The following is a 288,358-nucleotide window of genomic DNA, read 5'->3' as shown; positions in this document are numbered from 1 at the left end:
TTAGACCACGGTGCTTTGCGTTTATAAAATCAGGTTATTTTCCTTCTGCCTTTCATAAAAACCAGCACTGGTCTCCGACTCACAGGCTCAAAACAGCCTGCGCTGGTTGCAGAGGCCAGGAATTCAGCGGTGGCACAGGCTGGAACTGTTCTCAAATAGGAAATCGAAGACTGAGAGACAAAGGAGGGGAGAGGGAGGGGGAAGGGAAGGCAGAGCAGGAAAAAGATGCCGAGTTAATGTTCAGCCAGGACTCTGAGGCTGGCTCCTGGGTGCCTCTGAAAGGCTTCTCAGACCCAGGAGCGAGGAGGGCGGGGCCTCGGCCCCCCACCGGCAGCCCGTCAGTCCCCCACCAGCACCACCAGGCTGCTCGTCCCAGCTCCTGAGTTTTAGGCCTTTGCCCTGTCGCGCTGAGCGAGGGGCTGTCACCTCCACCGGGAGGGCGCCACCACTCACGGTTGATATGGTGGCAGCAGGGCTGCGGGTCAGCTGGGGCTGTGGAGGCAGGGCTGGTGGGGGCAGAGGCGAGGGGAGGCCAGGGCTGGCTGCTGAGAGAGGTGTTCCGTGTTCTGACTTGCCTCTCTCTCCCCCTGCCCCCCTTTGCTTTGTCTTCCTTTTTCCATCTTCCTTTGAGTCTCTGGCTCATTTGATCTCGTTGCCTCTGTCATTCTTTGTCTCCACCCCTCTTCTTCTGAATCTCTGACTCTCTGAAGAAAAATGGCTGAACTTGTTAAACCAGAGACCAAACACCCCAAAGGGCCGGATGTATGAGAAGGGAGCACGGCTTTCACCTCTGGGCTCTTCCTCTGCCGCGCAGTGGGTTCCCGTGGAGAGGAAGGGCAGGGAGGGAATGGGGGTGGCTGAGAAAATCGATGCAAACCATGTCATTTTCCAGGTCTGGTGACAGGGGCTGGAGGGCTGAGAAGGGCAGGGAAACCGAGAAGGGCCAGACACTGGCTCCAACCAAGGCCGGACAACTAGTGTGGCCACCACCCTGCAGGAGGAAGCAGCCTGGGACAGGCCACGATGCCCCAGTGAAGTCAGGAGGCGCTGAAGCTGCAGCCTGACAACCAGCGGGACCCCTCTGCCTTTGCATGGAGTGAAACGGGGCATTTCTGGGGGTGAAGCACAAGGACAGAAGGACAAGGAAAGAAGGCGCCAGAACCAGGGGCGTTAGGAATGTCATTTCATCAATCCTCCTAACTGCCCAGTGAGGGGTATTCTTCTCATCCTAAAGGTCAGGGAGGCTCAGACAGGCCACGGACTGTGTCCAATGCACCCAGCTGGGAGGAGCAGGGCCAGTTCCTCGGCCTGGGCTTTTTCTAGTAGTACTTCTTCCTGTAGCTGATGGAAACCCAGCCCGTGGTAGGTTCAGAGTAAAGGCAATCAGGTGAGGATGAGCCCAAAGGCGGGGAAGATGGAGGGAGGAGGGGGAAGGGAGGAAAATGCTGTGGAGACTTGTGTCAAGAGACCTGTCCTCCAGAGCTCACCTTTCAGAGGCCGCTCGGGAATGCAGTTCATTGTGCCCATGTCCATTCTGAGACATGGAAATGTTCTGTTGCTCTGAGGAAAGCAGAGGGGGGAGGAGGGAAGAACTGACAGAGGGAGACAGAGAGAGGGAAGCAGAGTCTTTCCCGCTTTCTCCCGCGCCGTCCTTCCCTCCCTGGAATGCGGGCTTGTGGGCGGCCAGGACAGACAGAAGACAACATTTACTGAGCCTATTATGTGCCTGTGCTGTGCTAGGTGTGGTCACAGAGGCGCTCTTTTCACTGTCATAACACCTTCGTCCTTATTTTACAGAGAAGTAAACTGAGGCACAGAGAGCTTGAGCAATTTGCTCAAGATCACACAGTTAGTAAGTGGCAGAGCCAGAGCTGACCCCCTCTATTTTCCATGGCCCCAAGCTCTGTCTTTCTGTCTCTCTCTCTCATCTCCAAGCATGGAGCTGGGGGCAGGTGGTCCGGGTGAGGGAACACATCAGCCAATCTACTCAGCCCCCAGGCTGGTTGGGAGCAGCAGAGCCTGAGCCAGGCCTGCTGGGGTGGTGCCCACCACTGGGAGAGGAGGAGACAAATGACAGAGCCAGCCCAGGGGCAGCCCAAGCCGCCTCCTTCCCGGCACCCCGTGCAGTCCAATGAACTATGATTTGTAATAGCAGCAGGCCTGTCTGGGCCCCTCCTTGGCCGGCTGGAGGAGCAGGCTGTGTCGGGCATCTTCTCCAGGGAGCGGGACCGAGGTCACGCGTGGCCGTGGCAGGCGGGGCGGCTGAGCGTGGGAGGGCTCTGCAGTGGGCAGGGCCCCAGTGAGTCTGTGCTACAGTCCCCGGCTGAGAGCTGTACGCCTTCCTACCCTGGGCTAGGATGCAGGGTGTGCTTTGGGCCCCCAACCCCATGGGCTGGAGGGACAAAGTGGGAGCTTCCACAGCTCCACCTGGACAGGCTCCGAGAGGGAGAGGGTACCATCTGTGAGGGGTGCAGAGAGCCTGACGAGCGGCTGGCTCCAGGCAGGCCCGAGGGGCATGCTCCTTGCACCTCCATGTGAGCTGACATCTGACCCTGAGACATTCGTGTGACGTAGTGGCACTCACCACGTGGCTCTAACATGAGCCCGTCGCGTAGCGCTAACATATGGCTGATATACCCCTAGCATCACGCCCAGCCCGAGCGACGTGCACCCAACTCTGACACGCTGGTAAGAATGAAACTCAAATATGTGCTCCTGACATTCAACGCTGTTTATTTCACCCATGACTGATATATGGCTCTCACCTATGTTAAAAATTTTGGAACCAATTTTTCAAAATCAAGAGATTCATGTACAAATTGGAAGCTCTGGCTCTCTCGGGTGCCTGTTCCCATGGGGCTACACTGGCTGATGCTGAGCATGGCGCCCCCTCCAGGCAGGGCAGGGCTCTCACGGCTGACCAGGAACTCTGCCCTGCCCACTTCTCTCATTCCCACTGCCCTCTGGCCCCGCAAAGCCCAGGGCGTGGGGTCTGGGTCTAGCACATGCCTGTGGTGGCCCCCATAACACAGTCCTTCTGGTCCTTGACAAAAATGCAGCCACTTCCTAGCTCAGGAAAGGATGGAGGCAGCCTGCTACAAGCTAGGAAGCCTTACCCTGGGTCCTTCATTACTATCACTCTGCAGATGAAAGATGATGTATTTCTCCAAGGGACACCCGATTGGACATGCAGAGCCTGTCATGGTAACAGATGGAGTCCCCATTTCCTGCCCCTGAGCTGCCAGGGAAGCCTCTTGGCCTGTCCATCATGCTCAGAGAGTCAGATCAGGCCATCCTGGGCCTAAGGAGGTGGTTGCCATGGGAACCAGGGCTGGGGCTGGGCTGAGGAAGGCACGGTCTTATCCCTTCACAGGTTGCATCTCCTTTTTCACTTCTGCTTCAAGGAATGTTTGTTGAGCACCAGTGATGTGCCAGGCCCTGTATGAGAAATGGAAAGGGGACTAACATTCAGACCCTTGCCTTAAGAAACCCATGGTTCGATAAATTAGGAGCTTGGGATACACACTACTGTATATAAAATAGATAAGCAACAAGGACCTACTATATAGCACAGGGAACTATATTCAATATCTTGTAATATATAATGGGAAAGAATTGGAAAAAGTTATATATACATATATATGTATATATATAACTGATTCACTTTGCTGTACACCTGAAACTAACACAACATTGTAAATCAACTATACTTCAATCAAAAAGAAAGAAAGAAAGAAAGAAACACATGGTTCAAGGAAGAGACAAGAACAGACCACATGTGCCCACACAGCCTGGCTGGCTTTACAGTTCAAGGTCAGGGAGAAGCCCAAGTTGAGCGCTGAGGTTGAGAAAAGCCCTTCAGTGGGGGCAAAATCAGAATGATTTCATGGGGAGTGTGGCTTTTGAGTTGGGCCTTGAAATGTTTCACTAGGGAGAGGGGGTGAGAGAGGGTGTTTGGCTAGGGGCTGGGAATCGGGGGAGGGAGAACAGGAGAAAGGTGTGGAGGTAGGCAAGTACGGCGTAGGGAGGGCCCATCTGGCTACAGGAGCATGTTCAAAGGGGCTGATCTGCAGGATGTTAAGATCCTCCCTGGTCAGATACATATGGGGAAGATTGGGTTCATTTCTAGGAAGGCGTAGCGCATACAGAATCTTCCAAGTTTATTTGCCCACAGGCCCTCCCTCTGCCCCGTCTCTTTATATTTGCAGCTGGGAGGGAGTACCCACTGGGTAGGGGAAGGGGGTGGCAGAGGAGGTAACGTGCAGAAGCCTGGAAAGGAGGCAAAGCCAGGTTGTGCAGGGCCTCGGGTGCCAGGTAGCAGCTTTGCTCTGCAGGAAATGGGAACATGAAAGGTTTCTAGGCAGAAGGTGACGTTAGCAGGTTTGCTAACGTTTTAGAAAGATCAGGGGCCACTGGAAGAGGAAGAAGAGCAAGGAAAGGGGGTGAAAGGGGAGGGGATGAGGAAGAAGGCTTCGGCCCTGGACCAGCAAGAGGACGGGAGAGTGACAAGGTAGGTGGCAGTGGACGTGCGGAGGGGCTGGAAGGGAGAAGCATTTGCTGGCATCTCCGTGGGGTGGCAGGGCTTGCTGGCTTTCCTTGGGGAGGAGAGTGGCCAGTGGTTCCCTTCTTAGCGATGTGGAGCATTCCAAGCCTCTGAGAAAGCTGACCACCCACATGGGAGAGGCATCCTCCAAGGCAGGGGAGCCCGCGTTCTCTGCGGGAACGGAAAAGCCAACAAGAAGGACGCCCTAGTTGTGCGTACTTGACCTCCTGTACCTCCATCTCCTCAGCTGAAAAGGGGATAGAGACAAACTGGGGTGCGGGGTGGCTTCGAGGGTCAAGGAGCCGTGTAGCACCTTGTAGATATTCAGGGAAAGTTATTCCCATGATGCTCAGGACAGCGGCTTCTTAGGCGCTAAGGTTCTGGAGTGGGGCAGATTTGGGATCACACTTTAGCTTTACTCTGTGCTAACTGCATGGCCTTGACCAAGTCACCTCCTCCCTAAACCTCAGCCTCCTCATCTGAAAACAGGGTCAATCACAGTATTCCCCTTGGGAGTTGTAAGGATTAAGTGAGAGATTGCGCTATCGTATAAGGTGCTAAATGGTGCCTGACGCAGTAAGTGCTCAATAAATATTAGCTATCATTAATTTTTAATATTAATGAAGAGTTATACTATTTGTAATTAAAGTCCAATTTGGATTTATACTACAGAACTTTTAAATGCAGTTGTATTACTTTCAGGTACAAACAGTGACCCCTGTTGGGCTACTGCAATATTGGCAAGGAGAGTCTTTGGGGGCTGTCTTAGCCCCTTTGGGCTGCTATTATAGAACACCACACACTGGGTGGCTTACAAGTAACAGAAGTTTATTTCTGACAGTTTCGGAGGCTGGGAGGTCCAGGCTCAAGATGCTGGCAGATTCAGCCTCTGGTGAGGGCCCACATCCTGGTTCATAGATGGTGCCTTCTAGCTTTAAACTCACAGCGGGGAGGGGGCAAGGGATCTCTTCTGGGTCTCATTTATAAGGGCACTAATCCCTAAAGGCCCACCTCCTAATACCATCAGAATGGGCATTAGGATTCAATCTATGAATTTGCAGGGGGACACGGACATTCAGTCCAGGGGTCTATGTTAATCACTGGATAATAATAATTTGAAATGAATGACTCATTCCTATATCTTAAAAGGTGCTTCTCAAGTGCTTAAAAGTTTCTCCTGTTACATAGTCCCAGTGAGCCCTTAGAATATGGACCCCTATGCTTACTTGCTGCTCGGGGCTCTTTAGGGAGTAGTAGGGCCAAGGTCCAGGTCTGGCCCAGAGTCATCACCAGCCAGGAATGAGTCGTCAGGCAGGAGAGGGGCTGAGGAGAGGCCCGACTCCTGACAGCATCGTTCAGAAAAAGGAGCAGACTGAGGTCAGGGGAACCCCAGCGGCCTTTTCTTGGCAGTCAGGGACAGGGCCAGAGCTCGTGGCTCCACTCCCTGAGTGATGAAAGCATGAGGGACCTGGGGTTGCCCACCAGCCAAGCCTCCAGCAGCCTGCTTTTGGTGAACTGGAGTTTCCTGCAGGTCCCTCTGCTAGCTTTCCACTAGATTCCATTCTTGCTTCCTTCAGAGCAGCAGAATCATAGGTGGGTGCCTTGTCACCCGGCTAGACTACCCTTCTTGGCCCTCTTTGCAGTAAGGTCAAGTTCTTGCCAATGGGATGTCAGCCAAAGTGATGTGTGCTTCATCTGAGGCAGAGCTTTTAAGACAATAGGCCCACCTCCTCCTTGATCTCCTCCCCCTGCCCCCCCAGCATCAACCAGGACATGGCTGACACCCAGCCTCACCCATGAAAATGTACGCAACCCTAGGGAATGGTGGGGAAACAAGATAGAAGGAATCTGAGTCTCCAAACGACTGAGTACGGTGATCTACCCGCCCAAAGCTTTACCAAATAAAGAGAAAGAAATTTCTTTGTTCTTTATGGTACTGGGTTTTGGGGCAGGGGGGATGGAAGAGAGTTTCTTTGTCATAGCAGCTTAGCTTCCTCTAACTAATATCAGGAACTTCCAATAAATATGACAGAAAAGAGTAAGAAAGTGCAAGGCAAGTCATTTCTGAATCTGGGACCATTGGTTTCCCTTCTATAAAACAGAGCTAACATCCAGTATTACCAGTTTACGTCTAGTACTTTTCATTGAACTTCGACCATATGTCCAGGATAAAAGGAAGGGTAGGGATACAAAGAAATAGAAAACAACAAAAATCTTCCAACTCCTTGACCCATCCTAGTAGGGCCTAGCTCACCTTGACCAGTCTCACGACACACCCGTGTCCCAGTTTCACAGGGTCCACACACTTCCTCCAAACAGGCTGTGAACTTTAAAGGCTCTAGGTCTTTTTTCAAGCTGTATGCTCCACTGGAATGCCCTTTCCCTTCTTCCTTGCTGGTGAAATGCCCCTCATCCTTCCAGACTTCCCCTGGGGTACAGTTAGCTCTTCCTTGCTGGGTCATATTACCAGGAAGGTGCACATCCCTCCGGTTTCTTTTTAGGTAATAATCAATTTCCATCTTTCAACTACTAAACTTTGAATGTCCAGTACTGAGTGCAAGGCCTGGTAAAGAACAAGTGCTCAGAAATGTGCACTCATTTGACAAACACTGATGAGGCCCCGTACTAAGGATAAGAGGCACAGTCGTGAAGAAAACATACACCTCTTCCCTCAGGCAGCTTATATTCTAGTGGGGAAAACAGACATTAAACAAACACACACACAAGCCAATATATAATTACACATAGTGATGAATGATGTAAGGAAACAAACAAGACGTGGGACTAGAACACCGTGGCTGATGACGGCTTTTCAATGGGATGTCAGGGCACGCCTCCCTGAGGAAGTGCCACTTAGCCCAAGACTTCAAGGGAATGGGCACTGGGGAGGTGAAGGAGGGTGTCTGGGGTGGGAATGGTGCTCTAGGAAGAAGCCACAGTAGGTACAAATGCTCAGGGTCAGGAAAGAGCTCCATGTGTGATTTGTGGATAATGAATGCGGGAGCGTGGCAGGAGATGGGGCCGGGCAGCGTGAGGATTTGGGGTTTTCTCTGCTGAGCACCCAGCAGCCATGGAAGGGCTTTAGGTAGAGGAGTGACCCTCTGTGGCTTCCATCAGCAAGAAAGGAGGTTACCGCAATGGTCCAAGCCCAACAGGGTGGAGCTTTGGACTCAGGAAGTGGCCGTGGTGGAGGAGAGAGGTGGGCAGGGGGGTGTTATGGGAACAAAATTGAGGTACTGGATATGGCAGTTAAGGGAGAAGTTTTCTGGAAGAGGGGAAGGATGGATGGAAGAGAACAAGGAAGGGAAGAGGGCTTGCGTCTTCAAGAAATGTATCTGGCAATCAGTTGGAGCTATAACTGATGGTGTGTAGGGAAAGCTGGATGACAGGGCAGAGTTTGCAAGAGAACGATACCATTGGCCCCTTTAAACAAGCGCTGTCAATAGCTGGGTGAGGGGGAACGGAATTTGTGAAAGACTCAGGCCTATAAAGAATGGAAACAACCTGCACATCCATCACTAGGGGACTGGTTAAATAAATTCAGGGTCTCTTTATAACAGATGGTGTAACTATATGGATGGATAAGGAACTGTCTCCAAGACTTACTGTGAAAAAACAAGGCACAGACAGCGGGCATTGCACGTGACCATTTGTATTGATATTAGAGAGGGGGAAATGTATGAATATAAATATACAAATATAAAATATAAATATATTCTCTTCTGGAATAAAAATAGACTATCTCTTAGAAGTACCCAAGAAACTGAAAACATTAGTTGCCTCCAAGAAGGAAAACAAGAGGAGAGAGAGACTTTTTACTCTATATCTTTTTGTGCCTTTTGGGTTTTCAACCATGAGAATGAATTAACTATTAAACAATTAATAATTATCATTAAAGAATATGTTCCGGCTTAAAGATTAAACAGCTGTTACACAACATGTATAGATCTAAGGAGCTGCTGTCAGGGAGGACTTCTGCCTGCTCTGACGAGGCCCCACCCACTACTTCCCCTCCACCCCCCATCGCCTCACTCCCACTCTCTGGTGCTGGGGACACAGCAGTGAGCTGGGGGACTCCTGGCTCTTTGCCTTCCTGTCCTATAAACCCAGGTGTAAAGTAGGACTCTTGTACCAGTTGCAGGGTTCTACAGCTTTGATTGGTGCTATTAAAATTGATTTTTTTTTTCTTGAAATCACCTAATATACAGAAAATATATGGTCAGTTCCACAGCAGCAAATAGCCTAAATCAACACACTCCAAGGTCAGAATCCCAAAGCAAAAAGTTTCCACTGAAAACAGTTCCACGTGTCACCCATGGGAGCAAACCCGCTTGTGCCCTCGGGAGCCCAAACCTGGTGAACCCAGGGAGGACCCAGCCCCTGCTGGGGAGCCCCCAGAATTCTGCACATGGGTGGCCCCTAATGGACCAGTAATGGGTCCTGGTGCCCAGTCCAGAACAGGGCAAGGCATGAGATGGGAGAGGAGGAACGTGCGACATGATCTGCAGGACCCAGAGCTGAATGAAAAGGAGAGGTCCCTGCTCAAGACTTGGTAGAGATTCCAAGATGGCGAGAACAGAGCATTAAAGCAAGCACAGAGCCCCATGTGACTACACAAGTCCCACACCCACAAAGCTGGTCTTGCAACCACGCTCCAGGGTAGGCAACGCAGAGGAGGCTCAGATGAGGTTGAGAGAGACACCTGAGGTCACAGGCACCTTAGTGGAGGCATCAGGATTTGAACCCAGGTAAAGGCCATGCTTCTTGCACACACTGCCCCCTAACAATAGTAATCACTGTCACGGGCACTCACTCCATGCAGGGCCCTGTTCTCAACACTATCCACGTATTTGTTTAATGCACACAACCACCTGCTATGTCTATTAGTATCTCTGTTTTTACAGATAAGGATGTAAGCACAGAGAAGTGCAGTAACTTTTCCAAGGACACACAGCTAGTGAATGGCAGAACAAGGGTTCAGGTCCAGGAGGTCTGACCCCCAAAGCCCACTCTCACCACCACACTCTCCTGGGAGAGGTGGTTCAGGGGTTCAGGGGGCTGAAATCAACCCAGCCATCCAGAGTGGGTGGGTCAGACTTGGGAGCAGAGCAGAAGAGGCCAGAGAGGGCTTTCCTGTGACCGGTTTCTAGATTTCTCTGGGACCACTCAGGAAGTGCTGCATCATCGCCACAGGCCCATCGTGCAGGTCCTAAACACTCTGACTGTTTATAGGAAAACGGGCAGCCACATCTTCACTGATGGCCTCAGGCTGATGGGACAGCAGCTTGCAAAGAGGAGGGAAAAGGTAACGGAAAATGCCGAGGGAAGCTTGAATGTTTATTCCTGTTCCAGCGTTTCTCCCATGAGGACAGGCGGTGACTAACACCAGGGAGAAAAGTCCCCACTCCTCCCACAAGTGGCATCTCTATGCGATGGACACATGAGCCCGCCCAGCCCACAGGCACCTGCGTGTCCTTGCCGGGGCAATGGGACACTGCAGAGGGGTGAGGAGGAGGCGTGGGCATCTGGCAGGTTAGGGCAGGAAACCGGCCTTTAATAACCTGTGGCTAATGGGAAAAACAGTGCTTTCGTGGGAGGCATGGAGGACCCCAGAGAAGCAAGAACTAGACTGGCTAAATCCTCTCTCTCTCTCATCACAGTTCTGTGGGAGCCCCGAGCTGTGTTTACCACATGGTTCATCACATCCTCACCCAAAACTTGAGGAATAACTACGTTAGTATTCCCATTTTATCAATGGGGAGGCTGATACCCTTGAAACAGTTAAGTAACCTGTCCAAGAACACCCAGACGACAAGGGCCAGAGCTGGGATCCCAAGACCGGTCTGTCTGACTCCAGTGAGTGAGTGGGTAACCACCGTGTTATGCCACCACACTAGGTCACCTGGGCAAGTTTCCACTCCTGCATCTGCACCTGAGGGCTGAGTAGCTACAGCACGTGGAATTGTGTGAAAGCTAAAATAAGACACTGTATGGAGAGCTCCTAGCACGGCAGCTGGTATATAGTAAGTGCTCAAGAAATGAGCTGCAGAAAAGAGCCTGCTTGGCTTCAGGCTAGTCAAACCTCCCATATTGGGTATGAATCCACTTGTAGCAGGTTGTATGATTTTATTTTATCTCAGACACCCAGAGTTTGGACCTTAAGCTTCAGCACACTAATGGATGTAAATGAGATGCAAATTAAGCTGTCCCCGGATATTCAGGAAACCAGCTGTCTCTGACTATAGCTCTCTCTTCTCCTTCTTCTGGAGATCAAGGGGATGGGCTGTCTCTGAAGACAAGCCAATGCTCACATCTGTCTGAGTTACTGGTCATCACCAGTAAATGGCATCTCCAAGCACTTACCATAGCAGAGGTGCTTTCAGGGCCCGATTCTGGGCATCTCCTTTTCTCTCTGTGCTCTTTCAGGAGCCAGGTCCTCACAGGTCTTCATCAGACCCACTGAGAAGATATGGTGAAATTTCCTCTTACTCAGGACTCAGTGACTGAGAACCACTCCAAATGGTTAGCCCTACTGGAAGTGTTCACACGACAAGGGAAATTAGCACAACCACAGGGGTAGATGGAGCTCTGCATAGTAGGATGAGATGCAGAGGGGCAGTATGTTAACGTCATGCAAATGCCTAGAGGTAACGTGCACAACGAAATCAGGTGGGTGGAAGGAAAGCACCAGCACAGCCCAAGGACCCTCAATGTGTGGAAGCAGTAGGATCTGGGGTGAAGGTGAGCACTTGCCCTGTGTCCAGCTGGCCTCCCCCACTATGCAGGAGCTGCAGGCCCAGAGAGCCTGGTCTTTCCAAGGAAGCTGTACATCTTGGCTTTGAATTTGACATTCTTCATTTCTGGTTCAATTTGTTGTAATACCATTAAGCTTAACAAAAGTTTGAGGTTTTCTGACTCATGGGCCTCCTGTTTATAGAACCTCTTATATGAGTGGATCTCAACCTTCCCTGGGGTCATGGGACCTTTGAAACCACGATGAATAAACTCAAAAGGAAAGCCATGGTACGAGAAGATAGTTGCAACTCATATAACTGCAAAGGACTGGTGTCAAGAATATATTAATACAAGAACAAACCAAAAGTCCAATATGAATCAATCATAAAAAAAAACACATACAACTCAATAGAAAAATGGGTAATAGACCAGAACTGTGCTTTACAGAAAGGAAACCTGGATGGCCAATAAATATACAAAAAGTGCTCACTCTTACTGATCATTGAAGAAATACAAATTAAATAAAATTACCAATACACACACACACACACACACACACACACACACACACACACCAGATTGGCAAAAATCAAAATGCCTGACGATAAGGACAACAGTGAGATGTGGAGGAAACGGAACTCTCATCCACTGCTGAGGGGAATGTAAATTGGAAAAACACTCTGGAAAAGAATCTGGCACAGTCTGCTAAAGCTGAATGTGCATACACCCCATGACCCAACAATCCCTTCCCAGTTACTTTCCTTACACAAACTCCTGCATGCGTGTAAGACAATGTCCACAGAACATTATTCATAAAAGTCAAATCCTGGAACTCTCCCTCTTTTCCAGAAACCGGTGAGCTGTGGCTGAGTTACGCAATGCAAGACAACAGAGCAAGGGAGCAAACGTCCAGGTTCACACACGACCTCAAGGATTGCAAAAACAATGTCATGTGGCCCTCGGGATGCAAGTCCGAATATTCACCTTCAAAGTTCAAAGACAGGCAAGACCGAACAAGATGTTGTTTAGGAATAGGTTCATAGGTGGGAAAACTATAGAGAAAGCCAGGGAATGATAATTTTTTTTAAAAATCAGGAGAGTAGTTACCTCTTGGGGGAGGAAGGTGGTACTGTTAAAGCAGGGCTCACCGGGGGCGTCTAGGATACTGACAGTGTTTCTGAAAGGAGAGAATTGGTACACAACAGTTGTTCCATTGTTCTTTCCATTATAGAGTACACTTTGTATATTCCTCTTTGTGTATATTTCATCACCAAATAAACATAAAAATCAATCTTCCTTCTTTCTGCCATTTAAAAAAAAAAGATCGGATGAAATGTAGGGATCTTTTTTCCAGAACTATGAAAACCATCCAAGCGTTCCATCTCAGTGCAGAGGGCTCAGAGAGCCCTTCGAGGTCCTCTGTAGGAAGAGCTCACATATGCTGCTACAGCTGATTCACACAACCGTCATCCCGGGAGGTGGGTAGCCATCCTTATTCCACCAGCGCAGTGATGCAGCTCAGGCTGCAGCATGGAAGGGAATGTTCCAGTGCTGGCAGAGCCAAGCCGGCACCCCTAAAGAGGAACTCTCCACATCTGCACGGCCTCCCACCACCAGCCTCAGGACCCTTCCCTCCCTTCCTGGAGCATTTCCAGCTCCCAGATGCTAGCAACCCCGTTGCCCGCTCAGGGCAGCAGCTTCGGCCTGCATCCCTACTTGCTGGGTCTTCTGCAACCCCCCAAATCTCAATCCTTTGGGGGAGAGAGAAGTATGGAAACACCAGAAGGTAGCTAATTGCTCGTGTTATAAAGAGTAATCTTGTTTTTTAAACCTTAGGAGGATAATGATCTGTTTTTGGTGTATTAAAGTTTAATTGTTTAAGTGGGGGAATAAAAATCAACTTCTAAACAGGGGAGCCTAGAAGGAGAACAGACTTCCTAGAGAAGCAACACTGCGAGGCAGAGGAAGAAGACTCGCCATGTGGCTTGGGGAAGCCACTTATTGTCTGTGGGCCTCAGTTGCTCACCTGTTCAGTGGAGAAGTTGGGCTTCTAGAAGATGCCTGAGAAATTTCCAGCCCTGACATCCCAGGGTTCTAACCACCGGCTTCACTTGCTCCCTTCTGGAATTAAATGAGACAAGAACGGTCTTCCTCATCACAGCCCGGTGCCTGGCACGTGGTAGATGCCGACTAATAAAGTTGTTGACCTGTACTCTACGTGCTCCCTATTCCTCGCAGGGCTTATCACAGACACAGGCCTTCAGCCGGCCCTTGACGTTGCTTTCCTCATCTATAAAATGGAGAGAATATCTATAAAATGGGGATAGGGCCCGTGTGAGTTATAAAGAATGTGAAAGCCCTTCCCCAGTGCCTAGGACATATTACGTTCCGTCTAGTTCGTTCCTATCTTTCCTTGTCCTTCTTCCTTGGCCACCTGAAATAGTGCCTCTGTTCTGGCTGAGCTCACATTCCCCCAGCACACACAGAAGCTGCTCCATCCCTGAGTCCCACCACCATCCCACTGGATGGCCCAGGCCGTGGGGAGGCAGGTCCCCATGCTGTACTACAGGTATGAATGGAATGCTAAGCCTCTCCACCCCCAAGAGGTCCTAGGAGCCTCTGTTTGTTAGACATGGTTCCCAGAGCTTGTGGGGCCCCAGTACAGTACCAACTGCACACCTCCCTCCCTTGGGGCCAAAGCCCACAGATGTTGAGTTAAAAGTGAGGGCAAGGGACTTCCCTGGTGGCTCAGTGGTTAAGAATCCGCCTGCCAATGCAGGGGACACGGGTTCGATCCCTGGTCCGGGAAGACCCCACATGTCGCAGAGCAATTAAGCCCGTGCGCCACAGCTACTGAGCCTGCGCTCTACAGCCCGCGAGCCACAACTACTGAGCCCGCGTGACACAACTACTGAAGCCTGCGCTCCTAGAGCCCATACTCTGCAACAAGAGAAGCCACTGCAATGAGAAGCCCGTGCACCGCAACGAAGAAAAGCTCCCGCTCGCCACAACTAGAGAAAGCCAGTGAGCAGCAACAAAGACCCAATGCAGCCAAAAATAAATAAATAAATTTATTTTTTTAAAAAAAGCGAGGGCAATAAATCCATCTAGTAAATGAAACACTCTGTAATAGATCTATCAAGTTCCTTGAAATGTAAAGAAAAATGAAATAATGAAACAAACAAACGAACAAAAAAGCAAGAGCAATTCTGACTGGAGAGTGGTTCTTTTGAGGTGCTGGCTATTAGGGGAGGTCAAAAGAGGGGGACTGGGGGAGAAGGGCAGAGAGAGGAGAGAGCAGGACAAAAGAGGAGGAAGAAGAAGGGCGGGAGGCAAAGAGGTGGAGGGAAGAAAAGGGGATAGAGGGAGACAGAACGTAGGAAGAGAAAAGGTAATTTCGGGTCCTGGTGCTAAGAGCTTTGAATAAATTGGATTTGGCATCAGCAGCTTGCCTTGGCTTCTCTGTCTGATTTGGTCTGGGTGAGGAGGCAGGGGTCAAGACTGTGAATTCACACTGACCTTCAGATAAGCTGATTGTTGGCTAGAGCTGCCCACTGCGTCACTCACACTCAAGAGGAGACACACACGCAATCTCTTGGGGGCGCAGACTGCCGAATGGGGAAGGGGGGGGGGCGGCTGCATTCCTAGACTGAAGGTCACAGCTCCTGCCAGGTGGCCCTCCCCACACAGACCTGGGGGTGGGACCCGGAACCACTGTCACCCAGGGCGCTGACCTGTCCCTTGAGGTTTCCCTGCATCCCACCCAGATCTTCGTGAACAGTCCCTTTATTAAAGTCTCCTCCAGTTACCCAATTTGAGTGAGAGCCCTGTCTCCTGCTGGGACCCACCTGAAATAAGCACACAGTTAGTGATCCTCAAGTCAGCCCTGCCTCCAGGTTTTCCCATTTCCAGATAAGGAAACTGAGCCCAGAAGCTCAGAGAGGGGAAGTGACTCATCTGGGGTTGCAGAGCTGCTAACGGAGAAGCTGGAGTTGGAACCTGCATCTACTGGTCCCCAACCTGGCATCTTTATATAATTCTGGTTTCCTAACCAGAGACAGACACAGACACAGAGATAGAGGTTCAGCGATGGAGGACCAGGCCAGAGGTCAGGAAGCTCAAAAGCTAACACTGTCACCACCCACCTGGGTCCTCTCTAAGCTGGAACCTCAGAGGCAGCTGGAAACCTACCTTCCTCACCTCCCAAAGTCCTGTCAATTCATCCCATCAAAATGTCTCTGTGAAATCTTCCATCTCCACTGCCAGTGTCCTATTAGCCTCTTCCTCATTCCCTCCTGCTTGGACACAGCCAAAGCCTCCTGCCACCATCAGCCTCACTACAGTGGGACGGATCTTTCTAGAATGCCTACCTCACTTTGACGTTTCTTCCTAGAATCTGTCTCTGCTTCTTCACTGCCTATGGGATAAAGTCCAGACTCCTTGGAATCAAAACCCTTCCCAGCCTGGCCTCTGCCGACCTCCCCCAGCGGCCTCCTGACTACCCCACAGGGCAGTCACCAGAACATCTACAGTTATGCACGTGCCCTGCTTTCCCACCTCCGGGCCTGTGCACAGACTTTCTCCTCCACCAGGAGCGCCCTTCCAAGTTCTCTGTTCCGGGTAAACTCCCATTTCTCTTTCAAGATCAAGCTGAAGCATGATTAAGAGGAGGGTCTCCTTAGTTCCCGCTCCACCACCACTTCCCTCGCCTCACCCTAACAGCCCCACCCACCAGACCATCTCTCCCACTATTGTCCCCAGAATCTTTCTTCCTGCCTCTGATACAGCATTTTTTTCTGCTATGTCAAAAATCCCTCAGGGAGTGAACCCTGGCAATAAATCGAAAATTAACCATGGATTTCTTTATGCCACATAATAATTGCTATTGTGCCTTTCCCCCTTGCTGTTCCATGAACTTCTGAGGGCAGGGATGTATCTCTATGTCCTCAGATCAAGGCCTGAACCCTAGCAGTGCTCAGTACATCTTGCTGACTAAGCCACTAAGATGAATGATCCCCGACTGTATGAATAAGGAGTCTTTGGACCTGAGGCTGCTGTGTGGCCTGGGGCAAGTCCCTGAACCTCTCTGCTCCCATTTCCTCTTCCGGACGTCTGAGTAGTAAGACCTGCCACTTGCTCATAAACATATAACTACCCTTTTCCTCCCCTTCCTCAGAGCTCAAGCCTTCTCCCAAGTGCTACAGCACTTTATGTTTTATGTTTATCCAGAGCCTTCTTTTAAATTCTCCTCTTTGAGTTTCCCTAAGTCCTCCTGCAGTTGATTTATTTATGCTCAGAGGAGAGCTTGTTGGATCACAGAGGTGCCGCTGGCAGAGCCTGGGAGCCCCCATGCATGCCCATAAGAGTTCTCTCATCCATAAAGGATTCTGGCTCCTAAGCAAGCATGATGGGCCATGAGAACACACAGGCCTTCTTGGTACCCACAGGCATATGACGGCATCCCAGACTAAGACCCCGAGCTCTGTGGAAACCCAGCCGGGGGGATCCTGGACAGCACCCCACCTCTTCATAGAATCATCAGGCAGCGTTTGTGGTGACAAACATCATTCTCCTCTTGTGATACACTTTTCCCTGTTTCCACCCCTGCCCCCCACCTCCCCCAGTCTTCCAATAAAGGTGCTGCCCCTCCCTGAGGCAGAAGTCATCCAGAAGCAAGGCTGTGTGAAATATCAGGCTGGTGGCGGACACCCCCTGGGAAGACCTGTCCTCCCCTGCTGCCTCATTATAGCAAGCTTTCTCACACACTGCCTCCGATTCACAGATCCCAGGAAGCCATCCACTTACAGTAACGTGACTTATGATTTATGGTTATGATTATGATTCCCTTCTCCCCCCTCCCTTTTTTTTTTGGCAAAACATCTGATTTAATGGGGAAAACGCTATTCAGAGGAGCTGTGGGCTGTAAAAATGCAATAGCAGGGAAAAAATGCTGCTAATGGTCTCTCCTACTAACAGCTACAGAGATCAGCTCTCAGGGCTGAAACAGAGGCTTCTCAGGAACTGGCCTGTGACATTCCTGCCAGTGGCTGAGAGAGACCCAGGCTCAGCCCCAGCCTGGTGTGGTGGCCCAGGAGTCTGGGACACTCTCTAAGGCCTGTCTCTGCCTCCTAGCCAGCCCATGCCTTTCATCACCTCCTGGCCCCCACTGTCAGTGATGGGAGGGGGCAGGGACCCTAGACTCTGGGGCCAATAGCCTCTTGCCAGGGTCCTTGGCTAAAGGAGACAGCCAGCAACTGCTGCCAGGGCTTTCAAGCCTACCTCTTTCCTCCAATTACAAGATGAACAATCCTGACCTAGAGGTGCTTTTACCTACTTTAACTCCTCTGAGCAGCCTGGGGTGATGGGAGCCCTGCTGGGTAGCACCCAGGACGCCTGGGTTCCGGGACTTGCTATATGACCCTGGGCAAGTCCCTTCCCCTTCTGGGTTTGCTTCTCTGTAACATGAGGCAGCTGGACAAGATCTCAGGGGCTTCTGGGTAAGCGGGGTAAGCAGTATGATGCCTATGCTCTCTTCATTGGAATATGAGCTCCACGAGCGCAGGATTCTCTTACCTGCTGTGTGTCCAGCACATAAAGTATAACACCTGTCACCTGGAAGTCATTCAAAAAATATTTGATGTATGAATTCTGCAGAGCAGCAAACTGATGGCCTGAAGGCTCAGGGGCAGAGGTTTGGGAAGGAACTCAGAGCAACTCAGAGGTCCCAGCTGAGGTAAGAGCTTTTCCAGGGTTCCCCGGCTCCCCGGCCTACCCCCTCTTCCCCCATAGGAATCGCCTTCATTTTGCTTGAAAGAAAGTCACATTCCTGGGGCTGATGCTCCCAGCCTCAGGTCTGCCAGTGGGGTTGAGTCCCCATGATTCCTGCTTCCCACGTCCTATCGAGAGGCAGGCCTGGCGCGTGGGCCTGCGGCTCAGGCCCCGGGGGCTGCTGTGTCCCTTCTAAGAGGCTCAGTCCTGACTTCAGGAGTCAGTTGCTCCGAGCCCAGGTCTGGATGAGCCTCTTGAAGCTCTGGCTGCCTCGGCAAGCAGAGAGCAAATGGGCAGTTTCCAAAATCCAAATCTTTGGCCTTTGATGGTTGAAGGTCAGGATGGGTAAATGGACTAAGGAGACCTCAGGACAAGGGAGGTTATGAGGCCAGGGGCCTTGACTGGATGGGCCTTCAGTGTCCTGCTGCCCCATGTGTGCCAGCTCGAGGGAGCTGCAGTGACCTGAAGGGCCTAAAGGAGAGCACAGAGGACCTAACAGCCTTCTCCAGACCCAGCTAGTCTTCTCCCCTCCCCACGCCGACAAGCTCCACCCCCCAGTGTCCAGGCATCACTTGGCAGAGGCGGGTCAGTCTCTCCCTTCATCCAGGCCTCTTCCCTGAGCTCTGGTAATTGGAGACTTGCCTCTTCTGCTCCTCCCTGTAATGTGTCAGAAATCAAACTCAACATCTCCCCCCAAACCTGGTCCTTCAGGGGCTCAAGACGAGGCTGTGGGGGATCTTCATAGGCTCCTCCCTCACCTTCATTTCCTGCCTCCAATCCCCCGTGAAGCCCTGTGGATTCTGTCTCTTATTCACCCTCAGTGTGCCCCTCCTCTCCATCACACTGCTGTTGCCCCTCTGCTGGCTCTATCCCCCTCTCCTGCCTCCATCCCCCCCCTCCTGGTTCCATCCCCCCACTCCTGGTTCAGTCACCCCTCTCCTGGTTCCGTCCCCCCTCTCTTGGCTCCATCCCCCCTCTCCTGGTTCCATCCCCCCTCTCTTGGCTCCATCACCCCTCTCCTGGTTCTGACCCCCTCTCTTGGTTCCGTCCCCACCTCCCAGGTCCATCCCCCCTCTGCCGGTTCCGTCCCCCCTCTCCTGGTTCCTTCCCCCCTTCCTGGTTCCGTCCCCTCTCTCCTGGTTCCATCCCCCCTCTCCCGGTTCCATCCCCCCTCTCTTGGTTCCATCCCCCCTCTCTTGGTTCCATCCCCCCTCTCCTGGTTCCATCCCCCCTCTCTTGGTTCCATCACCCCTCTGCTAGAGAACTTCTTGTCAAGCCCTTCCCGGTGGCCTCTGCCGCTCCAGTCTGGCTCTTTCACCAATGAGGGGCCTGAGGGCAGTCCTCCAGCTGAGATCCTTTCTGAGGGGGATGAGAGTGTGGGTGGGGAGGCTGCTGAGGCAGGGACAGTACTCAGAGGCAGGTGTGAGGCACGAAGGTCGTCTTGTACTCCACAGCCAACGTAGGAGTGGATTGGAGAGAAGGGAGGAAATGGAGGATGAGGGAGGGACCTCAGAGGCCCACCCTAGACCACCTGGCCAGCCCAGCTTGAGAGGATCTGTACCTTCCTCTGCCCTCACACAGGGAGCTCCAGGGGCCCTGTGAGGCCTGGGCGCCAGTTTGCAAAGCCCAGAGGGAGAAAGGTTGCTGCCTCATCCCTGCATTCGGAGAAACAATCGGGTCTTTGTAGCAATCACTTGTTCACGACTGTCTCAAATTCTACTGGTGGAAACACCGTAATTGAACGGGCTGCAACAGGGGAATGCTTATGACAGGACAGCGAGGGAAGAGAACAGATGGCAAAGTGGCACATTCATTCTGGCTATAGCCACTTAATAGGCTCCCCCAGCCCCGCTCCCCCGGCCCCACCCGTGGAAGGGGGTTGGCCAACAAAAATGCTGTTTCTGGGAAGCCTTTTCCTGCAGGGTTCTTTAATATTCTTGCTGCACTGTGCTTTTGTTTTTGTTTTTAAATGGTGTTTGTTTGGACCTTCCTGAAGCCGTGACAACCTTCCAGCCTCTTTTGCAAACTCTAAAAGTGACTTTGGGGGAAGAAGGGGTGGAAAGAGGGCAGAGTTGGGTTTCAGTAGAGAAGCGGCTGAGGCCCAGAGTGAGTAAATACATGAGTTGGTGAGAGCTCCTCCACCTCCTGTTTGCACCGGGGTGCAAGTTGGAGCTGAGTTAGGATTCCCGAAGGGGAGAGTTGGGGAGATGGTGGCTACATCCCTAACCTAACTCCAGGGGCCTCATGGTGCCGGGCTGCCAGGGCAGGGACCTCCTCGGGGCCAGCCTCGTGACAGATGATGGCTTTCCTATGTCAGGGGTGACAGCCAGTGGGAAGGGAGGACCCTGCCTAATTGCTTTTAATTTTAAAATCCTGATTTTACTAAAGGAATCTCCCGCCATAGTTCCCTAACTATCCCAGGGGCTCAGGGAGAGGAAGAGATGCCTTCCCCTCCGGGAATAAAATCGTATTCCCACAGAGGTGCCGTCAGGACTCTGAAGGGAATGGTGTAGCCACTCACCCAGGGATCCCAGAGCTCTGACTAGCATCTCCGAGAATGAGACTTGCCCCTGGGGGACACGTGGAGCCACCCAGGACAGGAGGCAGGTCCCCTCTGTGACCAGATAACCTGGGGCCAAATCCTAGCTCCTGGAAGCCAGGGAACCTCTCTGAGCAAAGTGTCGTCATCTGTAAAATGGGGCTGCTAGCTCCTGGCCTGACCACCTTCCAGGAGCCTTGTAAGGCTATCGAATATGAGCATGGATGTGACAGTGCTTTGGCGGTGGTTAAAACTTGTGTGCTGTTAGCAGGGTTTGTTCCTCTGCAACTGGCAGGCTCTGCTCACCAAAAATTGCAGTGTTTGTGAAATTTGCACCAGTCAGGTGCACGTGGCCTCAGATTCTAGTTTGTTTCCCTCTGCCGGGGTAGGGGTAGGGGACGTGGGGGTGTCCTGGCAAAGGCTGCAGACAATCTGGGCTTTGCGGGGGTGGGGGGGAGGATTGATCACCAACCACCACAAATAAACGACAAAAAATGTCATTTTGATCATTTCTTCTGTGCCATGCACTTTACATCCAATATCTTTTCTAATCCTCACCACAACCCTATGGCAAAGAAACTATGCTTTTTCAAATGGGGACATTGAGTCACAGAGTGACTCAGTAACTACCTGCAGGTCACACAGCTGGGATGGGATCCCAGGACTGTCTGAGTCTGGAGGTCACACCCTCCACCACTAGGCAAACTGCCTCTCTGATTGGACAGTGGCCCTGGTGACCCACAGGGAAGAGGACACCAGGTGCTGCTCTATCTCTTCAAGGAGAGTGCAAAGATCAAAGAGGCTGTGCGGCAGATATAATCACTGTATCAGTTAGCTGCTGCCGTGTAACAAACCATCCCCCAAATTAGTGGCTTAAAGCAATAGCCATTTGTTACTGCTCACAATCTACAGTTTGGCTGGGCGACTCTTCTGTTCTCTGTGGTGAGGTGCAGGTTGGGAGAGGACCCTGCTGTCCTTGGCTGTAGGTTGATCTGGGATGCCTTGATGCTTCTCCACAGGTCTCTCAAATCCTTCCAGCAAGCTAGCCGAGCACATTCTTATGACAAAGGCAGAGGAGCAAGAGGGACATGGAAATACAAGTGCTTTTTCAAGCCCTGCTTGCGTCAAGGTTGCTGCTGTTTCATTGGCCAAAACGAGTCACAGCCATGCCAGAGTCAGCGTGGGAGGACGCTACCCAAGGGCAAATGAAGAAACCAAGGCCAGGGGAGGCCAAGGCCACCCACTCGTAAATATCAGAGCTGTCAGGATTCTGAGGCCAGCGTCCCTAACTCGGGGTCTGTGAACTTGGGTGGGAAAGAAATACAACTTTATGTTCACTCACCTCTAACTGAAATTTAGCATTTCCTTCAAGTGTGAATGTTAAGTAACATACCAGTTATATTAACAGCACCTCTGACTTTGTCACCAGTCAAAATCACAGATATTTTCATGTCACGCTACACTTGTGGCAGGTATCCTGAAATATCGTCCGTGCTCATTACTGCTTTGAAAGTACAGTGGTTATGACACCTGATGTTAGGTCTCGTCATGTAATGCGTTAATAAAGAAGCACATACATTGCTATCGCCCAATTTAAAATTGTTTGATAACTTCTTTTTTTTAAACAAATAAAATTGGCTTGTTTTGTAATTGTGAATATTTTATGCATTTAAAAACACTGATCTGAGAAAGAGCCCACAGCCTTGACCAAACAGTCACAGGCATCATGGCACAGAAAAGGGTAAGACACTCTGCCCCCAGCCTGGGCTCCTAACCCCTGGCTCATCTTTCCTTTTCCTCCTGAGCTCAGCAGAGTGAGAAGCTTGGACTAGCCTGGGGGCTTGGCACACTCGGGCGAGGCCTACCTCTCTCTTTCTCTTCCTGTCCAACTGTCCCCCGCCCTTTCCCATCCCACGGCCATGCAGGAGTTAAACGGCCAGTTCTCTGGAGAACCCACTCTTCCCTTTTACAACCAAGTCAGGTTTGTGCCGATTTCCAGGCACCAATTATGGGCCAGCTCTCTCAGACCAATTAAAATGTGCAGGTGCAATAATGTCGACATCAACAGTCTGAGGTTATCTCAGCAGATATTTTTCATGAAATATTTATAAGAGACTCTGGGGATTTTAACCCCTTCCATGACCATGCCTCCCCTCTCAGGCAGGGCCCTCACCAGTGGAGTGAGAGCCTGCGGAGAATGAGGGCAGAGAGGTGCCCAGACTCCTGCAGTGATGCGGGGAGCGGGCGCTGAGAATGCCCGGGAGGGTGGGCGGGGAAAAAGACTTCTCTGAAGGTGTTTAAAAAAAACAGAATCCATAGAATTAGGCTAATCAAGTGGCTGGTGTTCTGGAGAGCGCCCATGTGGGTTCCAGAAGACCCGGGTTTTAGTCCGGACTCTGCCATGCATTTGCTGTGTGACGCCAGGCAAGCGAGTCACTTGGCCTCTCTGGGCCTCTGTGTCATCATCTGTAAATGGAAGGAAACAGCCCCACCCGGTACACCTCACATAGCCGCGGTGGGAAGTACACAGCAGAGCAAATGGGAGAGGCTTTGGAAAGAGTTCCTGCCTGCAGGAGCTTCTCTCAAGGGGCTCTGGCTCCCGAAGCAGGTGACCTGGGCTCTTCAGCTACCAGGAGTGGGACGTCGATGGCACGAAGTGAGCGTTGATGAAATGTTTGTGGAATGAATGCATGACCAGACTTGACCACTTTCTAGCTCAGTGACTGGCTGTTAAGGTCTGTCAGCTTCAGTCCCCTTGCCTGTAGTAGGGGCTCCTGGTCTCAATCCCTCAGGGTCGTCCTGGGGACGAGTAAAGACACTGGCTCTTTGTGAAGCGGAAAGACTTCCCCCGCTTATACGGGTATTGTCCGTGAGACTGGACAAGCTTCCTCAGGACCCTCCAAGGAGGGTCTCATGATCCAGCAGAGACAGAGCTGCCAGATGGGGCTGACGGTAACACTGGCCCCGTTTTGCCTGCTTCCCTGTCTCCTTGAAGGAAATGCTAAATTTCAGTTAGAGGTGAGTGAACATAAATTTGTATTTCTTTCCCACCCAAGTTCACAGACCCCAAGTTAGGGATCCTGGCTTCAGAGCCTGATAGCTCTGCTATTTACTAGTGGGTGGCCTTGGCCTCCCCTGGCCTTGGTTTCTTCACTTGTAAAGTGGGTTTGGGAGGTGGGCTGAGCGGGCTTTAAAAACTGCTCTGCCACTTGGGTGTGCCTGGGGAAGTGGCCGGGCCTCACTAAGCCTCACTGGCTGCAGAGTGGGGCTCCTGGCAGTACTGTCCTCAGGCTGCTCTGGGGCTGGCCGAGATAGTGCAGGCAAAGTGCCCAGCAGAGGAGCTCAGTACGTGGTAGCAACCCCAGGGTGAACCTGGTGCTTTGACGTTCAACCCAGGCTGCCCAGAGGCAGATGGGAAGCCCGTGTCTCCCCCACCAGACCTCGAATGCTCAATACTTTCAATCTACTGTCCCATGTGCATCTACTGTCCTGGCCTCTGTTGCTTCCTGCCATCGCCCAAAGAGGGTCCTGAACTCTGGAACACATCATCTCCAGAGTAGGGTTGCTCTGGGACATTTTCAAGTCAGTACCCAGCAGGCAGCTGTGATGGAGAAGCCAGACAGGCCCATGTGGTGACTGGCACGACCCTGCCTTGGGTGGAAGTGCCACCTTTAGGATTGTAAATAAGTTCCCAGCTCTCCCACGGCATGTGCAGTGATGTCACCTCCCCTCCCGCTCCCCGTGACTGCTGAGGGGCCTCATGTTCGAGCAGCAGGCCTCACCCCGACTCTGTGCTAGTAATGGGGAGGCCGGACCGTCCTCCAAACAGACAACCCCTTTAGGTCAGTAAGGTGGGAGCAGTGGCTGACCTCGGCCCCCTGGCCCTCTCTGGGCCTCTGCCTAGACACAGAAGGTAGAGGGGCATCTCCTGTTTTGGAGTGTCAGGGAAGGTTGCCATGGCTACCTGCCTGTTCTGAATCCCATCCAGCCCAAGCCCCACCCCCTTCCTTGACTGGCAGCTGCAGAGCTGAACAACAGCCCCTCCACGTCCTCCTCTGCTCTTAGGTGCAAAGGCGTCCAGAGCCCTCTGGAAGGGAACACCCCCATCCCCGATCCTGGGGGAACCCTCCATTCCCCAGGAGACCCCTCTTCCTCTGGGACTTGCTGTGGGCCCTGCGGCGGAAGCCATCCTCTCATTTTGCAGGCACGTAGGGCCCATTAGTGCCAAAGTGAGCAGAGAGAGGGTGCCTTGGGGGAGCTGTGGTTGTGGGGCTGAGATGGGGGGGTGGAAACATCCGTGGGGAGTGCATCCTGCAGGTCCAGGCTGGGTAACCGCGGGGGGACAAGAGGGAACGGATGGGCAGCGGGCAGAGGGCCAGTGGCCCCTCTTCTGCCTGACCGAGTGGCCCTGCCCCAGCCCCAGGCCCCTGCTCCCCGGCTCCCCTCAGCCCCTCTGGAAGAAGTTAAAGGGGAGCCAGCGGGCCTGAACGCCTGCTCTGTGCCAGTTACTGTGCCTTGCTTTATGGACACAGCCCCATGCCATGTCACAGTGACTCTCTGAGGTGGCAGGAGTGCTGTCTGAGCCCCATTTTACAAACAGGAAACTGAGGCTCAGAGAGGTTAAGTGATTTGCTTAAGGTCACGGAGCTAGGAAGTGGCAGCAGCAGAATTCAAACCCAGGCCTCCCTGATATATGAGGCCTCCGTGAACTTCCCACTCCGAACCTGACCCTCAGAAGCCTGCCTACCAGTAACTGAGATGTGTCTGTGTGCCAGGCAGCGTTCCGGGCTCCGCAGGCCTCACAACTCCTTAGATCCCCATGGATGCTCTACTTTAGAGCCCAGCGTCACACAGCCTGGAGTGGGAATTGAACCTGATTTGTCCACCTCCAAAAACAATGATCTTAGTTCAATTCAACCAATGCTAATTAAGCATCTACTATGTGCCCAGCCTAGACCTAGTGGGGCTATGGCAGTAAACAAAAACAAGACATCCCAGCCCACCCCACCCCCGCCCTGGGGAGCTTACTTTCTAAGTGGGAGAACAGACAAAAACAATAGAAAAAGGTAAATCACCTAATATATTAGAAGGTGGTAAGTGCTGGGGAGAAAGTCGAGCAGAGTAAGGGCGGGTGGGTGAGCCCGGAGTCGGGTAGGAGGGGGACAGTATTAAAGACAGCAGACAGAGGAGACCCCAGTGAGAAGGTGACATGTTACCAAAGGCTTGAAAGAGTTGAGGAAGTGAGCCAGGTGTATAGCCGCACCTGGTACATAATAGGTGCTTAGTAAATATTTGCTGAAAGAAGGAACAAATCCCAGGATCCACAGGTGGAGGGGTAGCTGCAAGCTATTCATAAATAGTAACAGTTACGACACATCAGCTAACATGCTGCTCCCCTCGGATTCTGCAGACTTTATTTATGGCGTGTGTGGACGCGGCATGGCATTCTATGCTCACTAACTGTTTGTGGACTTAAAGATGAAAGGCATGCAGGCCCGGAGGGAATGCCTAGTGCATCGCCTGGGACCAGCTCTGGTGTGAGCTCCTCCCCCAAGACGGCTCAATCCTGCGCTCTCTGCGACTCCTGACTTTTCTGTAAGGGGGAAAACTGCCAACCACAGACCTGCGTGCTGGCAGAGACCTGTGGGCAGGCCAGACGGGCTGGGGTGGCGGAGTAGGTGACTGTGGCTTTGTGGTTGGGAGCTGATCAAGGGGCCAGGCCCCTGGCTCTGAAATGGGACCCGGGTTCCTCTCAAGCCTGCTCAGGACATTTCAGCACCGCGTGGCTCACTGTTTGCTGAGAGGCGAGCCGAGATGGTATTTCTGAGGCTAATGCCCAGCGAGATGTGGGCAGGGGCATGGGGGTTGGAACATTATCTGCAGACTCAGCTCGCAGGGGAAACCTGATAGTGCTGCAAAAGTAAACTCTGCTTTCCTATAATTAGATACATATTTATTTTAAAAGGTTATAATTTCCTACCGGTTTGCTGCTTGGTAAATACAGAGTTTATTTTATTTTATTTTTTCCTTAACTGCAGCTCAGGAAAAACAAATCCAGGTTTGGACTTGAATAGGGATGTCATGATGATCCTGGGCAGCAGTTTTCTTCCAAACCCCAGCAAAGCCAAGAGCGAGATGGGATGGAGCTGGAGTCAGTTTGGGGTAAACAAGATGTGGGGGGCAGGCAGAAGGGTCAGAAAGAGGCCTGGGTGTAACTGGAGTGACATCATTACTGCCCTGCAATTCCCTCCTCTGTGCTTTCACTCCTGCATCCCCCTCTGCCTGGAATGCCTTTCTTTCTCCATAGCTGCATGTCTAAATCCTACCGATCAGGACTTCCCTAGTGGCGCAGTGGTGAAGAATCTGCCTGCCAATGCAGGGGACACGGGTTCCAGCCCTGGTTGGGGAAGATCCCACATGCCGCGGAGCAACTAAGCCCGTGCTCCACAACCACTGAGCCTGAGCTCTAGAGCCCGCAAGCCACAACTACTGAGCTCACGTGCCACAACTACTGAAGCCCGCATGCCCTAGAGCCCGTGCGCCGCAACAAGAGAAGCCACCGCAATGAGAAGCCCGCGCACCGCAACAAAGAGTAGCCCCCGCTCGCCACAACTAGAGAATGCCCGCACGCAGCAACGAAGACCCAATGAAGACAAAAAAAAAAAATTCCTACCTATCAATACATGGATGAAAGGCTGCCTCCTCTGGGAAGCCATCCTGGATTCCCTTGCTTGCTGAGAGCTGTCTTTAGCCTGATTTCCCACAGCCCGTCCTCAACTCATCTAAGGCAGCTATCACAGTACATTGTGGTTACTTGGTACTGTGGGTTGAACTGTGTCCCCTCTCAAAAAGATGCATATTGAAGTCCTAACCCCTGGTTCCTGTAAATGTGACCTTATTTGGAAATTGGGTCTTGGCAGATGGAGCTAGTTAAGAAGAGGTCATATTCAGTTTGGGGGGAGGGCCTAATCTAGTATGACTGGCATCTTTATAAGAAAAAGAGGAGAGACACAGAGACAGACTCACACGGAGAGCGCCATGTAACAACAGACGCAGAGACTGGACTGATACAGCTGCAAGCCAAGGATTTCACAGCCTCCACCGGAAGCTAGGAAGAGGCAGGGTAGGATTCTACCCAGAGTCTCGGAGGGATCATGGCTCTGCTGACACCTTGATTTTATTTTATTTTATTTTATATTATTTTTAATTGAATTATGGTTGATTTACAAGGACTCCAGTGTACACGTTGATTTTAGATTTCCAGCCTCGTGCACAGTGAGAGGATAAATTTATGTTGTTTTAATCCATTCAGTTCATGTTACTTTCTTATAGTAGTCCTAGAAAACTAATACCCTGGGGTATAGGCCTTTTCTTTCTCCTGGAAAGTTCCCTACTGTAACACAGCGTGGCACAGTATCCGTGCTCAATTAACACTGACTGATGAGTGAATGGTTGGATGGATGTCTCTCTGGAGAGGAGGATCCACATCTGGCTGGTCTTTGTGTTCCCAAATGCCTCGTATGGACCAAGGTACTGGCCTACTTCATGTCCCTGTGGCCTCCAGTCTGGGTCACCACAGTAGACTCCCAACCGGCCTCCCTGCCTCCACTCTTGTCGTCCAGCCACTTCCTCCAGCTTCGCTGAACTCTTAGGTCATTCCAAACTGATTGGTCTTTCCAGTCTCTGGGCCTTTGCCCATGCCGTGCCCTTGGCCTAGAGTGGCTGCCCCCTCCCCCCACAACCCGCCATCCACCAGCAAAAGCCCCACCCATCTTTCAAGCTCCCCTGCACTTTCTGTGTGTTCTGTCTCTAGGATAGCTCCTTTCAACCTGGGTTACAGTTACCTGTTTCCTTGTCTGTCCATCCTGCTGGCCTGTTAGTATTTTGAGGTGAAAGATCCTTTATTTCCCATCTCCGTGTCCCTGTGCCTTCCCACAGAGGGGCTGGTGGGTGCCTGAGGGCTCAATGAGGGTATGAATCTGGGCTGAGTGGCAAGAGGAATGATCCTCCCTTGTCTTAGGGAGCTTGTGAGATGATTTTCACATCTGCCCCACTCCCTTCCAGGGCTTGGGGTCCTAAAGGACTGGGAGGCTTGTGGGGAGACCTGATGGGCAGAGCTGGAAGGAGCTCTAGAGTGGCTTCCTGGTCGCCCTTCTCAGGTCTGAGATGAGGGAGCGAGATCAGAGGAAAGGAGGAGGCTTGTCCCTGCCCATGGGGCCATGTGCCCAAAGCCCCAAGATTTGCCTGGAGCCTCTGGTGTGCTTACTTAATAAGACTCTTCAGCATTAGGGGCTAGAACTGGGGGATCTGATGGGGAAAAGAAGGAAGGAGAAGAGAACTTAAGTCCTTCAAGAGGAGATGAGAACTCAGACTTACAACACCTACACGTGCCAGGCCCTGGGTGAGCTGCTTTGACACTTTATCTGGAATTCTCAGCACAGCCCTAAGAGGCAGGTACTATTTGCAGATGAAGGAACTGAGGCTCAGTTGCCCCAAGTCCCACAGCTGGTAGAGCTGGGATTTGAACCTAAGCCCACCTGGCCCAAAGCTATGAGCTTCCTACTACACTGTGTTGTCTCCTCTATGAAGGGCACTAGAATTGGCTTCAGAGGTGGCCAGTCCAAAGGGGCAGCAAACCCTATGTTCTCAGATGCCTGGAGAACATCTTGTAATTTGGGTTTTTCAAAATGGAAGAGAAGGTTCTGGGGTCCTCAGGCCCTTGAGGAAGCTCTTTTTTCCACTGGGGCAGTTAAGTCAAGTGGAGGAGGGTAAGGATATAGGCTAGGGGCACAAACTTGGAGGATTCCACCCACAGCATGATGGGGCCAACACGAGAGGCTAACACAGAGGTCACATTAATGGGGGTGTAGTGTCCAGAAGGAGGGAGGTGATTATTCTGCTAGGCCTTGCAGGGGCCAAACAATGGTCTGAGCAGGGTCCACTCCTGGGACCTCACACTGAGAGAGACACTGCCTGGTGAGGGAGCTGGGTATTTTTCACCCAGAGAAGACACAGCAGGAAATGAGAACTGTCATCAATACCTCAAGGGCTCTCCAGTGGATGAGCAATTAGACAGATTCCTTCTGGTTCTAAGAGCTGGAGCGAGGACCAGCAGCTGGAAGGTATGGGAAGCCAGACTTCACGTGTTTCCTATTAAAACACAAGGGGCTCCCTTGATGGGAATAAGATCTCTATCACAGGAGTCATTCAAGTGAGATGGCAAAAAGTTGAGTCAGCATGAAATTATGAGTTGGACCAGGTGCCTCACCACAGATGATGAGAATGTCTGGCCTCAGGAGATGCTCATAACTTTACTCTCATTATGATATTTTCTATGGCAATACATTAAGTACTTGCTAAAAAGTCAGAGGCCCTGGTATTTTGAACCAGGCATTTCCCTTGATAGTGAGGTCTGGGAATCTGCATTTAAGGTGATTCTGATATACAACCAGGTTTGAAGGTATGTCTATGAGGTCATGGGGGCAGCAACATCCCTCAACCCCTTCCCCCAATTCACATTATAGAGATGCTCAGTGTCTCCCACTCAGCCCCTCAGCCCCTCAGGCCTTCAGCCCCAGGCCTGATCTGCTGCAGGCCAAGGGGCATTGACTGGCTGAGGCAGAGTTTACGCCTGGTTGCTGGTCCCTTTCCATCATGATCCTCTAGGGAAGCAGGAACCTGGTCTGTAATATATACAGGGTGGGGAGAGGCATCCCTGAGGCCTGGACTATTTCTCTGGTATGTTTGCCAATAATAGGGGGTGGTGGTTGATTATATGTGTCAACTTGGCTGGGCCATGGTGCCCAGATATGGGGTCCAACATCATTCTGGATGTTTCTGCGAAGGTATTTTCAGATGATATTCATGTTTTTTAAGTTGGTGGATTTTGAGCAGATTGCCCTCCATAATGTGGGTGGGCCTCATCCAATCAGGTGAAGACCTGAATAGAACAAAAGACTGACCTCCCCCAAGCCAGAGGGAATTCTGTAGCAGACAGCCTTCCAACTTGAATCACATCATTGGCTCTTCTCTTGGTCTCTAGCCTATTGACCCATCCTGTAGGTTTTGGACTTGCCAGCCTTCATAATCGTGTGAGCCAATTCCTTTAAATAAATCTAGTATATGTACGTACGTATATGTGTATACACACACACACACACACACACCCCAACCATGATACCTGGTGGTGTAATATATATATACACACATACACACATTCACACACACCCTGTTGGCACTATTTCTCTGGAGAATCATGACTGAAACACAGGGCGACAGACCAAGGCAATCAACAGAGGCATCCCACAGAGCCGAGCTCCCTGGGCACCAGGAACTGCCAGGCATAGAGGCGGCACAGAGAATGCGAAAGCTCATTCTGCCAAAACCATTTCCCTCTGCTCTGAAGTCGGTTTCAGAAACGCAGAGCGCTGGCAGGCAGGGAGATTATATGAAGTTCCTCAGAACATTCTCGGGAAATGCAGAGTGAAGCCAAGCCAGAAACCCAGTAATTGGGGAGCCGGCAGGTGGGCTGGGACAGCTGATTGAGAGCGCATGCCTTAACCTGTCCAGACACAGGAGGGGATGCAAAAAGTGGGGGATGGGGGAGGGAGCCTCCAGAGAACTTGGAAAAACTAGATAGAGACAGAGACCCACAGAGGCCAGCTCCCAAATCACCCCGAGAATCGAGGTGAGGAAAGTTCACAGAGAATGTTCCCAAGTCTTTGAGATCCCAGACTCCCAAATGAAAAAGACCTAGGGGGTCATCCAGTCCAGCCCTCTGCCTCCAGACTGGACAGGTGGCAGCCCAGGCCAGTGGGACCCCTATATTGGGAGTATTTGCAAAGAATATCAGGGAGGAAGAGAGGAAAGAGGGGAATCGTGATGACATGGTGACCATGACCTTAGCAGGTTTTGAGCACCCAGTGGGTCCCAGGCACTGAGCTCAGAGCTCTCCAAGCACCATCCTGTTGAATATGGACAGTAATAATACACAGTATGTACTATTCCTGTGCCCATTTTACAGATGAGGATACTAAGGCCCTGGTAAAGTAACACCAAGGTAGAAAGTGAAAGAACTGAAATTCACACCCAGATCAGCCTGATTCCAAAGCCCTTGTTCTTAACCACCAAGGAAGGAAGAAGAAAAATGGGTGGAGGGGAAGAAAAAGAGCGGAATTCTGACACTTTATGAATAAGGGCGCAGGCCCAGAAAGGACAAAGAACCTTCCTGGGGTCTCGAAGCTGGTGGTGCAGGCTTGATGTGAAGGTTGCAGAGCTGGACAAGGGGCCAAATAGGAAAAGATGCGGGAAGGAGGGCCCCAGGCCTGGCTGGTCCACCAAGCCCAGCAAGTGTGTTCTCAGACCCCGGAGAAGGACTCCTGCCAAATCTCCCTCCTGACAACCCTGGCATTCTACCTTTTGTGTCCTTCTTCTCCTGGATTTCTTTTTGAAGTATTGATACAAACACCCCAGAGAGGCATGGCACTTTGGGGTCCAGCTCGAACACCTTCAGCAGGGGCGCATCTATCTGGTAACTTTTTACAAATGTCTCTGGCGCCCGGAGGTGAAAAAAATTAGCCCAACTTCAGGCTACCCCTTGAACGTAAGCGTAGGCAGTAAGTCAGAGGAAGATCCACAGAGAGGGCAGCCTGGGGAGAAGGAGAAGTAGCAGGAAGGGGCTGTCACAGGCGCCTGGTGGTATGCCCTGGCTCCTCAGATCTGCATTCCCTAAACTAAATGCCATCCTTCCTCCCCAGACCTCATCTTCTACCTGGCCGACGGCGCTGAGATTCTGGGAGTCATCCCCGATTTGCTTCTCTCCCTCCCCCATCCCGCCAACAACTGTGTCCTGCCGATTCTACCTCCTAGACTGACGTAGAATCCTACTTCTCATCCCTCCACTGCTACCACCTAGTCTAAGCCATCACTTCTTAGCCGGACTAATGCTACCACCTGCTACCTGGTCTCCCTGCTTCACCTGTTGCCTTGCACCCATCCATTTTCACTCAATAGCCCAAGTGGTCTTTTTAAAACACAGATCTGTCCAGGTCCCTGCCTCCTAAAACCCTTTCCATGGTGCTCCGCTATCTGCAGGATAAAGCCCAGACTGCTGAACAGCGCTTACTAGGTCCTCTGTTATCTGACAGCTACCCACTTGCCTGATCCCACCTCCTGCCACTGCCCAGGACACTCTCCACTCCAGCCATCTAAGCTCACTGGGGTTCCCTCACCTGCTCTCCTGCACCTCCCTGCTTTTGCACGTGCTGTTCCACCCCCTAGGTTTCTCCCTCTTCCCCATCCCCTTGCCCTTTTGTGGAGCCCACCGTTTAAGAGGTAAGCCAGGCATCATGGCTTCTGGGAAGTCCTCCGGGATCCCCCCGCCCCCGCCCCTACACCAGGCAGATGGCCTGGCCTCTCAGCATTGAAGGCAGTCTGCATGTGCCTCCACACCGTTTTTAATTATGCGTTGACTTGTCTGTCTCAGCTAGACTGCGAGCATGTGAGCTCTTTAAGTAATACAGGGATTGTATCTTTCTCATCACCAGTGACTAGCTCTGGTTCTGCCATGTAATTAGAGTTCGACGAGCATCTCCGAAATGAAGGCAGGTGTATAAGACGCCATAGTGCCAGGGAGAAGGTGGTCAGAGATGAGGTTATGATGAGAGGTACAAGGGAGAAAAAGGGGTTGATTCTAAGTCTTTCTGGAAGTGCTGGCATTGGAGAGGGGTCCCAAAGCACAGGCAGGGTTTCAACAAGCAGAGATGGGAAGACAAGAGGGAACTGGGGGCTCTGCTAACCGTTTGTATAAACACAAATGTCGATGCTGGCATTGCAGGCTCAGAGGCAGGTCCGAGACCCAACCTTAGCATCCAGTCCACAGGAGTCTCTGACCTCGCCCTTCCAGCCGTGACAGTAGGGGATCCGGATCCCCAAGGCGGACTGCTTTTCCTTTGGGCCACTGGAAAAAGCAATACATTTGGGCCTTTAAACAGCTTGGCCAGATTCTCCATTGTCCTGATTTGCCTTTATTCACAATGCAGCTTGGTCTCACTCAGCACTCTTTTCTATTTCCTTGTTATATCCTCTATGGGCCCATGGCCTGCAAGTGGCTGGAAGGGAACCAGAGCCTCAGGGCAGTCGGGGTTCAGGAAGACTCAGTGGCTGAGCCTTTCCTGTCGCTTGGGACCCTCTGCTCTTTGGGGCTATGTGGATACGGGTGGTAAGACAAGTTTCTGTGCTAAGAAGAGTATTTGGACATCTTGACAAGGTCTCTATATTAACCAGGAACTTGAACGAGTGTCACCAGAAACCCACAAACAAGAAGGCGTATTTTTTCCCCAATTGGTTGTTCGTATTCAGGAAGCTGGCTGTGGGCTGGGAGTTAGCACACATGCGTGCAAGTCGAAGCCAGGCAATCATGCCCCTTGGCTGACTGGCACTGGGAGCTTAGCTGAGCAGAGGCTCACCTGGTGCCCAGGAGCACAGGATCAAGAGATTTGCTTTGCTGGCAGTTCAGCTGTGCTTTTGATTAAGCAACAAAAAAAAATGTAAAAAGCAAAACCAACAACAAAACAGAGAAGAAAAGTTATTCAAGGTGAAATGGTTAAGTTGGGGGGACTTCCGATGTCTGAGAAACCAGAGCATGCTGCTTTTGGAACCCACCCACTCTTGGGAACAAGAAGGGGGTGGGTGAAGAGGAAGGGAAAAGAGAGGGAGGGAGGGATGGACTTTTCTGGAGACCTACATGCTAAGCACCGGGCTTTGCCTAAATTGAGAGGCCAAGGGGCAGAGTGGTTAAGATACTGGGATGCCAGAGCCAGTCCATCTGGGCTCAAAATCTGGCTCTGTCCTCTCCAACTGTGTGTCTGTCCTTGGACTCTGCTTAACCATTCTGAGTCTTTTTCCTCAGTAGTGAAATACATGTTGTTATGAAGATTAAATGAGCAAATACATATAAAGAGTTTAGAACTCAACCTGGCACATAGTACGTGTTCCCTAACTGTAGGCTATTATTATTATATTAACTTGTTTAATCTTAACCGTAACCTATGAGGTATATGCTTTTATTCTCCTTGGTTCTCAGATCAGGACAGGCTCAGAGAGAGAAATTCCCTGCCCAGGTCACACAGCTGGTAAGAGGCAGAGATGGAACCAACTCCAAGTTGGACAACCTCCTTACACCTGTGGTAGGAGCCTGCTCCACCGCTGACTCTGGTTGATGACAGGACTGGTCCCGGCTCCCGAGATCTCAGTCCCATAACGGAGGCCCCATTCACCCCCAACACATGACCCCACATGATGGGGTTCGTGGAACACAGTGGGTCTTCCTTGGTGAACCCCTCCCTCTATTCTCCTCACAGATGTAGGAATCATGGACCAGAAGGGATCAAGAGAGCATCCTGCGGACCTTCCTTCTCACCTGGGATGACAGAGCAGTGGGCTGAGAGTCAACAGATTTGGGTTCTAGCCCCAGCTCTGCCACTAACCCAATGGGTGACCTTGGGTAAGTCACTTTCCCCCTCCCTAAAATGAAGGAGTTGGATTCAACCATCCTGAGCTCTCTGAGACTCTATGTTTACACTTTTGAGGATCAGTGTCACATCTCACATAATAAGATGAAAAAGTGAGTGCTTCAGACAGTTGACCACAATCAGATAACCCATCTGTTAAGTGCCCCTTGGAAGCACATCCATTTAGGACATACCATCAATTCAATGGGCTTTGGGAAGAGTTAGGAGAGCAGGGAGAGAACCACTGCTTACTTTGTACACCCCGGATTTGATGCTTCCCCACTCGAGAGCTCATGTAATCCCCCCACTGCAGCCCGGAGACACAGGCACTGTTGGTGATGTCGTTTTACAAAGCAGGCAACTGAGACTCAGAGAAGTCAGGTCAAACCAGTAGAGATGACCTTTGAACTCATAGATTTCTGACTCCAAATCCTTGCTCCTTACAAGATTCCAAGCAAACCAAAACTTGCAAGCAAACACATGACTTCACTTTTTTGTTCTTTTTTAAGCATCTTGCTATTCTTCCACAATCTCCCCTCCACCTGCAAAGCAGGAACCGAGATCCAGTTCATATTTTACCGCCCCCAATCCTGGCTGCCCTGGAACAAAACAGTCTGATCAGGGCCTGGAAAGCTTGAGTCTGAATGTCTAGCACATGGCCGGTTGGTGTCTTCTGAAGTCAGCCAAGCTGGAGCGTGCCTGGGGGCTGAACGATCATGTCCCTGGTGTCGCAGAACCCACCCCCATGTGTTTCCCATCTTCCACGGTCCTCCTGTCTTATCTGGGTTCCTTCTTTGCAGGCAGTTTACCAGATATCCGCATCAACCGCGTCCGGTGTATCTGGCCTGGTCCTCCGTCCACCAGTGGGGGTGGGGGGGAGCCACTGCCCCTTCCTGCCCCTCCTTGGGCAGCAGAGCACCCAGTGTCTTCCAGGCAGAGTTAGGGGCTTTGGAGTCAGGCACGCCTGGGCCCACAGCCTGGCTGTCTGCCTTTTATTGATCATGGGATTCTGGCAAATCACCTCACTCTTCTGGGCCGCAGCTTTTACGTTTGAAAAATGAGGGGACTATTGCCTCTTAAGAGTGATATACAGATTAAGGTGCACAGTGCTTTAGATCCAGCTTTGGTGGAAGCACCAGAGGGGCTGCTGGGAGGGAGGAAGGGAGAGGATACGGGGGTGAGGGGCAGGGCCCATTGGCGCCCCACCCATCCCACCGGAGCAGCTCCCCTGGTGTGTCTGGTTTAAGTGGCAGGTTTGGCTTGTGAATTTGGTTGGAGGAAAGGGTGATGCAGCTGAAAGTATAAAATTCGCGGCTGTAGTTATTTCGTGGAGGTGCTGGGCACCCAGCGAGCACTTTATAAATGTTAGCGCTTTCCTCTTTCCTTCCTCTTGCCCCCATCATTTTCTCCCGCTGGATTCGTTATTCAGTGGCTCAGCTAAAAAGCGAACCCAAATGAATGGAGAGAAGGCAGCAGTGGGAAGAGTACGGAGTGCTTTCAAAATATCATCACCCCAGGGGGAAGTCCACTGTCGGGGGTCAGGATGCGGGTCAAGGAGGCTGTGACCCAAACACAACAAATCATGTCACAGACCCCACAGCAGCTCCACACCAAGGGCCTCCTGCCTGCGATGAGCACCAGAAAAACACCGGCGCAGACCCCTGCTCCGCCCCCAAGCCATTCACAATAGGCTTTCCTCCTCCTCTCCTGAAGGGAGGACCCACAGGGAAACAGAGAGATGTGAAGATGTGTGAAGGGGCCCAGGAGGTGGGGAGGCCCGAGTGAGCTGGCCTGGCTGCGTCTTTCAAATGCGCAGGGTATACTGGACCGTAAGGGCTCCATGAAAGAAGAGAACTTGCCATCAACCGGGCATAGTTGCACAGATGCTCTGAAAACACAGACCCGCTCCAGGGAGCAGCTCCGCAACTGGAGCCACAGCGCCACCTTCAGGCATACATCCACCTTGCATTTTCCCTGCAAAACCACTTCTGGGCTGCAGGGAATATGCTGGGGGCTCAAATCCAATACACTAATCCTGCAAGATGTTGTGTTGCTGATATGCTGAGACAGATGAGCTTGGAGTGGGAAGAAAGGTCATTGCTAACAAGTATATTGATGCCAGGGTGTCGGGGCCGTGCTCCAGGCAGAAACTGGCGGAACTGGAAGCCAACCTTCCATCTTAGAGACAGGGAAACTGAGGCTCAGAGACCTGCCCTCAGTTACCTGGTGAGTTGCAGGCAGAGCTAGGACCTGAACACAGGCTCTTAAGCATCCCATGCCTCTCAACTCGGATGGCTGTTTACCTGTTAATTCCACAACAACTTCGCCGTGTAAGAGATAGCTGCCATGAGCCTGCAACACACACTACAGAGCGGTTTCTTCCACTCTGAAGGACCAGAAGACGAGGCTGAGGATGCAGCTTCAGATAAACATCAGAATGTGGGCTCCATGGAGCCCGAAGAGAGGCCTCTGCTCTCATAATGGATGTGAAGGGGTTTCACTCATAGGAGTCACCTACCTTCCTACACACCCTCACACGCAGCCTCTCCATCTGGCAAACTCCCACTCCCTTTCATGACCTACTCACAAACTGCTGTCTTGTGAGGCCTTCTCTGACCCATTCTCCATGCCAGTGGAAGCCATCATTCCTGCCTTGTGCCACCCCTGTACCTACCTGAGACATTGCTCATTGGAGGGATCCCCCTATATTAGGACGATTTGTGTGTCTATTTATCTAGATGGGGAATTCTGGCCAGGAGCCAGATCTTATTCTTCCCTGTGTCTCCAAAGCCCAGCCAGAGCCAGGCACAGAACAGGCAGGTACTAAAAAAGTGATGGATGATGGATGGATGAATGGATGGATGGAGGATGGATGGATGGATGGATGGAGGATGGGTGGATGGACTGGAAATGGGGTAAGTCTAATGGATGGGGTATCGCTCTTTTATATCCTAGAACAGTAATGGCATCTGTTCTAAGGAGACACACATCTAAGAGCTTCTGTTTCTCCGCCAACGCCAAAAAAGCATAACTGCAGATGTACATGTGAAGAGGAGTGGTGTGTTGACATCACCTGTTAACCCCTCCTTCTAACTATCTCTTTCTCCTGGTTCCCCAGGGAACCTGGTGGGATTCAGACAGAGATTATGGAGGTATAGTTCCTGGAATGCCTGTACCAGAATCACCTGGAGAGGTCATTAAAATGCAGGTTCCTGGGCCCTGCCCTCAGGGATTCTGACTCAGTAAGTCTGGGGCAGGGCCTGGGTATCTGAATGTTTAATTAGCCTCACCCAGGTGATTCTGATGCATAGGTAAGTTTGGCCACCACTCACTAAAGAGGAACAGCATACAGGGACATGCCAGGAATTGCCTTTGCTGACTGGCCCATCCAGAGGGGTTGAAAAATTGACCTGAAGTCCCACAGATATTAAATGGCAGGAAGTGCCTGGTGAGTCCTCTGACACCTAGAGGCCAAGAGGGAAGGAAGGGCCTCTAACTCCTCCCACCCCCACCCCTAAACCTGGCCCCAGCCTGAGGAGGCTGGACACTCGCTGAAAGGATGGCCTTCCCCTACCCCACAGGCCGCCGTGAGTAGGGCCTGCCTTGTGCTCCGTCCCCTCGCAAAGCCCAGAGTGGCAGGGTTTACCCCGTGTTTACCAAGGCAGAGAAGCCAGCAGCTGCTTTCAGTGTCTGTTTCTACCTAAACAGAGCTGTCACTCCCAAACACGGGCTCTGCCAGCAAACATGCCCAGACCTGGCACGCTAGCCCCAGTTGTGTTCAGGCTGGGAAGAGCTTAAGCATGATGACAGAACCAGAAGATCGTTCTGGACACGGGAATGGCCAAACATCCTGGCAACTCTAAGTGGGCAAGCAGCTCTCCCAGGCCAGCTGGGGAGCTCCCGGAAGGAGGGGAAAGGGCCCATTGGAAGGCAAAAGAAAACACAGCATCGCCCAAACCCCTGCTTGTTCCTGTGTTCCAACAGGACCTACTCTCTGGCCATACTGGGCCTTTTGTTGAGCACCTACTATGTGCCAGGCCCTATATTTGGTGCCTTACTGTTTTGGTTCATCCTCACAGTAACCCTCAGGAAACAGATAATATCGTTATGCCAGTTTCACATATAAGGAAACTAAGATCCAGAAAGATAAAGTGACTTGCCCAGATCCTGAGCTGGTCAGACTAGTTGCAGAGTCAGAACTTCAATTCAGGTTCCTCTGCTTTCTTCCAGGTTCCCTTGCTGCCAGCTGTGTTACTCCCCACGTACAGCCCAGGCTGTCTGGCCTCCCTGCCTCTGTCCATGCTGCTCCCCCAATCCAGAACTCCTTGCCCCCGACAGCCACTGACCATCACCCTCCTGCTTCTTCAGACCCAAGTCACAGGCCACTTCTTCCCCAAAGCCCTCCTGGATCCCATCTCCCATCAGAGTAGAGAAGTTAATTGCTACCTTCCCATAGCACATTGCCAGACTAGTATACAGCTGCATTTTCATCTGCCTTATAATCGCTGATTTCCATGACAATCTCCCTAAATCTCAGTCTCCAACCCCGTCCCCCCCACCCCCCAGATCCTGCCCACCACAGCCCTGCCCCAGGGCCGAACTCAGTCTTTTTCCCTCATCAGGCTGTCCCTTTGGTGAATCACAAGTTCCACCGCCCACGTGTAGACTGAGTTCAGGTGCCCCCGCCACCACCCTGGCCAGCGGCTGCCGTCACCATTGAGGGCAAGGCAGTCCATTGGAGGTCTAATGGAGGAGCACTGAATTCTAAGCTAGAAGACCTAGGTGTGAGACTTGGCTCTGAAACTCATTCACCATGCGGCTTTGGCTGAGCCACTGGGCCTCAAGCTCCATCTGTAGAACGCGTGGGTGGATGGAAGAGATGATCTCTCTGTTCCATGGCTCTGTCAAGCACTGACTGTGCATTGAATGGAGCATCCCCTCTGGGGCATCTGCATCCTTATCAAGGATGTAATCCATTGAGCCCTCAGAGAGGCCATGGGGTGCCTGCCTGATGGAGACGAAGGCAGGCTCAGCCGGAGCAGGGGGTTCTCACTGCGAGTGAGAAGAGACAAATTCGGGTGCGCCAGCTGAAGGGCCTTGCGTCCCAGGAAAGGAAGGTGGAACTGATGCTGTGGGTGCTGGCCCCTCGCAGGCAAGGACAGGGAGGTGGAGGTTGGGACCACTCAGCTGGCACTGGTGTGGGGGGTGATGGGAAGGGAGCTTCGCCCTCCCTTAGTCACCACTCAAGAGGCTGCTCGCTGTAGGAAGCCTGGTTGTCAAGAGACCAGGTGCTGGGCCAGCATAAGTGGCAGCAGGATTGAGTAGGGAGAAATTCTGGAAACATCTCAAGAATCTCTAGGACCCAGTGACACCAGCATGCAGCAGGGAGGAAAAAAGGAAGCAAAAAGATGGCCCAGAGGTTTGATCCTGGGGTGGTGAGGTCTGGAGAGTGATGGGCAGACAAACCCGTCGAGGAACAGGATGAGGGCCTGGGAGGCTGGTGCTGAGGGGAGGGGGAGGGGCCCAGGACAGAAGACCCGGCTTCCAGTCTCCTCTACTGCCCTTTACCTTGAGCAGGTCACTGTTCCAGTCTGAGCCTGTTTTGTCATCAGTGAAATGGGGGAAAGAATCCTGCTTACCTGACAAGGACGATGTGGGGCTTTCAGGCACCAAGGTATGTATGGTGCTTTGCATGATAAGGCACTCATACACAGTGATGAGTTCGCCACCCACTTGTATTCCATAATGTAATAATAATAGCTAGCATTTATTGATCACCTGCCATATGTGCCAGGCGATGTGATAAGTAACCTGTTTATCATGATCTGAACTCTGCTTCCCCCAAACTCTACAAGACCCCTTGCATTTTGTGGATGGTATACTGAAGATCAGAGAAATTAGACAACTTTCCCCAAATCCCACAGCTGGAAAGGGGCAGTCACCGTCACCAAGCTTTAGTCAGCACCTAACAGGTCCAGCTGGAGCACAAAGGGTGTAAAACCTGGCTTAGGTCTTCAAGGTACCTCATGGCAGCTACCAGCCTACAGAGGAACAGGTCTCTGTTCCTCATGGCAGCTACCAGCCTACAGAGGAACAGAGCTTTAAATATTTGTTCTGGAATTCTATTCTCTCTGCTGTGAATGTTGCTAGACAGGGGACAAATATCTCCTGGCTTGACTCTCTGCGAGCTGGGCACTGGGAAAGGATGTCAAGCCCTGAGACCATTGTTCACGATCGGCGGCTGCACCCGCCTGCCCGCCTTTTATCCAACTTCTTTGGGTGCTATTATTCAGCCCTCACCAGGAGCTGCAAAGCAGTTAATTACAGAAGTATAATCCCCTTCGTCACAAAGAGCTGATCTTCTAGGGTTGAGAGAAGATAAGATTTATGCCTCTTTCAATTCCTTTATTCTCTCATCAACATAGATTCATATTTCAGTTTCCCGCATTGGAAACAAAAAGGAAACCTGCTCAGCCCACTGCTGCTGGAGAGAGATAAATTAGGCTACACAAAGAGCCAGTCCTATAAACTCAATCTCTTTCCCTTCCTTTCATGTTGGTGATTATAAACAGAGTCAAGGGCAGTTGAAATATATTCCTCTGCTTGCCTGCCTGCCTCGTCCTACTCAAAGAGAGGAGACAAGCGCGGCGATAACAATCCGATGGTACCAGGGAAAGAGGGGTGCAGGCTCCCGCACGATCTGACGCCGGCCTGGTGAGCAGATCGGATAGAAAGACCTTTGTTTCCTGCCACTCCCTGGTCACAAAATTGTTTCAAAAGGCCACAGAGAGAAGCTGGACGCTGGGCCACTGTGAATGCTTTCATTTTCTTGATGGCAACATGTGCGATGCTATTTGCTCAAAAGAAAGGGCCTTGCGATTTGGCGGCCCACGTGGCGGGACGGTGCCAGGGCCCCCGGCCAGTTTTAGTAATGTAGACACAGGTCGGCCAGCGGATCAGACCGCAGAACAAGGCCAGTTTTAGCAGCCCTGAGGAACAGATTCCAGGCTCTTCAGAGAAGAAAAAGCCCACTTACTGAGAGCAGTCCCCAGCGAAATGATATTATCCTTCTACAGAGCAATCAGGGTGGGTTATTTTGATCACTGGCATTGCCTTTGCACTGCTTGAGTTGCGTTTTTGGGCTTTGCTGGAGTTACTAACTGTTGAGGGCTCCGCTGGCATGGGAGGAACAGGGGGACCACAGAAATGAACTGATTTGCCCAAGGAAACAGAGCAAGTTGGTGGCAGAACTGGGGATGACAGAGGTTCTGATGGTAACAATTGACCAGGCACTTACCGCAGGGTGCCAGGCACTTGCCAACTCCCAGAGTCCCCGCGCCAAACTGCCACCCGATGCCGCCTCAATGTGCTCCTTTCAGGCGTCCTGACTCTCCTCAGAGGCTTTTCAAAAAGTTTCTGATTGGGGGAAGGGAAAATCTAATTTTTCAAAGATCAGAAAGGGAGAAAGGGAAGAAAAGAAACTGAAAAACAACAGCCAAGTTGGTCTCTGCAATAAATGTCATCCCACAAGATGCAAGACAAGAGTCTTTAATAGACTTGGAGATTCAATCATCCCTTTATATTTCCAGCAGGCTGGTCGTCATCTCAATCATTCTTTCACTGTAAACACACCCTAATTCACAAATAGAATATAAAACAAATCATGTTTGAAAGCTGTGTCGCTTCTGAGCCACACACACCTCGTCCCCGGCTCCCGAGGGAAGAAGGTTAATAAAAGGCTTGGGCACTGTCTCCAGTTCAAAGCCTGGGGCCCGTCTCACAGATGGCTAGGAAGTGCGCTAGGAGGCTGAGGCTGAATCAGTCTTTTCCATTCTGGGGCTTTTAATGGCTGTTTGCCTCTCTGCTCCCAGATACCCTCCCTCAAGCCTCCAGAGGAAGGATAGCAACTCCTGCCTCTGTCTGGATCATTCCGATTATTTTTTCCAGAAGCCTTTCCAAGTGTGACATCGCAGGTGAATGCCAACACCGTCGATTCTCTAACAGCTGCCAGGGGAAGGACACGGCCCACCCAGCCCCAGTTTTCTGGGAAGCCTGGCCTTTCTGGGGCTGCACCTGCCTCGCCAAGAGGGGGGTCCCAACCCTGCACAGTGCCTACCTGTCAACTAGCTCCTGAATGAACTTCCCTTCTCATTCCATTCCTCTCCAGTGTTTTTTTTCTTTCTTTAGCTTTCATCAGTTTTTCTTAAGTTATAAAAGTAATACCTGCTCTTTGTAATACATTATTCAGTTGAGTTGTGTAAAGCAGAGGTTTCCTCATTCTTCTATGACCCAGTTCCACATTCCTGAGTAGCCAGTTACCAACAGACTTATGTGTGTCCCTCCACATATTTCTTTTCGTTCATGTAGATGTTAAAGATTACCCTGAACCCAATTTTTGCCTTTTTTGCAAATATGGGATTAAACCATATATATTTCTCTACAACTTACTATTTAGAATTAACAAAAGAGACTGGACATCTTTTCAGGTCAATAAAGAGATGCTGGGTTCATTCTGTTTAATAAGGTTGCATGCATGAGATTACGTAGATGGCTGTACCATAACTTTCCAAGCCATCCTAGAACCCTTGGCTCATCCAGATATTATGTCTCCTGGATATCGTGATATTATATCATGCCTACCCATCCTATCTATGAAAGTCATGGCTTCCCTCCATCTATAAACTGTCCATCTTTGGCAAGGCCCTTTCCAGGCTGGCCCAGCCTTAGGGAGAGAACTCCTTACTCATATGATGTTACCAAAAGCAGTCCCTGCCAAGGGAGTCCTGGCCTTTCAGGCTGGACTCAGACAGACTTATAAAAGCGGGTTTCACTGCCATGAAATCTGGACTTCCTTTCGTCAATGAAAAAAAACATAAAAGTATAACTAAACCTTTAAGACGTCACGAGCAGGCATGCAAAAATACTACATGTAGTCCTAGACATGACTACAATACCCACCAGAAAGACTTCAGAAAACAATCCTTGAGAACACAAAAAGAGGCTGTTTACCAAAGAACGATTTTTATAATGCTCTTGCTGCATTTTATTAGAGCGGGAAGAGTCCTGCAGTGGAGAAGGCTACAGAAGATTTCTGTGCTCATTGAAACTGAATGCTAAAACAGCCTGGGTCTGAAACGTTTCAAAACTGGAAGTAAATTCTCAGAGGCAAACTGCTTTTCTGGAGCTCTTTTATGGAAGTCACATTCAAACAGTTTTAGAAATCAAAATGAAATCTCACAAAATGTCTTAAGAGTTTGTATCCTTAGAACTAGTGATTTTTTTTTTTTCTGGGACTCTATCCCAAAGGAATAATCAGCAATGCCAGCAAAGATACAAGTCAAAGGATGTTTATCTCAGCATTACTTATAATGAAAAATAGAAAACAAGCAAAATGGTCTACAACAGGGAAACATAATACTGCACAGCTATTTAAAAAGATGTGTACAAAAGGTTGAATATTACGAATAAATGCTTATGTTATGATGTTAAGTAAAAAAGACAGATAAACTGTACATTAAAACTGTGCAAAAATATACATAGAAAACACTGGAAGGAAATACATCCACCTATTAACACTGGTTATCCCTCGGTGATAGAACGATGTGTTATTTTTCTCCCTCTTCTCTTTTACTTTTATAAAAAATTTATAAACTTTTCTAAAATGAGCCTGCATTATTTTTTAAATGGACTAAATTAAATAGTCTTAAACTACACACAAAAGATAGAACTTACTCTACTATTTTGGGGATCACGGGGTGGTATGTATGAGAAGATATGGGTGTGGCTAAAGTTAAGGGTTTTCTGGGATGGGGGGCAGTGATGAAGAAAGTTCCCCTACTTTCTGGCATCTTTAAGAGTGTGGGTCTTAAAATGAAATATTTTCTGCAGAACAAGCAGCAGAAATGTCAAAGGGATGATACTGTCAATTCACTCAACATGTACTGTGCATCTACTACATGCCAGGAACTTGGGGAAATGACCAACTTCGCATTCTAGTTTATTAAAGAACAAGACTACGGTTGGTCCCCATCACCATACATGTAGCACACTGATTATCTTGATTTTCTCTCTATTGTTCTCAGAGAGGCAAACAAAAAGAAAAATGAACAAGTTGTGATTTGCAATGGATTCAAGAAAGAACATATTGGAAGTAGCCCCAGGACCTTCAACTGACTCTGCTAAGAGTGTGTGTTTTTCATTAGAGACAGCTCAGGGAAAAGATGCAGGCAGGCAGTTATCAAACTAAGGTTTGCAATTTCTGCTGTCTGTTCTGGAAGTTCTTGACTGATCTCAGCAGGACCATTAAACAGTTATTAATCCATTCATTCAGCAAATATTTATTGAATACCTACTATGTGCTGGTGCTACTCCAGGAGCTGGGGGTAGTGCAACAAATCAGAGTCTGCCCCACTGATAGCACTTACATTCTAATTCAGGAATAGGCAATAAATAAAAACATAAACTACAATCAGCCAGGTCATGATCACTGCTATGGAAAAAAATAAATAAAACCAGGTTATGAGAATAGAGTGAGAAAAGTCTATTTTCTGGATAGGGTATTTTAAAAAGTGCTCCCTACAAAGGTGACATTTGAGCAACTATCTGAATAAACTGATTGAGCGACATGAACATACGGAGTAGTTTGCTATGTTGAAAGAACAAGTGCAAAGGCCCTGAGGTAGGAACACAGTCGGAAAACCAATCTGGCTGGAGCACTGTGAGTGAGGAGGAGAGTGGATAGAAACTGAAGTCAGGGATATAGCCAGGAGCCAGATCATGTAGAACATGGTAAGGACTTCAGATTTTATTCTAAGAGTAAAAAGGGCCCCTGCATGGTTTTGCGATGGGGAGTAAAGTTATCTAAGTTTAAAAAGATTATTCTGGCTACCACATGGGGGATGAGAATATAAATAAAAATTCAGACTAGAAAGCTATAGCAGAAATCTAGTGAAAGATGATGATGGAGATGGTGAGAAGTAGTAGGATTCAGATATATTTTGAAAATGGAATTCACAGGATTTGGGGATAGACTGAATGTGCGGCAAGAACAAACACACAAAACAAAACAAAACCAAAAACATATCAAGGAAAATTGTAAGGTCTTTAGCATGAGAAGCTGAGTAAATGGCGGTACATTTAATGATATGGGAACCCTGGGGGAGGACTGGATGTTTTGTTTTGTTCTACGGGAACATAGTGGATGTTGTTGGTACCCAGCCCACATCCGTAAGCCTTTCCACCTCAGTGCACACTGGTGGACTTCCGACTGCCAGCATTTGCATCTCTTTGCCTGAGAGCTTTCTCCCAAGCTGAAGAATCCACTCTGTGTGCCCAGCACACTTCATGGGAGCAGCCCTCAATCACTGACACTCAGAAAGTAGTGCATAAATATCCCCACTTCCTCCCCTGGTGGGATGGGGGAACGGTGGATAAATCTGACACATGTGCTCTACACCACTATTTCTCAGGGTTCACCAGTGGGATTAAGCTCCAGTCACCACAGTATCAACTTGCTTGATAACACATCCCTTTATTGGCCTTTTCCCCTTTCCAGCTCATTCTCCCCAATTCCCTACCAATGGTCCCTGCAGCTTCCAAATAAATTACCTACACTTGAATCCTTGACTCTGGGTCTGGTCTGGCGATTCCAAACTAAGATGGGGAAAACAAAAGCATCTTCTAATTCCTTACACCCTGTATTTTTTCACAGCCACTGACCATCTCATCTTTTGGTTATTCTTTCTCATCATCTCTACTAGAACAGTAGTAGCAGAGTCAAGATAATCAGTGAACCATACGTGGTAGAGATAAAATGAAGTAATTTTAATAAGTCAGCTCGCCAACTGATCTCCCCATCCTGATCCCTGGCCTTTTCTTCTCCAGCCACTAAGTTCAGCTACTCCACCTTGCTTTTGCATTTTCAAAACCAATAAAAAATAGAAAGCACAATGCTTTAAGACCATTTAGGGAGATGTCAAAATGGAAGAGGCAGGAGAATGACAGACCTTTTCTGCCCCTCCTTCACTGGACAGTTCAGCAAATGCCCTGTGACATGAAGACCACAAACTATTAGCAGCAGCAGCAAATGCTATTTATTGAGCATTGACTCTAGGAGGAACTAAAGTCTCTCATCAAAAGCCAGGGAGCAGGGAGACCTGACTTGCCGTATGCCATACCTCCTGGGGAAGCATGCTTGTTTGTAAAGTCGCATTTTATATGTCACAAATGATTCAGAATCATCACTTTCCATTTCCCTTCTGTTGACATGGATCGACTGTGGGAGGAGGTGGTTTAAAAAAGCAAAAGCTGCACAAAGATCTTTTGGTTTGAGCAAAAATGCTTGTTACAAATGCACTGCTGTCAGTGACCATCAGGCATGATGTGATCACGAGCATCCTTTCTACAAAGGAGAAGTCAACAGACACACAGTTCCACTGGCGGTGAGGATGCTGAAATCCAGCCCCCCTGGCGGATCAAGGGGTCCTGAAGACCTTGGAATCCATCGGATCTGGGATCACACTTCAGTTTAGCCACTTACTAGCTGGTGATTTCAGTATGTTATTTAGCCCCTTTGAGCCTTGGTTTCCTCATGAGCTAAGTGGAGAAAATATACTCACTTCATAGGGTGGCTGAGATAAATCACGGCCCGCAACAAGCAGAGCAAGCACGCCATCGATCTTAGCTCCCTTCTCTAGTTAACTATTTGTGCTGAAGGCAGCCTGGCAAATCTACTGTGACTCAGTAAAGACCTGAGAAAACCAGCTCAGCGATTCTCAGAAAAAAAGGACTATACCCACCAGTAATGGTTCTTCCCCAGGCCTTCTGTGCTTCTTCCGAAGGCCTCCTCTGCTGGAGTATGAGCTCTTCCTGAACACGTGTCTTAACGCTTCAGTATCCTCAGTGCTGATTAAAGTGCTTGGCCCATAGGAGGGGAGCAAGCTTGGTGTCGTGGAAATAGCACACTTTTGAGTTAGATAGGTCTGGGCTCGAGTCACAGTTCTGCCACATGCCTTTGAGCAACTTGCTTCCTTAAACCTCAGGATCCTTATCTGTAACATGGGTGATAATAGCTACTTTAAAGTGTTGTATGAACTGAGATAACAGAGGTAGAGCCTAATACCAGTGCCTGGCAATTTATAGATACTAGAAAAAGAGTTAGCCTTTATTAACAGACATTTGCTGAATGAACTCATGGATAAAAAGAACTGAACTCCATTCAGTTAACAATGTACACACTCCCCACCCCAGACATAGTAGGAACATGCCATATCACATTTTCCTTTATGTCTCTCAAGATGTAGCCACAGGTCTTTCTTACAGTAACAAAGATTTCTGCAAAACACACCACCTGCCCCGCCTCCATCCCAATGTGCACATAGAAGGAAAATCTGGTTACAGATAATGCTGAGGGAGTCTCACAACCTCTCCCCCCTCCAAATATATTAATTACAAATGGAATTCTCCGCTTTACAGTGAAAGACCTGACAGACACCACCTAAACCAAGTGATCAAGGTTATCACCAGTAAAGAAACATACTGGCGGCATGGAGCCCAATATGGTACACTGAGAAGGACACAGCATTTCTATGAAGGTTTCTTGCAGAAACTTCAAAGCCCCAGTCTAATCATGAGAAAACATCAGGCAAGTCCAAATTGAGGGACAGTCTACAAAATAATGGACAAGAACTCTTCAAAAGTGTCAAGGTCATGAAAGACAACGAAACAAAGAGGAATTGGCACAGGTTGGAAAATAGGAGACATGGAAAATGAAATGCAATGTAGGGCCCTGGATTGGATCTGAATAAAGTTTGCAGTTCAGTTTTTTGTTTGTTTGTTTGTTTTTAATGTTGAGGGCAGCCTTGAAGGGGAAAAGGACTGACAAAAGGTTCAACCGAGGGGTGAATGGAAGAGAGAAGGCTAATCCCAGGAATTTGGTGACCAGCTGGGGGTGAGAAAGTTTTATCAAAGGATTAAAGTCTAAGCTCCATTTTTCCCTCATTTTTTTAAACCTGAGCGCCAATGATAGTCACTTTCTCTCCTTCATCCCTAGCCCCTCCCATCCACCTGAGTCAGAGAATAAATCTGAGCCACTTCCACATAGTTTCATAGCAGCATAATTTGCTCCTGACATTTTCATCAGTTCTCGATATAAATATTAGATGGCATAATGTGGTAAAGTGCTTCTTAGACAAAATATGTCATTTAGGTGGAATCACCAAATTAGGATGTAGTCTTCGGTTCAAGGTTTTCTAAGAAGTAGCCCTCCTTGCTCCTCAGGGAGAAGGGGACCCCACATACTTAATTTCAGTTAAGTCTGAGTTGTAAAGTTACACAGGAGTCCAACTAAGGCTTTCATTTTATATTTGAGGAAAACTGGGGTCCATGGAGGGAAAGTTGCTCAGGTTCACCTGACGGGGTGGTTTAATAGAACCACTGCAGGATGGCACGCTGCCTTCTCCAAGCTGCTAGCATTTACTGCAGCCTTATTGTCCTGACTAAGAAGGAGACCAGCTTACAAGCATTACACAGCAGCAGACATGTGGGCCCCACCCAGACCTCTGATTCAGACTCTTTTGACACTGTAGCCAAAGCATCTCTAGCAGGAAAATGTTCTGGAAGATACAGGTACAACATAGGAGATGCTGAGAGCCGCTGTTCTTCAAGCTGGACCGTGTGTGGGTATGTGTGTAGGCACACGCACATTTTAGGATTTCTAGGCTATATCTGAAGAGCTGCACTCTATCATTTCCATGTTCCTTCACTGATCCCCTGCGTCCCCACCTCGGACAACGTTCCTCTTGCCTCTCTCCATTCTGTGTCCTTGCCCGTCTCGTGTCTTAAGGTCTACTCTAAGTGGTATTTGGTCCCCTGACCTTTCCCAGCCTTCCTATGATGAGATGGTAACAGCTTGGTGCCAACAGAATCCATTCATTCACATATTCTTTCATTCATGTATTGGAGACTATTTGGGGCCCTGGAGATAGAGTAACACACAAGAAAGACCAGATCTTTACTTCCATTAAGTTTACATATTAGTAGCAGGAGTTAGTCAATTAACAAAGGATGAAAGATACAAGAATAGCTATCATGAGGAGTGTTGGGATGAAAGTGAATCAGGATGATGTGATAGGAGGTAATAGGAGACTAGTTTGGGTGGTGAAGGAAGGCCTATTTGAGGAGGCAGCATTTAAGCTGAGAGATTCAGCTCTGCAAATACCTGGGGTTCCAGGCAAAGGGAATAACTAGTGCAAGGGCCCTAAGGCAGGTCCAAACTTGGCAGACTGAAGAAAGACAGACAGTGTGGTGAATCACAGTGAGCGGAGAGGTGGAGAATGGTCACAGATGAATCCAGATCAGGTAGGGTCTTATAGGGCTCAGCAATTAGTGTGGGAAGACAATAATGGTGGTTCTAGGTAGAGAAGTTACAGAATCTAATATATGTTTTAAACAAACATTTTGGCTGTTATGTGGAGAATGGACTGGGGATGGGGGGGCGTTGGAGGAAATGAGTCATGAGATTAGAAACAGGGAGACCAGATTAAGGGGGCTTGCAGTTAACCAGGTAAAGGATGATGGTGCCTGGGTTAGAAGGTAGAGATGTGAACAGCAGATGGTTTTTGGATCTGTTTTGGAAGAAAAGCTGATTGAACTTATTGATGGACAAGCTGTGGAATGAGAGGAAGAGGGATTCAAGATTACTCTTGGGTTTTTGCCTTGAGCACATTGATGTGTGGTGTTACCACTGGTTAAAATAAGGAACTCTGGGAGGGGAAGAGGGTGGAAAACGGAAATGGAGAGTTTTATTTTAGACACATTAAGTTTTTGATATTAATGAACTAACTGAAGCTTCCATCTCATACTTTATATGTATTACCAGACACAGGACCATGAGATCCCAGACGTTGCCTTCCTTTTCAATTACTTGTTAAGCAGGAATAAAGTGAAAGATAACTGAATAAAATATTCAGTCTTTTGTAAAACACTTTTATGTTCAGAGATCTGGTAGTAGAGCCACATCCTTCCTGGGCAGGCATAAGTAGCCAATCAATCATGGTGTCACAGCAAGCAATTGTTCAGGGGGCAAACTAATTAAAAATTTAATCCCATGATTTTCATCTTAATCTCTTTTTCCCATAGCTTTGATCAATGCCCACAAAAAAAATTTAGCAGCACTTTTCATTTAGATAAATGACTGACAGGGGTATCTAATTAGTCTGTTTGTTATGAACCAATTGATAACTAAAATTACATGCTAATTACTAAAAATTGCACACTAATTTTTAAAGCACTTTATTAGCGCAAAAGCTATATTCCTGCTATCAAACGAAATGTCCTTTCTATGTTACATTCATCAATTGTTCAAACCTATTTCTCTTGACTTTCTAAAGTCAAGTCACAGCGTGCTGTGTACGTAAACAGTGCGCTTGAGAAATGTCTGCTCACCCTTACCCCACACTATAACACAAGCAATAGCGAAAGTTGTGCCAATAGGAAGATTCCATGAACTTCTCAGCTACTTGGGAGCTTCTGCTGTACCCTGACAAAACAAACAAACAAACAAACAATCAGGCCATGAACCACATAAAACAACTAAGCAAAACTGAATGTGGGGATGTGATGAGTAGTTGAGAAAGGGTGGATTTTGCAGCCCGTTCCAATGTCAAGGTCATTGCTGAGGACGATGGACCATGGCTCTGCTCACTAGATCTGCAAGTCGGGGGATATTCATTTGGTGACCATCTTTCTTATCATCTATAGCAAAAGGTCTACTGCTTTCAAGTCCCACAGCATCTCTCAGGAGCCAAAATCCTTACGTTTCTTCAAGTAAAAGAGATCATTTTAAAAATAAAAGTCAGTGGCTCTGGTCTCCTGCAGTCTTTTCAGCCCCCTTTACAGTGCTTTCTCCCCTTGGGTTTTCACTGCCATTTCAACAAAGGGTGAGAAAAGTGAAGAATGGTGCCGGTCACTAATGAAAACCAATACAGACCCCTTCTTTTGCTGGACATGACCCCAGAAACACGAGGAAAGTTTACCAGCAGGTGTGAGTGGTGGCTGGCCCATTTCATGAATAAATCTTAAAGGAGAAGAAAATGGTTTTCAGGCTGCTAAGGCCTGTGTACACACACATTTTATGGAGATAAGTCCTGGTTACTAAGCATCACTATCTCTGCCCGCATATTGCATCTGCCACTTCCAACAGCCCGATAATAACCTGTGCCGGGGTCAGTTTTCAACTTACTCTCACTTGTCTCCCGGCCACCTCGCCCCGCCTCCGTCCCTCCCCTCTCCTCCCTCCCCTCGGCCCCTCCTCTCACCGACAGGCCGCTGGCCGCTGGGTCAGGCAGAGCTGGAGCTTAGGCAACAATAGAAGCGAAAAGGAACGGAGACTCCTCGCATTGTTAGCTTCCGAGGGTCTCCCGGGCAACCGGAGAGGCAGTGGTACCGGCTCAGCACCGGAAACGGAAGTCGGGCGTGGGGCTCGGTCGCCGCCTCGTTGCGTGTGGCGGATGGGATTGCCGCGAGGTACTGAGCTCCTGCTGCGGGGCCGGGGAGGCAGCGCCGCCTCTCACGCTCATTCTCTCGTTCTGTCCTTCTAACGAGTGTTTACTGACCTCACTGGGTGCAGGGCAGTGTGCTGTGCTCCAGAACCCAGTGAACGGGACCCACAGGGTGCTTTCCTTCCTGACAAAACTCCTAAGACAGACACGGAAGGACTACCCACGTGGTGCCGGCGGAGGTTTTGAAGCACGAGGCCCCAGTTGGTCTAGGGGCATCTTTGGAGGCTCTTTGGACTTTGGTTACTTGGGCTAGGGCCACAAGGTAGAGAATAGAGGGAGGGAGGTTTGGAGAGGTAGTTGGGATGTATGCTGTGGCAGTGGTGGATTGGATGTGTGGAATGTGGAGAGTTGGGTGACTGCCAGGCTTCTGGGCTGATAGCTGGGTGAATATTGGAGTTACACACACAGGAAGGGAACACAGGAGGAGAAGCAGATTTGTGGGAATAGTTTGGTTTTAGATGTGTTGAGCCTGTGGGACCCACCAGTGCAGAAGCTCAGCAGCCATGGGGTGTGCCCGTTTGCATCTTCTAGACAAGAGACCTGAGCTGGAAGTCTGTGTCTTAGGTTGTACATGGGGGTAGGGATGGAGCAGGAGCATGGAAGAGATTGCCTGGTGGAGAAAATACTATTTGGGAAAGAGGCCCAGCCTTCCCCTGCAAGAGCTTCTCTACTTAAAGGAGAAGAAGAGGAGGATCAGGTAGCCTTAGGAGAAACACCCAGGGAATATGACATTGCAGAAGCAAGAGAAGAGCGCTTCAAAGAAGTGTAGTAGACTGGGCCATTTTTCTCGAGAAGTTAGTGAGGTGAAGATTGAGAGATGCTATGACTAAATAGGCATTGCCATTAGCTAGAGCAGGTTCATTGGAATGGTGGGAGGAGATCAGTTTAGAGTGAGTTGAGGGGTGAGGGTGATGGTGAGCAAATGGAGACAAACAGCACAGACAGGCCTTCCAAGAAGTTGCCTTTGAAGAAATGAGAAGGATACTGGAGGAAAGATGTTAATGTTTTTCTTTTCTTCTCTCTCTCTCTCTCTCTTTCTCTTAAGATTGGAGAGACATAACCTTGTTTAAATTTTGATGATGATGAAATAAAATTCATATTTTAAGGCAAGGTAAGAAAAATTTTAATGACATTTTTTTCTCCCCACTTGGGCCTTCTTCCTCCCAGCTAGTGTGCATTGTGCATCTGCGTTATGCGTTAAGCACACCTCCCCAATGGCAGAAATAGCTGCTCAACCATAACGTTCAGTTTTTCTTCTTCTGGCACCAGCTATGTAACTCTTCAGAAGATAACATTACTTACCTATGACCTTATTAATATTATTAGGTATATTACTTGTATTCTGCCTATTTTACAAGATTATTGTTTCATGCATTACCAAATACGTGACTGAAACTTTGATAAAAATATTAAGACTAGGCAACTTGAAACAATTGGCCAAATATGTAGTCCTATAAGGTCAGTGATCGTAATGTGTAACTCTAGATATGGGAAGAAGCAAGAAGAGGGAACCATTCCTGAACCATGACAGACTAGTAAGGCAGGTGATCTAGAGGCTTTTGGCTACTGTCAGTAGGGCCTAGTCCAGTAATAGCCCATTGAGTGGCCTATCAATGAAATCCTTGCCTGACCTGGGTGTGAGCATTCCTAGCTCTGTGGGACAAATTGGTCACAAAATGCCTCCCAAACCTTGGTCGAAATTAAGACTAAAAGGGAGGGGATTGTAAAAGAGTGTTTCCCACCATCAAGTTCTACAAGAATCAAGTTATAGCCACTGCAGTCACTGACCTACAATACACCCTGAAAGGAATTCAGGGCAGAGGTCAGGATGAGGCATTTTGTGCTCTGGGAAAACTGGAGGAATTGGCCCTCAGATAGTTAGATATTTTCATGAGAAAATTTTATGAACACAGTTTCTTGCATCTTCCCATACTTAGAAAAGCACTAAAACCATTAACTGTGATATCTGTTCTTCACAACCAGCAGTAACCTTCTACCAAGATGTGTGCTTGATTGCATGTATCCCTTCACCAAAATCACATATATACTGGCCTCCCCACTTATCTGTTTGGAACAGCCCTCAGAGCTTTCTCAAAGACTGTCTCCCGGGCTGTAATCCTCAGGTTGGCTCAAATAAATGTTTCCATTTCTTTCTAAGTTTGACAATTGATTAATTTTTTTGCTGACAATGAGAAGGAGCCAAGAACTTTTGGTGGTGATGATCACGTGGCCAAACTGACCCATTCCCAAGAGTAGTTTATGAGGAAGAGCCTTAATAAGGCAGGATGAGAGGAGAAGGGGGTATGCAGAGCACAGGTGGAGGGGCTGATCTCAAGCAGTAACCGGGAAAGGAAGATGGAAGGCGGCAGGCACATGGAGGTTTGTAGGATTTGTGCTGTTGAGCAAGCTATGCATTTCATAAGTCCAGAAGGTACTACTGACTGCAAGGTCATCCTAATTTTGAATGGTAACTATGACTATTAAGGAAAGAGTGCTTCTTTCTAATTCACACAAAGTGGCCATAGCAGCCATGGGTAGTGGGAGTTTAGTACTGAAAGTTGAGGTACTTCTGGTCTCAGGGTGTGTGTTCACCTGGGAAAAGGAGGTGAGATCACTGAAGGAAGAGAATGGAGTCTCTGAGAGGTTTGGGGACAGTAGAGAAGGTGTGGGTAGTTGCTGGAGTCAGGGGAAGGCAGATTATAGCCATGCAGATCCCAGACAAGTGACGTCTGTATGGGCAATGGATGAAATCACCAACGTTCACATTATCTCATTTTCTTGAGGCACTTCTAGCAAAGAGAGTTAGCTTTTTGCCAGTGGTGTAACATCTTGGCAGGCAGGTTGGGATGGTCTAAACCTTGCTAATCATCTTGTCTCCTACGGCAAGCTTGTTTTCCATTTCTTTTGAAGGACACTGGGATACTGCCCCTATTTCACAGGGAAATGTTTTTGTGAAAGTGGAACCATAGACCAGCTTTTTAAAAATGCATCGGGACTTCTGCTTCAAGGCAGATGGAGTAGATGTACTTTCCCCTCTTTCTCCCACAAAGTACAACTAGGAACCCTGGACATTTTATAGAAAACAAGTCTAAGAAGACTCTGAAATGTGGAAAGAAAACACAATGACTAGGAACCATGAGACCCAAGAAGCAACATGGGGACAAGGTACCTGGGTTTTTTTGTTTTGTTTTGTTTTCCCTCCATATCCTAGAATTGGAGCTGAAGAAACCAGTGGCCCAGAAGTGCTAAGGGATTCAGACCAAGAATAAAGCCCCAGCAAAAGCCTGCTCTCTCTAACTAAAGGACCAGGAAAGGGACAGCCTGGCAAGACAGAAAAACTTTTGACAGTAACTGCTCTACTCCAGCCAAACACCATGAAACAAACAAACACCAACACCATGAAACAAACAAAAAACAGTGCCCTCTCACCCATGCCTGCTCACCCAGGCATACCTCGGCGATACTGCAGGTTTGGTTCCAGACTATTGCAATAAAGTTTGTATTGCAATAAAATGAGTCACAAATTTTTTGGCTTCCCAGTGCATATAAAAGTTATGTTTACACTATACTGTAATCTGTTAAGTGTGCAATAGCATTATGTCTTAAAAAAAGGTGTACATACCTTAATTTAAAAATACTTTATTGCTGGTCTTTCCCCTTCTCAGAAGAATGTGGACAGTAATAGCTCTAAGAATCCCAAAGAAGGAGAAAACAGGAATACCACAAGGAACAACATTTAAGAGAAGTGGATATTTCGGTGCTGACCTTACTTCTTATCTCCTCTGCATGTGGGTCTGGATGATGTAAGGGGGAAAATTAATTGGCAAAATATATTGAGTTTGAACTGGAAAAAAAACCTTCATTGCTAAAAAATGCTAACCATGATCTGACAACACAGGGTTGCCAGAAACCTTCAATTTTAAAAAAATGCAGTATCTGAAGTGCAATAAAACAAGGCATGCCTATGTCTAAATGTATGTAGAGGAAATGTTTAAGACAATTATAAACGAGAGAGGGTAAAGGAAATCAGAGGATGATAAGTTTATTCCACTTAAACAGATAAAACTATAACACCAGTTGAATCTAATATTATGTAAATATAAAGTTTAATACCTAAAGCAACCACAAAAAGAGCTATACAGAGAGACATCAAAAATACTATAGAAAAATCAAAATGGAATTATTCTTAAAAGTTCAGGTAACTTCAGGAAAGTTCAGGAAAAAGTTCAGGAAAAAGAAACAGAAATTAAAAACAAAGAACAAACAAAAACTGGCAAATAAAACGATATGTTAAGCCCTAACATATCAATGATTACATTGAATGTAAATGGTCTAAATTTACATTTAAATCTACCAACTAAAACATAGATTGCAGCATGGGTTAAAAAACATGACCTAACTATATGCTGTCTGTAAGAAACTCACTTCAAATATAACAATACAGGCAGATTGAAAGTAAAATGATGGAAAAATATATATCATACAAACAATCAAAAGGAAGCAGGAGTGGTTATATTAACATCAGATGAAGTAGATTTCAGAGCAAAGAAAATGACCAGAGATAGAGCAGAATATGGCAAAAGGTCAATCCACCAAGAAGACATTGCAATCCTAAATGTGCATGCATCAAACAATAGAGCTACAAAATATATTAAACAAAAGCTGAAATGAGAAATAGACAAATGCCAAAAAAGAAATAGACAAATACACAATTAAAAACTTCTCTGTCAACAATCAATAGGACAACTAGAATCTAATCAGCATTTATAGAACGCTCCAGCCAACAACAGCAGAATGTACATTTTTTTCAAATGCCCATGGGAAATATATCGAAATAGACCATATCCTGGCTGTAAAACACACTCCAACCAATTTTTAAACATTAAAAATCATTCAGAGTGTGTTCTCTGACCACAAAGGAATCAAACTAGAGATCAGTAACTGAAAGATGACAGCAAAATCTCCAAACACTTAAAAGTAAGCAACACACTTCTAAATAACATGAGTCAAAGAGGAAGTCTCAAGAGAAACAAAAGAATGCATTGAACTAAAGGAAAATGAAAGTACACATGTCAGAATATGTGGGACAGAGTTAAACAGTGTTGAAAGAAATTTATAGTTCTAAATGCAAACATTAGAAAAGAGGAAAACTCCCCAATTAATAACCTAAGCTCTCACCTCAAGAACCTAGAAAAGGAAGAGAAAAATAAGCCCATCACAAGCAGAAGGAAGGAAATAATGAAGAACAAAAATCAGTAAAATAGAAAACAGAAAATCAATAGAGAAAAGCAACTAAAGAAAGAACCGGTTCTTTGAGAAGATTTTTTAATATGAACAAACCTCTAGCAAGACATACAGAGAGAGAGGGAGAGGAGATACAAATTACCAATATAGGAATGAAACAGAATATTACTACAGCTTCTGCAGACATAAAAAAGATAATAAGGGAACACTACAAACAACTTTACACACATAAATTTGATAACTTAAGCGAAATGGACCAATTCCTCAAAAAATGCAAACTACCACAACTCACGCAATATAAAATAGATCATTTGAATGCTCTATAACTATTAAAGAAGTTGAATTTGCAATTTTAAATCTCCCAACAATGAAATCTCCAGGCCCAAATGATTTCACTGGAGAATTCTATTAAGTATTTAAAGAATAATTCACACCAATTCTATACAATCTTTTCTAGAAAATAGAAGAGGAGGGAATACTTCTCTATTCTTCTTATGAATCGAACATTGCTCTAATACAAAAACCATACAAATAAAAAAGAACACCACAGACCAACATCCCTCATGAATACACACACACACAAATCCTTCACAAAATATTAGCAAATACAATTCAGCAATATGTAAGGAGAATTATGTGCCATGAACAAGAGGGGTTTATTCTAAGGATGTAAGGCTGGTTCAATATTGTAAAATCAATGTAATTCAACATATTGCCATGCTAAAAAAGAAAAATCTCATGATCACACCAATTAATGCAGGAAAAGCATTTGAAAAAAATTCAACAACCATTCATGGAAAAAAGCTTCAGAAAAATAGAAATGGAGGGAAACTTCAACTTGATAAGGAGCATTGACAAAACCCAATAGCTAGCATCATATTTAATGGTGAAACACTGAATGCTTTCCTTCTGAGGTCAGAACAAGGCAAGGATGTCCACTCTTACCCTTCTTATTCAACATAATGCTGGAAGTTCTAACCAGTGTAATAAGGCACAAAAAGAAAATAAAAGGTGCACAGATCAGAAAGGAAGAAATAAAACTCACTATTTGCAGATGAAATGATTGTCTACATAGAAAATCCCAAGGAATCTACAAGGAAAAGAACCCCAAATTTTCATAGAACTAATAAGTGAGGTTCTGCAAAGTCAAATGAAACATACAAAAATCAATTATACTTCTATATACTAGCAATGAACACTTGGACATTAAAATTAAAAATACAATACCACTTATAATCACTCAAAAATATGAAATAGGTATAAATCTAATAAAACTTGGAGGATTTCTAAGCTAAAAATTACAGAATGTTGATGAAAGAAATCAAAGATCTAAATAAGTGGAAAGACATAGCATGTTCATGGATTGGAAGAGTCAACATACCTAAGACATCAGTTCTCCCCTAAACTGATATACAACTTTAACAGTTCTTACCAAAATCTCAGACAGGTTTTTTGTACATATGAACAAGATTATTCTAAAAATTATATAGAAGAACAAACTAGAATAGCTAAAACAATTTTGGAAAAAGAAGAATAAAGTGGGGAAAATCAGTCTACTTGATTTCAAGACCACACTATCAAAGCAAAGTGGTATTGGCAGCGGGAAAGACACAGAGATCAATGGAACAGAATAAAAAACCCAGAAATAGACCCACACAAATATGCTCAACTGATTTTAGAGAAAGGTACAAAAGTAAATCAATGGAAGGATAACCTTTTCAATGAATAGTGCTGGAGTAATTGGTCATCCACAGGAAACGAACAAATGAATAAAAACAAAACAAGACCCCTAAACCCTCAATTTAAGTCTTACACACAAAAAATTCACTCATAATGGATTACAAACCTAAATGTAAAACATAAAACTATGAAACATTTAGGGAAAAGTAAACAGGAGAAAATCTTCAGGATCTAGGGCTAAGCAAAGAGTTCTTAGACTTGATACCAAAAGCATGATCTATGAAAGGATAAATTGAACTTCATCAAAATTAAAAACTTTTGCTCTGCAAAAGACCTTGTGAAGTGGATAAAAAGACAAGCTACAGACTGGAAGAAAATATCTTTAAACTATATATGTGATAAAGAACTAGTATCTAGAATAAAGAACTCTCAGAACTGAACATTAAAAAAAAAAAAAAAAATTCAACTAGAAAATGGGCAAAGGACATGAGACATTTCACCAAAGAGGATATACTGATGGCACATGAAAAAAATTCAACATCATTAACTATTAGGGACATGCAAATTAAAACCACAATGAGATAGTGCTACACCACAATCAAGATTTTTTATTATGAAAATCTCAGTCTAATGAGTTTAGCACTATTTATCAGAGGAAAATATTTGAAAATTAAAGAAGTTTTGGATTATATATTTCTTTGCAGGTTCAGGTTTGAATTTCTTGTTTGAGATGCTGAATTAGATGTGGAAGCTTTCAAGAGGCATTTTATAGGATCCCTTAACCAAATTCATTTCACCATCTGCCTAAATTTTTACAAAGATTCCAAGTGTCCTCTAATTATAATCGCTGAAGGCAAGAGAACACTGCTTTCTTTGTTCAACATATTTATGAATAAATTAACAAAATGTTGGGGCAAGTATTATTATTACCATTTTACAGATGGAGAAATTGAGGTTTACCACGATTCAACCAGAGCTGACCTAAGTCAAAGTTGGAGCTTCAAAAAGTGACCACAGGGCCCCTTAAAGGGCAGGGAGATTTCCCTCTGGGCTGCCTTAGTTGTGCTTCATTGTGCTGCCAGGAGCGGCCTTCTTCCAGGTTATTTGCTCTTCTGGACCTCTCTGGTTTGCCTGGCTCTCCCAGATTGTGTCATGCTTCTCCTTGCCATATCCAACTCTGTGCCAGAGCTGAAGCCCAGCCCCTGCCCCCTGCCTTGCTCCTATGACTTGGTTCTCCCTGTCCTAATCAATCTCGCCTCTTCTTATCCTGATAGGGGTTCTTGACCTCTTTTGTTGCAGGGACCCCTTTGTCCATCCGGCAAAGCTCATTAGCACTTCAGAATCATACTTTTAAATGCTTTTGATACCTAAGATTACAGTTATACTGAAATACTATTATCAAAATCTGTTTTAAAATTGTGATAGAATAGTATGTATGCTTCTCTATTAATATCTTAAATAACAAGTTTTAACAGTGGGTTTTGTTTTTGTTTTTAACATCTTTGTTGGAGTATAATTGCTTTCCAATGGTGTGTTAGTTTCTGCTTTATAACAAAGTGAATCAGCTATACATATACATATATCCCCATATCTCCTCCCTCTTGCGTCTCCCTCCCACCCTCCCTATCCCACCCCTCTAGGTGGACACAAAGCACCGAGCAGATCTCCCTGTGCTATGCGGCTGCTTCCCACTAGCTATCTGTTTTACATTTAGTAGTATATATATGTCCATGCCACTCTCTCACTTCGTCCCAGCTTACCCTTCCCCCTCCCCATGTCCTCAAGTCCATTCTCTATGTCTGCATCTTTATTCCTGTCCTAGCAGTGGGTTTTCTAACCAGTTTTGAAGGGCAGATGAGCAGAAACTTAATTTCAAGCTATCTACAACAAGTATAATATGATAGGAAAATATCTGTGATTTCTATGGAAGACAGTAGAGACTGATAATATTACTATGCTTTGTCGCCTACTTTGCAAAAGTGCCAAATTTCAGTTAGAAGTTAGTGAACATCAATATATCTTCCCCCATCCGTGTTCACAGACCCCTTGTATCCCCTTCACGACCATGTTAGGGGCCTGTGGACCCCAGAATAAGAGGCCCTGAGAGCAGAACCGTGGAGCAGAGGAGCTTGGAAGCAGCAGGTTTTGCAGGCAGAGAGAAAGCTGATCCCAGAGCCCCAGTTTTAAGTTCATGACAATCATCTCTCCATTTCCCTGATCAAGAGCTACAGCGGGGCTTCACGCACTGCTTAACATTCCGAGGAACTTCAAAATCAGCTGCCTGGCAAGAATAACTTTTAACTCTTAGATTCAGGGCAGAGTGTGATATCAAAGGCCTGAGCAAAAGCTTTGCAAATTTCCAATTTTCAGTGATCTGGTCTAATTCCGTGGGACATTTATTACAGACATATTTTTTTTCCAAAGAAAATTATTTTATGGCTTAATGGGAAAGTAACCACCCAGCCTACTCCCTGCTGCTTCCACCAAAGCCCCTGTCAGAGCCCTTCTGGTTCCTGGCCTCAAAGAATGCCCTGCAGTTTGCGGGGAGCACACAGGCTCTACTTTAAACAGATCAGGCCCTGTGTTTTGTCATTTGTGAAACTCTCCGTCTCCCTGTGGCTCAATTAACTGCTGACAATTCCTTCCAGCGCGCCAGGACCCAAGGCCCTCTTCTCTCTGCCTCATTATTTTATATATTTTGAAAAGCTGGCTTTTTAAGTTAAAGATCAATTTTACGGCCTTTTTGGTGGGGACGAGGGAAGAATACTTGCTCTTGGTAGGAAAATTGGAAAACACAGATAAGAAAAAAAAATCCTCCAACATGGTTCTATCCATTTATATCCCATCAGCAGTATTTGAGAAGTTTAGTTCTACCTTTTTGTCAGAATTTGGTGTCTTCTGTCACTTTCATTTTAGCCATTTTGTTGACATTTGCATTTCATGTGTTTGTTGGTCATTTGGCATCCTCTTTTTTTAAGTACCTATTCAAATCTCTAACACATTTTTCTGTTGCTTTGTATTCCCTTCTCTTGTTGATTTGCAGGAATTTTTTATCAATCCTGGATAGATAACAATACAATAATATTCCATTGTCAGGTATATGAATTGCAAGTATCTTCCAAATATATGGTTTGCCTTCTCACTCCCTTAACAGTGTCTTTTAATGAACAAAAGCTCTTAATTGAAAAAAATCCAGTTTTTTTTTTTTTTTTTCCTTTGTGATTGTTACTGCTGTTAGGAATTTTTAAGAATGCATTTGGGTAGCCTCACTGAAATTAAGATACGTTGATGCAGGGTTTGGTCTGCTTAGCCTGTCCTATGTAGGACTTAGGTACACAGGAGAGGCCTGTGTGTTGCTAGGAAAGCATGGTCTTTAGAGCAGTATTACCCAAGAAAAATATAAGGCAAGCCACATGGGTCATTTAAATTTTTCTAGTAGCCACACTTAAGAAAAGTAAAAAAGCAAACAAAATTAACTTTGTGTTGGTGGAATATTTTATTTAAGCCAGCATATTCTGGAACCCAGGTCACTTTCATATTTGAAAAATTTCCCTGCTTTAGTGTTTCAATTTAAATTTTAGTCACACCAGCCACATGACAAGTGCTTGGTAGCCATATCTGTCTGGTGGCTATCACAGCAGATCACACAGGTTGAGAGGTTGACAAGGAGCTCTGGAGGCAAATGACCTAGGTTCCAATATGGCTCTGTCACTTAACAACAACAGCTGACTTCTGTGAACTGCTTCCTCCATGCCAGGCTCTGTCCATAAGAACTAAAGATCCTGAGTACTTAAGGCATACCAGTACTGTACATGTATTATCTCATTTAATCCTGCCCAAACCTGATGAGGGGGTAATATTCTTACCACCTGTGATGGTTAATTTTATGTGTGAGCTTAGCTGGACTCCAATGCCCAACTGCTTGGTCCAACACCAGTCTAGATGTTGCTGCGAAGGTATTGTTTAGCTATGATTAATATTGAAGTCAGTAGACTGATTAAAGCAGATTACGCTCCACAATGTGGATGGTCTTCATGTAATGAGATGAAGGCCTTAAGAAAGAACACTGAGGTCCCCCAAAGTGGAAGGAATTCTGCCTCCAGAGTGCCTTTTGACTTAGATGGAAACATCAACTCCTGCTGGAAGGTCCAGCCTGCCAGCCAGCCCCGCAAATTTTGCATTTTTCAGCCCTACATTCGCATGAGCAAATTCCTTAAAATAAAATCTCTCTCTCTCTCCATATATACACACCCATACGCACGTGTGTATGCACATATATGTATATGTATATATACACACACATATACTATGTATTTAAGATATATATCCTATGGGTTCTGTTTCTCTGGAGAACCCTTACAAATACCCCCACCTCTTCTCTTTTCCTTTTATTAACATGTGCATTTTTAAAAAAATTAATTTATTAATTTATTAATTTTTTTGGCTGCGTTGGGTCTTCGTTGCTGCACGCGGGCTTTCTCTAGTTGCGTCGAGCAGGGGCTACTCTTCGTTGTGGTGCGTGGGCTTCTCATCGCGGTGGCTTCTCTTGTTGCGGAGCATGGGCTCTAGGCGTGCGGGCTTCAGTAGTTGCGGCCCACGGGCTCTAGAGCACAGTCTCAGTACCTGTGGCGCACGGGCTTAGTTGCTCCAGCGGCATGTGGTATCTTCCTGGACCAGGGCTCGAACCCGTGTGCCCTGCATTGGCAGGCGGATTCTTAACCGCTGTGCCACCAGGGAAGCCCCCACCTCTTCGAATTGCCCTCACTGGGGGAACGGGAGCAGCCTGGCTTCAGATCCCATACTCTTAACCTCTCTGCCTCTTCCAGTCATTAGGAAAACTGCGAAACTTCTATAGATCTCAATTTTTTCCATTGGCAAACTAAGATGAATAATAGTACCTACGCTGTAGGGTTGTTATGAACATTATTCAGGAAAATCTAAAGCACCTGGCATGTGGTACGTATTCAATAAAAATTACTCTTATTTGTTGATGTCTTCCATCTTCAAACACTCTGAGCAGAATTTAGCCCTGGTTGCACTGTAGACATCAAAGACTTTAAAGGAATTTTAGAAAAGTATATTAAATTAGACTTATTGATGATCTTTATTACAGGCACTTTGAGAATAAATTTTTGCAACGCTCATGTCAATAAAAATCACTGGTTTTCAGCGAGTCCCCACCATGTGCCCAGCACTTGCATTCCATCATCTATTGAAATCCTCACATGAACCCTACTGCGGAGAGGCAGTGTCATTTCCCAGTTTACAGATGAGAAAGGGAGGCTCCAAGTGACTGAGAAACTCACCAAGCTTCTAAGTGACAATCCCTCAGGGAAATCACTTCCCTCTCCCTTCATATCATCAAACCATCAGGTTATTTGTTTTCTTTAATAATCCTTTACAAAATGGCACATGAGTGAATTGAAATTAACATCAAGTCCTTGTGGGGAAATTGAAAACTTAACCATTCCCTCCTTCTCCCTCATTTTTATCTGCTGCTAGGTGCACACGCCAGTCATTCAGCTTTGAAACTGTCATATGATCTTATAATTCTTTTCTTCGCAATTTTGTGCAGATAATCCTAAAGAGGATTTTTCATATTATTGTGTATGATCGAAATTGAATGTAGCTTTAAAAAAAAGTGAATGGTTAATAACTGAGAGAGCCCTGTGTTCTTTGGAAATATTTGTTGTTAAATGAAAAGAGACTTCAGAATATCAATACATTTCATTTTGTTTGTTTTCCTCCCTCTGTTCATTCTCGTATTCTTCCCAAATTGCTGTAATCCACAGATTAATTTTAAGGTATTTCTTTGAGCTATGTTTATAAATGTCAGGTTTTATAGAAAGATTATTCTTGCATGTTTTAATACAGTTTTCTCCTTCATTCTCCTCTCTTTGATGTCAGGGTTTGTATAAATCCAGTTTAACATGATTTTCATTTGTGAGGCTTAACATAGAAACCGTTGTACTGCTGAACCAAACCTCCTTCTGTTTTTCAATGATTATCTTTTTCTGTCAAAACAAACCAAGCCGTCTAGTCTGAGGATTTGTAAAAAAAAAAATGAGTCTAAAAAATAGAAATCAAAGCTTAGAGGGGGAGCTCAGATTATATCTAAGTGCTCCTTTATTTTTGCACCCACACTTCTGTGAAGTGCTTTCCGTAGGCTGGTTATGTTGGCTATTGAAGGGAGAGTGTATTCTTGAGTGGAAATTCTATGTTGTTTGTTCCGAGGTTGGATATTGCAGTAGTTCTTTAGTGCATGGTCTTTAACCTCTGAGTCTGGTACTTTTACGTGCATGATTTTTGCCTGGCATAGTTACATTAGGCTGTTTTAAATAATTTAGACTCTAATTTCTGTTGGAACAGATACGTTCATAACTGGACCACTAACACCTGTATTTCAATGAAAGTGCTGTGTAATGACCAAGGGCATCACTCCCCCGTGATACTGTCCCTCTTCCTCTTCATGACCTCTTCCCTTTCTCTCATTTTTATGAGCAAATCTTTGTTCTATCTCTGGGAGCTAACAGAATATAGCAGCAGAACTGCAGAGAGGGTGCTTGGGAGAGTCTGAATTGATTATGCTCAAATTACAATCCATGCATATTTATTAAGCTCCTGCTACATGCAAAGCTTTGTTCTGAATCCTGAGTATGAAGATCAGCATGGTCCCCTAAAATATTCCTCCCTGAGGTATAATTTACTACTACTTTTCTTGTGGTTAATTAAGCAATGTACATCAAAGCCTTAAAAATATGCATATCCTTTGATTGGGTAACTCCGTCTTTAGAAGTGTAACTTAGGCAGGTAAATGAAGATGCAGGTTAATACTTAACCAAAAGGATGTTCGTCACAGTTGTTTAAAATAATGAAAAGTGGGAAATAGCCTAAATATTCAATAGTAAGGGATTGATAATTAAGGTAACTGTATGCTCTGTTCAAAGAAAACACACACAGAGACCAGACTTGAAAATTCCCTGAGCAGACAAAACCAGTTTAGTCATACAAGCAAAGCTTAATTTAGCTTATTTTGCAAGACAAAAGAGGCTAACTTGACCTGGATCACTTCTTGCTTCTGCCTCTGAAAATCATAATTGAAACTTAAATTTTTCCCCCAAATTGAAAAGAGGTAACCACTAACCAATTCCCTTTCCTTTAGGAAAACTCTAATCTTGTAACCAATCACTGTGAAGAATAAACATTCACTGCCTCCACACTATATAAGCTGCTTTATTTTTATTTTATTTATTTTTATTTTTTGGCTGCACTGCTAGGTATGTGAGATCTTAGTTCCCTGACCAGTGATCGAACCCGTGCCCCCTGCAGGGGAAGCGCAGAGTCCTAACCACTGGACCACCAGGGAAGTCCCTATATAAGCTGCTTTATAACAATATAACTTTGACCCTCATTCCACGTTTTGGCTTGAGTGCTCCCACTTTGCAAACTGTCTGTTTGGTGTATGCACAATAAACTTTTACTAATTACTACTTCAGTGATTCATTTGTTTTGCTTCTATTCTTTCTGAACTTTTGACAGCCCATACAGCGGAATATTATATAGCCACTAAGAATGAGACTATAGATTGTTGACACGAAAGGACGTTGATTATACACTGCCACATGAGGAAAAAAAGGTTACAGTGGAGATGCAGTGTGTGATTCCATTTTTGTAAACAAACATATGAATATATTGTGCTCATAGGGAAAAGGCCAGGACACCAAGCAAACGTAAAGAGTGGTTATTGTTGAGCGGTAGGATCATAGGTGCATTTTTACTTTCTTGCTTTTACTTTGCTTACCAGCATTTTCTAACTTTTCTCCAGAGATTAGGTATTACTTTAGAAATCAGAAAATCCTATAAAATTTATTTTTAATGCAAAATCAATTAAAGAATCCATCTGTGGGCCATTATAGGGCAGCAGTCTATGCAGGAAGGAAGGATGGACTCTGGTGGACACTCAGGTGTCCTGTCTGTGCTTTGCTGTCACCTCTGTCCTCCCTCATCTGACCCTTCCTGCCCTGCCTAGGGCTTTATTTCTTGGCTGCAGAAAGCCACACCCTCCTTCTTGCTCAGTGCAAATTACAGAACAGCCAGCTCAGTCCTGGCCCAGACAGATCTGAGTTTCGTTTTCCTCCTGCAACAAGAAGTCTAGCACCTTGGTGTCTGGCCTCTTGGACTTGGTCTTAGGAAACCTCTTCTAAGCAGAATTCAAGATAAAAGGCAATCTCTGAACCTGAGGAACTCCAGGCCTGCAGGGACACAGGCAGCATCAATTCTGGAATATGGATCATGGATTTCTGTCACCTACGGGGAAACATGACTTTGGGCCTGGCCACAGGGCTTGCTCTGGTCAATGGACATGACATGACACTATTAGTGGATGTGACATGATCACACCCTTGAACTGGGCTTGACATGATCACACCCTTGAACTGGGCTTGTGCACTGCGCATGTCTTCTTATGCTCCACTGTTTGCCACAAGACAACATGCCCCCAGTAGCCACGGCCCCTTCCCTTGGGCACCAAGGTGAGACACAGAGAGCAGACCACCCACACCAAGTAGCCACTGGGCCAAGGAAGATGAAAGAGAGACAGTGCAGATCTGAACTCACACTGCAACCTGGAGAAATGGGAGCCTGGAGTCAGGGGTCCAGCCCAGCCCAGCCAAGTTGCAGCTGACCTGCTGATCATGAGTATGAGAATAAAGGATTTTAGTTTTAAGCCACTGAGTATGGGGGTGGTTGTTATGCAGCACTGTTGAAGAAATAGCTGACTTATACAGTTTCCTCTTCTTTCCTTCCAAAAATATTTGACTATGTGCCAGGACTGGGCTAGGGGCTGGATATACTATAACAGTGTATAGACCATCTGATTTGCACAACACACCTGTGTAAAAGATCTGACCACTGTCATCTGTGTTCTACAGATGTGCAAACACTGCACAGAGAAGTTGAGTCATCAGTGTGAGGCCACAGAGCCAGCAGGTGGCAGGGCTGGAATTGAAACCCAGGCCACCAACTCAGGAATCCCTGCTCATGCTCCTTCTACTCCCAGCTTCCCATGGTCACTCTGAGTCAGCAAAACCCTCACGTGTGGGGGTGACTCCAGCCTGTAGGCTGGCTGTGACTGTGGCAGGAATAACATGCATGAAGTGTGTTGTCAGGAAGCAGCTCCTTCCCTTGCCCTCTGTCCCCCCTCCTAGCCTCGAGCTCTCAGAGGAGACTCACCTTTATAAAGACGATTTCACAGGGATAGGGGTTGGCAAAATACCTCCTGCGGGCCAAATGCACCCACTGCCTATTTTTGTATGATCCTATTTTTGTATGAACAAGCTAAAAATGCTTTTTACATTTTTAAATGGTTCCAGAACTATCAAAAAAGAACATGTTGACACATGAAAATGTATGAAATCTAAATTATTTTTCTTTTTTTAAATATGCTTTTTTTTTGGACTAGTTTTAAGTTTATGGAAAAATTGAGCATAAAGTACAGTTTCCACATACCCCCTTACCACCAGTAAGGAACCTTACCAGTTTCTTCTATTATCATCTTGCGTTAGTGGGGTACATTTTTTACAATGGATGAGTCAATATTGATACATTATAATTAGCTAAAGTCCATTGTTTACATTAGTGTTCACTCCTGGTGATGTATATTGTATGGATTTTGACAAATATATAATGACATGTATCCACCATTACAGTATCATACAGCATAGTTTCATTGCTGTAAAAGTCATCTGCACGTGTACATAGCCTTCACTTATTCATCCTTCCTCCTTCCCTCCAAATCCCTGGCATCCACTGGTCTTTTTACTGTCTGCATAGTTTTGCCTTTTCTGGAAAGTCATGTAGTTGGGATTATGCAGTCTGTAGCCTTTTCAGATTGGCTCCTTTCACTTGGTAATATGCATTTGAGTTTCCTTTGTGTATATTCATGGCTTGTTAGCTCATCTCTTTTTATTGCTCATTGACATCCCATGTCTGGATGGACCACAGCTTGCTTATCCATTCACCTACTGAAGGACATCTTGGTCATTTCCAAGTTTTGGCAAATAAGAATAAGTTTGTTATAAACATTTTCATGCAGGTTTTGTGTGGACATAAATTTTCAACTCATCTGGGTAAATACCAAGGAGTGTAATTGTTGGATTGTATGGTAAAAGTATGTTTGGTTTTGTTAGAAACTGCCAAACAGTCTTCCAAAGTAGCTGTACCATTTTGCATTTCCACCAGCAATGTATGAGAGTTCCTGTGGCTCCACATCCTTGTCAGCATTTGGTGTTAGTGTCTTGGATTTTAGCCTCTCTAGTAGGTATGTGATGGTACCTCATTGTTGCAGTTCCCTAACGACTTATGATGTTGAGCATCTTTTCATATGCTTACCTGCCTTCTGTATATCTTCTTTGTTGAGGTGTCTGTCCAGATCCTTTGCTTATTTTCTAACTGGGTTGCTTAATCTTCTTATTGTTGAGTTTTAAGAGTTCTTTGTATGTTTTGGATATCAGTTTCTCCATCAGACTTATTTTGCAAATATTTTCTCCCAGTCTGTGGCGTGCCTTTTCATTCTCTTAACATGAAATTCAAATTTTAATGTTCATAAATAAATTTATTGGAACACAGCCATGGTCATTCGTTTACTCATTGTCTACGGCTAATCTCATGCTATATCAGCACTGTTGCGACAGAGCCCAACAGCCCACAAAGCCTAAAATATTTACTAACTGTCCCTTGACAGAAAACTTTGTTGACCTCTGATTTATGGCATCATTTCCATTTCCTCCTTTATGAGCCTGTCATTCCCAGAAAAGCAGTTCTCATGAGCAAACATTACTGACCACAGACTCCCTTCTGGAATGGCTTTCTTGAAGTGTGTGGCTCCCTTCTGCCCAACTGGCCACTTTCTTTTTCTTTTGTACAGCTACTCTTTCATGGTTTGGTTTTGACTACAGAAGGCCTTGCTGAAGTCCGTTCTGAATGGAGAGACCACTGCTGGGGCAGCCAGGGCTGTCCTGCCTTTGGGGTTCCAAATCTGTTCTCCCCACTCCGTGTGGGTCCAACAAGTGCCTCTCACTTTCCCACGGCCGGCCCTGGGGCCGCGTCTTTACAGTACAGAAAGTCCATGGCCCCCTGGAGGTGAATCCTTATTACTACAGGGACATCAGCCCTAGAGGCAGGAACTCTTGCCAGCTCACCTCCTAAACGGATTCCCACATTCTCCACCTCCCAACCCACCCCTCAGGCTCACTTTTGTGTCTGGGATTGAATTTCCTTCCAAAGTTTTGAGGATCTCGCTTGCAGAATTTTCTCATCCGATTTTTTCCCTCCCAACAGCAGGAATCAATTCCAACACGGGGGTGTCAGATAATTGAAACAAGCTCCATGTCATTTGCATTTTTCAATTTCCACATAGCTGCCAGTCTGATTTTTTCCCCTCCATATTTCTTGCCTTTTGAATTTTTTTTCATGCCTTTAACATTTGGTCCTATTTTTTTCGTTTCCCAATAAGCAAAAAGAATGTAAATCTAGAAAAATGTGGGCAGACGTATGCTCTTTTTCTTGCTGAGTTTCCACTCTTCAACTATAATAGTGTGACAACAAATAAAGAAAAACAGAGAGAACTTACACATTCTGTCTGCTCTCTCCTCTCCTGCCAGTTATTTTTGAAGATTTGGCATCTGATGTAAATCAGTATTTTCCCCCTAACTTGCATCTTCTGTCTCCTACAGAACATGGGAGCTCAGGAGGGCCATAGCCTGCCTGGTTCCTGGGTGTTAATAAAAATAACAGCAATTATCATAGTTTATTGAGCACTTACTATGTGCCAGCACTTTGCCAAGTGCCTTTACTTTTAGAGATGCTGAAAGGAAGATAAACTACTCAGCCCTCTACGCTGCTTTCCCTTACCATGGCTGGAAAGGATGGTTGATAAGCCTAGACTCTGAAATCCGATGGCCCGAGTTCAAATCTTGGCTTTGCCACCCACCAGCTGTTTCACCTTGGGCATGTCACCTCACTTTTCTGAACCCCAAATTTCCCCATCTGTAAAATGAGGATTGATAATGGCACTTATCTCATAGGGCTGTTCCGAGGATGACATCTTTTAATATTGGTAGCGCTTTGCACTGTGCGTGGCATGTGGTGAGCACGCTGTGAGACCAGGTAGGAATAAGTAGCTGCAATGGGCAAGCCTGTGCCAACCTCCTAATGGTGAGTACTACTCCACCCCTCTGCTTCCTGCCCAACCTGCTGGGCACAGGAGCATCCTAGTGAGAGAGGAGGAGGTCTGCCAGCTAAAGCCAACACACAGACACACAGACACACACAGACACACACACACACAGACACACACACACACACACACGCACTCAGAGCTCTTATACAAAAAGTGCATTTGGATTAATTCCTAAGTATTACCTTTTCTGTAAAACTTGTCCAATCATCCCAGGAGCTCCCCAAGGGTTTAAGCCAAATATGTGGGTAACACCCTTGGTCCCCCCTTTCTCTGCCTCCCACCCCCACCCAATCAGCCCAGAAGCAATTCCCCAAAAATGTATCCAGAATCTGTCCACATCTCGCCATCTTCATCTTCTGAGTTCAAGCCACCCCCTCCCCCCATCACTCACTGAGGTTCTTGCAGTTACTGCCTCTCTGTTCTCCCGTGCTCTTGCCCTCTTATAATCAAATGGTAGGGCCTCTGGGAAATATGTTCTTCTCAGATAAAAGTGACATGGCAGGAGAAAATCCTTTCCCTCTGCTTCTTACTTCCTGTCTTGAATGTAGATTGTGATTCACGGAACCGAGGTTCCCACTTTGTGACCAGGAGGAAAGGCCAAGAGAACTGTGGGAGTGTAGACCCAGAGTGCTGTCAATTTCAACTACTTATGTGAGATAATTAAATAGCTTTATTGGTTAAGTTGGAGGTTGGCTAACTTTTTCTGTAAATGGCCAGATATTTTCAGCTTTCCAAGCCAACTCCTTATTTCTGCTGTTGTAGCAGGAAAGGAACCATAGATGACACATAAAAGAATGAGCATGGCTGGATTCCAACAGAACTTGATTTACAGACACGGATATTTGAATTTCATATATTTTTCACATGTCACGAACTGTTCCTTCTTTTGACTTTTTTTCGAGCCATTTAAGCTGTAAAAATCATTCTTAGCTCATGGGCTGCATGAAAACAAACGGTAAGACAGATTTGGTCACTGGGTTAAGTCACTGTCTGTGGGTTTTCAGTTACTGGAAGCTGAGTGCCTTCTAGATGATTCTGTTATTCAACTTTCCATTTCACAGATGACAAAGCATCCAGAGAAGTGACACAGAGCAAGTGTGTGTCAGGGCTAATAAATCTAGGTTGCAAAGCTCTTGACAAGTCCAGGATTTTCCCCAGGATACAGTCCTGCTTCCTGCTCATTCACACACTATTTATGGCTCTCTTTCTTCTAGACTGTGACATTTTCCTTTATGTAGGTGATTGCATTTCACTCACACAAAATATATCGAGTATTCACCTTCATTGAGGACCTACCACATGCCAGGCACTTTACATTATTTAATCTTACAAGCGTGAGGCAGATATTATTCCCATTTCACAGACGAGGAAATGGAGGCTCTGAGAGGGCTGCACCATGCCCAGGTTCACCCAGGAGTAGAAGGGGGGCACCAGTCCCACCCAGCCCTTCCTGCCACAACTCACCTCCTCTCATGCTTCAAGGCTCAGCGCTGGTGTGCCCTAATGAAGTAGACGTGACCCCTCTTCTTCAGCCACTGAATATGTGCAAAGGAACCCTGACAGAGCACAGAGAGACATTTCTTTTCTGAAGTTTTATTCTGCTAAAGTGGGCTGTTTTTTTTTACCTCTTCTAGGTGGAGCTAGCAACAAGACCAAGAGAAATGATGCCATGACATTCATTACCTTGACCACTAGAGGGCAGCAAGAGGCCATGTGCCGAAGCAGCTTGTAGCCTTTTCTCTTTGGTTCCATTGAATTCATTCATACAAGTTTATGGGAAACTTGGGGGAAGAATATGTTTCAGCCTTTTATTCCAACATTCTCATTTTTCTGATGGAAAAAATGGAATCCCACAGGGGTCAGGTTGTGACTTTGGGCACATCATTGTCTGATTTTCACCTTGGTGCTGTCTTTTCCCACCTTCGGGACCCTGGACAAGTTATCTGAGCTCCGTGCCTGACCTTCCTCATCTCCAAAATGGGAGATAATAACAATGCCCGCTTCCCAGACTTGTTGAAGAAATCATTAATTTCCTAGGGCTGCCATAACAAATTGCCATAAGCTCGGTGGCTTACAACAGAAATTTATTCTCTCACAGTTCTGGAGACCAGAAGTCCAAAATCAAGGTATGAGCACGGCTGCGCTCCTTCTGAAGGCTCTAGGGGAACATCCTTCCTTGTCTCTTCCAGCTCCTGGTGGGTCTGGGTGTTCCTTGGCTTGTGACTGCCTCACTCCAATTTCTGCCCCTCTCTTCTCAATCGGCTTCCTCACCTGTCTATGTGTCTTTTATATGAATTCTTGGAATTGGATATAGGGCCCACCTGGATAATCAGGAATGATCTTGAGATCCTTAACTTCATTATGTCTGCCAAGGCCCCTTTTCCAAATATGGTCATATTCACAGGTTCTGGAGGTTAGGATGTGAACACGTCTTTTAGGGGCCACCATTCACCCCACTACAACCAAAAAATGAATGCATGTCACATGCTCAACACAGAGCCAGGGACATTGTAAGCACTCAGTTGATAGGAGCTGTTACTGCTGTGCATCTAGAGGTTGTGTCTGAGGTTAAACTGTGGAAACGCATCCAACACAAGAACAGAAACCCCAGTGTAGAAAGATCAGTCACCCTTTCCCTCAGGCCTCTAGGGCTGGCGGCCCAACTTGCCACGCTGCATTCTCCAACTTGACCAAACTTGTTTCTGCTTTCAGATTCCCCCAATTCTCTCTGTTATAAACAGGCTTTTGGCAGAAACCACCAATTATCGCAAAGTCCGCATTTTGCTTCACTAAAATCAGGCTTGAGGTGATCACTGGTCAGAGCTGAGGAGTGCAAGTTACACAACAGCCCACATGCAGGAGGGGGAGAAACAGCCAGCAAAGCAGTCAGGATGTAGCATCATCTTGTTTGGTTTCAGGCCCAAGCCAGCTTGTCCTCATTAGGTAATGTCAGGCATCAGGTTGAAAGGTCAAGGTAGTTTTTCACTGAAAAGAAAGGAGATTGGTTTCACCCTCAGAGTCAGTTCCATGGCTGAGCCAGGTGGGGTGCGTACAAGTGTCAGGGGTACATCTGGTTGAAGAAGAATAGAGAAAAAAGAATGGGTCCAGGGCTGAGGAGGGTGGGGAGGTCCATAGAGGTGGAAAAACAAAGGACAGCTACACTGGTTTCAACTCTGATGGGCCATGTGACTGCTGAGAGCCTCAGTGTTCTCATCTGACAAATGGGGTCATAACAGGAAATACCCCTTAGGGACTCAGTGATGTGTGGACACGCTGGTGGTACTAAATGGTGCTGATTGTTTTTTCCACCACTACCAGAACAAAGAATAATGGGTGACAAGGCACTTTTGGGGTACTGGGAAGATCCAGGACAGGACAAGGACCTGAGCTCTGAGCTAGACCTGTGTCTGGGCTGGAAATGATGCAGAAGGGGGGCCCTCACAGTATTCAGAAAGCACAGGGGGAGCCCTCTGAGCCAGCTGAGAGGGTTAGTTCTTGAGCCCATAAAACACCTTCTGGAGGTAACATCAGAATAATAATATTTCATGTCTGCTGTGTGACCTTATTTTTACCCCTAGAGACCCCAACCCCACCCAGCCAATAACTAGTGTTTGAGGTCCTTGCCAGAAGTGCTGTTCGTGTAACGATGATGTCAGTATGGTGTCATTGTCCCCAGGCTGATGGAGCATGTTTACCTAGTATCCCCAGCCCTGCACAAAACTGCACTACAGAGAGCAAAAGTCCACAACCCCCTCTCCTTATCACACCAGCTTCTGGGACCCTCGCCCGCCAGAGGCCCACCTCAGCTGATCTGGGCTTTATTTTAGAAGCTGTTTGCTCACCTGGCTGAAGGGAGAATCTTGAGTTAAGAGGCAAGTATAATTTTAGCAAGTGTTCCTTGTGTTGCATGGGTTCAGAATGACTGTGGTCTTTCTCTTTTCTGGAAAATTGCCCACTTTCCCCAGTGTAATTATTTTCTTTTAAAGCTGAGAAGCACAGATCGCCCTCACAGCCACCCCTTAGATCTACGGCAGTGAATCTGCAGAACACTAAACACAGAGAGAGTATCTTAAAACAACAAGGGAGAAAAAATTGTTATACAGGAAAGACAATTATAGAGACATCGGACCTCACTAAAACCCTAATGGAAGTCAGAAGATAGTAGAATATTGTCTTAAAAGTGCTGAGAGAAACTGTCAACCTAGAGCTGTACAACTAATGAAATGATCTTTCAACCACAAAAGCAAAATATAAAACAGAGCACTTGCTACTAACAGACCTCCCCCAAAAGAATACAAATACTTTTACTTCTCCCTTTCCAATTTGGGCGCCTTTTATTTATTTTTCTTGCTTAATTGCTCTGGTTAGAATTTCCAGTACAATATTCAATAACAGTGATGAAAGCGGGCATCCTTGTCTTATACCTGATCTTAGAGGGAAAACTTTCAGTCTTTCACTATTGAGGATGACGTTAGCTGTGGGGTTCTTTTTTAGTAGGTTGAGGAGTTACATTTCTGGTTGTTGGGTGTTTTTATTATGAAAGTTGTGTTGGGTTTTATCAAATGCTTTTTGGCATTAATTCATGTGTTTTTTTCCTTCATTCTATTAATGTGGTGTATTATATTGATTTTAATATGTTAAATCATCCTTGAATTGCTGGGATAAATCTCATTTGGTGATGGTGTATAGTCCTTTTAATATGCTATTGGATTCAGTTTACTATTTTGTTGAGAATTTTGCATCTGTATTTGTAAGGGATATTGATCTGTAGTTTTTTTCCTTGTGATGCCTTTGACTGGATTTGATATCAGGATAATGTTGGCCTCATGTAATTAGTTAAAAAGGTTCCCATCTCTTCTATTTTTGGGAAGACTTGTACACCCAAAATGAAAAAGATTGCTGAAAGATATTAAAGGAAATCTAAAAAAATGGAAAAATAGCCTGTGTTTATGGATTGGAAGAATTAATATCATTAAGATGGCAATAATCCCACATGATCTACAGATTCAGTGAAATCCCTTTCAAAATCCCAGGTGCATTTTTGGCAGAAATGGAAAAGCTTATCCTAAAATTCATATGGAATTGGGCCCCCAAATAGTCAAAAAAATTTTTTAAAAGAACAAAGTTGGAGGACTCATACTTCCTGATTTCAAAAGTTACTACAGAGCTTCAATAATAAAAGCAGTGTGGTACTTACATAAGGATGACATATAGATTAATGGGATAGAATTGAAAGTCTAGAAATAAACTAATACATATATGGTAAATTGATTTTCCACAAGAGTTCTAAGACTATTCAATGGAGGAAAGAATAGCCTCTTCAACACAGGTGTTCAAACAAAACCTGTATACAAAATTCATAGCAGCACTATTCACAATAGCGAATAGGTGGAAACAACCCCAATATCCATTAACTGATGAATGAATAGAAATGTAGGCTATCCAAACAATGGAAAATTGTTCACCCATAAAAAGGAATGAAGCACTGATACAGGGTACAACATGGATAACATTGAAAGCATCATGCTAAGTGAAAGAAGCCAAACACAAAAGGTCACATAATTTATAATTTCATTTATATGAAATATCCAGAATAGGAAAATCCACAGAGACAGAAAACAGAGTAGTAGGTGTCAGATGCTGGGTCTCGGGAATGGGAGGAATGAGGAATCACTGATTAATGGGTGTGAGGTTTCCTTTTAGGGAAAATAAAATGTTCGGGAACTAGATCGTGGTGAAGGCTGCACAACATTGTGAATGTACTCAATGCCACTGAACTGTATACTTTTTAAATGGTTAAAAATTTTGTTATATTTATTTTACCACCAAAAAAAGTTGTCCAATAATTAAAACTAGTACTTAAAAGAACTTTCCTTTGTTATATGCATCCATGTTGACACAACTGGTTCACATCTTTCAGAGGAATGATATGGCTTCAAAACAAAAGCATATCGGTTTCAAAACTATGGCCAAGTTAAGTAAATTTGCTAACTCTGTGTCAACTGGATATTATTAACATTGAATTCCAAGAAGTATTGCATACTCTAAATTTCTCACTATCAACAAAGTGTTCTTCATATTTTTCTTGTGCAACCCTACCCACCGGTACAGCTGTACAAAGTTTCAGAGAGGACGGACTGGGTAAGCCAGTCTTGGGGTTGGGTCTACTGGATGCTCTCACTTTGACAAGCCCATGAATGTTTTTATGTTAGTTTTCTCTTTTGTCGTTTTTTCAATGACTGTATTATGAAAAAGTACTGTGTTTTAAAAATAGGACATTTGAGCAGGTGCAAATGAAGGAACTCGGTCTCTCACAGGCGAGTCATTTGCTGTGTCTAAGAATTGGCCACCCTTGGGAGGGGTAAACTCTCCCAGGCCGGCAAGGACACAGATACATCAAGACTAGAGAAAATAAGAAAATTAATAACAGTAGACGTGAGTGGTCCCTGCCTGGGATTGTTGGGACAGAGCAGATGGGGCCAGGTCAGCCTGAATGACTCAAAGTGGGGTCTGGCAGCGGGGAGAGGGTTGGTGGTGGGTGATGACAGGCAAACCAATCAGCCAGATCCACGGCGAGGCTCCTTACGGTGAAAGGTTGAGACCCTGACAGAGGGTGGGGTCAGCTGAGGAGGCGGAGCCCAGAGATGGGTGGGGTCTGGGCGGGGTTTAGGCTCTAGGAGCTGAGTGCGTGCTGGGGTCGGTGAAGAGGAAAGTCAAGGCGTGGAGGTGAAGAATGTGAGGTCCGGAGGCAGATGCGCGCTGGTGGAAGAGAGGCCCCGCTTGCTGACTGAGAACCAAAGCTCCGTGAAGGGCTGCTCAGGCCCCGGGAGAAGGTGGAGGCTGGAGGTGAAGTGGCCTGTGGTGGCGAAGGCTCAGGCCGAGGAGCCGGGATGCCGACAGGGGCACAGCGGGATCAGCTCCATCACGAGCCCCCTAAAGGACAGCCGGTCCCTCTGTCGCACGCCTCACAGCAGGGATCTTGCCACGACTGTTGCAGAAAGCTGCCCTCACATGGGGCCTTGCTCCCCATGTGTGTGTCTGCGGGATACACAGCTGTGGCCAGAATCAGGACGGGAACAGGAGGGCCTGGCCGAGGTCACATACCCCACACCTGTGACTTCCCAGGACCCTTCTATACCTCATCCTAAGGTTTCCTTTCACATCCCCTTCTCTAGAGGCTCCCCTTCCGTGTCACCTGCTAGGAGGACGGATCAGGGAAGAAGGGGGAGCAATGACCCACCTTTTCCTACGAGAAAGGGGGCCCCGCACCACCTCAGCTTCCTCCGGGCAAGCTGATGAAGGCAGGAGCAAAGGGGTCTTATAGGAGTCCTAGAAGAATGTTCCTTTCAGATTAGACCCGGAGAGCCCCAGGAATTCGCATACGGGATAAAATGATCAATGACCACTGGTGAGAGTGAGGCTCTCGCGTACAATGCGGAGTCGTTTGCACTGTGGTCTCTCCTGTGAGCCTCACAACGGCAGATGAGGGATGCAGACCAAATGCCATCTCGGAGCGGGGAGCCTGAGACTTGTCCTCCAGAATCAACCTCTGCAGCTCACAGCGCCACCCAGTGGCGAGACCCATTGCCCAGCTCCACCCTTCCTTCAGTCCCCTGCTTGGGCAGAGAGGGTAATCGCCAGATTCTCCTCCCGTGAGCCTCTCCTCCAGGGGCTTTGCTAGAATATCTGATTAGAGACTTTCCGAGGCTCAGGGCTGCTCTCTAGATCAGCCCTAATGCAAAGGAAAAGCTGTATTCAGAGATAGCCAAGACAAAAGTCAATCAATGCCCAAGGTTCACTGATGTCCAGGAGACTCTGTTCCAAACTCTCTTAAGAATCCAGTCCATGGACTGGATTTTCTGAATCCAATCAGAAATCAGAATCCAATCAGATCGGATTTACTGAATCACCCTATTTGGGTTTTTCCCCTGAGGCTCCGTGCCACACTCCGTGTGTGAGCCCTGAATGGAAACCCTAGTCCCTCCTCTAACCCCTGCTCTGCCCAGTCTGTTCCCTGGAAGTGTGGATGCTGGTCTCATCTTTCCAATCCCAGGTATCCCTCTACACCAAATAATTGACTTAGAAAGTCAGGGAGAAAACAAGACTCAGTCTTTGCTGGAACGGGGCCTAGGCTTTCCTTACCCGATCTGTGTCTCCATTGTTCTTCAATATTAGTCAAAATGGGTTCCTTTGTAGGAAGCAAGAAATAGACGGAGGAGCCCTGCCACACAGGAAGTAGAAGACAGAATCAATTCTCCCAGAAGTCGGGTTTGAAATCAGCCATGGGGCACTCGCCCCCTCAGGAAAGAGTCTTTGCCAGCCTCAGGCAGCTGGACCCTGGGAATGTGCACTGGAGAGCTGAGTTCTAGGCCTGCATCACAGAGCTGTGGCACCATCACAAAGCATTCTTGACGGAGGGGGCGGGACACAGAAAGGAGGTGAACCCACTGCCCCAAGCCCACCATCCAACCTAGCAGATCCCGCCATTCTTCTCTGGACTACTCTCTTTTGTAAAGCCATCATGGTTTTCTATTTAGTTCACATAAAATCTAGATGTCAACTGTGTCCACCATTCAGCTCACTCTGGCTAAGAAAGGATGGTCAATTTCATCGAGAGAGCTCCAGATTCAGGGTCAGCATTCCAGAACTGGCCACCCGTGAACGAGGAACCTTGAGCAAATCATTCCCTGCTCTGAGGCTCAGATCTTACAGCTGTGAAAAGGATTGGACTGGACCAGAGTTTCCTGTGGAACACTCTATCCCAAGAAGACGGTGAAACTTAGGGGAAAATAAGTTCCAAGGTCAAATAAGTAATTTTGACTGTAACCCCCTCTTTGCAATTCCAATGCACATGAGGATGTTAAGAGACCTAAAAATGCCCTACAGTAAAGAAACCAATTTTCTTCAATCCGACATCTTCAAACTTTACTGACCACAGAGCGTTCCCCTCCTTTTATGTGGAAAATCAATTAAGATCTTAAAGAATATAATTTGCAATGGATTAATTTGGGAAATTATGAATGAGCTGATTGCTAAATTTGCTTTAAGCTTTAAACTCACCATACTTTTGAAAAATAGGAGTCCTAAGTTAGGAGATACTGTCTCAGTATAAAAATGAACTCATTATAAGACAAGTGGGCAGTTGATAAACCAGAAGAAACTCTGTTTGCTGACCCCAAAACAGAGCCATCCAGCAGGTGGAAGAGGAAACCCAGCCTGGCTGGGGGAGGGCAAGAACCAGCCCACATGTCCCAGCTCCTTTCCTGGGCCCCTGGCCCAACGCAATGCCCTCTTCTCAGGCAGGAATCCGGACAAGGTAATGAGAGAGAGAAAGGGCTGCCTTTGTTTCTGCCCAGAGACCATCACCTCCTTTCATCTTCATGAGAACATTGTTATAAAAGACCCCTCCTTTATTTCAAAGATGATTTTACAGAACTGATCTCAGTTGGATGTGTTCCTGATTGGGCTTCTTTTTCCAATTGAGAGAATTGTTTTACATTGACGTAAAATAGACCCCTTTCATCCCCTTTGTCCCTTAGTCTCCTGTGTTGTAGATTTGGTTCATTCCTTCATTCTCCAAAATGTTATACCTGCCCTGCATTGGACATGAGGACTCACCAGGAACCCCAGCAGCTAGTCCCGTGTTGGCTGTTTTAGTCTGTACTTTACTCTTTACCTGTCTATGCACATTTGTAAGTCCTCAGATATATTATAAGTTCACTGGGGCAAAGCCTTGTTCTTCTTTGATCTCCGACAGTGCCGGTAACAGTGACATATAAAGACATGTGACAGTGCCCACAACGGTGACATATGCATATCAGCACTTGTGTGCACTAGGCATCTCCCCACATAACTGCTGAGTAAGGGAGAGAAAGAAAGAATGAATGCCTAGACCCCAGCAGACAGTTGGTCTAGGCTATAAGATGAAATCAGTGTCCCAAGAGGTGGCAGAGTAGATCTTTTGGTCTATACAAAGTGGATTTTTGACTGTTTCTCATTTAATAAGCCAAGCACTCAAACAAGAAGATGTGGGCCTGAGAATGGATCCCAAACCACTGGAAATGAATTCTCAGATGCCCATGTCACCTTGGGCATGTCACATAGAATATCGGAGCTAGACCCTTGCCCACTCTAACTAGTCATCTTGGGCACATTACTCCCTTTCTCTATCCTTCTCTTTTTTACCCTAACATGGGGATATCAATAATCCCTTCACAGAAATCGTGGTGAGAATTAAATGGAATGAGGTACAGAAGAGTCGGCATATTACATGTAAAGAAGCAAATTAATTCTGCAATTTCAACTCTATGTGTATAGCAGAAAAAAATTTTTAAAGAAGGGCATGGAAAGAAAAAAGCTTCCCAAATTAATATAAAATACAATGAAAAATATAATAATATAATTCTCTGGAACAGGAAAAATAATGTAAAAGTTTAGATGGAAGAATAAATATTCAAGAATTACCAAGAAAATTTTTGGAAAGTCATAGTGAGGAGGAACTTGCCCTAGGAAATATTAAAACTTAGACCTAAAGGCACTACAATGAAAATAAGTCTGATTTTGCCACCAAAAGAAAGGTAACATTTCAATTCAACGGGTTGAATAGTTTATTTACTAAATGGTGCCAGCATAATTGGCAGTACACCTGGACTGAATAAAGTTAAGTCCTTTCTGTACACTGTCTACAATAATAAATTTCAGATGAATTAAAAACTTAATGTAACAACTTAAACTTTAGAAAATTAAAATAAAATGTAGGAGTGGGAAGTACTTAATTGGATAAGGTATGACACCCAGAAACCATAAAGAAAAAGAGGGACAGATTTAATTTTATTAGTGTTTGATTTTTCTCTATAAAAAATGATGCTACTAACAAATTTGAAAGATGAATACGATACTGGGAGGATGTATTTCTAACACATATGCTAAATAAAAGTGTACTTGTAAAGATCTCCTACATATTGGAAAGAAAATGACAAACAACCCAGTTAGAGAATAGATGAAGAAGAGACTTCCATTTTCAGAAATATTTTGGAACAAGTATTCAGAGGAACCCTTCTCAGTATGTACAGATCTAAAAATGCGTGAGAGAGTATAAGTAAAATTTTTTTTCTTTTTTATTTAACATCTTTATTGGAGTATAATTGCTTTACAGTGTTGTGTTAGTTGCTGCTGTGTAACAAAGTGAATCAGCTATACATATACGTATATCCCCATGTCCCCTCCCTCTTGCATCTCCCTCCCACCCTCCTTATCCCACCCCTCTAGGTGGTGGCAAAGCACAGAGCTGATCTCCCTGTGCGATGCAGCTGCTTCCCACTAGCTATCTATTTTACATTTGGTAGTGTATATATGTGAGGACACGGGGAGGGGGAAGGGTAAGCTGGGAAGAAGTGAGAGAGTAGCATTGACATATATACACTACCAAATGTAAGCAAAATATTTTTAAAAGCATGACTGAGCTGGCAGTAAAGTCAGGGAAGCAATGAGAGGGCAGAAACTATAAGAAAATGCTGACCAGAGGGTAAGCAAGTGCTGGAGTCAGTGTTTACTCAAAGATTTCTTAAAAAATGAAAACTAGAACTACCCTATGACCCAGCAATCTCGTATCTGGGTATAAATCCACAAGAATTGAAGTCAGGATCTCAAAGAGATGCCTGCACTTCATGTTCATTGCAGCATTGTTCACAGTCGGCAAGGCATGGAAGCAACCTAAATCCATCAACACAGAAAGGGATAAAGAAAATGCGGTATATACATACAATGGAATATTATTCAGTCTTTAAAAAGCGGGAAATCCTGCCACTTATGACAACATGGCATAAACCTGGAGGATATTATGCTAAGTGAAATAAGACACAGAAGGACAAAAACTATATGATACCACTTATGTGGAAAATCAAAAATAGTCAAACTCATAGAAACAGAGAATATAATAATGGTTGCCAGGGGCTGGGGGTTATCAGGGGGAAGGTGTTAGTCAAAGGGTATAAAGTTTCAGTTATACACAATGAATAATCCCTAGAGCTCTATTATACTACATAATCTGTGTAGTTAACAATAGTGTACTGTATACTTAAAAGTTTGGCACATCTACTGTTGTGTTCTTCTCACAAAGAAATAGTAATAATAACATAGAGGGTGGAAGAAAACTTTTGGAGATGATGGATATGTTTACGGAATAGATTGTGGCGATGGTTTCACAGGTATACTTATTTCCAAACTCATCAAGTTGTATACGTTAAATATGTGCAGCTTTTTAAATGTCAACTATACCTCAATAAAGTGATCTAAAAATAAAATAATTTTTTTAAAAAACATCTTTTTTATTCCTGGTGGTTAAAGCCTGAGTTTTAACAGGCCAGGAGGTGCAAAGGACGGACACAGAGCCTGGGACACAAGGGGTAGGGAAGTCACATTAGAGACCCCACATGAAGTCAAATTCCACAAGAGAGTGTGTGAACTAGAATATACCTTAAACATAAAGACACAGAACGTTTAAATGAAAAGAGTGGAAAATGATACAGTATGCAAATTTGAACCAGATAAAGACTGATGTGACTATACCTCAAAGACTATAGGTCAAAGAAAGTATACTTTACAACAAGAAGCATTTCCAGATAGAGGGACATTATGTAAGGATGAAGGGGTAAATATACGAGAAAGGTATTACAGCCCTGGATCTATGTGTCCTCAATGTCTTAACTTTAAAATGTAGAAAACACAAATTGATAGAACTTCAAAAAATAATAGGAAGAAACAAACTCACAATCATAGCAAGAGACTTTAATATACTTTGCTCAGTTCCTGATAAAACAACCAGACCAAAAAAAAAAAATTAAGAATATAAAAGATCTGAGAAATACACTTAACAAATGACCCAATTAATCTATTTAGAGCACTGCAACTGACAGTGACCAAATCCGCAGATTGTTCAAGTGCATGTGATACATTTGCCAAAATTTACCCTATGCTGGTTCATTAAAAAAAGCCTCAGATTTTTTCAAAAGATTGAAAGCATTTAAGGTACAGGTATATTTGCTGATTACTATAGAATTAAACTAGCAATCAATAACAAAAAGATAACTGGAAGATTACCAACTGCCTGGTAATCAAACAATATATTTTTATAATCCATAAGTCAAAAAGGAAATAGCAACAGAAATTAGAAAATATTTTGAAATAAATTGTATGATGGTTAACCTTATCTGTCAACTTGACTGGGCCATGGTGCCCAGATAGTTGGTCACACATTATTCTGAATGTTTCTGCAAAGGGTCTTTTTGGATGAGATTTCCATTTAACTTGGTAGACTTTGAGTAAAGCAGATTACCCTCCATAATGTGGGTAGACTTCAACCATTTAGTTAAAGGCCTAAATAGAACAAAGACTAACCTCCCCCAAGCAAGAGGGAATTCTGCTAGCGAACAGCCTTTGGACTTGAACTGCAGCACCAGTTCTTCCCTAGGTCTTCATAATCACCTGAGGCAATTCCTTAAAATAAATCTCTCTTTATAAACATACACATATCCTATTGGTTCTGTTTCTCTGGGGAACCTTGACTAAAACAATGACAATAAAGATAATGCATTTGGTAGAACTACTTTGGAAAACTGTTTGGCAGTATTTACTGAAGTTGGACATGCACCCATCCAGTGACCCCCAAATCCCTTCCTGGGTAGATGCACATGTTCACCAAGAGACATGTGCAAGCATATTATTAACAACACTATTAATAAGAGCAAAATACCAGAAACTACCCAAATGCCCACCATTTAAATAGGTAAATAAATTGTGGAGCATTAACCCACTATGGAATATCACACAGCAATAAGAATAAATGAGCTCTAGCTACCTGCAATAGCTTGGATGAAGTTTGCAGCATGATGAACGTTGAAACAAGTCAAATCAGAACTGGGAGAGATAGGAAAACAGCTCTAGATTCGGGGAGACTAGAGAGACATAATGGGTAAATGCAGTGGGTAAAATCCGATTGAATTTCAGATTTTTTAAAAAGCTATAAAATACGTTTTGAGGATAATTGGAGAAGTTTTTGGATAGACTGTATGTTGGATGAAGTTATTGATATAATACTCATGTTCTTAGGTGTGGTAAAAGTGATGAGGCTGAATAGGAAGATTCTTGGGAGATGCAGGCTGAGGTGTTTAGAGGTGAATACCATGATGTTTGCAACTCACTTTTAAATGGTTTGGTAAAAGGGAAATGTGTGTGTGTCTGTGTGTCTGTGTGTGTGTGTGTGTGCGCGCGCGTGCGTGTGTATTTATATATGGAGAGATGGCATCAGTGTGGCAAAATGTTAACAGCTGGTGAATCTAGGTGAGAAGGTACATGGGTACTCATTGAATTATTCTTTTAACTTTTCTAGGAGCTTGAATTTTTTTCAAAAGTTAGTTAAAGGAAAGACAAATGCAATGCCTACCAATTATAGAAAATGTGTAAAATAAAACATAAAGAAAGAAAAAAAGAACAGAAAATCCAAATCGACTTTTTATGGTTATAACCTGAAAATAAATTGTATCAGTAGAGCAGAATATCTGCTATCCTTGTCTTTATTTAATATTGAATTGGAGGCTCTAGTCACTCAGTAATAAAAGAAAAAAGAAATGAAATAAAGATTGAACAGGAAGAAACAAAATTATCTACACAGAAAACCCGAGACTCTAGAGACAAATTATTAGAACTAAGAGTTTGCCCATGATTGCTGCATATAAGATCAATCAGCAAAAATAAAATGCGTTTCTATATCCTAGCACTATAGAGCTAGAAAAAGTAATTTAAAAAAGATTCCATTTATAATAGCAACAAAAATAAGTAAGCAAAAAATAAATCTAGCAAAAGATTTACAAGTTGCTTTATGTAGCAACCAGTGAGACTTTATTTAAAAAAAAAAATTAAAGAGGGCCACAGTAACAGAGAGATAAGCTTTTTTCAGAGATGGTAAGATTCAGCATCATAAATATGTCAATTTCCTCCAAATTAATTTCTAAATTTGATTCAATTCCAATCAAAATCTCCAAAAGGTTTTTCATTGTACTTGGCAAATGGATTCTAAAAATACATATAGGAGAGCAAGAATAGACAAGACAATTTTGAAGTTAGTGGCGTTTGTCCTGGCAGGTGTTAAGACAATATAAGGCCAGCATAATTAAGATAGTGCAGTGTGTTAGGTGCAAGGATAGAAACGAGAACCAGTGGAACAGAATAGTGAACGCAGAAACACATATGGAAACTTTATATTCTCATTTGAATATGGGAACTTTACACTTGACAGAGGTGGCATGGCAAGTCAATATGAAAAGGACAGGCTAGTCAATTAATCGATTATCTTGATGGAAAAGATAAAATCAGGTCCCACCTCCAATCAAGCACATCAGTAAACCCTGGTGAACTCATGACTTAAATGTGGGGGAAAAAGTTTAAAACTTCTGGAATAAAATATTTATAAATATATATATATTGTATATTAAAAATATAACAATATGGTAATGTATTCATTACTTTAGAATAGGAGAGGTTTTCTTAAGCAATTCACAAAAAGTACAAGCCATGAAAGAAAAAATTTGACCATCTTAACATTAAAAATGTTTGTGTGCCAAAAGTCACCACAAACAAAGTGAAAAGATGATCTCTAATTGGGGGAGGAAATCTGTCACACAGATGACAGACACAGAATGAGGGTCAGTGACACATGAACAACTTCTGTGAAGCAGCAGGAAAAAGACAAGCAACCATCAAATGGGCAAAATCCACGAAAAGACATTTCTCAGAAGCATGAAAATCACCGATAAAAAGATGATCATCTCATTGGTCATTAGGGAAATACAAATTAAATCGCATTATGAGTTTCCATTTTCCTCTCATTATTAGTAAAACTGTAGAGTCAGATCACACTCTGTGATGGCAAAGATGAAGAGCCATGGAAAATCTCATTTGCTGCCATGGGTACAACCTTGTCAGACAGCATTTCTCAATAATTTAAGGGGTGCATATCTTACAACGTTGCCGTCCACTCTCGGGTACATTCTAGAGAAACGTGTGCAGAAGGAAGACATACAAGAATGTTTAAGTCAGCATTATTTATTAGAGCAAAAACTGGAAACAAGTTCACTCTTCATCAGCGGGAGAACAAATAACTACTTTTGGTACACTGGAAAAATAAACGATTACACACCAATAAAAATAAATGAACCAAGGCTATAAATACAGCATGAATAAATCTCACAAACATAAAATTGGGAAGAAGCCAGAGTTAATAAAAAATGCATACAGTCTAATAATATTTATATGGAGTTTTAAAATTTGAAAAACACTATAAATGGTTTATGGATACTCACATATATAGGAAAAATACAACAACACACATGAAAATAATAACCATCAAATCCCAGACTTTCCAGATTCCCTTTAGAGAGAAGATAAGGATTGGCGGGAACAGAGGGCTTTATTTGTGTCAGTAATGGTTTCTCTCTTATCCTGGCGGGTGGGAACACAGAAGCATATTATATTCTTCTCTGTACTATTTTTGCTATGTCAAAATATTTCATAATAAAAAAACAAAGAACATAAAATAAAACACAGACCCTGATAGAAAATGAACAAAGCTACTTGTAAATGCCAGAGACTGGCTCCACCCTGAAGGGCATGGAGAGGACACTGCAAGATGACTGGTCCCACCTTGGACAGGATGGGGGCGGGAAGGAGAATGAAGAATACAGTCTTCATCTGGCTTAGGTGTCTGATGCACAGGATAGTGGTGAGCCCTGGGATAGTGGGAAACTTCTGTTACATCACAAAGCTCAGGCACCTGCCAGAAGTCATGAACTGTTTGAAGTCCTTTCCAGGCCCATCCTGGCTATAGGGAATCTTACCAGTCATTTATTTGCAATTATGACAAATATTTATTGACTAGTCACTATGGGACCAAGAAAGTGGAGAAACAATAGAAAGGGAAATGGACACAGTTCCTGCCATTGAGATGACAGGCTAGAGGCCGAGATGGGCCTTAATCTAATGGTCACAGAAATAAATATGTGTTTCCAGATTGTGATAAGTGCTATGATGGAGAAATCACAGGGTGCTATGAGAAAGCCCACAAAGTCACCCACATATAGTTTGGGGGTCAGAAAAGTTAGCTGAGGGAGGGACATTGGAGCTGAGGTGTGAAGGATGAGAAGGCATTAACCCAACAAAGAACAGGGTAAAGGGTTCCAGGCAGGAAGAAGCACCTGGAGATAGATGCTGGGGGAAGGGCAGCGGGCCTGGAGCACAGGCCACGGAGGGGCGAGGCCAGAGGAAGCAGGAGAGGGGACAGAGCAAGGTCAGGCAAGGTCTCCTAGGACATGTAAAGATCTTTAGCCTAAAAGCAATAAAACGACATTAAATTATTCTGACATAATCAGACTTGCATCTTGAGACGTTCACTCTGCTGACAATACCAAGTGCTGGCCAGGATACTGAGCACCCAGAACCTTCCTCCATTGATGGTGGGAGTGCAAAATGGTACAGCCGCTCTGGAAAACAGCCCGGCTGTTCAACATATATTTAGCGTATGACCTAAGAGGAATGAAAGCTTATGTTCACACAAAAACCTGTACATGGATGTTTTGTTTATCATGGCTAAGAACTGGAAACAACCCAAATGTCCTTCATCCGGGGAAAGGATAAACAATCAAACCATCTGTGGAATACAGGTACAATAAATAAATCAAAGGAACAAACTACTGCTATACGCGACAACGTGGATACATCTCAAATGTATTTTGCTAAGTGAAAGAAGCCAGACACAAAGAGCTTCATTCTGTATGATTCTATTCATATGGCATCCTGGGAAAGGCAAAACTATAGGACAGAAAATAGACCAGTGGTTGCCACGTGTTGGGGTTAGGGGGATGTTGTTGATTACAAAGGGGCAGAGGGTGGGGAACATTTTGGGGTGATGGAGATGTTCTCTATCTTGATTGTGAGAGGATCTACACAATTATATGCTTTTATCAAAACATATAAGACTGCACACTAAAAGGGGGCGGATTCTACTGCAGGTAAATTATGCTTCCATAAAAAGAAAGGAAGAAAGGAAGGAGGGAGGGAAGGAAAGAAGAGGGAAAAGCCCCACCCACCTTGCCCATGGGGAAGCGATTAGAGAGGCTTCTGGTCCATATGGCGGTTCGAACTTCCATTGGAGCTCCCCTCCCCCTCAACACACAGAGTGCTGGATACCTACCTCCACTGGACTGCAGGGCTGAACTTGAGAGCAAAGAAAGGGAAAGTGCCAGGTGCCGGAGTCAAAGGAGGTCCCAGAAGTCTGGGAGGTTAACTGGAGCTGACTTCACTGCCTGCTCCCGGCCCTGCAGGAGCTCTTGGTGCCACCTGAAGCCATTGGAGAGCATATATTTAGAATGGTCCTAGCACTCTGGGACTTATACTTGGAGAAAGAGGGTGTGTACAAAGAAAGCCTGCCCAAGCCGCTCGCTATCCTGTTGGGAGAAAGCTGTACCAACTCCTTGGTGAGGTGCCATGAGGTACCCTCCGTGCCTCCAGCTAGCAGGGGCAGTCATGTATCAGACCCCAGGGCTCACAAATGCAGCTTAAAGGTTTGGGTGTATGACATGACCTTTTTGATGAAGACAGGGTAATGTGTCCTGGGATGACCCACTGCCTGTCTGTATATGTTAATTACCCATCTATCTCCCCACCTCAGTCTCCTAAAAATCTCATCCACTTGCCAGCATAAGGGACAGCGAGCCAGAGAAAGAGTTCATTTAATTTGTCACCGTTGGCTTTAGAGCATAAGGAGGCCCTACAGGACCCCCACAGGAGTCACCTTGAGTGTCCTTGAGAATGAAACCAAAAGGCCAGGGCTCTACTGAGCAGGGCCGACGCAGAGAACGGCATGGGCTCTGACCGTGACGCACAGCTCCAGGGCACATTCATACCTGTACTCCAAGGTGAAGGCGGTGCCCGGGAGCTGTGCGGGGAGGTGGTCTTGCATCCACAGGCATCTCTGCTTTTGCAGAACGGATGACCGAGTCCGAGCTCACAGCTCCCTGGGACTGGGTGTGTGACTGCAGCCAGGACAGACTAACCTCTGAGGACTTCTCCAGACTCGCTGCTGTGAAAACTCCAAGGTTCCCACTGTGGAGAGCACTCTGGTCATCTATCCACAGGCACCATCCCCCACCCCCATACTGCCTCTGCAGTCTCTGGAGTGACAGCAAGGAGGACAGCGTGCCCATCCGCAGAGCATGAAATGTGATGTCCAGAGAGCAGCTGAAAGGGGTTTACAGCATGTCTATGCCAACTGCCCCCTGGTAGAAATTCCCTCACAGCTTCCAGAGGTACTTGGAGCACTTGCCTAGTGCTTGCGTCCCCTCTTGTCTGGTAAAGGCATGCAGCCATTCCTTTGATCTCGGGTCTGCCAACTCTCCACATGTTTCTCATGAAGAGACCGACCCTCACACAGTCCTTCCCTCAGGCCCTGTGATTGGTCCAAGGGGCCGGCACACCACCCAAGCTGGGCCAATCAGGCACCTTCCCTAGGATTTTGCACATGGGTGTTGGCAAAGAGAAGACCGTTCTTTCCTGTTAAACCAGGCGCTTCAGGATTGGCCTCCAGACCTGTCAGAGGATTCTGAAGGAAGGGGAGGTCAAGATGAAACATGGAGAGATGAAAACAAAGGATCTTGGTCCTGCTTGCATCTCTGGATCCCACAGACCCTCAGGATAATTCTGCCCCTGCCTTTCGTTGGGTAGGGTGGATGAGTTAACAGTTTTCCTGTTTTGCTTGAACTAGGCTAAGATGGGTTTCTGTCCCTTGTCTCTTAAAATTACAGAGGACTCACTGCCCACAAGGCAGACTGTCCTGTTGGTGGGTGCTCAGATGTGGGAAGTTTCTCCTCAGGCTGGAATGAGCCAGAATCAGCCTCCCCCATCATTTCTCCCAATCTCTTTGGAAGGAATTGGACCAAATATCCTCACTCTCAGGAGAGTCCTACAGACATCTGTAGGGAGCCGTCCTGGTGGACGGTGCCCGGGAAGGTCCCTCTGGCTCTAACTGTCTGGACCTCTAGCTCACCCCAGACACCTCTTCTTGCCTTACATGCCGAGTCCTCAATATCCGTCACAGACTGTGGCTTCTTCATCACTGTCGGGACACTGCCTGGTGTCACATGTGCAAAAAGACATTGGTGGCAGGTCTCTGAGGGTCTGCAAGAAGTCCGAGAATTTTGCTCATCTTAGCTGCCCCCTATAAGAGGATCCACAGGATAATCACACATCTCCTGCCCCATTCCCATGCCACCACTGTCACCACCGGTTACCACCACTACTAGTATTGCTCGCTACCATTTATTGATTGCTAACCAGGTGCCAGACCATGTGCTAAGAACATTTCATGTATTGCCTCCTTTGATCCTGACAACAATTATGCGGTAAGTATTATTAATCCATTCTACAGATAAGGAAACTGAGGCTCTGGGACAAGCTTCTTGCCAGGGGTCCTGTAGTTAGTAAGGGGTGGAGCTGGATTTGCCCCAGGTCTGCTTGACTCCGAGCCTGTGCTCCAAACTGCCCCCCTGGGCTGTGGTCAGTGATGTGGTAGGAGGCTGCCTATACACCGCCTTTCCAGGCCTGGGTGTCTCCAATCTGTGAAATGGAGCTGATGGCAAATGCACACACAAATACCCGCCTTGGCCAGATAACGGAGCTCATGGAACTTGAGCTGCTGAAAATAAAGATACTTCATAAATGATTGTTAGTTCAAAACATGAACGAATAAAGACTAGCCTCATTGGCCACCTTTTATTCATTCTCAGAGTGTCAGGCAAAGAAGACTCAAGAGAGAAATGCCAACTTCTTCCTTGACGGGCAGGGAAACTGAGGCCCTAAAAAGAGGGTGGCTTGCCAGAGGTCACCCAGAGACTCCTGGCTCGCTGTTTAGTGTGCCCTCAACTGTACACCAAACTTTCTCTTAATCGTATCCCCCAGAGAAATATATTCCAGGAACTAAACAATATTCAAGACACCATAGAATAGCCAGTGGGTCTGTCTTAGAAACCCAGTGGCTTCTATCTGGCTCAGGATCTTCCTCGCTTCTACTCTTCCTTTATCTTTTTCCTTTTCTCCATCTCTATCTCCCTCAGAAAGTCATCGAGTACCTGAACCGAAGCCCGACACTGGCGGCTCGGGGATAAATAAGACAAGCTGGATGCCCTTACGGCGCCCTCAACCCGGCAGAGGAAGGCACGTCCCACACAGGCGCCTAGGCCTGTCCTCTTGTTTCAGGTGGGCGGTTAGCACCCCACCTGGTGGGAAAGCACAAAACAGGATTGACTCCAGTGGAGGCTATAGAAGCTGCAGGGTAGAGGGGAGTGTGCAGAGGGGCGGCCAGAGACAGGGGCCCTTAGAGAGAAGGTGAAGGTGTGGGCCAGGCTTCTGAGACCTTTCACCCCAGTGGGGCTTCCTAACGTGAGGCCAAGGGGTGCGACCTGAGCAAAGCGTCATCAAGGCTGAGGCGTTATTGGGGTCGGCGGCTCCTGCCGTTCCTTCGCCCTGAGATGGGCTGACTCGAGCGCCATGTGGCGAGCGGAGGGGGTTGATGCTACATGTTCGGGGTCAGACACAACGGGCCCTCGAGACCACTGCTCCCAACACACAGTCCCGCCCGTCCTGGGGGGCAAGGCTGCTGCTCGAGACACGAGTCAGTGGCAGAACCAGGCCTGTCGAGTCCACAGCTGGGGGGCAAGTCAGAGGAGCCTGCAAGGCCGAACAGAGGGGCGGGAGGTGCTGTCAGCAGGCCTTTGCGGGATGTTTGTTAACGAGCCCTGTGGCACCGGGAGTGCGGCCCGCTGACCGTGGGGTGTTTACAGGCTGCAGCAAATAGTGATTTTATGGCTGGGGGGGCGCAGGCAGGAAACTGGAGTTTTATGGCTCACTAAACATCAATAACAAGCCCAGTTAGAGACTCCATGGCCCTTCAGAGGCCCAGAGCACTGAACAAATATTAAGTAAGAAACCCATCATTCCAGCTACCTCCTGGAGAAGCGCGTCTGCCTAATACTCCAGCCCAAGCCTTCTTCCTTCCAGTGGGAGCTGGAAGGCCAAGTCCTCTTCGTTTGGTTTAGCTGGTTTTAGTTTTCCATAGAAACAAAGATTTAGCGATGCTTTTGGCTGGAATAAAAAGAAAAACCTACTCCACCAAAGGGATGAAATGAAAGGATGAATCACTGCAGTGTCAATTGCTTGCATTTTAGAGCATTTTACAGTTTTTAAAGGGTGATCACGCTCGGCCTCTCACTCGGCCCTCATTGCAGTCCTCGAGGGAGGCAGGGATACTCACCCTCATTTTGCAGATGAGGAAACTGAGTTTTGAAAGGAGGAAGGACTTGCCAAAGGTCAGTAGGTAACTGGTTAGTTACTTTATTTGGGACTCTGTTGGTTGCACATAATAGAATTTCTTTTTCAAACTGGATAAGACAAGGAAAAAAAAATTCAGCAACTCATGTAACCAAAGGTTGGGCTGATTTCAGGCATAACTGAATCCAGGAATTGGCATTTCCTCTCACCTCTGGTTTCTGCTTTCCTTTGTGGGCTTGTGTCTCAAACAGACCCCCTCTACAAGGTGGCATCTGGCGAGTACTGATTTGCATTATTCTAAACAGTCATAAATCCCAGTAGAAAGAGCTGCTTTCTCCTTTGGTCTCAGTAGAATTCCTAGAGTTGAGTCTCATTGGACCAAGCGCCTACTTTGAAGCAGTCACTGTAGCTATGGGGATGGCATATGCTGGTTGCCCAGGCCTGTGCTGTGGCCACTCATGAAGTCCGTGGGCTCCGCAACCTGTCATTTCAGAGCCTCCTGGTGGAAAAAACTAGCTCCTTGCCCTTTGACAGTGAGACCAGGTTCACCAGTCAATGAGTTAGGTACATAGCTCTCCATCACCTTTTTATTGCTTCATCCTAAAAAACAAGTGAGCCCCCAGGGAGAAAAAGGAGAAAAACTTGCAACATGGAAGAGAAAGTGTTGGAGGACAGAGAGAAGGAAAATGGCTCACCGAACTGAGAAAGCATACTGAGACCGAAAAATGAGGCAGGCAACTCCATAAAGTCAATGGATCAGTTTACTGTAGGGTAACTTACAGGGTGGGATCTGGATTAGGCAGACAGTGATCCAGAAGCATTCCCAGCTGCACTCCGCACTGCCAAGGGGCCACTGGGACAAATTTCTGGTTAACCTAGGGTATGGGGGTAGGTGCTTGGAAACAGGACATGCATTCCTAAGTCAAGATTTACAAATGGGTAACTAGTCTCGTGGGTGCCAGGAATATGTCAGGGAAGGTTTTCTTCATTGTTTGGGGACTAACAGAGCGTAGAGGCCACCTGGTCCTAATGATTATTAAACAAAATCTATTAACTAGAAAGCTGTTGATGACAGAGAAGTGATTTACTGCACAGTACAGTCCTGGGTAGGGTCAGTGAAAGGACAGGAGAAACAGTAAGGGCCCAAGATGGCATCAGTTATGATACCAGCCATACAGAAAGCATGTGATAAATAAATGGTAAAGTTGACTCTAAAGGAAATGGAGCTGGTGCAGGTAATAGACAGTAGTTTTCAAAATTTCTGCAGAAAGCTTTGAGAAGATGTTGCAACCAAACAAAGCAAAGTTGCTATAATAAAGAGCTCTTGAAAAGTGAAAAGATGACTGCCAAAATTAAAAGTTAATTAAAAGGTTTATTGATAAAGTCAAGGGAATCCCTAGAAGGTAGAACAAAAAGACTAAAGGATAGAAAATATGAGGAAAAAGAAGTGACAGGAAAGACTCATTCAGAAAACACAACATCTGACTAATTGGAGTTCCAGAAAAAGACTTGGGAAAATGAAAAGAACAAAAGTATTCCCCAGGACAACAGACCAGGTATTTAGACTGAAGGGCCCACAGAATGCCCAGCACAGTGAATGGAAAGGGACCCACATACACTGTGGTGAAACTTCCAAACCCCAAGTGTAAAGAGTAGATCTTGTAAAGAGTAGAACTTCTAAAGAGAAACAAACAAACAAAAAGATTGCTCTCAAAGGAATTAGACTCAGATTGGCATCGGAAACTGGACAGCAGAAAAGAAAATGGAGCATACCTTTAAAATTGTGAGAGAGAACAATTTCCAATCTAGAATTCTATGTTCAAGTGGTCAGTAGCACTTATTAGAGTCTTAAGTTAAGAAAAAAGACATTTTCAGATTTACCAGGACCCAGAACATTTGTCTCTCACAGTCATTTTTCTGAGGAAGTTACTTGAGGATGTGCTCCAGCAAATGAAGTTTTCTTCCTTGGACCAAAGAAAGAGAAAAATGTGGCACACAACCTAGGAGGTTGATTGAAGGAAGTTTCAGAATTCCAGCTAAAAGAGTTGGCCTGGAGAGCAATTAATCCAGTTGGAAAGAAAGAGCGGGACGATTCTAAGAGGAAGATACCCAGAAAAATAGGGAGTTGAGATTTTATATATTCATAGAATTTGGTACCACATAAAAGGGTATTACAAGCAATTACAAAGAAAAAAAAAAGTAAGACAATGAACCAAACAAGAAGTTAAGGAATATAACTCCCTGAAAGGTTTAATACAGAGGGGAAGACAATGAACTCAGAGCCAGACTGCCTGAACTGGTGAAATCCAGCTCTGGAACTTATCAGCTGTGTTATGTTATATAACCTCTCTGTGCCTCAGTTTACTCATCTGTATAATGGGGATGGCATTCATACAAAATAGGACTGTTGAAAAAATCACATGAATTAATACATGGAAGTAATTAGCACAGTGTCTGTCACATAGTAAGAGCTCAGGACATTTTAGCCATTATTATTATGGGTTTTCCTGAAAGAATCTATTGGTTGGTGAATAAAACCAGCCAATCAAAATAAAACACTCAGAACTGGAAAAACTGTAGTGATTATTGTGTCCATTTAATTGTAGAACAAGAGTGCTGGTTAAGCTCATGTAAATTATCTTAACAAACACACCCAAAATATATATGGGCTCAAACATGATAGAAGTTTCTGTCTGGATCACATACATTCCAAAAGAGTTGTTTCCTCCTCGACAGCAGCTCTTCCTTAATTGGTGATTCAGGGCTCCAGGTGTCTGCCCCATGGTAGTCAGCATGGGCGTCCAGGTGCCCTGGGCTTGCATACATGGGATGGGAAGGAGCATGGAGGATCACCCGCTGCCGTTTTCACGGGCCAGGGAGTTGGCACATGGCGCTCCTGCTCACAGGCCATCATCTAAAGCGCAGGTGCATCTGATCACAAAGGACACTGGGGAGTGTAGTCCATTTGTGAGGGGAGAAAGAAAGGGTGAAGGATTTGGTGAACAACATCTGTCACAAAAGGCTTGTGGTGTCAGACAGAATGTCGATGCTATAAACTTGGACAAAGTGAATAATAATAGTATTCAGAGGTGGGGAAGGAAAGTGTGAACATTATTAAGGGTGTTAATTTCCTCCTCTTTCTTAGCAGGGTATCAATCTCTTCTGCTTCAAAATAAAACATGGAGTTTTTAAAAAAACACTATAATGACTGTAATCTCCTAATTTTTCCGTGCTCTGTTTTATCACCTTAAAAGAATCTCTTCAATTAATATCTTGTAGAGAAGAGCAATTTATCTGAAGTTCAGCAATTCATTTAGCATAACCTCAATTTCCTTTTCTTCTGTTAAATTCAAGTAAAATTAAATTCAGTTCTTGAAAATTTTTTTGATGCATACACATCTTGATCTCAAAGCTTACTTCGCACTTCTCAAAGCCTGAAAGTAAATCAGTTCAGACCTGCACCCATGGAAAAGCTCAAGCCGGCAAGTGGGATCCCACTACAAGCATGAAAAGCCCTCAGTCACTGCTTGGCTGAATGATGCTCTGGGTCCACTTCCAAGGCCTCTCTGTCAGCCGATGTCATGTGATCTTGAGAGGAGGCTCGTGAAGGTGCGGTTTCTAAGGACAGCACCCCTAGTCTCTGCCTTGCACCTTCACTGTGCACTGGGTTTCACGGCTCTGTGGGAAGGAGCAGAGGAAATGGAAGGGAGAGGTTGGGACTGGGAGGACCCAGGCCTCTGCCTGCTGGTTTCCATGAAAAGGATTCTGGGCCAGAGTTTAGGGGGTTGCTGGAATTCGCTGATGTGGATTCTCTTCTCAAATTTGCAGAAATGCTGGCAGGTAGCACTTTCCAGGGCAGGAAGTGATCACTAAAGAAAAAAAAAAAACAAAACAAAACAGGGAGATTGCTGGAATCAGCAGATTCTAGAGGATTTGTCCTAAGTGCTTTGCGAGCAACCCTAGCACCCCCTCCAGCCCCCATCAAAACCACTCAACATTGCTGATGGAAAAATAACCCAACTGTTGTCTCCCAGGGGCCTGCACACCAGAGACGTGGAGGTGACTCTCTGCTCTTGATGGCTGCTGTGTGAGAGTTTCCTGACTGGTGTCCTGGAATTGTATGCTTGGTGTAGACTGCATGAACCCTCGATCCACCAGCCAGCCCCCTGAGAGGCCTGCGTCCCGGGGCTCACCCTAGCCCAGCCCTCTACCCCGACTCAGTCTTGGGACCCTTTGTCCCAGGATTGATGAATCCTCCAGCAGGGGAACAGGTCTGCAGTCAAACCGTGTGCTGCTCACCCAGCCCCACAGAGGTCTCTACCCCCTGAGAGCCTTGATTGTCATTCATTCATGTCAATCAATCATCCATTCAGCAAGGATTTATTGAGGACCAAGCACTTTGCTACAGTCTGGGGATACATTGGTGGACAGAGACGCAGCCTCTGTCCTCGTGGAGCTTATTTTCTAATCAGAACGGGGATTTTCAACCTCAGCACTATTGACATTTTAGACTGGATACGTTTTTGTTGGAGTGTAGGGGCGGTGCTGCGCCTTGTAGGATGTTTAGTAGCATCTCCACCCTTTACCCAGTAGCCGCTCCCCCTCTCCAATAGTGACCACCAAAAATGTCTCCAGACATTGCCAAATGTGCCCTGGAAGGCAAAATTGCCCCCAACTGGGAACCACTGAATTGGAGAGACACACATACACACACACTCACGCGTGCACGTGCACACACACACACACCTGACAATACATCTAACACAAGGCTCACCATGGAGAGGGTCTTAGACAAATGCTGGGTCCCAGGGTTTGCCATCAGGACCCTTACTAACCAGAGCTAACACTATTTTGTTGCCAGGCACTGTGCATAGATTACCTGATTTATTCCTTACAACGTGACAACCCCAGTATTAACCATCCTCACCCCATATGGCAGATGAGGAAACTGAGGCTTAAAAGAAGTTAAGCAACTCACCACAGCTAGTAAGTAGAGAAGCTGAGATTTGAACCCAGGCAGTCTGACTCCGGACCTGGCCCTGTTAACCACGCACACTCTGTAAACAGCAGCGGATTTGTCTAAACTGCACCCTCAGGATGTCAAGAAGTTGCGATGAGATTGTGACGGGAAAGCACAGGGCAAACTAGTGAGAGAGGTGAGCAATTTAAAGGTAAGCATTTCCAGTTCGGGTGCTGGGCTGGCAATGACAGAAGCCATAGAAGAAACCTGGGACCAGTTTTAGTTTCTCCTTCTGGTCTAATTTAAAACACGTTATTTCAGGGCCAATAAAAATCTATGGTGGATGAAGGTGCAAAATCACATTACTTCTTTAGGATAAAACTATAGGGACTTCCAAGAAAGTGTACGTTTACTGCAATCCTTAGAGAAACTCTGATTAATAATAATGACAACAATAATAGTAACAACTAGTATTCGTGAGCCCCTTCACATGCAACGATTGCTGTTCCAAGCCCTTTGCTTGTGTTAACTCATTTAATCCTTACAAAAGCCCATTAAATATGCGCAGTTTTTAAATATCAATTATACCCTAAAATCTATTTTGAAAAAAAAGAAATAAAATGAGGATTAAGAAATTGGGCAGTGTGAACAGATGCACATTTCTCATTAGTGAGTAATCCTAGTTATTTAACTATAAAATAAATATTATTTTTCTTTTTATAAAAAGCCCTATGAGGTTGATTAAGGCAATCAGGGGCTGGGAGAGGGAAATAACTTTGCTATCATTTCCTGCAGTGAGACCCACAGAGAGGGTGCAAGCTCAGGCCCACACTGGGTATCTCTTAGCCTCTGAGGTCAGCGGACGGAGCTCCCAAGAATCAGGTGGCTATGGATGGAGGGCACAGTGAGATGCCCAGAACTGAGGCAAGGGCAATAGCAGCAGCAGGCAGTGGGGGAGGGTGAAGCTTTCTGGACAGAGTGTGGGGTGGGGGTCCCAGGATAGCAGAGAGGATCTGGTCCTTGATTCTATCCTGAATCCAGGTGACTTTCCTTCGGGGCAGCTAGAAAAAGCCTGGAGACAGACACAGGCAGGGATATGGGTAGTGTGCAAAGATGGTGCTAGAAAGTTGGTGGGGTGTAGGAAGACAATGATAAGAAAGAACCCAGGGCTCTACTCTGCCCCCCTCCCCAGGCACAGCCAACGTACTGAAGTTTCTCAAATTATGGTCCATGGACCACCCACACCAGCACCACCTGAGGAGTTCACTGGAAAACATATATTTCCCATGTGAATTTAAATGACAAAAGACTTATTAAAATAAGAAATCTTACAGAGTCATGGGCTTGTATGTTTGTCCCATTATGTAAGTGGGAGAAGAAAGTCCAGCAGTCCTGTCCTGATCTGACAGAGCATCTTACAAGCATTTATGCTCTTTACGAATACAGAGATGCCCATTACAGCATTATCATCAAGGAAATGGCTGGTCCAAATTGCAGGTTTCTCTTTAAAGATTATTTTCACAGGACGTGGCAAAAAAATCTCCAAAGTCTCAGGAGTTTTACAAAATCCTTTTGTTCAAATTATATTTCTGCTCAAATTATATTTCTGCAGAAAGATTTATATCAACAGGAAACAGAATACACGCTGTATTGACATGCTCTGGTTATCTATTGTGATGTAACAAATAGCCCCAGATCTCAGTGGCTTAAAACAATACTTTGCAATTATCTCTCATGTCTCTGTGTTGATTGGACTCAGGTCTCACTTGGACTCTCTCAGACAGTTGCATTCACATAGCGGCTGGGGCTGCTGTCATCTGAAGGCTCGACTGAGCTGGACATCCCACATGGCTCACTCACAAAGCAGCATATATGGGCTGTCGGCTGGGCGCTCGGTTGGGCTATTGACTGGAGCTTCTATACAAGGCTTCTCCACGTACTTGGCTTTCCCAGAATTTGGAAGCTGGGCTCCTAGAGGGAGTAGCCCCAGTGAACATTCCAAGAGGCCCAAGCAGAAGCTGGGAGGTTTCCTATGATTTAGTCTTGGAAGTCTCAGAACATCAGTACCGTGCATTCTGTTGTCCAGCAAATCACCAAGGCCAGCCCACATCAAAGGTGAGGGAAATAGACTCCATCTCTCCATGTGGGGCAGCTAGCAATGGTGGGGAGGGAAGGAATTGATGGTCATCTTTGGAGATTATCAGTCACATCCACCAGTCTCCACAATGCATGGAACCAAGATTGGTATCTTCATAAATGATCTCAGTTTTACATCGTATCAAATGAGATTATTTGCAAAAGAAAGACCTCACTCTCGCTATAATTATAGAAAAGAGGGGACGTCACCTTCATTCATTTCTGAGATACTTTTGTTAATTATGAACACTTCAAATTTTGAAGGTAAGACCTAGAATGTAATTAGTGTTACAAGTGATCAATAAATAACTCTCAATTCTCTGACAGAACCAGAGCAAAAGATGGTAATGAATTTTCCTTATGAGCAACAAAGTAAGGGAGAGATCTCATTCATCTTTAACACTGGGTGCACCAGTGACCCCAAAGCAGCCTCCTTAGTAGAGATGGGGCCCAGAAATTGGCATTTTGTCATTTTTATTCACGATTTTTATTCATAGCATTAATTCTCCTAATTAGAATCCCTTCCAGGCCTGTTGATTAATATAAAGTGTCAAGATGATATTGATGACAATAAGCTTCTTGTTATTTATTTAGCACTTAGCTACCTTCAAAGTACTTTTCACTGATTATTCAATTTTGTTTCACAATAATTCCCCAAACCGCCTCTGGTGTCTTTGCTCTGTGACATCAGATTGACCCTGGCTTTGTCTACAGAGCTCCTCAAATTCACCAACTTGACTTTGCCTCTGAGATTTCTTCTCCAACATGGCATTAAGTCTCCTCCAAAACACCTCCCCACTTCCTCCGGCTCCACCTCCTCCTGGAAGCTCATGGTGATTTGAATGAGGGGAAAGGATATTTTTCTTCATGAGGACCCCTTAGGCCCTTCACTAAACAGCCAAAAAATAAACTTGTGAAAGGTTTGGGGGGCAGCAGAGAGAGCCTGGAGGGAACCCTGGATGTGAAATCACAAGGTCTGGAAGCTCGGCCCAGCTCAGCTACAACGTCCTGTGACCCGGACAAGGCCCTTCTCCTCTCTGGACCTTGGTGTCCCCAACTGTGAAATGAGGGTATCAACCACCATCAGTGGCTTCATGGGTGCTTAAGAGCAGCTTTGAAGCTCCTCGGAGGTCCTGCTGTGTAATGTAGGGCCCCACGTGATTCTTCTCCCCGCTCCCCCTTCTACCAGAGCAACTTGTCTTTCGTTTACAAGTTGAATTTCCACGTAAAACTGTGTGTGGGGAAATGTTTTTCAATAACAACAATAAACAATGCTTCTCCTGGACCATATGAGCTCTAGTTTTCCTTTCAGCCCTAGCATTTCAATATAAAGGTAATAATTTCTAACAGTCCAGGGCTAACCACGGGGCCAAACACTTCCCATTCGTTATATTACTTAATTCTCTCCGTTTACAGATGTCAAAAACTGAGCCGCATTAAGATAAAGTGCTTTGCCAGGGGCCACCCAGCTGGTTCCCTAATGGGACCTGGATTCCCTCTGGGGTAGCTGGTGCCACCCTCTGGCTTGACCACTCATGGTTCTACTTTCCAGCCTGACCACTGGCCCAGACTGCCGCAGACCAGGTGTCCAGGGGTTCCGGCCACGGCTCCGCCCACTCTCCTTGGCCCTGTGGAGCAGTTTAAACAGTGCCAGGGGTTCCAGGCCCTCCCAAGGGTGAGAATAGGGCCGGGGGTGGAGGGAGTAGAGTGGTGAAGGGAACTTGCATAGGGCTGTGCACGAGGGCGCAGCAAAGCCTCAGGGCTTGGGTCAAGGCCCACGGGCAGGGCTGTGGGGCAGATCAGGGTCCTTTTTGCCCACTCGCCAGATTTACTGAGGTGCTATTATGTGCCAGGTACTGTTACAGGGCTGGGATACATCAGCAGATAACACAGACCCATATCCCTACCTTCCTAAGGCCTATATTCCAAAGTGGAGACTCAGGCCATCAAGACAGATAAGAAAGGTAAGGAAAATTATGTGGACTATTAAATAATGTTAAAAGTAAGGCAGGAAAGGGGAGCAGGGAGTGATGGGGCAAAGGGCAGAGGGCTGGTCATTTTAGAACAGAGAGGCCTCAGAGAGAAAGAGGGTGATGCAGGGAGTGAAGCCCTGGAAGGGAGAGTCCATTCCCCCTGTGTCCTCCAGGTGGCAGCATGCTCCCATCCGTGGACAGCACGGGCGGGTCCTCTTCACAGCCCCAGCTTACTATCCCGGGGAAGCTTGTTTAAGTCTGACACTTCGGGACCCAGGGCTGCTGGGCCCATCTGAAAATGCTGGTTAAAATGGGGAATCCTAGAAAACAATGCACAAAGAACTCCTGGGGTGTGAGTCTTCTTCTGTGCTTTGCTCTGGGTGCGGGATAGAACGGGTGTGCTCATTTTGTAAAATGAACTAAGTTATACTTATGATCTGTATTACATATGATCTGTATGGGCTCTTATTGCCCATGGGTCATACTCCAATAAAAAGTTACAAATGACACACACAACTTAAGGATTCTATTTTAATGTAAATCATAGTTTTTATTATTTATCCCATCTCTTGTTAATTAGAGCTCCGTGCCATCTTTCTTAAAGTTTCTGAAACGTATTAGTACAGATAAAATGCTCAGAGCCCTGCATGACATGTAGGAAGTACTTCATAAATGTTAACACCGTTTCCTTTTGTACACACCATGATGGGTCACCTGTGATGTCCAGTCTCACTTTCTTTACAGTGGAGGAAGAGCTTAGATACACTTGCCTAACAATTTGACAGCAGAATCCTACAATTTTACAATTCCCCCCAACCCTTTGCAGATAACTTGCTGGTACTTATTTTAATAGAAGTTCTGAAGGCAACTTACCTTTATAGGTCTTTCCAAAGTATTTCTCTTCATGCTTCTATCTCATTAGTTGACATATAAAGTAATTAAAGTATATAATTCAATAATGAGATCAACTGGCATAAAAAGATTTGGAGATGAACACAACTGGACTGGAGAGCTTGGACTAATCTGGAAAGTTGGTTCCGTGGAGGTTGGATCAGAGAGCTATTACTTACCATTTTAAGCATTAGGGTCCCCAGGATTGATTCTTACACGATTATTAATGGGCTAGTGCACCCATCAGGCATTGCTGAAAGTGCTTGGCGAGATTGCCTTTGGGAGCCAGGAATAATGATCAAAGTCATTCATTACACCACTTCTGTGCACCAGGCCCTGTGCTAGGTGTCTTCCACACCCTCCCAGTAATTCTGTGAGGGCTAAAATACCATCTACCACTTGAAGTTCTTGATGTGGATCAAACACTCCAAAAGTCAGTGGCTTAAAATGACTCATAATCTTCAGTTAGCTCCTAATTCTGTGGACTGGCACAGTTGGCTGGGCTCAGCTGGGTGGTTCTTCTGGTGTTGGCTGGGCTCAGTCCTGTGTCTGTGGCAAGTTGCCAGGCAGCTGCGCAGCTGTGCTTCTGTGTGGCCTGGGGTCATGCAGACAACTGGGCCACTTAATCGTTCATCCTCCAAAAGGCCAGCCTGGGCTTCTTCACATGCTGGCTGGACAGGATTCCATGACAGAGAGTGGAAGCATCCAATGTCTCCTTAGGCTTAGGCTTAGAACTGGCACAATGTCATTTCCACCAGTCTATCAGCCAAATTAAGTCACAAGGCCAGCCCAGATGAAGGCGTGAAGCAAGAGACCCTCACTTTTTTGGAAAGTCATAATATTGCAAAGAATTATGGGCATAGGAAGGGGAATAATTGCAGCCACCTCTGCAAATATACTACACTAATTTTATAAATGAAGAAACTAAAGCTCAAGCAGGTTAAGCTGACTAATCTATCCAGGGTCTCTCAGCTCATAAGCAACCAAGATAGAATAATACATACCTGTGGGACTTCAATAACTATGCTTTCCACTAAGCTAAGCTGTTTTATTGAGAAATTAAAGGGTCTGGAGCAAATGGGATCATTTTAATATTCATTGAGTATCCTCTATTATTTACACAGGTTTAGATTATCCTCACAACATCTTCATGAAGTGAAGATGATTGTCCCCATTTTACAGATAAGGAAATCAAGGCTCAGAAAACTTAAGCTTATCTGCCAATGGATCATATAGTCTAGTGAACACAAAGACAAGGGAATTGAATCTATTTCTTCTGATGTCAAGTCCACTATTCTTTCAGTCATGCCAAAGATTTTTCTGGGGTTCTGGGGTCCATGAACTTCTAGAAGGTGTCACATGGTCCTTGAACAATTTAGAGTTACATACAAAATTTCATATATATTGCATACAAACACTTTTCTGAAGAAGGAAATAGCTTTTGTTCAATTCTTCCTCCCAGCCAGGCAGGAAAAACCCTCCAGACAAAGCCTCGTCCTCTTCATATATTCCAGAAATCTAGAGAGAAAGGGAGCCTTTAGGTCAGCTCCATGAGATATTGGATGTAGTTGAGGAGCTCTACCCATGACAATAGGAATATGTTGCTTCATCGTGTGCTGATATGGAATCGGGGGTTTGAAAGAACACTGGGTTGTTGAAGGTGACCTGCCAGGGCACGTGGCATCAGCAGTGGTCAGTAAGCGAGGCTGTGATTTGCTCAACTCCAGAATATTTTTCTACCTTTCGCCGACTTGGATTTCTGTATCAGGGGTCCACAGATCCAACCCCTTCCTCCTTTCTGCCTTACGATGTGGCCCCAGAATTGCTCGAAGCTGGCGGCAGTTGTCGTGGGAGTGGGCCTCACTCCTGGACCTCGATGGAGCTCCTCACCTCCTTGCCCCTCTGCCAGTGTCTAGCCCTCCGGGGGCTGCATCACTCAGCTGGGGGCCCGGGAGACCCACCCCCTTTATCCCAGGCAGCTTCCTACTGCACATCTTGCCTTTAGCGGGGCCCAGGGCTTGGGGAACCTCCAGTTAGCAGCGGCCCAGCTTGGAGAACCACAAGGTCACCAAACAAGCGAGCTAACAATGCAGAGCTGGAAAGTGGGGTCCGGCAGAGAGGGAAAGTGATCGGCCCCCCACACCTCCCTCTCCTCGCGCCACAGACAGAGCCGGCCCGTCACACGGCTCTACGTGTCGTGAAGGAAGCTTGGCAGCCCTCTCCTGGATGCCCGCTGTGGCCTCCTCTCCAGTGCACCAGCGTCCACATTGTCCCTCTTGCATCTGTTCTCAACACTGCAGCCAGAGGAGTCTTTTCAAAACACGAATCTGATCACATCATGCTCCCCTGCCTGAAAACGCTGAGTGCCCCTCCCTCATGGCCCACAAGCCCTGTTGTCCGGCCCGCACCTCTCCCTTCAGGCTCATCTCACACGGAGCTTCTGCCACTTGTGTGCTGGAGCCGCTCCTATTGGTGAATACTCAGGAATTTTTTGGCAGCTGGAAATTGACCATGGTGGAAGTATTTACACCAGAGAAATCAACAAATGCTAAAAATCAGTCCCTGCCCCCCAGCTGGTTGGCCAGCACACGGCCACCCCTTGCCCGCTGTGCAGTTCCATCACAGGGTCCCTGCATGTACTGTTTCTCTGCCTAGAACACTCTTCCTTCTTAGTTGCATTAACTTAACTCTTTTAGACCGAAGTCCAAGTGCTACTTCCTCCGGGAAGCCTTCATTGGTGTCTCAAAGTCAAATCTCAACCTTGAACCTCTCCTTCTTAGCTTGTATCACAGTTGTCATTTCACATGTACTTGTGTGATGAATGATTATTGTCTGTCTTTCCTGTGGGAATGTAAACTCCATGGCAAGAGAGATCATGCTTGGTTTTGCCCCCTAGCTTTGTTCTATCACTGAGCACGGTGCCTGGTACATGGTAGAAACTCAAAAAAGTTGTTGAGTGAATGAATGAGTTAGAGAAATATGCACTGGACAGGAAGTCTTAAGCTCTGGCTTCTGTGGCAAAGACAACTTTTGCTTGTTTCTCCTCTGTATTTCCCAGTCTCCTCTGTTATGTTATGGGATGTCACGTTATCAAATTCTGACTGATCAATGGGGTGAAAGCCATGTACTTTTTCCAGCCATGGCCTCTGAAATGTCACAAGTGGTCTTCAATTCCTTCTCTTTTCTCTGTCTGCATGGCTGGAAGCAAAGGAGTCACAAGACAGAAAAAGCCCAAATTCCTGAGTCACTGATTAGAGATGAACTGCTCACACAGGTCCCCTGACCCTCCTTAAACTGTGATAGGAGCAAGATATACTTTTATTGAATTAATCCCTGAGGTTTGAAGTTATTTTTTATTGTGGCACATCCTAATCTACCCTAACCTAAAACACCTTCCCAGCTCTGCCATTAACTCCTTCTACCCTGCGGCCAGCCACAATCTCTCTGGGCCCCAGGTTTCCTCTTGGTAAAATGAAAGGATTCCACACAGTGATCTCTGAAATTCTTCTGATGTTAAAATTCAGTTGTTCTGCTTGTATATTTCCTCCCTCTTGCCTAACACTATAGGCAGACACCATAAATGTTTGCTAAATAAGAGTACCTCTTACATTTGAAATCCTTCCCCACAGATAAAAGCCTTTTAATATCTTAGAAATTCAAAGCAGTTGCTCAGAATATTTAAACAACAACATCCAGCATCCAGCAAGTAAAATAGCCATCAAAATCACAATGGTGGTATCCTCATCAAGAGGCTGGGGAACTGTCAGAGATCTACTCTTCAGCCTTCCAGAAGCCCCCCCCCCCAAGCATCCTGCTCTGTCTTTCCTTGGCAGTCTGGTGGCCCCAGGGTTCCAATTATTTGCAAGCCTCATCCTCAGACTCTGTGTTTAGCCAACTCTCTCAACAGCCTTTCTCAATAGAGACGATCTCATTTTTCAAAGGATCCCACTAATGCCTTTTCTTAGAGAGTTGTCATTAAGGGCTGCTGCCTGGATATCAGGAACCAGGAAGCAAAAGTCACATCTTTGATGAGATGTAGCCAAGGTGACCCAGAGTCCTAATGACTTAACCGTGTTTCAAATCTCCTGAGGTCTAGCCTAGCTCTGCCATGGGTTCACTGTGTGTGAAAGAGGCAAAAGCCCAGCTGTTCTACTTGGGCTGGGGTCCCTCTTCCTGTTAAAAATGAAGGTCACTGCAGCTGCTAACATCTCAGTAACCATAGTAACAGAGGACCACATGACAGATGTCTGATCTCCATCAGAAAATGTCTGGTATTAAGTGTTCTTCATCCTTTCCCTCACCCCCACCCCAGACCTTGTTAGGCGGCATTGAAGTTCTCCCAGGGGACCAGCTCAGGCATGCGAAATCCGGACTGAGAGCATTAATTAAACCTCTTATTTCCCCAGAACATTTTGCATTGCCAGGCCTGGGAGCCAAGAAAACCTCCCAGGGAAGCTCTTATGAGAGAGAATGCTAACTCTACCACCAGGGAAAGAGTCACTTCAGCTCCACAGCTGGCAGCAAATGAAGCTTAGTAGGAAAATATGCCTGGCATACAGCAGGCACAAAATAAATACTTGCAAAAGAGTCAGTTTAATCAAATGGAGCTCATTTAGCAAATGGGATTCCTCTGGAGCCACTGGAAGTCCTGCATGAGATCATGTGAACCATTCAGCCTTTTCAACAGTTCCTGAGTGCCTGCTGCATGCACCCATGGGTGATAGTATGGAGGCTCTAAAGGTATTCATTTGCTGAATGAATCCCATGTCCCCGGGACTGTCTGGGGTTCAAGGGCAGGTTGGGAAGTATGTAGAGGGCAGGGATCACATCACAAAGGGCTCTGGATTCAACTGGAGTCTCTCGGGTTTATTGCTGCAGAAACTTTGAAAGCTTTTATGCATGTGAGTGACAGGATCAGCCCTGTATTTCAGAAACATCCTTTTTGATGCCCTGTAGGGAAAGGATTAGAGGGAGACTATTGTTTTGACCAAAGAAACAATGTTCTAGGACTGCTGAACCCAGACCTTAAGAGAACTGGCAGCTTCTGCTTCCTTCCTCTTCGAACCTGGCTGCCATGCTGTGAGAAGCTCCAGCCACGTGGAGGAGAACCCAAGTGCTCAATACACAGCCCAGCTGTGCTCTGGGCAGCAGGCAGCACCTACTGCTTGCCATGAGGTATGCCATCTTGGATGTCCCAGAAGATACCAAGTTGAGTAGGAAAACCGCCCAGCTGAGCCCAGTCAACATGAGAAGTCACAAAAGAATTGTTCTTGGGTTTATTTACTACGTCGTGGGTTTATTCTACAGAAGTAAATAACAAACACTGGGAGGTACCAGATGGTGGTCATGTCTTGGGCTCAGCAGAAAAGGTTTGGTTGGAATGATCATAGATTTGGGAGTCATCAGCTGCACGGGAAGTTGAGAGCCCTGTTTCAGATGAAATCACCGCCACTCCTCCTCACACACGTCCAGCATGCTTAGAGCACAGCCGACTCACAGCAAATGCTTGCTGAACTAAATGAAACCCTGCATAATGAAAAACACTGGAAATCCTCGTTTTGTGATTTAAGACAGTCCTCCTCATGCCTGGAATTCTAATTTCCCCTCACTCTAAGCACGCTTATTTTCCCCCTCTCTGAATCAAAGTGTGTACTCCTAGCTGCTGCATGCGATACTCTTTATCATTCTAAGAGAAGTCCTTTCCTTGAGGGTGGCATGCGGACTTGGAATCTGCATACCTGAGTTTGGGTTCAGGATGACTGGATTTTTCTAGCTGCCCCACCTCCCCTCTGAGCCTCCGGCTTCCTCATCTGTAAATGGAGACGAGAATATCTGCAAATCTGATTCGGTAATAATGGTAGATTACCCGGTCACGGCTAAAGGAAGTGCAGATGTGAAAAGAATCATTGCAATCATCTCCACCAGGACGCGGTACAGCCCCTCTCCCTGGTGGTAAACACACAGCAAGTTCGGGAGATAGGAAATCTCCAGCTTTGTGTGTTTGAAAAAGCTCCTGTTGATTTTCCAGCCTCCTCGGCCAGAGAGGGTGAACAAAGAAAGGGTTAGCAGTCTGGTAAAACGACCCCCTACTCGGACGGAGTCTCAGGCCTGGGTTTGAGCCCCGGTTTCCCTGCTAACCTAATGCACAATGTGACCTTGGCCAGCTCCTGCCCTTCTGGGACCCAAGTGTCCTTCTACGTAAAGCGTGAAGGATGGCCCGAGATGACCCTCACGTTCCTTCCACCTGAACGGCTCAGGCTCCGGTTAGGGTCGGGGGTCCGGTCATATGCTGGAGGGGAGGGATGCTGGCTGACGCGGAGCTGAGTGCGGGCGCACCAGCTCGCTCCGGGTCCAGCCTCCTGCTCTGACGTCCTCGAGCCGCCCTCCCTCCCCGCCCCTCCGGCGGCTGGAGAGCGGCTGGCGCGCCCGGATCCCAGGCCCGGGAGGTGCGCGGCGGCGGGACCCAGCCCCGCGCGGGGAGCGGGCACCATGGTGCTGTCGGTGCCCGTGATCGCGCTGGGCGCCACGCTGGGCACGGCCACCAGCATCCTCGCGCTGTGCGGGGTCACCTGCCTGTGCCGGCACATGCACCCCAAGAAGGGGGTGCTGCAGCGGGACCTGGACCCCGATCCGGAGAAGGCGAAGCCCGGCGTGCTCCGGTCCCAGCAGGTGAGCGGGGGCGGCGCCTTGGTCTCCCCGGGCCGGGTGGGGTCTCCCGGGCAGCGGCGGGGGAGTGGGTGGCAGGCAATGGTCGGCGTTCTTCTTTGCGCGATAGAGCATGGCGGGGTGTGGGGACCGCGGACGTGCTCGGGGACCCTCGGGGGGGTGTGGAGGGGCTCCTGAAGGCCTGGGGGTGGAGGAGGGGTCGGGGAGGATAATGAAGGGTATGGGGGGCTTGCGGGGACAGGAGAGGAACCGGGACAGCGAGCGCTAAAGGGGCGGGCATGGGAGGGAATGGGAAAGGGAGCTTGGATGGGAATGGGGCTGGGAGGGGATCTGGGGGCTGGGAGGCGAGCGTGGGGAACTTGGAGGAGTAATAAGACCGGGACGCTGTGAGGGGGCTGGGGGAGCGGGCTGTGAGGGTTAGGGGAGACTGAGAAGGGAATGGTGCAGAATGAGAAGCTCGAATTGGGGGGAAGAAGAAGGGGGGCTGTGAGAGCGAGGAGGGGGGCCAGTTGTGGGCTGGCACAGGGAGAGCACTGACAGAGTCGAGAAGGGGGAAATCCACCAAAATCCAGAGAGCAGGTGGCCGCTGTCACTGCAGTGGGAGCTGGGGAGGGGCAGCTGGGCTGGGTGTGCCTGGGGTCTGGAGAGGCAGAAGAATATGGAGGGGCCTGGAGGACCCTCAGCCTGTCCTAGCAGCTCTCAGCTCCAGCCAGACTGAGCGAGTAGCTGAGACCTCCCCGAAGGTGTGTCTGGAGATGCCCCTGGAGACAGGAGGGCTTTTATCCCATGCATCAGCTTGTCCCCAGAGCCTCTTTGGGCAGGAAATGGGTGGTGTCCCCATTGTACAGAGCAGCAGAAGGGGTCTGGGAGAGGTTTGGAAGGACTGTGCTACATGGGCTGCGATCTCCAGGACACATTTCCAAGGTGGCGAGTGCAAAATGTCCTCTGGAGACCCGGGAGGAAGTCTGGCTGGAAAGACTGGAGGAAGGCAGGCCCTGGGGCAGGGGGTGACTTAATGACTTCCCAAGGCCCTCTAGGTTCCTTCCAGAGCTTAGAGTTCCAGGGGAGGCACTATAAAGCTGTGATTCCACCTTCCTTTTGTCAATTAATTATTCAAAAGCTCAGACCCAGTTGCTCGGGGCCTGTGTCAGTCACTGAGAGTGGAACGAAATGGCTGCTGTCCTTGACGCACTTACAACCCGAGAAAAGTGACATTGACACCGGCAAGAACAGGAGCCAACCGGGCAGTGGGATGTGGGACCCAGAACCATCTGAAATGGGAGTAGTGGGCTACCCGCTCCAGGCGGGCACAGGGCGGGGGAGGGGGTGTTGGATGAGCCCTTCTCCAGACGTTGGGTCCTCAACCTCTTATCCCATCCGGCACGCTTCAGGGACAGCCATTCTTCTGCCTTTCACAGTGGTGGCCCTTCAGGCACTGTCTCCTCCCCTTCCCAGAGAGAACCGCTGGGGACAGTGTTGGTGTAAGTGACCTCCGGGGTCCTTTCCAACTCTTTGTCTTACTGAGGACCAATAGCCGACGCAATGGTCAATGATCTGTTAAAGACAAACCAGATCATGCGTCTCCCTGGCTTAAAGTCCTCCACAACTTCTCACTGAGCTTGGAACAAACACAGCAAACCGGAACCTGGCACGTACTCTGTGCCAGGCTCCGTTCTAAGTGCTTTACACTTAATGCATTTAGCAACTCAATGAAGGACGTATATGATGAGCCCAACTTAAAGCTGAAAGAGCTAAAGAGAGGGTGAGTGACTTGCCCAAGGCCACACAGTTTGAGAAGTTTTAGAGCCGGATTCTAGCCAAGCTGGTCTGGTTCTGGAGTCGGTGCTGTTAGCCACTCCACTCCACTTCCTCACCTGCTTGATGTGGCAGGTGTTTACCTCTCCAGCCAAGCTCATGCCAGTTGCCCGCTTCATGGGCCGTCTCAGCTTCCCTGGATTTTTTGATCCTTCTTGAAGACATCAACCCTTCCCATTTTCCTCTGGCTTTTCACACAGATGGCTCCTTCTCATCCTTTAGGTCTCTTTCTGTTTGAATTTTACCTCCTCAGGGAGGATTTTGTCTACGGCCACGTGTAACAAAGCCCTCTCTTCCCCATTACGTTCTCCATACCATTCCTTCCCAATTCTTTTGTAGCACTTGGGACAGTTAGATGTGATTTTTCATATCTACTCACTTGTACAATATTTATTCCCAGCACCTACTCAGTGTCTGGAACCTAGTAGGTGCCCAATAAGAAATTGTTGACAAATAAAGGCATCCCAGTGCCCAGCCATTGTGGGTGATTGTCTGAGTTATTTCTTCAAATGTGGATGCATTTTGCAACCACTGTGCAACCCAGGGCTAGCTCATAGGGACACAATAAACATTTGTTGATATGTGAGACCCATCCATTCACATCCCTCACTTGGCTCCCTCAGTGACAAGGATTTGGGCCCCTGGGGCTGAATCTGTAGGTGTGAATGTGATGAAATTGAGATCTCACAATGTCGGTTGGCTGCCATTGTGCTCAGACTGATTCAGCTGCTGACCCAGATAAAGTACACAGAGAAAAGACACTATGTTGACATTTCAAAAAAAGTAAAGGAGGTGGTATTAGGGGTGGCAGATGGCAGCAGGGTGATAGGCGTGGCACATGTTGACAAAGAGGAGGAGAGTCAGGTAAGGAAGCCTCTCTGAAGATGTTCCTTAAACAAAGAGGGCATGGGGGCTGGGGAAGAGGGTTCTAGATTCCTGTAGCCACTGACAACTGGGATGTCTCTGCGATATAGAGTGACCGCCCATGTCTCTATAAGTCGCTGATTGTGGTTGCTGGAAAAATTCCTTGGATTTGTTGGCCATGCCCGGGAATCCAATTTCTGGTCATGAATTGCAGTGATTTTGAAAAGCACTTTGAAGCTTTCCCTGAGGGTTCTTAACCTGAGGTCCACAGACCCCAACAAGGGGTCTATAGCTAAACTGTAAGGGGTTCTTGGTCTTGGAGAGGAAAAAATTGTATCTTTCTTTTCATTAACCTCTACATGAAGCTTAGCATTTTCTGTAAGTAGGAGTATAAACAACACACCACAGGAATATTAGCAATATCTGTGACTTGGTCCTCAAGGGAAATCACAGAGAGTTTCAGAGCACAGCACAGCTGTTGCAGATGCTTTATGATAACATTTATGCTCATCTCTAATTCTAAATTATGCACTTATTAAATCCCCCGCTAGATCCTATTATTTAATGAAAGAATAAAGAGGCACACATATAACCATTTCCCCGATTGATTTTATTAGATGTACTGTTGTAGTCCTATGTCTTTTATTTGCTGCTTTTCAGACATTCTTCTCCAGACAGCTGAAGGAATCCATCCAGCATCTCCACCATGTGGGAGGTGGCGGAGGGTGCAAACCCTCAGTCACTGCTGTTCATGCCTCCAGCCAGCTTCAATTCATAATTTGTCTTGGCTTTTCTGAAATATACATTGTGAACCCTTTATTCTGCCTTCTTACACAATCCCTCACCCTCACCTGCGTGCAGGCTTTCCAGGGAGGAGAGGGATTCAGTTTCACTACACTGTCCTTGTGATCTGGCAGCATCACCTGGGACCTCCCTCCCTGTGGTCAGCCCAGCTTTCAAAGCTCGGTTATTATGCAGTGATTACTGGATGCTTGAGCCAGGAGGCAGAGCAGAGAGGCAGACACGGTGTGTGTGTGTGTGTGTGTGTGTGTGTGTGTGTGTGTGTGTGTGTGTGTGATCATCTTCGCTTCACCGCTGCTGCCGCATCTCTTAGCAAGAGGCAGCCAGACCCATTGGTTCCTTCGCCCAGAATTTCCTTTTCACGCTTGTCTGCACAGGCTGTCACTCACAGCATTTCTGGGTCCTTGCAGAGGAAGCCCTCCTTTTGGCGAACCTAAATAACTACAGAGTAAGTAAGGGGAACTGTCAGTGCCCTGACACGTTAGCACGAGTTGCAGTCCTGTTCTCAGAAAGCTTTCATTTCAGGTCTGATTTTTCTTCCCATCTGGTGCTTACCTTGCTTACATGAATCTTCTCAAATGAGTCTCAGAGTTCCCAGGGTAACCCTGCTGCTGTCCCCTTGAAGCTATGTGGTCAAAAGCTCCTAGCTCCCAATGCTACTTACTACCAAACTATAAAATCCTACCCTCCTTCCAGCAGAGTTGAGACGGGATGTGGCTTTTGATGGAACATAGTGTTAGTTCATTCAGGCTGTTATAAGAAAATACCACAGAGTGGGTAGCTTATAAACAAAATTTATTTCTCATAGAGCTAGAAGCTGGGAAGTCCAAGATCAAAGTTCTGGCCAATCCAGTGTCTGATGAGGACCAGCTTCCTAGACTCTTGGATGTTACCTCACCTGATGGAAGGGGCAAGGGAGCTCTCTCTTGCCACTTTTATAAGGGCACTAATCGTATTTATGAAGGCTCCACCCTCATGGCCTACTCACTCCCAAAAGCCCCACCTAATCTATGACAAAGGAGGTAGGGATATACAATGGAGAAAAGACAGTCTCTTCAATAAGTGGTGCTGGGAAAACTGGACAGCTACATGTACAAGAATGAAATTAGAACACTCCCTAACACCATACACGAAAATAAACTCAAAATGGATTAAAGCCTCACCTCCTAACATTTTCACAGTATTGATTCTTCCAATCCAAGAACATGGTACATCTCTCCATCTGTTTGCGTCATCTTTGATTTAAGGGGACACAAACATTCAGACTACAGCAAACACTAATAGATTCAAAGTTTTTAAGAAATAATTTAAACACATGCTGTATTTTTATCAAACAACATATGTATAGTGGAGTCTTCCCCCCTACCCCCAAGATCAAGGAGTGTATTTCATTTCCCTTGTATCCCTGACAATATCCGGTGTGATAACGGGCACATGATAACCCTTCAATGTATATTTTGAGTTAAATCATCATATCGTGACATAACACTGAATAAGAGAGTGAAGATGCAAAAGAATGCACGTGGTTAAGCTTCCATTTCCACAAGATTTGAATTCAAGCCCGTTTATGCCTGGGGTTTCCGCTGGGGGCAGGTAATGACTGGGGCAGAGTCGGGAGCTTCCCAGCTTTTGTTTATAAGCTCTGCCTCTTGACGTGGTGCTGGTTACACAGCTGTGTCCACTTTATGAAAGAAAATTTATCCAGCTCTACATTTATGATTTGTGTACTTTTCTGTATGTAGTTATAACTCAGTAAAGTTTTCATTATGTGTCAAGTTGTGTTGTAATGTTTGTGAACACTGATTTAGTATCAAGCCACTATTTATTTTTTTAACATCTTTATTGGGGTATAATTGCTTTACAATGTTGTGTTAGTTTCTGCTCTATAACAAAGTGAATCAGCTGTATGTATACATACATCCCTATATCCCCTCCCTCTTGAACCTCCCTCCCACCCTCCCTATCCCACCCCTCTAGGTGGTCACAAAGCACCAAGCTGATCTCCCTATGCTATGCAGCTGCTTCCCACTAGCTATCTATTTTACATTTGGTAGTGTATATATGTCCATGCCACTCTCTCACTTCATCCCAGCTTACCCTTCCCCCTCCCCATCAAGCCAGTATTTTTAATACCAGGATGATTTGGGGACTATAATCAAGAGACGTGGCCCTCCTTTTTGTGGTCCATTATGCATCACCTCCCTGGCCCTGTCTGCCTTCTTCTGCTATGCCTGTGGCCACCTCCTCCTTCGGACTAGGGACTGGAGAACATCAACGTGGCCTGATTAACTCTCCCACCTGTTTTCCTCTTCCTTAGACCACTGGAGCAACATCCTCTCAGATCACTTGTCTGAATGCAGACTTGTCAGAGTGAGGATGGATCAGAGCCCTGATCTGCATTTCATCAGCTAATAAGCTCATTCACTAAAGTTTAATGAACACATGCTAGGCACTGGGATGCAACAATAAAAAGACAGGTGTATGCTGTTCCTTGCAAGTGGGGAGGTAGACAGTGAAGCCAGCAGTTGCCGTGAAGCGTGTTACAATGCTACCATGACAGGCGAGGTATGGGGGACCATGGGAAACCCTTAGGGTGGGAATCCCCACCTTCGGCCCAAAGTAGAACTTTCTCCAGTTCTCATTGGCTACTCTGATGAGGTCTCCCCTCTACATCAGTGATCGCAGGAGGCCAACATGAATTGCTAACCCCGCTCCTGGAACTGATTTGACTCTGGACTGCCATAAGGTCTGACCTCTTTGGATTCTCAGTCCTTTTAAAGAATTGATTTCTCAGCTGATCTCCTGGCTGGTGAACTTTCCTGTTCATATAAACAAACAAAGAAACAAAAAATAGATCCGTTTCCACAGAATAATAAAGAATAGTGATAGCATAGCTAACATTTATTGAGTTCTTTATGTGTGCCAGGCTCTGTTCTAAGCTCTTTAACCATATTAATTTTATCCTCACAATAGCCCTATGAAATATGCATAATTATTACTTACATTTTACACATGGGAAAAGTAAAACACAGAGTGCTTAAGTAACTTACTCAGTGGCAGAGCTGGGAATCAAATTTAGGAATTCTGGTTCCAGAGCCCACACTTTTGACCACTAGGCTGAAGATTAGCAGAAAAAACTAGTCAAAATTTTACTTGAGCCACTGCGTTTCCCCAGATATGGCATAAAAGTGTCTACAATATATGAATCTTTGCAGGTCAAAGATTTGCAGAAACCTTTCCCAAAGCTTTGGATGTCTTTGCTGCCTCTTGCTTCCACCATGCTTCAAGCACTGGGTGCAGCCCTGGGCCCTCCAGAGAAATTTACACAGTAAACATGTTTGGGCTGGTCGCTTAGCAACAGGGAAGACAGTATGAATTTTGCATCAAGAAATTAGCATAGATTATTTCAAGGAGATGAGCGCACACCCACTGGAAACCCTTGGCCCTTTGAAACATAATGTGGACTTTTGGTCTGTGTCCATCAATCCCTTCCTGGTGGCAGGTCCCAGACCCGTCACATCTTTTTCCCTTTCTAGTTTCTCCTCTGGTTCAGCATGTAGATAATTCATGTTCATGGCTCTTCTCTTCATGTGATTGACGGTTCACTAGCACCTTTTGTTAATTCCAGCAGAAAGTACTGCTGCATCTTTTGACATTTTTAGACTTTCAGATACTAGCCCAGATTATCTGGGGTACAAGAAGAGGAATAGAGAGTCCATCAGAGCACAATGGAAGAAACACCTGGACGAGAAATCAGAGGAGCTTAAGCTGAAGGCAGAAGGAAGGGGAGAGACTGGCAGGATACGGAAGCAGCAGACCCAGAAGACAAAGAAGAGGAGACAAGTTAAAGAGTGACTGGGGCTTCCCTGGTGGCGCAGTGGTTAAGAATCCGCCTGCCAATGCAGGGGAAACGGGTTCGAGCCCTGGTCCGGGAGGATCCCACATGCCGCGGAGCAACTGAGCCTGTGCGCCACAGCTACTGAGCCTGTGCTCTGGAGCCCGTGAGCCACAACTGCTGAGCCCGCGTGCCACAACTATTGAAGCCCATGCGCTTAGGGCCTGTGCTCTGCAACAAGAGAAGCCATGGCAATGAGAAGCCCATGCACTGCAGCGAAGAGTGGCCCCCGCTCGCCGCAGCTAGAGAAAGGACCTCGCGCAGCAATGAAGACCCAATGCAGCCAAAAATAAATAAATAAATAAAATTAAAAAAAAAAAAAAAAGAGTGACTGACTGTCCCAGAGTCAGAGACCAGAGGGAGAAATGAGAATACGCGTGGTAGATCCCTGCGCTGCCCACGCTATTGACCTACAACTTCCCCAAAACCAGTAACAGCTTATCTCCGACTTGTTCCTTGGTGTTACTGCATTCACTACGTCCGGAGCTCATTTCTGCTAACAAACATTGGGAAACCCTGCTTTGAGGATGGAGGAAAAGAGCTTCACAGAAACAGGTTTTAAGAACTAAGGGATTCTTGGACTTCCCTGGTGGCACAGTAGTTAAGAATCCACCTGCCAATGCAGGGGACATGGGTTCAAGCCCTGGTCAAGGAAGATCCCACATGCTGCAGAGCAACTAAGCCCGTGCGCCACAACTACAGAGCCTGCTCTCTAGAGGCCGTGAGGCAAAACTACTGGGCCAGCAAACCACAACTACTAAGGCCTGTGTGCCTAGAACCCGTGCTCCGCAACAAGAGAAGCCACAGCTATGAGAAGTCTGTGCACCGCAACGAAGAGTAGCCCCCGCTCGCCGCAGCTAAAGAAAGCCCGCATGCAGCAACGAAGACCCAACACAGCCAAAAATAAATAAAATAAAATAAATTAATTTTTTAAAAAAAGCTTTAATAAAAAAAAGAGAACTGAGGGATTCTGAATGTACATGTCTGAATCAACACACACGTCATACGAAGGGCCCCCTATAACCAATTTGTTAAGAAATAATGAGTTAGGAGGTTTCTAAAGGAAAACAGATGAAAAAGCTAGATCTATTCCTTCCTCCCGTCTCTCTCAATTATGTTTATTGAGCGCAGACCTGTGCCAGGTACTGTGTTGGGGCTGGGGATGCAGGAACCGCCCCCTCCTCAATGACACAGTGACCTTTCTCCGCCTTCATGAAACTTACATTGTAATGGGGGAAACCAGAGTTAGTAGAAGAAGAGCACAGATCAATGAAAATGTGTGATGGTGGCAAGTGACCTAAAGAGAAAGTTCTGGTGCTATGAGAGGGTAAGGTGGAACTGATCCAGGCGAACAGGTCAGGGGAGGCTTTCCTGGAGGGAGTGATGGCCAAGCTGGGAGCTGGCGTAGGAGGGGAAGTTAACCAGGGCAATGGGGAGGGGGGCTGTGAGGGGTTTCAGATAGGAATGAGGCTGTGCAAAGGTCCTGGGACAGGAGGCAGCCTAGCACTTAGGAGGGCCCAGGGAAAAGTCAGTGTGCCTGGAGAACAGAGAGAAAGGATGCCCAGTGTATATGATGAGGCTGGGGAAGGGGACAGGAGCCTGGGCAAGCAGGGTATTGCAGACCATGGGCAGGTTCCTCCATTCCTTTATTCATTTATGTATCAGACATTTATTAAGGCCTATGTGAGGGACACTGACCTGTGTACTGACAGTGCAAAGGCTACAGTTATTTTCAAAGCTTTTTAAAGTTAAGGTGAAATTCACATAAAGTTAACCATTTTAAAGTATATGAATCAGTAGCATCTAGTACATTCACAATGTTGGAGGATCACTACCTCCAGCTAGTTCTAAGACATTGTTATTCCCCCTGAAGAAAACTCCATCCCCATTAAGCAGACACTATTCCTCTCTCTCTCTGCCTTCAGTCTCTGGAAACCACCAATCTGTTTTCTGTCTTTATGGATTTGCCTCTTCTGGACGTTTCATATATTTGGAATTTTAAAATCGGTGACTTTTCGTGCCTGCCTTCTTTCACTTAGCATAGTGTTTTCAAGATTCACCCATGTTGTAGCGTGTATGAGGAGTTTATTTCTCTTTATGGCTGAATAATATCCCATTATATGTACATGCCTCACTTTGTTTATCCGTTCATTTGTTGATGAACATTTGGGTTGATTCTACCTTTTGGTTATTGGAATAGGGCTGCTATGTACATTCCTGTACAAGTATTTATTTGTGTACCTGTTTTCAATGCTCTCAAGTATATACTTAGGAGTGGAATTGCTGGGTCCTATGATAATTCTATGTTTAACTTTTTGAGGAACCTCCAATTGCTTTCCGCAGCAACTGCACCTTTTACATTCCCACCAGCAAGGCATGAGAGTTCCAGTTTCTTCACATCTTTGCAACACATTATTTTCCCATTTTTTGTTGTTATTTTTTGTTCTTTATTATAGCCATCCTAGTGGGTGTGAAGTACTTTCTAGGCTTTTAATTTTTAAAAAAATCCAAACTCTTATTTTTAAAATCTTCATCAGTATCTTGCACGTTTTCTATGAGCATTTCTGCTCTGTATTGAATGCCAATTACAGAGAATCCACATGGGCACACCCGTAAAAGCATGTCATGGCCCCTGAGTCTCACAAGAGGAGTGGAGTGGGCAGCGGAGCTGGCTTCCCTGCTCTCCCAGCAAATTTGCACCTGCTACTCCATCCTTTAAATACAGTGCGTGTTATCACTGTCACCTTCCTCATTCTTTGCCCCAAGCTTTAGTCCCTCGTGGGTCCCAATCTGCTTCACCTAGGTTCCTGGGGGCCCTACAAAGCCAGGTCCAATTGAGGTGCTATTTACTACCTTTCAACATCGTTTCCTCACGTTGGCATCATCAGGGCAGTGTGATGCCAGGAGGAGGAGCCTGGATCCCCTACCGTATCCATTCACTGCACACACACAAACTTTCCCACCAAGGAGTTCCCTAAGTGCTAATTAAACAAAGGGTGTTTTAATTGATTCATATTATAGACCATTCCTGGGAGAGTTTTACATGGTGTTTAAGAGCATTACAGCAATACACAGTGATATTTGGGGAAGCTGATTGAGGTTTTGGGTGGACTTGGAATGCATTATAATTTTCCCTATTTAAAATAGTGGAATACAAGCGACTGCTCTCTGAAATTCACTAGCCAGCGTGTTTCCATGAACAGATTAGAGTCAAATAATGAGGGGTGGTTGCGTGTATGAATATGTGCACATGCATATGTAAATGTGAATATGCACATATGCATATATGAATGAGAGAAAGGGGAGGAGCAGCGCATGGAAAATCTGTGAAACTGAGCCTTAGTCTTAGTCCGTCTGGCAGAGACCCTAGGGTACCTTGACGTATTTCATTGACTCCCTCCATCCTCCACTCATTAAATCCAAGACATACTTTTCCTTCATAGAAAAACTGAGCAGGCTTTGCAGAGAGCAAGAGAAATGAGGAGAAATGTTGAATGACTGCGTGAGTCATTGGACGGATGGGTAGATGAATGGGGAGGAGATTCATGGGGCCACCGTCTCTGCTTGCAGCCAGAATAAAAATCACAAGCACAGAAATGCAGGGGAAGGTGCTGAGCTTGTGGAAGAATCTCTGTGCTCAGCTTCAGTGACACCACGTGGGATCAAGACAGGCCTGGAGGGTGTGGTGGCTTCACTTTGTATTGGTTTCCCTCCCTTCAAGCCTCTGTTCACGCAGCTGACATTGGAGACAGTTTTAAAAATCTCCCGTTGCAAAGACCAATGAGATAATACCCTGGGGGGACCACGTTTTACTTGGAAAATCATTATAAACCACGTCGTTTTGGACTTGCTGTTAAGAGTGGCCTGATGAGAGGGATGTAAGTTACTGAGGCAGGAGAGTGAAGACTTTGCTTTTCAAACAGAATTAAGAATGATGTTTTGGTGAGTTCCCTGGTGGTCTAGTGGTCAGGATTCAGCAATTTCACCACCATGCGCGGGTTCAATCCCTGGTCGGGGAACTGAGATCCCATGCAGTGCGGCCAAAAAGAGAAAAAAGAATGATGTTTTGGAGAGGAATGCATTTGAAGATGAAGAGAAGGTTGGGGAAGAGCAGTTTGGTTGGGCAACTAGAAGACTTGCTGGAAACAGCTGCAGAATGAAGCTTAGAATAACTTCAGAGAGCTCTAAGCTCATTCCGTGTTTCAGATCCCGCCTCCCCTCCACCCTTTCTCACAGTGCACTCCCCAAGCATCTTAGAATGTGTTTTTATTTCCAGCACCGTCTGTTCACAAAGAAAGGGCAAGGATACCAGAGAGACGTACATACAGTCAAGGCAGTGATGGTACGTCAAGAGACGAAACTCCATAGGAAAATGTCAACGTGGTCTCAGGGCATTTTGGCACATTCCCTGCAAATGCATCATCTAATAAGCCCGTCTCTTACCTTGCAAGTGGGACGGATCCTTTAAGTAGCAACAGGACTGTCGCCCTTTGTGTGACAGCCTCATTACAGCCCTTTGTGTGACAGCCTCATTACAAAACTTGCAGAGAAAAAGGACCAAAGGACGGAAAGGAATGAATAGGAGCATAAGTATCCCGTTGGTAACCACTACATGGTAGACTTGTGTTTGTTTTTGGATACCCACCAGTATTAGTTTTAGGTAAGAACAATCTAGCTTTTTGAGATGACTCAAAAGAGGAAATTACCTCTTAGAACGAAAATGTTCATTTCAGGATCAAGCCACTGAGATATAACAGGAAGCAAATTAGACTTAGACCCCAAACCTGAATTTGAATTCTACCTCCAGCATTCTCCAGCTAAATGACCTTGACCATTCCAAATCCCACTTTCCTCATCGACAAAACAGAGGTGATAACAATAAGGTTCTCTACGGTAATATTAAAGACCAATTGAGATAACGCTTTTGAAAGCACCCAATACTGTCAGCACCAGTCACTACTCAGAGTATATTTTAGGTATCTCTGAATCCTTTTCTTATTTATCCTTTACCAAAACAATGACTTGTCTGTATGTTCATTACATAGGAAAGAGAGAGTTCATAAAAAGTATTCCAGGGGGCTTCCCTGGTGGTGTAGTGGTTGAGAATCTGCCTGCCAATGCAGGGGACACGGGTTCGAGCCCTGGTCTGGGAGGATCCCACATGCCGCAGAGGAGCTAGGCCCGTGAGCCACAACTACTGAGCCTGCGCGTCTGGAGCCTGTGCTCTGCAACAAGAGAGGCCGCGATAGTGAGAGGCCCGCGCACCGCGATGAAGAGTGGCCCCCACTTGCCACAACTAGAGAAAGCCCTCGCACAGAAACAAAGACCCAACACAGCCAAAAATAAATTAATTAATTAATTAAAAAAAAAAAAAGTATTCCAGATGTGAAAAATGAAAGCCCTCTGTTAGGATGGGAAGGGTGGGCATGAACATTACACTTCTAGGATATTCATTCATTCAAAAAATATTTCTTGATGACCTATCATGTGCAAGACACTGAGTTAGCAGTAGGGACACCGCAGTGACTGGGCAGACAACATCCCTGACCTTCTGGAGCTCATGTTCTACAGGTAGAGATCTTCATTACACCGTCGTACAAATGAATATAAATCTAACTGTATTAGGTGTGGTAAGGGAAGCAAGAGTTCTCTCAAGAAGTGGTAACTCATTAGTGCTCCAATCTTAACATATTTGGAGACTCCCTTCAGTAAAAACATTTTGAGCTTGTACCCCTTATACATGTATATTTAATTCTTTGTGAAGCATATGTAGGCTTCATATTATGTATACATATTGCTCTACTAATATATTGTGTCCATAATAAAACATGCACAGACATGGACCTTTTAAAACAATAATGCAAAAATAAATTATAAAATGAGATTCTGTAATTTTCTTCCATACACCAAATGGACTGTCTTGCACACCCCTGTAGCATACAGTTAGTGCCATTTACTAGGTAAAGGTATTGGGGATGAGTGTTTGAAGTCTTCTAGGCATAGGGCATGTACAAAGGCCCTGTGGAAAGAAGAAATATCACTTAGGAGGGACTGAAAGAAGGTCAAAGTGGGTAGAGCACAGAGGGCACAGGAGGCAGTGACTGCAAGCAAGCGAGGTGGGTGAGGCCAGATAGCACCACACAGGGCCTTCTGGGCCACCATTAGTATGTGGATATTTATCCCAAGAGCAATGGAAGCTACTGAAAGGTCTTAAGTGAGATGTGACATGGTCAGATTTAGGCCATGAAAACATCCTTTTGGGTGGGGAAAGAGTAGAAATGGGGATACCAGGGAAACCCTGGAAAGAGACCTTGATGGCTTGAGCCACTGTGATGGCAGCAGTAGTTTGGAGAGATGTTTAGAAAATAAATTGACTGGCTTTGCCTGTGGGTTGGGTGTGGGCTTCAGGAAGAGAGAGGAGTTAGGGACAACACTGTTTCACTTAGGATGGTGGTTGCAATTAATGAAACAAGGAAGAGGCCATGGATTTTAAGTCATGAGTTCACCTTTGTGCAGGGCAAGTGTGAGGAGCCTTTGAGCTATCTCCATGAAGATGTCAATTGTGCTGGTGGTTCCACAGGTTTGGAACTCACAGTCTGGCTGTGATATATATTGGGGAATAGCAACCACAGCCATGAGCATGGCTGAGACCGCCTGGGAAGAGTGCAGAATGAGAGGGAAGAGGGCCTAAGAACAAGTACCAAGGACACCAACATTTCATGAGACAAGGAGGGGTGGCCAGAGAGGAAGGAGAAAAACCTGGAGAATGTGATATCAAAATAATAACAATAACAAGAGAAAAACTTTTGAAGAAGAAGGGAATCATTGAGAAGTCAAGTAAGGTAAGACTGAAAAAACCCATAGGAATGAGACAGTGAAGGTTACCAGTGACCTTGGAGACCAACAGTGACCTCCAGTGGGCTGATGGGGCCTCTGGGAAAGTGTTGTAGAGTGGCTGGAAAATGAGGAATGAGAACAGCATTGAGTATAGGCAGTTCTTTTGAGATGCATGACTGCAAAGGGGTGGAGAGGGCTAGGGCTGGGGCTGAGCAGGGGAAAAGAGGTCAAAGGAATATTGAGCACAGTTGAAAGCTGTTGGGAAGGAGCCAGTTGAAAGAGAAGGATGAACGTTCAAGAGAGAGGGAGAAAGAGATTAAAAAAAAAACAGCTAGTGTAAGGCTCCCACATGGGTGGATGGGGCGCAAGACTCGGATGGAAGGACTGGTCCTGGAGGGAGGGAGAGTGGGAGACACCTCCTGCAGTGTCACAGGACAGGGACGGGCACAGCATCTGTCTGGAGAAGAAGGGCAGGTCGCTGTGTCTGTTAAACAGGACGCTAAGGGGCTTCCGTTCTCTTGGTTTCCTTTTTCTCTATGAAGGAAGTCAGAGGAGAGAGAGAAATTCCAAAATGTGGGCTTGAGGGAGGAGTTAGGGAAACAGTAGGATTTCTGGGGAGGACTGAGTTTAAGGTTGGAGATCATGAATTTATCATGGAACCATCCAGCCTGTCTAGGTGACGCTCTTGCGGCACACGGCTATTTGATGCAGCATCATGGTTTAGCGGGGCTCATCCACCACTGGAGTTTCACCACGTGGCATCAGGGAAAGGATGGGAAGGCAAGGGAGGGTATTGTTGACATCATGGCCCATTTTCTCATTTGATCCAGCATCTAGTATGGTGCTTTGCACCTCTCGAAGTTTTTAATACGTGCTTGCCAAACAGACACACCTGTGGGTTGGAAGCTTCAGGGCTTGAAGCTTGAAATGAGCTGAGGAAAAATATTTGACCTTTATAGTAAATTGGAGCCAAATATTCTGATATTATTGACCTTCCATGATCTAATCGTATTTCGTGACAACATTGTGTAGACTGCTCGAATATTGGCCCTTGTCAGGCAGAAGGGAAATCCAATAGATTTGGATCCCATTTAAGAGAAGGAACAGCTACATCTAGGGATGATACTCACTAGCTTTGAGTCAGCCAAAGTGGCAGCTGGGAAGAGAATATTAGAAGAAACCCCCTAGTGGCTGTCCCTTCCTTGAAATCTCCTTGCTGCTGTCCCTTGAAATCTCCATGAAAGTCCCATGGTAAAGAATTAAAAAAAAAAAAAAAAGTATATATATATAACTGAATCATGTTGCTTTACAGCAGAATTTAACACAACATTGTAAATCAACTCTATTTCAATAAAAAAAAAAAAAGAAAATCACATGGAAGAACCAATCTGTTGCCCAAATATTGCTGTGACTGTAGACATCCAATGACACTCAGGGATTGTTTTCTTGGAAAAAGAAAGAGACCTGAGAGGTAATAATGGAGGTACTTTTCCTTGATGCAGCTCTCTTGGATTCTTCCTTCTCCCTACACATCGCTCCACCCCTAAGCATTGTCAACTCTACTACCTGGGAGAAGTCTTCAGCATTGGAGGCCCTTCACAGCCTGGTCTCACCATTCCTTTGCAAATCCATCCCTCAGCCCCAGCCTTTCTCTTCAGCTGGTTTGCCAGACTCACCACACCCTGAGCATGCTCCCCTCTGTACCCAGGCTGCTGCCTTTCTCTCCATTTGAGATACCTCTGCCTCTCCTCTCCACAGTTATCCTTGAATGTTGGGCTGAAGCTGCTTCTCCAGGAAGCCTTCTCTGATCTCACTGACTTTGAGGAACTCCTCTTTAGGTCTTCTGTAGCACAGAGTCCAGACCTTTGGCCTTTTAATTCTACCTTCTTTACTTATTTCCCTTTTGTAAAGTATGCATCAGGAGGAGCAAGTAGCTTTCATCTTGCATATCAATTCTTATTAATTGGTAGTGGCTTCCTGGATCCCTGAGCTGAACAGGCTGTGTCTGATCACAGCAGGAAAGAACACTTTGATCGATTAGTCATGTCTGCCACGGGCAGAGGGTAGAAGAGTTGTAGCATCAGAGCCTCGTATTTCCATTTATGGAATATCTCACCTCCACCATTGGATGGTAAACTTCCCAAGGGCAGAGAATTATTCCGTGGTACGTAGGATGGTTGACTACATAGTTAGCAGGCAACAAGTGTGTGCTGATTTCTGTTTGGGCAGAAATCTGAAGGTTGATTAATTGGAGGGTTTTGGCTTAAAACCAAAATATAAGGAGAATCTAGTTAAACAATCACTGTCCTGTTTTGAAGCCTTGTTTTACAACTTGGCAGTTTTTTATACCACTGGGTTAGAAATTGATGTGCTTTCCAAATGTCTACACATGAGTGGAAGGAAGTTTTCAATTAGTGGTTTTCTGCACATTTTTTCTGAGCTGCATCACCTTTGATGGGTGCTATTCACATACTTGATGGGTTCTGAAGAATTCATCTCCTTTCTCTCCCACTCAGAAAAGTGTATTAGAACACAAATGTGTGAAAGAGGTATTGTTATAATAAAAACCCTGAATGTGCTCTAATCAATTTTTTAAATGAGTCAAAAACTATCAAATTTCAGTACTTCAGCCATCATGTGTAGTATACTGGCATAATAACAAGGTTGGAAATTGTTGCTTTTGTCAATGGTTTCATCAATTATCCAAGCATCATAGAATCAAGAAATCCTGTAACTATTCTGGAACAAGATCCTGAATTCAATGTCAAGAGGGTATATAACCACATTTTCCAACCTTTAATACCAAACTGCCTGTCTTACATTAAAAACATGGCTCACATAAATCAGAAACTGAGAAAAAAAATCTAAAGTATCCAAATGGACACTGTTGCTTAAGACCACCGAGACCAATACCAAGTAAGCATGTGTGTTCCCATCTTATCCAAATTGATGATGAAACAGGGCTGAGATTCCCCTCCTACACATGGACTCAGTTTAAAGAAAGACTTTTTAAACGTCTCTAGTGAACCAATACAGTGGAGGGGACAGTGGAATTTTAAAAGTTAAAGGCTGGTTGAGGGACTTGGCTCAGAGATGAAACCCATTGTCAACTATGATAACCCATAGCCGTGCTATGATAGCTGGAGATGGGAGGATAAGGATGGATAGATGGGGAGGGAAGGCTGGGTTTGAGCCCCAGTTTACTGACCAGGAGAGTTTTCTGTGCCCTTTTAAAATAACCTAGCTTTGAAACAACGTTTCTGACGAGTGTTGATGAGGTTATAACATAGTCTTGACCTTGTCGTGGCTCAGGTCACAAGTGAAACATATTTTCTGCAAAAGGAATGTCAAACCCAGATTCAGAACTGAGAGCAGGAACAAGGCTGATGCCCAAACACCCAGGCGGGTCATTACAACAGCAACCAGGTGGGGAGGGGCATGGGGTCATCAATCTAATGATGTGAGATGTGACAGCACATCAAATGCAATGATCTGGACGTTTCCATTTTTACCAGTTTATGGTTGGTATCCAGAGACATAGTCCACAGGGAACCATGTTGCGAAATGTCATTTAGCAGCACTGGCTTCGTGGTGGACTCGTGGTCCAAGCCTAGAGCTGTCATACATTAGCTGTGGGATCCTGGACAAGTTTCAATGTCTCTGAGTCTCAACTTCCTCCTCTGTAGAGAAAGGAATTAAGTTATTTTTATTTATTAACACTAGGGTATAGAAAAGAGAAAACAGTAGGCACTTATCTCTAGGGTTGTGTGAGGGTCAAATGCAGTAAAGGCTGTTGCGCTTTGCAGAGCGTCTGGTGCAGAGGAAGTGGTACAGAGATGGTGGCCATATTGCCCTTTCAGGCTTTGTGATGTAACTGGTGGAGTCAATGCAGCACCACTTACAAGATTCTCTGGGTGGAATCTTGCCATTGTGTGGTTTCCAGCCCTGTGGAATTATTGTTTTTGAAATCTGCGTTTGAATTCTGTGTCCTGCAGGAGAATGGGGATAATGGCAACACTCATTGCCCCTCCTTTTCTCGTAGGGCTTTAAGCTTTGTTGGTACCCGCTGTTCTCTGAACACACTGCAGACTCTCATGCTGCTGCCTTGACCCAGAAAGCCCTTCCCCCACTTCTGCACTTGTCAAACTGCTGCCCGGGCTTCGGGGCGGGGCTGGGGGGGCAGCAACCAAAAGTCAGAGTCTCTGAATCGTTATGAAATTCTCCTCCCATTATACACCCCACCCCATCCTGTCCCTTCCCCGGGCAAAGTTTGATGTGCTTCTACGCACTCTGTCTCGTGTTTCGCTGGTCTCCATCATAGTGATTATTATTATACTGATCCCCCCACCACCCACCCTCCTTCACCAGCCATCCAAGCATTGATTCCATCAATCATCACTGAACTGTTTGTGGGGAGCCGAGAGGACGTGACAGAGGGAGGTCGTGCCTGTGAGCAGCTCACCACACAAGAGGACGTTTCTCCATCTACCCTGCCTGGCGTTCTAGGACCTCCCCCAAACCAGGGCGTTCCCACGTGAGCCTCAGGGACCACCTGTGTCACAGTCACCCTAGGGAGCTTCTTAGACACACAGATTCTTTAGGATCCACCTAAGACCTCTGAGTCAAGGCAAGGGAGGCACTTGGGAATCTGATTTTTACATTCTCCCAGATGAAATTTCTACACATCAAAGTGTGGAACCAGCGCTTCAACTCTGTTCCTCTGACTAAAGGGCATGCAGGGGCAGAGTAAGGGGTGGCCCAAGCAACAGTCTAAGGGGCACAAAGCATGGGTGAACAGTAAAGGATGACTACAAATATGAGGAGGTGGGAAAGGGCTGGAAGCAAGACAGCGCGTGTAAACAGAGGACTCTGGAGAGAGCCAGCCTGGGTTTGAAGCTTTCCTCTACTACTCACTAGCTGGCTGTGCATCCTGACCTGTAAAATGGGATTGATCATAGCAGCACTTCTTGATAGGGTTATTATGAGGATTCAGTGAGCTCATATTGGAACAGTACAGGGCACAGGTGGGCAGAACCACAAGATGGAAGAGGCTGGGAGGACTCTGAGTTTGGAGAACAGCCAGCAGACCCTTCAAGACTGAGAGAAATCAGCTTTTATTGTGTTCAGCCACTGAGGTTGGGGGTTGTTTGTTACATAGCAGGTGGTCTTCCCTGACTAATACAAGGTCATGAACAAGCGTCCTGCTAGCCAACAAGGTTCAATCAGTTGTAGGTGCGTGCAAGGATGCTCCACAGAGGGAATGGGCAGAGAGGATCAAGGCTTTGGGTTGTTAAGAGCTTCTATAGCTGCACCTCAAATTCTCTTTAGAGGAGTTATCTATACAGTTGGAATGAAAATTTGGACAGATGGTTGTTCACACAGACTCTAGGAGTTGGTCCTTCCCTGGAAGCAAAATGACTGTTTCTCTCAGTTAACTTCTAGCTTGATTTATTGTATGTTGTCCAACATAGGAAGAAAGAGTCCTGCTTCTCCACTAGAGCACGCATGTGTGTGTGTGTGTGTGTGTGTGTGTGTATGTATGTGTGTGTGTGTGTGTGTGTGTTGGGGAGCAGAGGGAATGTGGTACTAGCCAGTGTCCTGCGAAATATCCCAAGTCACAAAATAAATAACCGAAACTTTTCTGTCCTGATGGTAATTTAAAACACTTTAATACTAAAGCAATCATATGGAGTCAAATACAAAAAGTCACATGAACTTGAAGATAGAACTGGAGATTTCAAGAAAGAATCCCAATTACTCCAGAAGACTTCCCATTCTCTGGAGTACGTGTTACCTTCGTCTGCCTCTGGTGCTGCTTTGGAAGGAAAGTTTGAGAAACACTGACCCAGAGACCAGTGGATCCTAACTGCAGGTCCACAGGCAGGTTCTGGGCTGGCCATGTGTAGGAATCACTTGGGACACTCACTCAACATACAGATTATTATGCTCACCCCAGAAAGCCTAATTCAGCAGGTGGGCAAGAGGCGTGTGTTTGTGTGTGTGTGTGTGTGTGTATCTCTATCTAAATTTTATTGAGGTACTGTTGTCATATAGTGAAATGCACATATCCCAAGTCACTAGTTTGATCAATTTTGACAAATAGCTATCCTCTAGGCTGTAACCCACACTTCTACCATGCCTCTTACCACTCAGTTCTCCCCAGTAGCAATCAGAACCACTGTTCTGATTTCGATCACCATTCATTAGTTTCACCTGTCCTAGAACTTCATCTACATCAGTGTTTCTCAGTCATGGCGCTATTTACATTGGGGTGAGATAATGCTTTGCTGTGGGGAGCTGTCCTGTGCATTGTAGGATGCTGGCTAGCAGCATCTGGCCTCTACCTGATAGCGGCCTCCACCCCCAGCTGTGACAACCAAGAATGTCTCCAGACATTGCAAGTGTCCCCTGAGTTGAGAACCACTGATATAAATGGAATCACACAGTATAGATGCTTATGTACTATGCCTTCTTTTGTTTACCATGTTTTTGCAATTTTTCCCTGTTGTTGAGTATATTCACAATTCCTTTCTTTACTGTTAAGGAGTATACCATTGTAAGAATATGCCACAATGTACCTACCCATACTCCTGTTGATGGACACTTGGGCTGCTCTCTGTTTTTGGCTAGTATGACTAAAGTTACTATCAGTATTCGTGTATTAGTCTTTTTGTCAACATATATTTTCATCTTCTTTAGAAAAATGCCTAGGAGTGGAATTGTTGGGTCATAGGGTAGATATATGTTTAACTTTTAAGAAACTACCAGTTGTTATTTACAATGGCTAAGACATGGAAGCAACCTAAATGTCCATCAACAGATGAATGGATAAAGAAGACGTGGTGCATATATACAATGGAATACTACTCAGCCATAAAAAAGAATGAAATCATGCCATTTGCAGCAACATGGATGGACATAGAGATTATCATACTAAGTGAAGTTAAGTCAGAAAGAGAAAGACAAATACCATATGATATCCCTTATATGTGGAATCTAAAATAGGATACAAAATGAACTTTTTTACAAAACAGAAACAGACTCACAGACATAGAAAACAAATTTATGGTTACCAAAGGGGAAAGGGGGTTGGGGGAGAGATAAATTGGGAGTTGGGAATTAGCAGATACAAACTACTACATATCAAATAGATAAACAACACGGTTCTACTGTATAGCACAGGGAACTATATTCAATATCTTATAATAAACCATAATGGGAAAACTATGAAAAAGAATATATATATTCTTTTGTGCTAAAAAATATGAAAAAGAATATAGATACTGGTCCCAATGCATAAATCAAAAACTTTACATAGACTCCAGGGTCAAATAAATATTTCCAACATTCACCAAGGGCTTGCCATGCCAGCCTCTGTGCTAAGAACTTACACCCAGTTGTCTTTTCTACTCCTCAATCCAACCTCAGGAGATAGGCACTATTATTAACACCCCCTTTTATAGATGAAGACACCAGGGGCACAGAGAGGTTAGTTAATCAGACCCAAGATCACACAGCGAGTAGCTGGCAGAGTCTGGACTCCACCCAAGCTATCTTGTTTTAGAGCATGAAGTCTGACCACAAGGCTGTATTTCAAACTCTTGTACGCATGTTAGTGTGCATAATTACCAGTGTCAGAGCCCAGAGTGACAGAGGCTGGCAGGTCCCTGTCCTCTGACCCAGCTCCCCTCTGAGGGGGACTTTGCCGTGCTGAGCTTCAGACCCCGGCCACAATGGCCCGTGTTTGGCCTCATCTGAAAACTCTATGTTCAACTCTCTTTTACTCTGCCATCTCTTTTTTTAAAGTTCAAGTAAAAAGGGCAAAGCCATCCATTTCCATTTCCAGTTGGGACTGTTTCCCCCACCCGTAACTTCCTGGACGCTGTGATGCTTTAAGATGGATGCCCCAGAGTGAAAACCTGAATTAATAAACAGTCTTTAGGTGAAAAAAATTAATCATGTCACAAAAGGGGTCACCTGACATCTTTAGTAAGGTTAAACGTTTGTTTACAGATCATTAACTACATAATTAATTTCCTTTTTATCAACATAAGCCCCATAAAAAAGGACAGCATCTGTCTTGTTCACTTCGATGTTCCTAACACTTAGCGTAGGACCTGGCCTGTCGTAGGGCATCAATAAATACCTGTTCATTAAATGAAGGTGTGTCCCTCCCCACCCATACCGTCTGTCTTAGCCTGGACGACAGGAAAGCTGAGCCTGCCGGAGGCCTCCGGGCTTTTCTTCATCAGCAAGTGCCATCCCGGGATGCAGGAGGGAGGAGAGGAGGGGGGGCACGCACAGGGAGCGCTACTGAGCCGGCCACCAGCTGGTGTCAAGGGCGACTGCTGGATCTCGAGGTGTCATCTTCTGAAATGTCACTGAACTGTTTGGGAGGAGTAGCGAGGAAGAAGGGAGGAGCCCACAGTGGTCGAATTCCCCCCACGGAGTTTTAACTCTTGACACATCTGGGTTGCCCTTGGGTGGACCCAGAGTGTCCTTGGGTGTCTCACACCTCAGCAGCCACAGAGAAGCCCAGGGCAGGTGCAAGAGGAGTGTGGCACGGGCGAGACATAAGACACTTTGGGGCTGTGCCTATGTGAAGCCGGTCGGTGTCCGCGCAGAGCTGGCCACGTGGGGAGGAGCAAGTGGCTCATGGCCCCGGAGACAGGCGAGGAGGGAGAAGCCAAGGATACAGATCAGAAGGGGCTGATGCTCCAATGAGGGTGTCCCTCCCATCTCTGTACCTGCAGTGCCGAGCACAGCTGGGCATTCCCTAATCGTTGAACGCTTGCCTCCCCTGGAAACCTTCCCTGATTCATCCTGCATCTCTATTTCCAGACCTTCTTTTCTGGGTTCAAGGGGCATTTAGAAAGAGAATCCCACTTTGAAATCTTGCCCCTCCTACATCGGCGGTGTAAGGCTTGAACTCAGGTCCTCCCATGGGGTTTGCCCTGCTGAGCACCTCCTTCCTCCCAGGCATTCATCCGCTCCACCTATAATGCCTTCCCAGGCTCCCTCCCTCAAGCCCCAAACCTCTTTTCTGCTTCTTGGGCATTGAAGTTTAAGCTATTTAAGTGGAAACATAGATGCACTTGAAAGATGTGGTGGAACCAGGGTTTTGAAACGCAACAAATAAGATTGTACAAGGGAACGAGATAGGTAATCAGCTGCTGCTTTCACTACTTGGAGAGGCTCATGTAGTGGTCAGCAGACTCTGCTTCTCGCCTGGTCAAGGGCTATAAATCATTCTCCACTAAAGACAGCCATTGCTGTACAGGATCTTACCAAGGCAGGACAAGGATAAACAGTAAAAGAGGATGCCTTTGGCTGGATGCAGAGGGGCTCAGGGAGATGTTTGAGCCTTACGGTAGAGTTTCTCTACACCAAGGTCATGATCTCCTGTGTTGCTCAATAAAAAATGCATTGCATCAGTTCAGGATGCTTTTGGCTGCAATTCACAAAGACCCCAATCCAAATGGGCTTCAACAATAAGAACAACATTATTCATGTAACCAGAAGTACAAAGGTAGGACAGCTTTCAGGCTCAGTTGAGCTTAATGACACTGTCATCAAAGACATAGCTTCCTTCTGTCTCTCTACTCTGTGGTCCACCTTGTCGGCTCTGTTCTAAGACTGGCTCACCTTGGTGTCGCGAGGCAGGGCCACACACCTCCTATTCAGCAGGGGAGAAAATCTCTTCTAGTGCCGTGGAAAGCAAGTCCTTTCATTCTGTCTGGGGTGGCTTCCCCAGGGCAGAAACAGTTCCCAAGATGATGCCAAGAACGAATAGAATCAGACCAAAGAGAACCCCCCTCCCCACCCTTGCCCCGGAGCTGGGGTGGGACCCAGAAAGCCTGGTGACCTGGAGGGAAGGTAGAGGGAGAAGGGAATGGATATTGACGGACACCCAAGAAAAGCCTAGCCCGTTGCAGGCTCCTGAGGTTCTCAGGGGCACACAAAGTGAGACCCACTGTGTAGGGAGGAATTCGAACTCAGGCTCTGCAGAGACTTGAGGTGACACAGACTGGACCTCACTCAAAACTGAGCCCAGTGATTATTTCCCTATTAAAAATGAAAAGTCAGCCAAATTTGATCAAACTGGGAATTAATCAACATAGCCCTTTTCTAAAATGATTGAACTGAGATGAAACCAAGTGTAAATGTAAAAGTGTTCCCTAGACCAGCCCAAGAGCCTCAGTTCTGGCCGCAACAAGTGACAGAACAGGGTGACTCTGAGAAGAGGATGTGGTCCAGTGGCCTGTGGGAAGCTTCCGCAAAGGAGGGAGTCTTAGCAGCCCGAACCCCGCGATGCTGCAGTTGCCACTTAGAATCCAGCATCCAAAACAAACAAGGACTTATTTTTTTGAAAAACAGCTGCAAGGCAGTGGAAATGACACAATTTGGAAGTGAAAAATATCTGGAGGCTTGATTTTATACTGCTCGTCAGTTGTATGACCTTGAACTTCCTCCATTCTCCGCTTCTTTATTGTGAAATAGAATAATTAGCATAACTCAGATGAAATATTAGAGGCAAGCACCACTTTGTGGAGGACAAGAAGACATGGGGACATCGGTCATTGCTCTGTGTGTCTCCTCCCGGGGCCCAGCCTTCCTCCCCAGCCCTCCCTCTGCCTTCCAGACCCCCTCTCCTTCAAGGTCTATCTCACGCCCTGGCTCCTCCTTGACCTCCAGGACTCCTCTGCCTGCCCCCTGCAGGTATCGTCTGCTCTCTCCCACCTGTTATTTTTTTGTTTTGTTTAAACCCTAAATCACAAAACAATTTATTAGTTTTCCTTTCCTGGGAGCATTAAATACATTTGAATTCAAATGTTAAATTATTTTAATTTGATTTATAAAGTAATTTTAGAACATTTTAATTTTTGGTCAAAAGTCCTTAGATTTTTTTTTTTTAACATCTTTATTGAAGTATAATTGCTTTACAATGGTGTGTTAGTTTCTGCTTTATAACAAAGTGAATCAGTTATACATATACATATGTTCCCATATCTCTTCCCTCTTGCGTCTCCCTCCCTCCCACCCTCCCTATCCCACCCCTCTAGGTGGTCACAAAGCACCCAGCTGATCTCCCTGTGCTATGCGGCTGCTTCCCACTAGCTATCTGTTTTACATTTGGTAGTGTATATATGTCCATGCCACTCTCTCACCCTGTCACATCTCACCTCTCCCCTTCCCCATATCCTCAAGTGCATTCTCTAGTAGGTCTGTGTCTTTATTCCCGTCTTGCCACTAGGTTCTTCATGACCTTTTATTTACACAGGCTGTCTGCTGCCTGCTTCTGTACTGCAGTCCCAAACTGTCAAATATACTCTTATTTACTCTCCTGTTTGTGATTGTCTCCCCAACTCACCTGTACCGGCAAATAAAGAACAGCGTCTCCCACCTCTGTAGCTCGGCTTGTGGGAGTGAAACAAGCCTTGAAATCACCTGTCTCTTGAGTGATAACTCAGAGGTGAAATGACCTGCCAAAAGTCACTCAAGCTCAGACGGTTGGGTCAGTACCAGAAGCCAGGCCCCTGGATGCCCAGTGACACTCTCAATGTGGTGGAGGTGCAAAGGGGACCTGACTTTGCAAATCATACAGCTCCTCCCAGGGTGCCTAGTCGAAATGTGTAATAATGACAAGCGTCTCTGAAGGGTGGGTGCTGCCTGGCAAAGGCTTGAAGGCAGAAGAAAGGTTGGGAGCCACTGGGGCAGTGGGCTTGGGGGCCAGGCTGGTCTAGGCTTGATCTTGTCACTGCCCGCACTGACTGGTCCAGGGCAACCTTGGTCCATTGAAGTCGGAAGTGCTTTTCGAGCTCATGCGTGCCAGATGCACTCAGCAGAGATCAGGATAGAGGTGTCCTAGCTTGGGCTGCATTATAGCCTACTGGGCAGTGTTTCCAAGCGAGGAATGAAGTGTTTTATCCTCTCTAAGCCCCTCAGGGAGTTCTGAAGGATACGTGAGGCAATGCAGGGACTGCAGCCCTCAGGGTACCCGCAGGAAGTGGGTGTTCAGAAGAGGCTGGCTCTTGCTTCTCACCCCTTTCGCACCTTCTCATGGACTCTCCATCCATTGTCCAGTCAATGAGGATAGTTAGGAATGCTCCCATCATCAAGTTCCAGCGTCCTTCAGGAACGGTTGGGGACAGAGTCTCAACCAGGGCAGAATGTCCAGGAGTTGTCCTGGGGTGGTGAAATGTACAGAGTGCAAACACACTAAACCTGAACTTTGAAACAATGTAACCACCGCCCCCCTCCAGGACTGCACACACTTCCCAGCCTCTCAGTCACTCCCGCCACTGGGTAGAGCAGCCTTCATGCCTGGCCAGTCCCTCCAACAGCCGCAGAGAGCGGAGGGGCAGGAGGACAGCGTGGAGGGCAGGCAGCTCCTTGGGGGCTCTGCTGTGGGTTGTTACCTGCCTCAAACTGAGGGCCGTTTTGTGGGCTGCCCACCCAGTGTGCCAGCGTCTCAAGCTCTAGATCTGGTCGTCCACCCCCAATTTCCTGGGGACTGGGCAGGTCCCCAGTATTGCTGCCTGTTAAATAACTTTGAATCCCTCAAGTAGGAGAAATCTCAGTCCCCAGTGGAGACAAAGATAGAAGATTCCACTCCTGTACGAGGCAGCCTTGCTGACTTAAGACTTGACAAGCAGGTGGGTCTTTGTGTAAAGAAAAGACGCGCTTTCCTCCAGGTGGACCTAGCCCTACCCCAGGGCACATAGCTGGGCAACGGGTGCACAAATTGCATTTCAGCCCCCACTTGCTCCTCCTCCAGACATCTTTGTGCAGTGCACAAAACACACAACTGAACATGGCAGCCCTAGCCACAAGTATGTATTGTGTGCTCCCTGTGAGCAGACACTGCAGGAGCAAGACAAGACATAATCCCTGTGCTTATGGAGCTCACATACTAGTGGGAGAGACTGACCACAAACAGGCCAGGCTATGGTGAAAAGAGTCCAGGGTGAGAGAGACGCTGTAAAGCAAAGCGCTGGATGTGGTGATAAGGAGGGACAGGCTTGGAGGAGGGACTTAATTTAGAGCTGGTGGAGGTGGGGGTGAGTGGTTTGCGGGGAGGAGGTGGGGGCCAGAAGCCAGACCCAGAAAGAGTTCAGCCTGCTTGAGAAGCAGGTCGCTCAGTGGCTGGAAAGGGGTTTGGGGGCAGTGCCAGAAAGATGAGCACGGCCAGGCTGGCCGAGCACTTACAGGTCACTGCAAGGAGTTTGGATGTCTTGCAAATGTCTGTGGGACCACAGACATTTCTGAGCCATTGGGTGGAGAAAGGGTGGGGGAAGAGGAATAAGAGAGAAAGACTAGGAGGAGAGAAAACAAAGAGGCAGGGAGCACAGAGGAGAGCAGTGGAGGGAAGACCACCGTGATAGGCCTGGGGAACGCCTGCGGGCACAGCTGTAGGGTACACAGGGAATGGATGCACGCGGGATGGACGAACAGGGCTGACATCTCAGCGGGCCCTGGCGTGAGTCATGATGTTGGGGATTCTGCTGCACTTGGAGATGACATTTTGCCTTCCCAAGTCATGGTCCTCAGAGCAGAAAGCAACCACAGCCCTCCCTCTGCCTCCCCTGAAAGCTCAGGTCATCTACTGTCATTTCTGTGGGTGGGAACAGGCAGGAGATCCTCTCGTGGACTAATCAGAGTGATTTGTGTGTGCAGTTCAACGTCAAAAAGTCCACAGAGCCCGTTCAGCCCCGGGCCCTCCTCAAGTTCCCAGACATCTACGGCCCCAGGCCGGCTGTGACGGCCCCCGAGGTCATCAACTACGCTGACTACACGCTGAGGACCACAGAGGAGCCCGCTGCACCTGCCAGCCCCCAGGTCCCGAATGACAGCCGCCTGAAGAGGCAGGTCACAGAAGAGCTGTTGGTCCTTCCTCAGAATGGTAGGGATCTCTACCCCCCACTCTTCCGTGGGCAGTACTGAGCGAGGGGTGAAAACATCTCTGTAGATGGTGGGCATGGCCAGCCCCAGTGTCCGTGGCATTGGACACTGGGCAAGCAGTGGGCACAGCACCTTGGAATGACAGCCCTTTAGCCCTTTATTCCCCGCATGTTCCCACATTGCGTCTCCCCAAGGCCTCCAACTTTCCACTGGGAAATGGAGAGTCCCTTTCAAGACGTGGGCACCACTATAGAGAGGGGCTAAAGAGCTGCGGTCAAACTACGGGCTTCAGAGTCGTGGGTTTAATCTCTCCCCTTTTATATACCCATTGTGTGACCCTGGTCACGTTGCTAATCTTTTGGGGGCCTCAATTTCCTCGTATATAAAATGGGATCATACTATCACCTGCCCAGTAGGGTTGTTGTAAAGTGTAAACATAATAATGCATAGAAAGTGTTTAACTCAGAGCCTGGCCCAAGGATGTAATCAAAACATCATCATTATTATTGTCTCTATTCTCCTTCTCATCAGCATCAACATCAAGAATGTAACACCTTTCTGTGTATAGCGCTATGCTGGACGCTGGGGCAGATATGGAAACAGAGACAGTGCCTAACCCAAGGGAGCATGCAGACTTTTATAAGGAGACAAAAAATCCAGCCAGGAGAACGGATTGTTACATGGTTTGGGGTTTTGTTTTGTGTGGTTGGAGAGGGAGATGGTGCAAACAGAAGCAGCGTAACTGGCTCCTAAGGCATCTTCTGGTCTGGGTCCAGCACCACGCTGACCAGTGAACAGGTGCCCCCCACCAACCCAGCCCAGAACCACGGTGATTCTGCTGGCGTTTCTTCGAGAACAAATACGGGTAGTGCTGGTGGCAGGAATGAATCCTGGTTGGCTTTTAGCCTCCAGGTTTGCCAGCTCACATTTTAAAATAAACCCATTGAGGCGTTGAGAGCTTAAGCTTGGAGGGTGGGGAACAATTTGCATGAGGACCCTTGGGAGTGGTAATCAGAATCAGAAGCAGAATCACAGGGGGGCTCCTCTTTCTTGGGAGCCCCAGATTTCTCAAGGCTGGGATGAAGCCAGGCTTGGACACTCTCCACCAAGGACAGCAGTAGAGTACTTCAGAGTCTGAAACTTGGAAGAATTCAGAACACATCCATTTGTTTTCTCTTTCTGGTTCCTCATTCCTTTCCCCACCACGGAAGGCAACAACCACGTTCTGATTCCACCGAAATCTAAGAGCTGATTGGTTCAGCAAATACTGACCAGAGGCCAGGGTGTGCAGAGGGAGAGGACGCCAGATTAGACACTGTCCCCATGACGTGCGCAACTCAGTCTACTCCCACCATCAATGATCCGCATCAGCCCCTTTTAGAGCTCAGGGTCCCGATTCTTTTTTTTTTTTTAATTTTTATTGAAGTATAGTTGATTTACAATGTTGTGTTACTTCCTGCTGTACAGCACAGTGAATCAGTTATACATATACGGGGTCCTGATTTTTGAAGCTGAATCTGCTTCTGCATTTCCCAGGGGTGCTGGGTTGGGTTTGATCTCGGTTTGGTTTTGATTCTGAAGGCTGAAGCAGTCTGAGACCCGAGAGCTCAGGGTGCCAGGCAAGCCCCCTCTGACACTGTCCATGTGCTGCCCTTGGAAGCCACCCGGGTCCTGGGTGGGTGTGTGTTTGGCTTCACACATTGCTGCTCACATCCTGGTCAACCCGTTCCTTGCTTAGACGCACCAGGGAGATTCTTCACTACTTGCAGGAAACCAATAATGAACCGTTTTGGAAATTAAATACTCCTTTATATTTCTGCCCTTTAAATTAGTCCTGAAAATCAAAAAAAATGTTAAATTCCAATTTGCTACAAGTGGAGTCTCCTTAGCTGCTGGGTCCTTTCATTCTCATTAGCTGCTTGACCAATGAGAACCTTCCAGATGTTTGGCTCCTGTCCAAGTGAGGGGCAGAGTGAGCAATATTTGTAGTTTTCAGAACTTCTGAATTAAATTCATGCATTCAGCAAGTATTTACTGAACATGCTCTAAAGTCAAATCCACTATCTCCAACCTTGCCCTCCAGTATCTACTCCTGCCTGACTGATTCTCTGACATTTATTTCCAGCCATGAACTCCCGGGGAGCAGGGATTGGACTCTGTGAGAGACACGGAGCTGGAGATGGGCTGGGGAATGATTTGCTTGAAACAGGATGATCAGGACCACACAGTCTGTGACAGTTTCTCCTACTAAAAGCTCACCAGGGGCCAGGCCCTGGGCTAAGTACTTTCTCACTTTATTTCATTTAATGCTCACAGGAACTCCAGGAAGGAGGAACCGCTATCATGCCCATTGTAAAGATGAGGAAACTGAGGTTCAAAGAAGTCAAGTAACTTGTCCAGGGTCCCATAACTATTATGTAACAGCTCACGTCTGATGCCAAAGCCCGTGTCTTGCCCACTGGGCTGTGATGGTCCCTTGAAAGGTAATGCCCGGGACCACAGGTGGTCCCCTGGTGCAGCCACCATGGTTTTGCAACTAATTAGGAAGCTTTGGGTTTGGATTTGTGGCAGAGATGGAAAAGGCATGATCCGGAAAACAGGACCCCAGCGTGGGTGGGAGTAATGGCTTGACCTTCTTAACAGGTGTGGTGCAGGATGTCTGTGTCATGGAGACTTGGAACCCAGAGAAGGCTGCCAGGTGGAACCAAGCTCCCAAACTTCACTACCGTCTAGACTACGACAGGCAGAAGGCTGAACTATTTGTGACGCGCCTGGAAGGTATGTTCTTAGCTGACTTTCACGGCCTTCTGTGTGCTCGTCTCCCCAGAGCATCTGTGGCTGGAGGTAGCACTGGGTACTAGATTAGCACTCTGTAACAAACAAGACCCTGACGTGTGTGATGCTGAGACACACAGGGGTTTTTCCTCTCTCTCGTATACCGGTCCAAAGTGGAGATTCCTGGTTGGTGGACATCTTTCCTCCAAATAGTGATTCAGGGACCGGGCTCCTTCCACTGAGGCCTCCTTGTCATCTGTATCTAGCAGGTGGAAGGATGGGGAGAACAGGGAGAGGGCACAACTGTTCCTTAAAAGCTGTATCCTACGTAAGGTATGCATCACGCCTGCTCACTTCCCATTGGCTGGAACTTGGTCACATGACCACTGACTGCAAAGGAGGCTGGGAAATGTGGCCTAGCAGGTGCCCAGTTAAAAGAAGGAATGGGTTTTGGTGAACAGCTAGTCATCTCTGCCATAGATGCCTTTGACATTGGACAGGGCCTGTGCTAGACACAGAGGGTATTCTGAATGGTCAGCAAGGCTTTTGTAGTCCTTGAACCAATCAGTCTTTCCTACAGGGTCAGGATGTCCCTGGTCTCCCTACCCTGACAATTCACTTTACCATCAGCAAACAAAGCTAAGACTTTGCAAAGGAATCGGGGCTAAAAAATGCACTACTCTGTGGCTCCTGGAAGCTAGAAGCTGGGGACAGGATAAATTGGACTTTTGTACTTAATTTTATTTTTTTGAGGGAGTGTTTTTCGTTTTTACTTCTTTTAAGATTTTTTTTAGTGTTTCATATACTTTCTTACATTTGGGCTTCACAGTAGTCCCATTTTACAGTTTGGAAACTGAAGTCTAGCAACATCAGGTGACTTGTCTAAGATCACTCCAACGAACTGGTGCCAGAGCCAGAACTAAGCCCAGCTCCCTCGAAGCTCAGTGCAGGGCTCTTTCTATTAGGACACACGGCCTCAGTTCTTCATCTTCTCTGCCTGGGTAATGCCAGCTACCCCTTCTCAAATTATCATTGAGGAACCAGTCATAAAAGCTCCACAGGTGCAAATTTCCACACGGGGAAGCCTTAAAAACACCAAAGTTCAGAATGTAAAACAGCAGTCATGCGGTAGCGGCCAAGCGATTTATATCACAGGTAGTTGTGTGGTAAATATTTAATGTAGAGAGCAAATGAATTATGGAATCAGCAGCAAGACTGATGAAAATCATCAGCAGTTTGTGGGCCCTGGCGCCTTGGGGAAATCTCAGAGTCATGAGGAGGATCTCCGATTTCTAAATGTCTTACTGAAAGGCGATTGCACGAAGCCAGTGTCGTCAGCCCCGGCGGGGTCTTTCAGACACCCAAGGTCATGACAACTAAGCCGGATTCTGCAGCTCACAGCAGGGCCCTACTTCTCCCTTCCCCTGGTCCTCAACAAGCCCTACATCTGGCTGCTTTCTCCCCGGCTGCAGCTGTGACCAGTGACCATGACGGAGGCTGTGACTGCTATATCCAGGGCAGCGTGGCCAACAGGATGGGCTCCGTGGAGGCCCAGACGGCCCTGAAGAGGCGGCAGCTGCACACCACGTGGGAGGAAGGCCTCGCGCTCCCCCTGGCAGAGGGGGAGCTCCCCACAGCGACCCTGACACTGACCCTGAGGACCTGCGACCGCTTCTCTCGCCACAGTGTGGCTGGGGAGCTGTGCCTGGGCCTGGATGGGGTGTCGGTGCCTCTGGGGGCCGCCCAGTGGGGCGAGCTGAAGACTTCAGTTAAGGTAGGGCTGCCTCTCCCCGGGAAAGGTAAAACCTGTTAGTGGCGCGTGGGATGCAGCACTGGGCCAGTGCTCATGGAACAAACTTCAGAGAACTTCCCAGGCTAGGGGCGGGGGTCTGGAGAGGGAGGCGGGGTATCAAAGTAAGGTGGAGTCTTGAATAGGGTGGAGGGCTGGAGCAGACTGATAGCTCAGCACTGGGGATTCCTGGTGTCTAGTTTTGCTTCTAGCTTGCCAAGCACACGCCCACCCCTGGCCTCGCCGTCATGGAAGACATCGCATTGTGAGTGAGTTGGCTCTGGTGCTAACAATATTATCCCCATTTAAAACCATTCATACTCCCCATGCACCTAGTGTGGGCCAGGCGGTGCAGGGGAGAGGAGCGCCGGGCAGAGCCCCTCGACTCGCAGAAAGTACAGGCCAGAGGGAGAAGTTGGAACAGTTGATGATGACAGTGATGTTGGCTATGACGATGATGATATCTGACATAAGACATCTAAGAGGGGCCTAACTGAAGCGCTCTGACGGGGAGTTCTAAAAGGCCTGGTGTGCAGTGGTGCTTGTGCTGGGCTTTGAAGGAGTGACCAGTGCTGGGGGGTGTTGGTTGTAGCCTGGGATGGTTCTCCCCACCCCTCTGCTGCTGCAGAAGCCGTGAGTGGGAAACAAGCGTCTGCTGAGATGCTTCGCTGTTCAGAGAGAGGTTCCTTGGAGAGCAAATCATCATTCCCCACAGGCCAGGACAGTGAGGGGGGTCAAGGAAGGTCAGGGCTGCAGGACAGTGTGTGGCTATTTAGGCCCCCAGGTCCAGGCCTCATCCAAGGGTCTGCCATGATGGTGCCTAGAGGGAACCTTCTGGATGACCAGTCTCTCAACCAGCTGGTCAGTGCCTTATCTGGAGACTGTATAGCCTACAAAGCCTAAAATAGTTACTATCTGGTCAGGAAGTTTGCTGACTCCCAGACTGGAGTAATAAAAATACTAACAAAGACACTAATTTTTGAGCTTTTACCATCTATCAGTTGCTATGCTTCGAACTTTACCTAAGTTCTGTCCCTAATCAACCAGGCGGAAGTGACACCAGGACTATGGCATTTACAGGCAAGAGAACTGAGGCTTAGAGTAGCTCAGTGACCCGCGTGGGGTCTCCCAGCTGGGACCTGGCAAGCTCGGCCTTGAGGCCAGGTCAGTCTGGTTGTAAATCCCGGGTTGTCCTCCTGCCTCTGTGGGATGTAAGTGCACGACAGTGTACGAGACGCAGTCAGCAGGTGCCTTTCCTGATGAACTCTGAGGGAGGAGAGAGCACGCTTTCACTCCCCACCTGCTCCACTTTTTGCTGTGATATCTTCTTCGCCTTATCTTCCTCTCTTTCCCAGCCTCAGAAAATTGATAAACACTGACAGGCGCTCTCAGCTGGACCCAGGCTGTTCCCAAGCACACTCTCTAATTAGTGTGTGATTTGGGACTTGTGTGGAATCACAGCCTGGGCCCCCCCGGGAAGAGGAACCCGACACTTTGGTTTATTCAGCTGGTAAACCAGCTTCCTCAGGAGATGGAGGGGCTCCACCCCAGGGCTTTGGAGAGTTTGGTGCTGCTCCAAAATGGTAGAAATGCAGCCTATCTGTGCAGAAATCCCAGGCACCTAACCTGTTTCCATCCTTTCCCCTAGAAGAACAAAAGTTATTCATTCATTCCACAAATACCTTGCCCAGTTCCCACCATGTGCCAGGCACAGTGCCAGGAGCTGGGGACACAGCAGTGATGAAGACAAAAGACCTGCCCTCACGGCTCATCCATCCTAATAATCATCACACTCATGGTAGCTGTCACTGTTCCGCAAATGTACTCCCACATCCACTTGGACCGCTGGCCTGCTTGCCATGAATGTGAACAATCTCAGAGGGCAGCGTGGAGTCAGAAGTCTGAGATGGGGCTCTTGGTGTATGAGAGAGCCCCAAGGCCAGGCTAGGGAGCCCCTTGCCCCCACTAGCTGGAGGGTGCGGGCTGATTTGAGCAAAGTGGGTGGAGCCATCAGTTGCTGTAGCCCACATGTTTTTCTTCTCTTGGTCAGAATGGGTTAAAGGAGGTGCCAGCGGTGCCCCAGTTCTCACCGGAAGACACTCAGCCAAAAGTGGCATGTGCGTCACCAGGGACCACAGAGTGACCCACTCCAAGGGCAGCTGGAATGATTCATTGAGAGCCCAAGAGAAAGATGCAGGGGTGGTGGGTATGGGAAAAAACAGAGAAAAGATGGAGAAAGAAAGAGGGTTATTTTTGTCAGCAGGTACTACAAACAGCAGAGCCGAGAGGGCAGATGCTGTTAAAATTCTCCAGCTGTGGCACAGCCAGCTGGGCTCATCTGGGGCTCTTGGCTCCCTACACAGAGGTGACGAGCCCTTCACGGGCTGATGGGTCCAGGCTTCTCTCACTCGGTCACCCTGTGGCCACAGCCCAGGCCAACAACTGTGGACCTCCAATAAGTGATCTTGAATCAGGAGGCTGGTGCCCATCCCAGCTCAGCTGCCACCCCTCAGTACACATGCCTGAACTCAGTTCCTTTAGTGTGAAATGAGAGGTCTGTCCACCGAGGATGCTGGAGGACCACGGGTTTAGGACTGGGGCTTTGCTATCAGACCAGACCCCCATTCAAGGCTCGGTTTTGCCACTTAGAGGCTACATGACCTCAGGCAGTGAAGTGCCCTCTCTGAGCATCAGGGTCTTATGCTTAAAATGGGAGCCAGGTCAGTATCCCTCTTAACTCTTGTTGTCAGGATTAAATGGGATGTCTCACCCTTCCTTCTCACAAATATGTATTGTGTGTCAGCTGTGTGCTAGGTGCTGGGGATGGCTTTGTGGAGATGAAGGCTCGGGGGATAGACACTGTAATTGCACCCAGCACAGAATGTGTAATGTTAGCTGCTACACTTAATGCCATTACCAAATTCCTGGCATCTCCCAGAATCATTCCATCGTATGACTAGCCACTTAGGGCTAGTTGAATTGTTGCGGTCCTATTGAAGACATGTTTCCTGCATGAAAGGTGTGACCCCGGCAGAGGGCTGGCCAGCTACTCCATCCAGCTTCACTCCCTAAACCGAGACCGGCTCCCATTCACCCAGAAACAATGTTGCCACTTAATCATCTCAAGAAGTAGTGATTGTCCTTCCTTGATAACTAGCGGTAATCGTCAAAGCAAGGGGACAGGTGCTGTCGTGTGTGCCAGACACTGTTCTAAGCCGTCAAATAGTTACTCATTTAATTTTCACAACCCCATTGGGTGGAGATATTATTGTTCCCATTTTACAGATGAGGAAATGGACGTTTTGTAAAGAGAAATAACTTGCCTAAGGTCACACAGCTAGTAAATGGTAAGATTGGAACTGAAACCAGACAATCAATTCTATACTCTTAGCACTACCCTTGGGCTGTGACCTGCTTCCTGTGGTGTCTCTTTCCCTCGTTGTCGTCCCTCAATGGATTTGTTGAAATTCCAAGCAAACTGTTGTAGGAATTTCAGTGGAGACACTCTGTAAAGCTGCAGATGGGGGATGGGCATGCTGGATGCGTCCCGGAGGCATCAGCACCTCCTGCAAATCACAGTTACTGCCAGTGTCTCTGGTGTGGTACCTCCCCTCGTATGCCCGGCCTTTTGTTGACACGGTTGGCCATTCTGTTGACCAAGCCAGGCCCTGCTCAGCATTAGTACATCGCATTATTGACTCTCTCAGCCCTGCAGGGCCTGGAAGGGATTATTTTTTCAAGCAGAGAAATGTCTTACAGCAGCCTGCTGCCCCAGGGACCTGATGAGTCAAGGCAGTGGTTCTCAAACTCTGTTCCCTAGAACCCTAGGGCTCTATACAGTCGCCCCAGGAGCCGGGGGCGGGGGTGATGAAGGTGAGAGGGGGTCCAGGCACTCTGGCCCTGCCACATCCTGAGTGGCATCTCTTTGATCTGTTTTATATGTTGGATTTGAATATAAACTATTTGGAAAATCACGTTTTGTGGCAAATGAAAAAAACTTGTATTGAAACACATGCTACACAGAATTCCTCTGTGCCTTCCTCCCTTCTGCGAGGGTGGAGAAAGCAGTACTGATGGGTAAATGGTTTCTAGGATGCCCGTTGGATACGAGGCTAGTGTGATCCCAGCCTCAGCGATGGTGAGGGGGTCAGAAGGCATCCCTAAATGAGACTCACCTCCTGCATCCCCTCTTCTGTTTCAGGAGGCGTCTGCAGGAACGGGAGAGGTCCTTCTCTCCATCAGCTACCTCCCGGCTGCCAACCGCCTCCTAGTGGTGCTGATTAAGGCCAAGAACCTCCACGCTAATCAGTCCAAGGAGCTCCTGGGGAAGGGTGAGTGAGGTGTGAGAGGGGAGCTAGGGCCCCTCCCACTGCAAGGAATAGGTGCGGGGGTGGGGGGTGGCACCTGGGAGGCAGTGGGCACAGGTGAGCAGGGATGTGGAACGTCAGTACGTTTGTGGAGTCAGCCTCAGCCGTGTCCTCCACCCCAAACGTACACACCAATTTGGAAGGACACACTCACTTCTCTAAATTCACATCCATTCATTCCTGGGCCGATCCCACCCACTGGGGCCCAGGAATGAGCTAGCTGGGGCTCCCTATGTTGCAGATCCATGACGAGAAGAATCAGCCTTACCCATGGGTCATAGGAAGCCAAGGATCAGACTGTAGCCAGGGAGTGGAGTGTCTGGGCTGTAGGGAAAATTTAGCCCAGCCCTCGTCAACCAGACCTGGCTGGACCCACCTTCCAGGCAGGTGTCGGGAAGCCAGGGTTCTCCTTCTCCAGTTTCAGCTAGCCGCCACTCTACTCCCCCCACCCACCCTAGGCTCCTCTCTCTTCCCAGCCTTTGCCAACCTGCCATCCCCACACCAGCTGAGTGTGGGCGACACCAGAAAGCGTGTGGGTGCACAGGCTAAGGCGGCGTCTGTGCATATACCCAAATAAACATCTCCTCAACACTCTGGAAGCCTTGGCTTTTCCTTCTGGATACCGCAGCACACGCCGCAAGTCTTAAGGACCAAACAGCCTCTCCTGTCAGAGCAGAAAAGCAGCATTGGTCAGTCCTATGATACTTGGACCGGGAGCCAAGGGCTCAGAGCAGGATATAAATAAATAGATATTTATAGCAGCAAACAAATAAAGAATTGCCTCTGCATTCAGAACCTTTGAGCAAGAGATTTTTGGCGAATGAAATCAGAAGAGTTGGTCTGGCTGACAGATGCCTGAGCCAAAGGTCAGAATTCAATGCTTTTCCTCATCCCCTCCAGACAATACTTTGTCTCCTGCTCTTTTTTTTTTTTTTTTAAATCTTTATAGCTCCTGTCAGGACAATTACAGCTGAGCACTTTATCTCTCAAATATCTCTGCTGAAATAACAAACTAACCGCCTGGGGGTGATAATTATAGCAATAAATACAGAGTAACAATTATTCTCACATTTGCTTCCGAAACCCTGACTAATGAAAACACAATCTGAGTCCTGCACCTCATGATGTTACCAGAAAGCTTGTCTAGTGACCTGTTGGCCAGTCTCCTGGGGTGGAGAGTTCTACTGGGGGTCAAGGCAGGCTGCCCTTACCCTCCGCATGAGGTCGGGATCCTCAAGTAAAACCTGCAAAAGAACAGATGAGAAGAACTCAACCAACCAGTAGGAGACCTACTATCTTAGGAACAGACAAAAATGCTTGGACGGAGAACCAAGGGGGTGAAGACATAGGGATGGCTTAGTGTTTCTGGTCTGAGTTTAAAATCAAGCTGCAGGACGTCTGAGCCATCATCCTGGGCCTGGTTTGATGTGGGACATGAAGGCACTCGGAAGGGCTCACGACAAACTTTCCTGGCTATAGCTTAGCGTGACCCTGTCATGGGCCACCTGATGACCAGCCATATATATTGTGCTATGGTCTGTTCTCCACACTTGAGGCAGGAGATTTTGCCGTACCCCCATGTCTAGATCAGTGTCTGCCATATGGTGGGCATTTAATAGCTGTTGAATGAATACATGGCCCATGGGGTGGGGGGAGGGGTGGTAGAGAGGGTGCCTCAGTGCAGATCTTGAGCCAGAGACCCTGTCTCTCCATCCCCAAGAGGGAATATCGTCCCAGGCCCCACCACGCCCCAGAAGCTCACTCTCGGCCCTTCTCTCTGTCTCTGTCCCCCTGTTTCTCCCCAGATGTCTCTGTCAAGGTGACCTTGAAGCACCAGGCTCGGAAGCTGAAGAAGAAGCAGACAAAACGCGCCAAGCACAAGATCAACCCCGTGTGGAACGAGATGATCATGTTTGAGCTGCCGGATGACCTGCTGCGGGCCTCCAGTGTGGAGCTGGACGTGCTGGGCCAGGGTGCCGAGGGGCAGAGCTGCCCGCTTGGGCGCTGCAGCCTGGGCCTGCACGCCTCAGGCTCCGAGCGCAGCCACTGGGAGGAGATGCTGAAGAATCCGCGCCGGCAGATCGCCATGTGGCACCAGCTGCACCTGTAGGCGGCCGCCCAGGCCGCCACCCTCCTCGGGCACAGCCCGCTCCCAGCCCCACTGTCCTCTGCGACCTCCTCTTGTGCCCCATTCGCATTCTGACACCAGAAGACAGATGTGTGTGCGAAGACCAGGACCCTCTTCCTCTCCCATCACACTCCTGTTTCTTAAAAACGAGCAAGGCAGGGCAGGGCGGAGACGGGACATTTGGGTCAGGAGGAATGCGTTTTGCTTACCTGTGTTACTGAAGAGACACTTATCATATACGGTCTGTGTGCAGGTTTTGCAGTGGGGGTCAGGCCAGATGCAGAGAAAGCTTAATCTGGGGAATAATGGATGCAAGGAATGTGGCTTTTTAAAAATAAGTGTGTCAAAAAGGATGACAGAAATGATGTATCCTGGATCATCTCATAAGAATTAGAGATTGTCAGGGTGGATGGAATCTTAGCCAGCATGAAATCGTGCTACTGACCCAAGGCACTAACTAACCCAGCAGTTCTCAAACCTTAGTGTGTGAAGAATCACCAGCAGATTCCCAGGCCCTGTTTTAGACATTCTGAATCCGTAATCCTGGCTGAACCCCAGGAGGCTGCATTTTTAACAAACACAGAGTAGTTTGCATGCCAAGGTTGGAGCACCGCACTTGGAGAGAACCCTTTTACAACATCCCAGACAGGGTTTCACAGTCCTCGTCAGGCCCCCAACACCCTGGGGCTGCCGGTGCCAATGGTGGACATCTCAATTGTTGATATAAAATTTAGGAGCCTCCGTTTTTAACGTCATCATTTGAATTCTTAATGTTTTCATCTGTGCTTTTCAGATCCTGCTCTTGGACTGAATTTTGTGCTTTCTATTGAACAATTGTATTGTTTCATCTCGAAATCAGTTTATGTTATACTTGGGGAGACCTTCCCTGACCAGGAATAGGTGGGATCCCCCGTTAGTTATTGGATGCTGGTTGTCACGTCCACCAGCATCACCAAAGTGACCCTCTGAGTCAAACGCATCCCTTCTCAGCATACCAGCCACTTGAGGAGGAATTCAGTTTGGGGCACATAGTAATTTAGTCTGGCTCTGTGGAGGTAGAGAAGGAAATGAGGTCTTTTGCGAATGTGCCCCTGTCCCTCTGTTTTTAGGACCTATCACTTTCATTAGTAAATAATGAGCAGCTAGGTTTCAAATCAATAGCTAATTATTCCAAATAGCTGTCCACATCATTAATAACACTATGAGCCTTGCTGAGTGGTTATATTCTTTGCCTGGGAACCAGGATTCCTGGGTTCTGTTGTTGACCGTCCATAAAATAGGACTAGTGACGCGGCAGCTCTCTCTCTGTGAATGATGTGATAGATGAAATTGTACTTGAGAGCTATAGGCATCCCTGGCTAGAGACAAACTCCAAGGCCACCAGCAGATCATCTTTAAGCTTCATGTTGGGAACTGACCATGCCCGGAAAGTGCCAGAATCATCCCAGGCATTTCCAGAACCATGGATTCTACATTTGGACTCTTTAATACTGACATCTAAACTCTGGGCCTTCAGATGTCGCCCAGGCCCCTGACCTAAAAATGAATTCCTTTCCTTCAGTCCTTTAACAAGTCAAATCATTCTTGGTCTCTCCCTGAGAATCTGAGTAGAGACATATCACCTTTGTGTCGTTATTTTCCCTTTCTGGACAGAAGTAGAAAAACATTTAGAAATAATTTCGACCTGTCCCCTGAAGAAACAGAAAAATATCTAATCCCTCCCAAATGGGAAATTCTTTCACGTAACTGGAAATCTCTCCCATTAAGGCTGGCCACCGTCTGCCAAGTTTTTTTAGGCAAGGCATTTGTTAGTGGTTTCCTACGACCTGTTTTTGAGATCCCTCTCACCATTCTGGTCTCCCTTTTTTGGTTGGCATGCTGAAACAGAACAAAACATTCCCTATGTAAGCTGACCAGTACTCTCTTCTTGGTAACATCTTCTACTCCAATCTAAAAAAGTCTGAATTCTAGACTTAAAATCAGGAGACGTGGGTTCTACTTCATTATAAGTCCATTCACCTGCCTTACAGGCACACCAAAGGATGTTTGAGGTGAGTTAATGGGGCCCCTGATCCCAGAATATCAACTCCACCCACAGTCATTCTATCATGAGGCATTCATTTCTTTGGATCTCAAAGGTTTAGTTTTCCAGAATCCAAACTAAAAGTTGCCTCTGATGGGAGTCAAATGTCACTGCTTAACATGTTAGGTGTCAGCCATCACCTCACTTAACAAGGTTGTATAGAAATGAGACAGATTTTGCAGGGGTTTTTGCCTGTTGTGTTCACTGGTATATTCCAAATGCCTAGAATAGAACTGGCTCATGCACCCTCAATAAATATTTGTTGAATGAATTAATGAATGAAGACTGGATAGGGGAGTAGGCAGGAAAAGACACATTTTTATGTAAATGGCATAAAAATCAGAGTCCTAGCTGAGTTCTCAATGGTAAAGTCATCAGGCACCTCAGCAGTTGGCCTAGAAATTCATGACACTGAGTATTACCATTCACCTAATAACAATTTATAGCTCACTATGTAAATGTAATTAATGATAGACGAGATTACAAAAGCTGTGCTTTTCCACCAAAACTCCATCTCAGTGAGTTTTAAATTACCCAGAGATATCAGACTGCCAGATGAAAAAACTTCACTAATCTTTGCATCAGCTTACCTTGTACCAGATACACTTGCAATTTACTACCAAATTAGAGTAATTGAGTCTGTGTGAACGTATCTGATGTTTTTTTTTTTGAAAGGAACACCTTGTCCTTTGCCAGGGAGCATTTTCTAAGAAGTGCATGAATCAGAGGTGAAAATAAAGTGAGAAACCATCTCTGACTGGGCTGTCGCCCACAAGGTGATCTGGCTGTGTCATAGATACATGGCGATGGGGTAGAGAATTGGGAGTCTAATCTCATTAATCTGTAACTCACTCCTTGCCTCAAATCAGTATATATTTGTTGAGTGCCTATTGATCAAGACCTTGCACGCATCTGTCCATTTCAATCTGAGATGTGACTCTTGGTGTGGATTCAGTGGCAAATCACCCCAAACAAAGCTATGTAGAGAGAACAATTTGGGAGAGCAGTTCTTCAGGGGCAATTCCTTTGGGATGTAAAGGAGTCCTGGGCAGTTTAAGCCAAATGGAGGTGAGGACCACCAAAAGAGAGACCTAGTCCTTGTGATTTGTTTTTGCTGCCTGTGTTCCTGTTGTCAATTCTAAGTGTGTGTCTGTTTTGCAATCATGAACCGAAGCACACAAAGACGCATGAGATATTGTAGTCACATGTCTGGTGTCACACTTTGGAGCAAAAATCTTGCAGTGGTAAATAAATAATTTCCGACAGGGTCAGCTGCCTGGTGTTTTTTATTCCTTTTTACTTAATATTTTAGACATATAAAATGTAGAAAAAATAATTTGATAAACACACATGAACCCCTGCCAAGTTTTATAAAACTTGACAAATACAGTTGAAATCCCCTCAGCCTTTCACTCAGGAGACCACCACCCTGAATTTAGGGTTACTCACCTCAAGCCTTTCTTTATCTTTTTACTACCTGTACATGTAAACCCTGAGCACTATAGAATATTTCGTGTTTTTAATTTGAAATTGCATCACATTATTTTTGCTCTACATTAAAATTTTGAGCTTTATCCATGCAGATTTATTTAGCTCTAGTTCCTTTATTTTTTTTTGCTGCTGTATTATTTTCCATTGCATGAATATACCACAGTCCCATTCTCCTGTTGACGTATGTTTAGATATTTCTTTTCCTTTTTTTTTTCCGTTAGAGGAAATGCTGCTGTGAACGTTCTTGGGCAAGGTCTCTTGGGGATTTAACTTTATTCTTGAGAAGAAAAATCAGGTGGAAACTAGAGACTTTCTCTAATGTCCCCCAAAGTAGTACTCCCATCACTGGAAGAGTCAGGGCAGTGGCTTGGGGTTCACCTGTGCTCCAGGTGGTGGGCAGGGACAAGGGAACTTCCAGAATCCTGTCATCTTAGGCCCTCCTGGTGGCTGATGGAGCCCTGGCTTCCGGAAGGGGCTCAGGCATTAAGCCAGGGGAAGGGCCTGAATTTTCAAGTCAGTAGGCAATCAGCCAGGTCACATGGAATTAAAACCAAAGGCTCTTAAAAAGGATAAATGAACCACAAAGAAAAGCTCTGCTTTTCAAGTCTGTGCATGTAATTCCTTATTTTATATCATATACATATTTGTTATCTTTTAATTACAGCCAGGATTTAAACTTCCATAATTAAATAGAAGTGGGTTTTATCCCACGTAGCCAAATACTGTGTAGACTATGTTTCACAGGTAACTATGAATACGGCTCCTGGAGCCCAAAACTAATATTTGAGAGTCTGGATTTATATAAAAGAGAAATGGAAGAGGCAAGAAGAGTTCAGGAATCATTTTATATGGGGCTTTCCCCTGAACCTCCTTAAATAACAAACTCTGCTCCTGCCTATGAAATAACTCAAATCTAGAGCACTGCATTTAGGAGCTGAGAACCTGCAACCCAGCTGGGCTTTGTCACTGCCACCTTCATGGCCCTGGGCACGTCACTTGCCTCTGGGCTTGTGCCCGCATCTGTAAAATAAATTTGGACAAAATGATCACTCTTCAAGTTTGAACATTTTGTGATTTGGTAATTGAGACTTTTCACATTATCTCTGGCCTCTAATCTCATGCATAAAACGAACTAAACCCACGTACACGTGTACCTGCCTTCCCTGCCCCGGGCCTGGTGTCCTGACAGCCACCTGCTCCTCCAGACAGTATGCGATGTTACCTGAGGCTCTGAGTCCGCCTCTTCTCATTTGCTTAATTGCTAATGGAGCCAGTGGTAATTTTCCACCCAAGAGTTTCTGTTTTTTCAGAGCCAGTTAGAAGCCCAACATTTCAAGAGCTTGGAACCCTGGCATCTGTTCTGTCTCCTTCCCTGGGCAGATGCCTGGCAAGGACAGAGCCATGGGAAGTGGCTGTGGATGGATTTAGGGGGTTGGGTGTTTTCTTGGTACCAGCCTTGGAGAAGGCCCCCTGTGCCCCGCCCTCATCTCCTGCAGGTGAGCCAGCACAGATGGTCCCTGGTGGGGACCTTGGCAGCTTCCAGAAGCCAGAGATGGGGGCAGGTGCCTACCTGGGAGGAGGTGGGAGGAAGCCTGTCTTAGGACTGGAAGCCAGATGTTACCATAGAAACCAGTCTACTGGTGGCTTGTCCTCAGCCAGGTGAGGTCTCTTCTCAAGGCAGACTCTGCTGGAGCCTGGTTTCCCATCCCAATTTCCCAGCACTCATTCTTGGTGGCTCAGGGCGAGTGGGTGATGGCAGAAATCCTGTTTCAGAAACTCAGGATTCAAACCAGGGACAGACGAGGAGAAATCTGTTCTTCCAGCCAAAAACAAACCAACCCTCTTTGCAGTCGCTTTTCCCTCGAGAGCCAGGTGAGTTGAGCTGTTGACCAGAAGAAGGTGCCCTGAGGCTCTCTCTCCAGGCTGAGAAGGAAAAGGTGAGTCAGGCAGAGGTCTCCAAACCAGGTGTGGCATAGGTATTGGTAGCTCTGTATTAAAAGTCACAGGCAACCCCTCATCCGGGGTAGACCCTGGGATTCAGGGTGAAAGAAGGGAACCCTAAACTTCCTAGCATCTACTTCAACCTGATGTTAGAGGTAACAGTAACGATGATAATGACGCTGGTCACCATGTTGTTAAGCCTCTGCTCTGTACTGAGCCCTGAAGACGCAGACTCAGATAAATGACTTGTCCAAGGTCTCACAGCTTGTAAGAGGCAGAGGGGGGATTTGAATCTGGTACCACTCTAACCCTAAAGTTCAGGCTCTGACTTAGAGCCAGTGGCCAAGGGTTTTTACTGGAAACGTAACAGATGCATAGGCAGTAGTTTCACAATGCTACCTGGAACTACGGACTCAGAATTGCCACTCTGGGAGGAGCTGGAAAAGTTCTCTTCCCTGGGGGAACTTGGAATACCTGCCTGGGTGGGGTGGAATATTATCCAAAGGACAAGAGCAGGATGGAGTGGAGGAGAACTCAAGTAAGCACCTCAGGGGCCGCCTCCACTTTGTAGAGAAGGGGCTGGGTCAAGGCCAGGTGTAGCCGGGTGTCAAGTGCTGGGGCATCCTAGTCAAATGAGGAAACTGAGACAGAGACAGGCAAAGTGGAAGAATCTGGGATTTCTACTGTGACCAATACAACATTGCTGGGATTGCACTTTTATCAGGCAAATGAAATTTACGTTCATTCATTCATCCCTTCGATAAACAATGATTAGGTGCCTACTATGTGACAGGAACTGCACACAGTGGTATTAAAAAGTCTCTACTTTCCCCTTATGGGCATTACAATACAGAGGAGGAACACCAGACATAGAACACACACACACACACACACACACACACACACGATAATTACACAGTTCCAAAGTGAGATAAGTGTTATGAATGAAAATCTCAGGAGGAACAATGAATAGCGCCTTGAGGGTGGCTATTTAGAGGGCGTGGTCAGGAAAGACCCCCTCAGAAGGAAGCGTTTTAGCTGACACTTAAAAGATGAGAAGAGCTTGGCCAGGCAACCATCCTGGGGAAAACCATCCCAGGCAGAGGGCACAGGGTACTGGGAGGTCCTGTGGTGGGAAAGAGCCCAGTGAGCTTGAGGAACAGAGAGGAGGCCAGGGAGCACGGGCAGAGGAGGGCACAGGAGCCCAGGAGGTAGGCAGGGGCTGGACAAGGCAGGGCTGATGGGTCACGATCGGGACTTTGGATTGAACTCTAAGAGCAATGGGAAACCCTTAGAGGCTTCTAAGCAGAGAGGATGCCACGAGTAGATCTGTGTTCTCAAAAGATCACTGTAGAAATGGTCACATAGCGGACCTTTGGGTCTTCAGGCCAGGCTCCTGAGTCTTCTCTCTGGGGTGAACTTGTCTTTTGAAGCTTGGAGAGGGAAGCTGGGGCAGCTTGCCACATCCTCCAAGCCCCACTTTGGGGAGACCGAGCTCACAGCCAAGTGCAGATGGAATATCTTTCTTTTCCTTGCTTCCCAGCTGCACATGTGGGTCAAATCCAATGGCCAGCCGTAGGGCGGGGCTGACCCTGGTTCACCGGAGCTGGTTAGACATGGACAGCTGTTCCCCTTTGCTCCTGCCTTCCCACTCCCCCTCCCCCGGGAAAAGAAGAGAACCCCAACATTCTATGGAGACTGTGGAAAGGCCTTCACAACAGGAAGCCTCTGGGTGACCTAGGGGCTGGAAGGGACACAGGCTGGGAGGAAGATGGCGGGAACTGAGAAGCCGGAGGTTCAGAAAAAGGGAGAGGGAAGGCCCATGGCAGGAAGCTGGGCTGGGGTGAGAAGGGGCTGGGAGGAGGAGGGTTCAGCATCCGGGAGGAAACAATACAACCACTTTTCTATATTTTTCTTGAATGTATGCCCATCTTCTTTCTAAAACAATTTGGGCAAAACATCACTTATCGGGACTTCCCTGGTGGCGCAGTGGTTAAGAATCCGCTAGCCAATGCAGGGGACACGGGTTCGAGCCCTGGTCTGGGAAGATCCCACACGCTGCAGAGCAACTAAGCCCGTGCGCCACAACTACTGAGCCTGCGCTCTAGAGCCCACAAGCCACAACTACTGAAGCCTGCGCGCCTAGAGCCCGTGCTCCGCAACAAGATAAGCCACCGCAATGAGAAGTCTGCGCGCACCAACAAAGACCCAATGCAGCCAAAAATAAATAAATTAATTAAAAAAACAAAAACAAAAACATCACTTATCACCCACCCCCGGACCAGTGCCATTAGCAAACTCCTGGGGAAGGACCCCTCCCTGGAGATTGAGTCTGCCAGTGGAGAATCATGCGAGGTAGTTGGAGGGAGAATTAGAACACTGTTTACCTGCAATAAAATCTGAGATTTTTGTGGGCTAAATGTGTGTGAGGGCAGAGAGATTTATTTTAAAGGGTTTTGGTGACACCTCTTTTTGGCCTGACTGGTGGGTGAGGCATGTAAGTTACCTGGTGGAAGTGGACTCGAACGGGGGAAAAGCGAGAACAGCAGGAAGGGACTTGAAAGGCCTCTTCCAGTTCCTTCCGACCTGGCAGGCAGTAGGCATCTCACCTGACACCCAAGCATGGGACTCATTCTGAATCGCCCTGAGCACAGGCTGGGAGAGAGGCAAGAAGGCAGAGATTCGACCTCCGTGAGTAAATTTAAATGCTTTTATTAACAATCTCCTTACATTACAAGGATAATATGACAAAAGGAAAGTTTCTGCGTACATATTATGATAAACCAACATAGCTCTATTTGTATCCAGTGTTCTAGGTCCCGTCACACAGGTACTATAAAGCGTAGTCTGCAAAATAATAACATCAAGAGTTGTTTTTTTAAAGAAAGAAAGTATTAACATATTAATATGTATGTGATAATAGACTCCTAGGTATTCCCCCCACCCCCACTGTGTTTTTCCTTTGTGATTGAAATGAAACGGTTCAGCAGCGTGGGGGGTGGAGAGAAGGAGAGAGATGGGGCTGAAAAAGACGGAATCAGACTGCTGGCTCTTCCGGAGAGACAAAGGTGAAGACTGAGGGTGCCCCGAGGGCAGCCTGGCCCTTGTCTTTTTGTGAGCAGTATTGTAACCGGCTGTCCTCCTCTGGAGGGAAGGCCCGGCACCCTTGATGCCCCATGGTATGCTCTCTCTCTGAGGTACAGTGCATTGTGGGATTGCTACCCGGGGATGCCCATCCCCTGGCCACGGGTCTGGTCCACCGCAGAGGGAGGAAGGCTCGGGCCGGGCCTGGTCTCTCTTGAGCCAGGCACTGGAGGGTGTTTGGAGGCCCGGTTGGCAGCTAGCTGTGGCTCAAGGAGACCCAGGTGGACATGGAGGGGAGAAGAGGTGGGCACTGTCAAAACAGACCCGCCCCAGACTGTAGGTATGGGGATGTCTGCTGGGGACTGAGGTACGTTGGTAAGATGGTAGAGAAGAGTAGGGCAGAGGTCAGAGGAGGCTCGGAGATGGGAGATAAGCGCCTTTGGAGGCCAAAAGGCAGAGGCTGGTCTAGAGAGCAGAGGATGCCACTGCGCTCCGTCTCCCATCATCTGTAGCCCCTTCAGCCCCTCCTCCCCTACCTCCCGGGGAAAGAAACGATCGAGAGAAACCTGGAAGTGAAATGGGTTTCTGATTCTGTCAGGGCTGCACAAGCCCTTCGTCATGCTGCCAGTGGCACCAGTGCCCCCTCGGGCCCCCAGACGTCCCGGCCATCTAGGGGTGGGAGCAGGGACAAACTGAGGAAGGCGCCCTCCCCAGAGGAAGTGAATGAGCTTGGGGCATCCGGCTTAGCCTCTGCCTCGAGTCACAGAATCAGAACAGTGTACGTGAACTAAACCTGCCTGTTACGGTGCCGGTGGGGTGAGGGGTCACTGGGCCTCCGTGCAGGAGAGGGAAGAGCGTTGTCCTGAGTACAGCCAGCAGTAGCCGCAGCTGTGCAAAGTGGGCTGGGCCAAAGCCCTGCTTCTGAACTTGAGTTGCTACTGAATTTATGAGTGTGCGGATATGTCTCTCTCACCCTTCCCCGTTAGCTGATGCCCCCTGCCCTGGCCAGAAAGCCTCTGGATGGTGGGCAGCGCTGGCTGGCCATGCTGCCCTGGCAGACAGCGATGGAGTGGGTGAGGGAGGCCAGGACGGCTGTAGTTCAGAGGTTTGGCCTCTAGGGGGCAGCAAAAAGCATCTAAAGGGGGAGCGGGTGGCATCTTTCCTGGACCTCTCTTGGTCCAATTTGCACCTTTCCTATGGCCACAAATGCTGCTCATTCCTGTGAGGGGGAGGGTATTTGGGGAAATTGTGCAGTGGTCCCTCCACCAGGGGTCAGAGACCACACCCTACTGCCAAGCAGCAGTGACCACCCAAGCGTAGGCTTGTGGGGGGCGGGGACTAAGGGGGCACTTCAGGGGGAGCTCAGGGGCTGAGTATCTCCTTCCAACCTCAGACCAAGCCTGCGGGAAAGAAGAGAAAGTGCACGGAGAGGGCCAGGGCCCGGCTCCCCTCCTCTCCAACACTCTGGGTCGGAGGCCCCGTTCCCAGCAAACCCTGCCGGCTCAGCTTCCCCGGCCCCCCTGCAAAGGCTCTGCCTCCTCCCTCTTCTCAAGCGACAGGCTTTCCCGCTGCTCTCCCAGCTCTCTATAGACTCTATTTTTATATCTATTTAAACATAGAAATGTATAAATATATAGGATATTATTCATAGATATATAGACGGGATTTAATCTCTTACTCTGTGTGTATACGTACTGCATATGTCCATATATACAATATATATGCTGTAGCATTTGTGTCATACACTGCACATACCCCTGCTTCCATGCACTCTCCTAGGGAGACTGGATTGCATAGGTATTTCCAGGGCGATACCACTTGAAGGGATGGGGGGATGGGGAGAGCCAGACTGAAGAGGAGGGCCGTACCATTTTCCTCCCAAAAGGGCACTTTTTCTCCCTCTGGCTAACACACAAAGATCACCTCAAAGGCTTCTTAAAATATCACAGCTCCATCCACTCAGCTAAAGCACCCTGTCTACAGATAGTAGAGAGAGGCCTTCCTCCAAGCAGGAGAAGGGCCCTGTGTATCTCTGGACATAATCTTCCCTCCTCGAGGTTGGAGGAGGGAGCCAGCCTAGAACCCATGACCCAGCACCACGTCCCCCAGGAGGCCGGCATCTGCAATGGGACTGTCCCAAGCTCACCTGCCCTCTGAACATGGCTTTCTTGTCTTAGGAAAAGGCACTCCCCACTTTGGCTGTCCCAGGCTGGCCTGGCTGGGCCTGCTGCTTGAAGGGGCAAGGGGATCCAGAGCCTTCTACCCAAACTGGGTGTAGGGACCAAGAAAGAACACGAATTCTACTTGGAAATCCACCTAGACCGGAAACCACAACCAGCTCTAGATACAGAATTCCTGTTCCTATGGGGAGTGGGAGAAAAAAACAAAGGGGGGAGGAATCTAGAAGTTCTCTTTCAACCCCCAAGCCACTTCCTGGACCCCATGAGGCTCCAGGTGAACAGCTAAAATGATGCCCGCCCCACAGCCCAAGCTGGACCACGTCTGGTCCATTTCAGTCTCTCCACGATCATTTTCAGCACTCTACATGCTTTTGCCTGTTTTCTCCTTCTTGGTAACACTTCTAAACAATTGGAAAATATTTAAACATCATCTTAAATAATTACAAGGTCCCTTCTCCAAATCAAAGCATCAACATAAGCAAGTCAAGGAGAGGGGCCTCAGCAAGACAACGCAGCACGGAAACAGGTAGCAGGGGTGGGGTGGAGACCTCCAGCTGCCCTAGATTCAGGGCCCAGCACCGAACGCGACCATCCAGGGATCCAGGACGTCGAGCCTGGTCTCATCCTCCAGTGAGGATGAGGAAATGAGGGTCTGCCCAGCACCATAGGATGTTGCCCGCGGCCATCGAAGAAAAAAAAAAAAAAAAAAGCTGGTATTGTGGATGCCCGGATTCTCATATTCAACCAGGCAGGCGAAACTTGGAAATTGGGACATGGCAAGAGTTACAGACAGGGCTGGGTTGTCCTCGGGTCTCACAGATAGGTACAAAATGGCAATGGGTCTTTTTTTTCCTCCATTGAGGAAAAGCAGACCATTTTAATCACAAGGGCTTCTGGCTCCCGAGCTCTGCGATGTCTCTACTTGGCACAATTGGCCACAAACCTGATCTCACTTCCCGCCCCCTTCACGAACCGAAGAAAGTCACTAATCAGCCAACCCAATGAGGACAAGTTTCAATTCTAGAGACACAGACCTTTCATTCTAAGCCAGTGGTTGTCACTCCTAAGCCAGGGGCTGAGTTTAAGGGCTCTGTCTCGTCCAAAGTGACGAGGATGCAAGGACCGCCTGGCCACAGCTTTTTGTACTTATCAAAGGGAGGTTAGACTGCCCAAGCATGCGCTTCCCTGGGCCAAACCCTGAGGGTCCCCACAGCCCAAGAGTCCTTCTCAAGGACACAGAAGAGTGGAAACGCCAGGGATGGAAATCACGGGTAATTGCATGCAGCATTCACAGGATAGAAGCACTGGAGCCTCCAAGGGGTAAAGACTCTGTCAATTGCAGTGGTGTGTCACCCAAATTGCTCCCTGTCCCAAGGCAAAGTGGCCTTCAGAGTGCCATGGGCACCTGGAGTTTTAAAGATGCCTTCCCAAACTTCAGGACCCGCCAGAGAGCTCATCCTCTCTGAGGTCTGGAGTTCAGCTGGGCAGGTGACGGCTAGCAGCCTCGTGCTGCTAGCAGCTGCTCATGCTTCTGGCCCAGAGGCAGGTGGCCAGCTCCTGCCCCTCTAAAAAGACAAGGTAGACATTGGCATTGGCCCAAAGGATTTTTTTCCCCTTTGGATAAAAATTTGAGCTAATTTTGGCCACGGCCTCCTGAGAGGAAACAGTCGCAGCCCTGATGCGGTACTCAGGCAGCCGTCAGCGATTCTCTCCTCCTGGTTTCCAAATGAGTGGTCTAGGGGAGGACTCCCTATCTCCTGACATAGTGGGTGGGGAGGTGCAGAGGGGGGCAGGAGGAGGCGTAAGGCAACTGTTGGCTAGAAGAAAGGATCCCGACTACTGTTTCTGACCCCTACAGAGGCCCACCTTGCCAGCCATCTCTGCCCTCAACCCATCTTAGTCTGTGCGATGTTCAAAGGAAGCTCCCACAGACACGGTGGTTTGGGTGTGTGGTGGAGAGGAAGTTGGGGAGGGGAAGGTGGACCCTTGTGCTTTGCACTTGACCACAGTTACTGACCCTGATGGGAGGAGGCGGACGGGGAGAGAAGACATCGGCCTAAAGTGGAGAAGTGGATGAAGCTGGGAACTTCAAAGCATGAGGAAGGGCTCTGGGTCTTTCCTTGCAAGTTCCTGCTAACTCTCTCCTTGTTCAGAGGAGGGTGGGAAAGTACGTGCGACTGGGGAAGGGGGTGAGGGGTGAATGTCACCAGGCAGGGGTGCATTGATTTGTTGAAGAAGGCAGCATATGAGGCCTGGCAGTGGGACAGTCGGAGAAAACCAGTTGGTTTTTTGTTTTTTTAACATGCTACATCACTGTTGAAAACAAACAAAAAAGTTTCAAAAATAATATATAATATATATAATATATTTATATAATGAAAAGCTATCGACTAGCAGCAATGACTCTAAAGTTATCTTAGCACCAAGACCATGGGGTGGGGGGAAGGGATCTGGAAGGGGTGAAGGTCTGGCAGGACAAGGAAGGAGGGGGTGACATGTTCAGTGTTGATGACAGTTCCACTCCGGTTCTCAACGGTGGCATGAGCCCTCGGAGACAAGATAAACCAAGAAGGAAGGAAGCCACCACAGTTTTCTAATGTCTGAGCTGAGCAGGTGGGGGACACTGGAGCCATGCCTGTGGCCAGATCACACCATCCTTTGCCCACCCTCTGCCAACTGAGAGGGATGGCTCCCGACAGACCACAGACAATGCAGCTCTTCCTCCCTCCCCCCAATATAACCTGCACCCACGATGTAGGATCTCTGCATATCAGATATGCATACAGATGTGGAAACATGGACAGAAGTTTTTAACAGCTCACGCACATTTTTTTAAAAAACTCCCTTGCGAGGTATACTGGTAATTAAACGAACAAAAGAGCATTGATCAAGACTCCTCTAGATTAAACCACTACTTGCCTCAGGGAGTAGGCGAGTGGCTATTTCTAAAGCTTATATCTCGGTGTGTGTGTGTGTGTGTGTGTGTGTGTGTGCATGTGCGTGTGCGTGTGTGTGTGTGTAGGCTGATGCCTTGAGAGTCCTGTCTTACCTCTTGTGTATTCCTTTCTTTTAGGACGTCTCTACCCTGTTCAAAAAAGGAAGCGTTCGCCGGCATAGATGCATTACCCACTTTCCCACTACCTTCCTGCCAGGCTGCAGGGCTTGTCATCAGCCTTACTGCAAAAGAAGGACCCAATCTCTAGAGACTCTCATCGGAGTTATGCATAACCCAGGGCACAACTTGCATTGACATCTCCTGCCACTGAACTCTAGCAGGCATTTCTTGATTATTAAAGGGGAAAAAAAATACCCCCAAACACATTATATGATTATAAAGACAGAGTATAAATAATTCATGTAAATTGAATACATACTTTTCATTTTACTTGTTTTTAGCCAAAACTCGCTGCCCTACTAGGGTCTAGACTTCTTGGCTCTTCATTTCCCCCATATTCCCTGGATCTGAATGGGATTATATTATGTGATCTCACACCAGGTAAAACAGGAATGCAAAGAGCTCGCGCCCCACCCCCCCTTCCCCGGGATTTCAAGCTCGGTTGTAAGGCGATTTTGCCTTCAGTATAACAGGTAAAATGTTTAGGATCCAGGGGTCTGGAAGGAGGGATTCAACAGACAAGGGACAGGACAGGCGACACGGGTAGGGAGTGGTGGTTGTCACAGTCTGACCAACACTTTTGTTTCTGAGACAGTGAAGGAACGCTGGTCAGGAAATGAATGAAAATCTCTCAAGCTGAAGTCGGGTGGGAGAGGGAAAAGTCAAGTACCCCGATCCAGATGCACAGCCCACCCCATCCCAAATGAGAGATCTGATTCCGCTGGACCAGCTGGTCAATGAAGAGGCCAAGAAACCCCCCTCATAAAACCAAACAAGAAAAAAAAAAAAGGCAAGAACAATACACCCAAACCCAAACCCCTCAACCCCCAAACGAGAACAGAAACAAAATGAGCTACCTAAAGGTGATGACAGACCCGTCATTTTAGCTTATGCGGTTGGTTGACTGTGAGGTGGGAACACGTGTGGCCCCAGCACATGCTTCTGAGAGTGAAAATGAGTTTCCACGTGTGTTGCAGCTGCCAAGTTTTGTAGACGAGAGTCAGTTTCTGACATTATTCCTTTCCCAGTAGCTTCTGGTGGACGTGTCACCTTGGTTTTTAACGTTTTTTCAGTGTGGGTTATATATATATATATATATATATATATATATATATATATATATATATATATATATATAATATAATATAATATAATATATATTTATATAATATATCAAAGCTTATGAGTATAGATTAAAAAAATATTCAACAGCTTAGTGAACTCTGCGATCCGGCTCCCTAAATATCCGGATAAAACTCGGACCCGTGGTCCACGGTCTGCAGCACTGGCTTCTGTTCCAGCGCAGACATCCTGCTGAGGACCTCGGCCGACAGTGTGTAACTGTTGCCAGACTTCTCCTCGAACCAGCTGTCCAGGGCTCGCTTGGCATCAAAGTTGGCGATCGGAGGGCCGTTGACGGCGATGGTCAACAGGTCGCTGAGCTGCTCCAGAGTCAGGCGGGAGCGGTGGTTTTTGCGAACTCGCTGCAGGGCGTTTCGGCCTTTCTCGCAGCAAGCGGTGGAGGTGGGGAGGACTTTGAGGACCTGGATGATCTTGTTCAAGAGTGGAAACCTCTGCTTGTATTTGCAAATGTGGCTGATCAGGTCTTTGAAGCCGTTTTTGGTGTAGTAATCAGCCTTGAGTTCCCGCCACTCCATCAGCAGACTCCCCCGGGGGTCCAGCCCTTCCCTGCAGACATCCCGGGAAAAGGTGGGGATGGCCTCCAGGTGATCAAAGATCTGAACCATGTCCTCCTTGCCGTAGCTCATGAGCTCCTCGCTGTTCCTGGGCCAGGCGGCCAGATCAAACACCTGGCAGGCCTTCACGAAGATCCGGCTGCGGGAATCGAACCTCTGAGCCAGGATCACTTGGGTCTTCTGGCAGATCTTCTCCCGGATGGACTGGAACTTGGCCTCGGCCACCCTGAGGTTCTTCGTGGAGATCCCGTTGAAGCTCTCCCGGAAGTTCTCCTCGAACTCCTGCAGGTACTCCCCCGGAGAGTCGGCCAGCCGGCTGATCTCCTGGATGGCCTCCTCGAGCTTGTCATCCACCTGGGACACCAGGAGGTACTCGCCCTGGAAGACGTAGGCCAGGCGTGACAGCACGGCGATCACGTCCAGGAGGAAGTAGATGAGCTTGATTGACTGGTAGTCCATGAGGAACTGCAGCAGGGCCAGCGCGATGGCCGAGGCGTCCGCCCTCTGGGTCTGGCTGCTGACATCCTTGAGGTGGGCCACCACCTCCAGGTAGTCTTTGATGAGGGCGTTGAGGACGCTCTGCTCTCCGATGATCCACCTCACAGCCCGGATGTCCCCTAGGAACTCTGTCTCCTCACAGAGGGTGGACGCCGTGGACCGCAGCTCGCACATGAGGCGTGGCGAGTAACGGTAGAAACTCAGCAGCTGCTTCAGATTGTTCTCCAGCTCCTCCAGGCAGGGCAGCTCCTTCCCACTGATGGCATCCAGGATCTCCAGGTGGGGCCGGTGCACCATGAAGGGCAGGCACAGCAGCCAGGGCAGTGTCTTGCGGATCGTCATGAACATGCTGGCCCGCAGGCTGGCTGTGACGTTGGCCCCGTCTATGCCCAAGCCAACAGTGGGCTTCTCATCCTGCAGCCGAATGCCCAAGGCGGAAAAGGCCCGGTCAAGCGCCTGGAGATAGCTCTCTGTGCTGGAGAACCCCAGTTCCTGCAGGGACAGGAACTCCGTGGCCGGGGGCCCGTCGCTGCTGGTGTATTGGACGTAGACCGCCACGGTGTCAGCCAGCAGGTCGTCACTCTGTCCATCCAGGATGATGCTGAGGCACGGTGACTGGCGGATGCGCTCCACCAGGTCTTCGCGCAGCGCCCGGGCGATGTGATGGATGAGGATCTGGCAGTCTCCCTCGTTCATGTACTGGTCCACCACCTTGAGCTCGCACTTCCTCAGCAGCTCGGCCAGGGGCCGGAAGTCCAGGTAGGGCCTGCCCTCCAGGGCCAGGTGGTAGGCGGTGTTGAAGAGCAGGGTCATGTTGCGACACATCTCTTCCGTCTTCTCGGGGTGCATGCGGAGCTTGTACAGCTGCAGGCACTTCTTGTGCAGGTTGCTCTGGCTGTGCAGCTTGATGGTGTGGATCTTGAACTGCTTGGAGCCGATGATGAAGGCCGAGGTGCGGGAGGACTGCACCGTGTACTGGCGGCAGACGTGGCACCACATCTCGTTGAGGGTCGGGGAGTACCGCAGGAACCAGAATTTCTTCAGCCACTCCTGCTTGAAGCGTCGGATTCGGCGCCCGGTGGCCGACGACATCTTGGAGGGCTCATCGGTGGCCGTCATCATATCGTTGGAGACGGATTCGTCTGCCGAATCGACCTCCTGGTCGTCGTCCTCCATGATGGCAGGGCCGGAGACCATGCTCTCTGAGGCTGGAAGACAAATGGGAAAGAAACAGTTACACCTGCTGGAAAAAACATAGACATTTCCAAAATGAAGGAAATAGGGCCCAAAAGGGAGGTGTCGCATTCTGTGAAACAGGAGCCGATCCCTATGACAGACTGAGTCCCAACCTGGAATTCATTTATAAGCACTCTTGTCGTCCATGCCTGTCTCACCCTCTTTGTGCATTAGCCCTGGGGGCCACCACGCTCCAGGCTGCCTGCCCTCACCTTCCACGAGTAGGTGCTCAAGGAACTTAAATGTTCTGTATCAACCGAACAGCACAACTAGGAGAGCAGAGCTGCTGGAGGAACAGAGCACATCAAAGGTTCCATAGGGGCACAGCAAGGACGTGGGACTCGCCCCACCACCCAGGTGGTCAGGGGAAGGCGTGCTGCCCTCAAAAGAAGGGAGCTTGGGCCCCAAGCGATTTCGGGATCAGAATGCAGTGTAGTTAAGCTGCGTGCTTTGAATATCTGAAACACCTCATTCTGAGCTCAGGGGTGCGGTTAAAATAGGAAGTGCTATGTAACTCTCTAACTCAGCTGCAGATGCGTACTGAGAAACCTTCCTTGTGGTTGAGCATCCCTAAAAGATGCAGGCAGCCAACAGAAGACGGCAAAGGCAGCTAAATGCCCTGTATCCCCGTCGGTAAGGCCAGGGGCTCTCCCCCACGGGACAGCCTGCCTGAGACTGGGAGAGAGAAAGATTGGGTTTAGAAGTTGGGCTTTGGGGTAAGACACCGGAGGAGGGCAACGGGTCAAGAACACAGCACACACCCCTCCTGCAGCAGAACTTCCTTTATTGACGAGGAGGATACAAGGGCAAGACCCAAAGCCCCCACCGGAGCTGTAAGGCGGCCTGTCGGAGGCACCTGAGGGCGTGCGCTGCAGCTGGTACCCATCTCCGAGCTCCACGCCCCAGGTCTCCCCAAAGGTGGCTCCCCTGGGGAGCGCCAGGCCCCCCTCCACGCTGCCCACCGTGTGCTCTTCCCTCTGACAACAATCTCATCCACACCAACTTACCTGCGGGGTCTGAGAATTCGGGGAGCTCCAGTACCTGTGCTGGCAAGGTGGGGGGCTCAGGAAGCGTGCCAGACTTAAGCATGTCTAGTTCGGCCTGGAGTTCCCGGACCTTCTTCTTTAGGCGAATACAGTTAGGGCAAAAGGAGGTGGTGGGCAGCTCGTGAGGGTCGGATGCAAGGGAGGCCTCGGCGGGACTGTCGGCCTTGAACGACGAAGGCTCCTCCTCTTCGTCCTCCACTGGGCCTGCCTCCTTGGAAGCCCCTTGGGGGATCTTCCAGTCTCCTTCCCCCTGGGTCCGGCTGACATTCTGTACGCCATGTGACACAGTCATTGCACACTGACTGTAGGCGTCGTTCTGGTACTTGGGGACCTTCCTGATGACCAGCGAGGTACTCAGTGCCAGCTGGTGGGCTTCTACCTTTGCAGATTCCAGCGAGGCCTCCAACACATCCTTGAAAATGAGGTCGATTTTCTTCTTCTTGGCCTGGGGGTGCACGTCCCCCTCGTCAAAGCCACGCTTGTAGGGACTTTTGCCCTGTCTCAACACGGGGAGCTGCAGGGGACCCCTCAGGTCTTCTGGGTTATCCAGAGCCTGCTCAGACTTCTCCCTCTGCAACTTCTTCTCTCCTAGGAAGGAAAACCAGGGTGTGAGGAAGTGGGGAAAAGCCCCGAAGAGGAGAAACCAACAGAAAACGAAGCGCTCCTCTCAGGAAGTCGCTTGACACATCCCTCTGGGTCTGGCCTAATGGAGCAGGTGTGGCAAAAAGGGAGGTGGATTACTCAGTGGATCACGGGGCCTAGAGTCAAAGGACCCGAAAAAGTGGGAAGAACTCTTTTTAAAGAGACTGTTTCAATGGAGCTTTATGTGTAGAAGCTCTATGTTTATAAGTTGAGCAAACGCTATAGGGGCGGGGAGTTGGAAGTTAAGGAACGTGCCATCCTGTCATCCTAGAAGATGACATCCCACGTGATTAGCCGGGTGGGTGGTAACATAGCTCAGCTAAGTGCATGTGGAGTCCCCATCCCTTCAGGCTGCTCCTTCAGTCCCAGCAATCGGAAGATGGCTGCTTCGACTTGGTAAAAGGTACACACGAAACACCGAGTCCCACTCCTTCCTCCTCCCTGACTCTTGGGAGACAGCCCTGTTAGGGCAAAGTCTGGCTTATAGCAACTATCCTTTCTAATTCTCCCAGGAACTGGAAGCCTTGGATTATGTGAGGAAGCATGGCCTGAACCTCTGTGGCTCTCACGGATGACCGAGGCAGGAAGAAAACGGAAGTCGGGCATACCGGCAGCGGCTGTGAGCTCCAAGATGGCAGCCCCCAGCACGATAAAGCACAACACGCCCACGCGGACCCAACACACGCTCAAACTACAGTAGCTGTGTGTCCTTACCTGACAATTCTAAGGACATTTCCTTTTCTATTTCTTTCTATCATGTAAATGACATCAAAGACCTTGGTGAACGCCCCAACAATATATTATGTTAGCCTGATTCTTCAAAATGGCCAACACAGTTGCATAAATTGCTATAGATGTATGGATGCTGCCTGGGGGGGACTGATGCTAAGAGGGACCCTCAGAAGGTCCTGACAGCCGTCTATGGAGCTAGAACTCTCAAAGGCTTCCTAGATCAGGGGCGGGGCCCTGGGAGATGTGACTCTGACCAACGACTTGACCTGAATATATGTTGTAATTAGGCTTCTGAGAGCTGCGTTTGCTCAGGGCCTCCGAGTGAAGGCCAAGGGCTCTCCATGTGCAATCCAGATGTTCCATGCTGTGACCAAGCCTTGGCATCCCACAGCTGGCATGGGGTGATGTACCCTGGCCCGTGTATGACTCCAGGTTTCCCACAGGTCACAGCACAGAAGGGAGCAGCCTATTCAGGATGATCCTTTTCTGTCCTCACATGAACACTTAAGGAATGACCTTATCTCCTGAAGGCTCCAAGGCTCCTGAAACTCAGGCGGCTCCCCGCAGCCTTGTTTCTATAACATCTGAGGGGCAGAAAGGGTGGAGATGAAGAGAACTTTTAAAAAATGCAACATGTTCGCCTTACAGATCAGACACTTGCCCATCAGAATCTCGGAAAGTCAAAGGCCACCCTTTCACTTTCTCATGGACCAATCAGGCAGCAAATAGCTGAGGATGTCAGGAGGTCCAGGATACGCATCACCGGGGATTCCTCATGCATCTCTACTCAAGGACAAGGTTATTCAAATTTCCTAGGATGAGCAGGAGATTTCTTTGGGCTCAAGGCTCCCGGAAAAATCTATGGGTCAAAAAGAATCTTTAAGCATTATGAAATTGATTCTAAAGCCTCCATAAAACATGGGGGAAACACCACAAAGAAAATCAATGACCCAAAGTAGACAAAAAACATAAATTCTTTGAATACATGTATTAGATGCATCCTATTCTTAAAAGATAACCACAGAGGAATAAGTTATACTCTTCAGGAAGCAGTTCTGGGCTCCAACTAATGTCTCTACTTAATAAGAGCTAATAAGTCACGCTCTGGACTTCACCAAGGCTCCAGCCTCCAATTACAAAGAAGCCTCCTCCCATGTAAGACCTTGAGTGGTTGAGCATGGGGAATGCCCCCTACAGAGCAGAACCGGCACACAGATCTAAGACACCACTAACCGTATCAGAGTCTGCCAAAGCTACAGGCTACAGGGACACACGTCTAAAGGCCACTGAGCTCCACGGCTGCTTCCCAAGGGCTTTAAGGCCAAGTTCACCCTCTGCTCTGGCCCTGCCCCACGGGGGCTTCCAGTTTCCTTCGTGTTTCCTACTTCTCAGCCTGGCCAGGAATAGACACTCCTTCCTCCTGTATCTTCACACATCTTGGTTTATCTCATTTCAAGTCTGTCTGCCACGCTCCTTTGAACCACTCCTGAAAGCTCACGCCCTTCTCTGAGCATTCCCCTTGGGTCTCAGGGCTCTCTGAGGATGATGCAGCTTGAGGTGCTCTGGAGTAGACACAGGGGAAAAAAGGACATTACAAATCCAGAAGAATTCAAGAAGATCATGGCCAAGGGATGGAACCCGTGTCCTCAGATATGATTTCTCTTGGTTTTCTCTTCTTCTGGTGATATGATTCTTTTGGAGATTTCTTGGTGGTCTTCATTCATTTCTTCTTTTATCCATTCAACCAAGATTTATTGAGCATGTACTATGCATCAGACACTTTTTTACATGGCATCTCCAGAGGTCAAGTGGAAACCACAGCAATCATGTCACAGAAACATGCCTTCCCAAGTGTAATCGGCATGTATGTGCCTAACACCCAGCTCCAAAGAAAACAAGAGATGAGGGTATCTATTGGGTCTCCTTTCACTGCTCATCCAATCACCAGATACCTTTTACCAAGTCAGGCAGCAGTTGTGCGCTCAACGTCCACAATTTGCTTTGCTCTGTTTCGGTTTTGAAGATAGCTTACTTCCAATGGGTCACTCTTACCCCCTTTTCATCTCTTCCCCTCATGCTCTAAATGAAGCTTTACTTCCCATAAGTAGATTGGTCAGAAACATGATATGGTGGGGCTTGGGTATAGGCTTGGTTCCCGGGACCAGATGGACTCTGGGTCTTTGGATGTGTGGTTTTAGCGTAAGGAAGGTCCTGCTGGAAAAAGGACCTTGGGCTCACCCGTTTGCCCGGCATGGCTGAGGATGGAGTAAAGAGGCAAAGGCCTAAGAGCTGGGGAGTATTTTAAACCACTTTCAAATGACTCATTTAAATGGAGCCTGGATAGATACCCACCCACCAGGCCACCACCCACCTCCCTCCAATCTTCTTCTCCTAACAGAGATTGTTCTTTCACAGCGTATCATTAGGACTGCCAGGAATGAGACAAGGAGGAAGCAGGGAAGAAACGAGTTTTGTCTGGGAGGCCTTATAACACTGTAGGTTAGAGCTTAGACCCTGGGCTCAGACAGATGTGGGTTAGGAACCTAGCTCTGCCCCTGCTTGCCATGGGATTCTGGGTGAGTCACTGTATTTATCTGATGCTCAGTTTCTACATTTGTAAGGTGGGGATAATAATCCACATGCTATCATCAGTATTAAAAGTTTACAACTGAGGGCTTACGATGGTCAAGACAGACATTGTTCTAAATGTGTTATGTATATTACCCATCTAATTCTCACTGGGCACTTATCGGGCAGGTGCTACTGGGATGATGACATGGGACACCACAGAAAACCTGCTTAGCACATATTAAGTGCTTAGTAAATGTCACCTATTATTGCTGCTATTATTGAGCCAGTGGCAGTTCACAACATCCTTCCATCAATTTGAGTTGGGGAAAGAGAATCAATTTTGATTAAACTTATATGCTTGGCATTGGAGACTTGTCTCTCTCCCTGATCCTCTGGAACGTCTATAATAGGGCTTCTGACCATGTCTGAGGGAGGAGGACACACCGGGTGGCTATGGCCAGTGCCAGAGCGGCTGCTCCTACCTTGCCCATCAGTTCCCCTGAGTCCCTCTGGGTCTCCCCATTGCTGGTGCACTGTATTTCCCATCGGTTTTCCTAGGAAGCTCCTAGAGAAGCATTTCTGGCCTCCCCTGGGGCTTGGCAGTGGGCGTGGCCCTCCCTTGGGTGTGGGCACTCACCTCTGGCCAGGTTGCGGTGGATGGTCTCCTGGGACATGCTGTGCAGGCGCTTCATGTAGTCCTCGCTGTACCAGACCCGCAGCCGCTCCCCGGGCCGGATGTCCCGGCACGCCCGGAAGTAGATGCACTCGCCGTGCTGGAACGCCAGCAGGTTCTGCTCCCTCTCCTCCCGGGAGATGACCACGTACCTGGGGGCGAGGCGGACAGGTGAGAACGCGCGGGCCACTCTTCGGTGAGTGCCTGCCGGTACCAGGCACGGTGCCGGGCAGGTGCCAGTGGCTAGCCGCCCATGAGCGTGTGGGCATCTGCAAAAGTCTACAGAGCAGCTGCCCTGCCGAGGAAAGGCACACCAGCTGGAGCCAGTCCCTTGTCTCACTGTGTTGTGGACTTCAAGCAAGCCTTTGAACCTCTAAGAATCTCTGTTTTCTGGGACTGGAAATGACACCTGCCCTTCCTACCTCCTAGGTTCTGGTAAATACAAGGTTCAATACCAGATGTACAGGTGATTGGAAAACTATTCTTCACTAACTTTTAACCAGGCAGGCATTCCCAGATACCCGCAGGCCTCTGATGGTGGTAAGGGTGAGATCCTTGAACTGTTCTCAGAATGTCACAAAGCCTAGCAGAAATTACGCATGTGAAAAGGGTGCCCACGAGATCAATTAATAAATGCTGAAGATCAAAATCTTTAAAAATAGAGGGTCCAGTGGGGACAGGGGAGGTAGGTAAAGGCAAGGAAATGTGAGCAACCACAGGTTAATCCAAGTCATTTGAAGGTAAGGAAACTGAGGCTCAGAGAGGCTAAGTGACTTGCTTAAGGTCACACAGCTAATAAATGGGAGATTGAGCATTGAGGTTCATGTTTTTCCCACTAGAACTCACGGCTCCTATGTGGGCATGTAAAGCACCAACTCAGCAATGCCCAGATAACCTTTAAAGTTCTGTCAAACCCTCAGAATCTATGGACCTCACCCATTCTCCCTGAAATGACATTTCCAATATCCAACCTGCCACCTCACTCGCCTCCAAAAGGTGAGATGATGCAACATCTGTAGCGAGGTGGAGATGTACAGATCAAACAGGCAAGAGGAAATTATTTGGAGTTTTAGGGTTCTGTGCTATCCAAGTGCCTAGGAAATTTGTAGTCAAAAACAAACTTCTTTTCCTTATGCTATGATTTGTCTCAAAAGCCAGGGAAGAAATCAAAGTCTGTCCGACCGGCACAGCCCAAAGAACTGTACTTGGAGCAGTCCAAGGGAAACAATAATTCACAGAAATAAATCCAAATGGATAATGAACAAATGAAAGGATTCAGCATCACTAATAAGAAAAGAGGCGCAAAGCAGCACATTGTCTTGTTGGCACAGAGAACTCTTTTACATTGTAAGCTCTGTATTGGTAAAGGTGGCAAGACTAGGGTCTCCCATACTAATGGTGGAGAATAAACTGGCACAACACTTTGGGAAACGACTTGGCAACATGGACTCAAACAAGTTTTTGTTCATTCATGTTCACAGCAGCCTTATTCACAATAGTCAAGGGTGGAAGCAACCCAAGTGTCAACTGATGGATGAATGGATAAATAAGATGTGGTATATACACCCAATGGAATATTAGTCATCCATAAAATGGAAGGAAATTCTGACCCACGCTACAACATGAATGATCCTTGACGACACATACTAAGTGAAATAAGCCGGTCATAAAACAACAAATACTACAGGATTCCACTTATGTGAGTAGTCAAATTCACAGAGACAGAAAGTAGGATGGTGGTTGCCAGGGGATGGGGGAGGGGGAAATAGGGAGCTAGGGTTGAATGGGTACAGAGCTTCAGTTGGGGAAGATGAAAAGAGTTATGGAAATGGATAATGGTGATGGTTGCCCAACAATGTGAATGTACTTAATACCACTGAACTTTACACTTAAAAATGGTTAAAATGGTAAATTTTATGTCATTTGGATTTTTCCACAATATTTGTAAAATTAAAAAAAGAACACCAAAACGTTAAGACGTGGAGCAAGAATGCAAACTCTGCATACCACCACGCTGACTGTTCCACTGTTTGTAATGGAGCAAAAGCTAAAACATCTAAACTTCTGATACTAGAGAAACAACTGAATAAACCATGGTATATTTGTACAATGGAATGTTACTCATCTACAGAAAAATGTTTTCAAAGAATCTTTCATGACATGGAAAAATGGTCCTGATATAAGGCAGAGTGGGAACAATAGGACTGAAAGCTATTTATATTATGGATCTAATCATGCTTTAAAAACAAGCCTGGGTAAACCGCTTGAAGGAAATACACCACTGTTTTAACAGTGATTATCCATTATACATGGTTCTACTTCTTTGTAATTTTCTGTACTTTCCAAGTCTTCCTCAATAAGCAATTATTACTGTTACTCCCTCTCCCCCACCCCCTAAACAAGGAAAAGACGTACACCAACGCCAATTCCAGTACAGGGTGGCAGTGGTGATGGTCATGGTGGCCAGCAGCATTGGGAATCTACATTTGTGGTACCCCAGGCATAGCGCCCCTCACATACAATCTCAACTCTCCAACTGCAGAAGTCTGCCTTTTCTTCATACGTGAGATTTCTTCTGAATGTGCAAACTATTTCCTAGTCCCCAATTTAGCAAGAGTCTGGGATTTGACCTAGTGGTGAGCACGGCATGGAACTGAGGTAGATCCAAACTTTCCTATTCCCAGACACAGAAGGCAAACCATCCATTCATGTTTTTTCTAACAAGAATCACTTAAATCATAGAGCACAAGGAAAGAAGAATACAGTCTTTTCTTTTTTCAGTTTCTAAACAGCCGTCAGGCTCTAAAAACTAGAATTATTTTCTCTGGCACTCAACTTTATGAGAAAAAGGTAGATGAGAAACACGTAACTATCAGGGATTTATTCCAAAGAGCAACTTGGTGAGGACGCCAGAAGGTTTAGAAAGATTCAAGTCAATTTCCCCTTCCAACTTCTGGTGTTTTCCTACCCAACAAGAATCGATATTTAGGAACAGAGGTCCTCTTGTATAGCACAGGGAACTATATTCAATATCCTGTGATAAACAATAATGGAAAAGAATATGAAAAAGAATGTATATATGTATAACTGAATCACTTTTGCTGTACAGCAGAAATTAACACAACACTATAAATCAACTATACTTCAATAAAATTTTAAAAAATATTTAGGAAGAGAGCTCCAAATCTTTGTATGGATCACGAAGTATCTTCAAAGATCAAAATTGGTTCAGCATCCAGTTGTATTTAGTTGTTCTGAAAGCTGGCGTTTGAAATAAGATATATATGGCAACTCTTAGTGAATCATAACAATCCATTCCCCCTGAGATGTTTACGCTATATCATTGTTTAGGTAAAGCTAAATGGAGCCAGCTAAGTCCCAACACCAATTACTTCTAGTCAGGTCTCCCCATTTTAAGTATTTTGCAGTACCACCCAATGGCTTGATCCACTCCCAGAATCCTGTCCCCACACAACAATCCCTGTATGAAGAGGCATGCCTGTCCCGTTACACGGCTGCGGGTGAACAAGAGCCCTTCCTGGAACAGAAGGCTTCCAGGGAGTGAAAAATCTTTCTATTTGAAGTAGTTTCCAGGTCACTACTTCACTGGGGGGGAAGGCACAGAGTATGTCAGAAGGGGGATGGAAAATGCATAGCACAGGCTGATCTGTAAACACTAGTGCTTATTTGACAGCTTTTCAAATCAGACCCTTTGAAGCAATCAAGGGGGTGGGTGGGTAGTGGTGGTGGAGGGGTGGTTCTGGACTGAAACTTTCATGATGATAATGGATTGTTTTTATTCCAAACTCTTTGCTGACCTTGGGTATTGGCTAGATAAGCACTAAGACAACACTTTTCAGACCTCACCCACTGTGTCTTATCCAGTGCACCATATTTTCTAGCTGGGTCAGGAAATGACTATCAGTTCCAACTCAAGAGAGAAAAATAACCCAAGGGGCATCCATTTTGTTGGAGGGGATAGACAAAGGCCAGGCTCAGACACTCTCACCCAGTGGCTATGCCTCCGATGGAAAGGAAGCTGCCCCAGTCACTGAGGCAGAGATGAGAAAAGACTGACCAAGAAGAGACTGGCCTCTGCATTCTCACATGCATTGAGGTCTCTGGGCTGGGAAGGTCTTTGGGTCATGCATCCGCCCACTAGATGGTCACCCGGACTCTAACAGAACACCACGCAGCCAGCCCTTGGCATGGCTGGAGGCCTCAGACTCTTAGGAGGGATGTGCCCATCTTAAGCTGAAATTGGCTGCCCATTCATTTCCATCCACTGGCCCTAGTTTTACCTTCCTGTTTGACATGCTAGCCCCACAATCCCCACTGAAGCCAAGAAAAAGAAACTGAAATCTTTTCCATCTGAAGTTGACAAGTCTCTTCATCTCTCTGTCCCCTTTGCTTTCAACTTGACCCCTTTCCCTCCCCAGAAGCAGAGGGAGAGGCCAGCCAGTCACTGCTTAGTACCCTGACCTTGGTGGGAAAGACCCTAGGCCCGGTTCCACAGAATCTCTGTATCTCCTGGAGATCGGATAATCTTGATTTCCATGACCATGCTTTTTGGTCAAGAATGGCAGAGGATGACCTGGATTCCCAGATCTGGTTAAAGCAGGCTGGAATCTTCCAGAAAGTGGATGGATCCCTGGTCAGGACATGGGTATTTCCTGCCTGGGAGAACCTCTCCCTGTGACTGGAAGGAAGCCAGGGCAATGCACGGATAAGGGGGTCCCTTTCCTGCCGAGGAGAGTCCCAAGGGGAGCCAGAGGAAGCCATTTCAATTACTTTGAGAAGCCTCAACTCTAGGTGGGCAGGGCCTTACCTGTGACAGTCAGACACCCAGATCAGTGGGGAGGTGACCAAAAAAAAGCGAGTGCCTCAGGGTGGTCCCTGAAGTACCCTGGCAAATGGACAGCCCCTGACCCTTCTGGAGTCTCCTGCCAGAAATGGTGGGGTTTTTCCCCAGGACCCCTGACATACCTTTAGGGAAAAAAAAGGTAGAATTCATTGAGCAACATCTCACTGTCAATTTGCAGAGAAATTAAATATAGTGAAACGATTTCATATGTGGATGCTTTGTCTACCTCGGCCCATCAATTCCTTTCCTTTCCTCTAAGGGTGCTGAACACAGGGCATCTGAGAGCTGATGAGATCTGGGAAATGCCAGGGGCACTTGAGTCTCCCTCACCAACACACTTTTCCTCGGTCATCTAACCCCTGCTTTGGGGGCCTCGAGGTTTTCACAGGAAGCGAAGAAAGAGAATATACACCAAAGAAAGATCCTGGAGACCGGGTGTGTTCCAAGTGTGAGATCAATTTCTTTTTATTGCCATCTTAACAAAAATACTTGGGAAGGCAATCTTTGATTCCAGCATCGGAGGGCAGGGCAATGGCAGGCAATAGTCAAGCCATCGGGCTGTCGGACAGGGGAGTATTCAGTTTGGGGGAGCAGGAACCCCCAGAGAACCACAGATTGGGAGAAGGAGCCCAGGACACAGGGACGCTGCAGTTGTCCTCCATTCTCCCGCCACGGGGCTAAGCTTGGGCTGGGGTTAGAAGCAGGACTCCAGGAATGGCGGCAGCAGGCCCTGGGCATAGCAGTCCTCCCAGCCCCCACCCAACTATGGCTCTAGGGGGCAGGTGTGGCAGGATGGAGGGTTGGGATATGAGTCAGCCTCAGGCCAGGGAGCAAAGAGGACACACAGCTGAGCTGCACCCACGTCAGAGCTGAGCTTGCATCCGCCACTCCCCGCCTCCCTCCCTAACTCTAAGAACCCAGCTCTCTCCCCACACTCCAAAACCAAACACGAAGCTTCGAGATGTGTGTAGCTAATGCATACGCAGCCCAAGCAAGCAGAGGCAAGGCATGCTGGAACCTGGAACGGGACAGGAGCCCTGCTGGGCTCTGGAGGGGCCAGAGGAGGGGTCGCCTTCTGGATCCTGAGACCTAGGTCCTACTTCTCCCCAGCCACTGGCTGTCAGCCTTCGCGCCGGGGCGGGGTGGGGTGCACTGACACCGTAAACGCTGCCATCGCCTCCCACGGAAACCCCAAAGAGCTTGGCAGGGGCAGGAGCAACGCCCCTCCCAAGTCCCACATCTGGTCTCTGACAGGGGAGCTGGAGAAACCCACAGACCTGGCTTCCAGTCCTGGCCCCCCGACCGACTACTGTTTCATTTGTATGAAATGCAGATGAGGATGGTAATAATGATGACCATAATACCCGACTCGGCTGCCTCTCCCACTGTGCTGAGGACCCACTGAGACCACACGTCTGCGAGCGCAGGGAGCAACATAAAGTGCTCTAAGAATGCCAGGTAGACTTCCCCTTCCTCCGACGTCACCCCCCTCTTCTCCCCGCTCCACGAAAGGCAAGCATGGCAGCTGAGCACACGAGCGAGGGCAAGCGGAAGGCCAAGGCAGGGGCGCCACCCACCGGGGCTCGGAGCCCTGGGGGGTGGGGGGGACAGACCCCTCCTGGAAGGGCTGAGCTCTGCTTGCCCATTCTCGGGCCTCACCCTCCTCGAAAGCAGCCGCGTCAGGGCCGGGGTGGCTGATGCGGCAGCCCTGAGGATGGAGAGCAGGATTCCATTCAGATGCTCCCCATTCTCGCTCCCCCTTTCCCTGCAAGGCCTGTCGCTATGGGGTGCAGACCAAGAGGAGGCTGACCCCCCAGGCCAAGCAAGCATCAAGCAGGTAGCTTTTCCTGCATCTTGAGCACCTGCCAAAGATGAGGGAGTCGGGCTGAGCCCAGGGCAGCCAACCTGTACGCGGTGAGGAGATGACCGTCCCCCCAACACCCTACAAGGGTCTTCGATCTTGGACACAAGAGACTGGCCCCTGTCTCAAGGCCAGACAGCCCTCCTCCATCTCTCTTCCTCCCAGTGCAGACTGGCCGGCTTAGAAACTGTGCTTTCTCTTCCGAGACCTGGTAGTCCGTGCGTGGGCCGGCGCTGGGAGCGCCTCTGGGGGCTCCGCTGGGGGAGCCTCGGCCTGCGGGTTGGAGCCTGTGGGCGCTGCCCCGTCGGGCCCCCGCTGAGATGCCTGGACCCCATCCCGGATCTCTGTCAGCGTCTGGCACATCTGGCTGACACGGCTGGTCAGCTCGGCCATGGCCTGGCCGATGGCCTGCATGCCGTTTGCCATGTCCCGGTGCACGGTCACCAGCTCCTGGCAGAACTGCCGCAACACCTCAGTCTGCTGGGCGTGGGTGTGGAGGAGCTGCCAGTCAAGGCCTGTGCTGGGTGGGCTGGGGTGCGGCCGAGGGGCCCTGCAGGCGGCCTGGGCCTGAGGCGAGGGCCGGGGCAGGGCCTCGGGCTTGGGGCCCACTGTCTCGGACTGGTCAGAGGAGGAGGAGGAGCGGAGCAGGGTGGGCCTGGCCAGGCAGGCCTCTTCCTCTGGTGACGGCTGCAGCGGCCCCCGGAGTGGCTGCCTCGAGGGCCCGGGTGTCTCCTCATCTTCATCATCTTGGGGGACAAAAAACAAAGAAGGGAAAATGATTACAACTGCGAGAAAGAAGGCAGCCCTGGGCTCGGACGCACTCCCCAAAGTTACCTAGCCTCCCCCCACCCTGCTACCCCTCAGCCTCGTTCGGCACCTGCCCCCTCCCCCACCACCCGTGGAGAAGCACCTGCTCCCTAGATCCCTGAGGTGCTCGGGCCAGGCACCTCTGGGGGGACAGGTGAGCATGAACAGTGCCCAGGTCCACAGGTCCCCTTCCTTGTACAGGAACAGCGACTTTCTAGTGGGACCCCAGCCCCAGTGATGGCACGTCAACCCAAGGGCTCACTTCCTCTCTCTGCGGCTCAGTTTCTGCAAAGCAAAGGTAACGACTGCTCTACCTACCTCCCCGACCACTTGCCCACCTAGCAGGGTTGTTAAGACTACACAGAGGACAGACAGAAGGGCACTCTGCAAAGCTCGAAGAGCGACACCTGCCAAAAGGTACTATGATGCTCTAGGCCGCCCTGAGTTCCCGCCTCCATGCGGCCATTTCTGAGCTGCTTGGGGCCACCTTGTGGCCCTGCTGGAATCTGCAGCTTCAGGTCATAGAGGGGGAAGCTGACATGCTGGAGAAGGGAGGCAAGGGATGGCTCTGGGACAGACAAGCCCAGACGATGCAGAGCAGATCTACCTGGGCGACCAGCCCTGCCGCCCCCTCAGCGCCCCAAGGCAGGCTACCCGAGCAGACACATCCCTTCTACCTGGAGCACTTGACGACACACAGGGACCATCAGACAGACTGCTACTTGTGACCAGTCGCAGGGAGGGGCCCAGCCCTGCACACGCGAGTCTCGGTGGCTCTCTCATGAGCTGGTTCCCACAGCAAGAGTGAAAAATATACAGGCTGATCCTCCTGACAGGCACACCTCCCTGCCTGTACCTGGGGGGCTGAATTCAGAACCACCCCAGGGGAGGTGACAGGAAGACAGACAGATTCACGTTGCCCTGAGCCACATGCCTCCGAAGGGTCCCGGCATCTCACTTGGGCCAGCACAGTAAGAGAGCCTAGAGCCTCATGACCCCCACTTGGCGGACACGCATTCTGGAAGGGCAGGGCTGAAAGAAGTGGGACGGGCTGCGGTGATGCTGCACCCTCCCTTTCAGGGCCTCATTCCACCCAGCCCCTAGCCAAGTGCCATAGCAGCTGGGAAAAGGAGGCCTGGACCAGCCTGCGGTGGAGGGGTCCTGGGCCCCCTGCCCAGTTCAGGTCACATTTGGTAACCTCATTACCTTTGGTCTCGGGGAGACAGAAGGATGAGCAAGACAGAATTTAAGGAACAGACTTCACTAGATGCTAGCCTCCTTCCTTTTTCTCATAATTAGGTAGCATCTTCCTGAAACTTGGGAATACACTGATTCAGCGGGAGCTGGCAGACCCAGGTTCAAGTCCTCATTCTGAATCTAGCTCTGAGACCACCTCTGGAGCTGGAGCTTAACTACCTCATCTGGACAACATGGAAGTCGGACCAGATGATCTCTTCCTTCTTTCCTAGTTCTTAATATCTGACTCTGAATGGCCACCTGTCAGGAGCCCCAGCCAGACAGGAAATTAGCAAGCTCCCTGCGGCAAGGGGCCTGGGAAGGGAAGGCTGGGTCTTTGTGAACCATCTTCCCGAGGGCTGGCGTCCCTGGAGCCCTGCTGCCTGGCTGGTCTCTCAGAAGCCAGACAGCCTCCAGCTGGGACCGCAGGCTGCGAGTGGGGGGCAGGTGTGTGCAGAAGCAGAGCTGAAGCGGGTGCAGCCCAGCAGGGAAGGGCCTCGAGTGCTCCCCCTTATTGGTGAGCCCCGATAAGCACTACAGCCCCAAAGGACGCCCCGTTTAGGCCAGGAGATTCCACACCCCCCAACCCCTGGCATCCAAGTTCATCCTGAGACACAGGAAGCAGAGGGGAAAGAGGGAGACGAATGCTGAGGGAGCAGAGGGGTGGAGGGGGCCATGGGGAGGGGACCCAGAGCAGAGAGGGAGGAGTCCTAAGGAGGGCCTTGGGGCGGGGGTTTGGGGGGAGGTTGGGCAGAAAGAGGCAGAGGGCAGAGAGAAGAGAAGGCAGCATGGCACCACGGAGGGGAGTGTGGAAATAACACAGAAATAAAGACACTCGGAATAGACAGACAGAAAGCGCTGAGCTTTTGGGGCCTGGGACTTGGCTGGCTTCCTCTCGCGCCCCTCCCCCTCGCCTGCTACACGGGGCTTCCCTGGCTCCTCTCTGTTCCTGGAACGTGCCAAGCGCCTTCCTGATGCAGGGCCTCGGGGCCTCGTACATGCTGTTCTGCCTGCGAGGCCCTCCCCTCCCCTGCGCTGCGCCCCACAGCCCACGCGTACCGGCCGGCTTAACTCTTCCTCACCCTTGGTCGCAGTTCAACTGTCATTCCCGGGAGCCTTCCCCAGCCTCGGTGGATGGCCAGTCCCCCACTCCTGCTCTCAGACAGGCCGCTACATAATTTGCAGGGTCGAATGCAACACGAAAATGCGGGCGCCTCGTTCAAAAACTAGTCTGAGTTTCAGGAAGGCAACCGAGGAGCAGTTAGCCCAGCTCCGGCCCTTGAGAGCGACAGGTCGCACACCCAAGGAGTCAGCCCTGCTCTCAGGACTTCCTGTATTTGTCCTTCATGCCTTCTTTCAAATTTCCTTGCGCAATTATTTAATTAAAGTGTGTTTATTCTCACGAGTTTAAGGAACTTCCCAAGAGCAGGGGCAGGGTAGGTTTTATACCCATCTCTGTCTTCCCAGCTCCCAGCGCAACTCCTGGCACGGGTTCAGGAAATATTCTCGAATGAATGAAGGGAAAGAGGTAGACAGGACAGAAGTGGGGGAAGGAGGGAAGGATGGAAAGACGGGGCGAGGCAGAGAGGGACAGGAGAAAGAAGGCAGGTGCAGGGGACTTCGCCAGGGGTGGGTGGGGAACAGGCAGGCGGAGCCTGGGGAGGGGAAGCGGGCGGTACTCACAGCTGGTTGAAGGGCTGTCGGTGCCATCCAGTTCCACCCTGGGGAAGCCGTGCCCGGAGCGGGCTGTGAGCAGCGCTGACTCGATGGCCCTCTCATGGGCAGTGAGCACGATGGCGGGGGCCCGGCCCCCAGCCCCTGGGCCCGACAGGGACTTCTGCATGAAGGCCAGCTTGTCCTTGGTCCTCCGTTTCATGTCATCCCATCTGTGCTTAATGTCCTTGACGGAGCGGGGGACCTGGCTGACGGAGGTGATTTTCCGAGCTATGCCTTCCCAAATCTTGTCCCTGTCGGCATGGGACAGCCGCATGGTCTCCCTCCCAAACAGAACCGCTTCGTGGTGGGTCACCTCCGTGACCAGAATGTCCAGCTCCTCCTTGGAGAACTTGGGCTTCCTCTTACGCTCAGCCAGGGGCACCACGTTCCTTGGGTTGAATATCCCACAAAGCACAATTGGGTAAATGACCGTCAACGCGGCAGGCCTCCTCCTTCCTAATTGCCGGCCCCCAGCCGGGGAGCCAGGAGGCACCTGGGCGCCCTCGCCCGCTCACCACCACCACACCCTCTTCCTAGCGACAGGCCCCTTCCACTGCTCCTTGGAGGGCAGGAGGAGACGCGGCGTACTCGATGCGAGTGCTGGACGGAGCCGGACGCCTTCGGTTTCAGGCCCTGCCTCGCCTCTGCCTAGCTGTGAGAGCCAGGGCCGCTCAGCAGCCTCTGCTGGTCCCACTCTCTCCATCCGGAACCCGAGTAACAACTGCACCAACCTAGGGGCTTGTTACTAAGGAGGCAAAAGCACAGCGATGTAAAAGAGCTTTAAAGCCCTAAACGGGAATAAAGGATCCTTATTGGGGTTAGGGTGAGGCCATTGCCTCTACAAAGCGATCTTTACATAGGGCCATAGACCCCAGTGGCTTGGAGGAAGACTTTTAAACAGTGAGACTATTTACAGTGGGCTTCCACGGGGTGTGGCCTCGCTGGTGGTGCCCATGATTAGGGCGTGGCCACAGAAAGCTTGTTCTGTCCTGCGCCTCTTCCCCTTCCCATGCTCCCCAGTCCCCACCTCTGGGTGTGTACAGGCTCCCCTCCCACTGGAGCGCTGGTTGGCAGCAGCTCCTTTGGGGGTGGGCTGCTGCGCTTTTGGGCAGCTCATGGGTAGAATGTGAGGACCCCATGAGCACCCATCGGGAGACAGGTTCCACTTTGATGGAGACCAGGAACGACCTCGGCTTCCATCTGTACAGAGCAGCCAGGGGCCCTGGGCATGGGCACAGTGCAGCCCTGACCCCTCTGGCCTGGCACCTACCCTGGCCCTGCAACTCAGTATCTCCACAGTGTGGTTCTGTCCACTCTTTAACTCATGCCCAAGGTCCCAAAGATCCATCCAAGAGAAGAACCTAGGATATGGAGGGAGCCTGATTCACTCCTCTGGCAGGTGCCGAAGCCACAGCAAGAGACAAGGGCACAAAGATCCTTCAGCCTTCACCTCCCCCCCCCCAGAATATCACAGCCCAGGAGGCAGGAGAAGAAGTCCGAGACTCTGTCACCTGGCCAAGACGGTGACAGGGGCTGGGGCTGGGGCCTGGGCCTTGCACTCAGACAGACTTTGGATGAGAGGCTGAGTCTCCTGTGCAAACCCCGCTTCCCCCAGTACCACCTCCAAGACCTGCAGGAAGAGTTCATTCAGGGCTTCCTAATCTCACCATTTGGGATCAGGAAATTCTTTGTTGGCGGGGGAGGAGGCATCCTGGACAACGCAGGATCTTTATCAGCTTCCTTGCTTTCTGCTCGACAGAAACCAGCAGCATCTAGCCGCAGGTGTGACAACCAGAAATGTCTCAAGGCGCTGCCAAATGCCTCGCCTCCCGGGGACAAAAGAGCCTGTGGTTGTTGGCCACTGATTTCATTAAGGCAGAGCACCCCACGTAGTGCTGCCATCAAGTCAACGCTCATCACGTGGGTGCCCATTCTCTTCCTGGCCTACCACTTCGGGTTTGAGGAAATTAACCAACTCCATTTGATCATCTGCAAGAGCCTAAGCTGTGACAGTGCTAGTGAGAGTGTCTGAAAATTAGGAGGGGCTGTACAAATGGAAGCCATATATGAAGGGGAAAGGAGGGTTCCCAGGATGAACTGGCTTTCCCCTCACTCCAACTACTACCACAAGGCCATCTCCCTGGCAACAAACCATACACCCAAACCCAACCTACTCCTTGAATCTCTAATGAGATGAGGGCCCACCAGCTGTGACAACCCTGGTGCCACCTTGGATCAGAGTGGGTCTTGGAGCAGGAACAGGACAGATCCCAGGCCAGCAAGATAGCAGTAGCTGAACCCACCCCACACAAGGCCCAGGAAGCCATGCTGTGCCTGGTCCCTTGTGTACAAGCAGAAAGAACACTGGCCTAGACGTTCAGAGATGTTCTGCCACTGACTGCATGATCTGTTCTGTTCTGCCACTGACTGCATGATCTTGAGTAAGACCCTGCCCTGCTCTGGGCCTCGGTTTAGCACTGTAGCATGAAGATCAGAACAGAGCAGTGGTTCTCAACACCAGCGGCGCATCAGAATCACTCTGGAGAGCTTTAAAAATTACCAGTGTCCTGGGCTCAGCCCCAGCCTGATAAAGTCAGAATCGCTGGGGTGCTGGATGTCCACTCAGTTAGTACAGATGATGAATCCCCTTCTTGCGGTTACAGTAAAGCCTTGTCCCGGCCAAAGCTTCAGTGCAGAAAGGCCTGACCCAGACTGCGCTCAAACACACTCTCCTTTGCTTGCCTACAGCCAGACCAGAGCTACAGGCCAGGGGTCTGGGCCATGCAGCCCATCTGACGACCTGCCGGACACCTGGTCCCCACTTCCCACTTCTGAGTCTTTGCTCACAATGTCCTCAAATGAAATCCCAGCCCCTTTGAAGGCCCAGCTCAAAGGCCCTCCCCACCCCTGCTTTCATCTGAGCCCCCCCCCCAGCGTATTGTCCGTGCCTCCATCAAACAGCCTTATTAGAAAAAGCAATTTCCACGGCGGAAGGTGTGAGTCCTGGGAGGGCCAGGGGGGCAGGGCTGGGCCCATCCATCTAGGGCGCCCAGTACAGGCTCTGACTCGCCGCAGGTGCTCAGGAATGGGTGGTGGGTTGCATGTGCTAAGCTGACCTGCACCCGGCGGTCGGGGAGAAGAAGAGGGCAGAGGTGGCCATCCACCTTCTTGGAGCCACTTTCAGGGCACGGCTGACCTGATGATGTGAAAGGGGGCTGGGGAGTGGGTGCCTGTCCCCACAGCGCAAGGCTGGGGCCTGCCTGTCCCTCGGTGCCTCTGCTTCTGCACCTGTTAAATGACGATGAGGACAGTGGCCCCGACAAATAAGAGGGTGAATCCTTAAGTGCCCCGGAGAGTGCAAGCTGCAGCCCACACAGCAGCGGGCAGTGGGGCGCCGGGGAAGGGGAGTGGAGAGCTCACCACGGCCTCCCCACCTCAAACCAATTTCTCCTCATTTGCTTGGCACGTCTCAGGGTTTAAATCCAGCAATCTCCCTCTTAGGGAGGCCCTGACTGCCCTCCCTCCAAGCACAATCCCTCCTCGACCCCCCAGCCCCACGGGGCACAGAACTGCACAAACACCGACAGGGGGCTTGATCCACGGCGCGGCTCTGCCCCTGGGTCCAGCCCTCCGAGGCCTCCCTTCCCTCCCAACCCAGCTCCTAACCCCCGTCACAGCTCCTGAATCCCAGAGAGAGGCCACCAAGGAGACAATGAGGCAAGCCCGACCTCCCACACTGCTGGCTGACCCCACCAGGCACGGCCCCCCAGCACACCACACAGGCCAGCAGCACAGAACCCAAAGGAGCGCCCTCGGTCCCGAGCTCAGCTCGGCCGCCTCTGGGTGACCCTGGACCAGTCTCCTGCTCTCTCTGGCTGGCCGTGAAGGATCCTTCTGGCGCAAACTTCTGTCCCAAGCAATGGACAAAACCAGTCTAGCAATCGAAAACTGAGCTAGAGACTGTGCCCTTTTCTCTGGGGGCCTTTTAAACAATGGCTGGGGGCTACCCTGGGATGATTCCTGCACCCCTCCAGCCGGACTCTGCCTGTGAGAGGTGTCAGTCCTGTGGCAGGGACACACCCCCCCCCCCAAAATGGGAATGCTGCCAGGAGCCTGGGGCCTAGGGCCTCCAGAAACACTGACAAGTGTGTCCCCGTAAATGACTGGTCTGGCCACAGGCCTCCTCCAGAGCCCCCTGAGGGAAGCCTGGGGGAGCTGGAGGGTTGGTCCCCCAGAGCTAGACACGTCCCTGCAAAGAGCAGTCCGGGGCCTTCAGGGACCTCTACGACTGGAGACCCTAAAGGCCCAACATGCTCCCTTGGCCTCCTTTCCAGCGTTCGGGCAAGGATCCCGGGAAATCAGCAGAGAGCAGAACTCACCTCATCCAGTTGGCTTTAGTCTCATCTGACCCATCGATGGACTTGTAGCGGTTGTTCTTGTCCACAATCTGGAAGACAGAGAGAGAGTCTAGAATGGGCATCCTCGAGGGGGCTCTCGTGTCCCTGGACTCCTCTCCAGACCAGGGCCCAGGGACACCACATAGAACCTTCCCGTGCCCTCCCACTACAATGCCCCCACTGCTGCAGGACTGACCCCCCGCCCGAGCTGGGGCAGGAATCCCATCTCCCTCCTCTATCTTGATAGAATACCCAGCAACATGGCCAACAAGTGGCATTTCCAATAGCATCATGTTGCACCAACAGTTAAATTCAGTCCTTCCTCTCTCTCTATGGTTTCCGTGGGAGACAGAGGCTGGCACGGGGTGACTAGGCATACGTGATTTCAGAGGGCTTCTCCTCTCCCCAGTCTCTAAATGTTCAAGAGCCTCAGGGTTTGCGATGGGCCCCTTCATCTTCTATAAAATTGTCTTTATTTCATCATCGCTTTCGAATCAGAGTTCAGCTGGATATGGAATTCTAGACAGATGAAGTTTATTTTCTTTCAACAAATAAAGACTGCCAAAAAGGCTGCCATAGGCACTTAAGCAACCTACTGTTAGTCTAGTGTTGTTCTTTCATGGATAATCTGTCTGTAGTAAATTTTAAGACTTCCCCTGTATTCTTGATTTTCTGCAGTTTCACTATGTGGTTTTGAAATGAAGATTTACTTTTTAAAATTCTCCTCATTACTGGTCGAGCACATTACTTGATAAGGACTTATTTCAATTCTGGGAAATTCTGAGCTATTGTGTTTTCGAGTACAGCTTCTCAGTCATTTTCTCCAGTCTCTTCCTGCAGAATTTCTATTAAACATATATGGTAGGAGCCCAATCTATTCTCCATGTCTTACAACTACCCTTTCATAATTTTCCCTCTTTATCTTTCTGGCTGATGCTCTCAGAAAATTTCTCAGAACTCTCTTCCAATTCACTCATTCTTTCTTTGACTTTGTCTGGTCCAGAGTTTATCTGTCTACTGAGGTTTTTCCTTTCTTTCTGGCCTTCCTTTTTATTTTATTTTTTCCTTCCATTTTAAATGCAATGAATATTTTTCATTCCTAGGATTTTCAATTGGTTCTTTTTCATACCCATTTTTTCTTATTCTGCCTCTTTTTTGTTTCATAATGTTGTGTTCCTTCTTTTTCTAACAGCTTTATTGAAGTATAATTAACATATAATATACCATTTGATAAATTTTGACAAATGTATATATCACAATCATGATAACAAACATATCCATCACCCCTAAGAACTTCTTTATGGCCCCTGTAATCCCTCCCTCCTGCTTCTCTCCACATCTCCCTTTCCCAGTCCACAGGCAACTAGTAAGCTACTTTCTGTCACCATAAATTACTTTGCAGTTTTCAAGACTTTATACAAGTAGAATCAAATGGAAGGCATGTCTGCCTTCTTTCACTCAGCACAATTATTTTGAGATTTGTTCCTACTGATGTGTGTATCAGAGTTTATTTCTCTGTATTGGTGAGTAGTATTCCACTGTTTGGATGTGCCACTATTTTTTTTTTTTTTAATCTCCTTATTGATGGACATTTGGGTTGTGTCTAGTTTTTGCCCATTACAAATAAAGCTGCTAAGAGACATCACTAATAAATCTTTGTATAGAAACATATGCTTTAATTTCTCTTGGGCAAATACTTAGTAGTGGAATTGCTGGGACACATGGTAAGAATACATCTAACTTTTACGAAACTGCTAAACTGTTTTCCAAAGTGGTTGCACCATTTTACATGCCCACCGGTTGCGTGTGGGATTTCCAGTTGACTCACAGCCTTGTCAATACTTGGTATGAACAGGCTTTTTCATTTTAGCCATTTTGATAGGTATGAAGCAGTATCTCATTGTGGTTTTAATTTGCATTTCTCTGATGACTAAGGATATTGAATATCTTTTTGTGCACTCATTTGTCAGCTGCATTGTCTTCTCTGGTGAAGTGTCTATTCAAATCTTTTGCCCATTTTTTAAATAGTGGGGTTTTTCCTTATTGTTGAGTTTTGGGAGTTTTTAAAAAATATATTCTGGATACAAGTCCTTTATCAGGCATATGTCTTACAAATATTTTCTCCTAGTCTATGGCTTGTTTATTCACTCTTTTGGTGGTGTCTTTCTAAGAGCAGAGGTTTTAAATTCAAACAAACAAAAACTCACTGTCTTATTCTTCTTAATGGATGTTATCCTTACTTTATTTCTTTGAAGATCCTAAGGCTGTGAGTGTTAATTATCTATTATCCCTTTCATCCATAGTAACAGAACCCCTGGATTATAACCGAGTACCTGGCTACCTGTAATAACAGAATACATTTCTTGGCTTCTCCTCTGGCTAAGTTCTGGCCAATAGAATGTAAGTGGAAGTGTCATGTGTCATCTTCCTGAAAACTTCTTTAAAAGACAGCTGATATATGCACTTCTATTATCCTGCTGCCTGGAATGCAGATGTAATGGCTGGAGCTCTAGCTATCAACTTGGACTATGAGGCTATAATCCAAGCATTGAGACAGTGATTAGCTGGATCAAGCTTGGTTCCTGACGACTTAATACAGGCTCAGAAGGTATTCATAGAAGAAATCTTAATTCCTGTTTTGCTCGAGCCACTGTTATTTTGAATCTCAGTGACTCACAGTCAAACCTACTCCTGATTCAGATCCTAGTTATTTTAAATTCATTTTCAGAATACGCTACTATCTTTATTTTAATTAGAGTGAATTCATTTGTCATTGTTTTTGAAGGCTGTCTTTGTAACATTAATTTTCTTCATTAGTTTTGGAGGTTTGGTCCAGAGGCTCATCTTGAGTAGGAGTTTGTCTGTTACCTCTTGCTTTTTCTCATTTGAAGCAGTCAACCTGGCTCCCCTCTCCACCTCACCTGGGGCACTTCTATTTCATAGTACCCTACAGGAGCTAAAACTTGATGGTGAACTCTGCTTGCACTAGACTAGAGCCCTACGGGCCTTTGTTTTCAGTTCTGTGATCACTTCATGTTTCTCTCCTTCTCTCTCTCTCTTTCTTTTTTTCTTTTCTTTTTCTTCTCTTTTTTTGGCTGGGGCTCAAAGCGTGAACTCTCAGTCCATCTGAATTGCAAGCTCCCGTGCCCCCTCCACACACATCTTCTTTACCTATACTCTTTCTCTGGACATTCACATCCATTTCCACACTCTCAATCTGTTCATTACTCACAGATTTTCATCTCAAGCCCCAGGCGTGAATATCTGATTTCCCATGTGACACACCCCCTTGGACATCTCACTGGCTGCTCAAACTCACCTCAGGCCCCACCCCCAAGCCTGTTCCTCTCATTTTCCCCATCACAGTATTTGAAACCACCATCCACTCAGGTTTCAGAAAGAAAGTCATCCCTACCAAACCCCAGTGAACTGTACACTTTAAATGAATGAACTGTACAGTATGTGAATTATATCTCCATAAAGCTGCTAAAAAAAAAAAGGAAAGTCATCCTTCATGCCTCCCTCTCTTTTTTAAATTTTATTGAAGTATAGTTGATTTACAGTGTTGTGTTAGTTTCTGCTGTACAGCAAAGTGATTCAGTTATACATACATATATTCTTTTTCATGTTCTTTCCCATTATGGTTTATAACAGGAGACTGAATACAGTTCCCTGTAACATACAGTAGGACCTTGTTGTTTATCCATCCTATATATAATAGTCTGCATCTGCTAATCCCAAACTCCCAATCCTTCCCTACCCCACCTCCCCTCCCCCTTGGCAACCACAAGTCTGTTCTCTATATCTGTGAGTCTGTTTTTGTTTTGTAGATATGTTCGTTTGTGTCGTTTTTTAGATTCCACATATAAGTGATATCATACGGTATTTGTCTTTCTCTTTCTGACTTACTTTGCTTAGTATCATAATCTCCATCCATTTTGCTGCAAATAGCATTATTTCATTCTTTTTTATGGCTGAGTAATATTCCATTGTGTACATGTACCACATCTTCTCTATCCATTCATCTGTCGATGAACATTTAGGTTGCTTCCATGTCTTGGCTACTGCAAATAGTGCTGCTATGAACATAGGGGTCATGCCCCCCTCTCTTGATCCCCACATATCTAATCCCTCAGCAAGTCCTCCAAACCAAATTTCAAAACTGCTCCTGTCTCCACTGCTTCCTGCCATCATCAGCTCTCCTCCAGACAACTACAAGAGGTCCCTACTAACCTCCCTGATGCCATTCGTAACTCTCTACTGATTCTCCTCAAAGCAGCCAGAGGAATCTATTAATGTAAATTAGATCATGTCACCCACCAGCTCAAGAAGGCATATACTGTACTTATAATAAAATTCATACTTAGGTTCACTGCCTTCAAGGCTTGTACGACCTGGTCCCTGCCTACCTCCCAACTTCTCTCAGGCCTCTCTCTCCCCCTTCACTTTTCTGCAGCCACAATGCTGTTAAGAGTGAGACTTCACACTGCCTGCCACCTCTTTTCCCCACTCTTAAAACAATGATATTCATGAAATATTTCAAGCATTCAGAAATTATAAAGAGTAATGTAACTGACCACCTTGTACCCATCAGTGAGAGCCAACAAAAATGACCACCAGCCATCTCTGTCCCGGACCTCTGTCTCCTCTTGCTTCAGGAAAATACATAGATGTTGTTGAAGACCGTCTCTGCCTCCAATTCATTCTCTTTCCCACCCTCCTTCCATCCTGAAGCTGGAAGGGAACCTTCTCAATTTTACTATACAAGGATTTATTCTAAAAACAACGTACAGAACCATTTTGCATGTTTGTACAGTTTACAGAAATGGCACCCAAGTGAATGTATTATCACTTTGGCAACTTTTTCTAAGTTTTGCATGGCTGGTCCCTTCTTATCTTTTGGGTCCCGGTTTCTGTCACTTCCTCAGAAGAAGTTTTTCTTGACCTGAACCTCAGGTAGGTTCTCCCCTTCCACACCCTGACCTCCACATGCCCCTCTCAGTATTATCTCTATAACACTGTCCTGTTGCTTCCTTTTAGAGACCCAATTGCAGGGTCTGTCTGCTTGCCAATGTGGTAATTGACTGCCTTCTCTTTAGACCATAAGCTGATGACGGCCAAGTGCATGGCTATCTGCTCATGACGGTGGCCTGGCCCCGGTTCCTGACACGGGGCACGGCACACAGTAGAATACTGGTTGAATGAATGAAGGATTGGATGAAGAGCCAAATTATATACTGTTAATACTTGAGTAAAAAAAGGAAATGAGTGGCGTGCTGGAGCTGGCTTGTACTGGCTAACGAGAGCTGACTGTGAAATCTTCCAGAATCTCATGAACCAGTTGTGAAACACAGCCATCATTAAAAATTAAATTATAGGGCTTCCCTGGTGGCGCAGTGGTTGAGAATCTGCCTGCCAATGCAGGGGACACGGGTTCGAGCCCTGGTCTGGGAAGATCCCACATGCCGCGGAGCAAATGGGCCCGTGAGCCACAACTACTGAGCCTGCACGTCTGGAGCCTGTGCTCCTCAACAAGAGAGGCCGCGACAGTGAGAGGCCCGCGCACCGCGATGAAGAGTGGCCCCCACTCGCCGCAACTAGAGAAAGCCCTTGCACGGAAACAAAGACCCAACAGAGCCAAAAATAAATAAATAAATTTTAAAAAACCCAAAAAACCACCAGCTTAAAAATAATGATAATAATAAAATAAATAAATTAAAAAAAATTAAATTATATAAACTTAAAATTCAATACATTCTATTTTTACAAAGGTAATATATACCCAAAGTTTGCTAATTATTTTACTATACTTTACGATATCAATGTTCTCGAGGGTATTGGCATCTACCGTATCTGCACGGTAGAAATACTATAGAATAACTGTCATGATATATCTCTTCCCAGCTACTCATTTAACGCCTTCATGTTGGCAGCTTGAAACCAGCCATGGTGGGAGCCTTGACATCAAGAAACTTGGCACATGTATCCTGCAGCACAACCATCAGCAAGCAGCAGGTTGCTAAGTATTTGCCAGCACATCGCTCCGTATGTTTGTATGTGCACCGACAGTCTGGGAGATGCATTTCAAACTCTCACCTCTGGTTACCTCTAGAGGGGAGGGCAGAGGGAAGGAGGATGAAGATTTTCCTCTGTTTGTCTAGCTACAAGACTATACTGTCTCCGTGGCTTAAAACTCTCAGACAAAAAGAGAAAACATGCAGCTCAGGCTTCCCCTCCCCTGGCAATCTCCCCAGATGACACCCCAGTCTACAGGGACCTTCCCCTGGAATCTCATGGAACCCTGTACTTTATCATAATACTAATCACCCTTCATTATCATTTTCTGATTGCTCCTTTCTCTCTGTGGGGAAAAGAGAAGCATGTGTAGGTCCCGCAGCCAGTAGCAAGAGCACCTAGTGGGTAGTGAGAGTCATGGAGCCCGAGGAATTGGCCAGAGTCTCAGCGTCACCACTGACAAGCTGAGTGGCCTTGGGCAAGTGACTTCCCTGGTCAGGCTTCGGTTTCCTCCCCTGTAAAAAGGGGTAAAAACCAGCCTTGCAGCGCTGCCATAATGACTGATTTGGAGGCACTCCATAAGAGGTTGCTATTAGCACTGTGATCGTAATGGTGATTATTAAAGGGACCAAATGTTCGTTATGATTAATTCTGGGTGGTGGGGGTCAACAGTAGTTGTCATCAGACTTTCTGCAGCTTCAGCTGGGCCGAGAGGCCTGAGTGGGAGCCGTGAGGGACACGGGAGCTGCCTAAGGTCTCTGTTGCTGGCTTCAGATACCCCTAAGATCTCCAGGTTTGCTGAGGGATGTTTCTTGGCTTATCTTTCCTGTCAGTCAGGATTTTCTCCAATCGAGCATTCATTCATTCAGCAAATATCACCAAGGGAGCAGCTACAGTGACAGATTCGGGGGATAAAATGGTGATCTGGGAAGACAATGTCTTTGCTCTCACAAAACTCAGTCCAGGGAATTCAGAAGAGAGGCCACTGTGCTGTCCTGTGGTCAGTAGAGAGGTGGGGAATTCTGTGGAACACGGGAGCGCAGAGCTGGAGCCCTGTACCTGGTGGTCAGTGGAGGACTTTCTTGGAGGGCGTGGAATCCAAGCTGCAGTCTTGGAGAAGAAGAGGGCGAGGGAGTTCTAGGTGGAGGAAGCAGGGGCGCGCAGGATCACAGAGGGTATTTAGAGCACATCACATGTTACTGATGAGCCCTGCCATCGGAGTAGACAGCAGGCTGTGGGCCTCAAGTCCTGCAACTGAGATGGCCCACGAAGGGCCAGTCAGGGCCAGATGCTCGGGACCAAGCCCAAGAACACTGGTTTCCCAGCATCCTCCTTTGCCTCATCCTTCAAGGTCGATTCCTTGGCCCTTCTGAACCCAGCACTTCCTGGACCAGCCCAGACTCTGAACGTTGTGATGTGAGAAGGACTTTGATAACCTGGGCCTGACCAGAGAAGGACAACCTGCATGGTAAGAGGGTCCCTTAGACTGGAGAAGAAGAAGCTAGAGAAAGCAGATCCATCATCAAATGTGGGAAGGAGCACAACGTGGGGGAGGGCAGGCAAAACCAGGACCACTTAGAGGGACACAGGCCCGAACTCGGCGCGAAAAATATGCATGCAGAACGGTCCTAAGATACATGTTCTAACATGCAGAACCGTCCTGCAATGGAACAAGCAGCCTTGTGAGGTGGTGAGTTTCTTGTTACTGGGAGTATTTAAGCAGTAGTAGGACGACTCACTATCAGGGAAGCGGAAGAAAGAATTTCCCCACTGAGTGGAAGTCTGTCCTAAATGACGTATAAAATTCTAAGAATTTTATGATTGTATGTGGACAGATCCTCAGAAAATAATATAAAAAACATAAGGTTTGGCTCCCTGGGTCAAGCATGGGTCCATGTGGACTAGAACACTATTTCTGACCATGGTAATAATTAACAAAGACATCAATAATAAAACATCACCCGCTGCCGTTGATGGAGCAATTTTACTGTGCCAAGTACTCTGATCTCATGAATTCTCACAACTCTATGGAGGTAGCAACAACTATTATCCCCATTTTACAGACTAGGAAACTGAGGTTCAGACCCAGTAGGCAACTTGTCTGAGGCCACAAAGGAAATGTGTGGGGCAGTTGGAGTTTAGACTCTGCAGGTACAGCCCTCGCTCTTAAGCACTCTGCAGAGTGATGGATGTCACCCCAGGCTCCCCCAAATGACCTCATCAGAATCAACCAGGATCGTGTCCTGGGGCCCTCTCCGGCGGACGTCCAGCTTTGCTGCTGGTTTGAGCAAATCATTATCTTTCGCATACTGATGCGAAGATCGGTATTTTAACAGGGAGGAACATTCTGCTTTGCGGCAGAACATCTGCCACAATCGAGGATTCACTGTTGGACTCCTCTAAATGGTGCCATAACCAGGTGCTGCCAAGATTGGATTTTTAAAAACCTGATTTGCCTGCAGCTTTCCAGGAACCCATTGAATCCATAAAACGTTCTGATTTTCAGTTCTGCAACTCCTCTTGGAGCAAAGACGTCACAAAAATGATTTGTGAAGCCACTGACAGTTGACAAAGCTCTTTCACATGTCTCAGATGCTCCTCCCAGAAGCCCAGGAGGCAGGTGGCATCACCTCAGTCCCCAGCCACTTCCCAGGCTGGCAAACTGAAATGCAGAGAGATAAGGAGGCCGGCCTGAACTCGAACTTGAACTCTGGCCCCTGCTATGCCCAGAAACATGGAATGAAGAACACTTAAATTGGAAGGGGGCCTCTGAGATTATTCAGGCCCTGGGTTCCTAACTTGGTGTCCATGGATGGACTTTGGCCAGGAGAATGGAGGGGCAGTCCCTTAAAATGTGCACAGCATTTTATGAATATATATGAGTACAACCTCCTAGGTATATGAGTATATGAGTATAACCCCCTAGGTATATGAGTATATGAGTATACGAGTATAACCCCCTAGGTATATGAGTATATGAGAATATGAGTATATGAGTATAACCCCCTAGGTATATGAGTATATGAGTATATGAGTATAACCCCCTAGGTGACTCAAGAAGGCTCAAGAAGCATGATCTAACCCATCCCCACACCTCCCGCACCACCATTTAACCGATAATGGAATTAGTACAGTCAGCGCTATGTATCTGCGGGTTCCACACCCACAGATTCAACCAACCAAGGATCAAAACTATTTTTAAAACTTTTTCCCAGAAGTTCCAAAAAGCAAAATTTAAATTTGCCACACACCAGAAACTATTTACATAGCATTTACAACAATTTACATAGCATTTACATTGTATTAGGTATTATAAGTATTCTAGAGATGATTTAAAATACACAGGAGGATACGTGTAGGTCATATGCAAACACTGCACCATTTTACAGAAGGGACTTGAGCATCCATGGATTTTGGGTATCCATGGAGGTCCCTGGAACCAATCTCCGCCGATTCTGAGGAACGACTGTACGTACTTCCTTTCATTATTCTATTTATCAAATTTCAAAAAGGTCCTGGAGACCTGGTAAATGAGGCATGTTTACATACAATCCCTAATTCCACATCCAGGTTTTACAACTGTAATTTCACTCATCACCCCCAGCCGGTCCTGAAACCCACGTGACGCTAACTGGAGATAATAAAGCTGCGAAGTGCTCATCACCTATTACACGCCAGGCATGCAACAAGCATGAATACTAGCAACTCGTGGGGTATGTTCCATTAGATTGTGCATCCCCATTTGATGGATAAGAAAACTAGAGCTCAGAGAGAACGGTGACTAGCCCCAAAACACGCTTCTTTCAAGTGGAAGGAATGTGAGTCCAGAGCCCTTTCACCGATGCAGACAGCTCTTCCTTTCCCAAGTCCCTCTGCTCTGCCTGGAAAAGGCACCCCGCTTTGGAACCAGCCGCAGAAACGACCACCCTCTACCCTAAACACCCTCAGCCTCACTCTCCTTGGTAATAAATCTGGTTGTTGGTGAAACTGATGAAATGAGCCTTTGGACCAGGACTTGAGGAGCAGGGTCAGGAAACTGGCCTGAATCCTGTCTCTTCACTATGCCTGACATGAGGGTCTTGGGGCAAGGGTGGGGGAGACAGCCAGGAGAATGTGCCCATCTGGGAGGCAGCAAAAATGCAAATAAGAATGGGCATGCGGTCAGAGAGAAATTAGCTGGCAACAAACTTTATACATCATGCTACAGATCTGAAAGGTCTTCCTGGTTAACAAGGCAGAGGGAGGTGGTGACAGGGCGGGTGTGAAACTCACCCCGTGGGGTTATTCAGAACACAACCTGCACACCCATCATGGGCAACTCTTCCTAATAACCAGTGAAATGGACAAGAGACAGAGAAAAGCAGAGGAAAAAACCCAAAGGCCCACAAGGAGATATCGCTTCACACCTACTAGGATGGTTAGAATCAAAAAGGCAGGTAACAGTAAATGTTGGAAATCAGAAAAGAGAAATCAGAGCCCTCATATACTGTTGGTGGGAATGTAAAATGGTCCAGTTACTCCGGAAACAGTCTGGCAGCTCCTCAAACGATTAAACATAGAGTTACCATATGACCCAACAGTTCCATTCTGAAGCACAGACACAAGAGATGGGAAAACATATGTCTACACAGAAACTTGTACACAAGTGTTTACAGTAGCATTATTCATAATAGCCAAAAGGTGGAAACAACCTAACTGTCCGCGCAAGAATGCACGGATAAACAAAATGTGGTATATCCACACAGTAGAATATTATCCGGCCATAAAAAGGAATGATACCTGTCACAACGCGGATGCACCTTGAAAACATTAAGCTACGTGAGAGAAGCTGGTCACAGAAGACCACATAGTATATGATTGATTTCGTTCACGTGAAAAGTCCAGAATCGGGAAATCGATAGAGACAAAGAGTAGAGTAGTGGGTGCCCAGGGCTGGAAGGGGAAGAAGAAGGGAAGAGGCGGGTAACAGCTAAAGGATGGAGTTTCTTCTTGAGGTGATGAAAATGTTCTAAAACTGACTGTGGTGGTGGCTGCACACATCCGGGAATATACTAAAGACCACTGAATTACACACTTTAAATGGGTGAATTGTATGGTACATGACTTCCATCTCAATAAAGCAGTTAAAAATATCTGCCAAATCTTCATCAGCAGCAATCAGACAAGGAAAAGGAAACAGCCTCATATCACTGGCTTGAAAAGCCTTCCCCAGAGAAAGGGGCGTGTCGGTGGCAGTGGGAAGACCGACAGATGTCACGTGGGCGTCTAGACAGTCACATTCGGGGTTGGAGATGAGGAGCTCAAGCTTTGGTTCGAAGATCTGGTTCCACACTGCATGGCCTCGGACAAGTAACCTGGCCCTTTAAGCCCCAGTTTCCCAATCTGTAAAAGGGGGATAATAATACCTATCCCATAGAACGGTTGTGAGGATACAAGAATTAAGACACACAAATCCTTTAGTGCCCAACAAACAACAGCAACTGTTGTTGCTATTATTATAATGCTTGCCCACGAAACCTAACTAGCATTTGCTGAGGACCCACTGGGGTTTAAGTGGTGCTGCATTTGGCTCTGGGGGTATAAATCAGACAAGACTTCTCCTGGAGGAATTTCCAAACACCAGGAAACCCCTAAACCCCTATTATTAAAGCCAGAAAGTTCACCAGAGATTAGTGTTTCTCAAAGTCGGGTCTTTGGATACGTTCTCAAGATCCAAAAGTTCTCTCTAAGAATGTTTAATTCAATGTTTTCATTAAAAAAAAAATCAATACATGGGAATCCCCATGAGATTTCTGCCCCACAAGAGTATTGTGCTTGTGGAAACTCCCTGGTGGTCCAGTGGTTAAAACTCCACGCTTCCACTGCAGGGGGCCTGGGTTAGATCCCTGATCTGGTAACGAAGATCCCACAATCCCTATAGCGCAGCCAAAAAAAAAATTAAAAAAGAGTATTGTGCTTGTGACTGATTTGGCACCCATGGTAGACTGAATTCTTGGCCCAGCTCTCGCCCCTCCCTATCACCCTGGCCCTGTGACTCCGCACTAGACTCTGTCTTACAGGTGGCCCATACTTCTTCACTCCTTGACCTTGGGTTCAGCCACGTGACTTATTTGGCCAATGGGGTGTTAACACGCATGATGCAGACACAGGCTTGAAACGTGCTTGTGAGGGTGGGCTTGCCTCCGGGATGAGAAGAGCTTCCCCAGGGAGCCTCTGACTCTTCAGTCTGGGCCCAGAACAGACACACTTGGAGCAGACTTGGCCCTCGGTGAGGAGCCAAGCTCACCCTGCGGCTGGAGGCTGAGCAGCCCAGCCAAGCCCAACTCAATCAGCCCAACCGCAGGCAACCAGTGGACACACCAGAATCAATGAGGATCTGCAATCAACCAGCAGATACCCAAGCAAGGCTAAATGACTGTTGTTCTATACGCCAGGGGTCAACAAACCAGGGCCTGCAGGCTTAATCCAGCACCCCCCCCAGTTGTTTTGTACAGCCCACCAGCTAAGAATGGTTTGTACATTTCTAAATGGTTGAAAATAAATCAAAAGAAGACTATTTCATCATGTGAAAATTACGCGGAATTCAAATTTCAGTCTCCATAAACAAAGTCTTACTAGAACACACACACGTCCGGCTGCTCTCACACTGCAATGGCAGGATTGAGTAGTGTGACAGACACTGTATGGGCCACACAGCCTAAAATACTTACTGTCTGGCCCCTTACACAAAAAGTTTACAGAGCTCCATTCAATTCCACTGCTTGTTACCTCGTAACAGCTGACTGTACAACACCAATTATTACTACTTGCCATGAGCCAATGAAAAAAGAACAGATACAAAGTTTAATATGTAAATGATGCATTCTGGCAAAGACTAAGAAACATGGTGGCAGTTGCATTAATGGAAGATTTCCCAGTGTTTTAAATAGAGACAAACAAAGCAAAGTGTCACATGGCACACAAAAGCACAGGCATGCCAAATGCGGAAGAAGCTGTGTCTGAGTAGTCACTATAGTATTCACCCTATAAACAGCACGTTAGTTTCAGTAAAACATTATCCAACACAGGACACTGATTTTGTTCATTTGAATTATGTTGGTTTGTGTAGTTCTGTTCACTTTATATTTGTAAGTCTGTCTCGGTTTTACAGTTGTTTAAAAGCTATAAGAAATGTGTTTATCTAGTTTTTTATGTTTAAACCTTTTAAAGTAACTTTAGAATAAAATTAATGTAACACTGGGACCCCATAAACAATAAAAGTCAGACACCTGACCGAAGTGTACATGAAAAGATGTTCAACATCACCAGTCATCAGGGAAATGCAAATTAAAACCACAATGAGATACCACTTCACACCTGTCAGAAGGGCTTTCACCAAAAAGACAAGAAATAACAAGTGTTGATGAGGATGTGGAGAAAAGGGAACCCTTGAGCACTGTTTTGGGAATGTAAATTGGTGCAGCCACTATGGAAACCAGTATAGAGGCTCCTTAAAAAATTAAAAATAGAACTGCCATATGATCCACTAATTCCACTTCTGGGTATTTAACCAATGGAAACATAACACAAAAAGATATCTGCACCCCCATGTTCACTGCAGCATTATTTATAACAGCCAAGAAATGGAAATAACCTAAGTGCCCATCAACTGATGAATGGATAAAGAATATGTGGATAGATATACAAGGGAATATTTTCAGCCATAATAAGGAAGGAAATCCTGCCATGTGCAGTGGCATGGATGGGCCTTGAAGGCATTGTGCTAAGACAAATAAGTGAGATCAAGACTAATGCTGTATGATCTCACTTATATGTGGAATCTAAAACAACAAACAAACAAACAAACCCTGAACTTATAGATACAGAAAACAGATGGATGATTGCCAGAGGCGGGAGATGGGGTGTTGTCAAAATGCCGGAAAGTGGTCAAAATAAATTAGTCCTGGGTATGTAATGTACAGCATGGTAACTATAGTAACATATATACATATATTTTAAAAAGTGGCCTCAATATAACAAAAGTGAGAAACACAACTGCAGTGGAAGTGCTGAGGAGACAAGGAGTGTTGACGGTCAAGTGAGAAGCTGGCTTATAGTGAAAATTCAGAAGAGTTCAGAATAGTTTTTCATGCTTTATTTTTGTTCCATATAATAGACTTTGAGAATACAGACTCAGTTCCAGCCAAAACTAGTTCACTAGCATATTATATTTGGGGTTGGGGGGGTATCTTTGGTTTGGTTCATGATTCAGTAACCAAACTACCAGCATTTATAAAAGTTATACAAGCCAAGCCATTTAATGCTTCTGATATTAAGAGGAATCTTAGGGTTGAGGTACATATTTTTATTCCTGGAAAAGCTGATATTGAATCAATAGTGTTTGAAGATCCATAACATCTTAGAACATGAGACAAGCAACTTTTTTCTAGCATCATCTTCCTCTTTTCCTTCTACGCACACCCTGTACCTCTGCTATACCCCATTACCATTCCCCACCTCAACTTACACATGTGTCCCTGGGTCTTTGTACATGCTATGCCCACTGCTTGTGATTGCGTGTTCCCTCATTTCCTGACTCTGTTGGCCACTCACTTCAACGCATCCCTCAAAACCTAGTTCAGGCTTAGAAGCAAGGACACCCCAGGAGCAATGCACACACCTAGTGCCCAGAGATTTGAATTCTAAATACCATTTCTCACTAAAACAAATTAGAGCTCCTAAGAGAGATGGCTAGAACATCTTCTTTGGGACTTCCCTGATGGTCCAGTGGTTAAGACTCTGAGCTTCCACTGCAGCAGGCAAGGGTTCGATCTCTGGTCAGGGAACTAAACATCCTGCATGCCACATGGCATGGCAAAAAAAAAAAACAAAAAAAAAACACTTCTTTGCACAGAAAGTAAGGAAGTACTAAAAGAAGGACAAGAAGCCAGTCTGAACGGGCTCCTGTTGGCCAAATCTAGGGCAATTTAAAGCTCAAAATGAATAATGATGGGAACGGACTAGAACACACTGAAGAAAAAAAAGAATCCTTGAGTCCATACTGATACTAAAAATAACTTTAAGGAATGGGGTGGGGGAGAAAGTTGAGCACTTTTTTTTTTAACAGAAGAATGTCAAGTCATAAGTGTAGAAGGAATGGTTAAAAATTATTTTGAACCATGAAAAATAATTGATACAGGCAAGAATCATCAATAGTTGCTAAAAGCACTGGGTTAAAGAGAAGACAAACGGACATCACGTGTTCCTGCTATCTGCAGTGCGGAAGACAAAACATCCTCTGTGCCAAAAAATCTATAATCTGAACCTATCATGAGGAAACAATCAGACAAATCTAAACTGTGGAACGTTCTGCAAACAACTGTTCTGAACTCTTCCAAAGCAGCAATATCGTGAAAGAGAAAACACAATGCAGGGAAACTGTTCTAGAATAAAGGAGGCTGATGAGACATGACAAGTAAATGCAATGTGTGATGCTTGAGTGGGTCCTGAATGGAGGGAAAACTACCAAGGCCGTTACGCAAGGCAACTGGAAAATCTGAATATGGATTGTAGTTGAGACAGTACTGTATCCATGGTTAAATTTCCTGACTATAATAATTATATTGTGATTATATAGGACAGGGGTCAGCAAACTACTGCCGGCAGGTCAAATCCAGCTCCTCATCTATTTTTATACAGCCTGTGAGCTAAGCGTGGTTTTGCTTGTTTTTTTTTTTTAATAATTGAAAAGATTCTTTTCGTATAATTTCATTTGTTTGATTTTCAAAACTTGTGAAACTCAAATTTCATTTGAACTTATATGAAATTCACATGTCAGTGCTTACAAATAAAGTTTTATTGGAACCCAGCCACGCTCATTCATTCATGTGCTGTCTATGGCTGCTTTCATGGTACAAAGGCAGAGCTGGGTAGCGGTGACAGACACTGCCTGGCCCATGAAGCCTGATGTCTGGAACTACGTCTCAAACAGTTCAGAAAAAACAAACGAAAAAGAATGTGTGTGTGTGCGTGTGTGTGCGCGCGCGTGCGTGCGCGTGCCTGTAGGTAGATATATAGAGAGAGACTGAAGCAATTGTTATAAAATGTTAGCAGCGGGCGAATCTAGATGCAGGATGTGTGGCTGTTGATCATACTCTTCTTATACTTTTGTAGAGTTTGAAATTTTCAGAATAAAGAGTTAATAGAAATTAACAAATAAGCATGAAACGCACTTGCTCAGACTCTCACACACACACAGAAGCCCAAGCTGTTTCAAATGGGCCTTCTTTCCTTCCTGGACCAGCCCATTGTTCTTCCCCTCTCTGAGCCCCACCCAAGCCCCTGCTCCCACTGACATCTTGCACTGTTGCAACTGTCTGCTCACACTTCATCTATCCCAGCTACTCGGGATTTCTCAGACTCTGTTCTGGAGGGCGTCATGAGCTTTTGCACATCCAATTTCAAGTTTTAAAATAAATCTCCATTTTTACGATGGAAGCTGAAATGGAAAACACTGAAACCCCATTTCACATCAGCTTCTCCCCAGAACAGTAGGAGTCTGGCAGGGAGAGAGGCTGGCTGACTGCGGGGGAGCAATCCCACCACACAGTGTCCTTTTTATAAGGAGGCCTGGGAAAACTCCCATCCAGTCTCTACCCGGAAAAGGAGACCTCCTCGGGAGCTACCTGGGACTTCTCGAGTTATGGCCAGAAAGCACCGGTAGCTAAGCAGGCTTGCCTTTCCCCAGTGGCTGCCGGATTTGGACCTTCTATAGCTAAAAGTGCACACACAGGTCATTATGGTATGCATTTTTAGCCTCATTCCTGGCTCCATTTAGGGTCTCCACCCTTGTTTTTCTTTCTTCTCTCTCTCTCAGTTTTAATATGCTATCATGTTATATTTGATATATGCTGCTAGGCTGCCCTAAATCCCTTCTGGAACGAGACTGGGTCTCAGTGAAAAACTGAAACAGAAACCCTGTGCTGGCCTCCTCTTTCTCTGCCTCTTTACCAAACCATATGGCTGCCTGGCGCTCCCCAAGCATCTCATGCCTGCAGCATCGTCTCTGGCCTGCAGTGCCTGAGGGCAGCCTGGCAACCTTGGCAATGACTTATGGAGTCTATGATTTCCAGTGAGATGAGTAAGCAGAGGAAGGGGAATTTCTTTTCTAAACAGTCAGAAGTGAGAGCAAAACTCCTTCCAAGGAGGCCAGGCCATGAAGGAGAGATGCAAAGTGGAAATGGCCATTTGGTTCATCTAAACCCGGGCTCTGTCCCTGCAGCACACTGTACACAGTGGGACCAGCTTTCCTCCAGGTTGAGGGGAGATGGAGAGGGACCTTGTACTGGGCAGGAAGGATGAGTGCAACAGAGTCAACCAAGGCCAGGAGGTAGGCATAGGCCTGACAAGTAAGGGAGGTGGAGAGGACCAGGAGGCCGAATGAGAAGGTGGGTTCTGGAGGCAGACTGCCCAGGTTTGAACCCCAGCTCAGCTACTCACTAGCTGTTTAGCTTTGTGCAGAATGACTCATCCTCTCTGGGCCTCAGTTTTCTCAGCTGTGCAATGGATAGAACAATACCTGCTTCACAGGGGCATCGCTAGGATCAAATGAGATCATCCTGTGAAGTGCTGAGTACAGACCCAGACACGTAGTAGGCACTCAATAAACATTAACGGCTATGCTTATCCTTATAGCACCACCATCGTTTCTGCTGGAGGAGACTCTACATACTGAGTTGTGGAAGGAAATGTGTTGTGTTGGACGGAGGCCAGAGCTTTGGAAGGCAGGCAGAAGGTCAAGAACAGACAAGTATAGCTTTGGGACAGGATTTGACAGATGAATGCAGTTTATTTAGGATGTGGAGTTTCCGGATCCTGGTCCAAAGTCAGGGCCGTGGTTCAGCCCACCTTTCCCCCTCTCACACCATTCAGCCAACCCATCGTCTGAGCAGGCAGAGCTGTTCCTCATTCCTGCTTTGCCCCAGGTGAGGCCCCAACTGAGGACAGACACACAGACACACACACACACAGGCTTCAACGCCTCTCACTTCTCTGCATCACAAAGGTCAAAGCCTCCACGTGGTCCTGCGACCTCCAGCCATACTGTCCCTGCCCCTGCAAACATGCGCATGCCGCAGCTCAGAGGCCCGTGGAAGGAACCTCCAAGGAAGCAACATTGCTGCCTCTGGCCCTGCCCCTGAACAACAGGCCAGGACCAGATGGAGCTGGTCTATGACCACACTGCAAACTCCAGAGCTTCCTATTATCCGTTTTCTCCGGACCCGGACCCATGCCAGACCACGAACCTGGGGAAGCTACCTGCTTTAGAGACTCCAAGCTTTCCCGGCTGGGCTGTCCCAAGGGGTAGACTGTGGTGGGAAAGAAGGGGATCCTACTAGCCCTTCCCTGGGCATGACACTAAATTTTCTCCCCTGGGATTTTCCCGCAGGCTGAGAAGGCATCAGCCTCCTCTGCTGAACTCCTACCCATCCTTCAAAACCCATCCCCCATTTGCCCAGCCAACTCCCCTTCTCCCTACCCTTACAACCTACTGCAGCACCACAATCACCAGCAACACTCTGGGCTGGGAATAGGCCTCCTCCCTTCCCATCTACCTCAGTCCCCCCTCCCTGTGGCTGAACCAAAGGCTCTATAAAAACAGAGGGCAAACTTCATGTATTTGTGTTACCTCCAGAACTTCCTGCTCAGTGCCCAGTGCATGGGAGTTGCTCTGTGTCTGTGAGGATAGATTGAATTTGGACACATAACCACATTCACTGCTCCCCCTCCTTAGGCATGTCTCCCCACGATGGAACTCCTTAAAGCCCCAGGCATCACGGAGGGATGCTGTCTTTGAAGGAACCCAAGGTCTGTCAGGTACTAGCTATGGGAGTTGGGGCTGCTTGCTTGACCTCTTCAGTCCCGGGTTCCCTTATCTGAACGAGAAAGGCAGCCATCTCCACCTGCGGGACTGTTTTGTGGGAGAATGTGGTATACACCTGGCATATAATAATTGCTCAATGAGCAGCCAGACTTTGAAAACAAGCCAATCACCCTTGCTGGCTCCCCCTCCTCACCTCCCACTCACATCTCAATCCACAGCAATGTGGCTTCCACCCATGAAACTGCCCCTGCCAAGGACGCCAAGACGTGTGTGCCAATGGGCTCTCGATCCTCAAGCTTCTCGCCCTCTGCAGCACTGACCCCACTGCTCAACCCTTCCCAGGGCTTCAGCTGCATACATTTATACGCTTGGTTTTCCCTCCATACCCAGGCATCTGCCCTCGGCTGCAGACCCACACACACCGACGTGCCTCAGGACAGCGCCACCTGGGCATCTCGAGGGCACCTCCATCTCTACCCTACCCAACCTGAACTCGCCTTCTCCTCAGTCTCAGGCTACCTCTCTCCATCTCTCTGCACATTTTAGCAGATGTCCCCCCAAACACATAAGCCCACTGGATTAGTGTCCTACTACTGCTATAACAAACGGCCACAAACACAGTGGCTTAAAACAACACAAATTTATTGTCTTCCTTTTCTGGAAGTAAGGATTCCTAAAATCAAGGTGTTGGCAGGGCTGAGTTTTTTTCAGGTGGCTTGAAGGAAGAATCCGTTTCCTGGCCTTTTGTAGACTCTGCATGCCTTGGCTCCTGGCTCCTTCTCCATCTTCAAGGCCAGCAGCATAGGGTCTTCCAATCTTTCCTTTCTGACTCTAACTCTCCTGCCTCCCTCTTATAAAGATGCTTGTAACTGCATTGGTCCCACCCCGATAAGCCAGGATAATTTCTCCATCTCAAGATCCTCAACGTGATCACATGTGCAAAGTTCCTTTTACCATATAAGATAACACATTCACAAGTTCCAGGGATCTGGACATGGCCATCTTTGGAGAACCATTGTTTGGCCTACTATAGTTACCTCCCTTCACCTGCTCCAAATCTCTAGGATATCCCTCCAGGGACAGAAAAAATGTTGGCCCACCTCCTTTCTACAGCCAGTGTCTCCATGTGAACCTTCTTAGGTAATATAAAAGCTTACCCATCACGCCTTATCTCTACTGTATATTCAATCATTTCTTCAGCTGGACTCCCTCCATTGGGTTTTTTAAGGAAGTTTATGTCTCATTAACAAACTCCCTTGACCCCAGTCTTCCCTCAGCCATCACCCTTCCTCTCTCCTCCACTTATTTCTAATCAAACTTCTGAGAAGTGACTATACCAGTCACCTCCATTCCAATGAGGTTCCCATCTCATTACTCTTCTGCAGGATTTCTCAGCCCTGGTACTGTTGACAACTGAGGCCAGATCATTCTTTTTTGTAGGAGGCTGTCCTATGTATTATAAACGGTTTACCAGCATCCCTGGCCTCTTACTTCCAGATGCCAGTAGCATATCTCCATCTTCAGTGGTGATGGCAAAAAAAAAAAATCTCCAGACATTTCCAACTACCCCAGAAAGGGGGCGGGGGGTATAAACTGCCCCAGGTTAACAACCACTGGCTTATAGTAACAGCTCTTGCTAAAGTCACCAATGACTTCCCCGGCACTAAATCCAGCAAACGCTTTTGAGTCCTTCTCTTGCTTGGCTTCTCAGCAGAGTTGGACATTGTTGGACATTCTGGCCTTCCCACCTCAGGCCACTCTTGCTCTGTCTCCCCTGCAGGATCAAACTCCCCTTCTGGACCGCTCACCGTTGAAGTTCCTCAAAGCTTAGTCCTTAGGCTGCTCTACCTCTCGCTCAGCCCGTTCTCCCTGGGGGCTGCCCTCCAGCCCTCTGGCCCCACTGATCACCTATGCACAGGTGACTCATGAAGTAACATCTCCAGACGTCCTTTCCAAGCTCTGAACCCGTATATATAAAGCTGCCTAGTTGATATCACTACTTGGATATCTTGGCCTCACTCAACAAGATATATATCCAAGGCATCTCTCCAAACTCAACAAGCCCAAAACCCAAATCAGGATCTTCCCCTCAACCCAGTCCCCTTCTGGCATTCCCCATTTCTCACAGAAATTCACCATTCCTGACCTGTAGGGAGAGGAACGCTGCAGGAGCTGTTCACGACACTTCCCTCTCCCTTACTTGGGCCAAAAGGTCTCTTCCCAAGTCAAATCTCTTTCATCTCTGAAACAGTTCACAAACCAGTTCACTTGTCTCCATGTCTCTGCCCCACCCTAGCTCAACCCTCCACCGTCACCAACTTCAAGAACAAACACAGCCCTCTGACTGGGGTGCAGACATCCATTCTTGACCAATGTCTCTACCCCATCAGTTCTCCAGCCTGCAGCCAAAGTCACCCTTTCAAAACATAAATGAAAGCTTTTCGCTGTTCTTAAAATGGAGAACGGAAGTCCCAGCTTGGCCCACGGGGCCCTACATGACCGAGCCGCTGTCTTCTCCAGGCCCATGTTTGCTGCACTCCAGGCACACTGACCTCCCAGTTGCTCAAACGTACTGTGCTCTCTTCTGCCACAGGACCTTTGCTCATGTTCTTCCATCCATCTTGATGCCCCTCACCAATCATCACCTGGTGGGAATTCTCTTCCTTCAATTACAGCTCAACTATTAGGAAGCCTTCCCCAACTTCTGGCCCCATCAAATCCCTTGGTTGATCACTTTTCTCCTAGCCCCACGGTCTCTCCATTACCTTTCAGAGCCATAATGTTACATTTATTGGTGCTTATCTTATTCTTTAATTCCTTCCATCTTCCCCACAGTAAATTCTATGAGGGCAGGACTGATGTCTGATCTGGTCCACCATTGCGTCCCCAGAGCCAGCCCAGTGCTTGGCACAAAGCAGACCTTCAAGAGGTGTTTATTTAATGATAAATGAATCATCTTCCTACCCCCAGCCTGGCTCTCTCTACTGTCCCATGTCCCCCTATCCATGTTCAAGTTTGGTGCCTGAAAGTCATCATTGGTAATCCTTCCTTTTCGAATCTGAAAATCCCTCTTCCTCACCTTCACATCCTGTCTATCAACGAGTCTTGGGGATTCTCCCCCCTAAATCTCTCTCAAATGTGCCCACCTCTAGCACTTGAGTTTAAGCCACCATCATTCCAGATGTGAACCCTCACTCCAGCCTTTTACCTAGAATCCCAATTCTCCATTCTGCAACCTACCATGTCACACCTCTGCTTGAAACGTTCTGATGGCTTCCCCTGGCCCACAGGATGAAGCACGCACTTGTCACGGCCTATGAAACACAGCACGATCTGGCTCCCACCTCCCTCTCCTGCCAGCTCTCGCCGCTCTGCCTCTCAGGCTCACTGCTGCTGCCACCCCCCCAGACTTCTTGACGTTCCTCTCTCTCAGCTGTTCTGCCTACATGGAGCATTTTTCCATCCCCCTTCTACTAACTGCTACTCATTCTTCAAGTCTCAGACCAGAGGAAATCTTGCCCAAACCCCTCAAGTAGGCCAAGAACAACAATAATAGCTGACAGTCACTGCGTGCTTACTAAAGGCAAGCACCATTCTAAGAACTTTGCAGCATTAACTCATTTCATCTTCACCATCAGCTATGATTATCCTGGCACCGAGAGGTTCAATGACTCATCCAAGGTCACATTAGATAGTAATTAGCAAACCTGGCTGACATGATGAACTCAGGCTCCAGGCCCCAAGTCCCAGAGCTCTGTGAACGCTGCCATCTCCCTGCGTACCCAGAGCGTCCCGTATTCCCCCTTCAGAAGCAACTGTCACGTGTGCATGTATTTGTTCACTGCCTGTGCTCCCCACCAGACTGTCCACTCGCAGAGGGCAGGGACCGTGCCTGTCTTGTTGGAAGCTTTGCCTCTAGCATTGGATATTACTGCTTTTTTAGCTGAACGTCATGCTGTGCATCGCCACAGTCCCCAGCTCCAGGTCACCCACGCCAGAGGAGGGCTGGGGAAAACCCTTCATAAGTGTCATAGAATGGCCCGCCAGACACACGCATGAGGACTCATGGAGAAACTGCCCCACCACTGATTCTGTTGACTACCGCCAGATGGGGCTCCTCTGCATGGCCCTCGGCCACCAAGGGTCACAGGGGCAAGGGGACAGCCAGATCCATCATCCACGTGTCCAGGAGTGATGGCAGAAAAGCTCTGGGCCAGGCTGGGCCAGCGTATGGCTCCCCCTGCTGGTTTCCTTCCATGTTCGTGGCACCCTTTTCCGAGGCACAGCCCGGGAGACACTCACCAGCCACGAGAAGAAGCCAGCTGATTTGTCCTGGGTGGAGATCTGCCCCTCATAGGGGCCGAAGATGTGGCCCTTGGGGATGACCTCATTTATGCAACGCACGTCATTCTCCCCACTGGCTTCCTTGACCACCTCCATGCCCTGGGGGATGGTGAGGGCCGCCCGGTCTGGGATGCCCACAGGCACCGGCGTGTCGGACACAAACACCGGGGGACCGTGGTTCGGGCACTCATCCACAAAGTACTCCTGGCAGGACTCGCAGACTGGAGGGATGGAAAGAGGAAAGAGAGCCTCAGTTGGGAGGTAGGACCCCCATGGAGGTGGCTGAGGGGCTGATGGGAGGTCCACCCTCCATGGGGGTCAGCGTAAGCCAGTGGAAAGTACACAGCATGGGACTCGGGAGTCCCAGCCCTGGCTCCACCCCAGCCAGTCACAGGCCCCTGAGTCTTCAGTAGTGAGAACTCACTCCCCTCCCTGGGGACTCAAAGGACACACCCACCAACACCAAGGAAGTCAGTTTGAAAAAATAGAAGAAAGATCATGACTGGAGTCCAATAGGTCTGGGTTTGAATTGCAGCTGTGCCTCTGTGAGCTGTGGGACCTGACGCAGGCGGTACTTAACCCTCACCAAGTCTCAGTGTCCTCCCCTGGAAAATGGGACCAAATAATGGACACCTCAGTGGCTAATGGTGAGGATTAACTGAGGCCTGGACCTGTGTCTGGCACATAATAGGTGAGTGCCTATCTTCAGTATTCTCACTGCAAATTCCCTAAGCAGAGATGGGATGGGGGGTGGGGGGGTGAAGGGCACGCGGAGTGGCCAGGAGTAGCCCCAAGCTCCACTTACACCAGAAGTCCACTTGCTGGAAGCTTTTGGGCATGATGAGGTCACGCTTCCCCTTCAGTTTCCTGGGCTCCACTTCCATGGCGGAGGGGTCTGGTCTCCTAGAGCTGGCCAGGACAGGGGCCAGTAGAGAAAGCACAAAGCGATCAGAGTGAGAGGCTGGTGGGCAGGGAAACCGAGGACGTGGCCGGATGTGAGGCAGGTGGAGGAACCCCAGCCCACCTGCTTGTTCAGTGCAGTGGGTAGTGGAAAGGTAGGAGTCCTGAGACCTGGGTTCAGTCCTTCTTGGGCCACTGCTTGGGTTTTTCTAGTGCCTGTGCTCACCCCTGGTCCTAGGAGTCGCCCAGAGCAGAGTATGGAAGATGAGTAAAGCATGGGATGTCTTCCCAGGGTCCCCCATCAACCCAGCCCAGCAATGCCCCCCCCGCCTCGCCTGTCCCCACATTGGGGCCTCACCAGGGTTGGCCATACTCCTGGTCGCGGAGCGGTGAGCAGACCTCTGTCTTCACCACCGTCACCATCTCCCCCACGGCCGCCTTGGTCTGCGCCAAGCACTCCTTCATGTTCTCAGTCATTCTGTCCTGGGGACGCGAAGGCGGGACCAGCACAGGAAGAGGATCAAAGAGACAGGGGAAGAGGGGTGAGTGGCAGAGAGGGCAAGCGGGGGTCTCCTGGAGCCTGCTTACCCCCCCTGCCATCCCCAGAGGAAGCGCTTGAGAACACAGACAACAAAAACAGCTGTAGCCCGGCCAAGAGGAAATGCCATTTCTATCCCGGGCTGGTCCTGGGGACGACTGGAGCCACCAGCCCCATGGGGTCAGGGGCCAGGAGTAGCTCAGGCCAGGAGGCAGGGCTGGGAAGCACAGCCTGGACCCCAAGACCAAAGGGCAAAGGGTATGAGGGACCCACAGGAGCCTCTGCACAGAACTCTGCAATGGGGAGCAGGGGAGGGATCGACTCAAGTCCAGCTGGGGCCAAAGGGGGCAGGCAGATGAAATGGGCCCTGAGCGCCTGGCTGCACAGCCCCTCACCCAGGGGCTGCCAGGGAATGCAGCCAGGCTCGCTTTGCCAGCTCAGAGCAGGTACAGGCGGGGCCTGGGGGTCCCCGTGTGGGCCGGCCCTGACTCCAGGCCCCACCCAGCTCTCTCTAGGGGAGTCTCCCTAGCCCGCAGCTTACCGCCCTCCTCCACCACCGCGCTGGGCTTCAGCCCCTCCCTTGGCACCCCAGGGTCCTCATGCCAAGCCCGGGGACACTCTTCGGGCCAGAACAGCGCTCAGCTCGGGGTGGGAGCGCGCTCGGCCCCCGGACTGGGCGAGCAGCGTGTGTGACTCACTACCCGGGGCCCCGCTGGCCACACCCCTGCTCCTCGGCTAATCAGCCCCCTGCTCCCCACCGGGGCCCCAAAGCCGCCGGCAGCGGGGAGGGGTGTGGGGAAACGTGACGGCATGCCCCCTTCTCCGAGCCGGCGGGGACTGGGGGCGCGCGGAGGGGGGCGGGGGAGGCCCGGGCCGGGCCGAGAGGCCCCGCCTCAGCTCCCCCCGCCCCCCCCCCCAACCCCCTGCTCCTGAAGCCCGCGGGTCATCCCAGCTGCGTGTCCGGCTGGGAAAGTGTGAGATCCCGAGATCCGGCCGGCACGGCGCACCGGCCGGGAGCAGGGGCGGCGCGGGGGGCCGGGGAGGGCGCGGGCTCGCTCTCTCCCTCTCACCAACCTTCCCGGCGGGGCGCTCCCTGCCCAGCCCGGCCCTGCCCAGCGCCCGCCCCCCGCCCGCCAGGCCCGGCATTCCTTGCGGGGGCATGTGGCTTCTTGCCGGCCCCGGGGGCACGCAGTTGGCTGGCGGCCGGGAGGGGGGCGCGCGGGGAGCGGGAGGAAGCGGGCGCCCGGGAGGGGCGGCGGGAGGGGGCCCCGCCTAGGAGGAATTCCAGCCCCTCCCGCGGGTCTCGTCCCCCACGCGGGCCGGGGGGCGCCTCGCGGGCGTCTGGTGAGGATGATAGCGCCGGGGAGGCTGGGCCCCGCGGCCCACCGCGCGCCCTCCCAGCCTCCGCAGCCCACTCGGCACGGCGGCAGCGCGGCCTTCGGCGCGGCCAGAGCGCCACCGCCACCCAAGTCGCCGGCCACGCACCGCAAGCCCGCCCCTTCCCCACCTGCGCGGCCTAGGGTGGGGACCGGCGTCTGCGAGGGGCCCCAAGGTTGGTGCTTGGCTGACCTCATAGCCCACGAAATGGTCCCCCAGCCACCCGTGAGGTGGGCAGGGGTTGGGGGTCAGCGAGGCAGGAACCTAGGGCTGGAAGACATCCAGTGACTCGCGCAAGGTCACGCAGCCCACTCCTGGCGAAGTCTGCACTGGTGCCTAGGGCCTCCTCTGAGTAAATGGAAAACAGCAGGACCCCGAAATGTAAGCGTTTTGTTTCAGGACTGGTTCACTTTCATGCCACACCCTCAGCCCAGTCTTCTTCTAGAAGTATCAACCGAATCACCCTGGGGTGGGTTCAGGACTCAACCCATAGGTGCAGCTGCCAGGTGGGGGCAGGACCCAGGGGATTTATAAACGGTCACTGAACACCCCTGCCCTAAGGAGCACTTCTCAACCGCATGGACAACATTTACAGGCAACACATCCTGAGGCAGTTGGTCTAGAGTTTAGGAGCCTGGGCTCCCCGAGCCCACTGCTTGTGTTCAAACGCCAGCTATTGGCTATGTGACCCTGGGCAGGTGTTAAGGACTGAATGTTTGTACGTGCCCCCCCAGGAAAAAAAAAAATCCATAATCCCTATGTTGGATGCCCTAACCCGCAGTATGCCTGTATTTGGAGACAGGGCCTGTGAGGGGGTGATAAAGGTTAAATGAGGTCATAAGGATGGGGCCCCAATCTAATAGGGCTGGTGCCCTTAAAGAAGGGGAAGAGACACCAGAGCGCCCCCTCTCTCTCCACCAGGTGAGGACAGTAGGAAGGCAACAGTCTGCAAGCCAGGAAGAGAGCCTTCACCAGGAACCAAATTAGCCAGCACCTTGATCTTAGACTTCCCAGCCTCCTGAACTGTGAGAAATAAGTGTCTGGTATGTAAGCCACCCAGTTTATGGCATTTTGTTATGACAGCCCGAGCTGACCTAGGCAGCAGGCTATCTAACTTCTCTGTGCTTCCATTTCTTCATTGGGAAAATGTGTCAAGTATTAGATTCTATCACAGACGTTGCTCTATTAAACAGACAGAGACATGTTTGGAGGGAGCTAGGGAGCTAGGCACCGTCTCTATACATCCACTGAAGAAAGCTCATCAAGAAGATGGGTATGTGCGGCATCATTAAGGAGAGGCTTTGAATTCTCTCCTTTGGATTGGACTTATTTTAAGTCAATCATTTGCAGACTCTGGCACTATAATAGGAACTGACCGCTTGGGACCATTTTGCATTGAGCTCTCCTGTTCTAGCCCCTCTGGCCTCCCCCAGCTTCACCTGTATGCCATGCTCCACCCTGCCGGGGGGGGGGCCTGTGAACTTGCTGTGTATTCCACCTGGAACACACCTGGAAAACTCCTACCCATTCTTCAGCCCTCACTGTCCCCCCCCCTCATAATACCCTCTCATGTCCCTTTCCTCATGGCACTTGTCACTCTTAGAGCAGTCTTCTGTTAGTATGATTATTTGATGAATATCTGTTTCCCATAATAGATTAGAAGCTCCCCAAGGGCAGAGGGCAGGCCTTTTTGCTCACCACTGAATGGCCAGCACTTGTAACAGTGAGTGCCTGACGTCAGGGCAGAACAAGTGAAAGACAAGCCATATGCTAGGGCATAAACTTTAAGGAGGCACCCATTCTCAGGGTCATGAGCTTGCAGGATTGGCACCTGAGACTGAGTGCCTCCTTCAATTTTTGCACCCCTAGGTGCCTTGCTTGCCTTACCCGGGTCTCAGCCTTGCCTATCACATAGCATATTCTCAATAAATATTTACCAAGTGAATTCATGGCCAAATGACCCATGTCATAACTCACTGTCTCCCACCAATATGTCCTTCTGGCCCCTTTGAGTATCTCAACTCTGTAAGAGACCTCAGAGGGGGAGATAGGGTGGGTGGGTTATTGTTTTGAACCCTCTTCATGGGGTACTTTCTCGTGACCTCTGCCAAGCAAGGTGGGGGAGGCTGGCACCGAGAGGCAGTGAGGGACAGTGAGAATGTGATGGGATTAGACTCCTGAGGCCTGGAGCCTGAATTTGATAATAAGTGTAAAGCATAAGCTGTGCAATCATGGGCATATGACTTCAACTCTCTAGGCCTTAGTGTCTTCCTTGGTAAAATGGAAATAATCAAAATTGTCCCAGAGAAATCACTGAGACAAAGGCTGGGTCAAGGTCTTGGAAAGAGCCAAGTGCTAAGGGTTTGTAAGGGATATTAATAGTAAACTGGCTGCCAGAGGCAAGGGGGTGAGCAGGAAGAGAAAGGAGAGGGGGGATGGAGGGAAGAGAGACTGCGGGGGAAGGAAAGGAGGGAGAAGTAGGCAATTGTAAGAGAATAAAGGCTGGAGGGGAAGAGGGAGAGGAGAGGAAATCAGAGAAAAAAGAAGGTGGAAAGGGAGAGGGAGACTCAGAGAGACAGAGGGAAAAGGCACACAGACATTTTTCTAAGTCTTAAATGGCCCTGGGGAAAACATTCCCTTATAAAAAAAAGCATTCATTTGAATCTCAAAGTAGAGATGTCTGTGGGCCACTTACTTTCATGTCTTATTTTTCATTTACATCCCACCTTCATCCCATTAAAAAAATTGTGACGATTTATAACATAAACTCATACTCAACAGGACAGCTGAACAACGAGAGACCTCATGGAGAGGAGTGATGCCAATTATACCCAGAATCTGTGGTAAGATGTTTAATGATCTAGCTTTCCATTCAGTTCTGAGCCTCCTGGCAGCTAAGGCAAAGAGGGAAACACGATGGGTTACAAAGTACTCATTATTTGATACCTATTTATTGACTGGCTGCACAATTAAGTTCTTTTCATTCTTGGAGGGGTCCAGCTGCCTGGAGAACCAGAATCAACTCTCACTTACGTAACTGGTGTGTATTACAACTCCTTTCTGTGTCTGTAATGAAGGCCATGGGGGCAGGGAGGGAGAAGATGGGATGTGGCAGGACTGAGTGAACTTCCATTTGGGAAGAGAGGGAGAACACGGGCTTGTGTCCTTCATTAGGTCCAGCTCAGCGGGCACAGTAAGGCCCGAGCCAGGTGAAGCTCCAGCAACTGTTTCTGCAGACTGCTCTGGCCCTGCTTGCCCAGAGAGGGGCTTAGGGGAGGGGGGGGGTGGCGGTCAGCAGGCCTCATAGAGGACTCCAAGCTGCTGGCAATGCTCCCTCTCAGCTGGCTCCTCTGAGTCTGCACCCGCAGAGATTAGGCATGTTGCAAACCCAGCAATGAGATGCAGACCCAAGAGGAGGGGGCAGAATGCGGCTCAGGAGCCTGCAGCTCTGTTTTCACTCTTGGCAGGTTGCCAGGGTCCTGGAATGCCCGGCAGCCAGTGTGGCCAGAGGACCAGGGGCCTGTACCCACTTGGGTACCCTAGAGGCTGGCACCATGAGAATCTGGCAGATCTGCTCTTGTACCCCCACAGCATTCTGTGTTGTCTCCCCGATGACAAAGGGACACGCAGTGAGGGGGCTGGCCCGAGTTACACAGTGACCTGGGCTGGGTATCCCAAGCCTTGGGTCTCAGTCCTGACTGTGCCATAAACTTTTATTTATTTATTTATTTTTGGCTGCGTTGGGTCTTTGTTGCTGCGCGCGGGCTTTTCTCTAGTTGCAGCGAGCGGGGGCTACTCTTCCTTGCGGTGCTCGGGCTTCTCATTGCGGTGGCTTCTCCCCCGTTGCGGAGCACGGGCTCTAGGCGCGCGGGCTTCAGCAGCTGTGGCTCCCGGGCTCTAGAGCGCAGGCTGAGTAGTTGTGGCGCACGGGCTTAGTTGCTTGGCTGCATGTGGGATCTTCCCGGACCAGGGCTCGAACCCGTGTCCCCTGCATTGGCAGGCGGATTCTTAACCACTGTGCCACCAGGGAAGGCCCTGTGCCATAAACTTTTTAGGTGATCCTGAGCAAGTTCCTGCCTGGCCCTGAGCCTCAGTTTCCCCTTCCTGAAAAATTAAAGTTCCAACATGGTTCTTAACAGTAAACCACGGGGATAATTGGGGGAAAGCACGGAATTATTACAGAGAGTTGTTGGATTTATATGTCCAGCAAGCACTGCCTATGGAAAGAATAGATTATATGCCTTGAACTTATGCATAAGACAGATTTGCAAATGTATGTAGGTACTTTTGTGAGGAACTAAAAGTAAATTTATTTAACACTGTTATTGATTCATAGAAGCCCTATGGCACCATGTGTTTTGTTAACCAACTGATACCAGCACAGCCCTCAACAAGCTGTGTAACCTTGAGAAAATTCACTACCTGCTCCACCTCGGTTTTCTCATCTGTCCAATGGGACAGATATCAGATCCTATCTCATAGGGCTGTTTTACAGAGCATAGTGCCTGGCATGTAATAGGTACTCTATAGATATTAGTTCTTCTTATTGTCCATTTTATTTATTATTTTAAAAGTGTAGCCCACATCAGGTGAGCATGTTGGTGAAATTTTTTTGACATTAAAAGAGGGCCTTGGGCTTCCCTGGTGGTGCAGTGGTTAAGAATCCGCCTGCCAATGCAGGGGACACGGGTTCGAGCCCTGGTCCGGGAAGATCCCACATGCCGCGGAGCAACTAAGCCCGTGCGCCACAGCTACTGAGCCTGCGCTCTAGAGCCCGTGAGCCACAACTACTGAGCCCACATGCCACAACTACTGAAGCCCGCGCACCTAGAGCCTGTGCTCCACAACGAGAGAAGCCACCGCAGTGAGAAGCCCACGCACCACAACGAAGAGTAGCCCCTGCTCGCCGCAACTAGAGAAAGCCTGTACGCAGCAACGAAGACCCAACACAGCCAAGAATAAATAAATAAATAAATAAATTTATTTTAAAAAAAAATAATAAAAGAGGGCCTTCAAGAGTAGTCAATACCCTTAATAGAGAAACACTTTCAATAAATCTATACTATAAAGATGCTTATCCCAATGGAAAAAAAAAATGGAAAAGAACGTGAAAAAGCAATCTGCAAAAGAAAAGAGACAAATGGCCAATATGCTTTATGGAAAACCACAAAACTCTAATACTCAAATAAATATAAGTTAAAACAAATAAATATCATTTCTCCTCTATTAAATTGGCAAAGATTAAAAATCTTGATATTAGTCAGAGTTGGCAAGTGTGTGGGGGAAATACCCTACATACCCTACTAGTTAGAATAGAAATCGGTGAATCTTTCTGCAGGGCAATTTGGCAATGCATATGAAACGCCTTGAAATGAGCAAAACCTTTGTAGGAGCAGTCCCAAATCTAGGAATTTATCCTAAGGACATAATTAAGTTGTGTGCAAAGATTTACCCACAAGGCTGTCCTCTGCAACACTATTTTTAGTAGCAAAAAACAGGAAATAACTTAAACCTCGAAAACAGGAGAGAAGTTAATACATAACACACAATGAAATATTACACAGCAATTAACAGTGCTTTAGAAGAATATTTATTGACACGGAAACACAGGCTCAACATACTGTTAAAGAAAAACTGAAAGTTATGAAGTGAAAGAAGCCAATCTGAAAAGGCTACATCCTGTGTGATTCTAACTCTATGACATTCTGGAGAAGGCAACACTATGGAGAGAGTAAAAAGATCAGTAGTTCCCAGGGGTAAGAGGGTGGGAAGGGTGAATAGGCAGAGCACAGAGGATTTTTAGGGCAGTGAAACTACTCTGTATGATACTATAATGGTGGATACATGTCATTATACATTTGTCCAAACCCTCAGAATGTAAAGCACCAGTGAGCCTTAATGTAAACTGTGGCCTTGGGATGATAATGATGTCAGTGTAGGTTCAGCATTTGTAACAAATGTACCTGCCTCTGGTTTTAACTGTGTAACCAACAGTTGAATGCCTGCGGGAGTGGCCACTGGACTGGCCACATAGCTGAGGACTGATGGGTCCAAGCACACCCCCAGCTCTTGGAGTCTGGGCTAGTCCTCTGACTAATGCTGCTGTCCATAGTGGGGGAGGTTCTGGGGGTGGGGGCCAGGGAGCACAGGGAAACCCTCTACTTTCTGCTTGATTTTCCTGTGAACCTAAAACTGCTCTAAAAAATAAAGTCTAGGGACTTCCCTGGTGGTGCAGTGATTGGGAATCTGCCTGCCAATGCAGGGGACACGGGTTCGAGCCCTGGTCTGGAAGATCCCACATGCCGCGGAGCAACTAAGCCTGTGCACCACAACTACTGAGCCTGAGCTCTAGAGCCTGCGAGTAACAACTACTGAGCCCGCGAGCCACAACTACTGAAGCCTGTGCACCTAAAGCCCGTGCTCTGCAAGAAGAGAAGCCACCACAATGAGAAGCCCGCACACCGCAACGAAAAGTAGCCCCCGCTCACTGCAAATAGAGAGAAAGCCTGCGTGCAGCAACGAAGACCCAACACAGCCAAAAAAACAAATAAATAAATAAATTTATTTATCTATTTAAAAAAATAATAATAAAGTCTATTTTTTAAATGAAAGTTGCAAAGACAGATACAAAATAATTCCATATAAAAATGTATATTTAGCTATACGGATTTGCACGTACAGATCTGGGAGAATACATATTGGGATATCACTAGTGGTTAGTTGCAGGGCTTATGTTAAAGAGAGTTTCTGTTTGTTTTTTTTTGTTTTGTTTTGTTTTCTTTTTGATAAAGAGAAAAAAAAGTCACTTAAAAAATTTCTAAAGGAACTCTTCATACTCATTTAGTTGAGAAATTGCCAGAGAAGATAATAACTAAGATTCTTCCATCTTTACCCACTTGTCAGTAGATACTGAGATCTAACCAACTATTTGGGAGGAAGGAGGAATCCAAATTAAAGACTGAACACCAGGCATATGTGTCACTTGATGCACATTCGATGAATGAAGGAATCAATCGACCAGTTGAGCAATAAGGGCCCCAATATTTCAACCATGAAACACCTCTGTTTTAATTTTTTCTGATTCCCATTTGAAAGATTTTGTCTACCAAACATACTGCATGTATTGTATGATAATTCATTCATTTTCCTAGTTTTTCTAATACACACAGGTTGTGTGATAACCAGGGTGAACACATGGGTTCTCTGCTGTCATTCTAAGCAAAAGCAAAGAAATCTAGCACATTCATTCACTTGTCCTGCTGATTACAGGGAGCCGTGCGATTTTCATTACACTTCTCTATGTTCAAAAAATAGCTCGGTGGATGGAATACTATGCAGAAGTGAGACTGGACCACAACTGCATGCTTAGTATAGATGAGTCATAATACTGAGAAAAGAAACGAGACCCCAAAGAGTACATGCCGTATGGTTTAATTTATATAGTTAAAAATAGGCAAAACTATGGTGGTTACAGGTGTTACTGGTTATCCCTGCAAAGAATTATTATAGAAATGGGCAGAAAAGGGGGTTCTAGGGTGCTGGCCATGCTCTATTTCTGGATCTGGGTACTGGCCCCTTGGGTGTGTTAAGTTTGTGAAAATATATTGAGCCATGCTCTTATAATATGTGCATTTTTTATATGTATGTCAATAATAACAAAGAAAAAAATCTGCAGGGGCCCTCAGGGCAAGGAACTCCCGTGGCGGGACCTCCAACCCCATCCAGCCCTTGATTTTGCATTTGGGGGAACTGCGGTCCAGCCAGGTGAGGCTCCTGCCTCAGTCATGGCAGATCTGGTTTCAGGCCTTTACCTGCACGGCAGTTTCCACTGAGCATCAGTGGTGCAGCTGGCCAAGGCCTGTAGAACACATTCTCCCAAGGTGGTTCCTCCTGCAGAACCTTTTAGAGGTACTATGTTGACTCCATGATGGTAAGACTTTGATAAGGAGTTGGAAGAAACAGTGTAAAAGTTCGTGAGTCAAATGGAGAAGTTGGTGAAGGATGGCACCTTTTTTTTTATGAGTTTGCTTACAGCGGATACTGCTAGTGGCTTACCTGGATCCCATTCCCCCTTTCCTCCCACTAATGGAATTGGACTTTGTTCAGATGCTGCACCTTCCTCACCAGACCTACTGCCCTACCCTCGGGGGAAAGCACGCAGCCTTTGTTGCAAATGGCTGCCACGTCCTGCGTAAGACCCCAGCAGGAATCACCCTTAGGATGACGTTAGCACAGCAGAGCAGCGGAAAGATGTGGTATAGTAATAAATGTATCTGGTCTTTGTCCCCAGTTCCTGGAACAGAGCTCCTAAAACCCTTAGCATTTCCCAACAGGAGTGTCTTTTGTTATTCACAAGGAGCCCCTTGCTATCACACCTGAGTTGATGCTAATGAAGTGACTTAGGATGGGGCCCCTTGATAGACTTAAGATGGGGCTGATCACCAGAAAGACCAAGAGATTAGAGTTAGAACTTTCAGTCCCATCCACTGACTTGGGGGTGGGGGTAAAGACTGAACTCTATAAAAATTCTTAGGATTCAGAGAGCTTCGTGGCTGGTGAACACATCCAGGTGCTGGGAGAGTAGCGCGTCTGGAAAGGGCATGAAAGCTCCACGCCCCTCTCCCCATACTTTGCTCTATGCATCTCTTCCATCTGGCTGTTCCTGAGTTGTGTCCTTTATAATAAACCAAAAATAGTAAGTAAAGCACTTTCCTGAGTTCTGTGAATTGTTCTCGGGAGTTATAGAACCTGGGGAGGGGGACGTGGAAACCCCTGATTTATGTTGGTCAGAAGTATGGGTGGCCCAGGACTTGCAAGTGGCGTTTGAAGTGGGAACAATCTTGAGGAAGTGGGCCCCCAACCTGTGGGATCTGTGCTCATTCTGGATAGTTAGTTTCAGTTGGTGTCGAAGTATCAGAGCATGGTTTGTTCGGTATTGGAAAACATACCAGAGACGGGGACTTTAAATGACATGGTTAAGGCATTAAATCAACGGGTCCTGAAAACTGCCCTACTGCTGCACTTCCTGTTACTTCGTTTTACTCAAGCCTGACTAGGACAGGGTCTCTGTTACACGCAGCCACAACCATCCTCACCGGTACCCTACCCTGCCAAAGGTGCAGGCTCCACCTACCCGCAGGTCCAATCGGGCTGGGATCAGAACTCCGGCTGTGCCTGTGTAAAGCGTCCTCCTCAGTGGTGCCTTGGACTACAAAGGGGCAAAGGGAGGGGCTGCAGCATTACACCCCCAGCCACCCCTCTCCCCTAAGCCCAAGATCTGACCTGCAGCTATAACCTGAGCTCTCTCTCTCATGCACTGCTGGTGGGAGTGTAAGACTGGTACCTCTAGGGAGAGCAGTTTGGCACTGGGAACCTTGCAAAAATGCACATAATCTTCGATCCTGCAATTCCACTTCTAGGAGTTTCTCCAAGACACATGTGTAAGGGTATTCACTGCAGTCTGGAATCGTAAGGAACAACCAGCGTGTCCATCTGGAGGTTGGTTAAATAACTGATGGCATATCCATACAACAGGCAGCTGTTTCAAAGAAGGAACTGACGGAACAAACTCCATCCCCTGCTTCCACTCTGCCCCTACTGTCCATTCTCCACCCCACAGCCAGGGTGAACCCATTACAGCCTAGGTCAGATCAGATGGCCCCCAGCTCAAAACCCTCCTCAGAGCCCCATCTCACGCAGAGCAAACAGCAAAGCTCTTCAGTGGCGTGCCAGCCGGACCCAGTCTGCCCTCACTCCCTCTGGACCTCATCTCCTCCCACTCCCCCTTCACGCCCACCACAGCCCCAAAGGCTGCCTTGCACAGCCTGCAACAAGACACGCTTCGTCTAGAGCCTTTGCACTGGCTGTTCCCCCTGCCTGGAATGTTCTTCCCCCAGGGACCCACAGGGCTCACTCTCCTTCATGCCCTTCAGCCCTTTGCTGAATATCACATTCTCTGGCCACCTATATAAACTTGCAGCCCCCTTACGCTTTCTACCCCTCCTTCCTTGCTTCATTTTCCTCCAGAGCACTATTCACTGTCAAATATATGCAGTACTTATTTATATTCCTGGCTGGCTGTCTCCCTGACTAGAATGTAAAGTCCAGGAAGGCAGAGATATTTATCTGTTTTGTTCATTGCTGTATCCTCTGCCACTAGGAGAGTGCCTGGTGCAAAGTGAAGCACACAATACACACGTGTTGAATGGATTACATAATTCGTGGTGAAAACAAAATCTTGGTAAAGAAGACTTTGTATAATTTGAGAGGCAGCAGAAAATGGTGGTTTGAGACCAGGCTGACTAGGTTCAAACCCCAACTGCGTCAACCACTGTGTGATGTCGGGGGAGTTCCTTAACCTCTCTGTACCTGGAGATATTAATAGCACCTACCTGGTAAGGCTGTTATGAGGATTAAATGAGTTAGTATTTGTTATCTACCTAGAATGGTGTCTGACACAAACTGAGTAAGCTATATAAATGTGTGTTACATAAAATAAACATACCCCGTTTTAATAAAATTAGAAGGACATACACATTCATATGTGCTTATGTATGCACGGAATAGCTCTAGGCTATGACAGCTGCTGTTCCTGGGATTTCGGGCTGAGGGAGGAAAATTCTCATTGAATTTTACACCAGATCCACGCATTTCTAATTTAAAAAAATAGATCAGCAATGCCCAGGAGTTGTCAATTGTTGAGGCTGGGTGATAGGTCCATGGAAGTTTATTATACTCTTCTATCTTTTTTGTAGAGTAAAAAATTTTAGAGTACATATCAGTATTAATAGTCTAAAAAATAAGTCCCAGGCTACCCTGCCACCTCCCCTCCCAGCATGCCAGCGAGTGGAACAGAAGGGGAGACTGCATCTGCTGATGGAGGGAGGGTGGGCGGGTGGGGGGGGGTTGGGGCTCCTTCCAGCCACCTGCTGTCCCCACGGAGGGGGACCCTGAAGTCCAAACAAATTCCCTGAGTCCCACCTGGCTCCAGGATTCCAAGCACCAAGTCAACCACACGAGGCTGGGGGAGAAGGGCTGTGCTGGGAGCGCTGGGTCAGGCTGCAAGCGCCGTAGGGTCTCTGGGCTGAGCTACCAGGGGCTCAGGGAAGCCACGCTTGCAGATGCCAAAGCGGGAGGAAGGGAAGGTCTTGATAGAAAACGGCCTGGATGTGTACATTCATTTAAGGACACTCAGAGGCGGCCTGCATTGATTGCTTGCAGGCAGATGTTGGGAGACCAGATATGTCCTCTGGTGTCCCCAGCTCCTTACCCCTGTGATGCTAATGCAGAGGGCACACAGTCTTTAAGCAATCTGCCCCCAAGTCACACCTGCAGGGGTGTGACTTTAAGCAATCTGCCCCCAAGTCACACCTGCAGGGGTGTGACTTTAAGCAATCTGCCTCCTAAGGGGCAGGGCTGGGGAAGGTGTGCTCTCGCATCTTACTGCCTCCTACTCCCAGAGGAAGACTCTGGGAGATACAAACCCACCGCCATCCAGCCTGTGCTCGGCAGCCCCTCCCCCAGCTCCGTTCTCCCCGCCCCTCTCCACAGTGCTCTTAGCTTTCTCGCCTCTACACTCCTCCCGACCCACCCACCGATGGAGCTGGCGCCTCTATTTAGCCAGGTAGGACCCTGGTGAAACACCACGCGGTGTCTTGGCCACAAGGAAAGGGGTCCTACTGTCCGCAGCACGACTCCCGGAGGGAAAGGCCCATGTAGGGAGGGGCTGCAGGGCCCTCAGGGGCCCCGTGGGCCTGGTGCCAGCCTTCACTTCTCCTGCAGTCTCCTTCGGCTCCCTCCCTCCTCCTTGTTGCACCCGGCCCTGCCATTCTCACTGCCTGTTGATTCACCCAGTCCTGCCCAGAATCTCAGAATGAAAAGAAAGCTCAAAAGTCACCTAAATCTTTGCTCCTCCTGGTGTGTTCCACAGACCAGCAATAGGGCCACCACACGGCACTTGTTAGAAATGCAGAGTCCCGAGCTCCACCCCAGACCCCCTGAATCAGAGTGTGCCTTAAAACAGGAGATTCCCCCGGTGATTTGTATGCAGAGTTGAGTTTGAGAAGCACTAGTCTAAATTGCGAGAGGCTGGAAGCCACAGTGTATGTCATCACTGAGCGTGCTTGAACACCTCCAGCCGGGGACCAGGCAGCCAGACCACCATCCCATCTTTGGACAAGTAAGGGGTGTGTGTGTGTGTGTGTGTGTGTGTGTGTGTGTGTGTGAGAGAGAGAGAGAGAGAGAGATGGAAGGGGTGGTCCGCCATGGGTCCTGAGCGTCCCCTGCTGAGTTTATCAGACTGCAAGCCCTCACCATTCTCTGACCTCTGACTGTGAGCCATTTCTGTAGCTAGTCACACAAGTAACTAAGTAGGTCATGGTGACCACAGCATGAATACTACCATACAACTGCTCGCTCCCCGGGGAAGGGGAACCAGCTTCTTTACCGCTTGCTACAAAAGGTGCCAAGCCCTCAGCCCTGAGCTCTTCCAGCGCAGTGTAACCCACAGTCACCATCTGGGTCCGTCGTGTCACCCGATGGGACCCGGGGGCACAGTAACCGGTTCTGCCGTGCTCACGCTCCTGCTGTCTCCCGTGCTGGGGGTAACAAACCGTCTTGCTGATCCATGGAGTCTTGGCCACATGTAGCATCCACACCAAGAGACTGGGGTTCTTTCCTAACTATGTATGTGTGTGTAGGTGTGTCTGTATGTGGGTACCATTAGTGGCCATTTATGAAGAATTAACTATCTTCCCACGTACTCCTGGAAAGGCTCACGCATGTGGGTTTATACTAGGACCTCGGTTTGAGGGGATTCAAAGGGAACCTGGACCTTCCTGAGCACCTGCTTTGTGCCAGGTCTTGGCCAGGTGCTCCACTTTTTTTATTATCTCACTTAATCCTCTTCGCAAACCTGCAGGGTGGAGTCTATCCCCGTTTTATATTTGAGGAAACTGAAGCTCTACCAGCAGCTCAATCTTGAAACAGTAACAAGCATAAATTATCTGGACACAGGCAATAAAGAAGTAAACAACGAATGAGATGATTTCGGAGGACACCTGTGAATGCGAGGCGCTGTGATCACTAATTATTATAATGATTGTGTGTCAAGCTGGACCGAACAAACAGTGTCCTGGGGCTTCTCCGGCTGGGCTGACAAGCTCCGCACGGAGGAGACACTGTGGAACCGTGACACTCCGTAGCGGGGGTGGGGGCGAACCTGGCAAGGACCAAGGACAGAAGACCTTCATCCTGGTCCTGGAGGAAAAAGGGGCACGGATGTGGCTGATGCCAGGCTCTGTGCCCGGTGTTCTACACATACCGTGGAGGATACTCATTTATTCGCTCTTGACTTTTGCATGCTATGGAGTGCCGGGCACTGTCCTAGGTGCTGGGACCCCAGGGTGAACTAGGTCCCTGACCTCGTGAGGCCTGCAGCCTGGGTAGAATGTCTGTAGGTTTCCCCACTAGCATCCATTACCCCTTCTGGCACCAAGCCCCCTGGTGTCCTTGGGGAGAACCCTTTTCAAAATGCTTCACTCTGATAGGTTGGCCCAAAGGCCAACCCACCAGTGCTTATATCTGCCCATCACAGTGAATGGTGTAGGGAAGGGTAAAGGGCCCAGTTAATCATGAGCTGCAGTTTTGGGGTTTTGGAGGAATCTGCTGGGAAGAGGGACTCTGAAAATATAGAACGTAAGTACGGATCTGCTGGCAGCCAGCCACGGTGCCACCACACACGGCAGCCTGCCTATGAATGGAGCCAGTACAGAATAAAGCAGAGTAGGATAGACCGAGTCCTGATGACGCCGTGTGAGCCCTGGATCCAACTGTGCCTGAAGCTGTAGATGCTCCTGGACTTCTCACTTTGCGGAGCCCATAAATTCCACTTTTGCCTAATCCTGTTAGACTTGAAATTCTGTCTGATTGTATTTAGTCCTTTCAACAATCTACTGAGTACAGTTTTACTTTACTTGTTTTTCAGACAGAAAATGGAGGCTCAGAGAGGTTAAGTGGCTTGAATAAGGATGCACAGTAACTGTCTGGAGACTCTCCAAGTCAAAGCCCATGCCCTTTCCACTACTCCAAGGTGGCAGTCTAGTGTAGAGGGTGATAAACTGCAGTCGAGCGTGAGGTAGGGTCTTCCATGTCAGGGAGTGAAGGGACCTCCTAGGAGAGGTGGCCCCTGAGGGATTACTAGAACAAGACTTGCTCTAATCAGAGACAGGTCTGTAGAGAGGCAGCAGAGGAAAGGATCCACAGCTTACAAACTGGTGGCTGGGTTTTTTTCCAGTTTTTATTTTTGCTTTAGTTGCCAACTTTAAAGAAACATAAGATTTCGTGTAAAAACATGGATGTTCAGCTTTTCTGGAAAACCAGAAGCTCTAGCAACGCTAAGCAGGGGGTCCCACGTGGCAACAATTTGCCAGAGCTGGGCAATGGTGGCCAAATGGGCAAGGCACTTACTTTCCAGATCTCCGGCCAGCCCGTGTCATTCAGGGTCGTCCCCTGCCTGGGCTGGGCTGCTGAGTGTGTGGCCTGCATGGCAGAGACCAAAGTGCTGTGTAGACGCTGTCCTCTGAGAACCCAGCCTCAGGTGAGAGGAGGGCGCTGGGGAGGGACCACGGTGGCCCCCCGCCTCTGTCCGCTCTGGCTGCTCCCAAGTCCCCAGGGCCCAGAACGGTTCCTGGTAGGGGCTCAATGCACACTTGGCGGAGGGAAGAAGAAAATGAGAGTGTGAGCTGGGAGCTTCCAGGACCACCTCACAGCGACCGTATAAACCAACTCCAAGAGGCACCTTGGTGTAGAAGTCAGGAACAATGTGGGCTCTGGAGTGGGCACAAATTATGGCTCCACCACATACAACTGTGTCATCTGCGGAAGTTATTTTCACCTTCTGGGCCTTCAGTTACCCCTCCATAAAATGGGGATAATAATAGTCAGAGGGTTGTTGTGAGCAAAATGGTAAGCAGTCAGTAAGTAACTATTAGCCTGACTTCTTCCATGATTCACTGACCTGAGATAAATTCCTTCCCCTCTCTGAGCCTCAGTTTACCCGAGGCGGTTAGATTTGATTTTTGGCTTGAACTTACCAGCTCTGGTATTCTGTGACTATGAAAATTCAGCATTCCTGCAAACTCCCAGAGCTGAGCCACAAAGAAGCACCCTAGCAGGTCACAGGGGTCTCTCTGCTAAACCACTCCCCCACTGAGGTCAAAACAGACCTGAATGTCCATCATGGTATAACCATTTGATTCCAAATTCATTTAGATTTAGCCAAGTTCCAGCCCCAGGACCTGCTGTGGCTCATTTACTCCAAATCATAACCCAAAGGCACAGGGACAGAGCTGCAAGGAGCCGGCCCTCGGGGGCCCTTTCAGGGATCCCAGGGCGTCCTGTGCTTGCTTCTGAGCATGCAAGCAGGGCTCGGCACGGGCGTTTCACTGCGGCTGGCGCCGGGTCATCCAGCTGGCAGAGCCGTTTCCATTTCTCTCACACGCCCCCGGATGGGAAATGATTCATGAAAACCAAGAAGGTAAAATTAGCCCAGAGGCTGCCGAGTAATTTATACAGCCAACAGCCCCAGGAGGGAGGGAAGGCCCCCGCTGCCAGCTCAGTGTGGCCTCCTGGGGGCTGGCGGAGACCAGCCTGGCCATCAGGAGCCTCTGCCTCTGGGGTCTTCTATTTCTGGACTCAGCCTCCAGGACTGCTGGCGAGGCTTCCGGAGCTTTCTCTGACCCCTTCCATCCCCTCAACAGATCTGCTCGTGACATTAGGGACCTGCTGAGTGTCAGCGGGTGGCTGTGGAGACACGCATGCGTTTCACCCTCACCTCAGCCTTGGGGGGAAAGTTTCACCTCCTGTCTCACAGGTGAGGAAACTGAGGCTCAGAGAGGCCAGGTGAGTGGCCAAAGATGTGTGGCAAAGCTCACATTCAAACCCAGATCTCATGGCGCCCAGAAACAGTGCTTCCCCCCATGCGGGGTGCTGTCTGCCGAACCCCAGTTTCTCAGGGTGGGGTGAGGGAATGGACCTGGTGGGGTTCCCTGGCAAGCCCCACCTCATCCTGCCATGTGCTTCTCACAGTCTCAGGACTATTTAGGACTAGGACCTGGTCCTTGACTCCAAGCCCAGTTGTCCCAACTGTCAAGGTGGAGAGTCCCCAGTATCCTAGTATCTTCAAAAGGGGATGAGAAAATGCCAGGCTGGGCCCTGAGCCATAAATCATACCCCTAAAAGGGAAGGACAGAACAGCAGGTATCGGTGAGCCCCATGGTCCCACTTCATGGGGCCAGACACCAAGGCCCAGAGAGGGGTAGGAACTTACTCAAGGCCACACAGCAGATCTATGGCAGAGCCTGGGATGGAACTGCATCTCCTGAGTCCCACTGCAGAGAGCCTACTGTCAGAGCTGTTCACGAAGTGAGCAAATCTGAATGGGGGTTCCCAGCACGCAGGGGCAGCTGAGGCGGGAGTCACCCGAGACCTCCAGGGGCCCTTGATCTGGTTCTTCCCCAGGCATCTGCCCCCAGTTTTGGAACCCACAGTGAGGAACTGGAAAGGGCCCCTCAGAAGGCGGTAGGTGAGACTCCACACCTGTGGGAACCTGGGTGAGTCACCTCGCCTCCCTGAGCCTGGATGAAAGATGGGTGCGGGGAACTGACAAGCAAAACGTGTGTGTGAACCACCCAGCAGGCTGTGAGCGTCCCACAGGAATACAGGGGTCCCGCACGAGCTCGGTCACAGCGCTCACCCTCAGCCCCTCTGGCCCCTGGCTTTGCCCAGAGGAAGCCCAAGGCCAGCCACGGGTGACACCCCACAGCCACCCATGCAGAGGGAACTTGCCTCTGTCCCCGGGGCTGGGCAGCTGCACGCCAGTGAGACAGCTCAGAGCCACACCCCACTCCCAGGACGGGTCAGAGCAGCTCAGAGGCACCGTCTTCCCAGAGGGACCGCAGCTGCCGTGGGCCGGCCCTGAGCACAGCACTTTCAAACATCACCGCACTGGACCCTTCCCATCAACACTGGAGAAAAGGTGGCTGGGTCCTCACTTTACTGACACTCAGAGAGGCTGAGTCGCTTGTCCAAAGCCTCACATCCATTCACGCAATTATTCACTCGACAAGTGTATACCAAGGCCCACCATGCGCCATGCACGGTGCCAGGATGAGACAGGCATGTGTGGCCCTCCTGGCCATGAGAGGCCTTGTAGTGGTTCATGGGCAACCTCGAGCCACTCTGCTGGGATTCCAGTCCCAGCTTTACCCCCATATGTCCTTGAGAAGTCACCTCTCTGCACCTCAGTTTCCTCAGTAAATGGAGGATAATAATCGTGTCTACCTCATGAGGTTATTCTGAAGATTAAGTGAAATATTATGGGTCAAGACTTAGAACAGCACCTGGCACATAGTAAGCACTCAATAAACATGAGCAGTTATTGTTGAGCCAGGACGCAAGCCCACCTCCCTCTGACGCCAGCAGCCATGCTCTTAACTCAAAGCTAGGCCGGCTCAGTGTCCGAGGTGTGTGTGACCCAGCAGCACGACTGGTGAGGGTCTACAGTAAGAATCAGAAGGTGGGTTCAAGTTTCCCCTCTGCTAGCTGCCAGCTCAGACCAGCCCCTGGGCCTTTCTGAGCCTTGCTTCCTCCAGTCTTAAAATGTACCCCGTGATGGCTGCTCTCCTGCCTCCCTGGAGAAGTACCCAGAGTCCCCAGGGTTGCTGCAGGCCGCTGCCCACACCACAGGACAGGCCCAGAGAGCGAGCCTTCTCCCCAGCAGGGCACATGGCCTCAGCTGAAGCAGCCACACTCTGTCCCCTGCCACCTCTGGCTACTGAGAGGGTTTGTGGCTGGTGCTGGGGAAGGGCTGGGCCCCGGGCCAGTGACGGTGCTTCTCGCCTCTCGGGAAATAATCCCAACCCTCTGTGCTCACTGACCACACATGCCACAGACCAGAGGGCAAGAGGTCAAGCAGGGCTGCCCCGCTGGGCACCTTCCGCCAAGATATCACGTTGGGTGGCCTCGTGAAAAAGAACTGAACAAGGAGCCAGACGGCCTGGGTATATTCCCAACCCTGCCAGCGGCTAACTGTGTGGCTTTGGGAAAGTCACTTGACGTCTCTGGGCCTCTGATTCCTCATGTGTGAAATGGCCTTGACCAAGCTGCCGACTTCAGAGAGTGGCTCTCCAGAGCTGGTTAGTTGGTGGCCTAAAGGTGGTTTCGAACCTGAAAGGGGGTCGGGGGGGATGGAGGGGTGAGAAAAAGAGCAAAGGGGCCATCCTTTCCAGCACTAAATATACAGTCACCTGCGGAGATTTGCCCCACGGGCTGAAAGGTAAACCCAGGCCTGGACCAGCCAGTGTGGCCCAGAGGGGCCCCGGGGCTCTCAGGGGAGAGCTTGGCCCCAAGCTGCTTTCTTCTCCTGCCCACCCTGCAGGCCAAGGGAGATCAAATCCCCGGCCACAACAGGCCCCATTGAGAGTCGGTAAATCTGCCCGAGGTGTGGGGTCATGTTACCAGGTTCCTGGCCACCACCACTAAGCGAAGGGTCAGGCTGACCTCCTTCCCTCCCAGTAGGCCCCGATCCAGAACCTACAGGACCAAGCCAGGCAGAAATTGGATCACCCACTGCATTCCCAGGCAGCAGCCTCCTCTGGGAAATCGGTGGACAGTGGGATGAAGCTGTTGCAAAGACCGGAGCCATCCCAGGCTGCCCACGGGAGCACAGGCCCTCTGCACACCGAGGTGGGCCTGGACCTAACGCAGACAGGAGACCCCAGGGTAATAATATTATTAGGATTTTATGAGCATTTTGCACCTTATACATGTTAGTTTACTTGGTCCTCACAGAAGCACCATGGTACGCATGCTATTGTCATCTGTATTTTACAAAGGACGAAACTAGGCACCGAGAGGTTAAGTCCATTTCCCAGAAACACCAGGATTTGAACCAAGGCATCTGGATTCCAAAGTTCACTTATCACAACAGCCACCTGAGAGAGGAGTCATTCAAAAACACACCTTTTGAGTAATGCTAGAAAAACCCAAGTGTGAAAGAGAAAAGACTCCAGGGGCCATGGCCATTGTTTCCAGCTCTCTGGGGACTGCCAGAGGGCACAGGGGCAGATTTTCTCTCTGGCTAAAGAAGGGATTCAGGAATAGTGGGAGACCCACAGGGAGACATTTGGTTCTGTGCAGAGCCTCAGGGGACAGATTTTTAAATATTGCACAATAATTTGTTAAAAATGCAACTGGCTCCCATAACCCAGCAGTAGCTGCTACAGATATGACCAAAGAGGCACAAGAATAAAATCAGAATTAACCTAAATGTCCAGCAGTTAGAGAATGGTTAAATAAGTGACGATCCTCTCCACTGATATACTACTGTCTATTAGTTTAAAAAAAAAAAGAAGAAGAAAAACAATATGGTAAGCTCACTGTGTAAAACTATGACTAGATTTCCTAGATCCAATGTTAAGTGAGAAAAGCAATTTGAAGAATGAAACCATTTGTTTAAACACACATATGCATGCACACACACACACACGCACATGCTATAATGGTACATATTCCTATAGGTTCTGTGTGCGGTGCATAGACAAAGATCTAGATGGATATATACCGAAGTAATAACAGTGATGATTAACCTTGCAGAGGAGGCTGGAATGCTACGGTTATCAAGGAGACTATATTTCACTTTTTAAATATTATTTGATTTTTTTACAGCAAAAATGTATCCGTATATCCCTTATATAATTAAAACATAGTAAAACAACATAAAAAAGACACAACGAGCTGTCTTGGAAACAGTGAGCTACTGGTCCCTGGAAGTGTGCAAGCATGTGCATTGGGGTGGAGGGATTTACCACAAGCATAGGTGGGTCTAGTCCTTCTGGACTTCACAGCCTCATCAGGGGAGTAGAGCAAAGCCCTTACTGTCCCTGCATCGTGAGCGGCTTTAAGGAAGCACAGAGAATCGGATCTTGGAGGAGGGAGAGGCCAGGAGTTGTGGACACTCACTGTGACGCAGTCAGAGGCACACAGGCCAGCTACCAAGTCCACCTCCAGCTGTACAGCTCCACCCCTCCCCTTCTCCCAGTAACACCCAGCCCTGGCCCCTCTGTCCCAGCAGCCCCCAGCCCCTGGCCAGCATGTCTGGCGTCAGCCTCAGACTCCCAGGGTGGGGGCCAGGTCTTTGGGAAGACCTCACACTGGGGACAAGAATTCAGGAAGGAAGGAGGAAGTGGATGTAAAATGCTTATAGGGCTGAGCGCCCCTGACTGTGACACTGAGCCCAGGCAACAGCCCAGGTCACATGAGGAGCCCTAATCCCCAACAGGCGGATCCCTAGCCTCAGCCAGACCCTAGCCCTAGTCAGGCACTGTAACAAGCCAGGACCAGTGAAGCTCTTACCTTCAAGACAGCTACAGCATCAAGAAAAGAGTCAAGCGATATAGCTCTGAGTCCCAGCTCAGCCCCTGACTTCCTACAAGACCTTAACAAATCCCAGCTCAGCCCCTGACTTCCTACAGGACCTTAACAAAGTCACTGAACCTGTGGAGCCTCAACTCCCTCATCTGCAAAATGGGCTCACAGTATCCACCTCCCAATCTTGCTGTGTAGATGAAACATCATCCGTGTAGCCCCTCTGTGAACCATATGGACTCCCACAAAACACATGGCCTCATCCATGCCACGGACAGAAAAGGAGGTGGCAACATCTTATTGCCAAAGGCAGCCACACTTGCTGCAAGACAGGAGTGAGTCCAAAAGGGCAGGGGAGCCTTTCTTGGCTACTGTCCTGGGCCGAGGGCCAGGGTGCTTGCGGGGAGGGCAGGGAGCCACCGACAGGTGCCCGGGCGGAGTCCGGTTTCTACCTGAAACTGGGGGCAGGGGCTCCTGGGAGCCAGGCCAGCGAGTCCTCCCCTCACCGCTAGCCCAGGGAGCGGGGGCAGGGGCGGGCGACAGACCCACAAGGGCAATCAAGGGGAGGAAGAGCAAAGCTCAGTCACTGCCAGAAGGGGCGAGCAAAGGGCCGGCCTCGGAGGACTTCACCTGGGAGGCAAAGCAGTACGGGCCACGCAGAACTGGCTCGGGGTCCTGTGAGGACAGGGGCTGCCGAGAAGCAAGAAGGTCCCACCTGGCACTCACAGTGAAAAGTGCCAGCTCTGGGAGAGGGTGGCGCAGCAGGACGAAGCCTGAGGTGGTCCAGCTACCCCAGAGCTGCCCCCTCCTGCCTCAGGGAGACCCAGGGCTGTGGCAATACTGAGTCCAGCGTGGGGCCAGCCCACGGCACAGAGGGCCAGGGAGGTCTGAGGACAGAAGCCTCCAAGCACGACCAAGGCCCCTGTCAAAACCAAAGCACCAAACGTAAAATAGAGAGCTAGCGGGAAGCAGCCGCATAGCACAGGGAGATCAGCTACGTGCTTTGTGACCACCTAGAGGGGTGGGATAGGGAGGGTGGGAGGGAGGGAGATGCAAGAGGGAAGAGATATGGGGACATATGTATACGTATAACTGATTCACTTTGTTATAAAGCAGAAACTGACACAGCATTGTAAAGCGATTATACTCTAATAAAGATGTTAAAAAATATATATATATATAGTTGGATTAATATCTACAAAAAAAAAAAAAAAACATCCCAATGACTCCTGCGAACGCCTCCCCAGCCCCATCAGGCAGGATCCCAGGCAGCTGGACTCCCCGCTGAATGGCAGCCAGCCCGGCGGGGAGCTGCAGGGAGGGAGCCAGAGGCTGGGCCACCTTGAACAGGGCCCCAGGGAGGAGGGCGTAGGTGGGGCTGGTGGGAGGGGCGCTCCGCACAGCTCCCTCCTAGGCAGGCCGCCATGCTCTCCGTGGACCTGTGGCCACATGCAGGCCCAGGTGCACGTTGGTCTGTTCCCAGGGGCCCTGGGACGGGGCAGGTCGCCTCCTCTCGGAACAGGAGGCTGGGTCAGAGCTCAGGACCACAGCAGCGACTCCGCTGCCCCGACACTGCGCCGCTCTGCCAGTCGGCCCAGGTGGGGACATCAACTCTCCCTCGTCACCTCAACCACGTGTTCACCGCTCAGGTCTCAAAGGCGGGCCTCAGCTCAGCTCTGGCCCATCAGAGGGTTCACGCAGGAAGCAACTTCAGGCTGCCGTCCACTGCTCACCTCCTAAACGGACCCAAGCCATCTCACACCAGGCTACTGGCGCCTGGCCAACCCCCAAACTCAGCTACAGACCTCAGGCCTGGCTCCTCCCACCCGCACTGACTCCTAGGCGGTGGCTGGCACAGCCCCGGTGAGCTCGCAGCGCTGGCAGCGTGGGGCAGTGGAGACAAGAGGGTTCAGCCATGGCCACCCGACCACCCCAGATGCCACCCCACTGACCAGGACAGCCTGGGAAGGCCTGCTGCTTATGCCAGAGGCCAGCCTGCCTGTCCAGCCAGGACTGACTCCCAGGGCAGCCAGGCACCGGCAGAGCTACGGGGTCTGCTTACTAGCAACCTACCCCACTGGGTACCAAGAAGCAGCCTTCCTCAAGGGTGAAGACCGAAAGGAAACTCCACCTGATGGCCCCTTCAGTCCTTTAAAGCACCTACTCAGCGTGATCTTACCTCCCACCTCAGGTTCTCTGCCTCCAGGACAGTCTTTAGGTCTCAACTCCTTAGCCTGGACTTCAGGGCCTTCCTGGGCTGGCCCTAACCTGCCTCTCCAGCGCCATTCAGCCACCTCTTCTCCAAACACCCTGCTCACCTGCCATTCCCTGAACCCTGGGATCCTCATGTTGCCTGACTTTGCACATACTGTTCCCAGTGCTGACAATGTCCTTCCCTCTTCCTCCACGGGGCAAACTCTTACTCCTCTTTCAAGGTCCAGCTTGACATCACTTCTGGGAAGCCTACCCATGCTCTCCCTCCCCCACTGCCAAGGCAGAATACTTGCTCCCTTCCCCACCCTGTCTCTGAGCAGCAGGGCACTTCCTACCTTCAATCACAGTTAGGATCTGGGCCAGAGCTGCTCAAACTATTTATGGTAAAGAAACATTTTTTTTTTGTAAGTTTTCCAATCTGCTGCCCACTGATACTTTTGTAAATTACAATAAAAAATGGCGTGGCAGTGTCAAGTTGCAATATGAGTTTCTCAACACTTACTCTAATGTCTGTACCTGTCTCACTGCAGACCAGTAACACAGAGCTCATGGATGGGCGGTAGTCTGCAGACCACCCTCTCCATGGCACTGGCAGGGCTCTGTGTTCCCGGCGCAGGGCCCATCAAATTATGTCTGTGTTTGGACCTCCAGAGCCCAAAGGGGTGCTCCATGAACATCTACTGACTCAAAGATTGCGTGGGAAGGTCCCAGCAACCCTGTAACAGGTGCATTACCTGTGCTAGGCATTCCCATTTCTCAGGTGAGCATGTAGAAGCACACAGAGGGTGACTGGCCTGATGTCACAGCTGGCCCACATTGGATCTACCCAAAAAAGAATTCAGAGTAACGATAGTAAAGATGATCCAAGATCTCAGAAAACAAATGGAGGCACAGATCTAGGAGATACAAGAAATGTCTAACAAAGACCTAGAAGAACTAAAGAACAAACAGAGATGAACAATACAATAACTGAAATGAAAACTACACTAGAAGGAATCAATAGCAGACTAACTGAGGCCGAAGAACGAATAAGTGAGCTGGAAGACAGAATGGTGGTGATCACTGCCACGCAACAGAATAAAGCTGGCCCACACTGTACTCTCTCTGTACTGCCCAGCATCACAGAGGCAGACTTTTGGAACCTGCAAGCCCTCAAGTCCACCATTCCCTCCAGCACAGGCTCCTGACAGCATTTCCCACTGCAGTAACAGTGAGGTAGCCCCATGCAGTGGTGAAGAGCTCAGCCTCCGGAATCAGACCAGACCTGGGTTCAAATCCTGGCTCAGCCTTTCATTGCTGTGTGGCCTTGGGTACGTCACTTCACTTCTCTGGGCCTCCATCTTTCCTCTGTAAACTGAGGCTAGTAACATGAGTCAGGCAGCACCCTGCTTCAGGCAGAGCCCATACACACCTATAAGCCCCATTCAGGTTTGGCTGTTACCGATGTGTATAAAAGACCTGGGATGACCCAGTCGGAAACTCTTGACCTGGATCTTCCCTTTCTGCTCCTCTCCCCGAAAGACCCAACATCTTCTCTTGGGAGTAAATTCTTCCTGGCTGCTGAGTTTGCTGATCTCCTTTGACGATCTCACCGCCCTGCCCTCCCCACCCCAGGCTAAGGGGCTTCTCCCTTCTCACCCTGCCCCCCTCCCTGGGACACCTTAAGCCTCTGATCCTCTTCACCTCCTCTCCAAGTATCAGCCCCCTCTGGAACACAGCTGGTCTGAGGAGGGGCCCTGCACCACCCCGGGAAATGCCCCCTGTCTGGTTGGGTTAGAGCAGTGAAGAGCCGGGCTGTGAGGTGGGGTCGGGCCCCAGCCTGCAACTCCACCCTCACCCACCCAGAGCCCACCTGCCCTGTATCTTAGGCCATGACAACGCTGAGTCCACCCCAACTGGGTCCCGGTCGGCTGTCCCTACAAGAGGCTCACCCCCTGCTGGGGCTGAGGGTCCGGTGAGCTGCTCCCCATGCCCCTCAGCCATCCTGGAGCCTCTCAAGCTGGCCGTCTCCATCCCCTGGGCATCGGGCAGCAGGATCCCTTCCTGGTCCTCAGCACTTTTCCTTGGGGAAAGTACAAGATAGTGGGAGAAGCCACTCTGGGAAAGCTGACATCGTGGGCGTGGTTCCATATTTACTTGCTCAGTGACGTCCACTGCAGCCCAGCCCAAGACAAGTTGATATCCTGCCTGCCGATCCCTCTCGCCCCCAGCCCTGCCCAGGAGAAGGAGCCCACTGGTCACCAGCCCCTCCTACCCCGAGTTCCTTCATGCACATCACCCGGGGTTGCTGCCTCTGTCCCCTCAGGACGGGGTGAGCTCCTGCCGCTACAGATATTCAAGCAGTGGCCGGACAGCCTGTCCTTTTGGAGGGCAGGGCACCAAGACTAGGCCAAATGCTCTCAGAGGTCCCCATTCCGCTCTAATTCCAGGAAGTGGAGGCCTGGGGTGCGGAGGAAGAAATGCTAGATGTGGGGTTAGAATTTTAGCTCGGTCACTCCCTAAATTGTATGACCTCCGGCAAGTCACTTCCCATCTCTGACCTCAGTTTTTTCAGCTATAAAATGGGGGTCGTGAGAGCTGTTCTGCCTGCCTCAGAGACTAATGATAAAGGATCTGGGAGAAGTTTGAAGTCAAGAAGAGAGTCCTGGGTTGCCCTTATGGATCAGGTGGGATGGGGAAGAATGAGGGGTGGAAGGGAAAGCCCTAGAAGGCACTGAAGGCTCCAGAAGCCCAGGCTTGCCTCACTTTGCGAACAGGGTCCCCACCCTCAGCACCCACCCCTGATCTGAGGCTGGTGCTGGGGAACAGGATGGCCAGTAGCCCTCTGTCCTTCTCCACCTCCGCCCCCGCAGCCCAGAGTCATTGCACGGCAGGCTCTTGGCTTGTCCGGATGCGCCAGCAAGATCTGACCCACGAGGTCCCTGGGTGGGGAGAGGTTCCTGGGTGGGGAGAGGGTCCTGAAGCCGGCTGTGTAAACCAAGAGCTTATAAATCAAATCCTGGTTTGAAAGCACCCAGGGAACCTGCTGGGAATTGTTACATAACACAAGGAGGCAACCCCTAAAGCCTCCTTTGTTGATGTGGGTTTCTCCAGGTGATTGGAAAGATTAGATTATGACTGTGGGATCTGAAGCTAGTCACGTATCGTCTCTGAACCCAAGTTTCCTCATCCAGAAATGGATGTAGAAGAGACCTCACGGGGCTGATGTCAAGTGCCCTGATGCTCAATACGTGTTCCTCTTAACACGTGGTCCTGAAAACAGGGAGGAAAAGGTTTTCTTCCACAGAAGGTGATGCAGGACTGACATTACCGTCTCCATGTACAGAAAGGGAGACTGAGGCCCAAGCACGGTTGGCCTTGAACACAAGCCTGTGGGGGTGGGTAAGTGTCTGAAGGTGTGGTCCAGTCACCTTCAAGTAGAGACCCCCCCATGACTCATCCACTGTCTCACATTCAGGCACTGCTGTCCCCAGCAAGGGGCACAAGATTATTTCCGTGCCCTGGGGCATGCCTCCCCTGTAGTCATAACCTCACACCCGAGGAGGTGGCCCCAGAGCCGTCCCCGTGCCACACTGGTGCTCGGTGCTGCTTCCTCAGGAGCCTCTGCGAGGCCAGCACCATTATCACACCTGCTGTGCAGATGAGGAGACAGGCAACCCCCAGACAGGCAGCCTCTTACCCACATCTCCCAGCTGCCAGGCGCAGGGGCAGGAATGAACCTGAGGCCACACCCGCCTCAAGGGCATAGCGCTGTCCCCGCCCACACGCTCCCTCTCAGTGGCCCCCACCAAGAGGCCAGCCCAAGGCACTTTGCTGCGTCTTATCTGGGGGTGCCATGGCTACTCAGAAATGAAGCCAGACACACTCTAGGAAGCCTGCAGCCCCCAGAACTGTGCCCCAAACCATCTGCACTGAGCCTCAGTGTGGAGGACCAAGTCCTCACCTCCTTCCTCCACCTTCCCTTTCGGAATGGCCATCACCATGCCCATCCTCATCCTCATCCTCTCCTACCTTGACTACTGTAACAGCCTCCTAATCGGCCTCCCTGCCTCCAGCCTCACACCCAAGTTGCTGCTGCTGCTGATTTCTGGGACCTGGACCTGCTCTCCACGTCAGCTTTCTCGTCATAAAACCCTCTGCGGTTCCCAGAGGCCCCACAGACAGAGTATAAACTCCTCAGCATAGCAGTCATAACCTTTCACAATCTGGCTGGGATAGAGCATCGGGGTTAGGTGGGAGGGCTCAGGAGCCAGAAGACCTGGGTTCAAATCCCAGCTGTGCTGCTTACCAACTGGGAAACTTTGGGCAAGTTACTCCACCTCTCTGAGCTTTGGTTTCCCAAAGGGAAATAATAGTGTCAGTAGAATGGGGAAATAATAGTACCAATATCAGGGTACTGCTGGGAAAATGAAATAGACAATGTGTTCTGAAGCACTCAATTCATTCATTCATTCCACAAATATGAGGCCTTACTATGTCCTCTGCACTGTTCATGCAGCACTGAACAAAGCTGACAAAACTCCCCGCTCTCCGGGAACTTACAGCATAATTAAAGGAGGCAGCCAAGGACAACATACTGATAAATAACTAAAACACAGGGCGTGTTATATGTGCACTAAGGAGCAAAAAAGCAGGCAAGCAGAGGAGGATAAGGGGGCAGGGGTTGCAATTTTAAATAAGAAAGTGCCCACAAGAAGGTGACATTTGAGCAAATCCTGATGGAGGTGAGGGAGCCTGCCATGGAGATAATGGGTAAGAGTGTTCTAGCAGCGGCAACAACCAGTGCAAAGGCCCTGAGGCAGGATCAGGACTGGTGTGTTAGTCATATTACTATTATCATCACTGTTATTCTCTTTCTAGCCTCATCTCCCTCCACCTCCTCCCTTACCCACACTCTTCAGCCAAATGAACCACCCAAGCCTCTCCAAGCCATTCTGTGTGCTCATGCCTTTGTACAAGCCTCATCCCACACTAGAATGCCTCTCCCCTTTCTTTCCAACTCCTACTCATCCTTCAAAACCCAACTGAAAGGCCTCCCCCTCAGGGAAGCTTTCCTTGACTTACAGTCGATGGCTGTCTCCCTTGCATCCTTCTGCTATAAACTGTAACTGCCTGGTTAACTGCCCACCTCCTCCCACTGGTCTGTGAGGGGCAAGGACTGGGTTCCACACTGCACCCCCAAGCCCAGCACAGTGCCTCGCTGTGTGCACTGACCACCTGATGAATGAAGGAAGAACTGAAGGATGCCCCAGGCCTCCCCTCTTAAAGAGCCTTAGCCCCGGCGACGCCACCACGAGTGTGACTGCCCCTGTGAACACTGGCCTTTCCAACGCAGATACAAATCTGCAATAGGAAACAGGCTTTTTAAAAATAACAGCACATTTTTCTTTTTTCTTCATTGTTTTTTTTTTTCTTTCTGCACGGCTTATTTTTCCGGTGCAGCCCCGGGGCCAGCTGCAGGGAAGTCCCTCCCAGGCCCCACTCTAAGAACATGGAGCTCTGGGGCCTCTAAGGACTCCCAGGCCAGAACAGGGGTGGAAAGGCACCAGATGCCCTGGCACCAAGGCCACCAGGCACCTCTGAGCCAGGAACCCCTTTTCTCAAACCCCAACGTTAGGTGGATGTTACCTCCTGGAAACTTTATAATGCCATGTGACATTTCCAAAGGGGCTTCTCCTTGGTGGGTCTGGGGTTCCCTGCCCTCACTCTAAGAGGGCATCCCAAGGGAGATGGCATCAGACTGCCAGCGTTCCAATCCTGGCCACACTGCTGTGTAACCCTGGGTCCCTGCCATCACCTCTTGGGGCCTCAGTTTCCCCATCTGTGAAATGGAAATAATAATACCTACCTTGTTTTCTGTGTAGGGTATGTGACATGCTTAGGACCACACCTGGCACACAAGAAGCCCTCAGTAAATATTAGCTGCCTTCATCATCATTATCTTCATCTTCATCAGCCCTAGATCTCCTACTGTGTGGTCCCTTCACTGAATCATACACGCCATAGATCAGAGACCTCAAGGATCTGTTAAATCTCACCCTCTTGGCCTTTCTGGAATTTTCCCTCATACACTCTAGAAACATGGTCCTTCTGGGGCATGGACACCTGTTAAGTATGGGGAGCTTAGGATCTGCACTCTACAGGCCACTTTTCCTCCCACACCTGACACCTCCTTGCAGCTGGACCCACCTGCCCATACTCCAAGGAAGCAGCGTTTATTAATCCTGTCCTTAGCCTCCAGCACATTGTGAGCCCCCAGCCAATGCTCAGGGATTTATCAGAAGGTATTCCGTGAGCAGCTCTCATGCACAGACACTGTAGGTGCAGCGGCACACACACACCAACCCAGGCCCTGCCCTCGCAGAGCTTATGGTCTGATGAAAGAGTGAGACTGCAAGCAATAATTACAACAATAAATGTAAAATTGCTACTAAGACGAGTGCTATAAATGCGAGGTACATGGGGCCATGAAAGGCCATAATGGGGAGTTCAACCTAATCTGGGAGGGCTTCCCTGAAGAGGTGACGCTAAAGCTAAAAGATGAGGAAGAGGCCTACGAGAGGAGTGGAATTCATGGTCAGGGCAGAGGGGGCAACATGAGGATAGCACCATGTTAGGCTAACCATGGTAAATAGGGGGAGGCAAGACGGTGTCCCCATAGCATCTGGAGGGCAACTTAAGGATTTCTGTCTTTCTCCTAAATACAGTGGGAGTCCCTGAAGGCTTTTCAGGCAGAGGTTGATAGACTCAGATTTATTTGTCAAAAAAGCTCACCCTGGCTGCTGAGGATGAGCTTTTCCAAGCCTGTGTGTGTATACTTGTCTCTGCCTGGAATGCTCCCCTACTCTCTGTATCAGTCAGGACAGGCTAGGTTATGCTGCAGTAACAAACAACCCGTAAATCTAAGTGGTTGAAAACAACAAAGGCTTAATTATCACTCATGCTGCATGTCCATCATGGGGCACCAAGGGACTCCACTCAGGTAATAACACGGGGACCCAGGCTAGCAGAAACAGCCACCATCCCACCTCCTGCCAGTTGCCACACCACAGGAAAAGAGCACTCAGGAGGGTCTCACACCAGCAACTAGATGCTTTGGCCCAGAAGTGGCATGTGTCACCGTAGTTCACAACTTACTGGCCAGTCACACAGCCCCACCCAACACAAGGGGACCTAGATTCAATCCTACATGTGCTTGGATGAACTGGAAATATTTAGGGGGTAGCATTAAGGACCACCAGACACTCTCCCTCTCCATCTTGCCCTTCCCCAGCCTTAACTCATTCATTAGATCACAATTGTTTCACTATTCCAGAAGGAGGGACCAGCATGTGCAGGCGAGAATACGGAGTACAGAGAGATCTAGGGGAGGTGGAAGATGAGGCCAAGGAAAGGGTAGGGGCCAGATTACTCAGAAGCTTCTAGGTTATGGTAACAATTTGGTTCTTTATCCCAAAAGCACTGGGAAGACTTCTCAGTGCTTTACACAAAAATGGGGAGCTTGCTGTGATCTTCTTTGGAACAGATCACTCTTACTGCCATCCTGAGACTGGCGTGGAGGGGAGGTCACAGGTGGACAGTTAGGAGGCTAGTGCTGTTGTCCTGGGGATAGACAGTGGTGGCTTGACCAAGACACTGGGGAAGAGAAGACGGAGAGGAGCGTACGGATTCAATTTATAGGTTAAAGTTCCCTAGATCCGGAGATATAGTGGATTGCGGTGAGGGAACGGAGACACAAAGGTTTCTGCCTTAACGACTAGCAGAATAGTGGTAGCCGTGGCCAAGATGAGAGCCCTGGAGGAGGTTTAGGGAGGAAGATGATGGGACAGCCTTGGAATCTGTGTGTTGGTCATAACTGTGAGATGGTCAAGAGAACAGACAGAGGAGGCATATGAATAAACAGGAATGACTCCTGACTCCTCGTTCAGTGGTCTTTACTTCCTTCATACTTGCCAATAACTTAGAACTAGGGAAACCTCGCCTCCCCTCCCCCACCCAATTTAAGTCCAGGTGAGGAAAGATTCAGATGATTGTAGTCTTAACTTGACACCAAGGAGAACAAATTTATGAAACACATCAATCCAAAGGGTCTGGAGGACAGAACTGTAACTCAGGTCAGAGTAGTATATAAGTGATGGTTGTGATGGCTGATCAAGGGCTCCTGGGACCAGTGAGGGGAGCCCCTCATCTTTGAATATGTCTCTAGGGAAGGGAGAGTAGACCCTGCCCCAGCTGCTCCTTGGAAGCCCCGTCAGTTTGGGACTGAATGGACCTAGGTGGGGCTTGTTGGGCAATCCTGATATTCCCAAGAGAGCGCTCTGCAACAATCCCAGGCAGAGAGAACAACACTTCTTATATCATGTGTGGCCCCCGGGCTAGGCATTTTCTCTGTGCTATCTCATTTAATCTCACAGCTGACTGGCCAGGCAGGCTTTGTTAGCCCCACTTTAGGGATGGAGAAGCAAGGTCCAGAGAGGTCAAAAGTAACCGTGCCAAGTCCAAAGTCGCATATTAGTATGAAGGGGAGGAAGGACTCCAGTGGAGAAGCCCCTTTTCATTAAACTAAAGCAATAGGCCTGGGCTCTATTCCCAGACACGTGCCCACACAGAAATCTGCTTGCCCACCTCTCAGAGCGTTGGTGGGTGAAAATCATGCCCCACTCCCCCTGAAAGGAAACACAGCCTGTTACTTTTGCCCCATGGACCTCACAACCCTAACCCCTTTCTTCCTCTCAAGGGGAAATGTGGGCAAAGGCCAGCTTGGGTGCCAGAGGCATCACGCTCCATGGAAAATTCTTTTGCCCCAGCACAGATAAAACCCCCATTTTATAGGGTTTCCAGGCATGGAGAGCAATCTCTCATTATTGCCTCCTGTCCCCGCGGACAAAGAACTGGGTGTGTTTCCTTCAACCACTCTAAATTATATACCACAGCCTTTCTCCACATGAAGCAAACGTCTAAGAAGAGAGGTTTAACATTTTTCTCCCCTAAGTCCCAGCCCACCCCTGGGATCTAAGCCCCTATCGCCCAACCCCATACAAGACACAAGCAACTTTTCCGCCAGCACTGCTCAGCGCTCGAGACATTTGTATTCTCCTTGCAGTCACTTGCCTAGGGCGTGCTGGCCTTGACCGGAGAAAGGTCATCGGCCGCTAAGTGCCTGCAGAGCAGAGCACCTTGGGGATTGCGAGTGGGGGATGGAGGCTACACTCCGGACATTTCCCGAAGAGTCTACACCGCAACTAAGATGGAAAATGTATTAAAGAAACAGCCCCCGGCGCGGCCACGTTCAGCGGGAAATCGTGCGGCGCGTGGGAAGAGGCCCCACTGCACCCTGGAAGGACCCGTGCCCCCCAAATCAGCCCCCGGGCGCCGAGCCCAAAGTGCCCCCGAAAACTAGGCCAGCGGCGGCGGCGAGCCCTCCAGCCTTCGGCGCCCCGCCCCGCCCGTGTCACCGCGTTCTCATTCCGAACGCTCGGCCCGGGCGGCCGCTCCCATTGGTCGGAGGCCACATCCGTCAGCGGGCGGCACGTCGGCGCAGAGAAAAGGCTACATTGTAACAAGGCGAGCGAGCTAGGAGCTAGCGGGGAGGAAGGAGGCGGAGGGGCGGCCCCCGAATCCCACGGCGGCGGCGGCGGCGGCGGCGGCGGCAGCGGCAGTGGCAGCAGCTACCTGCCGAGGGTTAACCCACCTCGGGGCCGGGGCGAGCCGCCCCCCCGGTCCGCGCCCGCGCCGCCCGGGCCCCCCGCACTGCCCGCGATGACTCCCCCGGCCGCCCGCCACCCCCGAGGCCGCTCGCAGCCCCTGCACCGGCGGCCCCCGCGCGCGTTGGCAAACTGCCGAGCGCTTTCCGAAGCCATTTTCAATGGCCACATTGGCTACCGGGGCTGACTCACCTTCCCGGGAATGCTGCGGCAGCCGCGGGGCCCGAGCGGCGCGGGCGGCCCGGCGGGCGGCTCGGCGGAGGCGGCGCGGCCCGGGCTGGCGGCCCCCGCGGCGGGAGCGGCCGCGCTGCGGGCGCGCTGGTCCCCGGCGAGGCAAAGTTTCAGCGCCAGCCTCGGCGCGGCGGCGGCGGCGACTCGCTGCTGCTCTCCTCCCCTGCTTTGACCACCATCTTATTAGTACAGGAAATGACATGGAAAACGGAAGAAAGCGGCGTTTGGGGCAGACGCGGACCCCCCAATTCAGGGGCCGGAGCCGGGACTCACCAGCCGCGTCCCAACCCGGCCCCGGAGAAAACTCCCGGGGCCCCCTCGGCCCCCGCCCCGCGCCCTGCCCGGAGGGGGGAACCTGGCTCCTCGAACCCAAAAGGAGAGGGCGACTTTTATAAACCAGCCCGCGGAGAAATCGAGAAAAAAAATAATAAATGAAAAAAGAAAAGGTTAAAAGAACTTTCGAACTGGGACACTTTTTTTTTTGGTCGGAATTAAAAGTTCTAGAATTTTAAAAAGTCATTCCTTGGGGGGTGCTCCCCGGCTCCCCGGTGCTATTGCTGCCCCTTTTCAACCAGTCTGGGGAATAAATGCGTTGATGTTTTTAACCCTTTCTTGGCTCCGCCGCCCGCAGCTGGCCCCCTCCTGATCCTGTTTAACCCTTTGAATGCCCAGCTGTTTGGAGATTCAAACTAAAGTTGTAAAACAGGGGCATCCCGCTGAAAGCTGAGGGAAAGCGTCTTTGGGTGGGTGGGTGGGGGTTCGTTTAAAATGTTATTTACGTGGGGCTGCGGTTTTAAAGTCGCGAACCGCACGTGTTCTTCAAATGGAAATTTATTACCGGGATTGAGATTCTGAGAACCCGACGGGCTGGTCCCTGGCTGCCTTGGAAAAGATGTTTAAACCGCGCTCGCCTGCTCGGTTCCTCAGTTTCTCCATGTGTGAAATGGGATTTAACATCGCAGAGTAACAAGGTAGCAAGGAAAAGATGGGGCGGAATTTTCATAAAGACAAAGTGTTTAAAAGCTTGAAAGTCTTTCTCCCGCGCTTAGAAAACCGACGGGTTAGGATGGAGCACGGGACACCGCGGGATGGCGTAACCGAGACAACCATTCCCCAAATAACCGTTTTCTTCTGGCGTTGTTGTCTGCAAGGCGACTGGCCGAAGTGCGAGATGTCTCCTGTCAGGGGAGGCTGCGCTGCTCTGGCTCTAAAACCGGGGCGTAACCTCCAGTAGAAATTATCCGGGAGGAATTCGACCCCAGGACCGCGGAGGGGCGCCCCTCAGACATCCTTGGAAGCCCTGAAAGGCCTGGCACAGGAGGCCTCCAGTGGGTACCTCCTTGCAATGACCTCCTCTCGGGGATGGAGTTCCTTGTCAATTTCTTTGCTGGCTGGGAGCCTCGGCCCCAGATGGCGTCCATGGTCAGACCCCAGGACATGCTCCTAGTTCTTGCAGTCTGGATGTTGGGGCTTGCGGGGGGAAGCACTTCATGCACCACTTCATTTGTTTCCCTTGACTTTGGCATCACAAACACAGCTTCTTGGAATCGCCCATCTCTTACTTGCTGTGTGACCTTGAGTAAGTGACTTCCCTTCTCTGAGTCTCAGTTTCCTTATCTGCAAAGTGGGGCACACCAGTAACCCACGCTGCTGGCTCTGTGTGAGGAGCCATGAGAGTACTTAAGGAGCGTAGCACTAGATTGCTCACAGTAGATGCTCAAGTAACGGTAATTAACACGATAATTATATGACTCAATATAACTATAAAAGTTTCCTAATGTCTGTCTGTTCCATGCCAGGCAGAGTATTGGGTACTGGGGAGTACCAAGATTAGTTAGATCTGGTCCTTCCAGGAGGTCTTGGTCTGGCCAGGAGATGGAGGAACTCATGGCTAACTCAGATTGATTCAATAATTAATGCACACCCAACTGTGCTAAGCTTTATACTGGAGGCCAGGTGCTTGGGCAGGGAGGGGAAAGGACACTGAGGAGGGAGCCATTTGTTCCTTTTGAGGAGTAGGATTCACCAAGGAAATGATGTCAGAGGTGGGCCCTAAGAGGGGGTTTGGAATTTCCACCAGTGGTAGGATGGCATTCCAGGAAGGCAAACAGCACGGGCAAAGACATGGAGGTCTCAAAGTGGCCAGAGTGTGTGACATGTGGCCAGTTGTGAATGGAGTAGAGAGTGGGTGGGGCAGAGGAACCAGAGATGAGGCCAGAAAGCCAAGTGGATAAAGACAGAACATGGTCACAGCCTCCAAAAAGCAAAAAGATCTTTAAGAGTAGGAGCTGGTGAGTGAGGCAAAGAGGGAATTTTTCCATGTGGTGCTGGTTTTCTATTTAAATCTCCCCATCCATTTGGCCTGGTCTGGCTTCTCTTTGCCAGGAACAGTCGGCCTTCAGGCAGCAACTCTGGAGTGGGGCTGGTCCTCAGGCATTGCAGGCCGGGAATCTTCAGGCGTCACACTTGGGGAGCACAGAGACACTGCAGGGTTCAGAGACCCAGGTCTGAGGTCCAGCCTGCCCCCCCATGCCGTGAAACCTGGGGCACGTGACTCTGCCTATCTGGGCTCCAGCTTCTTCCTGTGTGACACTAAGAGTTTGGACCAGGGGTCTTACATTCTGCCCTCAAGAAGCTGCCCTGTAACCACATAATCAAGACCAGAGCGCAGGAAGGAATCTGGAACAAGGCTGGGAGGGTTGCTGGGAGCCCAAGGCAGCCAAGGGCTGGCACAGGTGCTCTGGGTCAGTGGGCAGCAACTGGCCCCAGGGCCTGAAGGTAATCACCATAGACAAGTGGTCTGGACAAGGCAGGTCTTGTAAGGCCGTGCCTCAGCTGCCCTCTGTGGGCTGAGTTGGGCCTGAAACATACAAGTAGGGATGGGAGTGGGAGCTCCACTCAAATTCTCTTGAGAGCAGGTTGGTTGGGGGGAGGGGTGGTACAAAGGGGATTGAAGTGAATAGAGCACATGACACACACTTTCAGGGACCTTACCATTTGACTCTCTCAATAATCCAAGGCAGACCTCATCATCACTATTTTTACAGACAGGGAAACCATGCTCAGAGAGGTTAAGAAACTTGCCCGAGGCCACACAGCTAGTTAGAGGTAGGATAAGATTCAAATCTACATCTGCCTGACTCCATCGTTCAGTGCCTTCCACTCTTGGATGTTTCTGGTTTATCGTCCTTCTCCATAATGCAACTTTTCAGCCTAAAGGTTTGTAAAATACATCCCCCTGGTTTCTCCCTTGGGCATATCACACAATAGGAGCAGACCAGAACTTTGTGATGGGAGGTCAGGTACTTCATGACCACGCCCTACAAAAAATGTGTCAACAATCCCAGTCACTTGCAGGTCCCTGTGAGGATATTTAGATGCTCTAGGGGAATGAAGCTCAGCTCTTTGGAAGGAAAAGTCAATCTGAGGCCTTTCTCACCTACTAATAATAATGACACCCAGGTAAAACATACATACAACAAGCTGCAAGTTAAATGCCCCCCAGAACACTTCCACATTTGCTGTAAAACAAGGACAAGTGTTTATTGCATCAATTAATGACCCTTCCGAAAGCCTTGAGGGAGAAATTTCATTCAGGATTTAGTGCCTGGAAAAAACAAACTAAAAACCAACTGCATTTCCGCAGAGGAACTGGCAAGCATCTCCCTTGCTAATAAGAAGAGCTCCATAACTGATCAGGTTTCCCTTTTTACACAGGCTGCCAGGAAGCTCAGAGCCAAAATCTACCCCCATTCCCAACAACTTTGGCAGTTGCTTCCTCCTCATTCCTCCTTTCCCACTTCTAATCCTACTGACTCAGCTTTGTTTTCTCTGCCATTTATTAAAGATGCCCCCCCCTTTTTAATGGTAAGAAATAAATATTTAAAATAAATCCACATTTGGAAGAGTTGCTGAAGGGAGCTGGATTCCATGGGCCTTGTGTTAAGCCAGGCACGGTTCTGTTCTGGTCTTGTCTTGTCCACTCGCCCAACAGCTGAGGGATTCCTCTCTTGGAAGGAAGGAGGGACTGGCTTAAGACCAAGGGATTCCTCGCTCAGCTGCTGACGACGGCTAAGATCAAATGCCCTGCATCAGATCATCATGGCTATTTTTTGGTTCTACTGACAGACAGCTTGCCTCTCTCCTGGCAACTCCCCAGGAAGCATAAACCACTATCCCCTACCCATCCACCCCAAGATATCCCCCATTCGTCCCCCCCGTTGAGGTTTGGCAGGGAACAGCCTCCTCTTTTCTAAAGAAGCCACTGCCACTTAAGGGCTGCTTACCACGTGCCCAGCAAGGTGAGGTGATTAGGATGGAGGTTGGGGGTAAAGGAGCAACTTCAGAACCTAGGACAGGGGAGGCCTCTCTGAGGAGGTGGCATTTCATGGGAGTCTTGATCAATGGAAAGGAGTCAGCCTCTCCTACAGTGGAGTAGTTGAGTCCACTCAGCAGGGGACACAGCCCGTGCAAAGGCCCTGAAGCAGGAGCTAGCCAGGCTTGTTGTATGGGGTGGCCCGTGGCCAGTGTGCAGAGTATAGTACGGAAGGGGAGACAGGGAAGGTGACGAGAAGGAGAAGGGGTTGAATCTTGGCCATGCTTTTCCTTGGTTTGGTTTTATTTGAACATCAGTGGAAGCCACTGATGCTTTATAGCTGGGGAGACTCAGGGCCTGAGTTATGTTTTCACACAATCACCTTGGCTGCCATGTGGCTACTAACATTGACCTAGTGGCAGGTAAGTGGGTAGGTATGTTCAAAAACCATCTTATTTAACTATCACACCCCCCACCCCCCACCCCGTTATGAGGTTGATGTGGACTTGTCTTTTTTCTGGCTGCCCAGCAACTGACTTCCCTTCCAGTGACTGGAGAAATTCCCACCTTCCAAGCCTTGGGGAGAAGCAGGGTGTGCCCTCCCCCATGCCCACTAGAGAATCTGAAAACATCAAAAATTCCCTTTCACAGTGCTATAGACTGAATGTTTGTGTCCACCCCTGCACCGCCCCCCCACCCAAATTCATGTGTTGGAACCTAATCCCCAGCATGATAATATTTGGATGAGGCCTTTGGGAGGTGCAATGGTCATGAAAATGGGGCCCTCATGAATGAGATTAGTGCCCTTACCAAAGAGACTTCAGAGAGCTCCCCCTCAACCCTCCCACCATAGAAGGACACAGAGAGAAGACAGCTGTTCATGAACCAGAAAATTGGTTGCCTCCAGACACAATCTGCTGGCATCTTGATCTTGGACTTCCAGCCTCCAGAACCATGAGAAATAATTTTCTGTTTTTATAAGCCGCCAGTCAGTGATACTTTGTTATAGTAGCTCAAGGGTAAGGCACAGATACATGATGGAGACTCAGCCAATTGGATGGGTTCCCCCACCTTTGAATTGGAAGCTAGTGACACGTAGAGGCATGAACCATGGACAGTCCTTTCTGGTGAGAGTAGGGGTGCAGTACAGTCAGTTCTCAGGGGCAGGAGTGCCTGTAGCTGGATCCAGCAGAGCTGCGGGGCTTGTGGTGCAAGCTATAGTACCTGTTGGGCAGTACTGGGCAGTGTCCTCACTGCGTTGGTTCTGTGGCATGATCTTGGCTATGGCTCTGCTTCTGTGCACCCCACACTTGGTTCTCCAACCTTCCAGAGGGTCATGAGCTACCTGAACTCTTTTCAATATGTTCCTCTTCTGCTTAAATCAATGCACTAGTTATCAATCGCTACATAACAAATGACCCCAAAACTTAGCAGCTAAAGACAATAAACATCTATTCTGTCCCAGTTTCTGAGAATCAGGAATCTTGGGAGCAGCTTACCTGGGTGGTTCTGGATCAGAATCTCTCATGAGGTTACAGTCAAGTTGTCAGCTGGGGCTGCAGTCATCTGAAGGCTTGCCAGGGGCTGGTGAATCCACTTCCAAACTCCCTCACATGTCGGATGATCCATTTGCCTGGGACTGAGGGGGGATTCCCAGGACGTGGGAATTTCAGCCTTAAAACCAGGTTGGCTCCAGGCAAACCAGGGTGGGTTGGTCACCCTATTCCTGTGGTTGTTGGAAAGAGGGCTTAGATTCTTGAAGTGGGCATGTCAATAGAACTGTTCGTGGTATGGCAGCTGGTCTCCCGTGGAGTGAAGGATGAGAGAGAGAGAGAGAGAAGAAAACCATAGTAGTTTATAACCTAATCTCAGAGTGGCATACTATCCCTTCTGCCACATTCTGTTGGCTACACAGACCAACCCTGGTACAGTGTTGGGGGGACTACACAAGGGTGTGAATACCAGGAGGAAGGCTCGTTGGGGGTCACCTTGGAGGCTAATGACCAGAATCACCAGAGCAATTTCTATTCCTTGCAACATTACGACCTAAGAAATTATGTAACTTGTAGACAATCACAAAGCTATTCTCCAGAATTCTTAACCATATATATAGCCAGGACAGTAGACCAAAGACACCCCCAGCTCTCAGGTGAGTGCCAACTGTAGAGCTTGCCTTGCAAACTGCTCTCCGTCATAGACAGGGCCTTCCTTGGTAGACTGGTAAAATCAAAGTTGGAAACATTGGTCTGAGTGCTAGTTGTTGGAGCTCTGCTTCCAAACTTGAGATTCTAGGCAACTCCCTCCATTTCAGGGGACCTCAATTAGCCCCAGATCTCTTCTCTAAGTCTCAGTCTCCTGATCTGTAAATTGGGTTGGGAATGTTGGATTCAATCATCATTCAAAAGACGAAGTATGTTCCTCGTGTTGTTCTTTTCTTCTTGTGCGTTAGTGATTGGAAAGGAGGGAGGGATGAAGATTGAGGCATTATAGAGGCTGTTTTCAACTTCCAGGAAACTCTAGGATAAGACCCTTGAATGCCACACATTCCTAAACGTGCAGGACCTCATGCAGATAGGGGAGCAGGTTCAGGGATATGGGGTGGAACCACATTACAACACATTTTACCTCCAGGGAAAAAGAGAACTGCCTAAGAAATGGAGCCCTCCCCCCTCCAACCGACAACAAAAGGGGCTGTAGCTGCAAATGGTGAGCTTGCTTTAGTGGAAGTATGTAAGCTGGGGTGGTGGGGCGGAGGGGGTTTTTCAAGATAATTTATGCTCATATCAGATGTTAGCTTTGGTGAGCTCCGAAGTCCCTACCACAGGGGAGTATTCTTGATTCTAGGAATAGTGTGGCCACGTTGTTAGGTGGTGGGCACTGTCTTGAAGATGGAGCTCTGGGCCAGGAATCAAGAGGTGTGGGTTCTGGTGCTCCCCCTACTATTTGGTCTCTGGGGGACTCCATTCAGGTCCTACCTCAGCTCAGAGCCTCAGTCTCGCAACCTGTAAAATGAGGGACCAATTTCCACGTGCTGGTTCATGGAACCACCTCTGTCAGAGAACTTTTCCCTGGTCCTCGAGAAGATGAAAACCATAAAGTAATGGAGATTGTTTTTATAAAGCTAAATCCATTCAACTTGAAGGATTATCTTTTAGTCAGAGTGTTGATGTGGTCTCTCTTATTTTGGTGTTTAAATGTTCTTTTATGAATGGATGTTAATAGCATATGTGAAAGTTGGAGGTAATTTTGTGGGGGATTTTTCCCCAGTGACCTTACTGGGCAAAATAAAGAGTTGACAAATGTATAGTAGTTCCCTCAATTATTTTGGAATGGATATTAGTGCATGAAATTAAGAAATATGGGAATCAATAGACTAGATGATTCCAAACAACCTCCAACATTGTTTCCCCCTCTTTCCCTCCCTTCTTTCATCAACTCACCCATCTGTCCATCCAATCCTAAAACATTTATTGAAGGCCTCTCACATACCAGAAAAAGAGCCACTTCCCACATGGAGCTAAGAGGGTCCCTGGGGAGACCAACATAAAGACATGTAAACAAATGCACATCTATAGTTCATATTTTTCTATCATAAAAATACTGAAGTAGACAGCCTTAGATGTATATTTTGTGTGCTTCTCTCATTATCCCTTTGGAATAAGTTTCAGAAGCTTCAGGGTCAAAGTGTATGCCCAGCTTCACATCCTGAAACATTTTGCCAAATCGCCCTCCAGAAAGGTTGTACCAATGTCAGTTCTCATTGGCTTTGTGTGAGCCTGTTCATTTCTCTAAACCCTTACGCTGAACATCATCCATCTGCTTAATCTTCAGTAATTTGATGTGCAAGTAAGCTGTCTCATTGCTGTTTCAGATCAATATTTAAATTGATATTGTTAGCAAGATCAGCATATTTTCATGTGTTTATTAATCTTTGTGCTTCTTTTGTGAATTGCTTATCACATCCTTTGTCCACTTTAAATTTGGGATCTTGTATCTTTTTATTGACTCATAAATGTAGTTTACATATGAAGGATAACAAGTCTGAAATCTATAACACGATTTATTTTCTCAATTCATAAGTTTTTCATAAATGTATTTATGATTTTTTTTTGCTATATGGAAATTTAAATGTTTTGTTTTTCCTTTATGGTTTTGTGGGCAGAATTAGAAAGACCCTTTCCTTCAGATAATTACAAAAACATGCCCTTAGATTTTTTTTTGTTTAATATTTTGAAAAAAATATTTGATCTACCTGGAATTTATTTTGGTGCAGAGTGTAACATAGGGATCTAACTTTATTTTTTTCCTTAGTGAATAGTTAGTTGTCCTAACACCAATTATTGTATAATTCACCCATTTCTCATCGTTTTGCAGTGCCATCTGTATCCCGTGTTAAATTTCCATATCATACACATGCCTACTTCTTGTCTCTCTATTATGTATCATTGATCATTTGTCTATTTGCACAGTACCAAACTGTTCAGGTTACTATAGCTTTACAGTATATTTTAAGGTTAGACAGGGCACAGCCCCCACTTTGCCTTACCTTTTTATTTTAATTAACTGGTTCTAATTCCTAGAGGCAGAAATTTTAACTCATAGATGGTATTTGCCTTCATATTCCAAATTGTATGTTTACATTGCTAGCTTCTGATTAATCAGTTTTAGACATTATGCATTGATTTTTCTGACATGGAAGATGAGTCTTCCATTCACTTACACTCCCTCTTCCCTGATGCCCCCTGCACCACTACCACCTTGGGCTCAACCTGGTCACATCTCAGTGTTGGCTTGTGTTCCTACTCAGTGTGTTCATTGTAATGACAATGTGAATGTTGCGAATTGCTAAGCCAAAGACACACTGTAATTACATTTCCTTGATTACAGCTTTTTGGTTTTCCTAGGGTTCATAATAGACATCTTTTTTCATTTGCTAAGTTTTTTTTAACATCTAAGATTTTACTCCAACACTATAGAATGCCTTTCACTACAATTTTGGACATCCTCAGACCTTTCAAATGATCTATCAGAAACTTTTTTTCCCTACAGACTTTTTTTCTTGTATAGTGGACCAGAAATCTTTCTGAAAAGAGTCAGATAGGCTATAGGCTTTGTAACTCCCTGGAGTCTCTGTCACATATTCTTGTTTTTTTGTTCTGTTTTTTCTACAACACTTTGTTCAGCATGTTTTGAGATTCATTCATGTTGCTGCTTAAACCAGCAGTTTGTCCATTTTTAGTATTGAGAGTAGCATTTCCTTCCATTGATATACCACAATTTTTTATTTTACTTTCTGGGAGATTTCCATGACCTTATCTTTCAATATTTAGACTCTTTTCTTAAAAAATTTCAGCTCTCAGGACTTTGCTGGTGGCTCAGTGGTTGGGAATCCACCTGCCAATGCAGGGGACACGGGTTTGAACCCTGGTCTGGGAAGATCCCACATGCCGCAGAGAAACTGGGCCTGTGCGCCACAACTACTGAGCCTGCGCAATAGAGCCCGTGCAATAGAGCCTGCGAGCCACAACTACTGAGCCCATGTTCCACAACTACTGAAGCCTGCGCGCCTAGAGCCCGTGCTCCACAACGGGAGAGGCCACTGCAGTGAGAGGCCTGAGCACTGCAACGAGGAGTGGCCCCCGCTCACCGCATCTGGAGAGAGCCTGCGCGCAGCAGTGAAGACCCAAAGCAGTCAAAAATAAATTAATTACAAAAAAAAAAAATTTCAGCTCTCATAGTTTAAATTTCCATCAAGAAACAAGATTTCTTGTTCTCTGTTTTTCTTATAGCTTCTTTTATTTTTAATGGATACAATGTTTTCACTTCTCTAGGAATATCTTCTTCCCCTCTATTCTGTGTATTATCTGCTTCCTTCAATTTCTTTCTCCCCTGTTTATTCTCTTTCATGTTGGGGATGTCTTCAAATGTCCAGTATCCTTGACTGCCTTTTCATATTTGAAAGTGAGGCACCAAGTAGTCTCTGTGTGTCTGGGAGGGTGGGATCTGTGGGCAGAGCTTACTGGGGGCTGAAGCTGGCTGATTCCCCTGCTGGCATAGGTCTTCACTTCATTTACAAAGAATGACCCTCCACCCTCCTACCAATGGGTGTGTGTGCAGGGGACAGGGGTTGGAGTTGGGGCCAGTAAGTCTAGTCCTGGGCTGACGTCAAAGTGATGCCAGATCAGAGGGACCTCTAGTTTTGGACCTGAGTGGGGAGGAAGCTGGAGGTCTCAGATGTCTCCTTACTCATCTGTTTTCTGTTCAGCACTTTCCCACCTTCTTCAGTGCCTGCTGAAACCAAGTTAGACTTCCTGTGTCCATTTCTTTAGAAAAGGAATCTCAGGTGGTCTGCAGGGACAGGAGAAGGATAGCCCCTTGGCTACCATGGGTGTGGTTGAGATGAGCAATCTTGGGGTCTCACTGCATCTTGTATAAGGTTTTGAAAAAAGATCCCTGGATTTTCAGCCACAGGCTTCATCTCAACCTTCTTAGGGACCTGGTCTCTCCTATTCCTGAGCCTTTCTGGTGGTGAACAAATTGGCTTCCTCCTTTCCCATGACCCCCACTGGGCACTCTTGCTTCTCAGGTTCTGCATCTCTTCCTCCAGCTGCCTCGCATCTGCTCACATCGTGATCTTAGGTTTCCGATGCTTACTCCTCTCTTCCAAGATGGATTCTGTGTTGCATTTTTTCTTCTTCTTGTTTGAGGCTGATCTTCAAGAAGAGAGGAGATGGAAACCGCTTCACTTTACCTTAACTTTGTAGGCACCCATTAATCTTAAAAGGAAAATTTTGTCCTGTTATCATCCAGTTATCATTCCAGGTAAAATTTAGAATAAAGTCGAAAGTTTCCCCTTCTTTCCACACCCACCCCCAACCCCATCAAAAATATCCCATTGGGATTTCTTTAGAAAATAGACTTTATTTTTTTAAAACAGTTTTAGATTTACAGAAAAATTGCAAAGATATCACAGAGAGTTCCCATATATTCCAGTTTCTCCTATTATTGACATCTTACATTAGTGTGGTACATTGGTTACAATTCATGAACCGATATTGATACATTCAGATTTTCTTATTTTTTACCTAAAGTCGTTTTTCTGTTGCAGAATTTCATCTAGAAGACCACATTACATTAATTATCACATCTCCCTGGGCTGCTCTTGCCTGTGAAAGTTTCTCAGACTATCCTTCTTTTTGATGACCTCAGTTTTGAGGAGTATTGGTCAGGTATTTTGTAGAACGTCCCTCTATCATAGTTTATCTGATGTTTTTCCCAAGGTTAGAGCAGGATTATGGGTTTGGGGGAGGAAGCCATAAGGATTTTGATGGAATGCCATTAAATTTATAGGATAATTTGAGAAGAATTGACATTTCCACAATATTGTCTTCCTTCAGGGATGAAGTACATTTCTCCATTGTATTCAAGTCTTCTTTTACAATCTTCAGTGAAGTTTTATAGTTTGCTTCTTATGGACCTAACATATTTCTTGTTAGATTTATTTCAAGGTATTTTATAGCTTTTGCTGCTATTGTGGGTAGGATCTTCACAGTTACATTTATTTTCTAAAGCTACTGATTTTATAAATTTATATTCTGACTAGCTATCACATATTGTTTATAATAGCTCTGAATTGATACTCTTGAATTTTTTTGATAGAATATCACATGCAAATCATTATTTTGCCTCTTCCTTTTAAATACTTACGAATTTTAGTTAATTTTTTTATATTATCACATTAGCTCCAAGACAGTGGTGATTAGGAATGGAGACAGCAGGCATTTTTGTTTTGTTACTGATGTCAGGTTTTCACTTGTTTTTATGATGTTTTCTATAGGTTTCTGATAGTCTCTTTCTTACATTTTGGAAATGTCCTTCTATTCCTATTTTAGTAGTTTACATTAGGAATGAAAATTGAATTTTATCAATGCCTTTTTTTGGTATCTGTCAGAATTAGAACTTATTTTGTCTACATTATCCTCTTATATAATTATATAGCCATAATTATTGCTCTGTTTTGTTTCCCTTCATGGTGCTAATCTGCTTCCCAACCCAGGCACCCTGAAGGGAAACTTCTCTCCCAGCCTTTGTTCCCTACAGCTGGGGTGAAGCTCACCTAAGTCTCCCTATACCTCTGGCCACCCTCAGAGGCAAGGCGCCCATGTGGGAATCAAACAATGACCCACATATACAACTGCTGAGTGAGCTCACATCAGCTACTGATGGTGATAAATCTAGTCCTTTGTTTATTTTATTTACTTATTTATTTATTTTTGGCTGCATTGGGTCTTCATTGCTGTGTGTGGGCTTTCTCTAGTTGTGGCGAGTGGGGACTACTCTTTGTTGCGGTGTGCTGGCTTCTCGTTGCGGTGGCTTGTCTTGTTGTGGGGCATGGGCTCTAGGTGCGCAGGCTTCAGTAGTTGTGGCACGCGGGCTCAGTAGTTGTGGCTGGCGGGCTCTAGAGCACAAGTTCAGTAGTTGTAGCGCACGGGCTTAGTTGCTCCGTGGCATGTGGAATCTTCCCGTACCAGAGCTCGAACCTGCGTCCTCTGCATTGGCAGGCAGATTCTTAACCACTGCACCACCAGGGAAGCCCTTAGTCCTTTGTTTAGAAATAGGAACAGACAGTGAAAACTCCCTGGATGTGTGAGAAGAATCAGTAAATTGAATAATCAGACCAAATGGCCCATGCTAAAGTAGAGTTAATGCAGCAAACAGAAGAAAACTTTAAATGTCTACTCCTATGTCCTTTGAGATTCATGAGCATATTGCACTGATAAAATAATCGCAGGCTGTTACAAAAAAGAAGCAAGTGGAAACAAAAAGTTATTGAGACTAACATAAACCTGATTCCAAAACTAAGAAAGCCCACTCACACATATTGCTCTATAATATGAGCAATTTGAATGCAGCAGTATATTAAAGGAATTACTTAACTTGACATATTTTACTCTAGGAGTTCAAAGATGACTTGACAATTATCAAAGCCAATAATGTATTGAATTTTTGCAAGTTATTGAAGAGATGGGACCCCCCCCCCCCACATCTTAATGTTGGTGGTTGTGGGTGTGCTCAGGTGGCAAAGACTTAACATCTGACTTAATATGCTGTCTGCACCAGATTAGACCTTAGAATTGGGGTGTGTACTGAGGCCAACTGCTTTGCATGGAGGATCTGAGAAATTGGCAGTTCTTGGATGGCTCATTGTTACTTGTACTTATAGCCTCAGCTATGTGCTCTTTGGGGATCTGTATTTAATTAGTACTATAGTTAGTGCAGGTGTCAGTAGAAGGGAAGGAGTTACCAAAGGAGGAGATTTCAGTGCTGTGTTGAGCTCCATTGGCCAGTCTCAGAAACCCAACTAAAGCTAGTTCGATCAAAAAGAAAAACATGTTGGCTCATGTAACTAAAAAAATCCATGGTGAGCTTCAGGCATGGCTGGATCCAGGTGTTCAAACAATGTCATCATGAATATATCTTTATCTATCTCTCAACCCATGAAGAAAAAGCTATGGACAGAAAGTTATGAGGAGCAAAGATAGCAAGATATCCTGAGAAAAGAGATAGCAGAGCATTCAGAAAGAGAAAGTAAGCAATAGGGTTAAATGCAACAGGGACATCCAGTAAGATAAGAACTTGAGGAGGCCTTCCAATTTGGTGACAGGAGGTTACTGGTGTCCTTAACAAAAGAAATTTCAGTGGTATGCTAGGGAGGATAGCAGATTAGAATGAATTGAGGAGAAAATGAGATGTGAGGAATTGGAGAAAAAGAACTGTAGATTAAGTTTTTGAGCTATTTGGATGAAAAGCAATGGAGAGAAAGGGCAGGGTTAAAGGTTTTTTTGTTGTTTGTTTGTTTGTTTAAGGATGGTAGAAATTTGAGCATGTTTCCAGCCCATGAGACTGGAGCTAGTGAAGAAGGCAAGGTCAAAGGTACAGCAGAGAGGTGACACTACAGGGACAACTTTACCTTTAATTTGGAGGTGGTTGGGGGAGTGTGTGGCCCATTCCTAGACAACCTGTTGCTCCTCTCTCCCCAGCAAGATGGCTGAGCCTTTAGTGTCTATCTGACTCCAGCTCAGGCTTTGCTGCTCCTGGATGACTTCAGGAATGGAGAGGTGTATACATCAGAGGATTTCTAAAGCATGCATTGCTGTATTTAGGTGTTTCCCCATAGTTAGCTGGATTACCTTGGGTAAGTTGCTCTCCTTCTGAGTTTCCTGTAAGAGGTTGACCTCAGTGTTCTTAGAGGTCCCTTCTCTTCCAGCATCACTTTGAAGTCAGACTTTGAGTAGCCCAGGGGCAGATTGTGAGAGGATTGTGGAATAGAACGAAATAGAAATAGAAAGGAAATGACTGTAGCTTCATAAACAATCACTCTACATTTTAGGAACATATCTTACCAATCTACAAAGTTCTAGAGAAGTACTTAATGATTCTCAAGGTCATTTTCATTTTTAAATTATTGTTTTAAAAATAACATTTAGAACTTTCTTCTTTATTTTTTATTATTTTTAAAAAAATATTTATTTATTTGGCTGCACCGGGTCTTAGTTGCGGCATGCAGGATCTTTAGTTGCGGCATGTGGGATCTTTTAGTTGTGGCATGTGGACTCTTAGTTGCGGCATGTGGTATCTAGTTCCCTGACCAGAGATCGAACCTGGGCCCCCTGCATTGGGAGTGCGGAGTCTTAGCCACTGAACCACCAGGGAAGTCCCAGAACTTTCCTCTTTAATTACAAAAATATACATATTCAATGAAGAAAACCAAGAGCAAAACATTAAAACAAGATAACCACAGTCTTATCACCCCGAGATAAGGTTCATGGTCAGGTTCAGAGCTTGGTTTATGCCAGTTTGGTTTGGATGTGGTAGGAGGGATGCTGTGGGTGGATTGTCTATTCAGTGCAATCTCTCCCACTGCCACTCATTCCTCCTTGGTGGCAAAGCCCTGATTTTATTGGTGTTCAACCTCCTTGTGGCCACCTGCTCAGGGGAAGCAGCCCTTCTATAGCACAGCTCCAGGGAATCCAACTGTGATTGGTCAGAGATGACAGTACGGTCTCATATCCCTCTCCTGTGATTGGTTTAGGCATGGACATGTGATACAGTTTTGGCTAGTGAGATACCGGGAAATGACTTTGGGGAAGTATTTCTCTTGCTCTAAGCGATCCACAGGAGGTGAATGGTCCTCTCTCTGCTTCAACCTGGCTCTTTGAGGGGGAGATCCTGGAAGCTACTGCAACCATTTAGCAAGCAAGAAGGGACTAGGCTGAGAATAAAAACCAACACCCAGGAAGAAACCCAGGTCCTAGAAACATTATTGAACAACTTATTTAGCCAACCCTTATCTTTGGACTATTGTAATGTGAGGTAATAAATTGCCCTTATTGTTGGAACAAGTTTTAGATGGATGTTTTTTATTGGCAGCTGAAAGCATTCTAACTGCTGTAAATAGGATCATATTACATGTATTATTTTGAACAGGCGCTTTTCATTTAGCAATATACCATGAACATTTTCACAAGTCAGTAACTTTTGGTCTATATTAGGATTTTTAATAGCTGCATTGTATTCAATATGTTGTGAGACATTTAGGTGTTAATTATTACTTTTTTTACCATGGTAAATAATGGTGTGATGACATCCTTGTGCATAAATCTTTGCATAATTATCTGGTTTAGGGATGATTTTCTTAGAGTGAAATTATTGGGTAAATAGTATATATAATATTAAAGTTTTTCCTTAAATTTCCCTCCAAAACTTTGCATTGATTTATAATTATACCAACAAAGTATGAGTATGCCCATTTCTCCCCCCATTGTAATCAACTTTCCTTATTAACATTCTATTTTTAAATTTTTCACTGACGTATAACATACATACAGAAAATTGCACAAATCATATTTAATGCTCACAAATTGTACACTCCATATAACTAACACCCAAATCAAGAAGTAGGACATTTCCAGCCCCAAAGGCCCCTTGGTGCATCCACCCAGCCAATACTGCCCCAGAGGCAACCACTACTCAGATTCTATCGGCACAAGTAAGTTTTGCCAATTCTTGAACTGCATGTTAATGGAATTGTATAGTATGTAGATTTTGATGTCTACTCCTTTTGATCATCATTATATCTGAGATTCACCCATATTGTTAGAATACAGAAGTTTGCCACTTTCATTGCTGTGTAGTGTTCCCTTGTAGGAATATACCAGTGATCCATTTTACTGCTGATGGACATTTAACTTTTGTCCAATTCATGGCTATTTTGAACAAAGCTGCTATAAACATTTTTGTACATTTTTTGATGGACATGTGTATATTAATATCTCTTGGGTAGTTGACCTAGGATTCAAATTGCTTGATGATGGGGTAGGTGTATGTTTAACTTTATACAAAGTTTTCAAAGAGTTCTCCAAAGTAATCGTATCAATTTACTTTCCCCCAAACAATATACTGTATGAGAGGGTCCCAGGTGTTCCACATAATTGCCTACACTTAGTATTGTCAAGCTTTATTTTTATTCATTTTAGAGGATGTGTAGCAGTGTCTCATTGTGGTTTTAATTGGCTTTTTCCTGATGAATAATGATGTTGAGCCCCTTTTCATGTGTTTATTGGCCATTTGGATATTCTCTCTTGTGAAGTGCTTAAGTTTTGTGCCCAATGTTTAACTGGGGTTTTTGGCTTTGTTTTATTTATTTTTCAGATATATGTGTTGTGAATATCTTCTCCCAATACGTGGTAACTTGCTTTTTCACTCTCCTGATGTCTTTTTATGAACAGAAGTTCTAACTTTTAATGAAGTCTATTTTATGGTTCATGTTTTTTGAGTTCTGTTTAAGAATTTGTTTGCCTATCCCAAGGTCATAAAGACATTCTTCCATGTTTTCATCTGAGAGCCTTATTGTTTCGTCTTCCACATTTAGATCCATTATCCATTTGAAATTAATTTTGCATGGTATGAGGTAGGGATCAAGGTTCATTTTTACCCATAGGGATAGCCAAGTGATGTAAGAACACTACAACATTTATTTTAAAAGAATCCTTTACCCCCTGAAATGCAGTGGCCCACTGTCAAAAATCAATTGACCATATAAATGTGGGTCTATTGCTGACTCTATCCTACTTCCTTCTTCTATTTGTTTATTGTGTCAAAACCATATAACCTTCTTAATCATTGTAGCTTTAATTTTCAAGTATTAATATCTAGTGGTGTGAATCCTTCAACATTGTTCTTCTTCAAGACCATTTTGGCTATTCTAGTTTCTCTGCATTCCTATGTATATTTTAGAATGAGATTTTCAATTTCCTTCTGGGATTTTTATTGAAATGGCACTGAATCTATAACTCAGGAGAGATATTGGTATTTGGAGAGAAACAGTATGAGTCTTCCAATCAATAAATATGGAATGTCAATTCATTTTTATGTCTTATTTAATTTCTCTCAACAATGATTTCAGTGTAGATGTCTTGCAATTTTTCATTGTTTTTATTCTTAAGCATTTGAATTTTTAAAATAAATTTATTTACTTATTTATTTTTGGCTGCACTGAGTCTTCACTGCTGTGCACAGGCTTTCTCTAGTTGGAGTGAACGGGGGCCACTCTTCATTGCAGTGCACAGGCCTCTCATTGAGGTGGCCTCCCTTGTTGTGGAGTACGGGCTCTAGGCATGTGGGCTTCAGTAGTTGTGACACACAGGCTCCACAGTTGTGGCTCATGGGCTCTAGAGCGCGGGCTCAGTAGCTGTGGCGCATGGGCCCAGGTGCTCCGCGGCATGTGGGATCCTCCCAGACCAGGGCTCGAACCTGTGTCCCCTGCACTGGCAGGTGGATTCTTAACCACTGCACCACCAGGGAAGTCCCAAGCATTTGATTTTTTAAATCCACTTGTTAATGGTGGTTTTTGAAGTTTTATTTCCAATTTTTTAAATATTACGTAGAGATATAATTAATTTATGAAAAGTCACCTTGTTTAAACAACATTTCCAAATTTGCTTATTAATAGGTTGTTCATAGATCCTTTTGAATTTTTGACATACACCATCCTATGTCATATGTGAAAAATGGTAGTTTTACTTTTTCTTTTCCAATCTTATAGCTCTTAACTCTTTTTCCTACCTTATTTCACTGACTAGGATCTTCAGTACAATGCTGAATAGAAGTAGTGATAGTAGTCTTCCTTGTCTTGTTCCTAATATCAGGGGAAAGCATTCACCATTTAATTTCAGCTTTAAAAGATGTTAGCTGAGTGTTTTTCTATGTACTAGTTTAGAGTAAGGAAGTTCCTTTCTATTTCTATTTTTCTGGTAGCTTATTATGAACAAGTATTGAATTTTGTCAAATAATATTTCTGTATCTATTGAGATGATTACATAATTTTTCTTTTTAATTCTGATAATGTGGTAAATTGCATTGAAAGAATGTTAAGGTAACCTTGCATTCTTGGAATAAACACCACTCGGTCATGATATAGTACCCTTTTATATGTCACTAGATTTAATTTGCAAATCTTTTACTTAGGGTTTTTACATTTATATTTAAGAGAGATATTGACCTGTGATTTTCTTTCTCTTTCTTGTAATATACAGATCTTCCCCAACTTACAATGGGGTTACAGCTCCATAAAGCCATCATAAGTTGAAAATATCATAAGTTGAAAATGCATTTAATACACTTAACCTACTGAACATCATAGCTTAGCCTAGCCTGCTTTAAATGTACTCAGAACACTTACATTAGCTTATGGTTGGGCAAAATCATCTAATACAAAGCCTATTTTAGAATAAAGTGTTGAATAGCTCATGTAATTTATTGAATACTGTACTGAACGTGAGAAACAGAATGGTTGTCTGGTACAGAATGGTTTTACGTGTATCAGTTGTTTACCCTCGTGATCACGTGGCCGACTGGGAGCTGTGGCTGCCGCTGCCCAGCGTCACAAGACTGCATAGTAACCATGTGCCACCAGCCCAGGCAAAGATCAAAACTCAAAATACAGTTTCTATGAGTTCGTATTGCTTTTGCACCATCATAAAGTAAAAAAAAAATCATAAGGCGAACCATCGTAAGTCAGGGACTCTCTATATAATAAAATGTTAGGCTTCGTTATCCCATTTATGTCAGCTTTATAAAACAAGCTTGGAAGTGTTTTCTCTTTCTCGATTTTCTGAAAGAATTTATATAATATCGGCATTGTTTCTCCCTTAAATATTTGGAAGAATTCACCGGGGAAGATATCTGGTCCCAGAGGTTTCTTTCCAGGAAGATTTTAAATTAAAGATTCCATTTTTAAAAAATGAACATCACACTACAATATTTTTTACTTTTTCTTGTATGGTAAGTAATGTTTTCCTTCTTGCACTAGCTAGAACTATCAGTACAATGTTGAACAGATGTGTCAGGAGTAGTTCTTGTTTTACTGCTGATTTTGGAGGAAAAACCTCTAGTTGTTCATTAGTATGAAATTAGCTAAAGGTTTTCCATCTATCTACGTATCTATGTATCTATCTATGTATCTATTCGTCTATCTAAATATCATCTATCTCTATCTACCTGGATCTAGATCTCCTTTACCAGATGGAGTAAGTGCCCACCTATTGCTAATTTGATGAAATTTTTTTTTACCATGAATGTGTGTTGAATTCTACCAAATTCTGTTAACAGAATAAACAATTAACAGGTGAGTTACACTGATTGCTTTTGAAATGTTAAAGCAAACTCACATGATGTATCATCATTTTTATATGTTGCTGAATTATATCTGCTAATATTTTTACTTTTTAATAGATTTATTTTGGGGTTTAGACTTACAGAAAAATTGAGAAGACAGTACACAGTGTTCTTATGTATGCCTCACCCAATTTCCCATATTATTTATTAGCATCTTATGTTACTGCGATAAATTTGTTACAGTTAGTGAGCCAGTATTAACAGTTTATTTTTCACTAAAGTCTATAGTTATTCAGAGTTTAGTTGGTCATCTTTTCCTAGTTTCATCAGGTGGAAATTTAAGCCATTGAAATTGAATTGTTCTTCTTTTCTAATATAAGCAGTTAATGGCATAAATTTCTTTCTAAGCACTGCTTTAGCTATATCCCACACATTTTGAGATGTATTTTTATTATTCAGTCTAAGGTATTTTCTATTTTTTTCTATAATTTCTTCTTTGACCAATGAATTATTTAAAATTGTGTTATTTAATTTCCAACTATTTGGGGATTTTTTTAGATATCTTATTGTTGCTAATATCCAATTTAATTCCATTGTTGACAGAGAACACACTTTGTAAGATTTCAATCTTTTGAAATTTTTTGAGGTTTTTTTAATGGCCTAGTATATGGTCTATCTTGGTGCATGTTCTAAATGCCCTTGCAAAGAACATGTATTTTTTTTTTTTCTGTAGTTGTTTGGTGTAGTATTCTATAAATGACCATTAGATCAAAGTACTTTATAATTTTATTCAAATTTTTTATATCTTAACTGAGTTTTGGTCTGTTTGACTTCTGAGAAAGGAGTGTAGTATCTTCAAACCTGATTGCAGGTTTTGCTATTTCTCCTTTTAGTCTTGTCAAGCTTTTTGTTTTGTTTTGTTTTAATTGAAGCTGTGCAATTAGGAATATACATGTCTATAATTCAATGCTTTTAACAAAAGCACTGATATGTTCTTTATCTCAGCTGATATTGCTTGTTTTAAAATATATTTGACCTGATTTAATATTACTGCTTCCAGCTTTCCAATGCTTGCATGGTTTATCTTTTCCCACCCTTTTACTTTCAACCTAATTGTATCTCTATATTGAAAAATTGTCTCTTATATGTAGCATATAGTTAGTTCCGCTCTTTTAGCCAGTCTGATAAGCTCTGCTTTTTAACTGGAGTATTTAATCCATCTGCATTTAACATAATTATTGATATAGTTGAATGGAGGTTTATCCATTTTGCTATTTATTTCCCATTTGTCCCATGCATCTTTTGCTCCTGTTTCTCCTTTCCTGTCTTCTTTTGAGTTAAATATTTTAAAAATAATCTTTTAATTTCTCTATTGACCTTTTAGCTAAGCATCTTTGCATTATTTTGTAGTATGTACTCTAGGGGTTTCAATATGCAGCCTTAGGTTATCAGCAGTATTGTATTACATCAAGGTAAGAACTTTGTAACAATTTCCTGGTTGTGTTGTTTTTATCACATATATTACAACTATATATTACAAACTCCATAATACAGTGTTATGACTTTTGCCTCAATTTTATGCCTTTTAAATAAATTAAGAGAATAAAATATGTTTTTTCTTTAATAAATACTTAACATGTTTACCATTTGAGGAGTTCATTCCTTCCTGTAAATCTAAATTTCCTTCAGGTGTAATTTCCCTTCAGCCTGAAGAACTTCTTTTCATATTTCTAGTAGAGCAAGAAGCTCTGCTGGCAGGGAATTCTCCCAGTTTTTAGTTATTTGAAATATCTATTTCCCGTGTTTAAAGGATACTTTTTTCTGGATATACAATTCTGGATTCATTATTTTTTCACTCTTTAGTGAAATCATTTTTAAAATAGTTTTTTTTTAAAATACTTTGTTCAGAGTATATAATTATTACCTGAAGGAAGGTTTAATTCAAGGAAAACCATTTCACCGTTACTGGATATAGAACCAAACCACACTATTTTAATTGCTGAATTTTTGTAATGCATTTTAATAACTGTCACGCAGGTTTCCCTTTGTTTCAATATTTTATTGAGCGCTGATGATTTATTCCTCCAGGTAAACCTTAGACTTATTTTGTTGTGCTTCAAAAAAAAAAAAAAAAACCCATGAGATGTTGACTGGAATTTCATTACGTTTATAGATTTTTACGGGTAATTATTGGTATCTCTATAATATTGATACTTTCTTCCTGTAATGATATGTGCCTCCATTGGTTCAGGTCATACTTTCTGTTGCTCACTACAAAACTACATTTTGTAGTTTTCTTCATCTAGATCCTACCCACATTTTGTAAAATTCATCACAAAGTATTTAAGTATCGATATTTGGCAATTAAAAGAAACGTTTTTATAAGAATTGGCACATAATCTTTTTTTTTTTTACAAGTACTGAAAGTTGGATTGACCATATTTACTTGCTCATGGCTGTGTGAGTTGGGATCCAGCCATGAAAACAGAAACCAATGAGAAATACAGAGAGAATTGGTTAATCAGGTCCTTGAAGACAGAGCAGAAACTCTGAGGAAATACAGAGATGGTAACTTGGGGAAACGTCTGCCCGCCTCGCGGTGGGGGAGGAGGGGAAGAGATTCTTTGGAGGAGGCGTCTCACAGGACTGGGATTCAGACCTCTTTGGAGGGGATGCTGTCCGGCCAGTGCTGGCATTTCCAGAGCTCAAAGGAGGGGCTCTGCACAGCTGGCACTGAGACTTCTGGGGAGAGGGTGCTGGCTGGCTGCTGATGGCACCTCATACAGCTAGGTCTCTAATCCCTAAGGAAGCGGGTTTCTTCCGCCTTTGTTTCTCCCTTGGGAACAAAGATTTCCAAATAAGCAGAGTTCAAAGTCGTGGGGACAAGAAGCAGAAATTCTGCAAGTGGTTACTAAGTGTAATAGTGAGAAAAGCCACTTCCCCTCAGTGTTTCCTGGCCCAGTTACTGTGGACAGGGGTGGGGAAATACCTTACATTGATTGCTAAGTGAAAGCACATCTGCCTCCTGTTAAGACAGAATCTTAACCATGCAGGATATTCTCTCTCAAGTAGCACTAACCCAGTCTTCTGAAGGCTCTTCCACTCTCCAATTAGGCTCCCAGCTTCCGGATGATGGAGTATATGGTGAGACTAGTGACTTCCCGGGGGCCCAAGTCCATTGTCGCTCTTTTGCATGTATCTTAGTCAGAAGCAATGTTGGGTGGGAAATCATGATGGCAAATAAAGCATTCCATCTGTCCAGAGATGGCAGAAATATTGTAGGCAAAGAAGGCAAGTAAATATCCAGAATATTGACTTAACAAAAACAGTCAGATAAGTACACTGGGCAAGAGAGAGAAAGCACGTGCGTGTGGGTGCGTGCGTGCGTGCGTGTGTGTTTGAGAGAGGGGAGAACTTGGGGTAGATTATAAGAAAGATAAATCTTCATCTTCCATCATAGTAAGTCAAAGATGATGTCTAAAATTAGGAAATCAGGAACTAGGACGATAAGCAGGTTATTTAGAAATGTGGAGATTAGCAGAAGAAACAACAAAAGCATTTGAAGTGGTTGCACGTGGGGAGTGGATGAGACGAGAGGAGACTGCTGGGTTTTGTTGAGTCTTAGAGAACCATCTGACATTTTTAAAACGTGAGGTATTACTTTGATTAAAATTAGAGTTATGTAAATAGAAAAAGGGATCTGACTCAGGTTTGAGTCTGGAGGGTTGTCATTTCCAAGATTCCTGCTGCCTGAGGAGCATAATGGTTTCCGTGCTAATCAGAAAACGGCGCCTCTTCCTTGGAGCACCTTGCCCTCTGCTGGAAAACTGAAGTAATACCTCTGCACACCCACCAGCGACTCGGACGTGAAGGTGCCCTCTGGGTCATGCGGTGCGCTGGTTAGGAAGTGCTATCGTGCACCGCCCATCTGGGACACTTTGACGGGGCCTTTGTCTACAAGCCGGTGAGATCGTTGTGCCTGGGCGGCCAGAGCAGCGTGGCATGTCCTCCGTCTGGGTGCTGTCACCCACAGTTCAGGGAAGAGCCCCTTGGCAGTATCAGGCCGCCAGATGCTTGGGGTCGGGTGGCACCTCGAGTTTGGGGGCTTTTTCCAAATTGGCCTCATCTACAATGTGTAGAAATTCCTCAAAATCCAGAGTGTGCACCTCTTTTCCTTATTCGAATCCTCCCGTCATCCTCACTGCCCAACCCCCCTCCACACACACAATTGCACGTTTTCTTGGTGATTCCAATCAGGGATGGAACGTGAAGAGGGCACATCAGTACCTGCATCTTACTCAGGCCTGTGCTTTTCTAACTCCAATGCTTAGCCTCCACTTCTTGGCTCTGGAAGGAAGGGAATGAAGTCATTCCCCCTGGAGGCCTTGGCATCTCTTGGGGTGCCCCAGGGTGCAGGGATTGGCTTCCAGCTCCTCTCTGTCTTGCCTCCTCTTACCCCTTAGCAGACTGGGGCAAATTAATTCTTTTCTTTGTTGCTTCTGTCGCTATCCACCTGATTTAGTTAGTATTGCTATGTTACAAACCAACCCCAAACTGGGTGCATCAGACAGCCATCTAAGTATGATCATGAACTCTGTAGGTTAGAGATTTGGACAGGGCACAGCGGAGACAGTGGTCTCTGCTCTATAATGCCTGAGGCCTCGGCTGGAAGACTTGAAGGCAGAGGTGGGAATCATCAGAGGCGTCTTCACTCACAGATTTGGTGGCCAACACTGGCTGTTGGATAGAACTTTGAGGTCTTTCTGCATGTGTTAGATTGGGCTTCCCCACAACATGGTAGCTGGATTCCAAGAGTAACTATCCTGAGGGATTGAGGCAGAAGTGCACGGCATTATTCAGATCTAGCCCTGGAAGTCACACCGCATCTTCTACCATCCTCTACTAGTTGAAGCAGTCACCAAGGTCTGCCCTGGTCATAGGCCTCACCACTTGATGGCAGTGGTGTCAGGGTCACACTGTAAGAAGAACATGTGGATGGGAGATATTGTTGTGGCCGTATTTAGAAAGTCCATCTGCCACGCCACCTCACCCAGAGCCAACGCTTTTAGAGAAAAACCACCCGCTTGTGCTTTCCAATATGCAACACTGAACTGCCAGAAGCAAGGCAGCTCAGTACTGGGCTACCTGCTGATCCTGCGGAGGGGAACGTGAGATGGAACTCTGAGTGCATGACTGCGAACAGGGAAGCCTGGCCAGAACAGAGTGCATACTCTGGGAACGAGGTTCCAGGAGGAGAAATGGATCAGGTCAGTTAAAACCAAAAGCCAGAACAGTTTCTGTCTCAAAGCAGGAAAGCAGAGTCGCTGAGTGTGGCTGATTGGCGGGCTATACCTGGGCTTGTCGTTTAGGTAAGTGCAGCTGGCAGAGGGTAGTCTGCTGTGGGCACCCACCTGGGGTTAGGGGGCCTGGGAACCTCAGCTGAGCAGTGACACATACACGTAAGTACCAAGTTCGAAATGCAGTGCTCTAGCAGGTCTGCACCGGGGCCGCCAGGTTTGTCTGAATATCTCAGCAAATGATGGAACTCAAAGGCCAGGCATTACCAAGATGGCCAGGCACAAGGTCATGGGGTCAGACACCCCTGGCTTGACACTGGTCTCCGTCATCTGGGTCACCTTGGATGGATGACATCTCCAAGCTTCACTTTCTCATCTGTAAAATGGGGATAATTCTAGTCAGAGAGTCATAGGCAATTTTAGGGCCAGGTTCTAAATTGGTAAGGCAAAAATTGAGTACAGACAAAACCACCCTTGAAAGCCCCTTAATTTCCCTCCCAACATGTATACACATGGTTTTGCATGTACAACCGTGTGGAGTGATTCTAAAGAAAACTAAATTTGGAGAACTGATGAGCCAGAACAGAGAAGGGCAAAGGAAAAGCCAGGAACAGATGGCTCAGCTGTCACACCATCTGCCTTTAAGAAAATATCCAGCCGCTTGCTGAGTGGGGAACCTGGAGGGGTGAGGATGGGATTCTACCTGTCAGGTTCCCTGACTGACTTCTCTTCTGTTTTCATACTAATCCTCTATCATCTTAATATGTGTTGTGGATTTGTGTGCTCTCGTCAACATGAAACTAGGTAATACACATGAAGGCTCCCAGCACAGTTTGTGGCACATAATAGGTGCTCAGTAAACATGGGCTGGATTTGAGTCTTAATCTTGCTGGATCAGACAAGGCTCGTTTGCAGCCAGGACCGCTGTCCAAGTTGTTAGGACGTCAAAACATGTCCCTACCAGTTGATATAGAGCTGCTGTTCCAGTGCCCCCTGAGTGCTCCCCACTGCCCCAGTTGCCCTGGCCTCTTACCTGGGATCCCCAAATTCCCCCACGATCCAGCACCTTGAGGGGTGACCCTGGTCCAGGACCCTGCTCAGGCATAAGGCTGGAGTCTGTTCTGATTGGTTGATCCCTTGAGCTTCTAGGGTTAAATGTTTCAGGGGTCACCCTGCCCATGTTCCCAAGCCGCGTGAAAAGCTGTCAGGAGGAGTCGGTACTGTTTCTTGCACTTCTCAACCGGCGCGTCCTGCTGGGGCTCCGAGGATCCCTCACTCTGCCCGGGCTTTGGCTCCTGCCCTCGGCATCTGCACATCCAGGGGGCTGAGCACGACGCTGAGCTGGTGCCGGGCAGGAGCGTGAAGTAGTGCACAGCAGGGCCCACCAGGGCGGCTGTCCGTGAAGTCCTTGAGCCCATCTCCTCTCAGGCTAGCCCTGCAGCTGTGTGGAGACCCAGGGCCAGTGCCTCTGAGACTGTGGGTCCTAGGACCTCTCCTCCAGCACTTTCTCAACTCCCCCCCCACCCCGGCATGCCTGATCATGCAAGAATGAACAAGTTTACCTGGGAGCCCAGGCGGCCAGCCCAAGGCAGCTGACACAAGTGTGAAATTTCTTCAAAGTCTTGGGTTTTGTTTCAAAATTACAGATTCTGCATTCTGCTCCACGATGTTTCCGTTTTTGTGTAAATCTAAAAATAGTGCTTTAAATTACTTCCGCTGAAGAAAATTGTCTCTCCAGGAAGACGGCAGGCTCATCCTGTGACTTCATAGACACCCGGGTTCACTGCCATGGACCTCTGGGCACTCAAGGCTGGAAGTTTGAAAAGGTTGGCCTCCACCCCTCAGGTAGACTAGATCTCTGACTTTTCGCCTCTGACCTGTGCACAGACACCCTTTTTGAGCCACCTCTGATTTCGGTCTCTCTGAAACTGTAGTTAACCCTGACCACTGCCCTATGGCCCTATCAGGAGAGACTGTCTCTTTCTGCTTCGGGTAGGACAGAATCTGGGCAGTGCCAGGGACCTGGTTCCCACCCTGCCTGGAGTAAAAGCAGTATGGCCAGGAAAGGGGAAGCCCAGAGACAGAGCGTTTCCCCTCCTGGACCCAGCGGCATCTTGGCCATCCCAGGTGGTGCCCATAAATTCCTCTTGTTTTACCTAAGCTAGGATGAGCTGAGCCTTATCACTTGCAGCTGAAAGAGTCCTAATTAGTCAACATTCTGAGAGAGGAGACCACTCTTGGGGGGCTTGCTCCCTCTCCTCAGATACTTGGAGACCTTCATGGGGAGGACGGAATGTGGGCCAGAACCAAGACCGAGACATACGAGATGGAGTGAGGCAGATGAAGGATGGGAGAAGGAAGTACTTTTTGAGTCAGATCCTTCCAGAGACAGCAGGGCCTGCTTCAACAGAGAGTGAGCTGAAGACCCCCTGGTAGGGAAGAGTCGAGGGATCCGGGCACTAGATGGGGACGGGTGGGTTACTGGTCTCATAAAGTTGCTTCCCTTTCTGAGTCTCTGATTCCACGCTACTCTCTAAGCCCTGTCCAAGGATGGCACCTCCCTGCTCCAGTGATGAAGTCACCTCTCAGCTGCAAGCATGGGGGGTGGGCAGGTGAGCCCGTTCTCAGCCCAGGCGTGGTAATTGGCTGTCCACGTGTCAGGATTCTAGAATAGGAAAACTCAATGACCCGAGGTGGCCCTTGTCTGAATCTCTCCATTACTGCTGTGGTTTATGCTCTTTGCCTGAAAACATCCCTGGAGGGCAGGGCGTACACTCTTGGCAAGGCTGAGGTTAGCATGAAAAATTTATGCTATTTTTATAATAAATAAATTAAAATAAATTAATTAAAAAAATAAAAAAGCCCAGGGGTAGACTGAGAGACGATGGACCCGAAGCTGGGGCTGCCAACCTGGGTAGAAACTCCTGAGCCCAGGTAGCACAGGAGCATGGGACCTCCTCCCTCCATGGACCAGGTGCACTTGGGCCTGTGATAACCCCCAGAGGCCCTGTCCCCTTTTGAGGGCTGCAGAAACCTCTGTTCTGTGTGATCCAAGGTGGGGAACATTCAATCATGGGTAAGCCCAGGAGGAGGAGGAAATCAGAAGAAACTTTGGAAGGAAACTTGAAATGGGTGATTTCTTGCACATCTGAGTTTGTGTAGTAAGAGCCTGCCCAGGGCCATGAGCTCTGTTTTGTCCAAAGGAAATTATGTTAGAATGTTCTGCCCCAAACCAACCTGACCTCATGGTCTGTGATGCTTGACCCTGACCCAAAAAGAGACCTTTGTCCTGTTTACTCTGTAGCCTTGGGGTTTAGCGCCAGGCACTCAGCGATGCTGCCCACCAGAGTGGAGGGCTTTTTTCTTTTTTAAATTTATTTATTTTTATTTATTTATTATTTTTGGCTGCATTGGGTCTTCGTTGCTGCGCGTGAGCTTTCTCTAGTTGCAGCGAGTGGGGGCTTCTCTTCGTCGCGGTGCACGGGCTTCTCATTGCCATGGCTTCTCTTGTTGCAGAGCACGGGCTCTAGAGTGTGGGGGCTTCAGTAGATGCGGTGCATGGGCTCAGTAGTTGTGGCTCGTGGGGTCTAGAGCGCAGGCTCAGTAGTTGTGGCGCACGGGCTTCGTTACTCCGTGGCATGTGGGATCTTCCCAGACCAGGGCTCGAACCCGTGTCCCCTGCATTGACAGGTGGATTCTTAACCACTGCGCCACCAGGGAAGCCCGAGTGGAGGGCTACTGAGGAGAGCCACCAGCTCCCCCAGGCTCCCTTCACGCAGAGGCTGGCACAGCACTGAGGGAGAGGGAGGCAGGACCAGAGACTGAAGTCTTGTCCTGGCAGTTCTTACCATGGCCACCAGATGGCAGGCCAGGGCCACAAGGGACTGCTGGGACTGGCCATCCTAGGGGTGACCGGGGACTGGGAAGCCCAGTTTCCTCCGAGGTCTCTGGTGTCACCATGGCTGGGAGGAGGGTCAACAGGGTCAACTGCAGCTGTGGAGGCCAAGGCTGTTACCCTGATCTGAATTAACCAAAGGGCTATCACGTGTTCCAGGGCACTGCCCCCACCCATCCTTTTGGCCACATACATCATCCCAGTTAATCTGCAACACTGAGGTTTCTGGACTGGCCTTAGGACTCCACACTCCCAGGCCTTCGCTCCACTTTCCTGGGCTGCTTTTATGCCACGGCTTATCTTGGGGCTGAGGTCTAAGGTGGGAGCTGGGTAGGGTCTGTAGCATCTAAGCCCCAAAGTTTCTTCGTTTGTAAAATGGGGAGGCTCTTGCCCACCTGCAAGGTCAGTGGGAGGACCAAAGTGTCTTCACCCGCACAGTGTCACTCAGCTCTCACGGTAACCCCAAGCTGCAGGAAGGGCCCATATTCTCATCCCCATTTTACAGAGGAGGAAACTGATCCCCATGGATGAGAAGCAACTCATCTCCCATCCCTCAGCAGAGTCTGGATTTCGACCCAGATCTGCCCTGGATCTCTCCCCTACCCCACACTCCCATGTTGCCCTCCTCCCCCGTCCCTTCAGTGGACTGCTTGACCCTTTCTCTTCTCTGTTGAGAGGGATATCTCTGGTGCCTTGTGACCCAGAAGATCCAGGTCTTCTGGGAACCTGCAGTGAACACCTTAACCTGGTGTTTTGCTGGGCACAGTGACCCTTGGGCCTGCCCAGAAAACTATGATGACCTGGGCCCTGTGCAGCCCAAGCTGGCTTGAGGGCGCAGTAGAAAAAGTCTAGGAAATGGAATTAGACAATCTGGAGCACTTTTTCACCAAGCCTCAATTTTTCAGCTATAGAATGTAAGTCAACTTACAGGATTGTTGTAAAACTGGAAGCATAGCTATATTTGAAAGCACTTGGTGACAACAGCAGTAACCCTCACTGCATCCTTACTGTGTGCCAGACTCCAAGCTAAGCCCCTTTCCTACATGATCTCACTTAGTCCTCACCAAAATCCTGTGAGGTTGATATTATTATTGTTTATATTGTATTTTTATTGAAATACAACTTATATAAAGGGCACAGCCTTACATGTACAGATCTATGACTTTTTACAACTGTGTAACCACCACCATTATAGAGATCATTTCTAGCACCCTTGAAGGTCCCTTCAAGCTCCTCAGTCAATGCATCACCAAAGGTAACACTATAAAGTTGGGGGTTTTATACCCATTTTATAGATGAGTAAACTGAGGCTCAGGGAGGGTCTGTATATTGCTGCTATGGCTTGGGACCAAGATTAGTCTGCCTCTCACCAAAGTGCATGGTGATCCATATGGGCTACAAAGCAGTTACTTCTTCTTCTTCTTCTCACCCCTTCTCTCCGTTTCCTCCTCTTCCTCTGACTCAAACGTTTCCTCTTCCACCACTTCCCCCGACAGCCTCTTCTTAAGGGCCACCTGTTGTCATTTCACAGATTTACCACCAGATGGAGCCAAAGGACCAACTGCAGAATCAAGGCTGGCCTCTAAGGGCCTGGAGGCGTTGGGCCTGGCCAGTCAGGGTTTTGGGGCAGGGTTGGGGAGCTGGGCCCTGCCCAGCAGACATGGCGGAGATGACCCTAACCCAGGCCCCAGTCTATTGACACCCAGACAGACAAGAGGATAGAAATGCAGGCTGGGGCTCAGACAGAGATGAACGCTGGGCTGGGAGTGAAGAAACCAAGGTTGTAGTGTTACCCCTGTCATACACTCTCTGAGTCACCTGCCTGCCTTGACCTCAGGGGGTGGTCTTTTCTTTCTACAAGGTAAACGCTTGTCTTTTTGTATTTGTTATTCCCTGCACCTGGCATGCTCTCCTCTCCACAGTCTGCCCATCCAATCAGCCAGCCTAAGAAGCCTAGCTGAATTACTGCTACCCCCAGGAAGGCTTCCCTGACTGCATCGTCATTGAATTGGTTATCTTGGCTGTCCCCTGTGCAATGGCTCAGTGAGAGGGAGACTTACCCCAAAGCTCTTGGTGGTCTTCTATCCCTCTTCCTGGGAGTGGCTGGATTGTAGAGGGCAGGTGATGTGCCTGGGTCCCTGCTGGGGTGCTGTGCCTGTGCCAGGCAAGGGGAAATGCTGAGAGGCTGAGCTTTTGTCTTCCCTCATCTGTGTCCTGCTAGCATCTGCCATCTCCTGTCCCTGGAAAGTCAACCTCGCAGAAGGCAGGTCAGGAAGAGCCCTCTGGGCTCATTACTCACACAATGGCCCAGGTCACCCAGCACCTTGGCAACAAGACCTTGGCTCAGCCCTGCCTTGAGCCCCCAGCTAGGGCTCCCCAGAAGGCCTTACAGGATCCTCCGAGATCTAAGGACCTGGCCGCACTACCCCCTCTTCCCCCCGCTGCAAGTTCCTCTCCAGTTCCTTCCTCTGATGGAGCAGACTCAGTAGGGACTTCTCTCCACCAGCAAGAATCTGTGGGGCGGTGGAGAAAGGGATCTGGAGAGGCTGCCTTCCCAGGCTGAAGTCATGTGAGGCCCCCACCCAAGCCCTAGTGAATGCCCGCTTGTACCCCTGGTGGGAGACACTAGAGCTGTTGAGAACCCAGCATTTGGAGTCAGACCGTCTCGGGTTCAAATTCCTTCTCCACCACTTATCACATGCATGACCTTGGCCAAATTCTTAAACTTCAGAAGTATCTTAATCTGAGAAATGGGAATACGAACAGTTCCTACCTCACGCAGGTGTGCACATTTAGTGAGGGAACACGTGCAAAATTCACAGTGCAGGCCTGGCACTGTGAGTATTGGATTCAAGGTGATTCTGTCATGGTTGTAAGCTGCTGGGGAACTCAGTCCCAGGGAGAGGGCTTGGTCCATACAGAGGTGGACTGCCTGCTGGAGGGTAGCTGCTGATTGGCTGATGGGTATGCAAATGAATCTGACGTCACCACACACAGACCTATGGAGGAGAGGGCTGCTGCTCAGGGCCATCTCACCAGCCAATCGGCAGCAGCATGTGTTGAGCACCTGGGGGGGTGGGGGGGTGGCGGGGGGGGAGTTGGGGGGTTGGGGGTGTGGTCTGTCTTGGAAGGGGAGGGAGGAAACGGGAGGCAGACAGGGGTGGGCACTGATTGAGAGCTCTGGGCTACCAGTCTGGAGACCTGGGCTCCAAGCCGGAGCACAAAGATGAAGAGCTGTTTGGACAGGTTGTGAAAAGACAGGCACAAGTTTCTTCCTCTGTGACATGGGCGTGGCCTTTCTGCCTATTTCCCTCATGGAATGGGTGTGAGGATCAGGTGAGCTCATGGATAGGATAGGGTTCTGCAAGATGCTCTGAACACGCAAGGCACAAAACTCAGTCCCCTGGATCCTAGGAGTAAGTGGCCAATCTGTACAGCTAAGGGTTTGCTCCTTTAATCACTCAAACTTTCAAATTTCATTTTCGCCTTTGGATGAAAATGTTTTTACATATATAATCTATTTCCTTACGTTATTAAATAGAGTATCCTTTAATGTAAGTTGTATTGTTGCTTTTGAAATCTACCAAATGATGCCACTTTATTGTGCTTTTTAAAAAAAGTGTTGGTCTCTTAATGTTGGCTATCATTCTTCCCTGCTCTCAGCGCACCTGCCTCTTAACAGTTCTTCTCCCATCCTGGAGAACTTTCTACTTCTAATCTGCTGTGGATTTGGGAATCAGAGCCTTAACTCCGTTGGAATTGTATGTAAAGTAAGAGTAAGTGGGCCCTGAGCAAGAAGGACTTGTGAGTAAAGTGCATGAGCTTGAAGGTGCGCTATCTTTGGCAGCTGCTTCCTCACTCCTGGTCTTGGTTATGAACCAGGAGACGTGGGGCCAGAGCCTGTGGTCTTAATCATGAGTTGTCCTCCTCAAGGGCTCTTGTGACCATACCATTCACTCCATTGCCCCACCGCAGCCTCCCCTTGCGGAACAACTGGTGTTCTGCAGCAGCTCCCTGGCTGGACATCCCACCTTCCAGTGGTCCCTCTCCAGTCCACCCCCCGCCCACCCCCACGTGCACTGCCAGCCGTTTTCCAGAGGACAAATCTCATCATCTGCCTTCAATGCTTGAAACCTTCTGTTGTCTCCACAGAGTTTCGGAATAAAGCCCAACTCCCTAGCTTAGTACAACGCTCCCCAACGTCCCACCTTTGGGGACCCCTCTAACCTCTCCTTCCAACACCTCCCTGCTCCCACCCTCTTTGCTGTAGCCACAAGGAACCAATATGGGATGCTATGTTTCTCTGGCTTCACATGGGTTATTCTCTCTTCTGCTTCCTCACTTCCCCTCAACTAGGAAAATTCAGCCCAGCTGTCACCTTCTCCAAGAATTCTCCACTGCCTCCTTCTAGGCTTATCCAAATGCTTCCCCCACCACTACCTTATAGACTGTGGTAGTGGTTTACGTCGCAGATTCTGGAGCCTGACCACCTGGGTGCAAATCCCAGCTCTGCCTCTTCATCGCCATGTGGCCTTGGGCAAGTCCCCTGACCTGGTTTCTCCACCTGTACAATGGGACTAAGAACAGTAGTTAGCTCATTTACATCATCATGTGTCATAGGGCCATGCCTGGCACATCGTTAGTGCGGCTGTTCGCAAGCATTTTGCTTATGTGTCTTGTAATCACTGGTTTCCAGTCTCCCCCACTAGCCCCAAGCTTTTCAAGGGCAAGTACCATCTTTACTCATCTGCAGTCTTCCTCCTCGGCATCTGGTGCAGAACCAGGCACACAGCAGCTGCTCAATAACAGCCAAATGCATGAATGGAAGTCAAGTGCAACATTGGCTGGGAGGGTCCTTTTGCAGCACAAGTGAACGCCCAGCACTGTGTGAATGGGTTTTCCCTGATGTAAGTCTTCTCCCTGGAACCAGATGGTAGGCTCCCAGGGATGTGGGAGCAAAACTGTCCCTTCCATTGGCCATGGTGCCAGTCACTGTGCCTGGCACACCGAGGCCTGGGTGGGTACCCGGAAGACGGATCTGGGGTACTGTCCATGGTGCTGAAGAGAACTGCCAAGTGACTAATTCCTCTGCCTGAGGTGGATGTTGGGAAGTGCAGGGATTTGCTTCAGGGAAGCCAGTGGATTTTTCATTCCCAGATCTCAGCCAGCACATTTTGTTCTGACATTTCCCTGGCACCTTTGCAAATGACGTGATGCTGCCTGTGTAGCTCTTTCCCCTGCTTTCAGGATTCCTTGGAGAACTGTCGTATCTGCCCCTCCCCCATCCCCTGCCACTACTGCAGGCACCTCCAAAATTGGATGTATCACCCAGACACCTGGACTAATAAAGAGACTGGAACACAAGCTGTGGCCCCACTTGCCAGCCAGCCAGCTCCATACTTTCTGCAAACTGCTTGTCTCATCTACAGGTGGTCCCAAGCCCTGGCAACCTCCTGACAGTCCTGTCCTCAACAGCAAACAAAGCAGGAAAACACTGGTCAAAAAATGGGGGTGAAAATAAATTCAAATCTTGTGCACACAGTGGAGTAAAATGGTACAAACTTTTGGACAGACGCCTGAGTTAGAATCCCACCACCCTTGTGGGACCTTGGGTGATTTCTCTCTTCCATGAGCCTCAGTTTCCTCAGCTGTTAAATGGGAATAATAATACCTTCCTCAAGGGTTATTGTGAGGACAAAATTAGACAATATAGGTAAAAGGGCTGACAGCTGTCCCTGGCACATAATAAATGCTCACTAAGTAATAGCTATTATCTCTTAGACTTTCCTTTGATAAAGAAGCTTTAAATTTCAGAGCTGGAGTGGATTCTAGTCCAACCCATTCAGTTTACATATAAGGAAACTGAGGCTCAGCTAGGTGAAGGGAGTTGTTTAAGATCACATAGTCAGGAAGGGAGAGGACTCAGGATAGAGGGTGGTCTTTAAATTTGTGAGCTGTTGATGTGTTATAACACCAGGATGCCATAATCAGAGGTATGGGGGTTGCTCACAGGAAGGAAGTCAGGTGTTTTTATTTAGATGCAGGAAATCTCCTTGATTTAAACCTTAAAACCAAATCCCCTTGCTCCACCTTCATCGCATTTACCCCTCAAGCACACTGCCAGATTGGTATCATCGTTATCCCCACTTTCCAGATGAGAAAACTGAGGCTCGGGGGGCAGAGGAGACCAGAGCAAGGCCACAGAGCTGCTTCCCTGCCAGGGTTGGCCATGAAGATCAGACAGGAGTTCCTGAAGCAGGCCTGACAGAGGATGTGCTTTTTTCCCTCCTGAAGGAACCAGTCCTCACATTTCAGAGTGAGAAGAAGCATCTCTGTGGAATCCAGTGCCTCTGTGATGCCGCAGGCTTAGAGCACGATCTCCTCGGAAGATAATGGAAAAGACGCTGAAAATCAAAGCCAGTGAAGTGGTTGCCTGGGAGGTGATAGGGAGCTGCTTAGCAAGCGGGATGAGAGGATGGGGCACATGGGAGGCATTAGGGACATCTGAGGATGCCATTGGTTCCAGAGCATGTGGCCAGGCCCGGCCAGAATCATGAAAACCCACTGGGCTCCATCCAGGGAACCTGGGCTCAAATCCCAGCCTTAGTGCTTAGAGATCTTGGACCGGAGATTGAGTCACCATCATCTGAGGACCTGTTTCCAGGTTTGAAAAATGGGAATAACAAGTCCTACCTGAGAGTGTTAAGACAAGTGAATGAGATGATTCACATGAAGCATGCAGCACAATGCCTGGCACATCGTAGGTTCTCAATAAATGCCAATTCCCTTCTTGTCCTTCCAGCATTACCTGTATTTATTCTTTGGGTATTTATTGAGCACTTACTGTATGCCAGATCCTATTCCAAGTCCTGATGATCTAGCAGTTAACATGGCAGGTGCTTTCTCTCATGAGTTTATATTTTGCTGGAGAAAGTCAGAAAAAAGAAGCAAATAATGAACAAGAAAATTTTAGGTGTCAGTAAGTGCTATAAAAACTTTAAACTTTGTTGTGCTAGAGTGAAAGGTGGCAATATAAGGTAGGGGAATTGGGCTGGACCTTTCTGAGGAGATGACAATGAGTAGGGGTCTTAATAAAGATCTGGAGGGAAGAGCATTCCAGACAGAGGGAACAGCAAGTGCAAAGGTCCTGAGGTGGATACAAGCTTGGTGCCCTAGAAAGGAGGCCAGCATGGCTGGGGTGTAGGCAGTAAGAGAGGGGGTGTCACAGGAGATGAGGTGGGAGGGGTGGGCAGGGCCTGATCAGGTAAGGCTTGTGAGCTCTGGTGAAGCACTTACTTGTTTTACCTTCTCCAATCTTGATGGACCTTCAGCTCTTGGTGACTTTTCTATTTTCTAGAGTCTCCTATTAGTCTGTAAAGTCAGTTCACTAGGCAGGGCCTTTAACCCCAGCAATGAACCTTAAAATGTCAGAACAGGATGGGTCCTTGGAGATGCTCTACAAGTCCAAAACTCTCATTGTTCAAAGAGATCAACTGAGACCCAGAGGCAGAAAGTGACTTGCCCAAGGTCATGTCACAAGTTAGAGACTCTATCAATTAAGATTATGTATATCTGTAAGTGACAGAAAGGCCCCCAAATCAATGGCTTAAAAAAGTTTATCTCTCTCTCCAGTAAACTAAGAGAGGTAAGCATACAGGGTTGGTATGGTACAGCAGCTCCATGATCATCAGGGACCCAGGTACCTGCTAATTTGCTCTGCCGTCCTCAACATACAACTTTCACCTCATGACCCAAAATGGCTGCCCCATCTACAGTCATAATGTCTGCATTCCAGAGCAGAAAAGCAGAGGGTTGAAAAAGAACATGCCCTTCCTAAAAAGGATGTAGCCCAGGTGTTGCACTTATATTATGGCCAGAACTTAGTCATGTGGCCAAACCTAACTGCAAAGCAGGCTGAGAAATGTAGTCTTTACTCAGGACAGCCATGTGCCCAGCCCAAAATTAGGGGTGGCAATTCATCAGGAAGAAGGGGAGAACAGAACAGATAATGAGGGACAGCTGGTCATCTCTGCCACAATGACAAAAACTGAAACACACATGTCCTGACGCCCTAGTGCTCTCTGTACTACCCCTCCCCTGCCTGTCCCCTCCCCCATTATGAGCAAATAGCAGCCCAAAGTAGGGGACCCCCTGGGGAGAGGGGCCTGGAGGATGTAGAGGGAAGGGAGGGGCACCAAGAGGGAGGAGCCATGACAGAGGGGGGCCCAGCTGCTGGGCCCTCCCTCACTGGGCTGGCAGCTGGCCCTGAGGCCCAGGATGGGGAGACACTGCCATCACCTCCTTTGGGGGAGGCGGCTGATGACACAGCTCCTGACAGCTCCCCATTGTTCCCAGTGGACGACATGGTAAGTTGATAGGATCCCACTGGGGCAGCAGGTGGAGGGGAGGGGGCCGTTCAGCAGCTGGTAAGGCCAGCCTGCCCAGCCCCACCCCCAGGGTCCCCCACCCCTGCCCCTTGCCTGGGCTGGTGGCTGGACTGGGTGACCTACGGGCCTTGCCTGAGACCCTTTCTCCTCCTGACGCTGAGCACCAAGTGCCTCCTGCTCACTTTCCTTCCTCCCTCCCTCCCTCCCGTTCTTCCCTGCTCTCTCCCTCCCCCTCTCCTCTCTCTGTCATTTACTCCTCTTCCCCAGCGTCTTTCCTTCCTCCCCTTCATTCCTCTTTCCCTCCCTTCTTCCCACATTTTCTTTCTTCCTGCCTTTTTTCCTTCTTCCTTGTCAGGACTCCTCCCCTCTCCTGGCCTCCTGGCCTCCCCCACCTTCTCACTGCCCATGCCCTGCTCTCTGAGGGCTCTCCTTGCCACTGGGCACAGGACGGGATCAGAGGACATTGAGGAGCAGCCTGGGTGGAAGGTCACATCTGCTCTGGGCTCTCCTGGTGCCTCCTGTTCCCTGTCCAGCATCAGGGGTCAGGAGAGAGTGTGGTGACCTGCCACAGATGGGGACAAGGGACTCAAGTTCACTGAGCTCCAACTACATGCTAGCCACTTGCACAGCACTTTATCCTCACCACAGTCCATTCGGGCTGGTTATTGTTATTCCCATTTTATAGATGAGAAAACTGAGGCTCACCAAGGCAAAGTTGTTAGAAGCCAGACTGTAAACTGCTGGGAGCCAGAATATGGTGGATCAGAGCCTTGCTGTTGGTCCTCTGCCAGTCCCAGCCCTGGTCCAACTCTCAGTCCCCACACCTGTTTGGCAGCCCAGCCCCTCAGCCTTCATAGAGATTGAAAGACGAGGAGAGGAACGCAGTAGGTGCTCAGTGAGGGGGGTCCAGGTCTTTGTAGCCAGCTTCTTGGCTGTCAGGGCTGCTCAGTGTCAAACTCTTTAAATAGCCTCCCCCATCTCACCCCCAACAATCATCCCATCATATACACAGACACACACCCACACACATGAAACATCCAGAACAAATATGACCTCCCACTCAGGCTGCCTGTGTAGGTCGGAGGGCTTTTACATATTGGTAGTGATAGTGATGGAGGTGGTGATGATAGCGGTGATGGAGGTGGTGATGATAGTAGCGATGGTGGTGGTGATGGTGGTGATGGTGATGGTGATGGAGGTGATGGTGGTGGTGATGTTGGTGATAGAGGTGGTGATGATAGTGGTGATGATAGTGGTGATTGTGGTGGTGATGGAGGTGGTGATGGATGTGGTGATAGAGTTGGTGATGGAGGTTGTGATGATAGTGGTGATGGTGGTGATGGAGATGGTGATGATAATGGTGATGGAGGTGGGGATGATAGTGGTGACAGTGGTGGTGATGGTGGTGATGGAGGTGGTGATGATAACGGTGATGGTGGTAGTGATAATGGTAGGGATGGAGGTGGTGATTGTGGTGATGGTGGTGGTGATGGTGGTGGTGATGATGGTGGTGATGGTGGTGGTGATGGAGGTGGAGGTGGTGTTGGTGATGGTGGTTCTTGTGATCGCGATGGTGATAAACATCTTGTTTAGCCATACATAAATATATAATATACATATTATACCTACATAGTACAAAGAAAAGCAAGGATATGATTAACACTAATTATTGAGAAACTGTGCTGACAAATGCATGACATTTCCAAGAAACCGTAAGCTGTGCTGAGCATAAGACATGACCGGGCCACTCTGCAACCCCACGAGTGACATGGCACCCTCCTCTACACGGCCTTTCGGAGCCAGTGCAGCTCCCTCACCAGGACAACCCCAGCCCTGCTTTCACCCTCCGGCCTCCTAGATAAAGATAATCAGGTGCCGAGTTTTGGAGAGCACTTAGTCCAGACTGGACCTGCTTCCGCAGTCCTCCTTGGGATCATCCAATGCAAGCCCAGACCATGAAGGGGCTTTTCCAAACCCCACTCACCAAGAAACCGCAGAGCTCTCCCTGGGCTGTGTTCCCTTGCAGCTACGGGCTTAAGAAATCTAACATTTTCCTGCCACAAGTGTGTTCCTGAGTCTTTGGCTGGTTGGCTTCAAGAACACAATATTCAGCCCAGTGGTAACTAGGGCAAACGGGGTCGGGGCGTGCGGTGAGCAGAGGGGCAGGGCACACAGGGAGCTCGGAAGGCGCTGGCAGTGTTTCTTAGGTTAGTGGTGAATATTAGGCCTTCATTGGTTTGTTTATTATCTTATAAGTAAACATATTATTCTTTAAAACATGCAATATGTTAGCCCTAGCATGCACCTGCCCGCCACCCTGGAGTGCACCCTGGCTCCCCTCCCCTTTGCAGGCGCTGAGGGTGACGCGGGCACCAGAGCACAAGGACCCGAGTGGGGCAGGGGGGTAGTGGGGATGGGTGCCGCAGAGGCGGCGGGAACATAATATTCTTTTAAAAAATGCATATGTTATATAAATTATCTTACATGTATATAATGTTTCACAATAAAAAGTACACATAAAGAAGTTAATATAACAAGAACACAGAAGTCATATCCCTGCTGAAGGCCCAGGGAATAAATAGACTTATTCAAGATACCACTTGGCTTGAGACCAGCAGAACATCCTCCAGGCTGGCTCTTAGGGCCTCGGGGCAAGACCCCCCTGGAGGGAGGGAGTCTGGACAAGCAAACTGCTCCCTCCCCATTCAGGACCCTGCCCACCCACTCGCATCCTTGACCTGGGCCCTGGTGCTACCTCCCTTGGGGAGAAGAAATATTTGAGTGTTTGTTTAGAGACCCGATGTCCTTAAACTGCTGGGGTTTTTTTCTTTCTTTCTTTCTTTCATTCTTTCTTTCTTTCTTTCTTCCTTTCTTTCTCTCTTTCTCCCTCCCTCCCTCCCTCTCTCCCTCTCTCTCTTTCTCTCTTTCTTCCTTTCTTCCTTCCTTCCTTCCTTTCTTCCTTTCTTTCTTTCTTTCTTTCTTTCTTTTCTTTCTTTCTCTCTCTTTCTCTCTTTCTGTCTTTCTCTCTCTCTCTCCCTCTTTTTCTCTTTCTTTCTCTTTCTCCCTTTCTCCCTTTCTCCCTCTCTCTCTCTCTCTCTCTCTCTTTCTCTCTTTCTCCCTTTCTCCCTTTCTCCCTTTCTCCCTTTCTCCCTTTCTCCCTTTCTCCCTTTCTCTCTTTCTCTCTTTCTTTCTTTCTTTCTTTCTTTTTTTCCTCTATGTGTCTGCAGGTAATTTCATCTCCCCAGCACCCAGGGCATCAGCAGCCAGAGGGCAAGATGGAGAGGAGGTGGGGGGAGGATGGCAGGGCCACAACAGGAGGAGGCAGCTCCTGAACATCCTTGGGGCCCCCCCTTCCCCTACTTAGGAAGGAAGAGACAAGGCACAGAAGGGATGGGAGGAGCATGTGGGGAGCGCGTGAGGAGCCGGCATTCCCCCAGCATGGCAGTGACATCATGGGGATTCCAAAGCGTCTCCATTAAATCTTTTCCTGCCCCTGGGCCGTGGCACCTGCTATTCCTTCTGCCTGGACCATCCTTTCTTTGGCTTCTAATTGCAAGCACCTTTTCCTTCTTCAGGTCTAAAAATGGCCTTCTGTACACAGCTTCCCCTACCCATGGCCGTCTATAGGAGGCACCACCTATCCCACGCGCCTGGTCCTGGGTTACCACACTACCCTGCGTGAGTGGAGGGCGCTGACTGCAGGCTAGATGGGTGTAGATCTCCTTTTGACAGGCATCTATTGTGTTTTTACACAGCGATTTCTTTCCTGTTTTCTGTTGACTTTTGCAGCTACATCTGAAAATCAAATGGTACTTTTACGATTGTATTTACCTAAGCTATTTGAAGCAGTCATTTATTTAGCATGTGAACTATATTCCTCTCGATAGGTTAATCATAGCTATTGTGAACACTTTGAGAATGAACGGTTCCTGAAAGGGATCCCAGCCAGAAAATGCATTATTTAACCAAAAGAATACACTTTGGCATTCCGGTTATTTTTCTTCAGTGAAGCTTGATATTATTTTAACAAGCATAAGCTTTAATTACTGAACTTTTAACCTTTTGGGCTAGAAATATGAAATGAAGTCATTTTTAGATAAAATGGAAATAGAGCAATTTCAGCTTGGTCAATGAGAAACTTTTCAAATTTGGGGGTAGGAGGTGAATTCTGTTTTCGTTTTCTTGGTTTTTCATTGCCAGGAAAAACAGTACAAGATTTCCTGCTTTTTAATTTCCCAGATGATTTATAGCACAACGTTATTTACAGGAAAACATCAGAAGAAAATAATCTTTTTGCATCAACAGAAGGAATTTCGAGAGAGGTT

The 288,358-nt window shown here is 47.9% G+C and overlaps 2 protein-coding genes and 1 long non-coding RNA gene across 7 annotated transcripts; 2 read left to right on the top strand and 1 right to left on the bottom strand.

Moving 5' to 3' along the window:
* Window positions 1-110,635: 110,635 nt before the first annotated feature.
* SYT13 (synaptotagmin 13) lies at window positions 110,636-149,967 on the top strand. The gene is made up of 6 exons (XM_059929663.1): window positions 110,636-110,815; window positions 138,702-138,927; window positions 141,570-141,704; window positions 143,174-143,475; window positions 147,692-147,821; window positions 149,663-149,967. The coding sequence occupies exons 1-6, from the start codon at window positions 110,636-110,638 to the stop codon at window positions 149,965-149,967; spliced, it is 1,278 nt and encodes a 425-aa protein (XP_059785646.1).
* Window positions 149,968-165,072: 15,105 nt separating this feature from the next.
* PRDM11 (PR/SET domain 11) lies at window positions 165,073-246,481 on the bottom strand. 5 transcript variants are annotated; one of them, XM_059931440.1, is made up of 8 exons: window positions 246,426-246,481; window positions 212,335-212,459; window positions 211,882-211,985; window positions 211,035-211,297; window positions 187,838-187,905; window positions 172,939-173,126; window positions 168,318-168,944; window positions 165,073-167,282 (listed from the first exon to the last, which is right to left on the bottom strand). In XM_059931440.1, the coding sequence occupies exons 2-8, from the start codon at window positions 212,451-212,453 to the stop codon at window positions 165,118-165,120; spliced, it is 3,534 nt and encodes a 1,177-aa protein (XP_059787423.1). In that variant the 5' UTR covers window positions 212,454-212,459; window positions 246,426-246,481; the 3' UTR covers window positions 165,073-165,117. The 5 variants fall into 5 exon arrangements, with proteins under 5 accessions (XP_059787423.1, XP_059787422.1, XP_059787424.1 ...); XM_059931439.1 differs by lacking the exon at window positions 246,426-246,481 and adding an exon at window positions 213,589-213,696; XM_059931441.1 differs by lacking the exon at window positions 246,426-246,481 and adding an exon at window positions 213,056-213,144.
* Window positions 214,041-216,735, top strand: LOC132369948 (uncharacterized). Its single transcript, XR_009504501.1, has 3 exons — window positions 214,041-214,272; window positions 214,813-214,934; window positions 216,673-216,735. It is a non-coding gene; the product is annotated as an uncharacterized LOC132369948 (long non-coding RNA).
* Window positions 246,482-288,358: the final 41,877 nt, after the last annotated feature.

The sequence above is a fragment of the Balaenoptera ricei genome, chromosome 8, assembly GCF_028023285.1.
Source record: "Balaenoptera ricei isolate mBalRic1 chromosome 8, mBalRic1.hap2, whole genome shotgun sequence".
In the NCBI taxonomy this organism is placed as follows: domain Eukaryota; kingdom Metazoa; phylum Chordata; class Mammalia; order Artiodactyla; family Balaenopteridae; genus Balaenoptera; species Balaenoptera ricei.
This window is presented reverse-complemented; position numbering and strand designations above follow the sequence as displayed.

What these genes read in the sequence shown, in the direction of transcription:
- SYT13 (XM_059929663.1), top strand. Translation starts at nt 110,636, where the DNA reads ATGGTGCTGTCGGTGCCCGTGATCGCGCTGGGCGCCACGCTGGGCACG. An exon ending in ATTTGTGACGCGCCTGGAAG is followed by an intron (nt 141,705 to 143,173) that starts GTATGTTCTTAG and finishes CCCCGGCTGCAG; the next exon opens with CTGTGACCAGTGACCATGAC. An exon ending in AGCTGAAGACTTCAGTTAAG is followed by an intron (nt 143,476 to 147,691) that starts GTAGGGCTGCCT and finishes CTTCTGTTTCAG; the next exon opens with GAGGCGTCTGCAGGAACGGG.
- PRDM11 (XM_059931439.1), bottom strand. Translation starts at nt 213,675, where the DNA reads ATGCCCCCGCAAGGAATGCCGGGCCTGGCGGGCGGGGGGCGGGCGCTG. An exon ending in GGGAGCGCCCCGCCGGGAAG is followed by an intron (nt 212,460 to 213,588) that starts GTTGGTGAGAGG and finishes TCGCGTCCCCAG; the next exon opens with GACAGAATGACTGAGAACAT. An exon ending in CGAATTCTCAGACCCCGCAG is followed by an intron (nt 167,283 to 168,317) that starts GTAAGTTGGTGT and finishes TTTGTCTTCCAG; the next exon opens with CCTCAGAGAGCATGGTCTCC.